At 45.7% G+C, this 276520-nt stretch overlaps 1 protein-coding gene and 1 pseudogene across 1 annotated transcript; one reads left to right on the top strand and one right to left on the bottom strand.

Annotated features, from left to right (window-relative positions):
* Window positions 1–52626: 52626 nt before the first annotated feature.
* On the bottom strand, window positions 52627–53788 carry LOC141134644 (flap endonuclease 1-like; annotated as a pseudogene).
* A 70607-nt stretch (window positions 53789–124395) lies between these two features.
* On the top strand, window positions 124396–271908 carry LOC141132865 (solute carrier family 23 member 1-like). The gene is made up of 12 exons (XM_073621790.1): window positions 124396–124602; window positions 223817–223981; window positions 234747–234904; window positions 252179–252338; window positions 254404–254585; window positions 256746–256869; window positions 258589–258745; window positions 258874–259127; window positions 262007–262171; window positions 262347–262455; window positions 265240–265335; window positions 271494–271908. The coding sequence occupies exons 1-12, from the start codon at window positions 124561–124563 to the stop codon at window positions 271715–271717; spliced, it is 1836 nt and encodes a 611-aa protein (XP_073477891.1). The 5' UTR covers window positions 124396–124560; the 3' UTR covers window positions 271718–271908.
* The last annotated feature ends 4612 nt before the right edge of the window (window positions 271909–276520 follow it).

Here is a 276520-nt window from a genome sequence, read left to right as displayed (position 1 = left end):
GGAGGGACACACTCTGACCACGGTGGTCAGGGCTCAGTAGCCCTGGTTATTGTGGTCAGTAAAGAGAGGGTATACAGGAAGTGACAGGTTCAGGGAGGTTTTTTTTTACAGTTTAGAGGGGGGCAGATTACACAGCACAAGCACTGTGCTGTTTAACCGCTTGCCGACCAGCCGCCGTCATTATACTGCAGCAGGTCGGCACGATCCCACGAGCCGTCGTAGCTGTACGTCGGCTCCTTTACCCCACTGCGTGTGGCTGGCGGTCGTGATGACCGGCGACCACACGCGATCACGGGTACTAGAGCCAGAACAGGGACGTGTGTGTGTAAACATACAAGTCCCTGTTCTGTGCGCTGAGGAGACAGATCGTGAGCTCCTACTAGCTAGGAACAGCGATCTGTCATCTCCTATAGTCAGTCCCCTTCCCCCATAGTTAGAACACACACTAGAGAACACAGTAAACCCCTTGATCGCCCCCTAGTGTTAACCCCTTCCCTGCCAGTGACATTTACACAAAAAAAGTGAAAGTGTCCGATGTGTCCGCCATAATGTCGCAGTCCTGATAAAAATCCCAGATCGCCGCCATTACTAGTAAAAAAAAAAAAATAATAAAAATGCCATAAATCTATCCCCTATTTTGTAGATGCTATAACTTTTGCGCAAACCAATCAATATACGCTTATTGTGATTTTTATTACCAAAAATATGTAGAAGAATACATATCGGCCTAAACTGAGGAAAAATTTAGCTTTTTTTTTTTTTTTTTTTTAAATTGAGGATATTTATTATAGCAAAAAGTACAAAATATTGTGTTTTTCAAAATTGTCGCTCTTTTTTTGTTTATAGTGCAAAAAAAAAAAAAAAAACGCAGAGATGATCAAATACCACTAAAAGAAAGCTCTATTTGTGGGGAAAAAAAAGACGCCAATTTTGTTTGGGTACACCATCGCACGACCGTGCAATTGTCAGTTAAAGCGACACAGTGCCTTATCGCAAAAATATGGCCTGGTCATTGAGCAGCCAAATCTTCCAGGGCTGAAGTGGTTAGGGACCAGGATGTGTATTTTTTTGTTGGGGTTGACAAACACTTTAACTTCCCACTGACAACAAAGGGACAATATTACTCCCACTGACATCAGTGATGGGGCACTATTGATCTTTTATTGAAAAGAATCAAGCAACCAATTTTATACAAAAGTAAAAAACAAAACCATAGTATAAAACTTCAACAGAAATCCAAGGAATACACGTCCATGTTCAGAATATTTACAATATATACATAGTCCACTACGAACACATTTTTAGAAAACTATTTACATAAAGCAGCAGAGAGGGCCTAAGAGGCACAACCCATCACCTATGTACGCAGCCATTTATCAAAAATTAATCAAAAAAATAATAATCTAGGGTGATAAGAGAAAGACAGCCACACCCGGGAAAGAGACTCCTGGCAGTCAGGGAGGCTTGAAACCCCTCCACGCCTTTAACCAAGCCCCCTGAATCCGCTTGTCTCTCTCAAGTACCCGAATCTTCTCCACCTCATGCAAAATGTCATACACCACCACCTGAACAGGAAGGATTTTATACCGAATGCTGACCTGACACCGTGCGTTCCAGGTGAAATAACGGACTACTAGGTTAACTAAAAAAATTGTATCCAAACAAAAAACCCCACCAGTATTGAATGCTCCGTACACCCACTCAGCATAACCCAGCCTGGAGAGGAAAGGAACACCGAGGGCCCGCCCCACCTGTTTGTACACCTCTATGTTAAAAGGGCAATGAAGCAGAAAATGGTCCATAGTCTCCTCCTCACCTGCACACTCCTCCCGAGGACAGCTACAATCCATCCCACTGCGGAATTTCAAATTGCCCCGAACATAGAGCCTTCCATGGAAGCACAACCAGGCCAGATCCCTAAATTTAGGGGGTACTCTGTCCAAATTAATAAGTCTTAACCCTGCCCTCAAAACAGGGCCTGGGCAATCCCTTAAGGCCAGTGGGTCATGAAAGACTTCGCTCAAGACTCGACTCATAAGGACTTTCCTCGGAACCGATCTGAGATCTTCAGCCGACAATCACCACTGCCGTAGTAACTTCAGGCACGGAGCGACATAGGCTGGTAGCTGACCACGATGACCCCTGAGATTCTTCACCTGGCCACCTTCTTCCCAAAGTCATAGAAAAGGCCCAAACCAAGATCTAAATATGCCTACCCATCCAGGAGGTTCCACTGCAAGCATATTACCAATGTTAAACTTGAGAAAAAGCAGTGAAAAGAAAAGAACTGGGTTGACCATACCTAAGCCACCCTCCCTCCTGGATAGATAGGTGACATTCCTCTTGATGGGGTTCAGTCTGTTCCCCCACAACATCTGGAAGAACACACTACTGACCATAGCATAGAGAGACACTGGCAAGATGCAGACAAAGCTGACATACAAGAAGATCGGAATCAGGTAAGTCTTAATCAGATCAACCCTTTCCCTCATAGATAACTTCCATCGCTTCCAGCTGACCACCTTAGTATTGGCAATTTCCAGTCTGCCTTCCCAGTTTTTGAGGCTATAATCGCCGGGTCCAAATTCAATGCCTAGAATCTTAATTCTTTCCTGGGGCACTGGAAAGGTGTCCGGGAGATCAAAACCCTCACCTTCCTTTCCCATCCAGAAAACTTCAGTCTTTTCCTGATTGATCTTGGAGCCTGATGCTTCAGAATACTGTGATGTCAGAGAGACCACCTCCTCTGCTTCATCCGCCCCAGTGACAATCACCGACACATCGTCCGCATAGGCAACAACCCTCAAAGGCGGCTCACCCGGGAGCCCCACTGGCACCCCACACAACATGCCGCTCTCTAGCCTCCTGATGAAGGGGTCGATTGCAAACACATAGAGCAGGGGACTCAGGGGACAACCCTGGCGCACCCCGGAGCCAACCTCAAAGGACTGCCTAACCCAACCATTAACAAGAGGAAAGCTTTCTGCCCCCTTATACAAGACTTTTAACCAATCGACAAAACCACCCGGCAGACCGTACTTACTAAGGAGCAACCACAGGTACTCATGGTTAACACGATCAAAAGCTTTTGCCTGATCCAATGTCAGCAAATACTTTCCCCAGCCTGCAGCCCTGCACCGCTCCAAGGCCTCCCGGACAGCTAAAACTGCTGTGAAGGTGCACCTACCCTGGACCGAACAGTGCTGATGGCGAGAAAGCAAAGACTCTGCTACTGACGATAGGCGCCAGAAAATGATCTTTGCCAGTATCTTTCTATCGACATTAAGAAGGCTGATGGGGCGCCAATTCTCCTTGTCAAAAGAAGTTTATTGAGTATACAATGTTATAAAGATACATAAAGTAAGTTTACAAGGATCTATAAAGTAAGCTCATTGTTTTACAGTAGGGTTTATATAGGTAAATATCATGAAATTTCAAATATTAAACATTGGGTTCACGTAAACCTAAATTAAAGATATATATCATTTCCTTAGTTACTTTTGTAGGTATTTAAATGATTTATACCTACTATACATATTGTTTACAAGTAGAGTGTATATAGGTCAAATAAATTCTGATAATGAGCTTTAATCGTAAGGTGGAGAAAAGGAAAGAGAAAGAAGAAAAAGGGTTGAAAGGTAGAGGTATGGTCCACAAGGTTGTCCCGCTCGTCAGTTTATTATTCTTTTTAGTTCTCTTTGAAGCCTTAGAATGGGTGTCTCTGTAAGTCATTTAATCTGTTACCATGGCAACAGGACAGAGTCATTGAAGTTTGACAGGAACTGTTTAATCCAAGGATGCCAAAGTTTTTCAAATTTTGGAATTTGATTTTGATCGATGGCTACCATCTTAGCATGGGACATTGTATTATTCATTCTGTGAATTGTTTCTGCTAGTACCAATGTAGGAGATTTCCATGCCTTGGCCACTGTTTGTTTTGCAGCCGTTATTAGTTGGATCATAAGTTTGAATTGAGAGAGTGTTAACCATTCCGGTTTTAGATTAAGTAAAGTTAAATATGGATCTGGTTGTATTATTTTTTTAAATATTTTAGATGCAATCACGAAGACTTCCTTCCAGAGGGTTTGGATTACTGGGCACGTCCACCATATGTGTAAATATGTGCCTATTTCTGGGCATCCTCGAAAACAAAGAGCTGAGGTATTAGGTGAATATTTTGCCACTCTAGCGGGTACAAGATACCAGCGAGTTAGGACTTTATAATTTGTCTCCAGTGCTAAGATGTTGGGTGAAGATGACTTAGATGTGAGCCATATGTTAGACCAGTCCGTGTCTTCTAAAGTTCGTCCCAGGTCCTCCTCCCACCTCTGAACGTAAGAGGGTCTATTAAGATTTGCTACTCCATATAATTGATTATAAAGTGATGAAATTGTACCTTTAGCAAATGGATCTTTTGTACAGATTGATTCAAAAATGGATAATTGGGATAATGGTGTATCCCCCTTTAGGAATGGTGTATAGAAATGTTTGATTTGGAGATATCTAAATATCTCAGAGTTTGGTAGATCATATTTTTCTCTAAGCGATGGGAATGAAACAATGATTTAGATGCTATGAAGTCATTTAGTGTCTGAATGCCTGATGTTGTCCAAGCTTTAAAAGAATTTGGGTAGATCCATGCCGGATAAAAGGCCGGATTTCTGATAAAAGAAAGGAGAGGATTGTGTGGAGATTGTAACTGATATTTGGTTTTTAGTTTATCCCAGAGAGATAAGAAGTGTTTAGTTATGGGATTATGAATTTTAAAGCGGTCTTTAGGATCAAGCCATAATAAATTTGATATTAATAGAGGGTCATTTTCTGAAGCCTCTATAAATACCCATAATGGGATTTCCTGTTTTGCATGGTATTTGGACAGACTGGACAAATGTGCTGCTCTGTAGTAGTTAGTAAAATTAGGGTATCCCAAGCCTCCTTTATTTTTGGGAAGATGTAGTGTGTGTATAGGTATACGTGGTTTAGAAGAGCCCCATATAAACGAAGTTGCTCTTTTTTGTACTATTCTCAAAAAATAGGAAGGAATTGGAATAGGGAGGACTCTGAATAGATAAAGCAATTTGGGTAGAATAGTCATTTTGATTGCATTAATCTTCCCTATCCAGGATAAAGGAAGTTGCGACCATTGTTTTATTAGATTTGTGATCTGTCTTAATACAGGAGGATGATTGGTTGAGAATAAGTCAGAATGAGATGCTGTTAAATGAATTCCAAGATATGGGATTGATTTTTCTGCCCATGTGAATGGGAGTGCAGCCCTAGCCGGGATCAATTCCATGTTTGTGAGTGAAATATTAAGCACTAGGCATTTCTTAGGATTAATCATAAGGCCGGATAGGGCTGCAAATCCATCAAGAGCTGGTATTAAGTTAGGACCAGAGACCTGTGGTGATGATAGAAAAAGTAATATATTGTCTGCAAATATACATAATTTGTGTGTAATACCTCCTACTTCAATGCCAGTTATAGTTTGGTTTGTTCTGATGTATTGGGCCATGGGTTCGAGTATAAGGGCAAATAATAAGGGAGATAATGGGCAACCTTGTCGGGTACCTCTTTCGATATGCTGGATACAAATCTGAAGCCTTTAATATTTTATATAGGCTTTGGGTTTATTATATAATGCTTTGATCAATGTTAAAAAGTGGGGTCCAAAACCCCATTTTTGTAATGAATATTGCATATATTGCCAGGATACTGTGTCAAATGCCCTCTTAATATCGAGAGATAGAAAACATAAAGGGATTTTAAGTTTTTTAGCAATATGTGCCAATAACACTGCCCTGCGTATATTATCGCCTGCCTGTCTATTTGGCATGAAGCCTACTTGATCTCTATGTATTAATTTTCCTATAATGCTATTGAGGCGTTTTGCTATTATTTTTGCTAATAATTTAATATCGAGGTTTAACAGTGAGATAGGCCGATAATTCACACAGGAAGTATCATCAGAAAGGGGTTTTGGGATCATACAAACAATTTCAATTAGTGTTTCTTGCCGAAAAGAATGTCCATCTAGAAGTTTGTTAAAAGTTTCAGTGAGAATGGGAGAGAGTATTTCTGAGAATGTTTTATAGTATAAAGCCGAGTAGCCGTCTGGGCCTGGTCTTTTGTTAAGTTTTAGGTTTTTTATGGTGTTAGCAACTTCATCTATAGTTATAGGCTCATCCAAACTGCTTTTTTGATTCTGAGATAACTCAGGTAAGGTTATTTTTGAGAAGAAGGATTCAGCCTCTGTAGGATTAAATTCATTGTTTGTCTTGTATAAAGTTGCGAGATGTAAGTGAAATTTATGGACTATTCTAACTGGATTACAAGTGTAAACATTTTTTGATAATTTCAAACGTTTTGGTTTGAAAGATTTGTTAGTTGAATTTAATGCCCGAGCCAAATATGTACCTGGTTTGTTTGTATTCATGTAGAAATTGTGTTTGGAGCGTTTGAGGGATTTATCAACTGACTCAGTGAGAAATAGATCGTATTCCAATCTAGATTTTTCCAGATGAGATTTTGTACTCTGAGATGGATTATCTTGAAATGATATGTAGGCTGCATTAAAATTGAGTTCTAGTTTTTTTGCTAGATTTTTGCGTTCCCGTTTAAATAGTGCCATTTGTCTTTGTATTGTACCACGCAAGACAGGCTTATGAGCTTCCCACAGTGTTATTGGGGAGATGTCTATTGTATTATTAATTGATATGTATTCCTTTAAAGCTTGTTCAATGGCCATCTGATGTAGTGGGTGTTTGAGCATTATGTCCGGTAAGTACCATGTTGGGTCATGCGCTTTTGGTATGGCTGAGGCTATAGTAGTGTATACTGCATTATGGTCAGACCACGGAATCGGAATTATATCTGATGCAATAATTTCTGGTATCATTCCTATTGTTAGAAAAATATGATCTATTCTGGTGAAGGTTTGATGAGGGTGCGAGAAATAAGTGAATTTCTTTTTCATTGGGTTAATTTCTCTCCACGAATCTACCAGATTGTATTTGGAAAGAAGTTGAGAAAAAGGTAATCTAGAGGTTATTTTGGATGGTGTAAAAGGTGATTTATCTAGAAATGGGAGGAGGACCTGGTTCGAATCCCCACACATTATCACTGTTCCTATTTTGTGTGTATTAATCACTTGTAATATATGTGAGAGGAATGGTGTAGGTTGTTTGTTAGGAGCGTAGTAGGAAATCACCGTGATTGCTGTATCCATTATATTACCCATGAGTATCAGGTATCTACCTTCTGGGTCTTTAATTTCTGATGATAAGGTGAATGGTATGGATCGGTGAAATGCAATTAGAGTTCCCCTTTGCTTGGTACAGGCAGAAGCCGTGTAAATTTGTTGATAAAAAGGAGAAATATATTTTGGAGTAGAATCTTTGGTGAAGTGTGTTTCTTGGAGGCATACTATGTGAGCCTTCTTGTTATGGAAAGTACGGAAGGCTTTGGTCCTTTTTTGAGGGACATTTATTCCCTGAACATTCAGGGAAAGTATATTCAGTGGTGCCATGGCAACAGATCAAATAGTTTTGACTTACTTTTTGTTATGCAGAGCTGACTGCGCAGATCAACCTGTGTGGACTGAAGAGATGAATAGATAGAAAAGAAACCAGTGAATTCTGGAGTAAAGAGTAAACAAAAAACATATGAGATTAGATGATACATTGTATAAATTATTTTTTGCAAGTAATCACAATTTACCCGTGAAAGAGAATAAATATCTCTCTCAGGGGAATAAGTGCCTTCGTCACACTCCCACATAATATGGTTGGGAGAATGAGGAGGGCTAATGGGGGTACACGGATTTTCCGCTTACAGGAGAGAAGTGCTATGTCAAAAGACATCAAAATGATGTTTCATTAATTGGAGTGCAGAATATAGTTTTTGTTGAAATTATTTATTCCAGGGTGGTTGTATATGGTTAGTCTTGCCCTAGGCTAAATAATTCAGTTAGAAAGGTACTGTTAATAACTTTGGTATTGATGAAGATAGTTTGAATTATTTTGGGATTTTAACCCTTTTAGAGTAAACAATTACATATTTTATTCATATGTAACTGTTTAGAAATGTTAACTCATAAAATTGAGGTTGTATTGCTTCAGATTAGAATAGACAAAAACATAATTCTAGGAACTAGTTAGGTAATAATATATTTGTTTTAAGAAAAGAAAGAAAAAGCTTCCATTACTTCTGGATTATTGAACATATTTGTCCTAAAAAGTAATAAATCTATTGTTATTACCTGATAATATATAACTGAACAAGAATTTCCTTATTTCACTTATATATTCTAAGGCTATATGAATCAGAAGTAATAAGAAATATAACTGGAATGCAACATGATCCCACACAGTGTGTGACTATCAGAATGCAGTTACATTCAGTTATAAATACAGGTTTTTTTTATAGAGAACCATCTCTTAGTATAATAAATGAAGAGATATCAGGAATTAGGATGTCAGTCCATTGAATCTTCTTGGTCCATGGATGATGTGGCATAACGGCTTCTTTTGTGAGAATGATGATTCCCATTTTGTTCTATAATTTTCTGAGTGCTGCCTGAAGGTGAAGATGATGCCATTCTTCTGCGTGTGGGAGAGTTGCTGCTTGTGGGTTCTGTCAGATTTAATTTTAAAAGGGTTTGTTGTAGTTCATCTGCTGATCTGCTTCTGTAAATTGTACCTTGGTAGTTAAATCTGACTGAAAAGGGGAAGCCCCATTGATACATAATGTTGTGGCGTTGCAGTTCCATTAGTTGGGGTTTCATGGATTGTCTTTTAGTAATAGTAAGTTGGGATAGGTCACCAAAAAATTGATAATTGTGTCCTTGAAAATTAAGTTCCTTTTTTTCTCTTGCAGCAATTAGTATTTGTTCTTTCGTTCTGTAATAATGAAATTTTGTGATTATATCACGTGGGGGTCCATCTTTCTTTTTGGCTGTGAGGGCTCTATGTACTCTGTCCAGTTCTAAACGTTCAATAGGGATATCTGGCTTTAGTTCTTGTAATAGAGCAGTAATAGTAGATTGCAGGTCTGTCACAGTTTCAGGTATTCCCCTTATGCGCAAGTTTTAACGTCTGGCTCTATTTTCGTAATGTTCGAGCTTAGTTTGAAGTATTAAATTCTCTTCTTTTAATTGTTCCAATTCTGTTATATTTACTTGGGTTGTAATTTCAATTTCATCCATTTTTATTTCTAGGGCTGTGGTGCGGTTTCCCAGCTCTCTTATTTCTTTGGTTAGGCTTTTTGTTATTTGGTCTGAGGTTTGTTTTAAAGCCTTATGAAGCATCTTTTCAAATTGTAATAATATTACTGGGGATGCTGAGGAGGCTTGTGGAGAAGTTTGTGAGAGGATTTGTTCTGTATATGACTCAAATGGAGAGTCTTGCTGTGACATTTTCTGTCTGTGAGAGCGCCCTGATGCTGTATCTTGTGAGGTGACTGGAGCTGCTTTAGTTGCAGTGAGTGCCTGTGAGCTCTTTGTGAGGTGATTTTTATTTCTGCCACGGTTTCCTCCCAGTACCATATTTCCTGCCCAAACTTTCACAGTTTGTTCCCTGGGGCAAAAAGGTTCAAATGGATACCTTTTGAGCCTGCAGGCTCCGCTTTGTCCTTCTCTTCTCTCCTCAGCGGTGCGGAGCTCTAACAATGCATGTCTGCTCCGCTAGGCTCCGCCGGGGCGCCAATTCTCAATCATCGAAGGATCTTTACCCTTTGAAAGAAGAATCACAGCTGAGTGCCTCATGGAAGGGGGAAGTACCCCCTCAGCAAGGCAACTGTTAAAAACCTCTACCAAATGTGGGGCCAGAATAGACTTAAAAGCTTTGTAAAACTCAGCCGTCAAACCATCCGGTCCAGGTGACTTTTTGATGGCAAGCTGTTCAATTGCCCTCATCACCTCTTCAACTGTGATCTCCTCTGTCAAATTCATCAATGGGACATCTTCATCATTTAGACCTGGAATAGAGTCCAAAAAGCTTTGCATCTTGTCACGGTCAAGCTCTTTCCTCCCAAGAAGGTCAGCATAAAAGGACCTCACGACCTCCAGAATCCCTGACCTGGACTTTGTCAAGGAACCTGTACTGTCCTTAAGGCCAACGACTGTTTTAACTGCTACACCTTGTTTGCAGTTCTGGTAAGGGTCAGGCGAGTGGTACTTCCCATAGTCCCTCTCCAGAACCAAAGAGGCATGCCGGTCATATTGACACTTCCTGAGAAGGAGTTTCACTTCGGAGATTGCCCCAGGATCTCCTCCTCTCGAGACAAGAATATCCAGCTTCCTCCGTAAACATTGGTAGGTCATGTATTTAATAAACTGCTTTCTATTGGCTAGGCCCCTGAAGAATCCAGCAATCCTCTTTTTGGTCAGCTCCCACCACTCAGCCTTGCTGCTACAAAAGTCCAGGATGGTCACCTGTGCCTGAAAGAATTCCTCCAAGGATTGTCTAACATGTTCTTCCTTGAGTAGAGTCGAATTCAATCTCCAGATGCCCTTGCCCCTCTGAGGGGCGTCTGAAGCATTCAGGACCACAGATAGCATACAGTGATCAGAGAACTCTACTGCCTGCACCACTGGGGGTGAGAAAGCAGAGGTCTCCTTAAAAAAAAAACCTATCTATTCTACTCTGACTATTACCTCGATGAAAGGTGAACCCGGTGTCATCCGGGAGGTGTGCACATCCACAAGACCAGCATCCCTAACCATACTATTTAAAAAAACGCTATCATATCCCAGCCTGTCCTTGAAGTCCTTCCTGTCCTTGGGCCTAGTTACTGTATTAAAGTCACCTCCAAAGACCACTTGCCGGGATGTAAAAAGAAATGGCTTGATCCTTGTAAAAAGGCATTTCCTGTCCCACTTTGTGTGCGGCCCATAAACATTAATTAGGCGCAGGTCCTGCCCTCCCACAAGGACCTCTAAGACCATACATCTCCCAATCTCCACCTCAATAACCCGCCGGACAGTTACCATGTTTTAAACAACACCGCCACACCGCCGTAAGGCTCGGCCGCAAGAGACCAGTAAGATGGACCATACCTCCACTCTCTCTTGGCCATATGAATATCTGCCAAGGAGGTGAGCCTAGTCTCTTGCAAAAATAAAATTTCAGCATCTAATTGGCTGAACAAAAAGAAGGCCATAGAACGAGCTCTTACTGACTTAATGCTGGCGACATTTATTGTCACCACTTTTAACGGAGGGGGAACCGCCATTTGGGTTATTGGGTGGATTGCTTCTTAGCTCCCCTCTGCTGCTCATCACCAGAAGCCTCTCTCTTTCTTGAGGCCGCCTCAAATTCCATTTCAGAATTGGAACTTCGCTCCGAAGAAGCTCCAGATGAGGAAATATCCCACGTAGAGGACCTATGACGGTTGGGGACAGGCACTGGAGCCTGTTCCATCCTCACCGCCTGCTTCTTCCGCTTCCCAACCTTCCTTCTCTCCTCCAGGTACTGCAGGTCAGCTTCAGAGATGCCCTCATCTCTTATTTTTGTCTTTGATGTCTTTACAGAAGACTTCTTTACAGAGGAAGAAGCAACCTTTTTAGTACATGCTACCACTCCTGGAGGGGGGGGGTGCTCCCTTTGAATCAGACTTAGGAGGGGTAGACTCCTGGGGGGGAACTGACTCAGGGGGCACAGACTTGGAAGCTTCTGACACAAGAGGAGGGGATACAGTAGGCGGGGGGGACACAGAGACAGATACAGAAGGAATACTTACAGACACAGGAGGGGTGGCCACAGGAACTAGAGAGGGATCCTGAACAGGACCAGGGGAGTCAGTCACCGCAGAGGAGGATGGTACACCAGGGGCCTCACCCTCCATCCTGTCCAGCCTTGACAAGTCATCTAGTACCTCCTTCACCATATTGTGCCAGGCTTCAGGACATCTGCTATAGGGGTGGCCAAGGCGCAGGCACAGGTTGCACCTGATCATCTCGGTGCAGTCCTTGGCCATATGACCCTGACCCCGACACACTGAACATATCAAGGCTGAACAGGAGGAGCTCAAATGCCCCTTTTCTCCACAGCGGTGACACAGCTTCGGCTGACCAGGGTAGAAAATAGTCATCCTATCCCTCCCTATAAAAGCTGAGGAGGGCAGGTGACGGACAACATTCCCATCCCTGGCCAACCTGACTGTAACCGACCAACCCCCAGTCCAGATGTTACGCTCATCAAGGATTTTGCTGGGCTTAGTCAAAACCCCACCATAGTTCCTTAACCAGACCTCTAGGTCCCGAGCAGGAACACTCTCATTGGTGAGTATGATGGTTATCTTTTTCACCGTTGACCTTTGCGAAACCGCAACTGGGGCCAGACCTTCCCATTCAGGTCTTGACCTGCACCGAGCCTCATATCGCTCCCAGAACAGGTCAAGACCCTCTGGCCTGGTGAAACTAATAGTATATTCCCGGCTCCCAGCAACATGTATTAGGGCATACAGATCGTTTGCCCCAAAACCCATCTCCAAAATCATGTCCACCACTGCACGCCGTGCTGGAGGGATTGCACCACCTTCCCATTTAAGAATCACTACATTTCGTCTCGGACCCCCAGCAGAAGCCAGAGACCCAAGACCGGATCCTGGGGTGCTCAAAGTGGTAGGCCGCAGGGGGAAAACCTGCTTGGGGGCGGAGCCACCAGGAGCAGAGCGTACCACCTGAGCAAATGTAGGTTTATCAGGGCCAAGGCCCCACACTGATGTTACATTAGTCTGTACATTACAATTATTATTATTATCTGCTTGAACAGAGTTGGTAGGACTGTCCATCACACTGGTACTGGGTTGATTTTTATTAGTCACGCACACATTCACATTCCCATCAGGAATAGTCACAGTTTCTGATGCAATACCAGCTGTCTCCTGAAGCTGTGCTGTAGAGTCCTCAGCAGCTGTGGGGCAAACAACTTTAGACTCAGCTAAAGGGGGGTTAATTGGTTCTGTTGAATCTTGTAGTTCCTCTGCAGGAATGTCATTTTTTTAAATGCATATTTTGCTGCACTGCAGCATCAGCAGGCACAGCATTGCTACACATAGGACTAGCAGCCTGATTGTCACTGGGCACATTGTCAGCATCAGTCACAGTGTTCACTAAAACAGTTTTATGCACTACATGGGGCTTGACAGGCTTTACCTTGTCAGGCACATTATCAGTAATGTCCTCCTCATGAAACACCAGCTGATCACCCCGCATAGGAGACTCCATTGCCTGGATTACCTTCAGCATGCCTCCTGAGTCCTGGGAAGGCATGGGGCTGCTTACCTCTCCCTGAGGGGGCAGGGGGTCTGAACTGGGGGTCTCCTCTTCCACCTCCATTTTTGTCATTCTCGCAAACCTTCTGTCATTGCAGAATTTTTCCTTAAAGGGCCCATCTCTGCCTTCCATCATGGCCACAATGGTTTCCTGGTGTTCAACCCGGACCTTGGCCAGTTGGATCTCCGGATCAATGGACCCACGTCTCTGGCTATGCAAGCCCTCACGCTGTCTTCTCAAGCGCTTCACCTCCGCTCTGAGTTTGTACAGCTTGTCTCTCTCCTTATTCAGGACCTTAATCCCGGCCACCACTCGCTCCCGAATGGCCTCGGAACCTTCATCCTCACCAGGGGTAGAGAGATCCCCAGCCATGGTTTGTGCAGGGGCAGGCATGTTACCTGATGGCCCAGGAGATGGCTGAGAGCTTCCAGCAGGAGAGGCCCTGCTGGCCTCCATGGCTTCCCCAGAAAGGGGCCAGGAGGGCTGGGAGAGATTTCACCACCACTCCCCTCTCACACGGATCACCTGCAGCAGCTCCAGAGACAGCTTCCTCCTGACACACCTGTGCTCCAATGATGGGTGGGGCACTATTCCTCCCACTGACACCAGTGATGGGGTACCATTCTTACCCTGACACCAATGAGGGGCACCATTTCTCCCACCGCCACCAACAATGGGGCACCATTCTTCCCACTGACACCAGTGATGAGGCACTATTCCTCCCACTGACATCAGTGATGGGCCAATATTCTTTCCCCTGACACCAATGAGGGGCACCATTCTTCCCACTGCCACCAACAATAGGGCACTTACAACTTCTCCCACTGATACCAGTGATGGCATTGCTTACTCTAACTGACATTAGGATTATCTGATTATAATAGACTATGCCTACTTAACTGGTATTGATTTTTTTTCAAAGGATGTAGACCAGTGGTCTCCAAACTGTGGCCCAGGGGCCAGAGGTAGCCCTTTGTTTGCCTTTATCTGGCCCCTGGGGCTCTATTGATCTTTTATTAAAAAGAATCAAGCAACCAATTTTATACAAAAGTAAAAAACAAAACCATAGTATAAAACTTCAACAGAAATCCAAGGAATACACATCCATGTTCAGAATATATACAATATATACATAATCCATTACCAAAACTATTTACATAAAGCAGCAGAGAGGGCCTAAGAGGCACAACCCATCACCTATGTACGCAGCCATTTATCAAAAATTAATCCAAAAAAAAATATTAATCTAGGGTGATAAGAGAAAGACAGCCACACCCGGGAAAGAGACTCCTGGCAGTCAGGGAGGCTTGAATCCCCTCCACGCCTTCAACCAAGCCCCCTGACTCCGCTTGTCTCTCTCAAGCACCCGAATCTTCTCCACCTCATGCAAAATGTCATACACCACCACCTGAACAGGAAGGATTTTATGCCGAATGCTGACCTGACACCGTGCGTTCCAGGTGAAATAACGGACTACTAGGCTAACTAAAAAAAGTGTATCCAAACAAAAAACCCCACCAGTATTGAATGCTCCGTACACCCACTCAGCATAACCCAGCCTGGAGAGGAAAGGAACACCGAGGGCCCGCCCCACCTGTTTGTACACCTCTATGTTAAAAGGGCAATGAAGCAGAAAATGGTCCATAGTCTCCTCCTCACCTGCACACTCCTCCCGAGGACAGCTACGATCCACCCCACTGCGGAATTTCAAATTGCCCCTAACATAGAGCCTCCCATGGAAGCACAACCAGGCCAGATCCCTAAATTTAGGGGGTACTCTGTCCAAATTAATAAGTCTTAACCCTGCCCTCAAAACTGGGCCTGGGCAATCCCTTAAGGCCAGTGGGTCATGAAAGACTTCACTCAAGACTCGACTCATAAGGACTTTCCTCGGAACCGATCTGAGATCTTCAGCCGACAATCGCCACTGCCGTAATAACTTCAGGCACGGAGCGACATAGGCTGGTAGCTGACCACGATGACCCCTGAGATTCTTCACTTGGCCACCTTCTTCCCAAAGTCACAGAAAAGGCCTAAACCAAGATCTAAAAATGCCTACCCATCCAGGAGGTTCCACTGCAAGCATATTACCAATTTTAAACTTGAGAAAAAGCAGTGAAAAGAATAGAACTGGGTTGACCATACCTAAGCCACCCTCCCTCCTGGATAGATAGGTGACATTCCTCTTGATGGGGTTGTCTGTTCCCCCACAACATCTGGAAGAACACACTACTGACCCTAGCATAGAGAGACACTAGCAAGATGCAGACAAAGCTGACATACAAGAAGATCGGAATCAGGTAAGTCTTAATCAGATCAACCCTTTCCCTCATAGATAACTTCCATCTCTTCCAGCTGACCACCTTAGTATTGGCAATTTCCAGTCTGCCTTCCCAGTTTTTGATGCCATAATCGCCAGGTCCAAATTCAATGCCTAGAATCTTAATTCTTTCCTGGGGCACTGGAAAGGTGTCCGGGAGATCAAACCCCTCACCTTCCTTTCCCATCCAGAAAACTTCACTCTTTTCCTGATTGATCTTGGAGCCTGATGCTTCAGAATACCGTGATGTCAGAGAGACCACCTCCTCTGCTTCATCCGCCCCGGTGACAATCACCGACACATCGTCCGCATAGGCAACAACCCTCAAAGGCGGCTCACCCGGGAGACCCACTGGCACCCCACACAACATGCCGCTCTCTAGCCTCCTGATGAAAGGGTCGATTGCAAACACATAGAGCAGGGGACTCAGGGGACAACCTTGACGCACTCCAGAGCCAACCTCAAAGGACTGCCCAACCCAACCATTAACAAGAGGAAAGCTTTCTGCCCCCTTATACAAGACTTTCAACCAATCGACAAAACCACCCGGCAGACCGTACTTACTAAGGAGCAACCACAGGTACTCATGGTTGACACGATCAAAAGCCTTTGCCTGATCCAATGTCAGCAAATACTTTCCCCAGCCTGCAGCCCTGCACCGCTCCAAGGCCTCCCGGACAGCTAAAACTGCTGTGAAGGTGCACCTACCCTGGACCGAACAGTGCTGATGGCGAGAAAGCAAAGACTCTGCTACTGACGATAGGCGCCGGAAAAATATCTTTGCCAGTATCTTTCTATCGACATTAAGAAGGCTGATGGGGCGCCAATTCTCAATCATCGAAGGATCTTTACCCTTTGAAAGAAGAATCACAGCTGAGTGCCTCATGGAAGGGGGAAGTACCCCTTCTGCAAGGCAACTGTTAAAAACCTCTACCAAGTGTGGGGCCAGAATAGGCTTAAAAGCTTTGTAAAACTCAGCCGTCAAGCCATCCGGTCCAGGTGACTTTTTGATGGCAAGCTGTTCAATTGCCCTCATCACCTCTTCAACTGTGATCTCCTCTGTCAAATTCATCAATGGGACATCTTCATCATTTAGACCTGGAGTAGAGTCCAAAAAGCTTTCCATCTTGTCACGGTCAAGCTCTTTCCTCCCAAGAAGGTCAGCATAAAAGGACCTCACGACCTCCAGAATCCCTGACCTGGACTTTGTCAAGGAACCTGTACTGTCTTTAAGGCCAACGACCGTTTTAACTGCTACACCTTGTTTGCAGTTCTGGTAAGGGTCAGGTGAGTGGTACTTCCCATAGTCCCTCTCCAAAACCAAAGAGGCATGCCGGTCATATTGACACTTCCTGAGAAGGAGTTTCACTTCGGAGATTGCCCCAGGATCTCCTCCTCTCGAGACAAGAATATCCAGCTTCCTCTGTAAACGTTGGTAGGTCATGTATTTATTAAACTGCTTTCTATTGGCTAGGCCCCTGAAGAATCCAGCAATCCTCTTTTTGGTCAGCTCCCACCACTCAACCTTGCTGCTACAAAAGTCCAGGATGGTCACCTGTGCCTGAAAGAATTCCTCCAAGGATTGTCTAACATGTTCTTCCTTGAGTAGAGTCGAATTCAATCTCCAGATGCCCTTACCCCTCTGAGGGGTGTCTGAAGAATTCAGGACCACAGATAGCATACAGTGATCAGAGAACTCTACTGTCTGCACCACTGGGGGTGAGAAAGCAGAGGTCTCCTTAAAAAAAAACCTATCTATCCTACTCTGACTATTACCTCGATGAAAGGTGAACCCAGTGTCATCCGGGAGGTGCTTAATGTGCACATCCACAAGACCAGCATCCCTCACCATACTATTTAAAAAAACGCTATCATATCCCAGCCTGTCCTTGAAGTCCTTCCTGTCCTTGGGCCTAGTTACTGTATTAAAGTCACCTCCAAAGACCACTTGCCGGGATGTAAAAAGAAATGGCTTGATCCTTGTAAAAAGGCATTTCCTGTCCCACTTTGTGTGCGGCCCATAGACATTAATTAGGCGCAGGTCCTGCCCTCCCACAAGGACGTCTAAGACCATACATCTCCCAATCTCCACCTCAATAACCCGCCGGATAGTTACCATGCCGGTTTTAAACAACACCGCCACACCGCCGTAAGGCTCGGCCGCAAGAGACCAGTAAGATGGACCATACCTCCACTCTCTCTTGGCCATATGAATATCTGCCAAGGAGGTGAGCCTAGTCTCTTGCAAAAATAAAATGTCAGCATCTAATTGGCTGAACAAAAAGAAGGCCATAGAACGAGCTCTTACTGACTTAATGCTGGCGACATTTATTGTCACCACTTTTAACGGAGGGGGAACCGCCATTTGGGTTATTGGGTGGATTGCTTCTTAGCTCCCCTCTGCTGCTCATCACCAGAAGCCTCTCTCTTTCTTGAGGCTGCCTCAAACTCCATCTCAGAATCAGAACTTCGCTCCGAAGAAGCTCCAGATGAAGAAATATCCCAATTAGAGGACCTATGATGGTTGGAGACAGGCACTGGAGCCCGTTCCGTCCTCAACGCCTGCTTCTTCCGCTTTCCAACCTTCCTTCTCTCCTCCAGGTACTGCAGGTCCGCTTCAGAGATGCCCTCATCTCCTGTTTTTTTCTTTGAAGTCTTTACAGAAGACTCCTTTAGAGAGGCAGAAGCGACCTTTTTAGTACCCACTACCACTCCTGGAGGGGGGGGTGCTCCCTTTGAATCAGACTTAGGAGGGGTAGACTCCTGGGGGGTAACTGACTCGGGGGGCACAGACTTGGAAGGTTCTGACACATGAGGAGAGGGTACAGTAGGCTGGGGGGACACAGAGACAGATACAGAAGGAATACTTACAGACACAGGAGGGGTGGCCACAGGAACTGGGGAGGGACCCTGAGCAGGACCAGGGAAGTCAGTCACCGCAGAGGAGGATGGTACACCAGGGGCCTCACCCTCCATCCTGTCCAGCCTTGACATGTCATCAATTACCTCCTTCTCCATATTGTGCCAGGCTTCAGGACATCTGCTGTAGGGGTGGCCAAGGCGCAGGCACAGGTTGCACTTGATCATCTCGGTGCAGTCCTTAGCCATATGACCCTGACCCCGACACACTGAACATATCAAGGCTGAACAGGAAGAGCTCAAATGCCCCTTTTCTCCACAGCGGTGACACAGCTTCGGCTGACCAGGGTAGAAAATAGTCATCCTATCCCTCCCTATAAAAGCTGAGGAGGGCAGGTGACGGACAACATTCCCATCCTTGGCCAACCTGACTGTTACTGACCAACCCCCAGTCCAGATGTTACGCTCATCAAGGATTTTGCTGGGCTTAGTCAAAACCCCACCATAGTTCCTTAACCAGACCTCTAGGTCCCGAGCAGGAACACTCTCATTGGTGAGTATGATGGTTATCTTTTTCACCGTTGACCTTTGCGAAACCGCAACTGGGGCCAGACCTTCCCATTCAGGTCTTGACCTGCACCGAGTCTCATATCGCTCCCAGAACAGGTCAAGACCCTCTGGCCTGGTGAAACTAATGGTATAATCCCGTGTCCCAGCTACATGTATTAGAGCATACAGATCATTTGCCCCAAAACCCATCTCAAAAATCAAATCCACCACTGCACGCCGTGCTGGAGGGATTGCACCACCTTCCCATTTGAGCATTACCACATTTCTTCTCGGACCCCCAGCAGAAGCCAGAGACCCAAGACCAGATCCCGGGGTGCCCAAAGTGGTAGGCTGCAGGGGGAAACTCTGCTTGGGAGTGGAGCCACCAGTAGCAGAGCGTACCACCTGAGCAAATGTAGGTTTAACAGGGCCAATGCCCCACACTGAAGTTACAGTAGTCTGTACATTACTATTATTATTCACTGCTGGAACGGAGTTGGTAGGACTGTCCATCACACTTGTACTGGGATGATTTTATCAATCACACAAACATTCACATTCTCATCAGGAAAAGTCACAGTTTCTGCTGCAATACCAGCTGTCTCCTGAAGCTGTGCTGTAGAGTCCTCAGCAACTGTGGGGCAAACAGCTTTAGACTCAGCTAAAGGGGGGTTAATTGGCTCTGCTGAATGTTGCAGTTCCTCTGCAGGAATGTCATTTTTTAAATGCATTTTTTGCTGCACTGCAGCATCAGCAGGCACAGCATTGCTACACATGGGATTAGCAGCTTGATTGTCACTGGGCACATTGTATCAGTCACAGTGTTCACAAAAACAGTTTTATGCACCATATGGGACTTGACAGGCTTTACCTTGTCAGGCACATTATCAGTAATGTCCTCCTCATGAAACACCAGCTGATCTTCCCGCATAGGAGACTCCATTGCCTGGATTACCCTCAGCATGCCTCCTGAGTCCTGGGAAGGCATGGGGCTGCTTACCTCTCCCTGAGGGGGCAGGGGGTCTGAACTGGGGGTCTCCTCCTCCACCTCCATTTTTGTCATCCTGGCAAACCTTCGGTCATTGCAGAATTTTTCTTTGAAGGGCCCATCTCTGCCTTCCATCATGGCCACAATGGTTTCTTGGTGTTCCACTCGGACCTTGGCCAGTTGGATTTCCGGATCCATGGACCCACGTTTCTGGCTGTGTAAGCCCTCACGCTGCCTTCTCAAGCGCTTCAGCTCCGCTCTCAGTTTGTATAGCTTGTCTCTCTCCCTATTCAGGGCTTTAATCCCGGCCACCACTCGCTCCTGAATTGCCTCTGAGCCTTCATCCTCACCAGGGGTAGAGAGATCCCCAGCCATGGCTTGTACAGGGGCAGGTATGTAACCTGATGGCCCAAGAGATGGCTGAGAGCTTCCAGCAGGAGAGGTCCTGCTGTCCTCCATGGCTTCCCCAGAAAGGGGCCAGGAGGGCTGGGAGAGATTTCACCACCACTCCCCTCTCACACGGATCACCTGGAGCAGCTTCAGAGACTCCTTCCTCCCGACACACCTGTGCTCCAATGATGGGTGGGGCACTATTCCTCCCACTGACACCAATAATGTGGCACCATTCCTCTCAATGACAATGATGTGACACAATTCCTCCCACCAACACCAATAAGGTGCACTATTCCTCCCACTAACTCTAAAAATAGGACACTGTACCTCTCACTGACATTAGTCATTTTTTTTTTTCGTTTTTTTTTAACCACTTTAGCCCTGGAAAGATTTACTCCCTTAATGACCAGGCCATTTTTTGCGATATGGCACTGCGTCGCTTTAACTTACAATTGAACTGGCGTGCGACGCTGTACCCAAACAAAATATATGTCCTTATTTTTCCCCAAATAGAGCTTTCTTTTGATGGTATTTGATCACCTCTGCGGTTTTTTTTTTTTTTTTTTGCGCTATAAACAGAAAAAGACTGACAATTTTGAAAAAAAAACAATATTTTTTACTATAATAAATATTAAAAAAAAAATTCTTCATCAGTTTAGGCCAATATGTTTTCTTCTACATATTTTTAGAAAAAAAATCGCAATAGGCGTATATTGATTAGTTTGCACAAGTTATAGCGTCTACAATATAGGGGATAGATTTATGGCATTTTATTATTATTTAATTTCTTACTAGTAATAGCGGTGATCAGCGATTTTAAGCGGGACTGCAACATTGCAGATAGGACACTTTTTTGGGACCAGTGACATTATAACAGTGATCAGAGCTAAAAATAGCCACTGATCATTGTATAAATGACACTGGCAGGGAAGGGGTTAACACTAGGGGGCAATCAAGGGGTTAAGTGTTCCCTAGAGAAGTGTGGGGGGAGGGGAGTGACAGGGAGTACAGAGAGATTGCTGTTCCTGATCACTAGGAACAGACGATCTCTCTCTGCTCCCCTGTCAGAACAGGGATCTGTTTGTTTACACTGGCATATCCCCGTTCTGGCTCTCTGTGGATCGTGCCGCCGGAGTGCCTGCTATAGCTATTGCACAGAGCGCCGTACCGGTACGGCGATTTGCGCAATAGAGCCGCCCTGCTGCATATCTGCGACAGCCGGTCGGCAAGTGGTTAAAGGATGTAGACCAGTGGTCTCCAACCTGGGGCCCAGGGCTGGAGGTGGCCCTTTTGCTTGCCTTTATCTGGCCTACGGGGCACCATTCCTCTCACCAACACCAATGAGGGTCACTATTCATCCCACTGACACAAAAAAATAGGGCACTCTACTTCCCAGTAACACCCTTACTTACCTAAATCCCCCCCAGCAGAAATTTCCTAACACAAACATCCCCCCCCCAACTGGCTCAAAGCCCCCCATTCTTATACATTTCTACAGGTTACCAGTTTTGAGTCACAGAGGAGGTCTTGTGCAAGAATTATTGCTCTCGCTCTAATGATCGCGGCAATACCTCACATGTATGGCTTGAACACCGTTTTCATATGCGGGCGCGACTTACGTCTTACTTTTACACATGAGCTCGGCGGGACGGATCGCTTTAAAAAAAAAAAAACCTTATTTTACTTTTTATTTTTGCCCATTAAAAAAAAAAAATGGATCACTTATTTCTATTAGAAGGAATGTACACATCCCTTCTAATAGAAAAAAAAAGCACGACAGAGCCTCTTAAATGTGATATTTGGGGTCAAAAAGACCTCAGATCTCATATTTACACTAAAATGCAAAAAAAAATTAAAAGGGGGGGGAGAGGGGGGGGGGAAGGGGGGGAAGAGAGGAGGAGGAGGAGAGGTGCAGGGAGCAGGGGAAGAGAGGGGGGAGAGGGGGGGCAGTGGAAGAGAGGGGGTGAGGGGGAAGGGGGGTGAGGAAGAGAGGAGGTGAGAGGAGGTGAGGGGGGGTGAGGAAGAGAGGAGGAGAGGGGGATGAGGAAGAGAGGAGGGGGGGGGAAGGGGGGTGAGGAGGGGAGGGAGGGGGGGAGGAAGAGGGGGCGTGAGGAAGAGAGGAGGTGAGGGGGGGCGAGGAGGTGAGGGGGAGGAAGAGAGGTGAGGGGGGAGGAAGAGAGGTGAGGGGGTGAGGAAGAGAGGTGAGGGGGTGAGGAAGAGAGGTGAGGGGGTGAGGAAGAGAGGTGAGGGTGCTGTGTGAGGTGTAGAGAGGGAAGGTCTGTGGTGAGTTGTCCCCCCTCCCTTCTTATACTGACAGACAAACCGAGAAAGATGTTCTTCTTCCTCTCTCCAGTCATGTGACAAGGAGATAGAATGAGTGAGAACGGGCACAGCCTTCCCTCACTGTACAGCAGCGCTTTCTATTGCCACCTGCAGACTGGAGGGTGAAGAACGCAGAATCCTCTCTCCCGCTATCTGTATGCTCCTGTCAGTGTACATCGTGGCTGCGCCAGCGCGCCCCCGGGGGGGGGGGGTCCTCTGATTGGTGGAAGGGGCCGGCAAATAACGGTCATACCGAGCACGAGAAGGCCGAGCAGCGCCATTTTCGTCTGTGCTTTGCCAGGAAGGAGGCGTGTCTTAACGGTGCTCGTCACAGAAGAGGAACAGCGGATATTTTGCAGATTACATCCACAGCTTTCCCATCAGAGATATAGTAAGTGTCATTAGAAGTGATGTCACCTTACAGTGAGATCGGGTCCAGTGTCCGGATGTGTAGTGGGGGGGACAATAGAGAGCTGGACCGGCTTGTGCTGTAATGACCTGTCAGTGTTTTCTTTCCTCCTTTCTGATTTGAGGGAATATAAATCACTTTCTCTTTGGGGGCACAGGGATCCCTGCCAGAGGAGCGGCCCGTGCATTGTGGGCACGTGATTAGAGACAGAGGCTCTAATCGCCTTCAATAAAGGGTGGGCTCGGGGCGCAGAGAGTGCTCCCCGATCCCTCCAATTGTGTGACCATAGTGAATGAATTTTTGCTATCTCCACACTTCAGTGCCTCCCCGCCAATCAGGAGGCAGGTTGGTGAGACCTGTTTCCCGATTGGCCAAAGCACCAGGCAAACCTATTGGATGGCTAGTTGCGCATTGGCAAGCGGAGGAAGCATGAGAGGAGCGGGCACCTCTGCCGCTGCTGCTGCCTGAGTGTGGAGGAGAGGAGGAGAGTGGATGGAGACACAGAGAATGCGAGTCTTCAGGTAAGTGACGGACCTCCCGTGGGGGTGGGGGGGTCTAGAGCTGCGAGCCCCGAGGAGGGGGTGTGCAAGTGCCAGCAGCTGGGAGCCCCAAGCAGGGGGGTGTTTATTGCCAGGGTAAGTGGCTGCATATGACGGGCACAAGTGGCTGCATATGATGGGCACACAAGTGGCTGCATTTGATGGGCACAAATGGCTGCATTTGACGGGCACAAGTGGCTGCATTTGACGGGCACAAGTGGCTGCATATGACAGGCACAAGTGGCTGCATATGATGGGCACACAAGTGGCTGCATTTGATGGGCACAAGTGGCTACATTTGATGGGCACAGTGAGGCTACAATTTATGGACACAGTGAGGCTGTAATTGATGGGGGGTGCAAGAGATGCGCCCATAAACACTCCCTCATTCTCCAAGTTCCAGTGATTTGCCATTGCAGAATGCATGGGCGGTGCTTTTCGCGGCACCGCGTCACTTCCGGTCTCTCGACTCACTGTGTTTGGAGTGAGTGGAGGAGTGGACTGTGACGGACCGGCGGTGCGTGGTGTGTGGGAGACGAAGCAGGCCTGACTGATTCCTGAGCTTTGCTGGGGCGGCTGCTGTAAGGTATGTAAAACGCCACGGGCTCAGTGTGTGTCAGTCTCATTGTCACGGACCAGACGGTGTGTCTCTCTCTCTTCTAGCTGACTCAGTTGCTGAGTCTGTATGTGGCCGCGGCACGCGAGCTGCCCCTCTGCCCTGCACACACTAATCCCTGGAGGCCTGGCTGGACCCTTCGTTCCCTTCCTTGTGCTTCTCTGCAGTGCTCCACCCCCCTCTCATTCTCTCCACTCACTCAGTGAGTGACTGGGTGGTCTGTGCTGATGATGGGGGGGGTGCAGACTGGGGGGGTGGTAATTGTGCAGACGGGAGGGGGGGTATTTGTGCAGATGGGGGTGGTAATTGTGCAGATTACCACCCTCCTGTCTGCACAATTACCCCCCCCTTCCGTCTGCACAATTACCCCCCGTCTGCACAATTACCCCCCCAGGGTAATTGTGCAGATGGGGGGGTGGTAATTGTGCAGATGGGGGGGTGGTAATTGTGCAGACGGGGGGGTTGTGTTTGTGCAGATGGGGGGGTGGTAATTGTGCAGACGGGGGGTGGTAATTGTGCAGATGGGGGGGTAATTGTGCAGACTGGGGGCTGTAATTGTGCAGACGGGGTAATTGTGCAGACGGGGGGGGGTAATTGTGCAGGCTCTGTGAGAAATGCTATATACCAGGATTTGAGGTCTGATGGGGCAGGAATTGGGACTGATCTGAGGGGTGAAGTGACAGGAATTGGATTGCTGGGCACAGTGGCTGCAATTGCTGGGCACAGTGGCTGCGTTTGATGGTACAGTGAGGCGGCAATTGATGGTTTTTTTTCAGAATTTTTCAGTTTGTTTGCGCCCCACAAAAATTTTGAGCACCAGCTGCCACTGAGTAGGGGGTATATTGGTTATGGTGTTATCCAGAAGTAGGGGGTATAGAAGGGTCTGGTGTTACCGAAGAGTGGGGGGCATAGAAATCACGGGGCCTACCTGACAGGGCCCCCCTCCTCCAGCTTAAATCTTTGCTCCTCAATCCCGCCTCCCAACCCACATCCCACCACAATTCCCCCTCCTAACAAAAATCTACTCCCCAAATTCCCCATCCCAGCACAAATCCCAAATCCCCCCAATCCCTCCTCCCAGCTCAAGCCCCCCATCCCCCACCCCCGCCTAGCAGAAATTTTCACCCCCCTCCTAGTACATACATTCACCCAATGCCTCCTCCTGGCTCAAATCCCCCCAAACTCACCCCCTAACACATATCCTTCCCCATCCCCCCCCCCATTCCTGATTACACTTCTCAGCACAGATAGCTGCCCACCCTCAGTTCTCCACAAACATACAAAGCACATACAATTACCCCCCCATTGTTTACAATTTCCCTGTAGCCTTCCCCCTTCACCCTCTCCTGTCACTACAGCGCTCCTCCAGGACACGAGACAGGATTGCTCTTAGATGGCATCCGACTGTACACAATTACAGTGTGATTACCGCCCCCTATCCACATTTCCTGCTGCTGGGAGATGAGCAGCCCTTGGAGGAGATAGGGGGCGGTAGTCAAACTGTGTGTGTGTGTGTGTGTACAGTCCAATGCCATCTCTCCACTCTGCTACTTCTCCTCTCACTGCTCCAGGATGCCGTTCCCTTTTCCGCCTCTAGGAGCAGGCGATGGTGAGGGGTAGATCAGACATCACATCAAAGGGAGGGTTGGCCTGGGGAGGAGGGGGCACAACTAAAATCTGGGTGGAAATCAGCACCCCCCTGGATCCGGCCATGTCTGTGTCTCTTCCTCCAGCAGCTGAAAGCCAGTGGGTAGGAGAGGGGAGAGACTAGCTTTAAAGGAGAAGTACAGCCAAAGCTCATTTTGCACTCCTGTGACACGTTTTCAGTGGAGTGCGGGCTGAAGTCCGCTCTATGCTGACGTCACAGAGGTTGGTCCAAGGTCCACGTCATCACAACAATGGAAGTCGGGATCCACCAGGTCCCTGGACCAACACCCAGATCAGCCTCCCAGTGAGCCGCTGAGAGCCTGAGCCAAACACTCCACCCCCTCCACAGCCCAGCACTCCAGTGAGTGAGGAGGGGGCAGAGCAGAGATGTAGAGGGGCCGGGGGACGGATGCAGCATCCACCTAGGTAAGTATAATATTGGAAAAAACACCCAGCATACGGGAGAAGAGAAGTGGTACTGTGGAGAGTCCATCCATACAGAATAAGAAGAGATATTGAGAATTATACCCAGCATAGGGGAAAATAGAAGTGGTACTGTGGAGAGTCCATCCATACAAAATGAGAACAGATACTGAGAATTATGCCCAGCATACCCAGCCATTACAATGACCATAGTACAGGTTAATTACCGTATATACTCGAGTATAAGCTGAGTTTTTCAGCACTTTTTTTTTGTGCTGAAAATGCCCCCCTCGGCTTATACTCGAGTCTCCTTCCTCACTGTGTCCATCTGCAGCCTTACGATCCCCCGGCTGTCCTGTCAAGGTTTCTGCCTGCAGTGTGGTAATGAAGGGTAATGGTCTGGGGGAGGAAGGAAGGAATTAATTCTCTATGATCTCCCGGCGCTGTGATATGTTGTCTAGTCAGCTGCCATGCAGTGTACCAAAGCCCTGCCTCCTCCTAGTCCTCGTTCGTGACGGAACTATGACTCACTTTCCCAGCAGGGAGTCAGTGTTCAGCCTATCACAGACGAGGACGAGGAGTTGGGGCTTCGGTACACTGCACGGCCGCCGACTAGACTACATATCACAGCGCCGGGAGATCATAGAGAATTAATTCCTTCCTTCCTCCCCCAGACCATTACCCTTCATTACCACACTGCAGGCAGAAACCTTGACAGGACAGCCGGGAGATCATAAGGCTGCAGATGAACACAGGCTGCACTGGGAGATCAGGTACATGAGGCAGGGAGCTTTCCCTGATGGCCAATAAAACCCCACTGCAGATGCCTATAAACCCCCACAGTAAATGCAGCGTTACATAAGAGGACAGAGAGGCTGAGGCATGCAGATGGGCACAGTGAGGCTGAGGCATATAGATGGGCACAGTGGGGCTGAGGCATGCAGATGGACACAGTGAAGCTGCAAATGGGTATTGTTGACCCTCTTTTCCACTTACAGTAGCTGCTGCATTTCTCCCCCTAGGCTTATACTCGAGTCAATACGTTTTCCCAGTTTTTTGTGGTAAAATTAGGTGCCTCGGCTTATATTCAGGAATAATACTTCATATTCCCATCGCACACATTCCTGGATGAACTCTCAAGTATGGGTGCTGCAGCAGCACCCAGCTGGATACTGGTTCAAGTCACAGTGAAGATATTTGCCAGCACACCATGGAACAACATAGATAGCGTCCAAATGGTTAATTTATTGCATGATCACAACACAAGGAGAGTGCAACGTTTCGGAGTCACGCAGGACCCCTTTGTCAGGCATGTGATGATATGCCTGACGAAGGGGTCCTGCGTGACTCCGAAACGTTGCACTCTCCTTGTGTTGTGATCATGCAATAAATTACCCGTTTGGACGCTATGTCGTTCCATGGTGTGCTGGCAAATATCTTCACTCCAACTCGGCTTATATTTGTGTCGGCTTATACTCGAGTATATACGGTATATATAACATCTATGAAATGATATAAAATGTATTTGGCTACAATGTTACATGACCGAGGTATTCCCGTCAAAGTTTTCAGGCATGAAAAGTGGCAGCTGGTATGAGGTGTGTGATGTCACAGTGGGCTGCAAACCGGACTGCAGTTGTTTCAAAACATTCCTGCACTGGAAGCTGACCGAGTCACATTGTCAGATTGTGTCTCCTGAGATTATTAGCATTTTTTTATTCAGATATATTGCTATTATAATTGTATATATTATTATTAATAAACATTTCTAGTTTTTTTTCAGGTACACCGGCATCAGTCATCACCATCATGCCACGAGCTTCATGACGTCGATCCCGTCAGGAGGGAGGAGAGGATCCAGTTGCTCACAGGACAAGAAGACAATTTCGGAGGAGACGGGAGGAGGCTGCAAACAGGAGTCGTTCTCCAGGAGACGCTGAGCAACATCCAGCACCACAGAGTCCACCGGCAGTGGAACAGCCTACCTGTTCTATCTGCCTCTGTGAGTATAATGCAGAGAACACAAGAAGATTATCATGTTCTCATAATTTCATTCTGATTGTATTTACAGATGGCTTCGACAAACTCCCACTTGCCCATTGTGCCGGGCATTTGCTTCATCATCCGAAGACCCTGTCATGATGATTCATGATTTAGTAAGATTTGTTCGAAATGGAGGAATCTGAATGTTTGTCTAGTAATGTACCACCTTTCTCTTTTTACATGCCTCAAGAACAACATGGGGAAATGTACAGTATACCAATATGTATGTTTTTTTAATATTTCCTGCTTATTGTAAATAATGCCTGGAAAAAAAATATACTTTAGACGATTACCACCGAAAAGGAGTCCCTCTACCCTGACGTGGCCTCTAGCTCACGGGTGGAGCCTCCCAGACAATTACTACCGAAAAGGAGTCCCTTCACCCTGACGCGGCCTTGAGCTTGCTGGTGGAGGCTCCCAGACAATTACCATAGAAAAGGAGTCCCTTCACCTTGACGTGGCCTCGAGCTTGCGGGTGGAGGCTCCCAGACAATAAATACCGAAAAGGAGTCCCTTCACCCTGACGCGGCCTCGAGCTTGCAGGTGGAGGCTCCCAGACCATTACCATCGGAACGGAGTCCCTTCCTCCTGACGCAGCCTCGAGCCTGCAGGTGGAGGCTCCCAGACCATTACTGTAACGTACCACCTTTCTCTTTTTGCATGCCTCAAGAACAACATGGGGTAATGTACAGTATACCAATATGTATTTTTTTTAATATTTCCTGCTTATTGTAAATAATGCCTGGAAAAAAAAATATACCTTAGGCGATTACCACCGAAAAGGAGTCCCTCCACCCTGACGTGGCCTCAAGCTTGCGGGTGGAGGCTCCCAGACAATTACCACCGAAAAGGAGTCCCTTCACCCTGATGCGGCCTTGAGCTTGCGGGTGGAGGCTCCCAGACATTTAACACCGAAAAGGAGTCCCTTCGTCCTGACGTGGCCTTGAGCTTGCGGGTGGCGGCTCCCAGACAATTACCACCGAAAAGGAGTCCCTTCACCCTGACGCGGCCTCGAGCTTGCAGGTGGAGGCTCCCAGACCATTTCCACCGAAAAGGAGTCCCTTCATCCTGACGCAGCCTTGAGCTTGCGGGTGGCGGCTCCCAGACAATTAACACCGAAAAGGAGTCCCTTCGCCCTGACGTGGCCTCAAGCTTGCGGGTGCAGGCTCCTAGACTATTTCCACCGAAAAGGAGTCCCTTCATCCTGACACAGCCTTGAGCTTGCGGGTGGAGGCTCCCAGACAATTAACACCGAAAAGGAGTCCCTTCTCCCTGACGCGGCCTCGAGCTTGCGGGTGGAGGCTCCCAGACCATTTCCACCGAAAAGGAGTCCCTTCATCCTGACGCAGCCTTGAGCTCGCGGGTGGAGGCTCCCAGACAATTAACACCGAAAAGGAGTCCCTTCGCCCTGACACAGCCTCGAGCTTGGGGGTGGAGGCTCCCAGACCATTTCCACCGAAAAGGAGTCCCTTCATGCTGACGCAGCCTTGAACTCGCGAGTGGAGGCTCCATCTAACAAAAAAGCAGAGTGATTGGCCGGCTATTAGGGGATGGAGGAGGCTGGATTTATTTTTTTTATTGACACTAAATATGTAACATTTTAAATAATCCATACAGATCCACAACTCCATGTCACTGTAATTTATTTTTAACCACTTGCCAACCGCCTAATGCAGATATACTGCGGCAGAATGGCACGGGCAGGCAAAATCATGTACCTGGTACGTGATCTGCCTCCCGCGTTCGAGGGGGCGCATCGCGCCCCCCCAGTGCCCAAGGCGGTCGGCTTCGTTAGGGGAGCGATCCAGGCTGAGGGGGAGGCCACTCATTCGTGGCCACCCCCTCGCGATCGATCCCAACGAATGACAATCTTCCTCTGCTGCTGTAATGTAAACAGCGGCAGAGGAAGTGATGTCATCTCTCCTCGAGCCGGTCTTTTCGTTCCGGCGCCGAGGAGAGAAGACATCAATGTGAGTTGCACCAACACTACACTAATGGTAGAGCACACTAGGCACACTTTTCACCCCCCATCACCCCCCTGTACCCCCTGTCACAGTGACACCAATAGCAGTTTTTTTTTTTTTTTGAATTGGGGTCAGTTTGTGACAGTTATAAGTGGTAGGGCAGTTAGGATTAGCCCCCTTTAGGTCTAGGGTACCCCCCTAATAAAGTTTTAACCCCTTGATCACCCCCCGTCACCAGTGTCACTAAGCAATCGTTTTTCTGATCGCTGTATTAGTGTCACAGGTGACGCTAGTTAGGGAGGTAAGTATATAGGTTCGCCGTCAGTGTTTTATAGTGACAGGGACCCCCATAACTACCTAATAAAGGTTTTTACCACCTGATTGCCCCCTAGTTAACCCTTTCACCAGTGATCACCGTATAACTGTTACGGGTGATGCTGGTTAGTTAGTTTGTTTATTATAGTTTCAGGGCACGTGCCGTTTATTACCTTATAAAGGTTTAACCCCCTAAACGCCCGGTGGTGATATAAGTTAAGTTTTAGGGTCAGATAAGGTCTGAGTGGCCCCAGGCAGCGTCAAGTTAGCGCCAGTACAGCTAACACCCACGCACGCAGCATACACCTCCCTTAGTGGTATAATATCTGAACGGATCAATATCTGATCCGATCAGATCTATACTAGCGTCCCCAGCAGTTTAGGGTTCCCAAAAACGCAGTTTTAGCGGGATCAGCCCAGATACCTGCTAGCACCTACGTTTTGCCCCTCAGCCCAGCCCTGCCCACCCAAGTGCAGTATCGATCGATCACTGTCACTTACAAAACACTAAACACACATAACTGCAGTGTTCGCAGAGTCAGGCCTGATCCCTGCGATCGCTAACAGTTTTTGTTGGTAGCGTTTTGATACAGTCGCTAACAGTCAGGAGCTTTTTTGCCTGTGAGTCTCGCTAGTGTACCACTAAATTTAGAGCCCAAAATGGCAAATCGAAGGTACACTAGTGAAGAGGCCTACACGTTTCTGAGCATGACAGATAGTGAAGATGAAGTCGCTCATCTGCCAGATTCAGGCTCAGAATACGATCCTGTAGACGACAGCGGCTCCATGACAGATAGCTCTGCCGACGGAGTTGTGGTCCCTGCAGAGGTCAGGCATACCAGACCCCGAACTTCTTCTTCTGTCGTTGATGTGCAGGAACCGCAGGTCCCTCGTATGGAGCAGAGATGTACTAGCGTCGCTATTCCTTCAGGTGGCAAGCACCAGTGGCCTAGTACACACTGGTCGTACAATCAGCACTGCAGTATCACGTGGTGACGTGGCGAGTCATATACATAGTTACATAGTTAGTCAGGTTGAAAAAAGACACAAGTCCATCTAGTTCAACCATAAAAAAAAAAAAAAAAATCGTACAATCCAATAGACCCAATTCTATACCCACAGTTGATCTAGAGGAAGGCAAAAAACCCCAGCAGAGCATGCTCCAATTTGCTACAGCAGGGGAAAAAATTCCTTCTTGATCCCCCAAGAGGCAATCGGATTTTCCCTGGATCAACTTTACCTATAAATGCTAGTACCCAGTTATATTATGTACATTTAGGAAAGAATCCAGGCCTTTAAAGCAATCTACTGAGCTGGCCAGAACCACTCTGGCGGAAGTCTATTCCACATTTTCACAGCTCTTACTGTGAAGAAACCTTTCCGTATTTGGAGATGAAATCTCTTTTCCTCCAGTCGTAAAGAGTGCCCCCTTGTCCTCTGTGTTGACCGTAAAGTGAATAACTCAACACCAAGGCCACTATATGGACCCCTTATATATTTGAACATGTTGATCATATCCCCCCTTATTCTCCTCTTCTCAAGAGTGAATAAATTCAGTTCCTCTAATCTTTCCTCATAGCTGAGCTCCTCCATGCCTCTTATCAGTTTGGTTGCCCTTCTCTGCACTTTCTCCAGCTCCCTGATATCCTTTTTGAGAACTGGTGCCCAAAACTGGACTGCATATTCCAGATGAGGTCTTACTAATGATTTGAACAGGGGCAAAATGATATCTCTCTCTCTAGAGTCCATACCTCTCTTAATACAAGAAAGGACTTTGCTCGCTTTGGAAACCGCAGCTTGGCATTGAATGCTATTATTGAGCTAATGATCTACCAAAACCCCCAGATCCTTCTCCACTACGGATTCCCCCAGTTGTACTCCCCCTAGTATGTATGATGCATGCATATTCTTAGCCCCCAAGTGCATAACTTTACACTTCTCAACATTAAACCTCATCTGCCACATAGATGCCCAATCAGACAGTGCATTGAGGTCAGCTTGTAAGTGCCATAAGTGCAGTTCAAGCTGGCAAGGTGGCAAGCACAAGTAGTATCCCGCTGCCACCAAGAAGAAGACGAACACAGGCCCGTCGTGCCCATAGTGCCCTTCCTGCTGCATTCGCCAATCCTAATTGGGAATCCACCACTTCTGCAGCACCCGTACTTCCCCCATTCACTGGCCAACCCGGCATTCAGGTGGAAACAGTTGATTTTACGTCACTTGATTTTTATTCACTGTTTTTCACCGAAGATCTCTATAGATCTGTTGTGGACCAAAGCAATTTGTACGCTGGTCAACACATCGCCACTATTCCCCAGTCCTCCCTTGCCAGAGATTGGAGACCAATTACGGTCTCCGAATTTAAGATCTTTCTGGGCCTTTCCCTCAACATGGGCATAACCAAAAAGAGTGAGTTGCGGTCATATTGGTCCACTGACCCAATTCACCATATGCCCTTGTTCTCTGCCTCCATGACCAGGGCACGATACGAGCAGATCTTGCGGTTCATGCACTTCAACAACAATGAACTCTGTCGTCCTCGTGGAGACCCTGAATACGATCGGCTGTACAAAATTCGGCCCCTCGTAAACCACTTCAACCAACGTTTTGCAGACTTGTTTACTCCCCCATCAAGTTGTCTGCGTTGTTGCGTCAAGTCCCTGATTACGTTTTTTGGCCGCTTGTCATTCAAACAGTACCTTCCCAGCAAGCATGCCAGATACAGGGTCAAGATGTATAAGCTCTGTGACAGGGCCACAGGCTATACATGTAGTTTTATGGTTTACGAGGGCAAAGATAGTCACGTAGAGCCATCAAACTGCCCTGACTACATAGGAAGCGCTGGCAATATTTGTGGGACTTGGTGTCACCCTTATTCGGAAAGGGGTACCACTTGTACGTGGACAATTATTACACGAGCGTGCCACTTTTTAGTCACCTTTTTGATCATCAGATTGGAGCATGTGGCACCGTGCGATCTAATCGCCGGGGCTTTCCCCAGCGGCTTGTAGCTTCCCGTCTTAGGCTGGGGGAGAGAGCCTGCTTGCAGTGTAATAATTTGCTCGCTATGAAGTGGAGGGATAATAAGAATGTTTTCGTTCTTACCTCCCTTCATGCAGACACGACGGTCCAAATTACTATGGCGACTGGTGTTGTGGAGAAACCCCTCTGTGTCCACGAATATAACCTTAACATGGGAGGGGTGGACCTCAACGACCAGTTACTGGCGCCGTACCTAGTTGCCCGTAAGGCCAAAATTAATAAAAAAACCTTGCGAGCCACATACGGGTTAATGCCTTATAAAATAAAGACATAAAATCAATCATAAGCAAACATCAGCAGCAAACACTAAATCACGTTCCATATTCGTGTAGGTAACATATAAAGAAAAAAAATGAGTCTGCGCTAGATGGAAAATAATAATACCAAAAACTAATAATATTAAAAATATATATAAACATACAATAGTAAGTGCTAAGTGCAAAAGTGAACATACATATAAATCAACGTGCTACAATAAACCACTGATAAATCAGAAATGACTGATGGTGCATACATCCAAAGTGCAAAGTGCTATATTAAACACACAATATAAGTGCCCAATCAAGAGAAAAACAATAACATTCCTCATATGAGTCTTTGAGGTTCAAACAGTGTAAATCCAAAATTGCATAAAGTGCCCAAAATAGTGTCCATAATCAGTGAAGTTCATCCATCAAGTTCTTCAAAAGTGCAGCACCATAAAATATGCCTTAGTGCCCTCCAGTGATCCCCATAAGCATATGCGCTCACCTTCCAGCGTGTGACACAGTGTTTAAACTCTGTCAAAACACGCTCTGGAGCCACTCCTGTGCTCAAATGGAATCAGCTGTGTAGACCTCCAATGCTCCCAATTATGATTTTATGCAAGAGAAAAGAAACTCCATAGCGCAATATAGTTTAACAATAAAGAATATTTATTAAAATTTATATTGAACTCACCCCTTGCAGGGGTACTCACATGCTATAGGTGCATCAGTGCACCCTTCTATATAAGCATAGACCAGCCGATCGTAGCGGTGTGGCGTGCGGTGCGGTGTGTGCCTCCAAATCTCCTACTCTCTCTCTCTGCTGACAGCTCCGTCCAGGCCCCCTTGGGAGGCCAACCCCACCCCGGTTTTTAGGGTATGTCAGCAAGGCATGTCGAATACGAGACATCCCCTGCTGCCAGACAAAGCGTATAGACATAGAACGTAGAGAAGCAAAGAAGCGCTGGGGGATAAGTATCGGAATCGTCTGGAAGACGTATAAAAGTTTAGGGAGTGTATCCATTTTTAATGTATTGATACGGCCGAACCAGGGTAGTGGGGTCTGATTCCATGTATCTAATTCTTTCCGGATTCGGGATAGGAGCGGAGGGTAATTGAGGTTGTAAAGGTCGGCTAGGTTGGATGGGATGGTGACTCCAAGATAGGAAATGCCCTTTGCTCCCCACTGGAATGGGAAATTAGTCCGTAATTGTGTGAGGGTAGAGGGAGTTAGGGATATATTAAGGGCTTCTGTCTTAGACATATTGAGCTTAAAATTACTTAAGTCTCCAAATCTGCGGAACTCCTGCATTAAGGAAGGTAGGGAGGTATGGGGTTGTTGAATGTATACAAGGAGGTCATCTGCATAAAGTGAGAGTTTTACTTCAGATGATGGCGTCGGTATTCCCATAATGTTATTGTTTTGTCTAAAGGCCGTAGCTAAGTGTTCCATCACTAGAACAAAGAGCAAGGGAGACAGCGGGCAACCCTGCCTTGTTCCATTGGATATCACAAGTGGGGTGGATGCGGAACCATTGACCAGTACAGAGGCTGTGGGATGAGAATAGAGCGCCATCACCTTAGATATAAATGAAGGGCCGAGTCCAATCTGTTCTAGAGAAAGGCGTAGAAATTGCCAGTTAACCCGGTCAAACGCCTTTTCAGCGTCGAAAGAGAGGATGCAGGCCTTCAGATTGTGCTTGCGGATGTAAGAGATTAGGTGGATCGTTTTTGTGGTATTGTCCCTGGCCTCCCTACCAGGGACAAAGCCCACTTGATCTTTGTGTACAATGGAGGGTAAGAGGGGTGAGAGGCGATTGGCCAGGATCTTGGCAAAAAGTTTAACGTCTACATTAAGGAGGGAAATAGGTCTGTAACTAGTACATTGAGAGGGGTCTTTTCCGGGTTTAGGTATTACTGAGATGGTGGCAGACAGAAGGGATTTGGAGAGGGGATGATCGTCATCTAGGTAGTTAAACGCCGCTGCGAGAAGTGGGGCTAATGAATGGGCAAATAATTTGTAGAATCTGAGCGAGAAGCCGTCAGGTCCCGGGCATTTACCGGATTTCAATCCTTTAATAGCCAATAGGAAGTCTGAAGATGTCAGGACTTCCTCTAGAGCCGTGGAAGTGGGGGAATCTATTCGTTCGAGGGCCGTTTCTGAAAAACACCCACCAGTTTAATCTGTTGGGCATTTGCTTTAAAAAATATATATAATGTTTGGGGTTCAAAGTAATTTTCTTGCAAAAAAAATTGTTTTTTCATGTAAACAAAAAGTGTCAGAAAGGGCTTTGTCTTCAAGTGGTTAGAAGAGTGGGTGATGTGTGACATAAGCTTCTAAATGTTGTGCATAAAATGCCAGGACAGTTCAAAACCCCCTCAAATTACCCCATTTTGGAAAGTAGACACCCCAAGCTATTTGCTGAGAGGCATGTCGAGTCCATGGAATATTTAATATTGTGACACAAGTTGCGGGAAAAAGACAATTTTTTTTTTTTTTTGCACAAAGTCACTAAATGATATATTGCTCAAACATGCCATGGGAATATGTGAAATTACACCCCAAAATACATTCTGTTGCTTCTCCTGAGTACAGGGATATCAGTTTTTTAGTGAAATGGTAGGGGTACTTTTGTACCCCCTTACCATTTCACACAGGGGGGGCCGGGATCTGGGGGTCCCCTTGTTAAAGGGGGCTTCCAGATTCCGATAAGCCCCCCGCCCGCAGACCCTCACAACCACCGGCCAGGGTTGTGGGGATGAGGCCCTTGTCCTCATCAACATGGGGACAAGGTGTTTTGGGGGCTACCCCAAAGCACCCTCCCAATGTTGAGGGCATGTGGCCTGGTACAGTTCAGGAGGGGGGGCGCTCTCTCTTCCCCCCCTCTTTTCCTGCGGCCTGCCAGGTTGCGTGCTCGGATAAGGGTCTGGCATGGATTTTTGGGGGGGACCCCACGCGTTTTTTTTTTTTTAATTTTGGCGCGGGGTTCCCCTTAAAATTCATACTAGACCTGAAGGGTCTGGTATGGAATTTAGGGGGACCCCCACGTCATTTTTTTTTTAAATTTTGGCCGGGGTTCCCCTTAATATCCATACCAGACCTGAAGGGCCTGGTAGGGAATTTAGGGGGACCCCCACGTCATTTTTTTTTTTTTTTTAATTTTGGTTCGGGGTTCCCCTGTGGGGAATTCCCATGCCGTTTTTATCAATGAACTTTTATGTGTATTGTCGGACCGGCAATGCAATAGCCGCGAGTAGTTTTAAATGACTTTTTTCCTTTGAAATGTCATTTTGCTGTCAGACTGTTCTAAACACGGGAAACATGCGCCCCTTTACAGGCATACTATAGACACCCCCCAGGTACGAAATTTAAAGGAATATTACACTTTTATTGTTTGACTTTAAACATTATTGAAATCACTGCTCCTGAAAAAACAGCCGTTTTTAAAACTTATTTTTGCATTGATCCATGTCCCCTGGGGAAGGACCCAGGTCCCCAAACACTTTTTATGACAATAACTCGCATATAAGCCTTTAAAATTAGCACTTCTCCCATAGACTTTTAAAGGGTGTTCCGCGGCATTCGAATTTGCCGCGAACACCCCAAATTGTTCGCTCTTCGGCGAACTTGCGAACAGCCAATGTTCAATGTTGCAAAGCTCATCCCTACTGATCATGTGAAGTAACACAGAGCCGGTAATCAGCTATTTTTTCTCCTTGAGCGCGAGGAGAAAAAAAAGCCGATCACCGGCGGCTGGGAGAGGGATATCGGTCCCGATCACGGAGAGCTGCCGCCAGCTCCTCAGTGCCCACCCGTGTCATCTGCCAGTGCCGCTAACAGTACACAATAGTGCCGCTCTACCAGTGCCCACCAGCGCCAACCATCAGTGTCCACAGTGCCACCTATCAGTGCCCACAATCAGTGCCTCATCATCAGTGTCACCTACCAGTGCCCATCAATGCCGCCCATCAGTCCAAACTATCAGTGCCATCTATCAGTGCCATCTGTCAGTGGTACCTATCAGTGCCACCCATCAGGGCCCATCAGTGCCATCTTATCAGTGGCCATCAGTGCCGCCTTATCTGTGCCCAACAGTACCGCCTTATCTGTCCCCATCAGTGCTGCCTTATCTGTGCCTATCATTGCCCATCAGTGCAGCCTATCAGTGCCCACCAGTGCAGCCTATCAGTGCCCACCAGTCCCGCTTCATCAGCACACATCAATGAAGGAGAAAAATTACCTGTTTGCAAAATTTTATAACAAACTATGGAACATGATTATTTTTTTTCAAAATTTTCCATCTTTTATTGTTTGTTTAGCAAAAAATAAAAATCCCAGCTGTGATTAAATACCACAAAAAGAAAGCTCTATTTGTGTGAAAAAAATGAGAAAAAATGTCATTTGGGTACAGTGTTGAATGACCGCACAATTGTCATTCAAAATGCATCAGCGCTGAAAGCTGAAAATTGATCTGGGCAGGAGGGGGGTTTAAGTGTCCAGTAAGCAAGAGGTTAACTCCCAAATCTATACTTTAGCCCGCAGACAAATATCTATAGCTCACAGCTCAAAGCCCATTTCAGGAAGTTAGATTAGAAAAAAATTTAAATAGATGGGGATTTGGAGAAGTCTGAGATCAGTAAAAAAGTACTTTTTTGGGTTAAGAACACATAACAGAATTGGATATATTTTTTAAACTAGAGTTTTCTTACCATCCAACAAAAAAGGAGAGTGATTGGCCAGCTATAAGGGGTGGAGGAGGCTTTTTTTTGCAACACTAAACAATGAACTTATTTTTCAGTAAAAATCAATACACACTCCCCCTTTTTTAATGGACCTGTTATCTATTTTCATTAATTCATTTCTTACTGGAGGCTCCCAGACAATTACCACCAAAAAGGAGTCTCTTCACCCTGACGCAGCCTCTAGCTTGTGGGTGGAGGCTCCCAGACAATTACCACCAAAAAGGAGTCCCTTCACCCTGACGCAGCCTCTAGTTCGTGGGTGGAGGCTCCCAGACTATTACCACCGTAAAGGAGTCCCTTCAGCCTGACACAGCCTCTAGCTCGCGGGTGGAGGCTCCCAGACCATTACCACCGAAAAGAAGTCCCTTCACCCTGACGCAGCCTCTAGTTCGCGGGTGGAGGCTCCCAGACAATTACCACCGAAAAGGAGTCCCTTCACCCTGACGCAGCCTCTAGTTCGCGGGTGGAGGCTCCCAGACAAGACAAGTTCTATTTGTGGGAAAAAAAAGGATGAAAATTTCGTTTGGGCACAACATTGCATGATCGCGCAATTACCAGTTAAAGCAGCACAGTGCAAAATTATAAAAAGTGCTCTGGTCATTGAGCAGCCTAATCTTCCAGGGCTGAAGTGGTTAAAGAGCCGCCTCTTGGGACCGGTTTACAAGGTGATCAGAGCTAGGGGCAAGGGGGGGTGAGTGCCCTCCCCTGAAATTGGCAAGGGGCCACCGCAGACTCTGCTGAGTGACTGCTGGCTGCTGCTCTCTGATCATCTGTCCCACTCCCTTCCTCACTGACAATCTGCTGCAATGGCTCGGCCGCTCGGCTCCAGGTTCCAGCCTCCAGTCCCTGTGCAGAGTGCAGACTGTCAGATATAGATCTGGCCAGCGCCGCACACTCAAGTGGATTGGTGTGGTGTAGAAATGCTTACGGAGAACTGGAGGAGGAGAAAGCAAGGAGGACTTGTCGCTGCCTAGGCCTCATCACAGGAAATCCTGAAGTGAAGTGGCATACCTTTCCGCAGTGAACTACAGGTAACAGCAGTTACATTAGGAGGAACATAATATATACTTGAAAGTTGGAAGTGGAACAGCTATTGCTGGAAATATCATATCATCTGTCCTGTATACAGCTATATACACCCACCTTCCTTCCTTCCTGTATTCCTCCATCATCACTGACTGCAGATATACATCATCTGTCCTGTATATATAGCTGGATACAGGACAAATTATGTATATCTGCAGTCAGTGATGATGGAGGAATACAGGAAGGAAGGTGGGTGTATATAACTGCAAACAAGGCCTGGGGAATGCCCAGGAAAAAACCAAAGCCTACTTACCACCAACTCGCAGACAACCAAATTGACCTGTCTAACATTACGCGTTAAAAACAGGGGTTTAGTCCGCACGCATTTGCAAATACATGTGTAAGCCACAGAGCCTCGTCACGGCACCCTGATATCTGTGGTCCTAACACTAAAATATGAGTGTCCCCACAGTGGAGGCACATGCTGTATACAGGACAGATGGAGATCTGCAGTCAGTAATGATGGAGGAAGGTATCTATATACAGGTAGGGAGGTGGGTATATATATAGCTGTATATACCCACCTTCCCTCCTGTATATAGAGACCTTCCTCCATCATCACTGACTGCAGATATACATCTGTCCTGTATACAGCTATATACACCCACCTTCCTTCCTGTACATATGAATACCAGCCACCCCCTCTATATACACATACTGTACACCCTCCATACTGTACAGGTCGCATTTGATGGGCACAGTGAGGCTGCATATGATAGGCACATGCCTGCGCTTTATGGGATAATGACTAAGCCCCTTCCCTTCATGACATTGTCAAAAAGGGGCGGAGCATAGGTGACCTTAAAATGATGCCCCCCCCTAAAAAAAGTTCTGCTGACGCCCATGACTGTACTCTGATGTAAGGGGCATCCTTCCTTCCCTCCTTCCTCCATCCCTCTCTCTTTCATTTCTGACTTTCTCTCTCCCTCTAGCCTTCTTTCTTTCTTCCCTCCTCCACCCCTCCCTCTCTTTCTTTCCTCCTTCCTTCCTTCCCTCTCTCTTTCATTCTGACTTTCTCTCTTCCTCTTTCATTCTGACTTTCTTTCTCCCTCTTTCATTCTGACTTTCTCTCTACCTCTATCCTTTTTCCCTCTCACTTTCTTTCTGACTTTCTTTCTCCCTCTTTCTTTCTTTCGTCCTTCCCTCCATCCCTCTTTCTTTCTATAGCCCTCTTTTTCTTTCTTCCCTCCTTCCTCCATCCCTCTCTTTTTCATTCTCCTTCCATCCCTCTTTTTTTCTCCTCCTTCCATCCCTCTCTTTCTTTCTCCTCCTTCCATCCCTTTCATTCTGACTTTCTCTCTTCCGCTATCATGTTTTTCTTCCATCCCTCTTTCTTTCTTCCCTCCATCCCTCTTTCTTCCCACCTTCCTCCATCTCTCGTTTTCATTCCGACTTTCGCTCTCCCTCTTTCTTTCCTCCTTGCCTCTTTCTCCTCCCATCCCACTCTCTCCTTTTTCCATCCCTCTCTCGTTCATTCAGAGGCTCCCCCTCTTTCTTTCCTCCTTCCCTCTCTTTCATTCTCTCTTTCTCCTCCCATCCCACTCTCTTCTTCTTCCATCCCTCTCTCGTTCATTCTGACTTTCTCCTCCCATCCCACTCTCTCCTTCTTCCATCCCTCTCTTGTTCATTCTGACTTTCTCTCTCCCTTTTTCTCCCTCCCTCTTTCATTCATTCTGACTTTCTCTCTCCCTTTTCTTTATTCCCTCCACCCCTCTCTTTTGTTCTGACTTTCTCTCTCCCTCTTTCTTTCTTCCCTCCTTCCTCCATTCCTCTCTTTCATTCTGACTTTTTTTCACCCCTCCTTCCTTCATCTCTCTCATTCTGACTCTCTCACTCCTTTTCTTTTTCCCCTCCTTCCTCCATCCCTCTTTCTTTCTTCCCTCTCTCTTTCATTCTGTCTCTCTCTCTCTCTCCCTCCATCCCTCTTTTGCTTTCTTCCTTCCCTTCATCCCTCTCATTTTGAGTTTCTTACTCTCTCTCCCCCTCTCTTTCTTATCTCCTTCCTTGCTATGGCAACATTTTTGAACATCTACCCACAGGTGTAAACAGAGGCAGCTCCCAGTGCTTAGGCCTAAATGGCCTTACAAAGTGAGTCTGCATGGTCAGACCTGGGGCCTGGAAAACACTTTGTGGATAACAGTACTCAAGTCTGGAAAGTGCCACAATGCAGAGCTCAATGTTTGAGGTCACGTGCCAGGCTAACCTTGTCTGTCTGGTTCACCAGGCGCCAGGTACTGAATTCCAAAGCTAGTCTGGGGAAATGCCAATCCAGATAGCTTATATGTTGTGATCAGCTCAAGCAGCAGCATAGCAAGGAATCTTAGTTATTATTATAGTATTAATATTATAATAATAATATTATTATAAGGATAGGCTAACAAAAAATGTTTAATTTTTCTTAGCCAGGTGAACAAAAAGTATCCAACCTGCTAGGACACTGTAAAAAAAAAAAACTGTGGCATGCTGGGTAGAGGAGAGGTTGGCTTACAATTCTTCAGTTTGTCATTGTCCAAACTTTCTGTAGGCAGCAGTTTAATGTGACTGTAAAGTCTCTTTTTTTTTTTTTTTTCTATAAAATAGGTTATACTTACCTGCTCTGTGCAAATCTTCCTCTTCTCTGGTCCCTCTTCGGAGCCCCTTCCCCCCCCTCCTGTTGAGTGCCCCCACAGAAAGCAGCTTGCTATGGGGGTGCACCCAAGCTGCAGCTCTGTGTGTCCATTCAAACACGGAGTTGCGGTTCGGCCCTGCCCCCTCTTTCTTCTGATTGGCCAACTGACTTTGATTGACAGCAGCGAGAGCCAATGGCGCCGCTGCTGTGTTTCAGCCATTTAGGAGGGAGAGTCCCGGACGGCTGAGACACTCGTGGACATCGCTGGACAGAGAGGAAGCTCAGGTAAGTATTAGGGGGGCTGCTGCTCACAGAAGGCTTTTTATCTTAATGCATAGAATGCATTAAGATAAAAAAAACCTTCTGACTTTACCACTCTTTAACTTAACTGTATCTGATATCCTGTGTCCTTCAATGGGTGAGAAAGAGAAGTGTGAATTTTGTTTGCCAATTTACTGACCAATGTCCATCAAACGCTGAACTCCAGGAACCGAAAACGTACTATAGTTAACCACTTATGGACCCCGCCCGCCGTTATACGTTGGCACTTTGAAGAGGATTATCGTTGTTATGGCAGCTGCTAGCTACCATAACCCCGGAATCCTCTTCAGCGGGCGGTCCGCTTTTAGATAAAAGTGGTCTCTGCAGTAGATTCGCCACAAGATCACTTTTATCTGTGGCGAGAGAGGGGCCCCCTGTCCCGCCACGCTCGGTTGCCCTCCGCTGCTGGCGATCGTGTCCTTTACCCTCTGGGGTATGGAGCTGAGTGAGGGGAAGATGGCCGCCACCCGACTCCATACCATTGCAGGGCGGAAGCAACGTCAAAACATCACTTCCGCTCATAGCTCTTTTTTTTTTTCAAACGACTTTTCTTTTTTATTTTATTGCATTTTAGTGTAAATATGAGATCTGAGGTCTTTTTGATCCCAGATCTCATATTTAAGAGGTCCTGTCATGCTTTTTTCTATTACAAGGGATGTTTACATTCCTTGTAATAGGAATAAAAGTGAGGTTTTTTTTAAAAGTACAGCGTAAAAATAAAAGGTAAAATAAGTAAGAAAAAAAAAAAAATTTAAAACGCGCCTCGTCCCGACGAGCTCGCATGCAGAAGCGAACGCATACGTGAGTAGCGCCTGCATATGAAAACAGTGTTCAAACAATAAGAGAGCAATAATTCTAGCCCTGGACCTCCTCTAACTCAAAACATACAACCTGTAGAATTTTTTAAACGTCACATATGAAGATTTTTAAGGGTAAAAGTTTGTCGCCATTCCACGAGGGGGTGGGTATCAATTTACTCGGCGTAAAATCATCAAAAAAAATGGGCTAACTTTTGCCACTTTATTTTTTTTTTGTAACTTTATTTTTTATGTAAAAAAAAGTGTATTTTTTCTAAAAAAAAGTGCGCTTGTAGGACTGCTGCACGAATATGGTGTGACAAAAAGTTTTGTAACGACCGCCATTTTTTTCTCTAGGGTGTTAGAAATATATAATGTTTAGGGTTCTAAGTAATTTTCTAGCAAGAAAAAAAAAAAAATACTGACCACCTATATGACATAATCTCTCCCCTGTCCTGTCCTGACCTGGCCACCTCTGTCTACAACAGTTCACTCTCATCATCACTAGATGCACTTGCTCCTCTAACCACACGCAGAATCAGGCCCCGACCGTTACAAACCCTGGCAAACTGACAACACTAGAAATCTCAAGAGACATTGCTGTGCTCTTGAACGACTGTAGCGTAAAACCAAATGCCTGCAAGACTTCACCCTATATAAATCTGCCCTTCTAAAATACAATTCATGCCTCCATGTTGCCAAACAAGCCTACTTTGTCTTTTTTATTAATTCCTTGTCATCCAGTCCCCGTCGGCTCTTCTCAACCTTTAACTCTCTGATTCGTCCCTTACCCCCTCTACCCACAAAGTCACTCACTGCCCAAGAGATTGCCAATCACTTCAAAGACAAGATTGATGCAATTCGTGAGGAAACCTCCACTGGGCGTACATCTTCCCCACCCAACATACCTTGCCTAGCAGCTGTCACGTACCTGATGGCGAGCCTGACGTGTAGAGGAAGGCCTCCCGTACAACTCCGGCTCAAGGGCCGCTGATAGTGGAACAGCTGGCGCTGGAGCACGGTGAGGTAAGAGTGCCTAAGGAAGTCCCAAAGTCTGAGCAGGAAGTTGCCGGAACACACAGGTGGATGCTGGACTTGACTGAAAGCAGACAGGAGAGTCGCTGGATCACTGGCAGGTCTCGGCAGCAGAGAGACAGATCAGATGACTTGGCTGGCAGGAACGTGGTCAGGTCACAGGCAGATTCGGCAACAGGTAGGCAGATCAGGTACAAACAGCAGGCAGGAGAGAGGTCAGGTCACAGGCAGGTTCGGCAGCAGGTAGGCAGATCAGGTACAAACAGCAGGCAGGAGAGAGGTCAGGTCACAGGCAGGTTCGGCAGCAGGTAGGCAGATCAGGTACAAACAGCAGGCAGGAGAGAGGTCAGGTCACAGGCAGGTTCGGCAGCAGGTAGGCAGATCAGGTACAAACAGCAGGCAGGAGAGAGGTCAGGTCACAGGCAGGTTCGATAATCGGAAGTCAACACAGGTAGCAAGAATTCAGGTACACGCTGTAGACCAAGCAGCAACCAGCCAGTACTAAGTCCGTGTTTAAATAGGCCGTCTGGCGCCAGTTCTGATGACAGGCGTGCGTGGACGCACGCGCACGCGGACGCGCGCACGCGCGGACGCGCGATCGCGAACGCGCGCACTCGCGAACGCGCGATCGCGCATGCGCGATCGCGTATTCGCCGATGCGCCCGTAGTTGTTCTAAGAATCCCTTGCTGGCGCCTGCGCACAGGCGTATGCTTGCAAGCATTAGCTGTATTCTGCGGATGACTTCCCTGACATTGCCCCCCCCTTACGGGCAGCCTCCGGATGCCCAGTTGGTTCCTCTTCAGGGGATGACTGCGGAAGAAGGCACGTATTAAGTCCATAGCATGTACATTCCGCTCTGGTTCCCAGGAGTTCTCCTCCGGTCCATAACCTCTCCACTTGATCAGATATTGTAATTGACCCCTTCTCCTTCTACAGTCCATAATCGCTTCCACCTCGAACTCCTCATCTCCACTGACCATCACCGGTTCGGGTGGTCTAGACTCTCGATTAGGAAAGGGGTCAGGCAATGCGGGTTTTAACAAAGATACATGAAATACCGGATGTATGCTGAAGGATTCTGGTAGGGATAGCTCGTAAGAAACATCATTAATCCTTCTCCTCACAGGAAATGGCCCAAGGAATTTAGGGGCCAACTTCTTTGACGGGCAGGCCAGTCTCAGATTTGTTGTTGCCAACCAAACCCGGTCTCCTGGTTGCAGAACGAGTTCCCCTCTCCTCTTCCTATCGAAAGCTCTTTTATTATCCTGTTGAGCCTTGGTTACGGTTTCCTTCAACAGCTTGTTATTGCGATTGAAGAAGTCTACAGTGCTTTGGACAGCCGGTACTGAAGATTCAGGGACAAGGTCAGGCAAAAAGGTGGGATGGAAGCCATAATTAGAGAAGAATGGGGATTGCTTGGTGGCTGCATGACAGGAGTTGTTATATGCAAACTCGGCCAAGGGTAAGAGAGACACCCAATCATCCTGCACAAACGAAGTGAAACAGCGGATGTACTGTTCCAGCGTCTGATTGGTCCGTTCAGTCTGACCGTTAGACTGCGGATGATATGCGGATGACATGGAAAGTTTAATTCTTAAAGCTTCACACAGTGCCCTCCAAAACCTTGAAGTAAATTGGGTTCCGCGGTCAGAGACAATGTCGATGGGTACCCCATGGAGTCTAACGATTTCCTTAATAAATACTCGAGCAGTCTCAGCAGCAGAGGGTGTACCCTTCAAGGGTAGGAAATGAGCCATCTTAGTTAGCCGGTCTACTATGACGAAAATGGCTGTACAGTCTTCAGAGGGAGGTAGCTCAACTATAAAATCCATGGAGATCATGGTCCACGGCCTGTCAGGCACGGGTAAAGGTCTGAGCAAACCCCACGCCTTATTTCGGATGTTCTTTCTCCGGATGCAAGTAATGCAGGTGTCTATATATTCTTTGCAGTCCTTCTCCAAATTAGGCCACCAAAAATGTGCGTTGCATTAAGTTTATTGTTTTGCGAATGCCAAAGTGACCTGCTAGAGGGTGATCATGGCAGAGTCCTAGAACTGATAAACGGACTGCTTCTGGGACGAAGACCTTGTTCCCTTTCCAAAGAAGTCCATCTCTTGCCTGTAGCGTCTCCCCGACAGGATCAGGGGAGACTGCGGACGCCTGCTTCAACTGGGACATGAGATCGGACTGTAGTAACAGAAAATTTCCTGCTGGTAGGATGGTGTCAGGTACTGGTAAGACCTTTGGATCCTCGAACATACGTGATAGCGCATCAGGCTTGACGTTCTTTGATCCGGGTCTATAGGTGATGTGGAACAAGAACCTTGAAAAAAAAAGTGCCCATCGGGCCTGTCGAGGTCTTAGTCTTTTGGCAGTCCTTAAATATTCAAGGTTCTTGTGGTCTGTATAAATCAAAATTGGATGAGCGGCTCCTTCTAACAAATACCTCCACTCTTCCAGGGCGGCCTTTATGGCAAGAAGCTCCCGGTCTCCCACGTCGTAGTTTCTTTCTGCTGGGGCAAGTTTTCTGGAAAAGAAAGCTACAGGGTGGACTAGATCCTTGGGACCTTGGCGCTGAGACAGAACTCCCCCGACTGCATTTTCGGAAGCATCTACCTCCAGAATGTAAGGTAGTGCCGGATCTGGGTGGCTTAGTACAGGGGCAGTTGTAAACAGTCCTTTAAGAGTTTCAAAGGCAGCCTGGGCCTCGGGAGACCAGCGGAAACGAGCACCCTGTTTGGTAAGTTGGGTAATTGGTGAGATGATAGCTGAAAAGTTCTTGATAAATCTGCGGTAAAAGTTAGCAAACCCAATGAACCGCTGGATCCCCTTCTTATCAGTGGGCGCAGGCCAGGTCAGGATTGCAGACACTTTTTGAGGGTCCATTTCAATTCCTCCGGTAGAAATGATCAAGCCCAAGAACTGGATACTCTGCCGCTCGAACTCACATTTCTCGGGTTTGGCATAGAGTCCATGTAAGCGGAGACGGCAGAGAACATTCTTGACATGCTCCCGATGGTCAGCAAGGGAGGTAGAGAACACCAGGATATCATCTAAATAAACAATAACGAAAATGTCCAGGTAGTCTTTGAAGACGTCATTGATGAAGTGTTGGAAGGTGGCCGGGGCGTTACACAAGCCGAAGGGCATGACGAGATACTCGTAGTGGCCAAAACGAGTACGGAAGGCGGTCTTCCACTCATCCCCCTGGCGTATGCGGATGAGGTTGTAGGCTCCCCTCAGATCAAGTTTAGTAAAAATAGTAGCAGAACGAAGTCTTTGGAAAAGCTCAGGAACCAAGGGAAGAGGATAACGGTTTTTCACCGTAATCTTGTTCAGGTCCCGGTAATCTACACATGGCCGTAGTGAATGGTCCTTCTTCTCCACGAAGAATATTCCCGCCCCGGCAGGTGAGGTAGAAGGGCGAATGAAGCCTTTCTGGAGGCTCTCATCAATATATTCCTTTAGAGCTGCTAATTCTTTCTCAGACAGTGGGAAAATCCGACCAAATGGAATAGCAGCCCCAGAAAGGAGCTCAATGGGGCAGTCGTACGCCCTGTGTGGAGGTAATGTGTCTGCTCCCCGCTTGCTGAAGACATCAAGGAACTCGTGATAGGCCTCAGGCACCTTTTGGCAGAGCTCAGCATCAACGTCCATACACAACAGGGTGGTGGGTGCAGCAGTGGGATTGGACAGGCAGTGCTTCTGGCAGTAAGGTGATTGATACTTGATACTGCCTGATTTCCAGTCCACCGCCGGATTATGGGCCTGTAGCCATGGTAGACCAAGAATGACGGGGTACAGAGGTGAAGAAATGGCATCTAGCCGCAAAAGTTCCTTATGACCAGTAGAGGTCGTAGTTAACAGTGGGGGGGTCTCCTGGTTCACCAATCCGGACTTTATACGGGAGCCGTCAGCCAGAAATACGGTAAGTCCCTGCTCTTTGGATTGAAGAGGGATACCTTGTTTGACAGCAAATGCCAGATCAATAAAGCAACTGCACGCCCCCGAGTCCACAATTGCAGTAGCTGACACACTTCTCCCTGGGAGCTGAAAGGTAACAGGAAGTGCCAATTGAGCAGAAGTTGCTGGAGGAACCGCCTGACTTGCTGGAGAAGCCGGGAAGGATCCGCGTCCCTTAGCAGGACAAGTCCGTACATAGTGACCCGCTCTGCCGCAGTAGAGGCAGAAGTTGCCTTGAAGACGTCGTGTCCGTTCCTCAGGGGACAGCGACGGGCGAATCAAGCCTAGCCGTGTGGGTGTTACGGTTCCTAATGCGGGAGAGGCCGGCCTGACAGATGTTGGCCGAACAGGAACTGCTGACTTCTCCCGTCTGCGCTCTCGCAGACGACGGTCGATCTGGATAGATAATGTGATTAAGTCCTCCAGGGTACTTGGAGCACCCACACGAGCTAACTCGTCTTTTAAGTCCTCCGATAACCCCAGGCGAAACTGATGTCGCAGAGCAGCGTTATTCCAGTGGGTATCTGCACTCCAGCACCTGAAGTCTCTTATATAGTCCTCGACCGCTCTGCGGCCTTGTCGGAGTGCATGGAGAGAGGACTCGGCAGTAGTGGTTAGTAGAGGGTCCTCGTATATCTTGGACATTGCTTGGAAAAAAGAGGGCATAGTATTTAGTTGGGAGTCCTTCTTTTCCAACAGACGATGAGCCCAGGCTTGGGGTTCACCTTGAAGTAGGGATATGATGAACCCCACCTTTGTAGTCTCTGCAGAAAAAGTCCGTGGCTGAAGTGAAAAGTAAAGCTGACAGGCATTGCGGAATGCTCTGAACTGGGTCCGATCTCCAGAAAATCTGTCAGGATTAGGTACTCGTGGTTCTGGGGATGTCATCATTGCAGCGGGAATGGCTGAAGAGAGCTGGACTTGCACGTGCTCCGCCAGACGCACATATTTCTCCTGCAGGGACTTGACCGCTTGAGTAAGGCCTGTGAGGCATTGGCAGACTTCATGTAGGGGAGAGATTCCTCCTGCAGGCTCAGTCATGGCTGCTTGGTACTGTCACGTACCTGATGGCGAGCCTGACGTGTAGAGGAAGGCCTCCCGTACAACTCCGGCTCAAGGGCCGCTGATAGTGGAACAGCTGGCGCTGGAGCACGGTGAGGTAAGAGTGCCTAAGGAAGTCCCAAGGTCTGAGCAGGAAGTTGCCGGAACACACAGGTGGACGCTGGACTTGACTGAAAGCAGACAGGAGAGTCGCTGGATCACTGGCAGGTCTCGGCAGCAGAGAGACAGATCAGATGACTTGGCTGGCAGGAACGTGGTCAGGTCACAGGCAGATTCGGCAACAGGTAGGCAGATCAGGTACAAACAGCAGGCAGGAGAGAGGTCAGGTCACAGGCAGGTTCGGCAGCAGGTAGGCAGATCAGGTACAAACAGCAGGCAGGAGAGAGGTCAGGTCACAGGCAGGTTCGGCAGCAGGTAGGCAGATCAGGTACAAACAGCAGGCAGGAGAGAGGTCAGGTCACAGGCAGGTTCGGCAGCAGGTAGGCAGATCAGGTACAAACAGCAGGCAGGAGAGAGGTCAGGTCACAGGCAGGTTCGATAATCGGAAGTCAACACAGGTAGCAAGAATTCAGGTACACGCTGTAGACCAAGCAGCAACCAGCCAGTACTAAGTCCGTGTTTAAATAGGCCGTCTGGCGCCAGTTCTGATGACAGGCGTGCGTGGACGCGCGCGCACGCGGACGCGCGCACGCGCGGACGCGCGATCGCGAACGCGCGCACTCGCGAACGCGCGATCGCGCATGCGCAATCGCGTATTCGCCGATGCGCCCGTAGTTGTTCTAAGAATCCCTTGCTGGCGCCTGCGCACAGGCGTATGCTTGCAAGCATTAGCTGTATTCTGCGGATGACTTCCCTGACAGCAGCACATTCAACACTCTCCTCTTTTGAATTGGCTACTACGGAAGAGGTTACAAAAATTTTCTCGGATGCCCACCTAACCAATTGTCCTTTGGATCCTGTTCCCTCACAACTACTACGGTCACCCTCTTCTTCTATCCTATGCTCTCCCTCTCTAGTGGCACCTTCCCCTCCCCTCTAAAACATGGGCAGATCACTCCCATTCTTAAAAAGCCCTCACTGGACCCTACCAACCTGAACAACTTAAGACCCATCTCATTGCTCCCATTCACCTCTAAACTTCTAGAACGCTTAGTCTACAACCGTCTTAGCTCCTACCTCAATGAAACTGCCTTACTAAAACTCACTAACGATTTACTAACTGCTAAAACCAACAGCCAGTACTGCGTACTCCTACTACTTGACCTCTCTGCGGCCTTTGATACTGTTGACCACCCGCTCCTTCTCAATAAGCTACATTCCCTTGGCCTCCGAGATTCTGCTCTATCCTGGTTCTCTGCCTATTTATCACAGCGCTCCTTCAGTGTCACCTACAACTCTGTCTCCTCCTCTCCATTGCCCCTTTCTGTGGGAGTCCCCCAAAGCTCGGTTCTTGGACCCCTTCTCTTCTCTATCTACACCTCCTCCCTCGGTCACTTAATAACTGCCCACGGCTTCCAATACCACATATACGCTGATGACACCCAAATCTATCTGTCTACTCCTCACCTCACTCCTTCAGTCTCCTCTCGCATTACTAACTTACTAACTGACATATCAGCATGGATGTCGCACCACTTCCTTAAACTAAATCTCTCTAAAACTGAGCTATTAATATTCCCCCCCCCCCCGCCCGTGCTCCCCTCCATGACTTTTCCATCAAAATCAACAATGCAACCATCAGTCCCTCCCCTCACGCCAGGGTACTAGGTGTAATTCTAGACTCTGACTTGTCATTTCAGCCTCAAATCCAATCGTTGTCAAAAGTTTGTAGAATTCACCTCCGTAACATCTCTAAAATTCGCCCCTTTTTAACAAATGAAACCACCAAGCTCCTCATTCACTCCCTTGTTATCTCTCGCCTTGACTATTGCAACTCCCTTCTGATTGGCTTACCTCTCCATAGGCTATCCCATCTTCAGTCTATCATGAATGCTGCTGCCAGACTTATCCACCTTACCAACCGCTCAGTGTCTGCCAACCCTCTACTCCAATCCCTACACTGGCTCCCAATCACCAGGCGATTAAATTCAAAATACTAACCACAACATACAAAGCCATTCACAACTCTGCCCCGAGCTACATCACTAATCTTGTCTCCAAATATCATCCAAATCGACCTCTCCGCTCCTCTCAAGACCTCCTGCTTTCAAGCTCTCTCCTCTCCTCCTCCCATGCTTGTCTCCAGGATTTCTCCAGAACCCCTCCCATCCTCTGAAACTCGCTACCTCCATCTATCCGGCTATCCCCTACTCTTGCTACCTTCAGGCAATCCCTGAAAACTCATCTCTTCAGGAAAGCCTATCACGTCTCCAACTAATCTCCTACCACTTCCACCAGCTCATTCCCCACAGTTACAACCTTTTGTACCACCTGCCCCACCCTATTAGATTGTAAGCTCTTCTGAGCAGAGCCCTCTTAATCCTCTTGTAGCTGATAGAGGACAAAGTCAGGGGTGATCGGTGCGGCGATGGGGGGGGGGGGGAGTTACAAGCACCGATCTCCCTGTATGAATTTCAATAAAGTAGCTAAGAGCCGCTTTCTGTTGACATGCTGTGAATGGCTACAACTAATCATATGATATAAGCTATCAGGTACCATGCGATAGCTGTGGGCCAATCAAAGATTCTCAACAGAAAGCAAGCTGTCATAAATGGAAAGCATGACTGACTGTTTGCATTATAATCATGTGATCACTATGAACAATCATAGCAATCACATGATCACACCCCAGATACAGAGCTCCGTGCTCCACCATGCACAGGATGCGGGCGCACCAGTGCATGTGCCGGGCAATGTACCAGTACATCACCTGGCACTGACTGTACCACCTATCTGCACGTCTAATGTCAATTTTCTAGTGCAGGCAATTAGCAGAAGCAGAAAATGGTTTAGTTGTTATTAAGGTGCTTATTTTCCATTCAGCATTTATTAAAAATTGTGAAAACGCTAAATAAAATGTTTCTTAAACATTTTAATGAAAATAACATTCCAAGACATCAACATGCATAATACTCAAATCAGAAAAACAGTTCACATCTCCAGCTCTGCTAAATTCACTCACTTATTTGCCTTTCTTAAATTTCCCTGATGGGGTGCCCGTGGTTTTTGCCTTCTTTTTGGCTGAGCCTTTAACATCAATCTCTTTCCTTTTTGAGGAGTTGATGGAACCAGTCACCTTGAAGAAGTCATCTAGTCGGCCTAGATTACCATGGCTGTTCTTGGTCAGCTTCTTGGCACTATTACGGATCCGGTCCTCGTTGAACTGCTTTTCACAGCACATATAGGTCAGCAGGCCTTCATCATCTAGGTCCTGCCACTTCAGCTCTATATCATTTAGGTCAACCACCTCAGGCTCTAAAAAAAGCTGACAAGCTTCTTTGTATAACCAGTTTTCTGGAACAGGGTACTTCTTCAGGTCTATGTTATCTAGGACCTCTTCAATGCTCCTGTGCTGTCTTATCAGTTCTATCGCTCTCTTTGGGCCAATGCCTCTGATGTTCTCACAGTAATCACAGCCTAGAAATATACAAAGATCTATAAACTGCTCTTTTATGATTCCTATATCCTCTAGGGCATGACTGAGGTGAAATTCCTGAATAGGCAACTTTTTGGCCTCACTAGCCATGGGATGACGGAGCAACAGTGGAGTACCAAAGGTCAATGCATCCATATCCTCAGTCACAGCTGCATACACCTTTCCAGCTTTCACCATCCAGCACAGGTAGCTTCTGCCTCACATGATGTGTCCACATATGGAATACCCATTAGGCTTAGCAGTTTCTTGCATTCCTCATTATGTTGCTTTGTGACCTTTACAAGTCTCTTATTGAACTTTTCAATGTTCTCCACCTCTCCTGCCTCTTGGGCAGCTTCAGTTAGCTTCTCAGCCTCTGCCCTCCTTTCAGTACATTTGGCCAGCTCACCTGACTTCAGCTGAGGAGGCTTTCCATAAAAAACATACACTGGCTTGATACCGCTCTCAACCATGCGAATTGTACGATAGAACATGCCCATTATGTGGCTGATGGTTTCACCTTCCTCATTCTGAAGCATATTCCCATCCTGATGCCACTTTGTGCCCAAAGTAACTTTTTATGTCATTTTCTTTTATGGCTCCACAGGCCACATCAGCATTCAGTTTAGTAAGACCTTGAATTTCCATTGTATAGCCAAGTACAAGTTAAAAGGAAAAATGAGCAGAAAAAAAAATGTATTGATGCACAACCTGAAATGAAGGACAGCTATGAGATTACAGTGAACATACATTTAGGTCAAAAGAAAAAATAGGATTTTTATAACAGCTTACCTGTAAAATCCTTTTCTTTTGAAGTACATCACGGGACACAGAGCCATAGTAATCACTATGTGGGTTATAGGCCACCTTCAGGTGCTGGACACTGGCACACCCTAAACAGGAAGTTGCCTCCCTATATAACCCCTCCTATACCGGGAGTACCTCAGTTTTGTAGCAAAGCAATACACGTGTATACTAGAAAGAGGGGCGGGACCTCTGTGTCCCGTGATGTACTTAAAAAGAAAAGGATTTTACAGGTAAGCTGTTATAAAAGTCCTATTTTCTGAAATCGTACATCACGGGACACAGAGCCATAGTAATCACTAGGTGGGATGTCCCATAGCAATGCCAACTGAGGGGAGGGAGACACAACAGAATTAGGGCAACATGAGACTAGAGGAATTATACTGCTGCCTGCGGCACACTATGCCCAAAGGCGATAACCTCATGCCTTTTTACATCGACCTGATAGAATCTGGTAAATGTATGGATCGAAGACCAAGTTGCGGCCTTGCAGATTTGAGCCATGGAGGCTTAGTGATGCACTGCCCACAGAGCACTAACAGCCCTAGAGGAGTGTGTTTTGATTTGAGAGGGTGGAATCTACCTCTCTAAACCATAAGCTTGAACGATTACTTGTCAAATCCATTTAGAAACAGTAGATTTCGATACTGCCTGTCCTCTTTTAGGACCTTCAGGCAATACAAACAAAACATCCGTTTTCCGAATCTGATCAGTCGTCTTTAAGTAGACTTTGACTGCTCTCACCACATCCAGAGAATGTGGAGATTTTTCTTCCATAGAACAGGGCTCGGCTCAAAAAAAGGCTGTTTTTGTACTGCCAACAAAACTAAATTCAAGCCACAAGGGTTCAGGGGTGACCTAACTGGAGATTAAGCCGTGTTACCCCCTGAATAACGTTCCGAACCAAAGAATGCGAAGCAAGTGGTTGTTGAAATAATACCGATAAGGCCGAGACCTGTCCTTAGAAAGTACTCTAGGCCAGCTTTATATCTTACCCCGTGTGCAGAAAGTCAAGGATTCTACCTATGATCTATTTCCTGGAGTGCAAACCCCTGGTTTCACACCAGGAGACATATGCTTCCCAGACTCCATAATATATACGGTAATTATGGAGGCTGGCTTCCTTGCATTAACCAAGGTAGATACCACTGAACCTGACAGCCCACGCTTCTTCAGAGTGTGGGCCTCAATAGCCAAACCGTTAAATTTAGCGTTTGTAAGGTAAGATGGAATACCAGACCTTTGCGAGAGAAGGTCTGGATGTGGTGTTAGGGTCCATAGGACCCCTACCACCATCCTTATGATCTCTGCATACCAAGATCTTCTGGACCACGCCGGGGTCACAAGAATCACCAACTTCCCTTCCTGCTTGATCCTGCGAAGAAGTCGTGGGTGCATGCAGAAAAGAAGGGATTGCATAAATCTGTAAAACTGATTCCATGGGAACACCAAGTCACCTGTTCTGCATGCTAACATAAAGATGTCGATCCCTCTGTTGAACCTGGACGCAAACAGATCTACGTCTGGGATCCCCCATCTTTGACCTATTGCCAGAAAGATATCGGGGTGAAGGAACCATTCTCCCTGGAACAACTACTGGCGACTCAAAATAGACCGCCTGCCAAATTTCTATCCATAGAATGAAAAACTGCTGATAGGCAAGGTACATTGTTTTCTGCCCAAGATAGGAAATGATTCACCTTTCTCTGGGCGACACAACTTCTTGTGCCCCCTTGGTGATTGATATAGGCCACTGCTCTGGCATTGTCGGATTGGATCCTGACAGGATAGCTCCGTAAAATAAAACAAAAAACAAGTAAAAAGGCGCAAAGCAGGTATACCTCACATAACAGATCCTAAATAGTCCAATGGCAGGGTAGGTGACTGTAGGTGTATATAGACATATACACAAGAGGAAGTCTATCAGGGCTGCCACCAAAAAAAGACCAGAAGCAGGGTCCAATAGGCTGAGGAAGATAAAAACAAGGAAGAGGGGCGCCTCTGAGTATAAATCAATAATCATTTATTACAACAAACAATATCCACTCACATGGAGAACTGTAGTATTGCGTTCCGGTGCATCTCTGAGTAGAGAAGAGGCTGGAGGACCACAAGTCTCAGCGAGTCCGTGCAGTGCTGGTCACACATCAAGTCCTGGCAGGGATGGATGGTGATGGCAGAACACGGTGGGAGTTCCCTCGGGTCTCCAGATAGTACTTCAGAATGGGTAGTAGGTTGAATAACAAAGACCAACGGTCTGTGGGTTCCAGGGAGGGGATGGGGGGACGTCAAAGCCGATCGCCGGGCGCGCTGCCGTCTGAGGCCCGTACGGCTCCGTGGAGAGATGGTGACGGCCGTACAGGGAGCCAGAACGAGGCCTGGAAAGCAAGCGCAGCGCGGCGCCGGGCCGTGACGTCACAGCTCTGCGACGCGTTTCCGAGTCTGCGCGCTATAGATGACAGGAATAGCGGCACTCCTTTTTCAAGCATAGGGGGCAGATGTAATGGCAGTCCTTTTGTAATCTTTGGGAGGGAGGGGGAAGGGGCGGGGCTAAGAATAATAAACAGTATCCGGATACAATGCAGCTGTTTGGCAATACTAGATATAATGCACATGGAAATGGGGCACAAATAAAATTTAAGCATGGAGTATCTGTACATACATATATAGGAGACATATGAGCATAGTTATACATAGAATTGGAAAATGAAAATTAAAAAATAGAATTGGAATATGAAAATTAAAAATTAAAATTGAAAATAAAATTATTTGATTAAAAACCAGTACACTTACACCTGCAGAATAAAATCTGGTGCATATGCAACCAATATGGACCATATATAAGAACATGTAAGTGTATCAATTGAGAATTGGGATAGTACTAAAAATTAATAATAATAATATTAATAATCATGGGCCAGTGCAGGATAAAAGATATATATATATATAAAATAAGAAATTTATATATGTAAAATACACAAGAGATGGTGATTATATAAATATAAATATCAGTACACACTGTAAACATAATTAGCGATGTAACACAGTCCGCAAGGGAAAAACCATTCCCTTCTTCCCCCCCCCCCCCTCCTTTCCCTTCTTGCTTTTCCTCCCCCCTCCCCCCCCCCTTTTTTTTTCCCCCTCCCCTCGCTCCTTTCTCCTGGTTTTTCCCTTGCGGACTGTGTTACATCGCTAATTATGTTTACAGTGTGTACTGATATTTATATTTATATAATCACCATCTCTTGTGTATTTTACATATATAAATTTCTTATTTTATATATATATATATCTTTTATCCTGCACTGGCCCATGATTATTAATATTATTATTATTAATTTTTAGTACTATCCCAATTCTCAATTGATACACTTACATGTTCTTATATATGGTCCATATTGGTTGCATATGCACCAGATTTTATTCTGCAGGTGTAAGTGTACTGGTTTTTAATCAAATAATTTTATTTTCAATTTTAATTTTTAATTTTCATATTCCAATTCTATTTTTTAATTTTCATTTTCCAATTCTATGTATAACTATGCTCATATGTCTCCTATATATGTATGTACAGATACTCCATGCTTAAATTTTATTTGTGCCCCATTTCCATGTGCATTATATCTAGTATTGCCAAACAGCTGCATTGTATCCGGATACTGTTTATTATTCTTAGCCCCGCCCCTTCCCCCTCCCTCCCAAAGATTACAAAAGGACTGCCATTACATCTGCCCCCTATGCTTGAAAAAGGAGTGCCGCTATTCCTGTCATCTATAGCGCGCAGACTCGGAAACGCGTCGCAGAGCTGTGACGTCACGGCCCGGCGCCGCGCTGCGCTTGCTTTCCAGGCCTCGTTCTGGCTCCCTGTACGGCCGTCACCATCTCTCCACGGAGCCGTACGGGCCTCAGACGGCAGCGCGCCCGGCGATCGGCTTTGACGTCCCCCCATCCCCTCCCTGGAACCCACAGACCGTTGGTCTTTGTTATTCAACCTACTACCCATTCTGAAGTACTATCTGGAGACCCGAGGGAACTCCCACCGTGTTCTGCCATCACCATCCATCCCTGCCAGGACTTGATGTGTGACCAGCACTGCACGGACTCGCTGAGACTTGTGGTCCTCCAGCCTCTTCTCTACTCAGAGATGCACCGGAACGCAATACTACAGTTCTCCATGTGAGTGGATATTGTTTGTTGTAATAAATGATTATTGATTTATACTCAGAGGCGCCCCTCTTCCTTGTTTTTACCGTAAAATAAAACGTCCAGGCCCTCAGGACCAAGCGCTCAGCCCGAATCTGTAGAATGATAATGGGAAAGGGCATTTCTGATCTGGACCACTTCTCTTGGACAGTTGCCTCTTCCAGAACTGCTCCCCAACCTAGAAAAGGTTGGCGTATGTTGTTACCACTTCACAGGTAACTGTAGGAAGGATTTTCCACTTTGTAGATTTTTGGTTATTAACCATAAACTGAGGCTCTGGCGCACCTTTGGAGTAAGACACATTGGAAAATCTAGAGCTTGAACCCTCTTGTTCCAAGCCGATAAGATACTGTTTTGCAGCAGTCTCGAATGAAACTGAGCATAAGGAACGGCCTTGAATGAAGCCAACGTCTTTTCCTCATGCAAGCTGAATAGAAGGATTCATCTTGCTTCAACCACCTTAATCAGTTCCTTTATGGCACTGATCTTTGCATGGGACAAGAATACCCTTTTCTGGGTGTATCTATGAACAGACCCATAACCACCTTAATGGTTTTAAGGAAGATTTCTCTAGGTTGAGAATCCAACCTAGATATTCCAGGTAGTTGAATGTGGTGACCATACTTTAGTCTAAGTGGGCTACCGACTGGTCTATCAAGAGCCGATCGTCTAGGTAAACTATAATTGTTATACCTTGGGCCCTTAATCTGGCTAGAGGAGGGGCCAGAAACTCTGTAAACACTCAAGGTGTAGTAGCTAGACCAAAAAGCAGAGCTACAAACTGAAAATGGAGATTTTCTACCTTGAAGTAGATATTACTGGTGAGCGGGGAAATATGCCCACGGAGGTATGCACCCTTGACGTCGATTGATGTCAAAAGTTCTCCTCCTTGTAGGATGGAGAAAACTGATTGGATTGACTGAGGTAAATGGTAGAAACCACCAACCCGCGCAAAATGGAAGCTAGTAATATTTTTTACATAGGTTTAGGAGCAGCATGTTATAGGGGTAAGTGAAAAAAAAAAAAAAAATAAATTAAATTACAAACCGCGCTCCCTAGAAAGTGCAAGTGCAGATAATCATTCATGCGAATAAGTGAAAAGAATTTTTTTTAGTGATCACAAAATAAATGAGATGTGAAATAATGTGTCATTAGTGACAACCATGAATAACCTTGGACTGTGATCCAATCAAAAGCAATATATACCAAAATATCAATACAAAATTCAAAATCTTCTTGGGATTCAGCAAAACACCAGGGAACAGTAATCCACCACCAACACCGGCCACACAGCCTACTCACCAGATTGTGGTGACTCTCATAACAGGAGTCAAACCCACTTCAAAGACAGCCAGAAAGCTTCACACGATCACGGCTTGGTTCGGATGCTGGAACTCAGGAACGCTGTGACAGATTGTAATGGCTCCCATAACAGGAATCAAAACCGCTTCAAAGGCAGCCAGAAAGCTTCACACAATCTCGGCTTGGTTCAGGTGCTGGTACTCAAGGATGCTGTAACTGCATGTATGCTGAAAGGATTTGGAAGAACTCCCAGATGGAAACTGGTCATTGGAGACCATTAGTGCCAAGGATGGGGAAAGAATGAATGAAAAACTCCCATCGTGAAGTATGGCAAAAAATTTAATGAACAGGCTAAAAACAAGCTAAAAAGCTAAAAAACCTGCGTAAACCACATATGGGTTTGTGCGAACAAACAAACAATCAATAAATGTAGCTACGATGTAGCGAACGGACGTGGTGTGTCACGTTCGGTAAGTCCGACCGGTTCTGTCAGTACGTTCTGACGTCATCAGGGATCATACATACGGACACGTCGCTTCCTTAAATACAAACACCAACCAAAGGTATCCATTCCAGTGCCATCACACCTTATTAGGAGATATGTCATGATTAGGAAAAAGAAAAAAGAAAAGTGGAGGCTGCCATCTTGTGGCCAAAAAGCAGAATGCAATTACAGAAACAGTAAACAGTAACAGTGAACATCCGGACTGCCATCTTGTGGATGAATACCAGATAGCATAACTAAATGTAATAAACTAGTATAAACAAGAACATTTATTAAAAATAAATAAAAATGAGAATTAAGATTAGAATTAGGATATAAAATTTAAATTAGATAAATTTAATGTAGAAATTTTGTGAAATTAAATTTATATTGAAAATAGGGGATGAGACTGAAATGGATAACCTTTTCACAATATAAATCAATAATTGGATAGATAACAATTTAGATCGATGTCAACATTAATACCCGCTGGAATAAGTGTATTTAATCTATATATCCATTCTGTTTCGTTTTTAGATATTCTCTGGACCATGTTTCCTCCCCTCCAATCAGCATCTAGCTTGTCTATCCAAAAAAATTGGGCCAAGCTAGGATCCTGCCGATGATGAATTCTGAAGTGGTTAGAGAGACTGTGTTTAGGAAAACCATTTTTTATGTTTGTGAGGTGTTCATTGATACGTGTGCAGAGATTTATCTAGCCCCTGATGCACCCAGACTCCCTATAATCTACTAATTGCCCAAGATACATAAAAATTCCCAATGCCCCCCCGGTAAACCTATTATTAGTGGCATAAACTCTATTTTTTCCAGATTAGGAGAATATGTTGATTATTTTTTGCAGCCCATTGTCCAATCTTACCCCTCATATCTGCGAGATAGTAAACATCTTATGAACTTGCTCAAGGATATCCCGGTTCAGGATCACACAATCGTTGTCACGATTGATGTCAAATCATTTTATACCAACCTTGTTCAGAAAGATGTTTTGAGAACCACTAGGAGGGCCCTTGATTCTAAGTCCAACCTCAAAACTGAACAGAAAAAATTTCTGATCCAGATCCTGGAGTTAGCTATGTCTAACAATTACTTTTGGCACCAGGGGTCTTGTTACAGGCAGATCAAGGGAGTGGCGATGGGAGCCAAGTATGCTCCCAGTGTGGCCAATATACCCCTGAGTCTTTGGGAGGACCACAGCATATTTGGAGCCCATATACCCGAGATCTGCCTGTACAAAAGGTACATTGATGACATTGTGATTCTGTGGAATGGCGCAGTGGAAGCATTGGAAATACACTTATTCTAGCAGGTATTAATGTTGACATCGATCTAAATTGTTATCTGTCCAATTATTGATTTATATTGTGAAAAGGTTATCAATTTCAGTCTCATCGCCTGTTTTCAATATAAATTTAATTTCCCAAAATTTCTACATTAAATTTATCTAATTTAATTTTTATATCCTAATTCTAATCTTAATTCTCATTTTTATTTAATTATAATTAATTTTCTAGTTTATACTAGTTTATTACATTTAGTTATGCTATCTGGTATTCATCCACAAGATGGCAGTCCGGATGTTCACTGTTACTGTGTACTATTTCTGTAATTGCATTCTTTTTTTTTTGCCACAAGATGGCTGCCTCCATTTTTCTTTTTTCTTTTTCCTAATCATGATATATCTCCTAATAAGGTGTGATGGCACTGGATTGGATACCTTCGGTTGGTGTTTGTATTTAAGGAAGCGACGTGTCCGTACGTATGATCCCTGATGACGTCTGAACGTACCGACGAAACCGGTCGGACTTACCGAACGTGACACGCCACTTCCGTTCGCTACATCGTAGCTACGTTTGATTGTTTGTTTGTCCGCACAAACCCACATGTGGTTTACGCAGGTTTTTTAGCTTTTTAGCTTGTTTTTAGCCTGTTCATTAAATTTTTTGGCATACTTCACGATGGGAGTTTTTCATTCATTCTTTCCCCATCCATGGCACTAATGGTCTCCAATGACCAATTTCCATCTGGGAGTTCTTCCAAATCCATTCAGCATCCATGCAGTTACAGCATCCTTGAGTTCCAGCACCTGAACCAAGCCGAGATTGTGTGAAGCTTTCTGGCTGCCTTTGAAGCGGTTTTGATTCCTGTTATGGGAGCCATTACAATCTGTCACAGCGTTCCTGAGTTCCAGCAATCCGAACCAAGCCGTGATCGTGTGAAGCTTTCTGGCTGTCTTTGAAGTGGGTTTGACACCTGTTATGGGAGTCACCACAATCTGGTGAGTAGGCTGTGTGGCCGGTGTTGGTGGTGGATTACTGTTCCCTGCAGTTTTGCTGAATCCCAAGAAGATTTATCCTGAAGCTTTGTTATTTACACCAATTTATGAACACTATTTGTTTTTTGATTTTTGAATTTCTTTTTGAATTTTGTATTGATATTTTGGTATATATTGCTTTTGATTGGATCACACTGCAAGGTTATTCATGATTGTCACTAATGACACATTATTTCACATCTCATTTATTTTGTGATCACTGAAAAAATTTCTTTTCACTTATTCGCATGAATGATTATCTGCACTTGCACTTTCTTTTTGTAATTAATGTATTAATTGTTTTCTTTTGATTAGATTGACTCCATGTGAAACAGAGCAGATATCCAGGAACCGGTTTAGATTCTTGAGATCCAGAATGGGTTTGACATCTCCATTCGATTTTGCCGTGAAAAAAGGTTTGAATAAAACCTCAACCCCAGCTCTTTCATGGGGACCAGCATGACCACTCTTTGCCAAAGGATGGTCCAATGCTAGAAAGAGAGACTTCTTTTTCTCTGGATCTTTAGGAACGTTTGATCTGAGAAAACAAGGAGACGGGGACTCTTGAAACCCCAGATTGTACTCTACAGCTATTGAAGAAGCTACCCATTTGTCTTGACATTCTTTCTGCCAGACCCTTGAGAACTGCAGAAGTCTCCCCCCCCCCCCCCCCCGAGTGAGCGGGGGTGCCCCCTCATAAGGAGGCTTTAGTATCTTGTTTATAGGTTTCTTTTGTCCCTGGGCTTGACCCTGAGGATTACCTCTTGAACTTGACTGTGGAAGCCATCGTGACTGCCTGGAGGCTGATGCCCCTGGCACTGAAGAAGGAGCTTGTTTAAATTAAATACATTTACTCCTTTAAATGGCAAAGGGGCACTAGAAATTCTTTATAGAGAAATGAAAATTGAATTTGCGCAATGAAAATAGGTACAGGTGGAGTATAGAACTGCTGCCTCTACAGGTGCAATTCCACCAAAGTGGAATATGCTGAATTAGAAGAAAAAATGGATGTAGGTGTGGCGCTGTTCTAGTGACTAATTAGTGATGGACCACTATTAGCTGGCAATGTGTTATAGTGATATCTAGGTGGTGTTACAACCTCTTGTGGCTACAATATATAAAGGGACTGATTCTTTCGGAGGAAGCGTGCAGCTTGTACACAGAGCGAGTATTGCCCCCGGGGGCTGTCAAGAGCACGTACCTGTTCCATGCTTGTCAGTCTCGCTCTGTGTACAAGCTGCACGCTTCCTCTGGCCTAAGCTCCAGGCTCTGCAGTCTCTCAAGAAGTTGCTGGTTGTAAAGAACTGGATAAGGAACTTATTTTGGTGGTTATTGCTGTCAGTGCTGGGACAAGGCCATCTGGTGCCCAGGGCGAAGATGGCAAACTGCGCCCCCCCCCCCCCCCCCCCCCCCGGGTATAAAGAAAGAGTCAGTGTCCTTTCAAAACCAGAAAACACTTAAAACAATACAACAATACAATACTGTAGCTGCAGCCCCGTCGCAGTATATGTACTGCGGCGGGTCGGCAAATGGTTAAATTGTAAGTTCACTTTACAGAAAATCTGTAAGGTGAACTTACATTGGACCCCCTCCCCATCCCTCCCAGTCCTGCTAACCTGGAGTCCAGCGATCCCCCGCACTAACCCCTTTACATTACACAGCCCCCTGCACTATTTTATATTACACAGCCCCCTGCACCCCTTTACATTACACAGCCCCCTGCGCCTCTGGGCCCCTTTACATTACACAGTACCCTGCACCTCAGAGCCCCTTTACATTACACAGCCCCCCTGCACCTCTGGGCCCCTTTACATTGCACAGCACCCTGCCCCTCTGGGCCCCTTTACATTACACATCATACTGCACCTCTGAGCCCCTTTACATTACACATCACCCTGCACCTCTGGGCCCCTTTACATTACACAGCACCCTGCAGCTCTGGGCCCCTTTACATTACACAGTACCCTGCACCTCTGAGCCCCTTTACATTACACAGCCCCCCTGCACCTCTGGGCCCCTTTACATTGCACAGCACCCTGCACCTCTGGGCCCCTTTACATTACACATCATCCTGCACCTCTGAGCCCCTTTACATTACACATCACCCTGCACCTCTGGGCCTCTTTACATTACACAGCACCCTGCAGCTTTGGGCCCCTTAACATTACACAGCACCCTGCAGCTCTGGGCCTCTTTACATTACACATTACCTTGCACATCTGGGCCCCTTTACATTACACATCACCCTGCACCTCTGGGCCCCTTTACATTACACATCACCCTGCACCTCTGGGCCCCTTTACATTACACGTCACCCTGCAGCTCTGGACCCCCTGCATGTTACACAGACCCCCCCTTCAGTGCAGACGCCCCCTTCAGTATAGCCCCGCTGTTCAGTGCAGACCCCCCTTCAGTGTAGCCCCCCATTCAGTGCAGACTCCCCCTCCAGTGCAGACCCCCCCTTCAGTGTAGCCCCCCGTTCAGTGCAGACCCCCCATTCAGTGTAGCCCCCTGTTCAGTGCAGACCCCCCATTCAGTGTAGCCCCCTGTTCAGTCCAGACCCCCCATTCAGTGTAGCCCCCTGTTCAGTGCAGACCCCCCATTCAGTGTAGCCCCCTGTTCAGTGCAGACCCCCCATTCAGTGTAGCCCCCTGTTCAGTGCAGACCCCCCTTCAGTGTACCCCCCCATTCAGTGTAGCCCCCTGTTCAGTGCAGACCCCCCGTTCAGTGTAGCCCCCCCATTCAGTGTAGCCCCCGTTCAGTGCAGACGCCCCCTGTAGCCCCCGTTCAGTGCAGATGCCCCCTTTTAGTGTAGCCCCCCCCATTCAGTGTAGCCCCCCCTTCAGTGTAGCCCCCCCCGTTCAGTGCAGTGTGCAGACTCCCCCCATTCAGTACCTCAGATCAGCGCGGCTGCACATGCTCAGCAGATCCCCTCCCCCTGTTTACCCATAAACAGAGAGGAGGGGGAGGCGGCTTCACTCTGCTTGGCTGTGCCTGTGTGACGTCCGGGATCGCACAGACACACAGCCCGCGGTCGCGAGAGGAGGGGATGGTAGGTGTAGCGGTGTCACCCTGCACCCCCGCACACACCCCCCTCGCATCACAATGTAGATTGTCTCTCCCTGCCTGTCACTGCACCGCTGCCTAAACCCACGGCGCTGCCACCACTTCAATCGCGGAGGGGGGACAGCCTGACACCCCTCCCAGTGTGTTGTGTGGTACTTGGGGCGGCCCGCCCCGCACTTAGTACGCCTCTGCAGGCGCAGCTCTGCAATGTTATAGGGGCAGCCGGTGATAATCACTTGCCCAGAAAGTTTAATATCATACTGCCTGCCAGCGCTGCGCCCCCTTCCTACAATAAATTGCTCCGCCCAGGGCACCTGCCCCTTCCGCCCACCCCTTGTACCGGCTCTGATTGCTGTAAAAATGCAACACGAACCAGAAATGCCAGGAGTTGCTACACAGTGGCAAATACTGTGATTGCGCAATACCCCTGTAGGGGTGAGGCTATTCGGTGAGTGTGTGCACATTAGGAGCACGAATAAGCAGCACCATCACCAAGCCAGTACTGGAACAAGAAGATCTACCTTTAACAATATTGTTTTTCTAGAGAAATTAATTCCTTCTAAGCACAAAACCATTTGTGCATGCAAAAAGACTTTTTAAAGCAATATTGTTTTCCAGCAAGCACTGGCTTATACTGTTCTGAGCACAAGTCACTTTATTAATCTGCTAATTAGCAAACCCTAACCCCTCCCCCCCTTTTTTCCCACCAAGCACTTTTCTGTTTATGCACTTTACTACCAGGTCCATTTATGTATTGTATGTTATACTGGGCACTTTTAACATGATTTTTTATATAATTTTGCAAATACCAGCATCATTCAAATGTTTGGTTGTTACTCACATGGGACAAATCACATACGGAATATTAACAAAGAATCAGTACCTTTATATATTGTAGCCACAAGAGGTTATAACACCACCTAGATATCACTATAACACATTGCCAGCTAATAGTGGTCCATCACTAATTAGTCACTAGAACAGTGCTGCACCTACATCCATTTTTTCTACTAGAAATTCTTTGGATGAATTATCCAAGATATCCCAAACAGCCGTTCACCACAAAAAGGAAAGCCAGGAGTTTTTTTTTATATATATATATATAGTTTGATACAATAAAGTATCAAAAATATCTATGTACAATTTTAAAGGCAGGCCTAAGCAACAACCTTGATTCCTCACTATCTATCTAAAATATATGTACAGTGATAACATGAAAATAGGTTAGTGATGACAGCAGGTTAGATCCCTGTCTCTCCTTAGCCAAGTAAACCGACACAGCAACACCTGAAAGAGAGAATCAACAGCAATGCAAATGCATCCTATCCTAAGGTAACATGGTGCAGTATATACATACGTAATTAGGCAAGTTTTAAATGTCCTCAGCCGAAGACAGCATAGCAGTGTAAATATACCCTATAGAATATTGCATTATTTCCCATTTTAGAAGCAGGTCCCAATAGAGATTTTTTTCCTCTGTGGGACTTTGGGAGGCAGAGAGTCTTGGAACAGTAGAGTTATATCAAAAATGTTTTGATATAACTCTACTGTTCCAAGACTCTCTGCCTCCCAAAGTCCCACAGAGGAAAAAAATCTCTATTGGGACCTGCTTCTAAAATGGGAAATAATGCAATATTCTATAGGGTATATTTATTTATTGTATTTCTCCATAAAGTTCTTGGCACCACCCCAATATACCTTCTTCCCATTAATCAACAAACTTACATTTAGCACATAGTGTGGGTTGGAGGAGGTCCACAGGAAATTGCTGCCTCTGACCACCCAGCCAGTGTTGAGGACTTCTACCAGTCCAGGGGAACTGAGGAACCACTTCGTTTTCTGGAATTCATCTTTGGCTCTGCTTTGGCGGATAAAGAGGGGATGTCCCAGTCTTGCAGAGGCTCTACCCTTGCCTCCAACATTCCACTACTTCGCCCTGGGTGGCACTAAGCTCCATTGATTCTATGCTTATGGCAGTAGAATCCAACTTCTCTGGTAAGCGTATTTCATCTATTCGCTTAAGTTGATGATATACAAGCTGACGGTTGGGAAGCAGACAAGATTATTCACACGGATTATTCTTTTCCACTGTGGACTTTTATTCCTTTAGGATTACATATTTGTTTTTATTTCTTGGGACACTACGCATATATGCACTTTGAACTTTATATTTACTACTAATACATGTGTTTTTAGCGCTACAATTTATTTCATATTGGTCCACAGGAAAGTGTCGTGGAGTCTTACTCTGAGCACACACAGAACAGGCAGCTACGAAGGTTACATCAGCACGTAGTCTAGGCCACCAGGGCGAGCAGTTGAGCCCGACCACGGCCTCGAGGAGTGATCGGTGCGCTGAGTCCTTCGGTAATCGTTGAGGCAGGGATAACAGCTTCCTGCATGACTCTGGTGATAACCGACGGGCTCTGGACTTCACTCCCACTCCGGATAGCAACATTATTATCCCAATCAACTTGTAGGATCCGTGGAGGTAGAGTTAGAGGGACAACCTCAAACAGATGCTCTCCACAGCGTCCACAGACGATCCAAGGCCTCAACTGCGTGGTCAGGCCAGAACATTTTTCACAAATCAGTCCCAGAGACTTGTAGTCTCCAGCCGTATACAAGGCAAGCTTGCCCTTCGGTGTATACCGCACTCCAGTGTCAGTCAGGACAGGTTTCGTATCGCTTGGAGCGAAACAGACACCCGCATGCTCTCTCCAATCTGCCATCTCACTTATCCTCTTCTGCAGAGCGGGAACTCCTCCAGCTGCCAACAGATTGATGTAAATGTTCTTTGGGAACTATGGCGCCCGCCTTCTTCATGCTGCGGCACGCCAAAACTGTATGGGAGTCCATATTGGATTCTGAATTAACCCTCACAGCGCTGGCGGGAAGCTGATCCTCTACCCTGAGCAATGAGACTTGTTGGTTCTTCCCCACATCGATAGTACACATGACAACAGTCCATTAGAAGTGTAAAAGTTACTTGCCACCTTCCCACAGAGCCAGACGAAATTCCTATGAAGCTGAGGCCAGTTGCTAAGGGCGACGGCTGCAGAGACAACGCCTTAGCCCCAAGTTGGGCGCCAAATGTAGCAAGGTCCCAGGCCTTCTTTGGTCTAATGAGAACCTCCAGGGCCGGGGATAGCTGACATCCTTCTGTATGTAGCGGGTTGTGAGGCATGGTGGGTGCAGAATAGTTGCAGTTATTGGGCGCCAGACACTTCTTGGATGCAAAAGAGGTTTTATTTCTCTTAACAGTTTATTGTGGATTTTGCCAACCAGGATAACTACTCCTGGCAAGTAAATTTGTGAGGAGGTGCTACACTAGTACTGTCCCTAACAGACAGGGTACCTTTCCCAACTTTACCCACTTGCAAAAAGCGTGCCAAAAACAAGGGCTGGGGTCTTAATTAGACTCTACCACACCTAAGATGGCTGCCAGAGTCAAATGGGTGGCCAGCATCCAATCGGATTGATGATCTAGTGACTCTAGTGCCCTAGTGACTCAGGAAACCATAGAGGAACCCTGCTCCCCATGACTTCCTCTCCCTCTGCATTGCCGCTGCAGTTAAGCACCACCTGCAGTGAAGACAGCAGACTGCACCTGCTTACAAGCTTACACAAGGTTTAACTAATGGCTTTGTCAGAGCAACAGAGAGGTGCAGGGAATAAGTCGGTCAGGGGGTGAGTTTGCAAAAGACTCCGACACTTTGCCACAAATAGTTAGAACTCTCTATCTAGCTTAGCTTAGCTTCCTGTGCACTTTGTCAATGGGTGACCTCCTGCCAATCAGTGGCTCTGCCTGAACACCAACCCTGCTGGTGCTACAACCCACGAAGATGTTTGTTTTAAAACAAAAGTGTGTTTCTACACTAAAGTGGATTGAGTTATCAAAGAGCTGCACCTACATCACCCGAATACCAAACGTGATGTGAAAACACATATACACTATATTACTGTCAGAAACCATGAAACCAGACTGAGACAGAAGTACAGTTAAATCACACTTGTTTAATAATAAAAGTAAAAAGAACAAACGTAGTCAAAACATAGCCAAAGTTCAGTAACCGGAACGGATCGTCAGCCAAGCCAGGAGCCAGGGATCAAAGTAGTGGAACAGCAAGCAGGATCTGTAGCCTGAAGGGATGTCAGCGAGCCAGTCTTTAAACAGGAATGCAGAAGATAGTTTCTTGTGATGTGGCCAAGGCGAAGGCAGAGCTCCTCTGGACTGAGCGGCTTAAGTAGGCAGGACTGACAAGCAGGATCAACAGCTGGGTAACTGTGGAGAGAGATGGGAGCTGGCAATTAGCCGACAGCTGAGCAGCCAGCTCAGAGAAGGAAGGGCTGAGCCCAGCCCTGACAATTACCAAAAGTATTGGGACATCTGCCTTTACACGCACATTAACTTTAATGGCATCCCAGTCTGTTGGTGTTCTATTGCAGTGGTCATCAACCCTGTCCTCAGGGCCCACCAACAGGCCAGGTCTGCATGATAACTGCAATACATCACAGGTGATATCATTTACTGCTCAGTGACTGCAGTATTCTAGTCTACATCTCCCCCAAGGTAATACATAAAACCTGGCCTGTTAGTGGGTCCTGAGGACAGGGTTGATGACCACTGTTCTATCGGGTTGAGGTCAGGAGTCTGTGCAGGCCAGTCAAGTTCCTCCACCCCAAACTCGCTCATCCATGTCTTTATGGAACTTGCTTTGTGCACTGGTCCAAATCATTTGGTAGAGTGGGGATTATGGTGTGGGGTTGTTTTTCATCAGGGGTTGGGCTTGGCCCCTTAGTTCCAGTGAAGGGAACTCCTAAGGCCAATACCAAGACCTTTTGGACAATTTCATGCTCCCAACTTTATGGGAACAGTTTGTGGATGGCCCCTTCCTGTTTCACCGGTGCACAAAACAAGGTCCATAAAGACATGGATGAACGAGTTTGGGGTGAAGGAAATTGACTGACCCACACAGAGTCCCGACCTCAACCCAACAGAACACCTTTGAGATTAAATTAGAGCAGAGACTGCAAGCCAGGCCACTTTGTGCAACATTAGTGCCTAACCTCACAAACAGACACACTCCTAAACTTTGTGGACAGCCTTCCCAGAAGAGTTAAACCTGTTATAGCTGCAAACGGTGGGCCAACTCAATATTGAACCATACGGACTAGGACTGGGATGCCATTAAAGTTCATGTCTGTTTAAAGGCAGGTGTCCCAATACTTTTGGTAATATAGTGTATATACATAAATAATAGTGCACTTCTGGTTACTATGCTAGAAATGAAATACTGAAAATGTATAAATATACAATCAAACAGTGAATTGAATAGTCCATAAGGTCCAGTATGGAAATAAGTCCATGTGGCAATAGTAATGAAAGCATATAGTGGAAGAAAGGTGTATCTAATTCTTCTCAAGATAATGATATATCCCACCGGTTGGCAAATCATGTGAATTGGTAAGGAATTCCACCATACACATGTGCCCTCCACCATAGTCAAGTATAAGCTTATGCTCCTGTTCCCCTGGCAATGCGCTGTGACTCGATACTAGTTAGGCGGAGCCACGAACGTGTGACATCTTTCACACCCGCTGATGCTGGCTGTCGGCGAGGCTCCATGTGGTTTGAATGATTTTTATTTTCTTGAATCATGTGAGTACCTTGTGTTGTTTTTAAACAATAAACATGTACTAGCAGTATTCATGCTATGTGTGGCCTATGATCCTTTTCCTCTATGGCGGCAGTCTGAGTTGGATCCGAAGTTGTGGTGTTGGTATTGGCGAATATCATATGTTGAAACCCAGTGGACAATACGGATCCTATTTTGAGACACCCGGAGGAGTCAATTATTTCTCATGTGTGCTTGATCTCTGTAATTGGGGATCACAACCATCTAGTACAGGGGTCCCCAAACTATGGCCCGCGGGCCACATAAGGCCCCCCACGATCATTTACCTGGCCTGCCCACCCCCCACAACGAGCAGTCTGCACTCAGCTGGAGTTGGCAGCTTGGTGCCTGCTGCCTTCACACAGGCTACTGTGTACAGCCCAGAGCTGGTCTCCGAAGTTACTGAGCTGCAGAGACCCCCATGGACCCCGCCCTATGGGGTGAAACAGGAACAATCTCCGGCATTGTCCAGGGTGGGGGCGGAGACACAGAGAGCCCGCTCCGGCATCTAACAGTCTAGCGCTGGAAAGCTACACAAGGAGAGCCGGCTCTTCTCATGGCTGTCTGTTATTCCGTGTGCCTGTTGACAGCGGTATGTCCCTAGGAGTTGTTAAAACTGGAAGTTCCTCACAGGCTACCATTACCAGCAGCTCTGTATGATCTGGTTGCGCTCCTCTCTCTAATCCCTGGGCACTAGCGAGGCTGCATTGATGGGCACCGATCAGGCTGCGCTGATGGGCTCTGCTGAAGCTGCATTGATGGGAACTGGTGACGCTGCACTGATGGATACTGATCAGGCTGCACTGATGGGCACTGGTGAGGCTGCATTGATGGGCACTGGTGAGGTGGCATTGATCAGACTGCACTGATGGGCACTGGGGAGGCTGCATTGATAGGCACTAGTGAGGCTGTGCTAATTGGCACTAATCAGGCTGCATTGATATGGACTTTTTTAGGCTGCATTGATGTGCACTGGTGCAGATATGGAAATGGACATTGACCATCTCGTTAGCCAAAAGCAGGCCCATACTTCCCATTGAAATACTAATAAGTTTATGTTGATTAAAATTGCTCAGCTTCATCGCTACTGGAATGCTGTGGTTACTATGATGAACTCCGCATTTTAGATCTCCATAGACATGGATCCTAAACATTGTATACTAGGTTTGCTTGATGCTGTAATACCAGATAGGTATTAGACTCCCAGTACTCTCCCTTCGCCTCAAAATGCGGTTTGCACAGATGGGCACAACATTGAGGTTAGAAAAGCTGATATATCAGCATAGGGGCAGCTTTTCCAAATGTGAGAAGATATAGGGTAGTTGGTTGGCTTCTCCTGGTTTGTCCCCAGCTGATTTAGTAATGGACAGGTTATTGTTGTGAAATTTATCACAAAAATGGATATGTTTAATTTAGCTGATAATATTATAGCTGGAATTTGCATGCCCTTGCTTTCTAAATTTTTACTTTTCTATGTGCTTTGTTATGGTGGCCCTAGTTTCCCGATTGTGCGTGACCCTAGATACAGCTCTAAAGGGCACTTAAAGCATTCCCATGGTGTGAACTACAATACTGGTATGCTGAATTGAAATCTGATGTGAACTATATGTACTTTTAATGTCTGGTTGTACAATTTTGTGACATCTCAATAAACCTTTATCTGATTTAACCACTTCCCGCCCGCCCTATAGCGGATTGACGTCCGGGAAGTGGTTGTGTTATCCTGACTGGACGTCATATGACGTCCAGCAGGATAACATGCCGCAGCGCGCCCCCGGGGGCGCGCATCGCGGCGATCGGTGGAGCGGTGTGTCAGTCTGACACACCCCTACACTGATCTTGGTAAAAAGCCTCCGGCGGAGGCTCTTTACCACGTGATTAGCCGTGTCCAATCACGGCTGATCACGCTGTCAATAGGAAGAGCCGTTGATCGGCTATTCCTCACTCGCGTCTGACAGACGCGATTAGAGGAGAGCCGATCGGCGGCTCTCCTGGCAGGGGGGGTCTGTGCTGATTGTTTATCAGCGCAGCTACCCCTCAGATCACCACACTGGACCATCAGGGATCGCCACTAGGACCACCAGGGAAGGGGCAACATGTGGATGGCCAGGTATGTACCCCATGGCCATCCACATGTGCCCAGTGTGCCCAGTCAGTGCCAATCAGTGCCCACAAATGGGCACTGATTGGCACAATTATGTTGCAGTGATGCCCAACAATGCCACCCTTAGGGGCATCACTGCAAACAACCAGTGCCGTCAGTGCCACCCATCAGTGTCCATTCATGCCACCTGTCAGTGCCCATCCGTGCCCATCAGTGCCCATCTATCAGTGCCCATCCATGCCCATCTGTGCCAACTATCAGTGCCACCTATGAGTGCCCATCAATGCCACCTATGAGTGCCCATCAATGCCACCTATGAGTGCCCATCAGTGCCGCCTATAAGTGCCCATCTGTGCCACCTATGAGTGCCCATCAGTGCCGCTTACCAGTGCCACCTATCAGTGCCCATCAGTGCCGCCTATCAGTGCCCATCAGTGCCGCCTATCAGTGCCCATCATCAGTGCCCATCAGTGCCACCTCATCAGTGCCACCTCATTGGTGCCACCTCATCGGTGCCCATCAGTGCCGCCGTATCAGTGCCAGTCAGTGCAGCCATATCAGTGCCCGTCATTGAAGAAGAAAACGTACTTATTTACAAAAAAAATTTAACAGAAACAAAGAAAAACTTGTTTTTTTTCAAAATTTTCGGTCTTTTTTTATTTGTTGCGCAAAAAATAAAAACCGCAGAGGTGATCAAATACCACCAAAAGAAATCTCTATTTGTGGGAACAAAATGATAAAAAATTTGTTTGGGTACAGCGACGCATGACCGCGCAATTGTCATTCAAATTGCGACAGCGCTGAAAGCTGAAAATTGGTCTGGGCGGGAAGGTGTCTAAGTGCCTGGTATTGAAGTGGTTAAAAAAAAAATGTTCTTCATTTTAAATATTGTTTTGTTTTTTTCCAGTTTTTGGCACTACAAATAAGGTATGTGCAGTGTGCATAGGAATTTGTTCAATTTTTTTCAAACTATAGTCCGCCACCCCCCAACAGTCTGAGGGACTGTGAACTGGCCCCCTGTTTAAAACGTTTGAGGACCCCTGATCTATTAAGAGGCTTGATCACGGTGAAGAACATGTGTGTATGGTGGAATTCCTTAACAATTCACGTGGTTTGCCACCCGGTGGGATATACCATTTTCTTGAGAAGAATTAGATAAGCATTCATTCCACTATATGCTTTTATTGCTATTGGCACGTGGACTTATTTCCATATTGAACTTTATGGACTATTCGATTCACTGTTTGATTGTATAGTGATACATTTTCAGTATTTAATTTCTTGCATAGTAACCAGAAGCATACTATTATTTGTGTATATATAACCCTCGAAAGATGCCAACAAGTTCACCTAATTCCTCTCTATACGATTCATAATGTTCACAAGCAGCACCATCCTCTACTGGGGGAGGCCAGCCCAAATACTCGTCTCCATTCATATTATGTATCTATTCCACTTCCGCCATAATTTGCTGTATCATTTAATCAGAACAATGAAAGGCATGTCTGTTTTTATAACAAGCTTGCTTCCTGCCCTACATACTCCATAGTCACATCAAAATCTTACAAACAAAACAGAAAATTAAATAAAATTCATCTAAGAAACTAATCTGAGTCTACGGCCTTCCCTGAAGATAGTACTATCAAAATGTCGTGCCAAGTAAAGTCTATAAAAATAAAAGCAAGGCCAGCTTCATTATAATCCTTTTTAACTGCAGAGAAATGCAGAAGACCAGTTGTATCAAACGTGTCTTTACTAAGAATGAACTCATTTCCCCTCTGTGACCAGTCAGAATTGGAGCTGCCCTGAAAGTTTAAATATGATTGGTGCCTGTGAAAACACCCCAATTTCTTAGAAAGATGTTGAACATGTCAGGTCCAGGTTGGTACATCTATATTCCATTGTAATTCTATTTTTAATGCCATTTAAGTAATTAAAGCAGTTGTAAAGCTTCTTTTATTCTGAGAATAATAAAGATGTTATACTTGCCTGCTCTGTGCAATGGTTTTGTACAGAGTGGCCCTGAACCTCCTCTTCTAGGGTCCCCCACCGGTGATCTTGGCTCCTCCTCTTCTCCGAGTGCCCCCATAGCAAGCCGTTTGCTATGGAGGCACTCGTGAGCACTCGATCCTGAGCTGTGCCTCCATAGGAATACACAGTGCAGCTCTGCCAGATCCCCTGAACCCTCCTCACAGGATTTGACTGACTGCAGCAGAAGCCAATGGCTTACACTGCTGCTGGGTCACCTGTGAGAAGAGCTGCTGCAGGCAGACACAGTGCTGGATTGAGATCGGACTCAGGTAAGTGTTTAAGGGGGAGGAGAAACTTTTTTTTACCTTAATGACCTTAATGCAGAGAATGCAATAACCATTTCCGGACCGCCCCATGTACATATACTGCAGCAGGGCGGCCCGGCTGTGCAAAGGCGCCCGCGGATCGTGGGCGTGCGCGCACCCACCCTCTGTCACCCATTCGATTCAGAACTGATCACTCAACAGGTCCAGGCCAATGATTTATAGCCTGGACATGCTGATCAGTTCTGACCAATTGACAAACGTCCTCTGCCCGTGTAATGTAAACACAGGCAGAAGTTAGTGATGCAATCTCCCGTCTTGGAGCCCTGGAGCTTTAGCAGGATCAGCCCAGACACCTGCCAGCACCTGCATTTAGCCCCTCCGCCCAGCCCACCCAAGTGCAGGATCAGTAGATCACTGTCACTTACAAAACACAGCACACAGAACTGCAGCGTTAGCAGAGTCAGGCCTGATCCCTGCTAGCACTAATGCCACGTACACACGACCGGACTTTCTGGCAGACTTGGTCCGACGGTCTTCCCGTCGGACTTCCGGCGGACTTCCGAATGAACGGACTTGCCCACACACGGACTAAAGTCAATCTCGCCGCTTTTATCGGTGAGATTGACACCTTGCTGGCCCCGTCGCAGAGCATACCAGGCCCTCAGGTCTGGTATGGATTTTAAGGGGAACACCCCTAGGCCAAAAAAACAGTGTGGGGGTCCCCCCAAAATCCATACCAGACCCTTATCCGAGCACGCAGCCCGGCCTTTCAGGAAAGGGGGTAGGGATGAGTGAACCCCCCCCTCCTGAACCGTACCAGGCCGCATGCCCTCAACATGGGGGGGGCGCCCTGCGGCCCCCCACCCCAAAGCACTTTGTCCCCATGTTGATGAGGACAAGGGCCTCTTCCCGACAACCCTGGCCGTTGGTTGTTGGGGTCTGCGGGCGGAGGGCTTATCGGAATCCGGGAGCCCCCTTTAATAAGGGGGCCCCCAGATCCCGGCCCCCCACCCTATGTGAATGAGTATGGGGTACATCATACCCCTAACCATTCACCTGGGGAAAAAAAGTGTCAATAAAAAACACACTACACAGGTTTTTAAAGGAGTATATTAGGCAGCTCCGGGGGTCTCTTCCTTCTTCTCCGTGCTCTCCGGCCTCTTCTCCCGGTGTCCGGTTTTTCTCCCGCCCTCCGGTTCTTCTGCCAGGCTCCTGCGCTATCTTCTGATCTTTTGCCGCTCTTTTGCTAGCGGTGGCCCGGTCTTCTTCGTCGTCTTCTTCCCTCTTCTTCCGATGTTGACACAACGCTCTCTCCCGCTGTAATGCTGTGTGCGAGCTGTGCAATGACTTATATAGGCATGGGGCGTGGTCACCGGGTGGTGACCCCGCCCCTTATGATGGCACAGTCCCAGCATGCCTCGGGACTGTGGCATCATAAGGGGCGGGGTCACCGGGTGATTTCCCCCGCCCCATGCCTAAAGCGTTGTGTAAACATCAGAAGAAGAGAAGAGGGAACAAGACGACGGAGAAGACCGGGCCACCGCTAGCAAAAGAGCGGCAAAAGAGCAGAAGATAGCGGAGGAGCCCGGCAGAAGAACCGGAGAGTGGGCGAAGAACCGGACACTGGGAGACCGGAGAGAGCGGAGAAGTAGGAAGAGACCCCCCGAAGTTGGAAGAAGACCCCCGGAGCTGCCTAATAAACTACTTTAAAAACCTGTGTAGTGTGTTTTTTATTGACACTTTTTCCCCCAGGTGAATGGATAGGGGTACGATGTACCCCATACTCATTCACGTAGGGCGGGGGGCCAGGATCTGGGGGCCCCCTTATTAAAGGGGGCTCCCGGATTCCGATAAGCCCCCCGCCCGCAGACCCCCGACAACCAACGGCCAGGGTTGTCGGGAAGAGGCCCTTGTCCTCATCAATATGGGGACAAGGTGCTTTAGGGTGGGGGGGGCCGCAGGGCGCCCCCTTCCCCAAAGCACCCACCCCCCCATGTTGAGGGCATGGGGCCTGGTACGGTTCAGGAGGGGGGGGCGCTCGCACATCCCCACCCCCTTTCCTGACTGGCCGGGCTGCGTGCTCGGATAAGGGTCTGGAATGGATTTTGGGGGGACCTCTATGCCGTTTATTTGACGTAGGGGGTTCCCCTTAAAATCCATACCAGACGACATTGTTGCCTCTTTCTCGCGCTCACTGCAATAGGAAAATGTGTTTTTCCTATTGCAGCGAGCGTAAGATTATACCCTGTCGCTGAGAACCAGCGCAATAGAATCACGCTGGAAACATTCTCGCGGGCAGGTGCTGTAGCTGCCCTAGCGTCATATTTGGTCCGTCGGACCAGCATACAGACGAACGGGCTTCCCGATAGGAACTGGGCCCGGCGGAGTTCCAGCGGAAAGATTTGAAGCATGTTTCAAATCTAAAGTCTGGTGGATTTTTGACCGAAAAGGCCCATCGGAAGTCCGATTAAGCCCACACACGGTCGGATTGTCCACCGGATTCGGTCCGTCGAACCAGTCCGCTGGGAAAGTCGGCTTGTGTGTATGCCGCATAACAGTTCATTTTTTTGTAGCGGTTCAAACAGTCCTCTGACAACCAGGTGCTCTTTTACCTGTGAGTCCCACTAGTTACCTATTAATTTTTTTGGCCAAAATGTCAAACGAAAGGTACACTAGTGAAAAGGCCTACAGGATGCTGAGCATGACAAACGAAAGTGGGGAGTTCTCACTGTCAGAATCAGGCTCAGTATTTGAACCTGCAGCAAGCGGCACCCTGACAGATAGCTTTAGGATCTGGCTTCCTGCTTCGAGCAGCTTCAGGCCTCCTTGGGAACTCCGAATCAGCAACCTCATGTACAATCAGCGGCTGCACCTATCGCACCAGTCGCAGCCACAAATTCACTACAACTGCCATCTCCGTCCCGTTTCTCTGGGGAATCCAAGGCCTGCAGGGGGTTCCTCAGCCAATGCACTATTCATTTTGAGCTCTAGCCTCAAAACTTTCTGTCTGATCGGGCAAAGGTAGCCTATATCATTTCCCTCCTCTCCGGTGAAGCTTTAGCCTGGGCTGCCCTCCGTGGGAGAAGAATGATCCATTGGTTTCCAGCCTGTCCGACTTCGTGGAGCTCTTTCATAACATCTTCGAGGAGCCGCCTTGGGTTTCTTCAGCGGCTAGTGCCCTTTTACATCTTCGCCAAGAATCTTGTTCAGTGGAACAATATGCTCTTCAGTTCCGTATCCTCACAGCTGAATTGAGCTGGAACAATGAGACCCTGGTCGCAACTTTTTACATGGCCTCTCTGACCGTGTAAAAGACGAATTAGCGGGAAGAGCCATCCCCGCCAGTCTGGACGATGTAATTTCCTTGTGCAATCAGATCGACATTCGTTTTCAGGAGAGGTCCCTAGAAAAAAAGACGCCAGCACTCTCTGGGTCCTAGCCAGTCTGAGCTCTCCTCCCTTCGTCCCATGGAGCATCTTCTGCCTGCTGAGGAACCTATGCAGCTGGGCCGGACCAGAATAACCCCCGAAGAACGTGCTAGGCGCAGAACTCTGGGCTTGTGTCTCTATTGTGGGGGCAAGGGACATTTTCGTGACTCCTGCTTGCTTCATCCAGGAAACGCTCGGGTCTAATACGTTTGGAAGGTGGAGTATTGGACCCAGAAACATTACCTTCTCGTCTTCTTCTTCCGGTGTTCCTTCATGTAGGCACTTCTCCCCAATCAATCCTAGCATATCTGGATTCCGGGGGTGCCGGCAATTTTATGGACTGGAGAACTGCTTCTTCTGTGAAGCTTACCCTTTCACCCCTCACTACGCCACTGGTAGTCTCGGCCATTGATGGCACTGTTCTCCCAGGGGGCCCTATCCACTTCCAGGCGCCACTTATTAGAATGTCGGTAGGGATACTCCACCAGGAGTGGATTTCCTTCCTCATTCTACCCAAGGCCTCTACCCCCATTGTATTGGGCCTTCCTTGGCTACAGCTCCACTCTCCACATGTGGACTGGGTCTTTGGGCAGATCCTGGCTTGGGGTCCCTCATGTTTCTCATCCTGTCTTCTCAAGGTGGCCCCCAAGGAGAGACTTCCGGTTGCTACCACATCCGTATCTTCTGATCTTCCCACTGCATACAGCAATTACCGGCATGTGTTCTGTAAGAAATCAGCTGAGGTGCTTCCTCCCCATAGGTGTTTTGACTGTTCTATTGACCTTGTCCCTGGAGCAACTCTGCCCAGGGGTCATACCTACCCTCTGTCCATCCCAGAGACCCAGGCCATGTCTAAGTATGTCACCGAGAATCTAGAGAGAGATTTTATCCGGAAATCCTCATCGTCTGCAGGAGCAGGGTTCTTTTTCGTTGCCAAAAAGGATGGTACCCTGAGACCCTGCATCGACTATCGAGGTTTAAAAGAGGTGACTATCAAAAATCGATACCCCTTACCCCTAATATCTGAGCTTTTCGACGGGTTGAAGGGTGCCTCCATTTTCACCAAATTGGATCTCAGAGGTGCATACAATCTCATTCGAATACGGGAAGGTGACAAATGGAAAACTGTGTTTAACACTAGAGATGGGCATTACGAATACCTGGTTATGCCTTTTGGATTGTGTAATACCCCAGCTGTGTTTCAAAACTTTGTCAATGAAATCTTCAGGGATCTGCTGTACCAGTTTGTTGTCATCTATCTGGATGACATTCTCATCTTTTCGGAAAATCTGCTTGTTCACAGAAATCATGTCCGCACTGTACTTCAGCGCCTTAGAGAGAATAATCTCTATGCCAAGCTGGAGAAATGTTCCTTTGAATGTTCTGAGGTCCTGTTTCTGGGATGCTTTGGTTTGGGGACGGCAATCTCCGGATTTTCCACTGCCGATTCTCTGGCATGCTGCTGAACTTGTTCTAGCAGTTTCCTGTATGCCCTTTCCAGATGCTGTTCCTTCCTTAGCAAATGGTCTAGATCAGGTTTGAGCTCTGAGACCCCTGCAAGACCGAGCATAGACTCTCTATATTCTCTCAGGTCCTCAAGGTCAGGTTCCTCTTCATCGACAAACATAAAAAGATCTGTAAGGCTCTCCCACAGCAATCCAGGGCCTCCAATGTCATATCCCTCCGGAGAGCATTCTATTGTCTCCCCTAAATATCCCTCCTCTGCGTGCCATTGCAGAGCCCGATAACGATTGTCCAGCTCTATCTCCTGCTGGACCAGCCTGTCCAACTCAGTCACCCATTGCTCCTGGGGCCGCTCTCCCAGGAATGCCATCCGCAATGCCCGTTGGTCACTGGCCCGTTGCTCTTGGGTTGGAAAGCACTTGCCCTGTTTTATACCAGCGAGCTGGAGGGCTCCGATCCAGAGCCCCACCCGAATTTGCTGCCTGAGCTCCAGGTATTCATCCTTAGACACAGTCCTGGTGTATGTTGAAAGGATGATCCGCAGCAGCCCCGGGAATTCTGATGCCAGGTCCATATCTCCGCTGGGGTGACTGAAGTCTGCTATGCTGATCTTGGATCCAGTTGGAGGTTTGGATGTCCCAGACTGCAGGAAGCTTTCCGGCTGCTTGCCACCAATGTCACGGAACGTCCCACACTCCGCTTGAGTGCTTCCGTCAGTATACCACTTCCTAAGTTCTGGAACACGAGCCCAATGGATCTGGCTATAGGAACCCCCAAGAACTAGACAACACCAGTCTTGGAGTACATCAGAACTGTTTTATTATGAATCAAAGTTACAAGACTTTATATGCCGTTGGAACCTCCTCTAACAATACAACTGTAACCTAATTAACATAATTAACATGAGCTAATTAACTAAAAAATTTACCCAGACCAGATGACAGACTTGTGGGCACCGAGCTTCACACAGGAGTATAAACACAATAGCTGCAGCTCCAATAGGAGTCGTCCCGTCTCCTACATTGTATAGAGGACAATGTGATCAGCTCCTTTAATTAACATAAACACAGGTAGTTGGAATTGATGATACCAGCATCTCCTCACAGGATGTGTCCCAACAGTATGAATCATTCTTATCAGCAGGGGGCTGCTGGAGGAATCCCCCCCTCTCTCTTCAGGGACACAAATCTACAGTAAGGAGTCCCCAACAGAATCAAACAACATACAATATATACATATATACACGACGGAGTCCGATTAGTACAGTTCAGACTGGATTTCTAATTCACTTCACAAAGAGTATTGTTCCATTGAAAATCCAGGGCCCATAATCAAAAGGCAACAGGCTTGCATTCAGTCCTCTCCAACAGCCTCTGTCCCGGCTAGGTTTGTCACACTTTGTCTCAAGTTTGGGTCTTCATATGGATCCCGGAAAGGTCTTGGCCATTACCAACTGGCCTCTTCCTGCTAGCCCCAAGGCCACACAGCACTTTCTTGGCTTCACAAATTATTAGGCAGTTCATAAGGAATTACTCTTCCATTGCCGTGCCTATTATCGTTTTGACCAAGAAGGGTGCGAATGCCAAAGACTGGCCTCCCGAAGCTGTCTCTGCGTTTCACGACCTGAAACAGGCCTTTGTTTCTGGACCTCTCTTGAGGAGACCAAATCCTGGAGACCCATTTTTTTAATGAAGTGGATGCTTCTTCAATGGGGCTGAGAGCTGTGCTTCTTCAATTCTTTGAGAAGAGATGTCAACCATGTGCGTTCTTCTCCAAAAAATTTTCTCAGGCAGAGAGAAATTATGCCATCGGTGATCGGGAACTTCTCGCAATTAAATTGGTGTTAGAGGAGTGGCGTCATCTCTTGGAGGGTTCCCCTCACTCCATAACGATCTTCACTGATCACAAGAATCTACAGTACCTACAGAATGCTAAACGTCTGAAACCCAGACAGGCCAGGTGGAGTCTCTTCTTTTCCAATTTTAATTTCACGATTACGTACAAACCTGGTTTCTGCAACGGTCGGGCTGATGCGCTCTCTAGGTCATTTGACACTTTGGACGAGGAGTCCACCGCTGAACCTGAGCCGATCGTTCCGACCTCATGCATTGTTGCTCATTCTACCACCCTGGAGTCAAAAATTCCTCCTGGCAAGACCTTTGTCCCCACTGAGATAAGAGCTAAGATCCTTCATTGGGGACATGATTCCAAGTGGCAGGTCATGCTGGGTTCCTCCGATCCTTCCTGCTCATCAGTCGTCACTACTGGTAGCCTAATCTCCGCTCGGATGTCAAAGACTACGTTAAGGCTTGTCATGTCTGTGCTCAGTCTAAATCCTCTAAACAAGCCCCTGCTGGTCTTCTCATGCCCTTGCCCATTCCTAAAGAGCCCTGGTCTCACATTGCCATGGATTTTATCACCGATCTCCCACTTTTAGAGAATAATACGGTCATTTGGGTGGTAATCAATCGGTTCTCCAAGATGGCTCATTTTGTTCCTCTTCCTGGCCTTCCTTCTGCTCCTGCCTTGGTTCCCATCTTTGTTCGAGAAATTTTCCGCCTCCATGGGGTTCCTTCTCATATTGTTTCGGAGAGGGGTGTTCAATTTACGTCTCATTTTTTGAGAGCCTTTTGCAAATCCCTCAATATTGTCTTGGATTTTTCCTCTTCTTACCACCTCAATCCAATGGACAGACTGAGAGGGTTAATCAGGAGTTAGAGGTCTTTCTTCGCACCCTAGTCTCTGCTCCATCACGATGATTGATCCTCTGTACTCCCGTGGGCAGAATTCTCTCATAACAATCATATAAATACCAGTTTGCAAAGAACACCCTTTTTCACAGTTTATGGAAAACATCCTCAACTTCCTCTTCCCATGACCTGTTCTCCAGATATTAAAGCTTTGGTTACGGCTCAGGAGTCTTTCAATTCTATTTGGGGTGAAGTTCATGATTCCCTCCGGGCAGCTACTGACAAATTCAAAGGCTTTGCCGACCGCCGCAGGCGTAAACTGCCTTTTCAGCCAGGGGACAAAGTCTGGCTCTCCACCAGGAACATCAAGCTCTGAGTTCCTTCTCTGAAGTTTGCTCCAAGATTCATTGGTCCGTACACTATAACTTCTAAATTGAATCCGGTTTGTTTCAAACTCCAGATTTCCAAAAGCCTCAAAATCGCTAACTCCTTCCATGTTGCCCTTCTGAAGCCTTTAGTCCTCAATAAGTTCTCTCATCCTCTCCCTATCACGGCGCCGTTCTCTGAGGATAATCAGAAGTATGAGGTCAGTCAAATTCTGGATTCCCGACTCTGTAGAGGCATTCTTCAGTGCCTTGTGCATTGGAAAGTGTTTGGTCCTGAGGAGAGGTCTTGGATCACTGCATCTGAGGTCTTTGCACCTCGTCTGTTGAGGAAGTTTCATCTGAAGTTCCACTTTAAACCTGGGCCCAGGTGGGCAAGGGGAGGCCTTGTAAAGGGGGGTACTGTCATGAATATGCAGTAGGGTTTGTCTGTCAGCTTACCTCTCCTCCATGTGTTCACCTTTACAGGCCAGCCACTCTCACCTGGCTGCTTAAATAATCTCTCCTCTAAGCATTGCTCCACCCCAGCCCCTATCAGAGAACTGTATATTAACCTGTGTACTGCAAACCAGCCCTGCTGATCAACTTTGTGTGTTTAGCTTTCGTGTGAGATTTGCTGTATCTTCTACATCTGATTCCAGTTACCGATCTTGGCTTGTTCTCGACTATCCCTGCCTGATTGTGACCCTGACCTTTGGCGTGTTCTATGTTTATCCTTGTCTGCTAGTTGCCCCAACCTTTGGCTTATCTCCTTACTATCTCTTGTTATCCTGGACTGCTGCTTCCTCTCTATCCTCCTGTAGCCTACTGTGAGCGTGAGCTGGGAGACCTTGGGGGCCGCGACCTGGAGTATTTTGTTCTGTTGTATGGTCTTATGGCTGCACCATCTTTAATGCATCTTTTAGGGTGTGCCCCCCAAATATCTTGTTTGTCTATTGTATGGATTCTGACCAAATCCTTTTGGGCAGGAGCATCCCACTCCCTCATCAGTGCCTCTCATTCGTGTCCACCTGTGTCATAGGTGGAAACCTTTTAGTTCTCCCATATAGAGGAGTGTATGGCTCCCATGGTTCAGAGAAGCAGGATCTCACATTCTATAGATAGCATAGGACCCACTAAATATGGGGTACTTTGTCGCAGTAAGTGGGCTTAAGCACCATATAGCAACATGGTATGACCAAATCCCCATATTTTTTGATAATGTTTTTTGAAAATATCTAGGTGTTTTAAATAGCCTTGCAGGAGGTAAATGTCTTTTTTGCATGTGTGTGCTGTAATATTTTGTTCTATGTTTATCCTTGTCTGCTAGTCGCCCTGACCTTTGGCTTATCTCCTTACTATCTCTTGTTATCCTGGACTGCTGCTTCTTCTCTATCCTCCTGTAGCCTACTGTGAGCATGACCTGGGAGACCCTGGGGGCTGGGGGCTGCGACCTGGAGCCAATAGCAGCGCAGTCCATCCTCACCACTAGAGGCTCTGGTGAACACCTGCTGGCTCTTAGATTCCTGGAGAATCTTATGCTCTAGCTCCCTGTGGGATCCGTGTTGGTGCTCCAGTGGACCTGCCTCCCTTAACCACCCAGACTTCCATCCGCAGCAGTCAGCTGTAGGGTCCACTACCTTAGCGGTGCACTCCTGACCCCACTGGTGTGCATCTGTCACCTGGCCTCAGGTGACCTGATATATACTTATTTCAATTGGCTCTGTTCAGCGCTATGTGCTTTACAAAGGGTCTGGACGAACTGAATCCTTCCTAAAATTCCAGGAAGAGGTCATCGCAGCCCTTCTGTATACAGCAGGTGCTGTGGCCCAAATTCACAACACAGATGCAGTGAGGCATTTTCCAGATGTCCTCATGAGAGGCATTTTCCGGATGTCCTTACTGGTACCCCTACCCAACAAGCTCCCCAAAAAAGATGCCGTGTCTGTAGCAAGTGGTAGAAAGATATAGGCGTGACACCCACTATTATTATCCTTCCTGTCCTGACCAACCTGGTCTCTGCATCAGGGACTGTTTCCATCTTTACCACACACTAGAGGAATATTAGAATAGGGTACAGCATGGCACAGTCCTAGGGCATACTTACACAGGGTCTCAAAAGATGTTAGATGGCCATTGCATTTTGAGAGACCCTAAGCTGGAACATTCAAAGTTATAAAAAAAGTGTAAAAAAAAATAAAAAAAACTATATATATATATATATATATATATAAAATAGTTGTTGTTTTATTGTTTTTCTCTCTATATTGTTCTCTCTATTGTTCTGCTCTGTTTTACTGTATTTACTGCTATATTGCTTTCTACTGTTGTACTGTTACTGTGATTTATGCTATAATATAATGTTTTATTGTACTGTGTTTTATTGTGTTTGCTTTGCAGGTATGTCCTACTGTTATAATGTAATGTTACTGTGTTTTATTGTTAACCATTATTTGCTTTGCAGGTACACCATCAGCTGCAGCACGGATTTATTTATTTTGACAGCAACAGGGTTTGCTCTCACAATACATAAATCCGTGACTCCAGCGCTGTAGGAGGTTATTTCTTTACGACAGTTAAAAAAAAGAGCAAATATGCCGAAGCATAGGAGCAGGGTGAGCGGGGTTCATTAGAAGTGGGTGGAAGCAGGGCGATATTCTAATGGTGGGCATACCACTGATCAATCAATGTTTTTTTCATGCAGGCTGCATGAAAAAAAAGAACATTACAATATATGCTCAACAAGGACCAGCGACGTACTGGTGTGAGTGGTTATACCAGAATGATGCCTGCAGGTTTAGGTATCATCTTAATATCGTTCTTTTCAGCCGGTGGTCGTCTCTCATGTAAAAGAAATCCTAGTGGCTAATTAGCCACTAGACTACTTTTACAAGGGAACGTCCCCCCCCGCCGTCTTGCATCATTTTCTCTGGCTCCCCTGTCCCACCGGGGAACCTGAGAATGCAGCTGGTGGTTCCACCAGCTGACCATAGAGCTGATCGGAGACCAGAATGGCTCTAATCATCTATATGGCCTAAGAAATCAGAAGTTACGAGCATTTCATGATTTCAGTTTTGCCGGATATAAACAGCGCCATTGGGAAATTAGGAAAGCATCTTATCGCACAGATCTTGATGTGGTCAGATGCTTTAAGGGCTGAGGAGAGATCTAGAGTCTAATAGACCCCAACTTTTGCTGTCATAGGGGATATTTACATTCCCTGTGATAACAATAAAGGTAAAGGTAAATAAAGAAGGAGATTTGGGACTTTAAATGAGGTTCTTGACATTGTGGGGGTACGTTAGTAGAAAACATGTCTAATAACATGGAAGATGTATAAAATACATATTAATGGTACAGAACAAGTAAAAAATATTTTGATCATAAAATTACACATATAACATGGACATCAAGGTTACGTGATATATATCAACTTGGCAACACATGATAATGTATAAAAAATTGATGAATAATACCTATGAATTTATATATATATATATATATATATATATATATATATATATATATATATATATATATATATATATATATATATATATATATATATATATATACACATATACACATACACACACACACACACGCGTCAGCTCCCGGGACAGACAACCCTCCTGGCCCTGGCCCCACATGCACCATATCCCATGTAAGTATTCAGGACTGGCAAATTCGCCTTCTTCTGCTATGTTTAGTGCTATACTAGATTAAATATAATATTTCATTCTTTATAGATATTCTTGAGCATCCACCCGTGATGAGTGTTCACATACGAAACGCATGGGGCATATAGGATGCAGACACATGCCTGTATGAGCAATCAATCCAGTCTATTGTCTACTAAACAATCATGTTCATATTACTTTATATCATGTTACTTACATTGCAATGTGCCGCCTCAATGACATGCATATATATGAATTTATAGGAATTATTCATTCATTTTTTATACATTATCATGTGTTGCCAAGTCGATATATATCATGTATACTTGATGTCCATGTTATATACGTATAACAATGTGTAATTTTATGGTCAAAATATTTTTTACTTGTTCTGTACCATTTATATGTATTTTATACATCTTCCATGTTATTAAACATGTTTTCTACTAAAGTACCCCCAATGTCAAGAGCCTCATTTAAAGTCCCAAATCTACTTCTTTATTTACCTGAACCAGGGATGGAGGCACACTACATATGTGCTTCATTTAAAGTCCCAAATTCCCCCCTTCTTTTCATATTCAATAGGGATGGATGCTTTTGGACCGAGTTGGCAGTGTTCTCCTGCCATTCATGTGGGAGGTTCAAAGCCCTGGGTGGCTATGTACCACATCTGGGGCTTTGTTTGCTCGGGACATATCAAACTATGTCCATGAGACTATGCAGCACCTGTTGCAATACATCATTAGTTTTAGGTTGGGAGTTGTGGTTGTCCCACACTTTGGGCCTTTTGATGTCTTATGCCCGGTAGCTGCGATGTGCTCTGTGTGTCCTCCCTTTCCCCCTTCTTTCTGCCCTGCCTGGGGCAGGAGGGTATGGGGGGGCTGGGTAGGTAACCACAATGCATCGGCGCCACACACCGTGTCCCATGTGTGACGTCATCTGGCGTCATGACGTAGAGCTTGAGTATCTCCATCGCAGCTGACATAGCTGGGAAAGGTGGGTTTCTGTTGTGGGCGGTGTTCACCCCCTGGGTCGTAGAACCTCCCTGCACATGCCGATCCAGCGTGACGTTGGTAGGAGTAGGCGTGCATGCGTGTGGGACATATTTATGTTGCCTCCCATGACACAGCTGCCTTTGCCACATTTTGGAACACGCCTATCCTACAGAAGCACTTTGCTCTTTTTGTACACATTTTGTACCATTGATATGTATTGTATACATCTTCTATGTTATTAAACATGATTTCTACTAAAGTACCCCCACAATGTCAAGAGCCTCATTTAAAGCCCCAAATCTCCTTTTTTATTTACCTGAACCAGGGATGGAGGCACACTACATATGTGCTTCATTTAAAGCGGTTGTATACCCGCTGGCTTTTTTTTTTTTCGTACACCTGCAAGGGAAAAGGCATAATGAGCTAGTATGCACCGCATACTAGCTCTTTATGAAATACTTACTTTAGAACGAGGCGCCGGCATCTCACCCTGTCCACGCCGAGGGAGCTGACATTTCCCCTCGGCGTGTCTTCCGGGTATCGCGGCTCCGGCGCTGTGAGTGGCCGGAGCCGTGATGTTGATACTCCCACGCATGCGCGCGGGAGACTTCTGTCCGCCAAGCTCCGGAGTTTGCCGGGCTGTCAGCCGAGAATCCCCTGTGCGCTTGCGCCGCTGCAATCAGCGGCTCATTGCGAGGGGAATATCTCCTAAACCGTACAGGTTTAGGAGATATTTTTTTTACCTACAGGTAAGCCTTATTATAGGCTTACCCGTAGGTAAAAGTTAAAAAAAAGGGTATACGACCGCTTTAAAGTCCCATATTCCCCCCTTCTTTTCATTTTTTATATATATGTGTAGCACTGATCCCCGGAGGAGCTGCTGATTTATTTGGGCCTGTACTCTGCTTTATTTCCCCTTTGAATTATCTCAATCCCCCGGACACAGCTGTGGTATAATAGTGTGCAGTCAAGACAAAACCTTAATGGCAAGTTCACAGTACACAATGTAATATACCTGTTTGTCTTTACCGTGGCCTCCGCTTTCTTCTTGATGCAAAGGAAAACAACACTCAGACAGTTGTACTTAAATAAGAACTTCATTTACTGTAATTGCTTTAAAGTTAGACACTACAATGGTTGTACTGTCAGACCAACGTAATCTGACAGTCAACTGACTTTAGCTACAAAGGTATTACACAGATGTAAAGTATTGGAAATAACTTGTTATTAATGTGCTAAAGGAACATAGGATAAATGACAGAGTGAATTGATCTCACTATGAGCACTATCCTATCCTATGCGCGCTTTATATCTATATCTATCACTAAATCAGAGATTAATTTAGTAAAGTATAGTACAACATATAGGGAGCTCCCATCATTTAGTATCACAGCAACCTTAATGTGGTAAAGAAACACAAAGCCTTGTGTTTTATTAGATAGTCCTTCTTTTCTTCTTTCTTCTGCTAGCAAAGAATAAACTGAATTTGTAATCCAAGGGGTTAAAGACTCCAGATAAAAGCAGGCTGAATATTGAGTCAAAGTTCTGGTACAGCAGCATTGCAACTCTCTCTGATGCCAAAAACACAGCACTAAATCCTCAACGAGGCACAGGCTCGAAGCCTAATATTAACTCAGTCTAATCCTCTTGACTTTGCTTGTGGGACTATGGGTCCCAGCAACTCTGTCTTGTACAGACGGATGTGTAAAAGTGCATCAAGAAAGCTTTTGGGCAACAGCCCTCACACCCAACCAGGACAGTGTTGTCAGAAGATTCCGTTCTGATATACAGGGTTCTGTCTCCGGCCGGCCGGCACTGCTGCGCTGCTCCACTCCACACAATGTAACGCTCCGACACTCACAGATGGCTCCGACAGGTTCCTCTGGCTCCTTCCCAGTCTTGCTCCGTCGTCAGCCCAGCTCACTGGCATGTCGCAATGTCACTGTTTGGATCACTCTTTAGTGGAGGTAGGCCGCGCTGTGCTGGAGACCTCACACAGATCCTCCCAAGCTGGCCATGCGTGTCCAAGAGACCTAAGATGGCAGCTCCCAGCCCTTTTATAACCTTCCCACAATGCAGTTCGGTTCTTCTGATGTTCATGGGAGTTAATGGGCATCATGGGTAGGTCAAGTTAATGTCCAAATGTAAACAAACAAAACACCTCCATGTCAATTTCCAAAATGAAAAATAAAGAATCAGTCCTTTCATATTTTGAAATATATGACCGCTACATATGAAAGGAACAGTGTAACAAAAATAAAATAAATGAAAGCACCCCTGTCCCCCCGTGCTCGCGTGCAAAGGGTGTCGGTCTCGTGTCGTATGTAAACAGCAATTGCACCATGCATGTGAGGTATCACCGTGAAAGTCAGATCAAGGGCAGTAATTCTAGCAGTAGACCTCCTCTGTAAATCTAAAGTGGTAACCTGTTTATGTAGTTTGCTGCCGCTGCACGGTTGTGCGTAATTTTAAAGCATGTCGTATTTGGTATCTATGTACTCGGCATAAGATCATCTTTTATATTTTACCAAATATTTGGGCCATATAGTGTGTTTTAGTGTATTAAAATTCCAAAAGGTGTTTTTTTTCCAATAAAAATTGCGTTTGAAAAATCACTGCACAAATACTTTTTGGGACCCCAAAAACCAATCACCACATTCAGGCTTTCTAAGGGTGTAAAATGGTGATTTGACTTCTTCATTACCTATCACAGTTGCGGAGGACCAGAAAAGTCAAGATAGCACAAAACCCCCCCAAATGCACATTTTGGAAAGTAGAAACCCCAAGCTATTTGCTAAGAGGCATGGTGAGTATTCTGCAGCTCTCATTTGTTTTTGTTTTTTTAAATGTAGTAAGAAAAGGAAAATCTATTTTATTTATTTATTTATTTATTTTTTTTCAAAACTTGTGACAAAAAGCAAGATCTGCAAAATACTCAACATGCCTCTCTGCAAATAGCTTGGGGTGTCTAAAAACTCTCCGAAACTGTGATAGGTACTGAGAAGTGAAATCAATAATTTACGCTCTTAGAAAGCCTGAAGGGGGGTCTGGTCTAGACATGGCCGAGTAAGGACGTGTTCTTGTAGAGCTCCCGGTCTGTCCTGGCCTTTCCAGCCTAAATATCAGTGATACTTTCTGAAAAAACACGGCATGTACTCAGCTGGGAAGCGAAGAGGAAAAAACAGAAAGAAGCCGCTTCCCAGACCACACGCCAGCAGAGAATTCCAGTGGTACTTCCCCAGCCACTAAGATGGCGGATACCACGAGGCACAGCGGACATGTGAGTTCGGTGCTGCGGGACCCCCTGACATCCCCCATGGCCTTGCATACGCTGGAGGGAGAATTCGGTACTCCGGCGGTGTTCTGCCCCGATTCCCAGGACGCGATCCACCCGCACCTCACACCTCTTACCCTGCGGGCAGATGCGGAGCTGAGGATGCTGCTACAGGCCCTGACGACGAGAGCCGACATAGAGTCACTTGTTGGCAGGCTAGAAGCTTCCCATCGCAAAGAAATAGTGGCCGTTTGTATGGACATCACAGCACTCACAGAACGGATGGGAGCAGGAGAAGTCACAGTGACGGCTCTGGAGCGAAGGCTGCGGAAGGTGGAAGACGCACAGACCTCACAGGCAGTGTCTATGCTCACTCAACAATTGCATCTGGAAGAAATAGAGGACTGCAGCAGGAGAAACAGCCTGCGACTCAGGGGCCTACCCGAAGCCACTGGGACAGAAGATCTTGCAGCAACCGCGCTAGCCATATTCAGAAATATAGCGGGTGACACCTTCCCAGCTAACATGTCATTTGACCGAATTTACAGAGCTTTGGGTCCACGATCCGCAGATCCGAATCACCCGAGGGATGCGATTTGCTGGGTTCATCAATATTCACACTCTGGCATTACCTATAGATGGGGCTTCCCTATAGCGGTGACATTTAGAAAAAAAATGCATTCTTTTACCCTGCAATTGCCATCAGAACTCCCTGCACTATTTGATTTCCTGGAAGCGGACCCGGTGGAAGTTCCAGACTGGGTTCAGGTGATTCCACCCTTCACCCCCCGCCCGGGTGGGTCGAGTCAGAGGAGAGCCCGCTCACCGAGACCACAGAGGAGCTGATGTAGATCTCGCATCACTTCACTGGAGGAGACCAGGGAAACCTAGTGGTGTCTGCCGCAGCGGTGAGATCTCATGTTTACAGATACCGCCAATCGTGCCTTGATCCCAGTGTTCCCCTTGTTATGCCCCCCTGTTGGAAACCCCTGACACCTTCTCCCACTTTGATGCCACCTATGCCGGGTGGAGACTACATCCAGATGAAAGCTCATAACAACGCCCGCTCCTTAGTTGACACTTGAGCCACTGGTTTGGCGCTTTGGGTGGGTGTTGGACTGCGGGAGGCGGTTGGGCACTCGGAGATGGGGGAAGGTACAATAATGGGTAGTTGATTTAGGGCCCCCCTCCTCTCCCTGTATTTTGCCGGGTGCAATGGACACCTAAAACCGGACCTTGGGGTTGACACAGAGTGGAAATTCTCCCCCTCACACAAGAACCAAACAGCCCATCCTGGATCTTTTGAATTAGAACTCTAGTTCTGTCCTAAATGCAGAGTAAACCAGCACATCTTGGAACCACACGTGACCATAAAAGAAACCTTTTATGGGGAGATGGGGGTTAACTAACTGCCGTGACGGTTGATGGGGACATACTCATATAAGGAAAGGGAATTATGGACCTGCACTCTCCGCCTTATTGTATCAGGGGAGGGGTTTTTTGAACCTCATAAGAGGGCCCAGGCTCACAGGAACGTTATAACCCAACCGATATTTGTTTCCTACAGGATGGTATTCTATCTTACCAGGATCTGGCCATCGTGGGGGACTTGGGTGAACTATACCGTCAGACATACTCCAAGAAGGTTTTAAGGCCTTAATTTTTTTTTTTTTTAACTCTGACTGCCCCCCTCCTCTACCCGTTAGGGTGTGGGGGGTGGATAGCTTTAGACACGCATCTACATTCCCGAAATGTTCTCCGGGTGTCCGTGAGTCCCCCCCATGATGTGCCAGACCGATGGGAGAAGGTATGGTATAACCAATATGATGGAAATGACTGTACTGTATATAGACAGGATGGGCTCCAGGAATGTGCTAGTAGAAATCAGGAGCTGCTGATCTCAACTGGGGGACACCTTGAGAGAGGTTCATCTGAAAACAGACACGCTATTTTCTTCTGTTTTCCCTTTTTCATTTTTGTGGGACGTGGGCTGATACCCGCGGTAACGGACGTGATCCCTTAATGTAGGAAATCACGAACGTACTATTTATGTACAGATCTCAGACCTACTTGTCCCACAAAAATCGGCCAAAGGGCACCAACAAGGGCAATACAAAACACGGACCAGGTCGAGTAGACCTGGCCGGAAGTAAAGGAGGCACTACCTGAGTTAGGCATAAGTATTGCCATTTATTGTTTTGGGGTACTTGTTAATTGAACCATAGTCAGTAATCAGGAATTATGGGCCTCTACAGTTACATACGATAATATATTTACACCATGGTTTTCTTGTTCGCTTTCTTATTTTCTTGTTCTTTAAAGTACATGCTAAAAATTATATCCTAGGGCTGGAATATTCAATGGGCTCAACGTGCCTCTCTGCAATTTCCTTGGGGTGTCTACTTTCCAAAATGGGGTCATTTCGGGGGGGGGGGGGTTGTACTGCCCTGCCATTTTTAGCACCTCAAGAAATGAGAGTCATAAACTAAAAGCTGTGTAAATTACAGAAAATGTACCATAGTTTGTAGACGCTATAACTTTTGCGCAAACCAATAAATATATGCTTATTGAAATTTTTTTACCCAAGATATGTGGCTGAATACATTTTGGCCTAAATGTATGACTAAAATTGCGTTTATTGGATTTTTTTTATAACAAAAAAATAGAAAATATCATTTTTTTCAAAATGTTCGGTCTTTTTTCGTTTATGTCGCAAAAAATAAAAATCCCAGAGGTGATCAAATACCATCAAAAGAAAGCTCTATTTGTGAGGAAAAAAAGGACGGAAATTTTGTTTGGGTACAGCATTGCATGACCGCTCAATTACCAGTTAATGCCGCGCAGTGTCAAATTGTAAAAAGTGCTCTGGTCATTTAGGGGGTAATTCCTTCCGGGGCTGAAGTGGTTAAGGTAAAAAAAAAATTGTCTTTATAACCACTTTAAAGCAAATCTAGAATGAATTGCACAGTCAGCAGATGCCTAGCACTTCACAGATGTGGCCAGAAATGAAAGGAGCTTGGAGCAGCATTTTCTTCAGGGATAGTAAGGTTTTCCATATTTTACATGACTGTGGCATTATCTATTGCTTGTGGCCTGCTATCCCATTAACTCCACTCCTCACTAATGACCACACGACACGGAAATGGGGTAAATTGGCCATAGCAGCCGTTTTATTAACCAAATATAAAATAATTAACATAATAATTAACATAATAAACCTTTTTAATATACCGTATTTATCGGCGTATAACACGCACCGGCGTATAACACGCACCCCAATTTAGGAGGGAATTTTAAGGAAAAAAAACTTTTAGGAGGGAAGTTGAAGGGAAAAAAACTTACATTTAAATGCCCATCATTGCAGCCTTGTCAGTGCAGCCTTGTCAGTGCAGCCATGTCAGTGCAGCCATGTCAGTGCAGCCATGTCAGTGCAGCCATGTCAGTGCAGCCTCCCCCAGTGCAGCCTCCCCCAGTGCAGCCTCGCCCAGTGCAGCCTCGCCCAGTGCAGCCTTGCCCAGTGCAGCCTCGCCCAGTGCAGCCTTGCCCAGTGCAGCCTTCGATCCCCTGTCTTCAAAATCGCAGACCGCGATTTGAAAATGGCGCCGCCGGCGCCGAAATACACAGAGCCGGTCCTCGGCTCTTTCCGGCGGCTCTCTTTCACTTTCGGCTCCACTCGTAGTCCCGAGCGGAGCTATCCGAACCTAGCCGAGTAGGTTCGGATAGCTCCGCTCGGGACTACGAGTGGAGCCGAAAATGAACGAGAGCCGCCGGAAAGAGCCGAGGACCGGCTCTGTGTATTTCGGCGCCGGCGGCGCCATTTTCAAATCGCGGTCGGCGATTTTTGAGTTGTGCAGTTCGGGATCGGCGTATAACACGCACCTGCGACTTTCCCCTGATTTTAAGGGGAAAAAAGTGCGTGTTATACGCCGATAAATACGGTATATTAATATTTATCACAAAAATGGAGCACAAGGTCCCAATAGGCATAACCCATAACTGTACCTGCTAGTCACTTTTAAGGCCTTCAGTCGTGGAACCCCCAACTCGGAGACAACTAGCTGGTACCCATATACCAACTGGGAGCCGTACCTTAGACGGGTCCCTACACCATGCCTTTTTGATGTGCCCATCTGACCCAAAAAAGGACCTTGCGCCCCGCCACCACCACTCAAACCTGACACCTTAGGTTTGAACGGACCTCCACACCCTCAGGGCCCTCTGTATACCCTCCTCCAAACCCAGACACCACATATCAATCCTGACAGCATTCAAATGAACACCATCCCTATGTAGGTATCTCCAAGGTTCTCCCTCCAACTCATGGTGCCATACTGCCAAACCCCCATTGCGCATCAAAAATCTTGACACCGCCCGGTTTACTTTAGCCCTTGCTCTATTAATGCCTACTACTGACCTGGCCCACCTTCATTGAGTACGTGCTACCATATCAGACCATACAATTAGCAAGTCTGGGTAATCGATTCAAAGCCACAGGAAGTCAAACTTTATGTCCCTTTTTAACTCCCTCATGGACCGCAGCCATAAATCGTTCCCCCCTGCATGTACCACTAACACATCGGGGGCCCTATCCAGCCTGGCATAACGTTCAAACTCGGGAACTATTCTGTTCCACAATAAACCTGGCATCCCGATCCAACGGACCGCTTCCTCTTCCCTGGGAATGCCCAATTGACGTCCGTCAGGCCGAACGTCCGCTCTTCTCCCTCCCCAGTGGACATAGGAGTGGCCCATTATCCATATCAAGCAGGAGCCCCTTTCTGAAAAGAAAAAACAACACCACACATGTAGAAGCAGAAAAACCAGACAATCCTTCCCCCTTAAGATAACAGAGGGGACAGACAGGACAACTTACATTCACAAAAAAACCCCCACATAACCAAAACTCACTCAAAGCAACTGAGGATGCACATACAGGCGGTATCGCCGAGATTCCCACCTCCCAATTTGCCGCAAGGTCCCTCACTCAAACCCCATGGCGCCGCCTCTGTTGCGGCCCCAAGTAGTGGATGACAGACGGAAGCCCAGACACCCCCCTGACCACCCACTCAAAAAACGAACTAAAAGTTTCAAACAAGGAACACGAAATGGAGCACCCCATGGACAAACATTGATCAACGAAGTAGCACCCCTGCCACTTACAATCCAGCAAGTGGAAACTGTGGGGATGCACACAAGCGAAAAGCGGATTCAATATCAGTTTTTGCCAATAAAGGCCCCCACCCATAAACCCGAACCCAACCCACCGCAGCGTCAAACGAAGTATAAGAAACTGAGCATAGGCTCGGATCTATGGACTCATTCACAGAACCCCCCCCTGGGATAAGACAAATGATGGATCAATCTAAAATTTGTTGGGTTCCTTCTTGGGGACCACCCCCAAAGGAGAAACCACTAAATTGTCCAGCGGCGAAGCTGCAAACGGACCCACCATGCGGCCCAGCTCAACTTCTTTTGCCAATTTTTGGGACACAACGTCCGTACAAGCCAACGCCAACTTCAAATTGTCTGTAGGCGGAAGGGGGGCGGGTGAGCCTACACGGAATCCGAAAACCCTCGGACAACCCCGCAGCCAGCAGTTATCGGATAGAGCGGATATCTACCTAGAAACGGACGCATCCTTGTTATGCTCACCGGAGTCCTCCCTTTTTCCCGCAAGCTCCCCTTGTCTACCCTTGCCTCTTTGTGTACATTTATTGTTGAAATGGGAGCCCCCGCATCCAGAGCACTCATGTTTGAATTTACATGTTGCCCAGACTTGCAAGTCCCTTCATTGAACTCCCAACAACACCCCTTATGTTTGCTGGCCGACTGTCCAGAGGAAGAAGATCTGCTGGCCCCCGACTGAAAAAATGAAGTCCCAGCCCGCGCCGAGGCCATGAGCGGAAGGAGGGAAAAAATCTCGAAATACTCACCCCGCCAAATTTTTTTGCGCACTCCATGCTTGAGGTGTGCTCCCAGCAGCCCTTTAAAACAGACGTATACTTCACATTTTGCCGCGTCCGCCAAACGTACCCGGTCCCCCTCCTTCTCCAACGTCTTACCTTGTCCGCCACACTGTTCTCCCCTGCCACTGCTGCTTGCACCACCCCCGCTCCCGAGGCAGTCGGCGCCTCCGGGCTGTTTGCGGCGTACCAGCCACTGTCCCCTTTGTTAACGTGCCACTGGCAACCGCACCATGATTGGGAACCCAAGCCGCCGTGGGCAACCCGGCAACGGGGCCAACCTTCCTAACACCTCTTTCAAACCCGCCAGTAGCTGCGCCAGTCCCTGCGTGCCAGCCCCTGAACCCATCTCTGACACAGATACACCATGCAACACCCCCCCAGACCCCGTTCCCCCAACCACAGGCAGGATATTGGAATTTTCGGGACTTTGAATGAGGCGCATGGGGAATGCGCCTCCATCCCTAGTTCAGAGAGAAAAATGGGAGTTTGGGACTTTAAATGAGGCCCACGGACAACAGGAGGTGAATAAAAAATGGTGTTTATTGATCATGGAACCTGTATCAAACCATATCACCAATATAGACCACATGTAAAAGAAGAACATTGTAATAAATGTGATTCAATATACCTACGCACGTGTATGAGCGCATGCAAAAAGCATCAAGAGTACATCAATATGTCAAACTAGAGGCCACATGGTAGTCACAAGTGATCGATGGATACATACAATGATAAATACATATATATACACATAAAAGCAGCATAGGGCAGTAATAGTAAAAATGTGTGAACCCGTAATTGATTGAAGAGAGATGTTCTGAGTTGATAGTGAGATGTGAGCATGTATCGGTGTAACAAAATGTCCGACGCGTTTCGTGTAAATCACTCATCAGGGGCACAATGCTCAAACATATATAAACTCAGTGCAGAGGAGGTGTGGTGATGATGGAGCCAAGGCCATATTGGTAGTCCGTACCGGGAGCTGAGGTGACCGAAACATGCACTGGCGGGGCGCATGCACAGAACCCCCCCACATGCACAGAGCCCAGAGCACTAGATCTTGGGTTGAGACAGTAACCTGCCAATAATGACTGCCAAGCGGGGTATATTTCCCAGAAAGATATATACAAGTGCTGTGGTGAGGTCTGTCATCGACCCCAACCACAGGCATACCCACAGAAGAAAAAGAAGGTTGGCCTAAAGGCCGCTTACCAGGCTGCCGCGGATTAGGACCTCCACAAGCCGTCATCATGCCCTCCATCATTGCTGGCACCACCACCGAGTTGTCTGCGCTCTCGTCTTCCAGCTCGGATAAGGTAGCGTTCTCTCGATCATCCGTGCTGCCCTGGCCCATAATGCCTGAATTCTGTTGGGCACCAGTGCTCGCCATCTTCCAGGAGGGCCCAGGCTGTTCCCCATCATTGACCAGCTGGGCAGTCACCGCGGCCGTGCGGGATGAAGTCGCTCTCCCTGCACCTCTCGCCGTCTGACCCAGAACACCACTAGCTGTAGCGCCGCTATCAGGCCTCCTCTCCCCTACCAGCTCCACCGCGGCGGGGACACTGGCCGCTTCAGGTACCAGGCCAGTTCCCGAGGACCTATCTCTCCTCCGCTGAGCCACCCGGGTGGCCCCAGAGCCATTACCAGGCGCCGCAGCTTGCGTCTTATCACTCGATGAGGGATGGGCCCTGTCCTCTGTCCGCCCCATCCCGTGAGTCCCGCCTAGGCTGAGGATTCCTCCCGGGCCGCACCAACACCCCGTGTGTCCGGCGTTTCCGTACGGGGGCCGGAGAGTCCCTGGATGTCTTCTCCATGGGGCTCCTAATGCGGCGCCGGACCCTGGGAGACACCTCCGGGCTGCAGCGCTCCAGAGGCCTAGGGTTGTCTTTCAGGGGTTGGGCTTGGCCCCGTAGTTCCAGTGAAGAAAACTCTTAAGGTGTCATCATACCAAGACATTTTGAAAAATGTCATGCTCCCAACTTTGTGGGAACAGTTAGAGGATGACCCCTTCCTGTTTCAACATGACTGCGCACCAGTGCACAAAGCAAGGTCCATAAAGACCTGGATGAGCGAGTTTGGGGTGGAGGAACTTGACTGGCCTGCACAGAGTCCTGACCTCAACCTGATAGAACACCTTTGGGATGAATTAGAGCTTTTTCTCATCCACCATCAGTACCTGACCTCACAAATGGTCAAACATTCCCATAGACACACTCCTAAACCTTGTGGACAGTCTTCCCAGAAGAGTTGAAGCTGTTATAGCTGCAAAGGGTGGACCAACTCAATATTGAACCCTACGGACTAAGACTGGGATACCATTAAAGTTCATGTGCGTGTAAAGGCAGGCGTCCCAATACTTTTGTCAATATAGTGTATCACTAATCAGAGATTTCTGAAAACGCCCTTGTAATGGGACGGATTTTAGCGTGTGGTCTCCAATTATTACCAAGAAGAGGCTTTTTCCTGCGAGTTATAATCAGATTGGGATAATTCTCCTCACATGAGCCTCAGCTCCTGTTCTCAGAACTTTTTCAGTGTGGAAGAGAAGATTCCCAGTTAAGGTCGTGACGTGCAGTACGATGCTTAGATGAACATCAGTAGTATTCAGCCTGTAGTCGTGTGTTCGTCAGCTGCTTGGAAAATGATGGAAGGGGTGAAGGTCTGCAATGGGCTGGACAATGCTGTCTTCAAGGCAAGTGGTCTACATTACTAAGTATATTATATGAAAAGGGATTGATTCTGCTTTGGAGAAATGTGGTATTCTCAGGCAGGGAATTGACACATTTTCAAAAAGATTGTAACTATCTTGTCCCTATGCTTTTTGTCTGCTCTACCCAGATAATAATGTTAGTTTGGCTGGTTGCAAATGATGGAAACACTGACTTGTACACTTAGCATACACAGGAGATATTTTTGTTTGTTACTTGATTTAAAGTATAAGTAAAGGCAAAACTTTTTTTTTTATTTTTTTTATTTTTTCTAGTTTTGGACAGAGTGGGGAGAATTAAAACACCCGTCAGGTTTTTTTCTGCTGTCTGTGCCCCCGTTAGGATAATTAATTGATTTTTGTCCTGCTGACCATTATTACTTAAAGGAGAAGTACAGCCTGAGCTTGTTTGGCTGGGCTTCTCCTATGGGTCACAGGAGCGCAATTCGTTTTACACTCCTGTGACCCGGTTTCAGCGGAGAGCGGACTGGAGTCCGCTCTCTGCTGATGTCACAGGAATCAGTCCAGTCACCGCGTCATCCAATGGAAGTCGGGATCTGCCATGGGGGAATCCCTCCCACGGAGCTATTATGTTCTCCCAGCGAGGGGGAGGCACGGGGACTCGTCCCTGCTGCGAGAATACAGTGATTATTGATAGTGGCTAAATGCTGGACCAGCCAAGATTCAAACCATCTATGGTCGGCTTAAGGCTTCTCTTGAACAGGAATATTTGAAAAATTAAATTTGATCACTGCATGCAGCCAATGGGTTGCATTGCTGATCAGTATATTCTGACAGTAGATCAATCCTGCTGTCAGAATACAATATAGCACAACAGGGAGGCTTTCTTCATCCACATTGCTTGTGTGGATGGGGGTATCCGTTTTTCCCTTCTTCTTTTTCCTTTTTTTTTTTTTTTTTTTTTTATATCAGACCACTGGATGATGGAAAAAGAAAAAACAATACTTCTATGGCTAGCTTAAACGTGAAAGAAAATCCTAAATGTTGGGTTGTCACCAGAACAGGAATAGTGGGGAAATCTTCCAATGAGGTCCGTAGTTCTGGTGGCAACCAGGGATTCCCTTAGTGTGGATAGATTTAACTCTCCCTTAAGCCCATACACACTATCAGATTTTCTGCTGATTTTTGTCACCAAAATCATGTAGTGCAAGGGCCTGCCTGATTGCAAAAAAAAAAATCGAAACTCCTAAGGTTTGACCTCATATTATATAATTTTGGTAAATCTGAAGGAAAAAAATCAGCAGAAAACCTGATAGTGTGTATGGGGCTTCAGTTTAAACAAAAGTTTAGCCTTTAATTCTGATTCACGCTGATGCAATATCTGATGAATTCCAGAACACAAGAAATCACATGAAAAGTGAAATTACATGAGTTTCTATGGAAGCTGTTCACATATATGCATGGATAATCCGAAGGGTCCTGTGCCAATGTGATTTGTAGCTTCATAGACTTGAATGTAAATTGCATGCAGATCACAGATCTGTCCTAAAGGAGAAAAAGAGAGATCAGAGCTGTATCCAAATTGCATGAAAATGCATTAGAATTGCATCTGAACCGCATCAACTCGCACTGGAGCTCAGTGGCTGCTGGTGATCAAAATTTTGGGGGGGCCACAAACGAACTGAAAAGTACTTAAACAAAAACATCAATTGGAGCAACTGCGCCCATCATATGCAGCCACTGTGCCCATCAAATGCAGCCAACTGTGCCCCATCAATTGCAGCCTCTGTGCCCATAATATGTAGCCACTGTGCCGCGCAAATGCAGCCAACTGTGCTCCATCAATTCCAGCCTTTGTGCAGTGCACCTTTTTTGAAGCCTATTAGAGCCTATGGTTCTAATCAGGTGCTTTAAACCCTCCCCCCCCCCTGCTGTAATTCAGGTGCCCGGCGCCCGAAAAGAGGCTGGACGCCTGAATGGAGGTGGGTCACAGTTGCCATGGATAGATTATGAATCTATCCATAGTACACATAGGGGGTGGCTGGATAGGGGATGGCGCCCAAGTGCCCCTAATGGACGCACCGCCACTGCTGGAGCTGCTCCTTCAAATCTCACAGCGAAGCGGATTCAACTCACACTGCATCAGTGTGTGAACCTAGGCTAAGTGTATCTAAACCAGAGGACAGAAATGTAATATTTTGCAGCTTACCAGTCCTTCGATGTGGTGGCTGCATTAGTTTCTTTTTGAAATTTTTCACTTTATTTAAGGGTGCCAATATCACCCTTCCTGTCCTAGGGTGACAAAGCTCACTGGATCTATAAAGTAGTAACATTTTCAGTCTGCTGTGTGAGTTTATTTGGCCACAGAACTGCCGATCCGGTTTACGAGATAGGCAGAAGACAGCCCAACACTCCAATACTCCTGAACAGGTGTCCCCACTGTATTTTCCATACTGGAGAGGGTGATGTTTTATCCTTCCACAGAGTTCCCAGGGAATGCTGAGTATCCCAAATCTAGTGAGATAACACACCAGCACAGTGTGGGCTCATCTTCTCACATGGTTTAGGATACTCTGCATTTGCCTGGATCTTGCAAGAAGAATGATGATGTCAGCATTGCCTAGATCCCACAGAAAGAGGTCCATGCTACGGTAAGAGTATATAATTCTGGGACCCCTGTGGGTATAGAGGTGGGTATAGAAAAGTGATGTCAGATTGGGGGCGGACCGCCTGTACATCTCCTCCAGCTCTGTGAGCACCTCCAGCAGACGTGCTTTGCTTTAATTGGTGGGACGGGGGCACTATCAGTGGTGGCTGGTGGTTTTTTGTTTGGGGGGGCAAACAACCAACCCCCCCTCACTGTCTGCCGGTTCACTTGCACTTACCCCATCTAGGCGGCGGGCACATCGGGCAGCGGCAGGGGTCGGGGTATCGGTAGGCAGTGGCTCCTGTGTCTTCTCCTCGCTTCCACCGTACATCTCCACCTAGGCATCCAATAGGATCGCCTGTCCTTTCAGTCAATTGGGTGACGGATATCAGACCCGGTTTCCTATTGCCCAGGAGGATGATTAGTGTTGCAACAGCGAATATTCATTCGCTGTTGTAACATCTAGGTGGGCTCATGGCGCAATGCTATGTGTCACAAGCCCACCCTATTATGAAGCCTATTAGAGCCTCTGGCTTTCCTAAAAAGAAAACAAAACACCCCCTTCGCTGTAATTAATGCGCCCGGCGTCCTGAAAGGGGCCGGATGCATGAATAGGGGGTAGCCGCCATGGATCATAGAGCATTAATTAGGATGGCGGCCAAGGATAGAGGGGACGGCACCCGGGCACCCCTAATGGACAGGCCGCCACTGGACACTATGCAGATTTGCAGATGCAAATCACATGGCAACATATCTGTTTCTGTATTGGGAGCATTTTCACGATTACTCGTGAAAATGCTCGGTATCAATGCATCCCTAGTACTTAATACCTTTTTTTCCCAGCAGGTATATGTTTTTCCTTTATGCTACTATTTGTTATGGAGGAGGGGACCCAGATATATTAAAGTGGCCTTTCTTTTTATTGCAGGGTCCACTTTTGAGTGCCCATTTTTTATCTTTTGCTAAATTAGGACATGTATGTGTAGCACCCTGATGTTTAGGCAGGGGACCCTGATGTTTAGGCATGGCTGCTATTAAATTTAGTTGCCAGGCGATAGTTGCCTTGGCCAATTGTTAGGAGATCAATTGATTCCCCCCTAATTCTGGAATTGCTGCACTTCTCTCTTCTGTCACTAGGTGGCCTGGTAGCTGGGGACATTAGATAGGACAAGGGCATAGCAAGGACTGATTATGAATGATATTGGTGTCTCAGCCAATGGGCAGGGATTTTCTTGGGTTCCTTGGCCTGCTGGGAGAGCCTATGTATTTGGGTGGAGTCAGGTGATCGGGGTTCTGTGACACCTGGACGGCTGTCTGGGTGGACGTGTGTTATGTCGCCCAGGGCTGCTAGGCCGTAAGCATTAAACCCATACCAGGGACATCTGGCTGCTAGGCTGTCTGAGGGCCTATCCAGAAGCAGGAGAGCAGCGGAGGATTGGGACTGTGGGCTTGTAGTCCAACCAGAAGTAACGGTTCCGTCGGCCGGGGAACCAGTTGTGGTTGGAGGTAGAGGGGAAGCTGTCGCCACTAAGGGACCATCCACCTCGTTACCGGAGACCACTGTGAGTAAGGCCAGTACCAGAGCAGACTTCTTGCCAGCCAGGGACGGTGAAGAAGTGGGAAAACTTCAGCAAGTGCCAGGGACCCAGCGGGACAGCAGAGGTGACGCTTGAGGAGCATTAGTGAGTGCAAAGCCAGGAACCCAAGCTCATTGAGTGAAGATCTACAGTGAGTGATTGTGGGGTAAGCAGAGAACTGTTCGAGTTGCAATTAGTTATATACATTCACAGTTAATAACTTTTACAAGGCTGTTGCCATAGAAGACAACATCCTACATATATAGAAGTGGTGTCTGACTAGAGGGCTTCACCTGTATAGCTGTCTGCCTACAGAAGTCTTGGAGTCTGCTAATTAACATTGCATCTACCTAAGGGTGTCCTGGCTCTAACCCTCTCTCCCACAGTTCTGTTTAAGAGACAATAAATCTCTTTGCATTCAAAAAGTGTCTGGCGCCCACCCTTTTCATGTTGTATTACACCCACTATGCCTTGTAACCCACTCTACAAAGAAGGATGTCAGCTGTCCCTAACTCTGGAGGTCACCATTAGGCCTCAAGGGGCCCTGGGACTTTGCTACATATGCATCAGCACATGAAAGGTGAATTCTCAGGGAATAAAACAAACAATTGGACAGAATAGAATAGCATAGACTGTGCTGCCCCCCAATACCCCACACATCAGTCCCTGTGCAAAGTGAGAAGATATCCCTCCAAAGTTAAGGAATCCCTGATTTATACCAGAACTAGTATCCTCACTGGAAGATTTCACCTCCTATTCCTGTTCTGGTGACAACCCCAAAATGTGGGACTTTTGGTGATAATGGTAAACTGAACAAATAAAGTGACTCTCCCTAACTGGGACACATACAGCAATAAAATCCTGACAGGTGTTCTATACCCTCTCTCGTTTCCATCCAAAACTGAAAAGAGAAACTTTTTCTTTTGTTATAATTTAAGCACACGCCTGTGTGAGTGGAGAAATTGGCCCAGGAGGTATCGTTCATTCCCAAATGTGTGATTGTAACACTGATAATGTTCAGTGATGCTCAGTAGGTGCCTCTGTTCTTTATGAATGATTAAGTCAGTATAGCCGAACAGAGACCTTAGATAAGAAGTAGAAGTTTCATAATATGTATGTTAAATAACAGAAGAAACTGGAACTGCATTTAATTTTCTTTGACATGGACATGCATACTTGTATCCTGCCAGTTCACGTTATCTAACTTTGGACTCGTTCACACCAACTGCGGTGTGGGAAACACGTGTTCCCTACACTACACAGGGACACGCATGGGTGCCACTGCCTTTAATTAACAACATTAAAAGTCTCATCTGCCGTACTTCATGCGCGTTCCTGTCCATTTGGCAGCCCATTGAAATAAATGGGCTGTCAAAAACACGCTGCATGGGAACAAAAACATACACGCTCAAGTGTAAACTAGCCCTTACGGCCCGGTATTTATTTATTTAATGACAAACAAATGGTGTGATTTTGACCCTGAGATTTTGGTGCACAATTTTTAGACACTGAAATTTCATTGTGTTTAATCACCAAAACTTTGCATAACATTATTGGTATGCAAAATGTTATCACCACCAGTATTGCCATGTTAATTCGTCATGATTGTATAAAATTCAGCTGAGGTTTATGGTTAGTGTTGGGGTGGGAATGGGCTCGGACCGTGTTTGAGTCAAACCCACCAGGAAGCCGGCACTGCACACTACCAGTCATAGGCAGCGGGTGTACGTGCAGCTGCCGGTCGGGAAATGCCTTACTGCCCGTGATTGGCGGTGTGCAGTGACAGCTTTTTGGTGGGTTCAATCCGAACACGCCCGAGCCCATCACTAGTTGGGGGTCAGGTTAACATTAGATTTGTGAATCTGTTGCAAACTTTCTTTTCTGATGATGCTGCAAGCTTGTTTATGTCTAATAGATAGGCTGTCCACCGGGCAACTGAAAAATCTGTCACATCAGGCTGGCAACACTGCTGCTAATTATGAGGCATTGGCCTAAAGCTAAAGTTTAATCTGCTTATATTTTGCCTTCCCTGGTTCCTCACCCCCCCCCCCCCTTTCATCAAAATGCTAATTCTTTTCAAATAAATAATATTTATTATTATACAGGATTTATATAGCAGCAACAGTTTGCGCATCGCTTTACAAAAACGAGTCCGCTCTGATTTCGTTACATAGTAGGTGAGGTTGAAAAAAGACACAAGTCCAACCTATGTGTGATTATGTGTCAGTATTACATTGTATATCACTGTATGTTGCGGTCGTTCAGGTGCTTATCTAATAGTTTTTTTTAAACTATCGATGCTCCCCGCTGAGACCACCGCCTGTGGAAAAGAATTCCACATTCTTGCCGCTCTTGCAATAAACAACCCTCTACACAGTTTAAGGTTAAACCTCTTTTATTCTAATTTTAATGAGTGGCTATGTGTTTTATTAAACGCCTTCTGCTAAAAAGTATTATCCCTATTGTGGGGTCACCAGTACGGTATTTGTGAACTGAAATCATATCCCCTCTCAAGCGTCTTCTCCAGAGAGAATAAGTTCAGTGCTTGCAACCTTTCCTCATAACTAATATCCTCCAGACCTTTTGTTAGCTTTGTTGCCCTTCTTTGTACTCGCTCCATTTCTAGCACATCCTTCCTGAGGACTGGTGGCCAGAACTGGACAGCATACTCCAGGTGAGGCCAGACCAGAGTCTTGTAGAGTGGGAGAATTATTGCTTTATGCCTGAAGCTAATCCCCTTTTTAATGCATGCCAATATTCTGTTTGCTTTGTTAGCAGCAGCTTGGCATTGCATGCCATTGCTGAGCCTATCTACTAGGACCCCAGGTCCTTTTCCATCATAGATTCCCCCAGAGGTTCATGCCTTATTTAATCCTGGTGATGTAATCACTGGGTCTCTATGCAATGCAAGCAGACTATAGCTGGTGGGAGGGGCCAGCAGGGTGCCTTACATAGCTTCCTGTAAACATCACTGTATCCTGCTCAATTACTCTCAAGAGCTCTCAACCCTGATGCAAGCAGTGGACTGGTTCTTCAGAGGAGTTACCAAACATCTGTAGCCCTCTTTTGAGAAGGGGAGGGGATGAGAAATGACCGTCCCCAAATGGGATATTGCACTAAACCTGTAGGTAAATAAGAGAACCAGAACCTATGCTAAGTGGAAGTGTGGGTTTGATGATAAAGATGGCAGTGCCTCCACTCAGGACAGGGCCCCTGTGAACAGACAAGATCAGCGTTCACACTGGGATCATCCAAGTGTTGTCCAACCAGCCTGGAATGGAGCTTCTCACCGGCAGGTACTGTTGTGTGGTACTGGAACTTAGGGTCAGCCTAACTACTCTGTGCTTTAGTCCCTTCCTAGTAGTTTCTAATGGTTTCTTCTGGTCTGGGTGAAAACACAACAGTCCACTTCCTGGAAACTCCCATTTATAAAGATAACAAAATCCTCCAATCTGGGGTTTCTGACCCAGCAGGGACAAGAAGTGATGTTCATGAATACCTCTATTACCGTAAGAAGCATAGCCACTAATAATTAGTGACAGTAGAGGGCAGCAGATTCCTACATATCAAAATGCCTTGATGGGTGGATGTCAGTCTGGAGTAATGGTCATTCCTATGCAGAATGTCCATATGTGGTGTTGACCCTCTATGATTGAAAGAACAGAAATCTAATGAATGAAAGGGGTGGGCCAGAGACAGGCTGGGAAGGAAAGCACTAGATGATAATAGATATATTCTAGCTAGGAAATAAGCTCGGCCCTGTATAATTTGCTGCAGCTTTTAAGGCATATTGTGAGAAGCTCAGTGTGCAGTGAAATCGGAGTAAGCAATTTCAGTACAGGAGAGGAGCCTGTACATCTGTGCAAGACTGAAGGGAAGGCTGGGATCTCCAGTTGAAAAACTTTTCTTTTTTTACTCTGTTTACTAATCGCTATGACATCAATTTAAAAAGGAAAAAAAAAGTATGCAAATTGGTACTCACGTGGTCGGGCTCTCAATCGGTGCTGATGCAGAGCACTAAGAGATCGCTCTGGGCGGCCATCTCTCGTGTCTCGGATCTTCCTGTACATCTTCCCCCCCGCCTGGCCAATACGATCGCGCTCTTCCTGGTTCCTGATTGGCCAGGAGGAGAAGCGGGAAGACAATATTAATTTGATATTGTCGCACAACTGGGTGGGTTCTAGCGCAGTGCTCTGTGACTGGAGCCCACTCTTTATTTAAGCCAATTAGAGCCTCAGGCTCTAATCATGTGCTTAAGAAAAAAAAAAACCCATTGGAATCCATGCGTCCGGCGCCCTGCATGTAGACTAGGGGCCAAGCGCATACATTAGCCACTGCTAGACACCTACATCCAATGGTCCAAAAGGAAAAATCCTCAAGGCCAACCTCTAAAACAAGACACCCCAAGCAGTGTGCAAGAAGGGTACATGAGCCACTGTATGGAATCCAGGATCAAATACAGAGTAACAGATTGACAAATTATTTAGCACAGGTAAGTAACATAAAGAGCGTAGCAGCTTAATCATCGGGTAAATCACAAGTATCAAAGAGTTCTACACAAGGGCCCCATATTCTATAAAATTTATGGGGGCAACCCCTGGCTTCATATATGTCAACTCATAGAGTGGTAACACTTGATCAATCATATTTTTCCACAAATTGAGAATGATAACTGTTAAGAAAATGTTCAACTATTCACCATAGATTCCCAAGGAATGTTCGACCATGTGACTGGAGCAGTCTATAAATTAGTTTGTTGCTTGTTGCACGTTTATGCTCCTGTTCACCTGATGACGCACTTTGACAAACTAGTTGGGCGAGGCCACGAACGTGATGTCTTTCACGCTTGCCAGTGCTGGTTTAAATGCTTTTTATTGTCCTGAATCATGCGAGTACCTTGTGGTGTTTTTAGCAATTGATCAAAAGAGAGAAGATTTTAAAGGAAACTTGTAAGTTCTGTATATTAGTGTATTCTATTTTGTATGTATTGCACACTGCACTTACATTGTGCACATGACACTAATAATGTTTCATTACATGTTTGCATTCTTTCGAGTCCTGATTAGAATTAACTTGCCTATGTTACGCCCCTTGTTACCATAACAGTATAATTGTAATATTAGTGTGATACCCATGTAATCATGTGTATAAAAACCTTTAATTGCGTCAAATAAAACAGAACAGTTATTTTGGAAAGATGCTAAGTATCTTTTGTGTCTGTTCCCTACTGCAGTAGTTAATAATTTGGAACCACTAATCAACATAAGGATAGGAGTTGCCCACCTATGAAATTTCCGGAACAATGTACTATCAGTATTCATGCTATGCTTTGCCTATGTTCCTTTTGCTCTATGGCGGCTGTCTGAGTTGGATCCAAAGTTGTGGTGTTGGTATTGGGGAATATCATATATTGAAACGCAGTGGACCATACTGATCCTATTTGGAGAAACCGTTATTTCTCATGTGTGTGATCTCTGTAATTGGGGATCACAACCATCTGCTAAGAGGCTTGATTACGGTGGAGGGCACAGGTGTATGGTGGAATTCCTTAATAATTCACATGATTTGCCACCCGGTGGGATATATCATTATCTTGAGAAGAATTAGATACACCTTCATACCAGTACATAGTGGGGGTCATTTACTATAGCGCCAGGAAGTACTGGGCACTATTGCAAATAATAGTGCCCATTTTAGCCAATTGAAATTTCAACAGGCGAATGTGCGAATGAAAAAGAGCGCTATTAGCAGCGAACAAACATTAGTAAATTCAAAATCGGCGCTAATTAGCAATTCCGCGTATATGCAAATGGCAATTTCTACTAAGTTATTATATAGCACTGCACTGTAACCATGATCCACGTATGTGAAGGAAACATTTTTATGTGAGATGTGCTCTACCTTGTGTGCATCTATTGATGTACTGTATATTGCAATTAGTATTCCTAGTTTTTTTTCTTCTTTTGCTAACAAATGCAGTTATGAATGATAATTACATAGTAATGTCTGCTATTCTGTAAAGTTACATGTATTAAACATTTAGGTTACCTATTTGTTGTATGTTGTTTTTTTTCGTGTTTTTTTTATTTTTTAATTTAGGCGACTATAAAGCGGTAATTATTTATGTTCATTCTTTAATCATACTACACTATTATGCAAGTCTTGTACTTAGCACAATGGCTTAGTGGTCTGCTCAGATGTCTCCACAGCACTCACAGTACAAGTTCAAATACCAGCCACCCTACCATCCACCAGCTGTACTTATTTTTTCAGTGCACAGGAGAATTAAAATGAACAAAGAAATATAAACTGCCTGTTAGCTAGTGCGTAGTGTTTGGAATTTCACACCATAATATTATTGAATACTTATATACCATTGCATGCATTTGAAGAGTTAATATAATAGAACCAGCCAAATTAAAGTGCATTGGCTAATTGGCATTTACCTATTTTCAGCATATGCTGCTTTGGCTAATTGGCTATTAGTCATTTGGCTTTTTTTCACCAATTCAATCTTTTAGTATCTCTCTGTGGGATTTGAACCCATGAGTCCTTCAAAGTCTGAGTTTTGCAAGGTAGAAGTGCTGACCACTAGGCTATTGGGCGTAGCACAATCAGACATAGAAAATACATTTACTAGTGTTTGATGTTTCTTCTCCCCGAGCTGTCTCTCCTGCCACTGCCATCTTCTCCCGCTGCTGTGTTCTTGCATGACAATGGGGCCAAATTCGAAGGTGTTATCTACTGCTGCGACCTGAAAGTCACACTATTTTGCTGCTGCAACTTGGCCCAAACTTGTGGGAATGCCTGTGTAATATTGCGCCCTATGTACCTCAAGTCACATGAAAGTCACACCAAAGTAGTACAGGGACTACTTTGAAGTTGGTGCAACTTAAAGTTGGATGTAAACCCAATGTCATCCTTTCTAAACTACTGCCATAGGGGTTATCTATAAGAATATACATGCCTCCTGCATGTATATTTACCTGTCAAATGTCTCCCCTCTGTCTGTTATGAGAGCTGAAAAACTGCATATTCTGTGGGTGGGTCTGTTGTCTGGAGCTCGGTGGGTGGAGTCGTGATGTCGGTAGACTCCCCACCCACCTCTACACTCCCCTTGTGAATATACATTTTCTCCTGTGTATTTCTAACTGAACTTCTGCTATGATCTCTAACATCCAGTGAAAAGACAGGAACGTAACCACATGACTTCAACATGCCAAATCATGCTGAGGTGTGGAACAGCCAATCCTTGCAGAGCTGCTGAAGAAAGGAGTGGGGGAGGAAATTAAAAAATCATGCCTGTGTCTTAGGCTGTCACTCACAGCAAGGGGGAGTATTTGACAAAGTTTTTGTCAGTTTGTCAAGATTTCTCTCACTGAACAATAAAAGGGGATTGCTCAGAGATGGGTTAACTCTGTGTGGCAAGACTGGGCTCAAATGATAGGAAATCTTATACTCTACAGTACGATAAAAAAAAAAAAAATTTCGGGTTTACATCCACTTTAAAGTAGCACAGATATGAATGGTTATCATTGAGAATCATGGGGTACAACTTGTCATGCAACTCAGACGTCCAAATTTGCTGGATAAGTCACCCAACTGTTAACAAGTCATATATGTTTTAATAGAAAGGAGCTGTCATTTATCTTTGCATAGTCCTTACTGATTTACACCAGCAGAACAAATGCAGGAAGTGATGTGTGCACATGGGACAAAAGCAAATGTGTGGTGATAAACAAATCAATGAACCACACCAAATCTAACTACCACATCCACCCCCACATTGAGTAAGCACAAGTACATATCCTGTACACATCTGTATTTCTGCATATGATATTTTAAGGTAAACTGAAGGGAGTTTGATAAGAAATGGTGTCCCTGGGATAGCAGCAGGTGAATTACAAAGACAAAAGGCCCAGTTTGAGCCCTGGTTCACACTGACAGCGGGAGGAAATCGTTCAGATGAACTCACACAATTTCATGCCTGCATGTAAGTCCCGACTGCAGGGGCAATATCAGAGACATCTGTGCAGGTTTCTGCACTGATATTAATACAAATCACACCCCAAAGTCGCACCAATTAGAACGGTTCAATTGCCACCAATTTGACATATCAAATTGCACCAATGTGAACCAGAGCTGACACATTCAAACACTGCCTATCCACCAGCTGAATTTATTACCTGCAATTCTCCACAGCTGTTATATACAAAGATTCCACCTTTATCACTTACTTGCAGGTGTGCTGAAGCCTAGGTTTACATTGGAGCGATTTGAGAGATCAAATCACATGACAAGTCGCAGCTTGTTGGCGGCAATGGCACAGTTCCAATCAATGCAACACTGATTTTGTGGCGCTGCACCGATTTGCAAAAGTAGTTCCTGCACTACTTTTGCCAGTTTCAGGTGTGACTTCAATAGAGATCTGTCTATGAAGCCACACGGATGTCTATCAAGAGGCACCTGAAATCGCACTGACCGTGCTACTTTGAAATTGCACTACATCAAGTGAAGTAGCATCAATGTGAACCAGGGCAAAAAGACTAGATTTTTTTGGTGAACAAATACATATAGAAATTATAATTATAAGCCGCGGAGTTCGGAGGGACTCGGCGCCGGCGGAACTGAACGAACGTCGCTGAGATACACATAGTCGAGTGTATTCGGCTCTTTCCGGCGCCGCTCACAGTCCCGCCCAATGATGGACATTACACAGGTCCAATGGCGGGACTGGGTGTGACTGTGAGCGGCGCTGGAAAGAGCCGAAAACACTCGACTATGTATCTCGGCGGCGGCGCTCGTTCAGCACCGCGGAGTCCCTCCGAACTCCGCGGTGCCATATTTAAAAATACGAGAGAGAGAACGAGAGAGAGAACGAGAGAGAACGAGAGAGAGAACGAGAGAGAGAACGAGAGAGAACGAGAGAGAACGAGAGAGAACGAGAGAGAGAACGAAAGAGAGCGAGAGAAGATGGCAATTGGATTTGGGCCCTGCTCATAGGAGCTTACAATCTAAAATTTGTCTAAACCTTAGAGTGGACACAGCTTTACTTTCAGTGTATAAACGGACAACACATCACATTTTTATCTGCAAAATTATAGAAACATATTATTACATTATTAAAAAAGGCACATGTTCAAAACATAACAACCACCACCACCCCACAAATCCACATACATGCATTGGTGACCATGTTCTGCTGGAAGCTGCATTTCTGTGTACACAATTAAGCAATGAGATCCAAGAGTAGAAGGTCAGCACATGCTTCCAAACCATGTTTGCCTGGACAGACAGGAACAATACACACAACATTGACAGCATGGCCACATAAACCCACTTTTGATGGAAAAAATGCACAAGAATTTCAGCAAACAACCCTAGTTGCAAAAAACCTGGCCTTCTCAGGCCAAATGACACCCCCCCCCCCCCCCCTACTGCAGCCTTTTATATAAGATAGGTTGTATTGTTAGCACACTGACACACCCCCAATAGAGGTACACGCCCACCAGTATCTTTCAATCTATTGGTTCATGTATGTCTAAAGTGATTGCACCTGATGGGCAGGAACACATAATACTATTTGCAACTGTGATAGCCCTTGGCTATGTGCATCAAATCTCCAACTACAGGCCAAAGATTGAAGTCCATTTGCATCCACATAAACAAAGCAACAGTTTTCTAAGCATATGTACCTGTTCAGTGTAAACTCTACAATTTTAAATGTCCAAGTCCCTGTGTTAACAAACATTGGGGGTTATTTATGAATGGCAAATCCACTTTGCACTACAAGTGCAAACTACAAGTGCAAAGTGCACTTGAAAATGCACTGCAAGTGCACTTGGAAGTGCAGTCGCTGTACATCTGAGGGGGACATGCAAGGAAAATAATAAACAGCATTTTAGCTTGCACATGATTGGATGATAAAATCAGCAGAGCTTCCCCTCAGATCTACAGTGACTGCACTTTCAATGCAATTTCAAGTGCAAAGTGGATTTGCCTTTCGTATATAACCCCCATTAACATCAGTCGCTGGCTGCAATGAGCTTCCAATCTAAAGTCCAAAATTAACTTTCTTACATTAAAGACTATTTCGACAGGAGACAAATAAAATACCAGCATGTCTTTGGATTGTGGTGAGAAACCCACACAGGGAGAATATATAAACTTCAACGCAACCATTAGCACATTGGGGAATTGAACCAGCAACCCCAGTGCTGCTAGACAGAATTGCTACCCACTCAGCCAGCAGGCAGCCTCACACATGTCTGCATCTTTGTGGTGTGAACCAGCCCTAAGTCCATAGCAATGCTTAGTGTTACAAGCAATATATTGGCCTAAGTATTGGGACACCTGCCTTTACACGCACATGAACTGTAATGACATCCCAGTCTTAGTCCGTAGGGTTCAATATTGAGTTGGCCCACCCTTTGCAGCTATAACAGCTTCAACTCTTCTGGGAATGCTGTCCACAAGGTTTAGGAGTGTGTCTATTGGAATGTTTAACCATTCTTCCAAGTGCATTTGTGAGGTCAGGCACTGATGTTGGACGAGAAGGCCTGGCTTACAGTCTCCACTCTAATTCATCTCTAATGTGTTCTGTTGTGTTGAGGTCAGGACTCTGTCCAGGCCAGTCAAGTTCCTCCACCACAAACTCACTCATCCATGTCTTTATGGACCTTGCTTTGTGCACTGGTCCAAATCATTTGGTGGAGGGGGGATTATAGTGTGGGGTTGTTTTTCAAGGGTTGGGCTTGGCCCCTTAGTTCCAGTGAAGGGAAGGGACTCTTAAGGCATCATCATACCAAGACATTTTGGACAATTTTATGCTCCCAACTTTGTGGGAACAGTTTGGGGATGGCCCCTTCCTATTCCAACATGACTGCACACCAGTGCACAAAGCAAGGTCCATAAAGACATGGATGAGCGAGTTTGGAGTGGAGGAACTTGACTGGCCTGCACAGAGTTCTGACCTCAACCCGATAGAACACCCCTTGGCTGAATTAGAGCAGAGACTGCGAGCCAGGCCTTCTCATCCAACATCAGTGCCTGGCCTCACAAATGCACTTCTGGAAGAATGGTCAAACATTGTTATAGACACACTAAACCTTGTGGACAGCCTTCCCAGTAGCTGTTCTAGCTGCAAAGGGTGGGCCAAATCAAATTTTAACCCTACGAACTAAGACTGGGCTGCCATTAAAGGTCATGTGTGTGTAAAGGCAGGTGCCCCAATACTTTTGGCTAGATAGTTTATCTGGCAAGATTTACAATGGTGGTGGAACCCTCCTACACATAAATACTAAATTTAGACATAGTTTTAGGACCTGGGAGATGAGACAACTTCTCTACATGACACGGCATGTTTGGGATTCAAACCCAGTCGCTCAGCAGAAGTTCTAACCTCCTACACATAAATACTGCATTTCTTTGGACATACAGGTGATGGAATTACATTATACAAGAGTTATTCTTCTTGATTTATTCTGTGATATTTGGTGGTTCTTTGTGGGTGAGTGTATAGTGATATTAGTAGTGAATAGTGATATTATCCTCAAATTTTTGGGAATTACATTTTGATTTCTGATGTTGGTACACATATCACATTTTTTGGGCTCAAATTATGAATATTTGGAAATAATAAAAAGCACAAAAAATTGTGACTCATTTTAAATTTGCATCAGCAATGGTATTGTTTGTGGATTGTAAAGATACTTGTGTGAGTTTGGGTAAAGATTGTTGTGAGATTGAGAGTAACAAGTGAAAGTGACAGAGAAAAATATATTGTATCAAAACATTCCACATTCTAGTATTCTTAAAAACAAAATAGATGAGAAAAAAACAAAATAGAAGCAGCAACATTGTTGCAAGGAACATTTATTTCAGAGAAAGATACATTTCATTTCAACATTAAAAGTATTTATTTATTGTACCATTAGAATCAATGGCTGAAACTTGTATTGGACTATAATAGCGCCGATTTTCATTATCAAAAACGCATTTTAGCCAATCGCTAATTTTGATATTTACTATAGCGCCTGTTTAAAAAGACACTGGAGCTAAAATGAGAGCTATTTGCAGGTCTGAGCATGCTCAGTTGTGTTGGCACCTAGTTGTACAAAAACGGGGAATTTATCTCTTCGACTTTAATTTCAGTGTAGAAATCACTTTTTCACACAGTTTAAAAGCAGATTATCTTTAAATAATATACTGCATATTTTAGTACCATTTAGACAATTATACCATGCTCCAAACATTATTTCTATGTGCAATTCTCCAGGTTTTAGCAGAGTTAGGCCCCTTTCACACATGCGGACAGTATGTCCGTATTTCATCCATCCGTTTTTGGATGAAATACGGACATACATGCATCCCTATGGGATAGCGGGTGTCAGCGGATGTACATCCGCTAACACCCGATGTTGTCCGGCTCCGCTCTCGTCCGATTCTGCGGACTGAAGAAAATCCTATTTTTCTATCCGTCTGCAGAGCGGATCGGAGGAACACGGACAGACGGTCCGTGTTCCTCCGATCCCCCATAGGGGAGAGCGGAGATCTGACAGGGCGGTCCCTGCACAGTGTGTGGGTCCCGCCCTGTCATCTGCCTGCTCAGCTGGGGAAAGCGGAGCGATCCCCGCTGAGCAGCGGATAAACACGGGGCGGATCAACACGGATCCGTCCCGTGTGAAAGGGGCCTAAGGGTTTGGGCGCTATTTGGTTTCAGGGAACTATAGTAAATTCGATTTTGGGAGTATTTTCTCACCAGCGCTATAGTGAATACCGGTTTAGCGCTACTAGCACTAATTTGCGTAAATTTGCGTGAATTAGCACCGCGGCACTATAGTAAATGACCCCCAGTATGTTTTCATTGCTTTTGACACATGGACATAGTTCCATATTGAACTTTATGGACTATTCAGTTAACGGTTTGATTGAATGTTGATACATTTTCAGTATTTCATTTCTTTCATAGTAACCAGAAGCACACTATTATTTATGTATGTATATATAAGTTTTCACATCACTTTTGGCATTTGGGTGATATACAGGTGCATTTAAAAAAATTTGAATATCATCAAAAAGTTAATTTATTTCAGTAATTCAATTCAAAAAGTGAAACTCCTATATATTTTATATATATGCATTACACACACAGTGACATATTTCAAGCACTTCTTTTTTTTTTTTTTAACTTTGATGATTATGGCTTACAGCTAGCAAAAACCCATAATTCAGGATCTCAGAAAATTAGAATATTATATATTACATACCAATAAAAAAAAAAAGGATTTTTAATACAGAAATGTTGGCTTACTGAAAAGTATGTCCATGTACAGTATTGTATGCACTAAACCAATATTTGGTCGGGGCTCCTTTTGCATGAATTACTGCATCAATATGGCGTTACCTGGAGCGATCAGCCTGTGGCACTGCTGAGGTGTTATGGAAGCCCAGGTTGCTTTGATAGCGGCCTTAAGCTCATCTGCATTGTTGTGCATTATCTCTCATCTTCCTCTTGACAATACCCCACAGATTCTCTATGGAGTTTAGGTCAGGTGAGTTTGCTGGCCAATCAAGTACAGTGATACCATGATCATTAACCACTTGCTCAAGTGACGGAGGGATGGTGCGGCTCTCATTCTGGGTGGACGTCATTGCTAGGACACGGCGCGACCCTAATCTCTGTAAAGAGCCGATCACGCGGCTCTTTAACCATTTGATCGGCTGTGTCCAATAACAGCCAGGCACGTGTAAACATGTCTCTCATCGCCTCACATTGACAAGAGTGTGTGGCAAGGAGAGCCGATCAGCGGCATCCCCTTGCAGGGAACACCTGGACATGTAATCAGGGCAAGCATCATCAGTGCCCTGATTACAGCAAAGCCCCCCAGTGCCACCAATCAGTGCCCATCAATGACACCAATCAGTGTCCATCGGTGATGCCAGTAATTGCTGCCTTTAAGTGTCCATCAGTGCCTGCTCATCAGTCCTGCCCATCAGTGCCGTCCATCAGTGTCGCCTATCCATGCCACCTATCAGTGCCCATTAATGCGGCATATTAGCGCCTTCTCCTCAGTGCCACCTCATCAGTCCCCATCAGTGCAGCCTATTAGTGCCCATCAGTGCAGCTTCATCAGCGCCCATCAGTGAAGGAGAAAAATTACTTATTTACAAAATTTACTGACAGAAAACTTTTTTTTTTGTAAAAAATTAAAAACTCAGCAGTGCTTAAATACCACCAAAAGAAAGCTCTATTTGTCTGAAGAAAATTAGAAAAAAATTCATTTGGGTACAGTGTTGCATGACTGTGCAATTGTCATTCAAAGTTCAACAGCGCTGAAAGCTAAAAATTGGCCTGGGCAGAAAGGGGGTGAAAGTGCCCTGTAGGCAAGTGGTTTTTGACAGGTACCTGTCCCCAATTCCAGGTGACCGTGGCAAGGTCACCCGGAAGTTTGCCCCCCCTCCTTCCCTCGCGGCCAGGCGATTCACAAAGCGCAGTGCCCTTCATGCATGCGCAGTAGGGAAACGTCTGTGAAGCTGCAGGGCTTCACTGCCGGTCGCGACGCTCGCAGGGAACGGAACCTGGCACGGAGAGGCTTTGGAGGAGGACGGAGCCCACGGACACTGCGGGGGACATCGCAGGATCCCGGGGACAAGGTAGGTATACTGCTCCAGGATCCTGCAATGTAATCCCGAGTGTGGCTTGGGGTTACCGCTAATGGTGCTGAATTTTAACCCCGAGCCACACTCGGGAAAGCCGCCAGGGAGGTTAAAAATATAATATATAATGTTTGGGGGTTCTAAGTAATTTCCTAGCAAAAAATACTAATTGTTACTTGTAAATGTCAGAAAAAGGCCTGGTCAACAAAACGTAGAAACCAAAAGGGTCAGCCCCTGTTGCCCACGTGTTCTTTTTCTAGGGACACTTTTCCATGTTTCTCAGTGGTGTGTTTCCTCAGTACTGTACAATGCAGTTACACTGCTCAATGCCCATGGCCTGGTGTTCTGTGGGTGATTTGGCACCTTGTGAAACGTGCAACCAGGCAACCAAATTCTCTGTATGTCAAACATAGGGCATTACCAGGAAAATCAAATTCCAACATTCACTGATTCAGTCATGGGTGTAGCATAAGGGGTTGCAGGGGTCACAATCGCAACCGAACCCCTAGCTCCAGGGGGCCCCTGCAGCCTCCCTGTTATATTATCATATCCACCACAAAGTCCAGCTCCGATCTGCCCTAGGGCCCCACAGCCACGCTCCAATACTGGGCTTCTACTTTGCCTTCCACAGTCCACACCCCTCTGTTCTCATCGGCTGGGAAGAAGCTGTGAGCCATTTCCTGAATAGAGAGGAGCACAGGGGGGGAAAAAACCCAGGATGGGGAAGTGTCTGTGCTGGCAACATGGAATGGTAACCAAGCTCAGCAAGTTAAGAGGAGGAGAGTGCCGTCCTGTAGCCACGATGGGACGGATGTTACTGGTGTGGTAAGACGCTGCTCGGCGTCACCTAGTCACCAGCTGGGATTCTTTGTACCCCCCCCACTCGGAGATGTCTGCTCACCCCACTTCCCTGACAACTGGGGAAAAGACACATACCTCTGGGAGGTGACCTTCCCCAATACCCGCCAACACTGACAAAGAAACCTTCAGAAATTGCTAAAACAAATCCCTGAACATCTCCTGAGGGGTTTCTGAGGGGCTGCAGGCTCCAGATTTTGTGTCACATGGCTTTGCCCCCCCAGATCTAAGTTGCGCCCCCACCCCCCCAAAGCCTCATGACCACCCCTCCACCCTGGATGCTGCTGAGTTCCTCTCCCATTACAGCACTCTATACTGTTCCTCCTCCACAGGGCTGAAATCACATTCCTTTACAACATAGCCAGTCAGCCATGATCTTCATAGGGTGTATAAGCCTACTGCAACTACAATGCCGTTCCGACCAGAGAATTTTACAGGTCAGAACGGCCACATAAAAGCCAGATACACCCTGTGAGGGCTGATAGACTGTGTGTAAAGGAATGTGATTCCAGCCCTGTGTAGTGGGGGGGGGGGGGCTGTATACAGTGCTGGAATGGGAAAGGAACTCTGCCAAGTGAACTGCCAGGGGTCCCTGTCCTCTGATTCTCCAGCAGTGATCCCTGTCCTCTGATGTAAGGAGGAACTCTGGGAACTCAAAACTCTTAAGCCACTTTGAGTATCTGCACGCACGTTGGAAGTGGTGGGTGGTAGTGGGGGGGGGGGCCCGTGTTAACTTTTGCATCGGGGCCCACAAGCTTCAAGCTACGCCTCTGGATTCAGTTTACATGACAATTATTTATAAGCCTCATTTCTATGATGTGTGGGTTATTTTTTCCTCTGCAGTTGTACAAACAATGATCAGATATACTGTACAGCCTAGCCCAGGGGTAGGCAACCTTTTGAGCACATTGTGCCAAAATGTTTTTCAAAGAAATCGAGCGTGGCGATTTTATTACAAAAAAATGTCAACTTCACACTCTCAATCATGAAAATGATTTTTTTATAAGTGCTGTAAACTACTTGTAGCGGTACCCCCGTGAGGGCTACTGATTGACTCTATACCCCACTGGCTACCCCAACTCTGCCGATCCTCTCTTACCTCTGACACCTTGGGTTCCATTCTGCAATGTGACGTCAGCAATGAGAAACTCACACAATATCATTGAACCACTTAGAAAAGTTTACTAAAATAAGTAATAGAACACAATGAAGGGCATGAATGAACACAAATTATGATTGGCAACCATTATCACTTAATGCACATATACAGAGCCTTATAACCTTATAATCACTTTGAGAAGTATACGTGAACAGGTGCACAGAGGGGTAGGTACTCAATATCTTCAAAACATATATATTAAATACCTTCCCAATGAGGCCTCAACACACAGACCAAATGCAATGATAAACTTTACATTCAAAACACAGTGCAAAGTCTAGCATATACTCAATGGTTCCCCCTAGGGTGTAATTCAGAGTTCAATTTATGAGTGTAGCAGCAATTCTTAGGAAAAGAGGAAGATGGTAAAAGTTCTTTCAACTCCAGATATCTTCAGCTAGCCTGATGTTTAAACTGCAGTATTTGTAATCCACAAAGACAAGGGAAAAAAATGACTGTAGAGTAAAAATATGCTGATGACAGCTTAACTGCAGAAATATCACTACCTGTAAATTCCTCCTTAAATGTGAGTGCAATACAGTACTGACCTTACAGCGCAGGGGAGAAAGACAAGGCCGCAAAATCCAGCTGTATAATGCCTGTGAAGAAGTAGATTTACCTCCGTGGAACTACCAGTCTCACCAGCAGTCTGTAGAAAAGAACTCACTAAGCAATACTGTACTCTTTACTGGAATGTTCAGGGACCCTCTCACCACTATAGACTCTAATAGCTGGGAGGCTCCAACCGGAATCCCCTCCTGGTGTCTCCGTCAGGTGAAGATGGCGCCACCGTGCTGCAACTCCGGATGGGCTGAAGTACAGGGCTTCCAGTTGCTCTGAAGCGCAGGCCGATCCGCTTGCTGTAGTCCGAGATCCCTCAGAGGCGGGCGATACAGCTCTCCGCTGTATAGGCCGCAGTCTCTCACTCCTGGTCACACACAGACCTCCTGCTGGCAGGTGTTGAATGGCGTCCAGAGAGGCTGAAACCAGGCCACGCTGGTCCTTTTATTTCTCCTCCCAGCAGGCGGTGCTTTGCACTTTGCATTGTCTATCTTGTAGTTCAGAGCTGATCCAGCTAACAGAGTCACTTCCTCCTCCAAACTACATCTCCCACAATACTTTGCCGCATTCCTTCTCAAGGGATAAGGAAAAATCTTATCACAGTCCAGCAGCCACTAGAGGGAGCCAAACTCATTTGAAATAACAACAAACTGTTCAACTAGAATAACTATAGTAGCAAACCATTAGCTACATACTTTAGTAGTCAGAAATTAACATCCTGCACGTTCACACCTCAGATTAGCCCCAATTCATGCACCTTCACACCTCCAGATCACTGTCTCCCCTGCACATCTGCCCCACCTCTGTACCACCCTGCTCTTCTGTCCCACCACTGTAACCCCCTGCTCATCTGCCCCACCAATGTTCACTCTGCTCATCTGCCCCACCACTGTAACCCCCCTGCTCATCTGTCCCACCTATACACCCCCTTTCTCACCTGCCCCACTGCTCTACCCCCCTGCTTTTCTGTCCCACCACTGAATCCCTTGCTCATCTGTTCCACTGCTGAACCCCCTTCTCATTTCTTCCACCACTGTACATCCCTGCACATGTGCCCCACTGCTGTACCCTCCTGCACATGTGCCCCACCACTGTACCCTCTTCTCATCTTCTCATCTATGATCTGGTGGGTGGTGGAGTGGTGAAAGGAAGCAGAGATGAGACACATCTACCTGGCCTGGCACACTCGTCCTGCTAATCCACCTGTCGCATCCAGCCCACGTGCTCGTATGAGATGTATGTAATCAATTACAAGCATGCAATGATGAGTTCAGGTCAGGGGCATTTTCTGAAAGCAGTGGGCCGGTGTGCAGGATCATAAGTTGGGCCATCACATCAAAAGGTGGGTATGATTTTCATTGCACTGAATACTGGCTGTGGCTTAAAAGGACATAGAGTGCAGGGGTTCAGTAGTAAGTGACGCAAAGGTTCAGAAATAATTTCAACAAGCTTCCCAGAAGCTCAACAGTAATTCCACAAACTGTCACCTGATTGTGGTTTTCTCAATCACAGTGAAATCCCTTCTTTCTGAGATTGGTAGTGGCAACCAAGTGAGTCATCTTCCTCCAGATGGTGGACGGGGCTTGCAGGACTGTGATTGGCTTTAGCAGTGGCTAATGACAGTCCTCCTGGAAACAGGAACTGCCCCCCTAGCAGAACTTCAACCAATCTCTTCCCCATCACAAAAGCTGACGATCGCAGCTACAGCAAAGTTAGAGAACCAAACATTGTTTCCCATCTTTTACAATGTGTGGGGGCACAGTGCCTCCCCCTTAGTGCAGGTGTGGTGTGGGGAGTTCTGAAATTGGAATGCATTAGTGTCTCACTGACACTTCCCTGCGCTGCTCTGCTGATGGAGAGGGAGTTGAGTGCCAGCAAAAGAGGCTTCGTGTGCCGCGGGTTGCCTACCCCTGGACTAGCTCTTCAAGTAGATCTAAACCCTGGATGACATTAACAGTAATTACTTTAGCTAAAGCACTGAGAATCATAAACAATTGTCCTCCCCCCCCCCCCCATAAAATACTGTTTAACAAATTTTTCATCCCTTTTTGGACGTTGAACTTTGCACATTTTTTTTAACAGAGCGTTTTAGTGCATTTGTCACACACAAAAATACACATCTGTTTACCACATTTGGGTGTCATTAACAATAATGGTTTTGCAAGCACAGTGGGTGTTTTTTATATTCCGTGGATGCATGCAAAAGCAGAGAATGCTCAGATGAGAATTTAGTTTTAGAGAATGTTAAAGCAACCCTGGGCTTTGGTTGTGGTGGTGTACTCATGCTTAGTGTATTACAGTAATTTTGCAGCATTGAGTTCTTACTTTTGGAAGTCCCAGCAGACCGCGGCCATCTCTTGTTTGGGCATCTGAAGCCAGACAGTATCTCTTCCTGTATTTGGTGCATGCTGGATACCCAGCACGCACCTGCCGATCTCGCGCGGTTTCCATAGCAAATAACGCAACGCTACGACTCGGCAATGCCTATTGCCTCCTGGGATTGATGACACACATATCCCAGGAGACAATGCCAAGCTGGAAATTATGCGTGGGGCCGCGGCCACACAAGAGGAAGTGGAAAATTAAAAATACTAAAATACAGTAAGTGATCCACCAAAAAAAAAAAAAAAAATATGCCAATTCGTTACAAGTGTACAGTTTAGTGCTGGATGGTAAGGAGTACAAAATGTGGGTGGAACTCTGCTTTAAATGGTCCAACATTACATAGTTGTTGGTAGATCTAAAGGAGATTGCACAATCAGATTGTATAGTGCATGGTCATCTTAACAGATGGGAGTGGATCAGCATTGTACAGAAAAAAAAAATCCCCATTAGCAAAAGGAAATGTTTTCTGTTTTAACAGGAGAGTCTCTGCAGATTTTTTCTGTAACAGGGAAAAGATCAGGGCAATAAAGGGACAGACAATGCATGTCCCTGCAATGTATAGAGCATAACATCTCCCAGAGTTTCGTCATCCCTAAGCTCCACAAATAGTTTCCTCGTTCTATTACTTATTGACTGGTGTTGGGTAATAGAAGGCACACACACACAGCTAATACCTGATCTGAGCACAGAAGGAATTAATCTTGGGTTGGGTTCACCTGTCATTGGGCGACTAGATCAACAGTTCACCAGAAGAGACACCATTATCACCTGCAGAGAGATGGAGAAAGACATTGATGGCCTGGACAACCCCACGTTTGAGGTTAGAATTTCTTTTCTTTTTATAGATCTCTGAGATTTTTGCTGACTGTGGAAATGTTTTCTGTTGCATTTTTCTGTTTTGGGAATAGCATTCATAAGGTTATTGTTTGTCTATTTTATTTTGATAACCTAATAAAACAAAGTAAGCTGAGGAGCCCTACGAGTAGGATCACATAGAATAGTACGAAATGTACATAAAGGGTACAGTAACAATAATACATACACTATAATGGGAATCTATATAAGAAAAGTGCAGCGCTAAACATGTGTAAATACATACAAATAAGATGCAAATGCTGTACAATAAGGTGCATATATCAATATAATCAATTGAGAAATAATCAAACTAAAAAATTCCATAGAAAAAAAGTCCCATAGAAAAGTCCATAAATCCGTGCTGAGGATATAAGCCAAAGAATCACCAGCGTGACACCCACCACACATTAACAAGGCTTACCAGAGAACCAGAGACCACCCTTACTCGGGGGTCAGAAAGCATTTAATCGGGTCTCAGATCCACTCACTGGGAGTCCAGATGCCCTCTCTGACACCATCTGTGGCTTCCGGAATTGGCATCTGGGCTCCCAGTGAGTGGATCTGAGATCTGTCATGAAATTGTTAAAAAAAAAAAAATGTAGCTGTATATTTCTTGCTACTACCATAACCTACCAAAGAACAACCCACAATAAATTCTCCTGCTCCTAACGATCACAGCGACACACATGTGTATGTCATTTGTTGTTTGTACCTGTAGTACAGTGCACATTTTTATTCATTTTTTTTTACCCTAGCTAAAACATACTGACACTAGCACTAACTGATGCTAATTTAAAAAAGAAAACTGTCCACTAAATACTGACTCTGACCCAAACACTACCCTAGCACTGACCTAGATCAAACCTTGATTTAATTTTTTTTTTTCTTTAACCATTTCAGCCCCGGAAGGATTTACCCCCTTAATGACCAGGCCATTTTTTGCGATACAGCACTGCGTTACATTAAGTGACAATTGCGCATTTGTGCGACGTTGTACCTAAACAAAATTGATGTCCCCTTTTTTTTTTTTTTTTCTCCCACAAATAGAGCTTTCTTTTGGTGGTATTTGATTTTTATTTTTTGCACTATAAACAGAAAAAGAGTAACAATTTTGAAAAAAAGAAAACAATATTTTTTGCTATAAAACATATCCAATAAAAAATATTGTAAAAAGTCAAATTTTTTCTTCAGCTAAGGCCAGTATGTATCCTGTTACATATTTTTGGTAAAAAAAAAATCCCAATTAGCATATATTGATTGGTTTGCGCAAAAAAAGTTATAGCACCCACAAACTATGGGATAGATTTAGAGACTTTTTATTTATTTTTTATGGCGGCGATCAGCGAGACTCCGACATTGCATCGGACAAATTGGACACGAAGTGACACTTTTTGGGGATCAGTGCTAAATAAAAAAAATTCACTGATCCCTGTATAAATTACATTGTTAGGGAAGGGTTTAACATCAGGGGCAATCAAAGGGTTAAATATGGTTCCTTTATGTGTGCTTTATAACTGTGTGGGGGATTCTGACACTAGACGAAGAGAGATTGGTGTTCCTGGTTAGTAGGAATCACAGATCTCTTTCTTCCTCTGTGACAAAATGACGGTCTGCCTTGTTTACATAGGCAGACCGCCATTCTGTTGTTCCTCTAATGATCGCGGGTGGCCTGCAGCCATCGCGGCCACCAGACCCGCTGATTGGCTTCCGCTGTGTCCAATCACAGAGGGAGCAGAACGCTGGAGGCGCACGTTCGCGCCCCAGATCATGAAATGCAAACAATGCACAGGTACATTGTTTTGTGCAGCCGGGCTGCCATGCTGCAGCAAATGTGCAGTGGACAGTCCGGAACTGGTTATTCATTATTAATATAATATTTTTTTTTTTTTTTTTTCTACACACACACACACACACACACACACACCATACACAAAATACAATGTGTCTTTTTCGTCCATTCACAGAGAGAAAACACGGGTGCAAGCTTCACAGTGACTGACCACAGCCAATCAGAGGCTATCAGAGCGATCAAGTGACCCGGAATCTCAATTTCTGGGTCCCAATTGTTAGTATGGGGCCCGGGGCTAATGGTGAGACCCCGGTTTCTGTGCTGGGAGTGCATTGTGTGCCGCGCTTTTATAGGGAAGAACGCAAATTTTCGGCCCTACGGAAAAAGCCCAGTCCAGTGGGGCCCCATATTTGTGTAACGTCAGTGCCAAGGGGTTAAGTAAAACAAATATCAGGAAAATTAATTCTTAAAGTAGAAGAAAAGCCTAACTATATCTATTCCTAAAAATGTTACCTCCACCCTCTTTCTGCTACCTATCCAGCAGCTTTGTGTAAGGGAGTGCTAAACTATAGCTCTGTTGTCTCCCATAACCCAGCTGTTGTCAGGGCTCCCACCTCTCCCCTGCAGCAGCTGCTCATTGGCCCATGGGAGCCAATGTCCAGTAGTTTATTCGATTCTATAACAGGCATATAGGTCAGGAAGGGTTTCCAGTTATTGATAAGGGCCCATTCACACTGGCATCCACTGGACAGAATTTTCCTCCATGCACCTTGTGTGTAAACCAGCTTCACAAGACTTGTACTCTGTACAATTAGTGGTGGTGCCATCACTGTTCTCTTATAACTGCTAGTCTGATCAGCTACATGTGATCAGGGGCTATGCCATAGCTCCCAACTGTCCCTGAATTCAAGCAATGTCCCTCGTTCCCCCTCATTTGTCCCTCATTTTGGTCTGATCTATATAGTTGTAGATAAAAAGTGCATTTTATATACAACAAAAAGTGTTTTTCAGCCCTAAACCTTTCATCTGATTTCTAAATTGCTGTATTTGTAAATTCCAAAAGCCAATATAAAGGAATAGAAATGGTAAAAAAAAGCACTTGTGGGTTTTACCAATCTTGTGGGTTTTTTTTTTTTTACAATTCTCCTTTTTAAGGGGGTGTGGCAAGGGGTGTGTCCTATGTCTGCATACTTTTGCTGATAGGTGTCCCTCATTCCCTTCTCAAAAAGTTGGGAGGTATGGGCTCTGCCCGTCCCTGAACACAGTACGTTTGCATCCAGGGATGGTAGTTCTGGCTTCAGACAAACTGGACAAAGCTTCAGTTTGTATGTGGCCACAGCAGGGATTGCTGCTGCATCCAGATGTGGAGTTTAGCTGCATCTTAATGACCCCTGCCACCTCTAGCTGCCCAAATGAATGAGCCCTGCCACCTCTTTCTGCCCATCTCTAGCTGCTCATCTGAATGAGCCCTGCCACCTCTAGCTACCCATCTGAATGAGCCCTAAAGAAGGCACTGTCAGTAATATATGCAAATGTTTCCATTCAATAGTAAATAGCTATTTTAAATGAGATTTGACTAATCCAATGTGTTGGTATTAAAGGATTAGTTCACCTTTTGTAACATGTTACACCCATATTCAGGGTGTAACATGTTACAAACACACCGGCCCCTGCAAGCCCCTGAGTCCCCGTTTTTGACAATGAGCCACAATGAAAAGAAACGTTGTGTTCTGTGAATGGCAAAAGAACAAGTCCCAGCAGCCTTTGCGTCTGTCAGCTTTTAGTTCTCAATGAACTACCAGGGTGCTGTTGATCGCTCTAGGTAGTTTATTGGGCTTCCTGTCAGAAAGTAACTGCCTGCCCATATGACGTCCTCCCGTGCATGAGCTGCCTGTGCGCCCCCTGTGGGGCACGCGACATGCTCTGTGATCACCGAGTCTGAGACTTGCCTGATCACAGATCCCGGCCCCTTACCTTGTGATCAGCTGTCAGCCAATGACAGCTGTTCACGTGATGTAAACAGAGGATCGGTAATTGTTTTTTTTTCCCCCTCACGCCATCAGCGTGAGGGTGAAAAAAAAGGCAACCACCGGCTTCTGTCAGAGGGACATCGGCCCCTCACACAGAGAGCTGCGGCTGTCTCATCTGTGCCCACCAGTGCTACCTGCCAGCGCCACCTATCAGTAACCACCACTGCCATCTACCTTTGCCCAACAGTGCCACAGATCAGTGCTGCCTAATCAGTGTCACCTATCAGTGATCATCAATGCAGCCCATCAGTGCAGCCTGATCAGCACACATCAATGAAGGAGAAAAATTACCTGTTTTCAAAATGTTATAACAAACTATTAAACTTTTTTTTTTTTTTTTGGTCTTTTTTTTTTTTTAGCAAAAAATAAAAAAAACAGCAGTGATTAAATACCACCAAAAGAAAGCTCTATTTGTGGGGATTTAATTTGGGTAAAGTGTAGCATGACCACGCAACTGTCATTCAAAGTGTGAAAGCACTGAAAGCTGAAAATTGGTCTGGGCAGGAAGGGGGTTTAGGTGCCCAGTAAGCAAGTGGTTAATGACCAGGCCATTTTTGGGATACAGCACTGCGTTGATTTAACTGACAATTGCGCATTCGTGCGATGCTGTACCCAAACAAAAATGATATTCCTTTTTTTCCCACAAATAGAGCTTTCTTTTGGTGGTATTTGATCACCTCTGCATTTTTTTTTCTTTATTTTTTTTTTTTTTGCGTGATCAACAAAAAAAGACCAACAATTTTGAAAAAAAAACAAAAAAAACCCAATATTTTTTACTTTCTGCTATATAACACATCCAAAAAAAAAAAAAAATCAAATCTCTTCATCAATTTAGGCCAACATGTATTCTGCTACATATTTTTGGTAAATTCCAATAAGTGTATATTGATTGGTTTGCACAAAAGTTACAAAGTCTACAAACCATGGGGTGTTTTTTTTGGCATTTTTATTTTTACTAGTAACGGTGGTGATCAGCGATTTTAAGCGGGACTGCAACATTGCAGTGGACAAATTGAACACTAAGTGACACTTTTTGGGGATCAGTGACACCAATACAGTGATCAGTGCTAAAAAGAAAATACACGGTCAGTGTATAAATGACACTGGCAAGGAAGGGGTTAACATCAGGGGCGATCAAAGGGTTAAGTGTGCTCCTAGGTAGTGATTTCTAACTGTTTGGGAGATGGTTTAGCTGGAGAAAGAGAGGGATCTGTGTTCCTGTTTTGCAGGAACACAAGATCTCTCTCTTCCTCTCTGGCAGACCGCCGTTCTACCTCTCCAGTGAACCATCAGCGGATCCCGGTGGCCGCTGGACCCGCTGATTGCCTCCCGCTGCGTCCAATCATAGCTGGGGAGGGTCACTGGCGGCACTAGCGTGTGCCCCAGACCCTGAGGAGCAATCAACGTACAGGTACGTTGTTTCGAAGAGTCGGGCCCCAGTAAATGTACAGTGGGTGGTCCGAAAGCATTTAAGCTGACCATAGATGGAGTGAAAAGTGTCCAGTTCAGCAAGGACAGGACAAATTTTAATTAATTTATGGCTGTTCCCGCTCAAGAGAAATAGATCCAAGGATCAGCTTCTCTAGATCAAGAATGTTGAAAAATTTTCATTCGATCAGTGCATGCAGACAATTGCCTTCTGCGCTGATCAGTGTATTCTGACAACGAAGGCGTCCCGCTGTTCTAATACAATAACAGAGTGGGGAGGATTCCTCTATCCATCCCAACTGTGTAGATGGAAGAACCCATTCATAATTTATATATTTTTTTTTTTTTTTGCTACTATATTGTTATAATTCACATTACTGGACAGCAAAACTCAATAAAAAGCAGTAGAAGGCAAATGCTTCTTACCAGCCTGGGTTTGGAATATTCAAAACCCCTTCAATAGGGGTCTTATACCAGAAGTCCTAAATATAAACGTTTTACTTCCCCATTAGGAAGCCTGTTGTTACCAGTGGCGGCCTGTTAATATACTGTATATGATTGACAGTTTTTTATCATTTATTTAAAAAAATAAAAACTGTTCATATGTGTTTGTGGCGGGGCGCCAGACTAATGGGTGTCTATTAGGTCAGTAAACTTTTGAAAAGCATGTGATTTGAGGCTGAGCTCCAATTGGTTGTTGCGGATTGTCCTTCCACTTTTGATTTTAGCAAATCATCAATGTTTTTGTGTTTTTGAGTCTCATTCCCGGTGAGGTGTCTCGAGGTTCAGTCTTGTCTTTTGCAGCAATGCCCCTTCCACGGGTCGTTCGGATGGGGAGGATGGGGGAGCTTAGACAGGATCAACCCAGCTTTCAGAATCGGCAGCGGTCGGGTGGTCACGTGAGTGATTCCCTTGATTGCTTGGCTCATACTGATAGTAGGGCTGATACTGATAAGGCTACTGCTGGTAATGGGACCACACTGAGCGTGGATTCGCAGATTTTTTTGGTTTGTTTGCCCCCCCAAAAAAAAAAAAAAATCTTTTAGCACCAGCCACCACTGGTTGTAACATTGTCAATGATTGCAAAGTTTTATCAGTTTATGGGAGATAATACTATGAAAATTCCAAACCGATGATGTTAGGAACATTTTTGTTGGATTTGTTTCCTTTTACTTCTTGTTATAGAGGATTTCTCCTTTTAAACCGTTATCACAACAATAGGTGTCTCTGAAGAGTTCCCTTCTAGTCATAACTGAAAATTTTGGATTTCCCATCACTGGACAAAGGTTACCAAAAGAGGATAAGACCCAATTCACACTGAGCTGAGGGTGTTTGGTCACTTTTATAACAGCAGGCATGAGCGGTTATTAATGTTTTTAAGCAAATTAAATTGTAGTTGGGCAAGAAAACACGTTTATTTTTGTACTTCAACTTGTACGTCAACTGAAGTCTGTTGGGGCAAAAATGCATGATTCTCCCCCAGAAATAGCTCATATATCCTTTTGAGTTATAGCCCATGGCAATAATCTCATGCCAATAATCCGACAGGATGTCCATACATGGATTGAAATTTGGCCAGTCCCTGCTGAACCAACTGAATTTCGATCCATGTATGGCCAGCTTAAAGCATTTGTTACCCCCAACACTTCATATTTCTGATATGTGCCTGCCATACCATGTACTTATTTGAGAAAGTCTCCTGTCCTCTTTGTATTGCTTCCTTTATGTGAAATCTCTGGTGTTCCTTCCACTCCTTCTACTTTCCTAATAAAAACAGGCCACACTAAGCAGGAGAGCACACCACGGTCAGTTCTCTAGCCATGCTGTGAACTCAGCCTACTCTCCTCCAATGATCTGACTAGTCCGGACACGCCCTGCTGCACAGCCATTTACTGGAAAACTCAGTGTGCTGCTGCTTCTCCTCCCCCAGCTCTTATGCAGCTGAGAATAGAGGAAATGTGATCACTTATAAAAAAGGGAAAAAAAGGTATTTTTTTTATTCAAATTAAATTATTAATGAATTATTAAACAATTGTTGCACCTTTCATTTCTATTTTAAACAGAATTTTTTTTGTTTTTTTACAAGGTGATCGTTTACAATCACGTTAAGCCTGGCCAATTCCACGTTGGGGCTTTAGACTGCCCTCGATTCTCACATGAAATTAATATGAAGTACATGAGAAGTACAGTTCCTTGAAAAAGTATTCATACTCCCTTGGAATTTTCCACATTTTGTGATGTTACAACCAAAAAAAGCTGGATGCACACTATACAATTTTTTTTTTTTTTCCTTCAGATTTACCAAAACAATATAATATGAAGTCAAACCTTAAGAGTCTAAATTTGTACGCAATCAGGCAGGCCCCTGCACTACATGGTTTTGGTAAATCTAAAGGAAATCGGACAACAAAAGTTGTATAGTGTGTATGGGGTCTTAAGGAGGCTAAATACAAATGCATGCCACACTTTTCAGATATTTATGTGTAAAAAATGTTGAAAACTATTTATCATTTTCCTTCCACTTCATTATGTGCCAGTCTATCACCTAAAATACATTTATGTTTTTGGTTGTAACATGACAAAATGTACAAAACTTCAAGGGGTATGAATACTTTTTCATGGCACTCTAATAAGCTGTGAGCTACAGAATAGACTCCTCTTTGCAAACAGTAAAGTCATTCCTGTACAGCATTTTAACCACTTCCTTACTGGGCACCTAAACCCCCCTCCTGCCCAGACCAATTTTCAGCTTTTAGCGCTGTCACTCTTTGAACGACAATTGCGCGGTCATACAACACTGTACCCAAATGAAATTTTTATAATTTTTTTTCCCACAAATAGAGTTTTCTTTTGGTGGTATTTGATCACCTCTGGGTTTTTATTTTTTGTTTAAAAATGACAGTTTAAAAAAAAAAAAAAAAATACAAAACAGTTTTTATATTTTGTTAATACATTTTGCAAACAGGTAATTTTTCTCCTTCATTGATGTATGCTGATGAGGCTACACTAATGGGCACTGATAGGTGGCACTAATGGGCGGCACTGAAGAGCATTGATAGGTGGCACTAATAGCTGGCAGTGATGGACACTGATGGGTGGCAGTGATGGGCACTGATCAGCACTGGTAGGTGACACTGATGGGCAGCACTACTAGGTGGCACTGATTGGCACCACTGGTGGGCATTGATAGGTGGCACTCGTGGGCATTGATAGGTGGCACGGATTGCTGGCACTTATGTACTGGTGGGCACTGATTCGTGGCACTGATTTGTGGCACTGGCAGGCGGTACTGGTGGGCACATATGAGGCAGCTTCGCCTCTTCCTCTTCGGGACTGATGTCTCTTCAACAGAAGCTGGTAATCGGCTTTTTTTTTTTTTCTCCTCACGTTGTCAGCGTGAGAAGAAAAAAACAAGAACGATTACTGATCTTCTGTTTACATTACGTGATCATCTGTCATAGGCTGACAGCTGATCACATGGTAAGGGGACAGGATAGGCTCCTTACTCCGATCACCCAAGTCGTATTGACTCAGTGATCATATAGAACGCGCGCAAAGGGGAGGACGTCTATTGACGGCCTCCTGGCAAAGCAGATCCGCGCTGTAGTCGTCATTTGGTGGGCATGCCCCCCCCCCGACACCTCTGCCACCCTCCCTATTCATGTGCCTGGCCCCTTTCAGGATGCCAGAGACATGAAATACTATGGCGGGGATAGGCGGGGGGTGTATATTGAAGCACGTGATTAGAGCCAGAGGCTCTAAAAGGCTTCAAAACAGGTTGGGCTTGGGGTGCAGAGCACTGTGTCCCGATCTCACCCTGTTGTGTGGCATATGAATTTTCGCTATTTTCACGCTAACGTTCCTCACTGCCAATCAGCAGGCAGGTCAGTGAGACCTGTCTCCCGATTGGCCAAAGCATTAGGCGATCCTATTGGATGTCTAACGCTTTGGTGGAGGAGGAGACACTGCAGAGGAAGCCTGAGGAGCCGAGCGGACACAGGAGCTGCAGCCGCCGCTTCCCGCCACTACAGAAGAGGAGCAGAGCCCCGCCACACGAGCGGTAAGTGCCGACAGACCGGCCGCGCGGGGGAGGTTAGTGAAGTGACAGCCAGGGGACACGCCTGGCTGCATTTGATGGGCATGAGTGGCTGCAAATACTGTGCACAAGTGTCTGCATTTGTAAAAATCACACTGTAGGGGAACGTGGTCCACATGAACTGGCCCTAAATCTAAAAGCTATGGCCAGATTTGGGTCATAAAGGTCCAATGGGACAGGCAACTTGTCCTTTACAAACAAGAAATGTTGCCTGGCCAGTTATGTATGCCAAGCCTGTTTCTGAGTCTGTCTGCTGTGGTTGATGCCCCATAGAAAGAATGATTGTTGTCTGAAGCAGCAAACTCTCAACTGTCACTAACATGCATTCAGTGTGTGTGTTATTGTAAAAACAAGGAGGGTTATTCTGGAGAGTAGTTGAAGTGTCACAGCTTGTCTCCCTAAAAATGAACAATTCTTTCATTATCTTGAAGAAAGACCACTGCTAAAGGGTGACCTCAACGGATATGGCTAGAGTCTCGGTAACGTGGAAAGTCCACATAACCTTGGTGTTATGTGGATTTTCCACGTTACCGAGACTCTAGCCACATCCGTTGAGGTCACCTATGCCTTGTGGGCCATCCCCACAAATTGACATGACTTGTTCCCACAGCCTAGTTGCCCTGTGCCTGATCTTTTCTGCAGACGCTTGTCAAAATTACATTTGGTCTTCCACTCCAGTGCGTCTTCACCACCTACATGTGGGTCGGTGTGGGTCTATGAACTGACCCTGTGTGCGCTCAGGGACACACACCCACACCCACCTATGCTATACTGGGAACAGTGGCTGTGTCCATGAAACTGCACTTCCCAATAGAAAACAATGGGACACTGGCATGGGGATCAGGGCCGTCTTTAACGCAGGGCAAACGGGGCACCTGCCCAGGGCCCAATCTCTGTTGGGGGGGCCCAAATCATTGAGCCTGCGCTTCCTGAGAATTGGGGGCCAGATGATGGCTTTGCAGAGAGGACACGTGAGGCTATATTCCTGAGCTAGCCAGCAGAGAGGGGGCTGGCTGGGAGCTCCGCTGATGCTCTGACCCCACCCCATGCAGCCTGTAGGCACGGAACAGAGCAGCTGTAGTGAGAGCAATGATCGTGGCCCCGCCCCTATACACTGGCTGGGGAATAGGTCCGGAGCAAGGGCAGGAGCTCCACTGATGCTCTAACCCCGCCCCATGCCTGTATGCTCCAGGGGGAACAGTTGTAGTGAGAGCAGAGAATGGAAGCCCTGCCCCCGGACCTCTGGCTGTATGTGGTTTTCTCAGATGGCCAGGTATGTCCTTACATCCATAAAATGCCTGACTACTGAAACTCTGAGCTGTGTTATTCAACTGTAAAGCTGTGCATTGCTGAAAGTTCTCTGACCATCTTCTGTATAATGTCTGCAGTCTCAGATTGTCACCTGTAGTATGTCAGCAGACTCTGGTTGTCTCCTGTAGCATGTCCGCAGTCTCTGATGCTCTCCTGAAGTATATTTGCAGTCTGTGACCCTTTCCTGTAGTATGTGTATTAATGTGCCGCTTTACTTGCTCAATTATTTGGAATTGCTCCAGTGCTCAGTGAGTGATAATGATGTGCATTAACCTGTAGCAACCAATCGGTGAACAGTAGTAATCTCTGCTGTAATCTCTAACAATCAATCAGTGAGTGGTAATGATGTTTTGTACTGCCTAGCAACCAATAATTGAGCGCCAATAAAGCGCAGCAACCTCTAGCATCCAATTGGCAAGCAGAAATGATGTGTTGTAACCTCTGGCAACTAATTGCAACCTCTGCGTGATCTGCTGCAGTAAACTGATTTTGTGTCCACCTGCTATTTTTTGGGGGGGCCAAGAAAATGTTTGCCCAGAGCCAAATCAATATCAAAGATGGCCCTGATGGGGTTGCATGCAACACCTGTGCATCCCCATGCCTGTAAAAAGACAGCCCTACATGGAGCACGCAGCAAGTCGCCTATTTGAACAGGGGGCTTATTTTGGATGCATGTAGGCATTAAATACATGGGGGGGGGGGGGGTGAAGCAAAACAGATCTCATCTCAATCAGCTGAGAGCAGGCAGTGTCCAGCTTCATTGAGATGGGATTTGTTTTCCCAATGAAAAATGTGAGTTTATGGTATGTTGCTAAATAAATAAATGGTTTTAGTTTTGACGGTATCGCACTAAGTGTGGCCTCTTTTCCCATATGAATATAGTGCAACCCACGTAGGAGCTGCTGAATTATAATTGTTACACAGCCAGGCACACAGCATTTCTTTCATGGATTCCAACATGGAAAACAGTCCTTGGCTTGCTTTTTGATGTTTTATCAGATGTTGATAACTTGTTTGGGGTAGGGAATTATGGGATGCCCAACTTGAAAAATGTCCAGAACTATGAGCAAAAGGGGCAACCTCCTCCCTACTTACACAAAGTCCTCTTCTTCTTTCCTCCTGAACAAACTTGGTTCACATGTACAGCTCCTGCTGATCACTCCAGGGCAACTAATAGTCTTTAGTTCAGTGACTGCCCATTACAGGCTGGAAGTATCTGTCCCTTTGTGGATTAAATGGCACAATGTGGAGTAAACAGCTTCTCCTTTTGCCTTCCTGTAGATCCTGAGCCCAGTTCTACTACAGCAGAAGATGCCAGCCCACCTGGTTGCTTGCTTCTCCGGTCCTTCCTGACTGGCACATTTCAGTGGAGATTCCCAAGGGCAAGGATAAAGACTTAAAACGGAGCTCCACCCGAAAGGGGGAAGCTCTGCTTGTTTGCTTCCCCCGCCATACACTGCCACATTTTGGCACCTTTCAGGGGGGCAGGTACCTGTTTTTGACAGGTACCCATCCCCACTTCCAGGTAACCTCACTGTGGCAAGGTCACCCAGAAGCTTGCCCCCCCTCCTCCTTCTCTCGAGGCCAGGCGATTCACAAAGCGCAGCTCGCTTCACCCATGTGCAGTAAGAGGATGCCTGTGAAGCTGCAGGGCTTCACTGCCAGTTTTCCTTACAAGGAATGGTGGCAGCAGCACTCGAGAGCCCATCAAAAAATCGGCTGGGGTGCCGACTTTGCGGGATCCCTGGACAGGTAAGTGTCCTAATATTAAAAGTCAGCGGCTACAGTATTTTGTACTTGCTAACTTTAAATTTTTTGGTTTGGGGGGGGGGGGGCCCTGAAGCTTCACTTTAAGCACACAGCTGTCTTCAGAGAGTGCCGCTACAGCTGACAGTCTCTCCCTCTTGTGCTGTCCATGCACTGTGCTGATATTACTCACTGTCTCTGCTCACGCCTGCTGCCTCTGCCGGCATGAATCCAGGGGGATCCTTCCAGGCCAGCTGTCCCTCAAGGGCCACTGACAGCCTCTACTCAGCACTGCTTCTCTATCTTCCCCCTGACTCCCCTGCTGGCATGGCCCATGTCTATCTATGGAATTTTCTCAGTCCCCCTGCCGGCCCACTTCTGGGGATTGGCTGAGGTCCTATAAAAAATCATAGCAGCACCTCCTAGCCTCCGTTCACTAGCTCTAGAATATTCTCTAATGTCCCAGAAACGGGGAAGCACCAGAGAGCTGCCAGGATGAGTCAACTCTATTAAACCTGGCCCAATTAAGACTCACAGGCTTTAAAGTGTAAGTCCAGGCAAAAACTAACTCTAAACCTTCTCTCTGCCACATTCTAACCCTAATATAGCTAACCCTGTAAAGGAAAAATTACTGTACTTGCCTATTCTGCAACCGATCTGGTTTTCCAGTGGCGGATGCTGTGTGCAGGAGAGGATCAATAATGACTGTGAAATGACTGGGAAGTGACGTCACCCATAGACTTACTAGGGGGCTTCCATTGTTGGCTGCCTCTCTTGCACCTGCTTCCAGACCTAATCGGCTGCAAAATAGAGAAGTACAGTGATTTTATCTTTACAGGGTTGGATAGATTTGGTTCTGCCTGAACTTCCACTTTAAGTCAGAGTAAATTTTCCTACACTGCCACTAGTAGTAGCACACACTAGAGGGTGCTACACAGGCATTTACTAATGAATGGGAATTGAACTCCTGGTAGGCGCATGCGCGCAGCTGGCTAAGCAGGACATGTCCGCTCAGAGCTCCAACCGGGGCTCAACAGCCTTTTTAACTGAGTCACACCGGACCATAATCTCCCCACAACACCAAATTTTTATTTGAGACTCTTGGGCACATATTGGTGCCATGTACAGCGGGAGAAAAGAGAAGCTGAAAACTACAAAGCCTCAGGAAAAGCTGACTTGAATAGCATCTAAAATGTCGGCGGAACCACCAAATCTCTCCTCGCAGACAGGTACCCAGCAGCATCACAGGTCTCCCTCTTCAGCGCAATATGGTGAGACTGAATCCGAATTAAATGTGTCTCCTATTACTCTACATAATAATCAAATAGGCTCAGACCTGCTTTCTCAATTTGAACGGGTATTACGTAAAGCTTTACAAAATATCTCAGATGCTATTACTGACAAACTAACGCGGGAGATTCGTGAGGTAGGCAGATGCACATCTATACTAGAGCAGAGAGTAGATGAGTTTGACATCTCTACCACTGCTCATACAGAGGAATTAGAATCCCTTAAAGAGGATTATGCTACACTCCAAACTCGACTGGAAGATTTTGAGAACAGGATCGAATCTACGCATCCGTGGCATTCCTGAAGAAATAGATGACCTACAATCAACTATTACAGCTCCTTTTCAAGAACTTGCTCCATCCATTCCAATAGAACGATTGGAAACAGACCGAATACACAGAGCTTTAACTGCACGTAAAGAAGATGGACCCCCTAGAGATAAAATTATAAAAATGCATTATTTTCAAAAGAACAAATAATGGAAGCTGCAAGAAATAAAGACTCTTTCGTTTTCCAGGGTCATAAATACCAAGTCTTTCAAGATCTATCTCAACTAACTCTATTTAAATGCAAGGAAATTAAACCACATTATATGTTAAACTAACACTATACTTATGACTCGTATTGTTCAACAATTTTACTCAAAAACATACTGACTGTCGTAGTCCCGGAGACAGCTCACTGCGCCTCCACTCATTCCTCGAGTGTCCAACTTAGATTTGGACACTCCTTGGACCGTTCCATATCCACTGGTTGGTGTTTATTCACCACCCACTGGATATTCGCTCCAACAGGGAGCTCTTTCCTTTTTACAACTTATTTCCTTTTTAGAAGTTTCTCTTAAATATACAATTTTTCTTCTGTGATTATATACGTTATACAATCTACATTGTTACACTTCTATTGCTCCTGCCTTGCCGAATATCCCATTCCTCATTTTTATATATATATATATATATATATATATATATATATATATATATATATATATATATATATATATATATATATATATATATATATATATATATATATATATATATATATATATATATATATATATATAATATTTTTTTTTTCTCCAGAGAAGTAAATATTGAATAATATTAAACAGCCCTTTATTGATTCTTATCAGCAATCTACAATGTCTTCCTTAAATATATTAACACTCAATGTACAAGGTCTCAATTCTGCTTCGAAAAGAACTAAAGCTTTCACCTTCTTTTCCAAACTATCAGCTCTTGTAGTTTGTTTACAAGAGACTCACTTTGTACAACAATCCACACCAAAATATTTTGGCCGCAGATATCCCAAGTTTTCACTGCTTCCACCACAACAAAAAAAAGGGGAGTATTGATTGTTTTTCCACCGCACAACACCATGTACCATTAAAAAGGAACTTAAAAACCCTAAAGGTAGATACCTGATCTTATCAGGAACACTATTAGATAATGATGTTACAATCGTTTCTTACTATGTACCTAACAAGAACCCATTAGCATTCCTTTCACATTTGTTCTTGGTAGTTGAAACGCATAAACAAGGTACCCTTATATTTGGTGGTGATTCCAACCAAATAATATATCCATTCCTTGACAAATCCTTAGTCCCAACCATGACTCCTGTATTAATACTCTCTTTTAGACACTTGGCGGGAACACAATCCCACAAAACGACAATACACTCATTATTCCCATCCCCACAAACAATTTTCCCGTATTGACCACCTTTTTTGTTACGGTTTCAACTTCAGCACTCATTACAGATCGTCGTATTATACTATGTGCATGGTCAGACCTTAACGCTGTAAGGACATCTTTCTCATCTATAGTTCCACGATCCAATCTTCGTACTTGGTATATTAATGATAGTTTACTTACAAATTCTTCATTCCAACAGAGATTGGAAACGCCCATAAAAGATTATCTCACCACCAACAATTCCACTGATACTGATCCCCTGACACGTTGGGAAGCTCTCAAACCTTATATTAGAGGAGTTTGTATTAGCCACACATCTTTTTACTGTAAAGAAAGAAAACCACTTTATAAAAAAACTAGAAGACACATTTTACAAAGCTTCGGAAGACTTTCAGACCAAACCCACACAGCCAAATAAAACATATATATGACAAAGCACGCCTAGAATTGGACCTCTTTTTGATGGAATCAGCTGTAAAAACACTTTGTAAATCCAAGCACACCTTTTATATGAAAGCTAATAAACCAAACACATTCCTAGCATTGGCTTTGCGGAAGACCAGCTATACCCCCTAAACCTATTCATCTAAAAATTAACAAAGATAAATATACCAGTAATCCACTAAAAATTTTAAAAGAATTTCAAACAAAAACTAACTGAATTATATAAAGATCCTAACATCTTAAATTAATCTCAACTGACCTCATTCTTATCTTCAATTCACTTCCCCTCCCTTTCCCCATCTCATCAAGATACTCTTGATAAACCTATTACTGAATTGGAAATACAACAAGTTATAAAATCACTCAAATCACATAAACGTCCAGGCATAGATGGCCTATCAGCAACCTACTATAAAAGATTTGCATCACTATTATCACCCCTTATGGTAGAAGCCTTTAACTCCCTTCTCAAAGAATATCATTTTCACACAGAATCATTTACAGCTTCTATATCCATGATCCCTAAACCCAATACAGATGACACATCTTGGTCCAATTATAGGCCAATATCCTTAATATTGATATTTAAAATATCGCACTCGATACCAATTATAAGGTACTCACAAGATGGCACTAAGTCCCTGCCAGAATTTCTAAATTCTCTCCTCAATATCCTTCCCACTGCTTTTGTGGCTGCTCTATTCAGGAAACACAGGCACATATCTGGTGAGAACGTAACATTGTCAGATCCTTTTGGTCAGAAGTATTTTTTTTTTTAAATCAAATCATTTAAAAATTTTTTTTTTTATTTATACACAAACATCATAAACAACGATAACAACATACAACCCAGCATGTATAAAGAGGGAATAGTAAAAAAAAAAAAAAACAAAAAAAACCCCACCCCTGGCCCTCTCTCTCTCCCCATCGCTCCCACATCTATCTGGTCCCCTCTCATCATACATCCAGAATATCAAACCATCTTCTCCATATTTTTTCAAATTAACCTAGACGGCCTCTATGTAAAAAGATATATTTTTCCTTAATTATGGTTTCCCTTACTTGCATTTTCCATTCTGCTACTGTAGGTGCATATGGCGACAACCATTTTTGTGCTATAAGCTTACGAGCCTGAAATAAACTTCTATTTATTGATACCATGTATTCCCCCCGGAGTTCTTAGTACGTCCATGATACCCAGGAGACATCCCCCCGGTTCTATAGACATCTTAATCTCGAATACATTATTAATCATGGATACCACCCCATACCAATAGCGATGGAGTTTAGGGCATCTCCATATCATGTGTATTAGGTTGGCTGCCCTCCCTTTACATCTAGGGCATTGGTCTGTATCCCTCCATTTCTATTTAAATCATTTCTTGAGTGTATAACATACCCTATGAGGATGGTCAGAAGTATTTTTAATATTCTTTCCACAATGTTCAAAGTTATATTATTGCCTGCCGCACCTGCCGCACTCCTGAATAGTAAATCACATGCCTTGTCAAACCGCCAATTTAAACTCGTGCTCTTTGTAACAACAGCAGCAAAACAAGTCATAACGAAAGCTTGGAAAACTGATTCACTTAATATATCATCAGTCATACAAAGACTTACCCAATCCTTAATCCATGCAAAAACAGAAGCTATCTATCTGAGCTATTTTGAAATATTACTTAAATTTCCAGATGATGCCAAGCCAATTTGAAGGAACTTGGCCCTGGAAAAACTTACCTATCTGTCCTGATTGCCCTGTAACATTCCTCACTCTCAATCCCATAAATATTTTGACCATAGTTGTGCGCAGCCTGTTGCGTTAGGGTGTGCACCCCAAAGCTCAAACACATATATGAGTGCCGCGTTCTGGTGTACGCAGCATATATAGTACAGAGTTTAGATGTGTGCTGTGAGAGCGCAAATAGCAGGTGTGTGCTGCGCATAGAGTGCAGAGTTCAGGTGTGTGCTGCGCATAGAGTGCAGAGTTCAGGTGTGTGCTGCGCATAGAGTGCAGAATTCAGGTAAAGGGGGGAGACAGATGGGGGAAGGGGGGGACAGGTGGGGGAGAAGGGTGGAAGATGGGGAAAGACAGGGAGAAGGAGGGGGGAGACAGATTGGGGAGGCAGATTCGGGGGAGGGGGGGACAGATGGGGGATTAGTGGGGGAGACATGTGAAGAATGGGGGGATAGATAGGGGAGGAGGGGGGAGACAGATGGGACAGAAGGGCGGGACAGATTGGGGAGACGGGGGGGGGGGACAGATGGGGGATTAGTGGGGGAGACATGTGGAGAAGGGGAGACAGGGGAGGAGTGGGGGTGGCAGATGGGACAGAAGGGGGGGCAGATTGGGGAGAGGGGGGGACAGATTGTGGAAAATGGGAGGGGGGGGGCAGATGGGGGATTAGCGTGGGAGACGTGGGGAAGAGGGGGAGACAGATTGGGGAGAAGGGGGGGACAGATTGTGGAGGAGGGGGGACAGATGGGGAATTAGTGGGGGAGACATGTGGAGAAGGGAGGACAGGTAGGGGAATTTAGGGGGAGACAGAAGGGGGGGACAGATGGGGGGATTAGTGGGGGAGACACGTGGAGAAGGGAGGACAGATGGGGGAGCAGGGGGGAGACAGATGGGGGGAGGAGGGAGACAGATGGGGAGAAGGGGGGCGATGTGGAGAGTTCAGTGAAATACTCACTCATCATAGGCTGGCCTCTGCAGGCTCAGGCATCATTCATGCACCCACGATCTAGCTGAAGCTGCTGTAGTTCCAATCTCCCGCCCACACATCCCTTTCTCAGGGACACAGCACTGGCTGCACACAGGTAATTGCGGTGTGGGCAGGGCAGACAAAGAGATAAGAGCAGGAGGAGGCGGAGCAGACTGAACCCTCTCTTCTACGTTCATGGAGCGGAGGGGTGGTGGCAGGGGGAGTGTGCTGACTAAAAGCTGGGCATTGTGAGTGATAGCTGCTGTAGTTCTAGCTTCTGTTGATATCGACGATGTGAAACCCTGCCTGGACACAGCATCCATGAGAGAGGGGAATTGCCTGGGGGCACAACTGAAATCTGGGGGTGCCTAGCCCACCCCAGCACCCCCCTAGATCCGGCCATGTTCAATAGGAGAGTTCAGGCTTCACAAGGTGCTGCTGCTGGGCTAGCGTTGCTGTGTACAACCCCAGCCCAATCTTCTGCTATCCCTGGCATGGGACAGGGAACGTGAAGGGTTCAGTGCAGGCAGCCGCCAGGAGAGGAGCGCTGTCATTTGTTGACACAGAAACCTTGCTTCTGTGTGTTCAGATGACAGGAGAACGCGGCAAGTGCAGGGCAGTACCTGAGATAATTGAAAAAAAAAAGCCCGACACTGGAAAAAAAAGCCTGATGCCACCACACAGAGTGATATGCGTGCGTGGCGATTAGGGTGTGCCTGGGCACACCCGGCACACCCCGTGGGCACGCCTATGATTTTGACTATCTTGCTCTTTTCTCAAAACCACAGATACAATATTCTACTGAATTATTTCTACTCTCTATATTTATTACTACCTTATATCTTATTTTAATGTTTATTGCTAATGAAACTTCATTATTATTATTATTATTATTATTATTTCATGTTCCTTCAAGTATTGTATAACCACGGGGGGTCTTGTCCGGATGTAAGCCGAGGAGGACGTGTCCCTGTAGAGCTCCGTTCATCCTGAACAAATCCTTCGCCATCCTTTGCACAGACAGGCCCGGTGAGCATCCACAGCTGCCCTGCCTGTCCCCGTTTAACTCCTGCAGCGGTATCGCCCTTCATTTAGGAGTCCGGCGGCCCGGTTGTGTAGATACACGGCCTCCGGCCCACCACTCCTCAGCAGAGACCCGCCGCCATCTTGAGGCCTACAAAGCCTCCTGAAGCCTCCGCGCTCGGGTGCCGCGATTCGCGGAACGAGCGATCGCCCCACGCCAGCACCTCCACGTCAGCTTCCCGATCGGCGGCCAGCTCCAGAGGTGCCTGAGGGACCCCAGCCGCACACACCCGCGGACCGCCGCCATCTTGCGGCCTATGAGGCCTGCACTGCTCTCCTCAGCCAGGTACTGTGACCAGTGGAGGGGCGGCCGGTGTACACCACCCCCCTTTGTGACAACTTCCCTGGGGGGACAGGTGGTGACTGCTACATCTGGGGACTTTAGGCCAGCACCATTAGGCCTCAGTGGGAGAGCTCAGCATTGCACCAGCCACAGATGTTTATCGCTCCTGTATGACAGTATCTCTCACTGCTACTGCAAGCTCTTAAAGGGAACAAAACATCCATCCTGAATTTCTACCCTGCGTAACTCCAGATTGCTTGCTCATGCCATCAAAGAGCAAAACAGCGACTAAAAAGGCGCCAGCACAGCCTGCCCAGCCCGCCCAGTGCCCCAGTGCCATTTTGGAACAATTTAAAGAGCTTTTAGTGGACATGGAACAGGCAGCGATTCCAACGGCCTCTTCATCTCCTCAAGCACCTGCACCAGTAAGTGATACCACCGTCATCCTTGCAGCCATAGAACAGAGCAGAACCTCCCTACTGGTCCGCATTGACCATTTGGCTGCGGAATGCAACCTCATCAGGGCAGACCTGGACAAATTCAGGGGCAGACTTTCTGAGACTGAGTCGCGAATTTCCGCCACAGAGGACCTCACTACCCGCCATGATGATGCCATCCACGCATTGCAGCGCACTGTCCAATCCCTGGTGGCTAAATCGGACGACGCCGAAAATCGTCTTCGGAGAAATAATGTGAGGGTCCTGGGTCTCCCGGCGGGGGCGGAGGGGGACCATCCAGCTGAATTTGCGGAAGCATTCTTTAAGAAACTTCTTAACTTGACTGAGGTCACCCCGACTTATGTGGTAGAAAGGGCCCATAGAGTCCCGATGGGCCGGAGCATCCCTGGAGCTCCCCCAAGGCCTTTCTTGGTGAGATTCCTCAATTTCAGAGATCGTGACCGCATCCTCCGTGAGGCCCGTAAACATCCCACCCTTCCTTTTGAGCACACAGTGGTGCATCTCTATCCTGACTTCTCTGCAGACCTACAAAGACGTCGCAAAACTTTCACCGATATTAGAAGACGACTTCAGGAAAATGATATTAAATATTCAATGCTCTACCCAAGCCGCCTACGAGTTCAGCATGGTGGTTCGGTGAAGTTTTTTGACTCCCCTGACGAGGCCAACACCTGGTTACTATCGTTACAGTAATTTTTGAGCCTTCTCTCCAGTCTGCAATCCTGGCTGCTGTTCCTATCCCAAGGCTCATATGTTCTAGTTCCGTGGCGGTTTGATTAACCTAGCATATTACTTACTATCATTGGTTAATACTGTTCTGGGGGTTTTTTGTGCAGTGCGGGACTTCTCCAACCTGGCCTCTGTGTGCGCCATGTATCCCCCCTCCTTTTTTCTGGAAACATTTACCATTCATGGGGGTAGGGAAGGGCGCTAACCAACAACGTATCCATGTGAACAACTGACGGATATCCTTGCGGAGCCATGGAGCCCTACAGATACAGACACCGTCTTCAGGAAGATGGACATTAGTACAGATTTTTTGTGTTTTCTTTTGCATTTTTTTTATTTTAATTTTTTCTATGGTCATGCCTTCCAGGACTTTTTTTGGACAAGTTTTGGGGAAAAGCTGCGTGTACTTTGTTTCGGTTAATGGGGTTTTGGGATGTTTCTACTTAGCAGGTGCAGCCTTTCACTGTAGTCCCTTCGTTATGCAAATGGTGTGGTACACACATGATTTGCATGATCTACTTTTGTTTTTTCTCTTTGATACAGGTACACTATATAATATATGTTGAGTTAAAATGTGAATATGGCAGGATCAAGGGTTAATGTGATATCTTGGAATGTCCGAGGCCTAAACAACAAATTTCGCAGAGCCTTAATGTTTCACTATTTAAAGACGATCACACCGCACGTGATGTTTTTACAGGAGACACATCTGGATGGGAGCAGGGTACTGGCATTGCGTAGAGCCTGGATACAGAGGGCGATGCACGCAACATACTCCACCTATGCTAGGGGAGTGTCAATTCTGATTAGCAAGGCGGTACCCTGCACCATACACCATGTCATCTCAGACCCAGGCGGCAGGTTCCTGATAGTCATAGCTGACATTAGTACATGTAAGATGGTCTTAGTTAATGTTTATATACCTCCTCCTTTTCAGGTACAGATTCTTTATGATCTCCTTAGTAAATTAGCCCCTTACATGCATCTTCCTCTTATTATAGCAGGAGATTTCAATGCCATACTCTCTGCCGCTCTAGACTCATCGAATGTAGCTAGGGTAGCATCTGCTGACCTTTCTGCCTGGGCGGCTGCGGCCTCCCTGACAGAATTATGGCGATGGAAAAACCCCACCACCAAAAGCTATTCACACTTATCAAAAACACACAGGTCCTCCTCGAGAGTAGATATGGCATTCGCTAACGCGCCAATGTTACAATTAGTGGGAGGAGCTAGTTACCTAGCTGGGGGCATTTCAGATCACACTCCACTATCGGTGCATATTAGTATTCCCTCGGCTCTTAGGGGAGGGGCATGGAGGTTAAACCCCGGCTGGTTGGAGGTGGAGGAGGTGTCCTCCCATGTGGCGCCACATTTCACTGACTACTGAAAAGATAATATAGGCTCGGCAGACCCCACCACAGTATGGGATGCGTTCAAGGCTTGTATGCGTGGACATTATATCTCGGCCATTAAGCAGGCCCGCAGGTCTCACAATAAAAAAGAACAGGAATTGCAGGAAAAAGAAAGGGTCTGTGAACTTGCTCACGCAAATGATCAGTCCGATATAACATATGAAGAGCTGCTAGAGGCAAGACGCGTGCTGGCAGTTCACTTTACCGAATTAACACATACATCCAGGACAAAAAGAGCTGAATCCATTTTTGAGCAGGGAGATAAGAATGGAAAGTTATTGGCAATGTTAGTGGCAGAACAGAGGATACAAACAAACATACCATGTATTAAAAACGACCGGGGAGACATTCTCACAAACCCAACTGATATTATGGATACGTTTGTGGAGTACTACAAGGCCTTGTATGCTCCCATACCAGTCTATGATAATCAAGAATTGGATGCATTATTGACGTCACTGAATGTGCCAGTACTGACCGAGATGGATAGGGACGTTTTGGAAGCTGACATAACTGACAAAGAAATTGAAACGGCTATCAGGGCCTTCCCTCCTCATAAATCACCCGGACCAGATGGTTTTTGTATTGAGTGGTATAGACTACATATAGAGGACATGGTTCCCAGACTGAGAGCCCTGTTTCATCATTGTCTTAAACATAAATGCCTCCCAGACTCATTCTTAGACGCACAGGTGATTCTATTGCCAAAACCAGGCAAGGACCTTTTGACGTGCTCCTCCTACAGACCCATAGCACTATTAAATCGGGATCTAAAAATTTTAACAAAGATCTTAGCTACAAGACTGTCCCAAGTTATTACTACCTTAGTAGACATAGACCAGACGGGTTTCATGCCTCAAAAATCGACAGACACTAACTTACGCAGACTGTTTACTCATTTGCAAATTGATCATGACAAGTCAGGAACTAGGGTGGTAGTGTCCCTCGACATGGCCAAAGCTTTTGACTCTGTGGACTGGAAATATATGCTGGCGGTACTGCGCCACATGGGGTTTGGGGACGTGTTCATGACCTGGATCTCATTATTGTATAGCAATCCCAAAGCGGTCATAAAGCTGGGCACTTCGGTCTCCTCCCAATTTACAGTGGGTAGAGGCACACGCCAGGGGTGCCCGTTGTCACCATCTCTATTTGCCCTAGCGATAGAACCTTTGGCTATAGCACTAAGGAGATCCCCTAACGTGGGAGCATTGGAAGTGGGAGGTATACGGGAATGCATTGCACTCTATGCAGATGACATGCTACTTTTCCTAAAGGACGCAGGGCCGTCGCTAGAGGCAGTGTTTGAAATACTGGATAAATTTGCCATCTTTTCGGGACTGCAGGTTAACTGGGAGAAATCCAGTGCAATGGCTATTGACGCAGACACCCAGGCCTCAGCAACCAAACGGGTTCCCATTTCATGGGTAACCGAGTTTAAGTACCTGGGCATACGTATATCGCCCAGGGTTGGTGATTTTATGTCCATTAATTTACTCCCTGCATTGGTCAAGGTCAAATCGCAGCTTGATGCCTGGAAACATCTCCCATTGTCCCTAATTGGTAGGGTCAACCTACTTAAAATGAAGATTCTCCCAGTTTTCCTGTACTTCCTGCGGAACACACCAATTTGGATCCCCTGTTCTTTTTTTAGGAGGGTAAACAGCTTATTTAGCTCCTTCATATGGGCCACTGCACACCCCAGAATTGGTCTCCGTACTTTACAGGAGCCATGGGGTCAAGGTGGACTAGCAATGCCAGATCTTTTCAAATACTTTATAGCGGGACAGATGGTGATTGCTAGACGCTGGTTGATGAGGGACGATGGGGACTCAGCAACAGTATTAGAGGCAGCTCTCATGGGATCATATGAGAGCCTATCATACTTAGTTTACAGGGGACCCCAAGCCTCCCCATCCCTGACTGCCTCAATGCGTGTCACTGTCCGCGCATGGGACAGGGCACAAGTTTTGATGAAGGTTGAAGATGGGAGCTGGTCACAGGACACCCCCCTATGGTTTAACCCTAGACTATCACACTTTGGTGCGATCCCTGACCCGGTGATTTGGGCCAGGGTTGGCATTAAACAACTGAAGCACACAGTGGGGGGGGGGGGGGAATTACTCACATTTGACCAACTTAAAGATAAATATAATCTTCCCAACTGGTATCTATTTAGATACCTCCAGTTGAGACATGCTTTTCTCACTCAGTTCAGTTCTGACACACTAGAGCTGGGCACATCCCCATTGGAGAACATGCTCGGGGCTGAGGACTTACAAAAACCGCTATCAACAGTCTACAAAGAACTATTTGTGGAAAGACCCAAAATGCTTAACAATTGTAAAGACACATGGAGTGCATTAGTAACAGATTTTGGGGGGGAAGATTGGGACGACATGTGGGATCACCCGTTCCAGACTCTGGTGTCGGCCAGGGATAGGCTCATTCGATTTAAAATACTTCACAGGGTGTATTATACTCCTGCAAGGATAGCCGGGATATATGGTACAGGTGCAACAGAATGCTGGCGATGCACGGTTAGCCATGCTGATTTTGACCACATATTTTGGCAGTGTCAGCCGATAAGGGAGTTCTGGAAGGGGGTATCACGCACTATACAGAAGGTACTTTCGGTACCGATTCCTGTTACGGTCGCAGTCTGTTTGCTTGGTCTAGTGGAGGAGTTGGCGCCCCGGAGGGCGCAAAGAACTATGATCTCTCTCTCCCTTTTTTATGCACGTAAAGCTATTTTATTGTGTTGGAAAAAACTTGAACCGCCCACAGTGTCTTATTGGAAAGGCATAATCAATAAAGCATTACCTTTTTACAAAGCAACATACTTAAGCAGGGGTTGTCCAAAAAAATTCGAAAAAGTATGGCAATGTTGGCTGGATGACAAGGACATTTTGAATTGATCTGCTACGGTGGGGGAGTGCCTTGGCAAGCACTCTAAGTATTGGGTAAAATGATGATGTAATCCTGATTAGATAATTATTTGACTGTGTGAGGATTGGGTGTACCATTGATCTCTAGCAAACGAAATATTTTATGAGTATGGAATGTGATTTAACCATAGTGAAAGCAATATTTAAAGGTTGTGCAAGAGATTCAGCAACAGTGAAAGGCTGCACAAGGGTAAGGGTTAGGGGGGAGGGAAGGGAGGGAGAGGGGGGGGGGAATTTTGGTACACGTTGTACTGTACTGTATGAGCTGTTAAAATGTTAATAAACAAAAATTTTCAAAAAAAAAAGTATTGTATAACCACATATGATATTATTTTACATCTGTTTAAAACTAATGAAAACATAATAAAAATGTTTGCAACAAGAATTGAACTCCTTGATATTTGAAGGCGGTTTGCAAGCCAGAGATGTGGATCAACATTTTATAGCTCTCAAGCGCTGATGGCATTCTTGAGAAAGATTGGCATTTTTAATTGGTGAGTGTATGTCCATTTATACAGTGGAGGGCAGCAACACTGGTGTGTGTTGTGTTTTTTTTTTTTTTGTTTTTTTTTTGTTTTTTTTTTTTTATTACTAACAAGTGAAGGAGGAAGATTGTTTAATTGGTTGGATTTTGGACGCTGAGGGAGATTTACTAAAACTGGTGCACACAGAAGCTGTGCACATAGTAACCAATCGGCCTCCCAGGTTTTAAGCTAGGTTCACACCTATGCGTGTGGCTGTGGGCATCACAGCGATTCTGCCACCCACAGTGAAAACGCACAGGGCTGCTATACATTTTGAACGACATACCCACGCATGTCTAAACGCAGTGCGTGTGTGGGTGCTCGAACTGCAGGGAAATCTCATGGTCAAAATAATCATGTGATTTCCCTATCATCAAAGTATGGCTGCAGCTAGATGCCATAACCCGGTATCATTCGGATTTGCCGCTTGGTCACTTTTTAGAAGTGTCGGGAGAGATCGTTCCCCCTTCCTCCCACAACTTTCCTTTTTTTTTTTTTTTTTTCGTGCTTACCTGGCGGATTGGGGAGCCTGAAAACTGATCCAGCACTGGGCACAAAGATGAGCGAAGGAAAGCTTGCCTCTGCTCATCTCTATGCCCTAGGAGGACCGGAGCAATGTCACGATGTCACTTCTGGCTCCTTTCACATGTAAACAAGGCCATTTTTTTTTTTTTTTTTTTTTAGATCAAAAAAATGTTTATTTGATCTTTTGCTTTTAAGGGTAGAGAAGAGATTTGGGGTCTTTTATACCCCCAGATCTCTCCATAAAGAGGACCTGTCATGCTGTATTGTTATCGCAAGGGATGTTTACACAAAAAAAAAAGTCAAACAGTGTAAAAAAATTTAAAACATCTCGTATGTAAATAGTGTTTGCACCACACACGTGAGGCATCGCAGCGAACGTCTGAGTGAGAGCAATAATTCCAACTCCAGACCTCTTGTGTAACTCTAAACTGGTAACCTGTAGAATTTTTTTTTTTTTTAAAGCGTCGTCTATAGATTTTTAAGTACCGTAATTTGGCGCCATTCCATGAGCTTGTGCAAGTATAAAGTATGACATGTTAGGTATCTATTTACTCAGCGTAACATCTTTCATATCATACAAAAAAATTGGGTATATATTATGTTTTTTTTTTTTTTTTTTTTTATTCTTTAAAGTGTATTTTTCCCAAATTTCCCAAATTGCGTTTGGAGACTGCTGTGCAGAAACTGTGTGACGTAAAAAAATTGTAATGACTGCCATTTTATTCTCTAAGGTGTGTGTGTGTGTGTGTTTGTATATATCAGGGGCGGATCTGGGGGGGGGGGGCAACGTGGCAATTGCCCCCCCCCCCCCCCCCCCGAGAATGCAGGTGAGAGAGCGGGCGGCTTCCCGGGCAGCTATGCGGATGGCTCCACAGGTGACAGAGCGGGCGGATTCCCGGGCGGCTCTGCAGGTTAGAGAGCAGGCGGCTCCACAGGCTGTCAGGCGGCTCGGTAGGAGGGAGAGCAGGCAAACAGCTGGGCGGCTTGTGGGTGAGCAGACGGCTGGCCAATGAGGGAGCCGTGGGCGGGGGAGCAGAGAGATGACATCTCTCACTGCCCAGCGCCCGCCCTGAATCCCTGCAGTACAGTTCCGCCCTCACTGTGCAGGCAGCTGCGGGAAGCAGAGAGATGACATCATCTCTCTGCTGCCTGACTGATAATCTGCTGCCTGACTCTGGGACACAGGAAAGTGACACAGCAAGTGACAATCCGCAACATGTGTTAGGCGACGTGGCAAGTGACAATCCGTGACGTAGCAAGTGACAATCCGTAACCGCTGGCAGGTGAGGTGGCAAGTGATGATCTGCATCTGGTGACAGGTGACGTGGCAAGTGACAATCCTCAATGTGTGGCAGGTGACGTGGCAAGTGACAATCCATGACGTGGCAATTGACAATCCACAACGTGGTGCAGGTGACGTGGCAAGTGACAATCCGCAACATGTGGCAGGTGACTTGGCAAGTCACAATCTGCATCTGGTGACAGGCAACGTGGCAAGTGGCAATCCACATCTGGTGACAGGTGACGTGGCAAGTGACAATCTGCATCTGGTGACAGGCAACATGGCAAGTAACAATCTGCATCTGGTGACAGGCAACATGGCAAGTGACAATCTGCATCTGGTGACAGGCGACGTGGCAAGTGACAATCCACATCTGGTGACAGGTGACGTTGCAAGTGACAATCCACATCTGGTGACAGGTGACGTGGCAAGTGACAATCTGCATCTGGTGACGTGGCAAGTGACAATCTGCATCTGGTGACAGGTGACGTGGCAAGTGACAATCTGCATCTGGTGACAGGTGACGTGGCAAGTGACAATCTGCATCTGGTGACAGGTGACGTGGCAAGTGACAATCCTCAACGTGTGGCAGGTGAAGTGGCAAGTGACAATCTGCATCTGGTGGCAGGCGACGGTGGCAAGTGACATGCTCAGGGCTCCCTCTGATTCTGCATTATGGTGAGTTGAACTATTTTATTTTTTATAACAATGTAATAATAGAAATAATGCACTTCAATCATCCTGACACCATATCAACCATGGTGCCGGGTTGATTGAAGCGCCAACACCAGCCGTTTCCCCGACAAATTGCCCCAAAAAAACATATTTTTGCCCCTCCCGAGACTAGGTTCTGGATCTGCCCCTGGTGTGTGTATGTGTGTGTATGTGTGTGTGTATGTATATATATATATATATATATATATATATATATATATATATATATATATATATATATATATATATATATATATATTATAGCGCCCACCTACTTAGGTGTGTGCTAAAGTAGGCAGATAGGATTAGTGTAAGGTAAAATTGCCAGTGTTTTACCCTGTTGGGTTAAATTGGTTGGGAGAAATTACAGAATAGCAGGAGGGTGTGACCACCTGTATTCTGTCTTGTCCTGTTCTTCCAGTGAGAGGTTCTGGAGGCAGCATGGGTTGCACACAAGATGCAGTTAGTTTGTGTAGGTCACCCTGAACCAATCGTTAATTTGAATGGGCAGGGGCTTTCAGGCCTGTATAAACTGTGGGTCACATGCTCAAAGGGAGGATGGGAATTGTAAGAGAAGAAGAAAGCATGTAGGGGCTGGTGCAGCTCAGGAGCTCTCCCATCTGGGGAGGGAAACGTGCCATGCGGGGAGGAGAAATGGAGGAGACATCAGGAGGAAACTGCTACGTCTAACAGGAGGAAAACTGGGTGTTCAACGTTCTGTGGCAATCATGGACTGTTGATAAGGAGTACAAGTGAGTGGAAACCCAGGGAAACAGTATTTCCATAGACTGGTGGGTGTTAAAGTGCGGGTCTTGAAGGAGGAGGTGCAGATCTTCGGCCTTAAAGAATCAATACCTCGCAAAGAGCATTGGTGTGCAGGTCAATAAAGAAGTCTGTGCAAAGGGAGTTGGGCCTTAACCACTTGAGCCCTGGACCATTATGCTGCCTAAGGACCAGAGGTCTTTTTCCAATTTGGCACTGCGTCGCTTTAACTGGTAATTGCGCGGTCATGCAATGCTGTACCCAAACGAAATTTGCGTCCTTTTCTTCCCACAAATAGAGCTTTCTTTTGATGGTATTTGATCACCTCTGCAGTTTTTATTTTTTGCGCTATAAACGGAAAAAGACCGAAAATTTTGAAAAAAAATGATATTTTCTACTTTTTGTTATAAAAAAAATCCAATAAACAAAATTTTAGTCATACATTTAGGCCAAAATGTATTCGGCCACATGTCTTTGGTAAAAAAAATGTCAATAAGCATATATTTATTGGTTTGCGCAAAAGTTATAGCGTCTACAAACTAGGGTACATTTTCTGTAATTTACACAGCTTTTAGTTTATGACTGCCTATGTCATTTCTTGAGGTGCTAAAATGGCAGGGCAGTACAAAACCCCCCCAAATGACCCCATTTTGGAAAGTAGACACCCCAAGGAAATTGCTGAGAGGCATGTTGAACCCATTAAATATTTATTTTTTTTGTCCCAAGTGATTGAATAATGACAAAAAAAAAAAAAAATATTTACAAAAAGTTGTCACTAAATGATATATTGCTCACACAGGCCATGGGCCTATGTGGAATTGCACCCCAAAATACATTCAGCTGCTTCTCCTGAGTACGGGGATACCACATGTGTGGGACTTTTTGGGAGCTTAGCCGCGTACGGGGCCCCGAAAACCAAGCACCGCCTTCAGGATTTCTAAGGGTGTAAATTTTTGATTTCACTCTTCACTGCCTATCTCAGTTTCGGAGGCCATGGAATGCCCAGGTGGCACAAAACCCCCCCAAATGACCCCATTTTGGAAAGTAGACACCCCAAGCTATTTGCTGAGAGGCATATTGAGTCCATGGAATATTTTATATTTTGACACAAGTTGCGGGAAAGTGACACTTTTTTTTTTTTTTGCACAAAGTTGTCACTAAATGATATATTGCTCACACAGGCCATGGGCATATGTGGAATTGCACCCCAAAATACATTTAGCTGCTTCTCCTGAGTATGGGGATACCACATGTGTGGGACTTTTTGGGAGCCTAGCCACGTACGGGGCCCCGAAAATCAAGCACCGCCTTCAGGATTTCTAAGGGTGAAAATTTTTGATTTCACTCTTCACTGCCTATCACAGTTTCGGAGGCCATGGAATGCCCAGGTGGCACAAAACCCCCCAAATGACCCCATTTTGGAAAGTAGACACCCCAAGCTATTTGCTGAGAGGCATGGTGAGTATTTTGCAGCTCTCATTTGTTTTTGAAAATGAAGAAAGACAAGAAAAAACTTTTTTTTTTTTTCTTTTTTCAATTTTCAAAACTTTGTGACAAAAAGTGAGGTCTGCAAAATACTCACTATACCTCTCAGCAAATAGCTTTGGGTGTCTACTTTCCAAAATGGGGTAATTTGGGGGGGTTTTGTGCCACCTGGGCTTTCCATGGCCTCCGAAACTGTGATAGGCAGTGAAGAGTGAAATCAAAAATTCACGCCCTTAGAAAGCCTGAAGGCGGTGCTTGGTTTTCGGGGTCCCGTACGCGGCTAGGCTCCCAAAAAGTCTCACACATGTGGTATCCCCGTACTCAGGAGAAGCAGCAGAATGTATTTTGGGGTGTAATTTCACATATTCCCATGGCATGTTTGAGCAATATATCATTTAGTGACAACTTTGTGCAAAAAAAAAAAAAAAAAAAATTTGTCTCTTTCCCGCAACTTGTGTCGCAATATAAAATATTCCATGGACTCGACATGCCTCTCAGCAAATAGCTTGGGGTGTCTACTTTCCAAAATGGGGTCATTTGGGGGGGTTTTGAACTGTCCTGGCATTTTATGCACAACATTTAGAAGCTTATGTCACACATCACCAACTCTTCTAACCACTTGAAGACAAAGCCCTTTCTGACACTTTTTGTTTACATGAAAAAGTTATTTTTTTTTGCAAAAAAATTACTTTGAACACCCAAACATTATATATTTTTTTAAAGCAAATGCCCTACAGATTAAAATGGTGGGTGTTTCATTTTTTTTTTCCACACAGTATTTGCGCAGCGATTTTTCAAACGCATTTTTTTGGGGAAAAAACACACTTTTTTAAATTTTAATGCACTAAAACACACTATATTGCCCAAATGTTTGATGAAATAAAAAAGATGATCTTAGGCCGAGTACATGGATACCAAACATGACATGCTTTAAAATTGCGCACAAACGTGCAGTGGCAACAAAATAAATACATTTTTAAAAGCCTTTAAAAGCCTTTACAGGTTACCACTTTAGATTTATAGAGGAGGTCTACTGCAAAAATAACTGCCCTCGATCTGACCTTCGCGGCGATACCTCACATGCATGGTGCAATTGCTGTTTACGTTTGACGACAGACCGCCGCTTGCGTTCGCCTTAGCGCGAGAGCAGGGGGCGACAGGGGTGCTTTTTTTTTTTTTTTTTTTTTTTTTTTTCTTTATTATTTTTTTTGCTTTTTTATCTTATTTTTAAACTTTTCCTTTCATTTTTTTTTTTTTTTTTTAATCATTTTTATTGTTATCTCGGGGAATGTAAATATCCCCTATGATAGCAATAGGTAGTGACAGGTACTCTTTTTTGAAAAAATTGGGGTCTATTAGACCCTAGATCTCTCCTCTGCCCTCAAAGCATCTGATGACACCAAGATCGGTGTGATAAAATGCTTCCCCAATTTCCCAATGGCGCTATTTACATCCGGCGAAATCTAAGTCATAAAATGCTCGTAGCTTCCGGTTTCTTAGGCCATAGAGATGTTTGGAGCCACTCTGGTCTCTGATCAGCTCTATGGTCAGCTGGCTGAATCACCGGCTGCATTCTCAGGTTCCCTGTTGAGACAGGAGAGCCAGAGAAAAACACGGAAGACGGTGGGGGGGGGGGCTTTCCCTCCCACGGCTTGTAAAAGCAGTCTAGAGGCTAATTAGCCACTAGGATTGCTTTTACATGAAAGCCGACCGCTGGCTGAAAAGAATGATACCAAGATGATACCTAAACCTGCAGGCATCATTCTGGTATAACCATTCAAAGTCGTGAATGGCGTACCTGAAGACAAAAAAATGGTTAACAATAAAGCACAGTAAACGGTAAAGTATAAAAAATTGCATACCTGAAAAGCAAACATGATAAAACATAATAACAATAAAACATTGCAGAATAGAATACAGTAAAAAAGAGCAGAACAAGAGAGAGAGAATAGAGAGAGAACAATAAAACGACAACTATTTTTTTATTATTTTATATATTTATTTATTTATTTTTTTTTTTACACTTTTTTTGTAACTAACTTTTATAACCGGTTCCAGGTTCGGGTCTCTCAAAATGCGATGGCATCTTGGGAGACCCTGTGAAAGTGTGCCTAGTCTGTGCAATGCTGTACCCTACGCTAATACTCAACTAATAAATGGTAGCGTTCAAAACATTCACCAATGCAAAGACCAGGATTGTCAGGACAGGAGGGATAATAGCGGGTGTCTCGCCTATATTCGCGCTTGCTGCAGACACGACATCTTTTTTGGGGGTTCGTTGGGTAGGGGTACTCGGGAGGACATAAAGAAAATGCCTCTCATGCAGCCGACTGCATTTGGTTGGGGATGTGAATGGGGGAAGTACGGGCGCTGCAGAAGCGGTGGGTTCCCAATAAGGATTGGCGAATGCAGCAGGATGGGCACGACGGGCCTGTGTTTGTCTTCTTGGTGGCAGCGGGACACTACTTGTGCTTGCCACCTCACCAGCTTGAACTGCACTTATGGGACTCGCCACGTCACCAAGTGTTACTGCAGTGCTGGTTTGACTACGACCGGGGTGTACTAGGCCGCTGGCGCTTGCCAGTTCAATAAAAAGCTACCAAAAAAACTGTTAGCGATCGCAGGGATCAGGCCTGACTCAGCGAATGCTGCAGTTATGCGTTAAGTGTTTTGTAAGTGACAGTGATCGATCGATACTGCACTTGGGTGGGCTGGGCCGGGCGGAGGGGCAAAATGCAGGTGCTAGCAGGTATCTGGGCTGATCCCGCTAACACTGCGTTTTTGGGAACCCTAAACTGCTGGGGACGCCAGTATAGATCTGATCGGATCAGATATTGATCCGTTCAGATACTATACCGCTAAGGGAGGTGTACGGTGCGTGCGTGGGTGTTAGCGCTACTGGCGCTAACCTGACGCTGCCTGGGGCTGGTGCTTGCTTGCCAGTTCACCAAAATGCTACCAAAAAAACTGTTAGCGATCGCAGGGATCAGGCCTGACTCAGCGAATGCTGCAGTTATGCGTTAAGTGTTTTGTAAGTGACAGTGATCGATCGATACTGCACTTGGGCTGGGCCGGGCGGAGGGGCAAAACGCAGGTGCTAGCAGGTATCTGGGCTGATCCCGCTAACACTGTGTTTTTGGGAACCCTAAACTGCTGGGGACGCTAGTATAGATCTGATCGGATCAGATATTGATCCGATCAGATACTATACATCTAAGGGAGGCGTATGCTGCGTGCGTGGGTGTTAGCGGTACTGGCGCTAATCTGACGCTGCCTGGGGCGACTCATATCACCGCCGGGCGATCAGGGGGCTAAACCTTTATTCGGTAATAAACGGCGGGTGCCCTGACACTATAAAAAATAAACAAACTAACCAGCGTCACCCGTAACAGTTATACGGTGATCAGTGGTGAAAGGGTTAACTAGGGGGCCATCAAGGGGTTAAAACATTTATTCGGTAGTATATGGGGGTCCCTGTCGCTATAAAACGCTGACGGCGAACCTAAATATTTAGGTCCCTAACTAGCGTCACCAGCGACACTAATACAGCGATCAGAAAAATGATCGCTTAGCGACACTGGTGATAGGGGGTGATCAAGGGGTTAAAACTTTATTAGGGGGGGTTAGGGGGGTATCCTAGACCTACAGGGGGGTAATACTAACTGTCCTAACACTGTAACTGTCACAAACTGACACCAATGCAGTAATCAGAAAAAAAAAAAAAAAAACTGCTGGTGTCAGTTTGTGACAGGGGGGGGGGGTGATTGGGGGGGGATCGGGGGGCGATCGGGGGGGGGATCGGGGTGTTTAGTGTGCCTGGCATGTTCTACTGTGTGTGTGTAGTGTTGTGCACTCACATACCTGTCTTCTCTCCTCGGGCCGGAACGGAAATTACCGAGCCGAGGAGAGATGACATCATTTCCTTTGCTGCTGTTTAGCATACAGCAGCAAAGGAATGATGTGATTGGCCGGCGGCGATCGCAAGGGGGGGGCCACGAACGGATGGCCTCCCCCTCACCTCTGATCGCCGCTGGACAAATGACGACCGCCTCGGGAACCGGGGGGGGTCCGATCGGACCCCCCACCCGCGGAAGGCAAATCACGTATATGTACGTGATTTTGCCTGTCCGTGCCACCTTGCCGACGTAAATCGGCGTGAGGCGGTCGTCAAGTGGTTAAAGAATTAACGCCCTGGAGGAATTCAATCAGTCAGCCAGAGTAACGTTCTTTGGACATAATTTGGAGGTGCTGTACAGTTGGGAAGTAGCAGTAAACAGGAGGAAGGAAAGAGGCAAAGTATAACATGAAGTGGCTGTCAAAAGGATGCGGTAGATCGGGGTATGCCCGGACTTTTCCTGAACTGGCATGGTGGGATCGCAGGAATCAACATAGGCAGGTGAGGCCTGGTACTTCCAGCATCCATTACCAAGTGTTTTTCAGAGAGGCACTGTTCAGTTTGCTAAGGGAAAAGGTTATAACTACCATTACAGGAACCAAAGATGTAGAGGCAGCTCATACTTCTTGAAGATACAGACTGTACATATTGCATGAGTTGTTGTGAAGCCACTCCTTTGTTATTTTAGCTGTGTGCTTAGGTTCATTGTCGTGTTGGAAGGTAAACCTTTGGCCCAGTCTGAGGTCCTGAGCACTCTGGAGAAGGTTTTCATCCAGGATATCCCTGTACTTGGCCACATTTATCATTCCCTTGATTGCAACCAGTCGTCCTGTCCCTGTAGCTAAAAAAACACCCCCACAGCATGATGCTGCTACCACCATGCTTCACTGTTGGGACTGTATTGGACAGGTGATGAGCAGTACCTGGTTTTCTCCACACATACCACTTAGAATTAAGACCAAAACATTCTCTCTTGGTCTCATCAGACCAGAGAATCTTATTTCTCACCATCTTGGTGTCCTTCAGGTGTTTTTTTAGCAAACTCCATGCGGGCTTTCATGTGTCTTGCACTGAGGAGAGGCTTCCGTCGGGCCACTCTGCCATAAAGCCCTGACTGGTGGAGGGCTGCAGTGATGGTTGACTTTCTACAACTTTCTCCCATCTCCCGACTGCATCTCTGGAGCTCAGCCACAGTGATCTTTGGGTTCGTCTTTACCTCTCTCACCAAGGCTCTTCTCCCCCGATAGCTCAGTTTGGCTAGACGGCCAGCTCTAGGAAGGGTTCTGGTCGACCCAAACGTCTTCCATTTAAGGCCACTGTGCTCTTAGGAACCTTAAGTGCAGTAGAATTTTTTTTTTTTTTTTTTTTTTTTTTTTTTCTAACCTTGGCCAGATCTGTGCATTGGTACAATTCTGTCTCTGAGCTCTTCAGGCAGTTCCTTTGACCTCATGATTCTCATTTGCTCTGACATGCACTGTGAGCTGTAAGGTCTTATATAGACAGGTGTGTGACTTTCCTAATCAAGTCCAATCAGTATAATCAAACACAGGTGGACTCAAATGAAGGCGTAGAATCATCTCAAGGATGATCAGAAGAAATGGACAGCACCTGAGCTAAATATGAGTGTCACAGCAAAGGGTCTGAATACTTTGGACCATGTGATATTTCAGTTTTTCTTTTTTAATACATCTGCAATAATGTCAACAATTCTGTGTTTTTCTGTCAATATGGGGTACTGTGTGTACATTAATGAGGAAATAAAATGAACTTAAATGATTTTAGCAAATGGCTGCAATATAACAAAAGAGTGAAAAATTGAAGGGGGTCCTTTTCCTTTTATTTATTTATACACACACATACACACACACACACACACACACACACACACACACACACACTCGTTGCAATTTTTTTACATCACACAGTTTCTGCACAGCAGTCTTCAAATGCAATTTGGGAAAAAAATGCACTTTAAAGAATAAAAAAAAAAAAAAACATAATATATGCCCAATTTTTTTGTATGATATGAAAGATGTGTATATTTGGGTGTTCTAAGTAATTTTCTAGCAAAAAATACTGATTGTTACTTGTAAATGTCAGAAAAAGGCCTGGTCAACAAAACGTAGATACCCAAAAGGGTCAGCCCCTGTTGCGCCCATGCGTTCTTTTTCTGGTGACACTTTTCCATGTTTCTCAGTGGTGTGTTTCCTCAGTACTGTACAATGCAGTGACACTGCCCAATGCCCATGGCCTGGTGCAGGGCTGATCCCAGCGTGCACGTGGTGTTCGGCGGGTATATCTGGTCTCCCCCGACACAGCGTGGGTGCCTCTGCTCCGAGATGGTTTATCTTCATTACTTTCCATCCACAGTGCCTTCCCTCCTGCCTGGGATACATGTAAGCTCATACATTGTCACCTTTTACCATCCATGTGGCTGTTTGAAATTGGTCTTGCCTTTTGTTGTTTAATTTCCTGTTTTTGTATCATATAGCACAGTCCACTATGGTTGGATGTAGATACTTGTAACAGCCTTAGTACATTTATTCATCTCTTTTGGCATAGACTCCCTTATTTCACCATGCTCCTTAGAGAGACAGTATTGGTCCCTTTATCCACACTGAATCTGATACATTGTTTCCATCAATTTCTCCCCAGGCAGACTATATTGGCACTTCTCTCTGATATCCTATCTATGTCGGTTCTGGGGGTCCCACGCTGTTTCTTCGGGGGGAACTCTGTGTATCCGGCTCGCCAGCGCGCATGCCGCTGCACCTCAGCTCCCGGGAGAGATGCCTGTTGGTCTTGGCTCTGTACTTGTCATGTCCTACCGCAATACTCACATGTAAGTGTTTTAGGGTGAATCAACCCCTTTTTCGCTGTGAGTATGCGCTACCATTTAATCTCACTTTATGTTGCATCATTTTTGTAGAAATCCCTGACCATCTGGCCCCTGATGAGTGTACTCCACACGAGACGCGTCGGGCATTTGGGACACCAACATATGTTTACATTGCAACTTCTCAGGAACAATCTACATGGTTTTTACTTAATTGTCTTTCTTGTTGTGCTGTGGTATCGTTATTTGTATATTTTATGCAATCTCTGTACATGTATTTAATCGCTCAACGAGATCACCGTGTGGCGCCAAGTTGAGTGTATCCTTGATGCCGATCGCCTATGCACAAATACATGTGCTGTGATTTTGGAATGATATTTATTACAATGTCTTTCTTTACATGATGTGGTCCTGGTTTGTATTGTTTTTATGCATGTTACTTGACCAATAAAATTGCATTATTACCCCTGGTACCTACATTTCTTCCATGACCTCATATAAAGTCCCAACTCTTATTATTATTTTTCGAATACAGGGATGGAGGCACCTCCGGTGCCTCATTTAAAGTCCCACTTCCCCCTTCCCCCTTTTTTCTTGATCCTAGGGTCACAGACGCCTGGGTGCAGAAATATTTCTGGCGCCCCCATGTGGGTGTGGTCATCTTACCAACTCCTCCCCTTTACAAATGTTACTATGGCAACGACTCAAACACAGAGATGCTCCCCTAAGAAGTCTTCATTACCCTAGGATCTTCCCATGATCTTTTAACAATAAAGAAAATACAGGAAGAGTGTACACTAATGAGACCTGGAGGGGAGTCTCTCTCTGATGCACACAGAGGCCTGTCTGTTAGAGAGTCTGTTAGAAAAGCCCCCAGACATAATACAGGAGATGGTCACAGACTGTAGACATGATACAAGAGACGGTCAGAGACTGCATTCATAGTACAGTAGATGGTCAGAGACTGCAATCATAGTACAGGAGATGTTCAGAGACTGCAGACATGTTACAAGTGATGGTCAGAGACTGCAATCATAGTACAAGAGAAGGTCAGAGTCTGCAGACATAATACAAGAGATGGTCAGAGACTGCAGACATGTTACAAGAGATGGTCAGAGACTGAGGACACGATACAGGAGATGATCAGAGACTGCAGACATACTACAGGAGATGGTCAGAGACTGCAGACATAGTACAGGAGACAGTCAGAGAATGCAGACATAGTACAGGAGACAGTCAGAGAATGCAGACATGATACAAGAGATGGTCAGAGACTGCAGTTCCTATGGACGTTAGTAGATAATGGCCGATCGGCCCTCTCACCTGACCCAGCGATACAGCAATGGTTCCTCTGATCAGCAGTCAGCTCACTCTGAATTGCCCGTGGCAAGTCCGCTGAGTAGCACCCAGAGCTGTATTTCTGTAATGACTCCATTCCTTTCTCCGCCAGGGATGGCGCCAGGTTGTGTGGCTTTCCCTCTGGTGGCACAGGTCAGCGGGGTTCTTTCTCTGATGGTGTTCTCTCAGCACTGTCCTCTCCCTCTGGAGTCCTGGGTGTACTTCCCTGAAAGCTTTCCCGGACTCCTGGCTCTCTCTCTCTCCCATTCAGCTGAGCATGCTGTGTGGGCTGCAGTTTCCGTGTTATAGTGGGGCTGCCAGTCCTCGGGACTACATGTCCCACAATCCTCCTCTTTGCTCCTTCTTCCCTTTTTTTTTTTTTTTCTTCCCTGGCCAATATGAAGGCGGGGGAAGAAACATAGTGCGCCGCTCACTAGTACAGCAGCGCGCGCGAGGAGAGGGAGAGGGGTGTCACCCTTTGGTAAAACATGGTATCACCCCCCCTCCACCAACTATAGTCGCCCCTCAGTACAGATCCCCCTCCACTAAGTATAGGCCCCCCTCCGTCAGTGCAGACCCCCCATAAGTATAAACCCCTCCCTCAGTATAGACCCCCCCATCAGTATAGACCCCCCAGGACAAAACACCCCCCTCTATCAGTATAGACCCCCCCTCAGGACAAACCAACCACCCCCCCTCCATGAGTACAGACCCCCCCCAGAACAAACCACTCCCCCTACATTAGTACAGAACCACCCCTCCTCCATTAGTACAGACCCCCCCCTGAACAAACCACCCCCCTTCCATTAGTGCAGACCCCCCTCAGGACAAACTACCCCCCTCCATTAGTACAGAACCACCCTCCTCCATTAGTACAGACCCCCCCAAAACAAACCACCCCCCTCCATTAGTACAGACCCCTCTAAAACAAACCACCCCCCTCCATTAGTACAGACCCCCAGAACAAAAAAACCCCTCCATTAGTACAGACCCCCGGGACAAAACACCCCCTCTCCATTAGTACAGACCCCCCTGGACAAACCACCCCCCTCCATTAGTACAGACCCCCCCAGGACAAACCACCCCTCTCCATTAGTACCGACCCCCCCCAGAACAAACCACCCCCCTCCATTAGTACAGACCCCCAGGACAAACCATCCCCCTCCATTAGTACAGACCCCCCCAAGACAGACAACCCCCCCCTTCATTAGTATAGACTCCCCCTCCATTAGTATAGACCTCTGACAAAGCAGCCCCCCCTCCATTGAGCTAATTAAAAAACACCCGTGATCATATATACTGTACAGCAGGGGTGCCCAACCTTTTGAAGAGCAAGGGCCACTTAAGTGACTTGATAACCGATCACGGGCTACAATGAGCGGACTCTGCTTATGCAGAGTGGACAATGACACAGCCCACTCTACTCTATGGGCCCTCCAATCCGATCTGCTCAGATGGAAGGAAACGGATCCCCTTCTGTTTTTTTTTCTTGTGGATCAGATTGGAGGTAGGAGGGTGTAAATGGACACAAGTTCGTTTACATCTCCATAGAGGGTCTCATTGGGTCGGACCGAGTGTGTGAAATGGGTTTAAGGCTGCTTTCAAGCTGATGCGCTGGGGTTTACCCATGGGCCATCCTACTGAATCCACATACCGGCCACCCCACCTGTACGCACTCTCAGCCCCCCTCAGTCTTGTATATCTGTCAGCCCCCCTCGCACCTGTATATATGTCAGCCCCCCCTCACACATGTATATATGCCAAACCCCCCACACACACACCTGTATATATGCTAGCCCCCCACACACACCTGTATCTATGTCAGCCCCCCTCACCCCTGTATATATGTCAGCCCCCCACACACCTGTATAAATGCCAGCTACACACACACACACACACACACACACACACACACCTGTATACAGTGGCGGCTGGTGCTCAAAATTTTTCAGGGGCAAACAAACTGAAAAATTCTGAAAAAAAAAAAACATCAATTGCAGCCTCGCTGTGCCCATCAATTGCCGCCACTGTGCCCATCAAATGCCGCCACTGAGCCCATTTAAAAGTTAACACTGTGACCCCACCCCCACACGCCAGCTCCCTGTCTGCCTGGCACTTACCCTATCTCGGTGGGGCAGTGGGTGACGGCGGCGAGTTGTGTTCTCCATGCGACGACCCTCCTCCTCCTAAAAGGCGTCCAATCATAGCGCCTGTTGTTTTAGCCAATCAGGTGATGGGTGTTGGTAAATTTAGATTGTCTAGGGATATTTTTAGACCCTCTAAGTCTGCATAAGATGTACCTTACAATCCCCACAGGCCTGTGAGATTAGCCCATTGAGACAATCATAAAAACTGCAAAAGTCTCGCCGAACAAATCTAATCTTTATTCTTTGGTGTGAATATTTAAAGGGGGCTTTCAGAAACTACCGCCCCTTGACCGCGTCATACAAATTATCCAATAAAATACAGAAACAAGTTATGACAAAAGTGAAACTAATTATTTTTAAGATATCACGTGCTTTACAGGAAACGAAACACAAAAGATAACAGGGATGTGAGAAACGAAACTAGATTACATTACACTCCTAGTAATATGAGAAATAGAGTACAGGGAAAAACACAAAATGGAAACTAAGTTATAAAATGGATGTGGTTAAGCTAAATATCCCTTCAATCCCCTCTTAGATCATATAAGATGATCTCTACATTCTATCTAGTGTTCTAGTACTTCTTTGAGATTGTGGCATAGATTGACTGACTGATTCTTCATGTATGTCATGTAGGATAGAACCTTATTATCAGGAGATTGAATGCGTGCAATTATGCAAATACAACACTTAAAGCAGAGGTAAAGAATCAGAGCAAGGATAAATATCATAGTAGTCAGACACCTTGGCACTCGTGTTAGAGATCCAAGTACAGCATTCGTAGTCCTCAGTCATTTCACATAAACCTGTGAGAGCTGCACTCATGCTTTCTATAGCTAACTCATGTAGTTCTAGCTGTTTTCTAATTGCTCTAGTTTCTATGTTTAACATAGCAATGTCATCTGAATTCCTCTCCATTATCTCATCCAATATACTTGAATAATTGTTCAACCTTTTCATCATGTCTATACCCCATCCTGTCCAAGAAGGAAACCATGCCCAGGCAATATCTTGTTTATGGAACAATTCCCTTTTGTCGCAGTGTTTGAGGGGGTATCTGGGGTGTATACTGGCCTCTAGATTCGCACATGGAAATGTTAAAGTGGGGTTCCACCCAAAAAAACAAAAATACCTAAAAAATTGTAAAAAAAAACCAAAAAAACATTTGAATATTTTTTTTTTTTTTTACTTACCTCTAAATGCCTGTTGCTAGGTGGTCCCTCGTAGTCTGCCTATTCCTTTGCCTGGGCTGGTGACATCACTTCCCCCCAGGCACAGGAAGGGCTCGGCTCTGCTCCCTCCCTCCTGTCAATCATCTGGGACCCACTACAGGTCCCAGGTGATTGAGCGGCCAATCACGACGCACGGCGCCGCTCGCGCATGCGCAGTGGGTGCCAGGCTGTGAAGCCACAGCCCGGCGCCCACAGTTGAAATGCCGGCGCCGACGAGCGGAGGGGGGGGACGAGCGGGGCTTCGATCCCCCGCATCGCTGGACCCAGGGACAGGTGAGTGTCCAATTAAAAGTCAGCAGCTGCAGTATTTGTAGCTGCTGACTTTTAATTTTTTTTTTTTTAATGGAGCCCCTGGGTGGAACTCCTCTTTAAATATTGACCTACTACAAATGGAGGAGTTAGTCTGTGTCTCATTCCCTAAATTAAAACACCAATCGAGGAATGACTTTTACCTGCTATTGGAAAGGTAACAGTGTTTATTTATGTACAGAGTGGATATGTTAGGTAAGAAGACAGGAGGAGTCTCGTTGCGGAAGGAGGAGATATTTAAAGGTACAGCCAAAAGGGAATTCGGGCAGTACTAGGATGTAATTTGCTACATATCCAACATTCTTCATACCCTTATTTTTTTTTTTTGAGCATAAACATACTTAAATTTTAGCAAAAGCATCTTATCAGTAAAAATCTCCAATCTCTCTCTTTGTTCTAGCTTATGTCACTGTAATGTTCTTGTGTGTGTGTTTGTGTTCCCACAGATACTTTTAATTGCACCCAAATCTTCAGGGTGGTAGATACAGTTAGTGATGATCCAGGTGGGCAGGGACACTATCAGAGAGATCAGGATCAGGAGGCAAAATGCCTTGCCAGAAGTCTGTGGTGAAATAAGCGAGGTCATCTTCTCTGGCCGGACCTGCTTCCCCAGGAACTCCTCCTTCATCTGCTTGGACTTCTGCTTGAGGGCGTCTTTTATCCAAGGTCTCCTTCCTGCTCCTGGGGCTTTGGGCAACCTTTTTTACTCGGCTGGCATGGATCCAGGACTGGCAGTTTTCCACTAGGATGGCTGTTCTGGTCACTGCAACTACTGTGGTAGGAGGTCCAAAGGGATACTCTTGCTTCTTATTTCTGTTCAGCTGTTGGACCACCACGGTGTCTCCCACCTTGAAGGGGTGAGTAGCTTCCTGTGAAGAAAAAGGAGAGGTGCGAACAACATTTCTTTCGACTGTATCCAATGTTTCAACCAGTTTTTTTACATATTCTTCCTGCATTAAGTCTAAATCTCCCTTTTCTACCATTAAAGGTGATCTGGCCCATGGGCTGGGGAAAGGTCTACCCATCAAAAATTCAAAAGGTGAATACTCTGTTGTTTTGGAAGGGGTCATTCTTATTTCTGCCAGGACTGCTGGGAGGACCTTCTTCCAGTTGGCAAAGGATCCTCCTGTGGCCTTTCTTGTCTTTTATTGTTCTGTTCATTCTTTCTACTATCCCTGAGCTTTGAGGTTGGTAGGGAATGTGGAACTTCCATTCTATCTTGAGAGTTTTTACCAAGTCCTGGCAGACCCTGGCCATGAAAGCTGGGCCATTGTCTGAGTTTATTTGAAGTGGGCATCCCCATCGAGGAATGATTTCCTGAGTGAAAATCCTCACTACTGTTTGTGCATCTTCTTTTGTGGTCACGAAAAGTTCGACCCATCTTGAGAATCTAAAAATCTCTACTCAGAAGATCAGCAGATCAGCCGTGACCTGTATACCTGCGTAGCCTATTCTGTGGTACTGTGAGATGAAGAGTGATGCACATGCCGCTGGTATACATGGTTTCCCCTCTTTGCAGAGAAGTCTAGTTTTTGGATCTTTCTGCACACCCTTTTTATCCCAGTCCCCTAACTCATAATTTGAGGCATAATCCTGGAGATCTGCAAGTGACTGTTCAAATGGGGATAGGTCAGGTATCAGCATAGCCATTTGGATGTCTGCTGTCTGTGAGATAGCAGCTTGTTTAGCAGCAAGGTCAGCCAGGGCATTTCCCCTGGCTATCTCTGTCTGTTGGCCTGTATGTGCTCAGCAATGTACTATAGCCAGTGTTTTAGGTAGCTGGATAGCTTTTAGCAATAACATTAACAAAGAAGAATGTGATAGTGATATCTGCTGGGGTTTGCATGCTCTGCTGGGGTTTGCATGCTCTGCTGGGGTTTTTTGCCTTCCTCTGGATCAACTGTGGGTATAGTATTGGGTATATTGGATTGTACGTTTTTTTTTTTTTTTTTTTTTTTTTTTTTTTTTTATGGTTGGACTGGATGGACTTGTGTCTTTTTTCAACCTGACTAACTATGTAATGTGAAATGTTCTTTCCATCTGCTGCCACAAAGCCACGCCTACTTCATATCACATCGAAGTTGTGTACCACGTCGTACCCATACTTCGAGTCAGTGTAAATGTTTACATCCTGACCTTCAAAGAGCTGGCATGCTCTAGTGAGTGCAATTCAGCAGCCTGTGCTGATTGACATGAGATAGGCCTGGCCTCAAGTATAACATCTGGAAGCTGCACAACTGCATACCCTGCATGGTATGTGTGATCATTTGGCCTAGAGCAAGAACCATTCACAAAAACACTCTGTGTTTCTGGTAGCGCTGTGGAAGACAAATCAGACCTGGGTGATGTGTCTCGGTGAATGAGGTTAATGCAGTCATGTTGTGGCATGACCTCATCCTGTTCTCTTTTTAATCCTAAAAGGGCGTTTAAAATTGGCGCTGGGCCTGCAGTGGGAGAAGCATATTTGATGTGCAATTTTGGATTGGACAGCAAAATCGCCTCATATCCGCTCAACCTCTGAGCAGACATGTGCTGTGTATGTACATTTTTCAACAGGATTGACACATTGTGGGTGGTGTGAAGTGTGGTGTCGTGTCCCAGAGTGAAAGAAGTGGCCATCTCAACCACCATTACACAGAACGCTAGAGTTCTGAGACACACGGGCATGCCCTGAACCTGCATCGGGACCATCTTTGAGAAAAAAACTACAGGGCGCAGTCTCCCACCATGTTCCTGGGCCAGTACTCCCGCCATGGTTCTGTAATTTTCCCTGGCAAACAAATTATACATTTTGCCATATTTCAGGGAGGCCGAGGCTCGGGCTGGTAACCATTGCACATTTCAACATGGCAAAAACATTTAACATTTCATCAGACCATTTTACAGTATCAGACATTTCAGATAGGGTTGCTTGTCTCAATATATTGTCATAGAAAGAACAGTCAGGTATTCATTGGCGGCAGCAACCAATCATTCCAAGAAAGGTAAGCATGTCTTTCTTGGTAAGTGGGCGGGGCAAACCCACAAGAGCGACAGCTCTTCCTTTTTTTTTTTTTTTTTGACTGACTTTCCTAACTCCCGGAGACAGCACAAACCCTAGGTACTCAACCTCCTGTTTACACCATTGTAACTTTTTCTTAGACACTTTGTGACCACATACATATCAGCTCGGCAGTCCTCCTCTGAAGAACTACAAATCAAAAGATCATTAACATACTGCAACAGTACAGATCCATGAGGGGCAGTCCAAGTCCCGAGGGTGGTTTGGAGGACTATAGAATAGACCACAGGTGAGTCTGTGTAACTCTGCGGCATTCTACACCAGATAAACTGACGACTGTGTTGGTCAATCGACACAGTAAAAACAAAGAGTCTACAGGGACGGAGAAAAAAAAAATTCTTTAAATCAATCACAGCAAAATACTCTGCATCGTATGGTATGGCGGTAAGTATTAACGGCACATCAGGCACTATTGGGGCAATCGGTACCACTAGGCTATTGATGGCGCTTAGGTCTTGTACAAACCTATAGTCACCATTTGCCTTCTTTACCAGATTAATGGGAGTATTGTAGGGCGAGACAATTTCCCTTAAGATTCCTTTCTCCAAGAAATCCTCTTTTTCTCTGTATGTAACTCCTTCTTTGTTCTTGCCCCCTCCCTCTTTGTATAAAAGTTTCCCCTTTTTGATTTCCTGAGAAATCATTTTGCTAATGTGTCTGCACTGGTGTTTGTTTAGGAATGTCAAAACATCCTGCAGCATCCTTCTCTGTCAGCTCCTGATATTTGCTGTCTTACTATAAGTGCATGTTTGAGGCCAAGGTTGCTGGGATATGTCTGTATTAAGAGACTGTGTTATGTTATACTGAACAAATCCTGCCTCTTGTGTTCAAACGTCTATACATTTTTTTTTTCCAGCATTCTACGGATTCTGCTAACTTTTGCTTGCAAGCTGTTAAAAAAAAAAATTGTTGCTGTGTGTCTTTATGTGATGAGGTCTTTATCTAGTTCTGGAATGTAAGGGGGAGGAGGCGGGGAACACAGTACAAGCATAGAGAAGGTTGATTTAACCCTTAAATTTACTATCCTATGACTCTGCTAAACCCATCGTGGACAATGTTTGGACTAGGATGCTATAGGGAGCCTCAGTCCAGCCGGGGGATCTCCACAGCATGCATTTTTATTTTCATCTTTATTTTTCTTTCTAAACATTCTAAATTCTTGTAGATACAAAGTCTGTTATTACTTTTCCTATGTTTATAACCCAAAATTTTTATTTACATTTCAAATTTTTGGCAGAGTGCCAACAGGTTCAAACAGTGCCTTCAATTGCGGTAGCACTAATGCCGCAAACAATTCCCCACTATCTATAATGCCCCGTACACACGGTCGGACATTGATCGGACATTCCGACAACAAAATCCTAGGATTTTTTTCCGACGGATACTGGCTCAAACTTGTTTTGCGTACACACGGTCGCACAAAGTTACAAAGTTGTCTGAATTTCCGATCGCCAAGAAAGCAGTGACGTCAACCACGTACAACAAGACTAGAAAAGGCCATTTCAGAACCAAGCGCGGAACCCTTTGGGCTCCTTTTGCTAATCTCGTGTTAGTAAAAGTTTGGTGAGAGACGATTCGTGCTTTTTCAGACTCGTGGCTTTCAGATCGTTTTCTGCGGTTCAGTTTGTGCTTGTGGGTTTGTATCTGCTCTTCAGTGCGTGCAGTCAGTTCGTATCGGAGTTTTCTGTGCGATCTTGTCCGCTCGTTGCTGTTTTCAGGTCGCTCTTCACAGGCCTTGCTGTTCTTCAGTCCGTTCTGTTACTTCGTTCTGAGCAGCCGACCGTTTTCTAGCCATGTTTCGCATATGTACTCCTCGTAGAGTTCGTGCTGTGCGGGGGCTTGGTGTTGGGGTCCTGACCTTGACACAAGTCCAGTCCATGAACAGGGTGGGGAGGAGTTCATGGACCAAGAATTGGTTGCTTCAGCGTGCCTTTGCTCCGTGAGATCTGTGAGAATAATCCTGATGATTTCAGGAACTTTCTCCGGATGACGGACCCCGTATTTCACCGTTTGTTGGCTTCGCTGACCCCCTATATCAGCAGGCAGGATACCTGCATGAGGCAAGCCATCACTCCGGAGCAGAGGCTCGTCGCTACCCTGCGGTACTTGGCGACGGGGAGAAGCCTGCAGGACTTGAAGTTCTCGACAGGCATCTCCCCCCAGGCTCTGGGTATCATTATCCCAGAGACCTGTTCTGCCATCATACAGGTCCTGCAGAAGGAGTATATGAAGGTAAGATTTTTATCCTTTAATATCACATTTTATTGTATTTCTTTCCTCATTCCCTAATTACCATGATTGTAATATTCTGTGAATGTGCCCTTTGTCCTCATGCATGCTGGATTTTTTGGGGGTTTTTTTTTAGTCCTTCATACATATTTGCCTTCACTTACCTCCCCAGCATGCTCTCCTGGCCCTATATTCACCTCATGTAGTCACTTAACAATGTATTTTATCAGCTCCATAGTAGTGCTTTACCCCAAACACCCCTAAAATGTTTAGAAATGTGATTTGTGCTTTAAATTCAGGCAGAGTGCCAAAGGCTTTTTTTTGTAGTGTCCCCAAATCATTTTTATTAACCCTCCCTCCCCCCAACTGCTAAGTCAGCTGATCCCAATTATCTATCTATCCTCAATCATCTATCTGCTGACTTTGCCAAACCCATACACACCTCTTTTGTGGTCAGATTTATGGATGAATTCCCCAAAGCATGTAGTACAAGGGCCTGCCTGTATACTTCCAAATGGTACTGTTTAAAGTTTTTGAATCCTATTATTATCTTGATAGGTAATAGTGGAATTTCCAAATGTGCTCAAATGTGTACAATGTGTATTTATATCTTTGTATTATGACACTTCTTACCTGTCCAGTAGGCTGCCAATAGTGTAACTAAGGAGGGGCTGTTCCAAGTAATACCCATTATTTAGGCATTCATCTCTCAATGAAGTGGAGAGGGTTACCTGTCCATGATTTCCCCCCCCCCTATAATGTTAGAAATGGCCGATGAGAAGGGGGGGAGGGGGAATACGATAGGTGTACCTTATACTTTGGTGTTGTAAAATTCCCCTTAATAAATGTAATCTGGATGTTGGCCAAGAATGTTTGTGTCTAATCTGCTTTCCATGTTTATGTGCAAAAATACTAATTTTTTTTTTTTTGTTTTTCCTCAACAGTTTCCTTCCACGCCACAGGAATGGCAGACTGTGGCCTCCCACTTTGCCCAGCGGTGGGACTTTCCTAACTGCGGAGGTGCAATTGATGGGAAACACGTCCACATCGTCCCACCACCCAACTCTGGGTCGTACTATTATAATTACAAGGGGTTCAATAGTATTGTGATGTTGGCGGTGGTGTCGGCTAATTACGAGTTCCTGTATGTGGACGTGGGGAAGAATGGCCGGATGTCCGATGGTGGAGTCATCGCCCAGACGGAGTTTTACAGGCGTCTCCAGAATGGCAGCTTGGACTTGCCACCTCCAGAAGAGAATGTGGAAGGACTCCCATTCGTCTTCGTTGTGGATGAAGCCTTTGCGCTGGGGGACCACCTTATGCGGCCATTCCCGATGAGGACCCTCACCCCGAGACAGAGGGTTTTTAATTACCGGCTGGCCAGAGCCAGAAGAGTGGTGGAGAACACATTTGGAATCATGGTCAGCCGGTTCTGCCTATTTCTTACACCCATCCATATGGCGGAGTATAAACTGAATCATATAATCCTGACGTGCTGTGTTCTACATAACTTTTTACGGCAACATTCGGCCAACTATGCTGGCTCAGTTGGGCCTGAGGCCGGAATTCTAAATGAAACAACCGTGACAGCGCTTGAAAGTGGCCGTCCTGGCTTGCCCTCCCTGAGTGCCCGTGATGTCCGGTTAAGATACCTTGAGTTCTTTGCGGGTAGGGGGGCCATCAATATGCCAGACAATTTGTGAAACCTTGATCCAATAAAAAAAAAAATTAAGCAAATCTTTGGTGACATTTACTGCTTGTGTTTGTTTTAGCTGACCCTGACAGAAATGTGGTAAATCCAGAAAATGGCGTGATTGTGTAACCTTATACAAAGCACTGTTGGGTGTTATTTACTAAAGGCAAAGACACTTTGTACTACAAGTGCACTTGAAACTGCACTGAAACTGCACTTGTAGTGCAAAGAGGATTTGCCCTTAGGAAATAACCCCCATTTTCACAGAAAGCAGCAATTACATCACCACAAAAGTGTTGTAGCGTTGAGACAATAATCCACACATTGTTGATTAACAATCTTTTTAATACCTGCACAATCACATGTGCATTTAGAAAAGGTTTTTAAAACAAACCAACATGTTTGTTGTATAACAATTTTTGGGGTGGCATTATCAAAAATAGAAATGTCCATTTCAGATAAAACAGGCATGTGTAAAACCAACAAAGACACAAATCTTGAACTTACAAAGTTCACATTAGGTAGAACTTGAAGGCAATATCATACATGAGTATTTAGGAACTGTGTTTGATATTGCGTTCAGATGGGGTGAAGTCACCCCCGGAAAAGCCAAATTTGGAAGATGCACACCAATTTAAGAAGTTCAACATGTGCTAGCTGCCATCACGGGGATCAAGGGACGTGTTTTGGGGGAGAAACACCTTCCTCTCAGCTACTTTATTATTGAGGAAGGGGTTGCACCCCCAAAACGCGTCCATTGATCTCCCGTGATGGCAGATAGCACATGTTGACACAATGTGCGCATCCTCCAAATTTGGCTTTTCTAAAAATCGCTACAACATTTTGAACATTGTAGCACACAAAAAAACAAAGTGTTTTGGAGGGGTTTTAAACTCTACCCAAAACATCAATGATGTTTTTATTTTTTGGAATAACATCATTGATGTTTTTCTTGAGGTTTTCCAATGCTAAATTACACCCCATGATCTCCCATGATCAGGATCTGGGCACTTTCTGATGTGAGAGGATCTGGATCTACAACATCACGATCACCTGAAAAGAGAGAAAACAAACAAAAATAGGTATAAAAAATATGCCGGCATCCATCTCTTACCTGAGCCTGTGGTCGCAGACACTCACCTGTTGTGGTGACTAGTTCCACCACGTCTTCTTCCTCCTGCTCTTCTTGTGTTGGGGGGATTTCCCCTTCTTCCAGGGGGGGGGGGTGCTCTGGTCTCCTCGGATGAGGGGTGTCCTCCCAGTCTTTTCTCCCCTATGTAAAACAAAAATGGTATACTTAGCACACAGATATTTGAGGGAAGAACTATAAAGATGAAACATTGCTTGGAAGTGGGGTACAATTGTCTATTTTGGCATAGTTCCAGGATGTAGAATTTTATTGTCCTTTGTCAAGCTGCAATACTTTACCTGTCTTTACCAGCTTCACAGATGGAGACACCCCTATAGTTTACACTGGAGCACCTGTGTGGGCCCCCTAATAAAAAAGGTGTTCTTGTGTCCCACACTAGTGCTCCAGTGTCCAGATGTGAAAACAGCTGCTCAGTGTCCTCTCCTTACACAGAATCTAGTTTGCATTTCATTCTAGTTACAACCCCATCTACACAACAAAATTATTTTCATACAAGTAGTCCCTAAAAAATGTGGGCAAATGCATGGCCAAAACAATGGTGTTTTATAGGCCGAAAGAAAAATGTTTGATACGAACGAATAATGTGCCCATGAACATGAAAGTTGCCATTTTAAACTGTACAACAGTTCCTAAAAGCACATGGAGCAGCACGAACGTAATAAACAGAAAAAGAATAGGAACACAGGACAACTACTTACTTTTTTGCAGCACTCTCCGAATCTTTCTGTACTGCTCATGTTCTCGTAATTTCAGGTCCGACCACCACTTTCTGAGCTGATCTTTCGATCGACGTACCCCGAAATTCCAGGGCAGACTCTTGACTACTTTCGCCATGATCTTGGCCTTTCGGACATTGGGGTTGGGGTAAGGTCCATACTTCCCATCATAGTCGGCCCTTTTCATTATGTCGACCATCTCCACCATCTCCCCAAAGAACATATTTGAGGCCTTAAATCGTCTCCTTCTGGATCGGGACGTTTCCGGATCCGGGCTTTCCTCCCCCTCCTCCTCGTTGCTATAATTGGCACGCACCTGCTGTGTCTCCGCCATGTGCTCTTCCCCAACTGCGCCGAATGAAAAGGGGCGGGGAATAGACTAGAAAGAACGTCAAGGGCGGGCGGAGTTCCACGCATGCACAGTGTGTAGAAAGCGTAACACGCGTGCATATTACGTACGATCTGTGAGCGGAGGAAGGAGCATTGGAGGCACCGATCGTAATAACGAAGGTAAGAGCAAAATTTGGGCCTATACTGCTTCTAGATTGAGGCCTATATTGTAACAAGATTAGGAGAGTTTTGCCTGACATTAGGGTTTGTGTTGTGTTGTATCTTGCAGTAAAAATGGATATCTTGAACGATACCGACTTCATGGCAATCTTCATTGACATGTTCAGGGAGCTGCCTTGTCTGTGGGAGATAACCCACCCACATTATAAAAACCAAACAAAGAGGAAGGCAGCGCTTGATCAATTGGTGGAAATTGTGAAGCAGGTGATCCCCACGGCAGACATCACCTATTTGAAGATCCTAATTGGTGGCCTGAGGAGCACATATCTAAGGGAGCGCAAGAAAGTCCAGGATTCGCAGAGATCCGGAGCAGCAGATGACATCTATGTCCCCAGGATGTGGTACTATGACAGGCTGCATTTTCTGGTAGGCCAGACTGAACCCAGGTCATCACTCTCCAGTCTTCCTTCCATGCTTCCTTCCCCCCCAGCTGAGTCTTCTGATGCCCAACCTGGGCCTTCCAGGCAGCAACATGTGGAGGAGTCCAGCTTGAGCCAGGTATAGCATTCCTCTAAATATTTCAGGTTGTCCAAGCAATGATGTTAACTAGATGTTAGTTTGGAGTACTAATTTATGATTGTGATTGATGATGCAAAACATTAAACCATGTCCCTTTTTCATACACAGGGAAGTCTCAGCCAGGAGGTGGCCGGGCCGAACAGGCTGCCTGATATGCAGGTCCCTCCCCTACACCCGCAAAGAGAAAGTGGCAGGAAGAGGAGTACCCTAGAGGAGGCTGCCATAGGCCTCTTTTGGAAGGCTACAGAGGCCCTGGGAGCACCACACACTGTGGAGGAGGACTTTGCTGGCATAATTGCCTGTAAAATGCAGCGGATGGAGGAGGGCCAACAACTCATGTGTGAGTCATTAATGTTGGAAGCTCTCAATAAGGGGTTGAGGGCCCAAATAACATCTCCTACCCACATTTGTGACCTCACACATGGTCCTCCTCCTCCTCCACCAGGTCCTACTACTCCTCCTCCTCCTCCCTCCAGGTCCTACTAGTCGTCCTCCTCCTCCTCCTCCTCCAGGTCCTACTCCTCCTCCAGCCACATCTCCAACAGCAGAGCCACAGCCAGGAAGGAAGCATGGAAGGAAGACCAGAAAGTGATGACCCTGGATCCAGTCTGGTCTGGCAAAAGATGCAGCCTCTTGTGGTACCACAGCCTGGGGACACAGATGTCATCTGCTGCTTTCCGGATCTCTGTTACTTTTGGACCAGACTGCACTCCCTTACATATGGACTCCTCAGGCCACCAATTTTGATGTTCAAGAATTGATGTCTGCCCTGGGGGGTCCAAGGCTTCGCTAATTTCTGCTGTTTCTCCAGCGTTGCCTCCCTCTTTGTTTGGTTCTGAGCGCTTAATAAAGGATTTTTGGTTTCAATTATACTCTCCTATGTGTTTTTTACTTCAAAAAGGACAGTTTGTTTGTGAGGATTCAGGTACATTTCTAAAGTACAAGGTGAAATTAACAAGGGACACCAACACCAAACAATCTCCTTGAGATTAAATAATACAAGATATCAATGGTGTTGTGGTAACTTGACACACAAAACACACACAAAAATATTCTGGAGTAAAACTAAAAATAAAATAAAACAAAGATCAGCCTTGGAAAAAATACAAACCTAAAATAAAAAAAATTAAAAAAAAACACAAAAATATTTTTGTCAGATGTGACAAATCAAAATATATTAAGGGAATCCCGATAAATAATAAAAAAAGAAGTTTGTGAGAAGTCTGTGTGAATATGAGCAGCAAAACTACTTCATTCTTCTCACATTATAAAGAAGAAGAGTGCGCTGTATTAAACCATTTTTAACATTGCACCGTGACGAAAGTGTTGTATCCATTGCGAACGCTAAGTTTACCAGACTGAGCTGTTCCGTCTCGGAACTTCTTCTGAGCATGTGTGGCACTTTGTGCGTCGGAACAGGCCACACACGGTCGAAATTGACGCGATCGGATTTTGTTGTCGGAAAATTTTATAGCCTGCTCTCAAACTTTGTGTGTCGGAAAATCCGATGGAAAATGTCCGATGGAGCCCACACACGGTCGGAATTTCCGACAACACGATCCGATCGGACATTTTCCATCGGAAAATCCGACCGTGTGTACGAGGCATTACAGTTAGTGAGATATTAGCACTTGAACCCTGTTGGCAAAAAGCCAAATGTCCAAATTTTGCACCGGACTTCCCCTTCCCAAAAAATGTCAGTAGCAAAAAGAATTATTCAAATAGCATGTTTTAATAAAAGTTAGCCTCACCAATTTATGTATTACCTTAATAAAGTTATTAACGCTCTACCCATATTTTAATTGGTAAAAACGTCCCTTAATGTCACAATACTTCAAAGACCCGGGACAGACTTGATAAGTCTCCCCTGCTCTTTGAATAAGTGACATTACTCCCTTCACTGTCAACCCTTCTTAAAACACAAATTTGTTATATAAATTTAAACCTTAAAACTTGAACCCTTGGTTTACCTTCTCTAAATAAGGGTCCCTAGTTTAGAATAACCTCCTGGGACACTGGCTACAAGATATGTCCGAGGACCAGTATAACAGAATAACAAACCAGTAATACAATCAGGACACTTTTGAGACATTTGTTAGTACATAAGAAGAAATTAACCTGGATACTCACCAATCCAGGGTTCCTTATAAACTCTAAAATTCTTATTCAACTCTATACAGATAAATCAGCAGAAACTAAACACCAATAAACCTTAAAACAATACTTCTGGTATAAAACTTAGTTCTGTCAGACCACCCAATATTTTAGTTCTCTTTTTAGTTCTTTCTCTAAAATGACACTGAACGTCTGATTACTGCAAGGAAAAGAAAATATTTTTACTCACTGAAACAATGCCATAATCATTCTGCCGATTACAATACAAGTTTTATATCTTAAACTTTAGAGTCAAATCATTCATATATAAATCATTAAAAAAATAAACAGTGCAGTGGAAAAGGTGTCATCTTACCTTATGACACCTGACAAATTCCACACAGACAAACATTACACGGATTACAAATCATCTTATGACAGCTAGCTACGCAACAGGAAGATAAAACAGAGATCGGTTTTGTCCGGGACACTTTATCAGACTTTTTCTTATAATTGCAGTACTGTATAACTCATTAAGCTTTCCCAGCGCTTATCTCACTGTTTACCCGGAACAATGGCTCAATGGCTGCAGTCTTATTCTATGGACTTCTCCTTAAAACCCACCCAGGGTTTTTTATTGCTTCTCAGAGCAATTTTCTGCCCACCCAGGGCTTATCTTACTGTTTCTCAGAACAGTTTCTTGAAGCCCACCCAGGGCTTATCTATCGAGGTCTAAAAAACGAATTACAGGTCCCTTAAAAGGAATCGATCTCTAAATAAATCACGGCAAGAGAAAAATAAATATAAATCAAGATCACCGGACGTATTATGATCAATTCCGGACGAGCCGCCATCTGTTGGCAAATGTAGATTGTCTAGGGATATTTTTAGACCCTCGATAACTCTGCATAAGATGTACCTTACAATCCCCACAGGCCTGTGAGATTAGCCCATTGAGACAATGATAAAAAACTGCAAAAGTCTCGCCGAGCAAATCTAATCTTTATTCTTTGGTGTGGATATTTAAAGGGGGCTTTCAGAACTACCGCCCCTTGACCGCGTCATACAAATTATCCAATAAAATACAGAAACAATTTACGACAAAAGTGAAACTAATTATTTTTAAGATATCACTTGCTTTACAGAAAACGAAACACAAAAGATAACAGGGATGTGAGAAACGAAACTAGATTACATTACACTCCTAGTAATATGTGAAATAGGGTACAGGGAAAAATACAAAATGGAAACTAAGTTATAAAATGGATGTGGTTAAGCTAAATATCCCTTCAAAACCTTAAGAGTCTAAATTTTGACGCAATCAGGCAGGCCCTTGCACTACATGGTTTTGGTAAATCTAAAGGAAATCGGACAACAAAAGTTGTATAGTGTGTATGGGGTCTGAAGGAGGCTAAATACAAATGCACGCCACACTTTTCAGATATTTATTTGTAAAAAATGTTGAAAACTATTTATCATTTTCCTTCCACTTCATTATGTGCCACTTTGTGTTGGTCTATCACCTAAAATCCCAATAAAATACATTTATGTTTTTGGTTGTAACATGACAAAATGTACAAAACTTCAAGGGTATGAATACTTTTTCATGGCACTCTAATAAGCTATGAGCTACAGAATAGACTCCTCTTTGCAAACAGTAAACTCATTCCTGTACAGCATTTTAACCACTTACTTACTGGGCACCTAAACCCCCCCTCCTGCCCAGACCAATTTTCAGCTTTTAGCACTGTCACTCTTTTGAACGACAATTGCGCGGTCATACAACACTGTACCCAAATGAAATTTTTATAATTTTTTTTCCCACAAATAGAGTTTTCTTTTGGTTTTGATCACCTCTGGGTTTTTATTTTTTGTTAAAAAAAAAATGACAGTTTAACAAAAAAAACAAAAAAAAAATACAAAACCGTTTTATATTTTGTTAATACATTTTGCAAATCGGTAATTTTTCTACTTCATTGATGTATGCTGATGAGGCTACACTAATGGGCACTGATAGGTGGCACTGATGGGCGGCACTGAAGAGCATTCATAGGTGGCACTGATAGCTGGCAGTGATGGGCACTGATGGGTGGAAGTGATGGGCACTGATCAGCACTGGTAGGTGACACTGATGGGCAGCACTACTAGGTGGCACTGATTGGCACCACTGGTGGGCATTGATAGGTGGCACTCGTGGCCATTGATAGGTGGCACAGATTGCTGGCACTTATGGCACTGGCAGGCGGTACTGGTGGGCACATATGAGGCAGCTTTGCCTCTTTCTCTTTGGGACTGATGTCCCTTCAACAGAAGCTGGTAATCGGCTTTTTTTTTCTCCTCACACTGTCAGCGTGAGAAGAAAAAAAAAATAACGATTACTGATCTTCTGTTTACATCACGTGATCATCTGTCATAGGCTGACAGCTGATTACGTGGTAGGGGGACAGAATAGGCTCCTTACTCCGATCTGTGCTCACCCGAGTCGTATTGACTCAGTGATCATAGAGAACGCGCGCAAAGGGGAGGACGTCTATTGATGGCCTCCCGGCAAAGCAGATCCGCGCTGTAGCCGTCATTTGGCGGGCACGGCCCCCCCGACACCTCCGCCGCTCTCCCTATTCATGTGCCCGGCCCCTTTCAGGATGCCAGAGACATGAAATACTATGGCGGGAATAGGCGGGGGTGTATTTTGAAGCACGTGATTAGAGCCAGAGGCTCTAAAAGGCTTCAAAATAGGGTGGGCTTGGGGCGCAGAGCACTGTGTCCCGATCCCACCCTGTTGTGTGGCATATGAATTTTCGCTATTTTTACGCTAACGTTCCTCACTGCCAATCAGCAGGCAGGTCAGAAAGGAAAAAAAAAAAAAAAAAAAACTTTAAAAGGCGTCCGGAGCGAGGACGAAAAAAGAACAGAGGTTTTTTCGTCCTCGCTCCGGACGCCTTTTAAAGTTTTTTTTTTTTTTTTTTTCCTTTCTCCATCCACCATCCATCCTGTTCAGCCTCTCCCAGTTCAGAAGACCCCCCCATATAGGCTGTAAATCTCCTGAGGAGGGATGAAGGGGTCCCCATCACCAGTGGTTGCAAGTACTTGTCGATGTACTTACCAACTGTCTGGAGGCCTATGGTGATCGTTTGCTGACATACATTCACCACCCTTGAAGAGGTTCATTCCCTGTGAGGACATCACCGCGAGTTGATGCTATTATGCCTCTGATCAGAAGCTGTCTGGTAAGCCTTAAATCTACATTAGGTGACGGGCGTACATCAAGGTGACAGTCACGAATTTATCTCTACAACAAAGTCACTTCAATCTTTAAACCTCCTATGGACACTTTTGTTTTGTATTTTTGAATTTTATTCTGATATGTCACTATGGTGGTATTAACCACACACGTATTCTTATGGTGAAGCACTTCTTTTTCATGGGTGCATATATTTGTGCTTGATTTATTTTCAATGTACATGGTTCATATATAATAATTATTTATTAGCACCATTTTTTGGGTTTTGTATATATCCAGTGCTGCACTTTTTTCTGTAGTTATGTATGCCAAGCCTGTTTCTGAGTCTGTCTGCTGTGGTTGATGCCCCATAGAAAGAATGATTGTTGTCTGAAGCAGCAAACTCTCAACTGTCACTAACATGCATTCAGTGTGTGTTATTGTAAAAACAAGGAGGATTATTCTGGAGAGTGGTTGAAGCGTCACAGCTTGTCTGCCTAAAAATGAACAATTCTTTCGTTATCATGAAGAAAGACAATCTTCTGTAAGTGACGGACTGCTGCGAAAGGGTGATCTCAACGGATATGGCTAGAGTCTCAGTAACGTGGAAAGTCCACATAACCTTGGTGTTATGTGGACTTTCCACGTTACCGAGACTCTAGCCACATCTGTTGAGGTCACCTATGCCTAGTGGGCCATCCCCACAAATTGACATTACTTGTTCCCACAGCCTAGTTGCCCTGTGCCTAATCTTTTCTGCAGACGCTTGTCAAAATTACATTTTGTCTTCCACTCCAGTACGTCTTCACCACCTACATGTGGGCCGGTGTGGGTCTATGAACTGACCCTGTGTGCGCTCAGGGACACGCACCCACACCCACCTATGCTATACTGGGAACAGTGGCTGTGTCCAAGAAACTGCATTTTCCAATAGAAAACAATGGGACACCGGCATGGGGATCAGGGCCGTCTTTAACGCAGGGCAAACGGGGGACCTGCCCAGGGCCCAATCTCTATTGGGGGGGCCCAAAGCATTGAGATTGGACTTCCTGAGAATTAGGGGCCCAATGACGGCTTTGCAGAGAGGACACGTGAGGCTGTATTCCTGAGCTAGCCAGCAGAGAGGGGGCTGGCTGGGAGCTCCACTGATGCTCTGACTCCACCCCATGCAGCCTGTAGGCACGGAACAGAGCAGCTGTAGTGAGAGCAGTGATCGTGGGAACATCAGCGGAGCTCCCGGCCCCGCCCCTATACACTGGCTGGGGAATAGGTCTGGGGCGGGAGCGTGAGCTCCACTGATGCTCTAACCCCACCCCATGCCTGTATGCTCCGGGGGGAGCAGTTGTAGTGAGAGCAGAGAATGGAAGCCCTGCCCCCGGACCCCTGGCTGTACGCGGTTTGCTCGGATGGCCAGGTATGTCCTTACATCCATAAAATGCCTAACTGCTGAAACTCTGAACTGTGTTATTCAACTGTAAAGCTGTGCATTGCTGAAAGTTCTCTGACCATCTCCTGTATAATGTCTGCTGTCTCAGATTGTCACCTGTAGTATGTTAGCAGACTCTGGTTGTCTCCTGTAGCATGTCCGCAGTCTCTGATGCTCTCCTGAAGTATATTTGCAGTCTGTGACCCTTTCCTGTAGTATGTGTATTAATGTGCCACTTTACTTGCTCAATTATTTGGAATTGCTCCAGTGCTCAGTGAGTGGTAATGATGTGCATTAACCTGTAGCAACCAATCAGTGAACCGTAGTAATCTCTGCTGTAAGCTCTAACAATCAGTGAGTGGTAATGATGTTTTGTACCGCCTAGCAACCAATAAGTGAGCGCTAATAATGCGCAGCAACCTCTAGCAACCAATTGGCAAGCAGAAATTATGTTTTGTAACCTCTGGCAACTACCGTAATTGCAATCGCTGCGTGATCTGCTGCAGTAAACTGATTTTGTGTCTACCTGCTATTTTTTATATGTCTCAGAATGGAAGGGGGGGGGGCAAGAAAATGTTTGCCCAGAGCCCAATCAATATCAAAGATGGCCCTGATGGGGTTGCATGCAACACCTGTGCATCCCCATGCCTGGAAAAAGACAGCCCTACATGGGGCACGCAGCAAGTCGCCTAGTGTGAACAGGGGGCTTATTTTGGATGCACATAGGCATTAAATACTTGGGGGAGGTGAAGGAAAACAGATCTCATCTCAATCAGCTGAGAGCAGTGTCCAGCTTGATTGAGATGAGATTTGTTTTCCCAATGAAAAATGTGAGTTTATGGTATGTTGCTAAATAAATGGTTTAGTTTTGACGGCATCACACTAAGCGTGGCCTCTTTTCCCATATGGATATAGCGCAACCCACGTAGGAGCTGCTGAATTATGATTGTTACACAGCCAGGCACACAGCATTTCTTTCATGGATTCCAACATGGAAAACAGTCCTTGGCTTGCTTTTTGATGTTTTATCAGATGTTGATAACTTGGTTGGGGTAGGGAATTATGGGATGCCCAACTTGAAAAATGTCCAGAACTATGAGCAAAGGGGGCAACTTCCTCCCTACTTACACAAAGTCCTCTTCTTCCTTCCTCCTGAACAAACTTGGTTCACATGTACAGCTCCTGCTGATCACTCCAGGGCAACTAATAGTCTTTAGTTCAGTGACTGCCCATTACAGGCTGGAAGCATCTGTCCCTTTGTGGATTAAATGGCACAATGTGGAATGAATAGCTTCTCCTTTTGTCCTTCTGTAGATCCTGAGCCCAGTTCTACTACAGCAGAAGATGCCAGCCGACCTGGTTGCTTGCTTCTCCGGTCCTTCCTGACTGGCACATTTCAATGGAGATTCCCAAGGGCAAGGATAAAGACTTAAAGCGGAGATCCACCCGAAAGGGGGAAGCTCTGCTTGTTTGCTTCCCCCACCATCCGCTGCCACATTTGGCACCTTTCAGGAGGGCAGGTACCTGTTTTTGACAGGTACCCATCCCCACTTCCAGGTGACCTCATTGCGGCAAGATGACCCGGAAGCTTGCCCCCCCTCCTCCTTCCCTCGCGGCCAGGCGATTCACAAAGCGCAAAAAATCGGCTGGGGTGCCGACTTTGCGGGATCCCTGGACAGGTAAGTGTCCTAATTTTAAAAGTCAGTGGCTACAGTATTTTGTAGCTGCTAACTTTACATTTTTTGGTTGGGGAGGGGGGCCTGAAGCTCCACTTTAAACACACGGCTGTCTTCAGAGAGCGCCGCTACAGCTGACAGTCTCTCCCTCTTGTGCTGTCCATGCACTGTGCTGATATTACTCACTGTCTCTGCTCACTCCTGCTGCCTCTGCCGGCATGAATCCAGGGGGATCCTTCCAGGCCAGCTGTCCCTCAAGGGCCACTGACAGCCTCTCCTCAGCACTGCTTCTCTATCTTCCCCCTGACTCCCCTGCTGGCATGGCCCATGTTTATCTATGGAATTTTCTCAGTCCCCCTGCCAGCCCACTTCTGGGGATTGGCTGAGGTCCTATAAATAATCATAGCAGCACCTCCTAGCCTCCGCCCACTAGCTCTAGAACATTCTCCAATGTCCCAGAAACGGGGAGGCACCAGAGAGCTGCCAGGATGAGTCGACTCTATCAAACCTGGCCCAATTAAGACTCACAGGCTTTAAAGTGTAAGTCCAGGCAAAAACGAACTCTAAACCTGCTCTCTGCCACATTCTAACCCTAATATAGCTAACCCTGTAAAGGAAAAATTACTGTACTTGCCTATTCTGCAGCCGATCTGGTTTTCCAGTGGCGGATGCTGTGTGCAGGAGAGGATCAATAACGACTGGGAAGTGACGTCACCCATAGACTTACTAGGGGGCTTCCATTGTTGGCTGCCTCTCTTGCACCTGCCTCCAGACCTAATCGGCTGCAGAATAAATAAGTACAGTGATTTTATCTTTACAGGGTTGGATAGATTTGGTTCTGCCTGAACTTCCACTTTAAGTCAGAGTAAATTTTCCTACACTGCCACTAGTCGTAGCACACACTAGAGGGTGCTACACAGGCATTTACTAATGAATGGGAATTGAACTCCTGGTAGGCGCATGCGTGCAGCTGGCTAACCGGACCATAATCTCCCCACAACACCGAATTTTTATCTGAGGCTCTTGGGCACATATTGGTGCCATGTACAGCGGGAGAAAAGCGAAGCTGAAAACTACAAAGCCTCAGGAAAAGCTGACTTGAATAGCATCTAAAATGTCGGCGGAACCACCAAATCTCTCCTCGCAGACAGGTACCCAGCAGCATCACAGGTCTCCCTCTTTAGCTCAATATGGTGAGACTGAATACGAATTAAATGTGTCTCCTATTACTCTACATAATAATCAAATAGGCTCAGACCTGCTTTCCCAATTTGAACGGGTATTACGTAAAGCTTTACAAAATATCTCAGATGCTATTACTGACAAACTAACGCAGGAGATTCGTGAGGTAGGCAGATGCACATCTATACTAGAGCAGAGAGTAGATGAGTTTGACATCTCTACCACTGCTCATACAGAGGAATTAGAATCCCTTAAAGAGGATTATTCTACACTTCAAACTCGGCTGGAAGATTTTGAGAACAGGGCTAGACGATCGAATCTACGCATCCGTGGCATTCCTGAAGAAATAGATGACCTATTATCAACTATTACAGCTCCTTTTCAAGAACTTGCTCCATCCATTCCAATAGAACAATTGGAAACAGACTGAATACACAGAGCTTTAACTGCACGTAAAGAAGATGGACCCCCTAGAGATAAAATTATAAAAATGCATTATTTTCGCACAAAAGAACAAATAATGGAAGCTGCAAGAAACAAAGACTCTTTAGTTTTCCAGGGTCATAAATACCAAGTCTTTCAAGATCTATCTCAACTAACTCTATTTAAACGCAAGGAAATTAAACCACATTTGCAAGTCCTTAAATATCACAGAATAAAATATTGTTGGGGATTTCCTTTCTCCCTTCGCTTTACTTATAAAGGAACTTCCTATATATGTAAATTAACAAATGAGCTTCTTTCTACACTTGGAGATCTCCGCCTGTTAACATCTTCCACAATAACGTATGGTCCCAAATGAATTCCACATCCCTCTCACAGACCCTAGATATTCAAGACTCCCAAGTAACTTAAATAACTCAAGCCCCACTTAGTCCTCATAAAAGTGGTTGCTTTGCTTCACCACCACCTGAAGTAGATGACATTGCAGACTGATATATATTCCATATGAGTGATATATAAGAATTCAGTCTTGTTTCTTTCTCCCATTCCCCCCCCCCCTTTTTTTTTTCATATTCTACTTCCATTACCTCGCATGGTCTGATACTTTACCCCTTTCTGTGAGGATTTAATGGCATGCTTTATATACTTGCGTTATTATAGCACTTGTATTCTGATATTAGAATTACCTCAAGTTATTTTCACTGTTTCAATTTTCCTTAGCTTCAATATGTTTCAAGTTTAACTGAAATTCTCCCACCCTACATACATTTTCACAGATATGTTAAACTAACAATATACTTATGACTCGTATGGTTCAACAATTTTACTCAAAAACATACTGACTGTCGTAGTCCCGGAGACAGCTCACTGCACCTCCACTCATTCCTCGAGTGCCCAACTTAGATTTGGACACGTTCCATATCCACTGGTTGGTGTTTATTCACCACCCACTGGATACTGGATATTCGCTCCAACAGGGAGCCCTTTCCTTTTTACAACTTATTTCCTTTTTAGAAGTTTCTCTTAAATATACAATTTTTCTTCTGTGATTATATACGTTATACAATCTACTCTTGTTGTATGTTACACTTGTTACACTTCTATTGCTCAATCCTTGCCTTATGTCCCATTCCATATATATATATATATATATATATATATATATATATATATATATATATATATATATATATATATATATATATATATATATAATATAGCACTAACTCTCGGTGGAGCTGCTGGTTTAAGTGGGTCTGTTACCTTCACTCTGCTTCCCTTTATTTCACCGGGTCTAGGGTTCCGTTGAGTTTACTTCTGGATGACACACGCACCAACACTGGAGTACGTTTTCAATGCTTTATTAAACAAACGACTTAGGAAGTAGCAGGAAAGAGGTAGAAAGGAAACTCGCAGAAGAAACTCAAATATTCCCTGAAAGGGTTCTCTTGGCAAAAGGTCTTGGTATAATTCAAATACTATTTGAAATGCGCTCCCCTCATGGGACACACTCCTTGCTCGTCTGGATAGGCCTCTCTCACCGGTCTAGCAGCGAGTACGCAGCACGAATCAAAGTCTCTGCTACAGACTTGTTTGGGAATAAAATCCGAACGATCCTCTGCCACAGGATGTATAGATTTGCTGTAGTGAAAGTCAGTCACAGTGCTTGAACCTTTAAGCCGAACCGGCAACACTATGCTGTATAGTTACTTTTGGATACGTCCTCCAACCGAGTCACAAGGCCCCTCTATAGACCAGCATGCGGCGTGATCTCTCCAAGACGGGTCCTCCCCTGGGATCTCCTCGGTTGTCCAGCTTCGTCACACAGGACCGACAGCTCAGGACCATTCCTCGGCCGCGGTGGCAGGCTCCAGACAAGCCTCTTGACCCACCCTTGCGCCGTTGTATCGTGGGCCTCCCGATCGGAGGACCACGAGGTAGCTCCTTAACGCATACCTGTCAGCCTAGAGGGCCAGCAGGTGGCTGTAAAACGAACCCCAAAATATGGCGTCTGTCCCATAAATACCCTCGCCCAGAATGCAACTCGGAGGACCACCTCCACCGAGCGTGCCTCCGGGACAGAGGAGCATCTATTCGCTTCAACATGTTCCCTTTCCAACCCTGACCAGTGGTAACAGCGACACCCACCGGTCAGCACGGAAACACCCACAATGTCAGCCAAGCTGGAACAGAGGCGAACTTTTAACCTTCCTAACATACAATTTACTAAATTTACCTAACATGCGGTAGATATATATATATATATATATATATATATATATATATATATATAAATTTTTTTTTTTCCTCTCCAGAGAAGTAAATATTGAATAATATAGGGGGCGTGTCCGGACGTTGAGCTGAGGAGACGTGCGGGAGCCCTAATACACAGCGCAAATCCAGTGCCATCCGCTGCTCTAGACTGGTCTGTTACGGCTGCAGAGTGCAGTCTTCTGGCCCCAGACCCCTGCGGCCCTCATCCCGGAGCATATTTGGGTCATTAACGGCCGGATTCCCTGTTTAACTGAGCCTTCCTCCAGGCCGTCGAGGCCCGCCGCCATCTTGGGGCCTACGGACGGACTGGGGATCCCCGCAGCCTGGACCCACGATCCGGAAGGTGGATGGCCAATCTGTCCATACCGGACGGCCGATCCACCTCTGAGGACATCTCGGGATAGCCGAGCAGCACCCAGAAGGTATAGGAGCCCTTCCGACAGCCGCCCTCGGCATCCTGCGGCCCACCATTCAGCCGCGGCCTGCGGCCTTGCCTACGGACGATCCCCAGGGACACAGTGAGTAGCCTATTCTACCCATCCACCTACAGCTAAGTCCCCAGAGGGCGTTAATCTACCTGGTTCTCCACCACTGCTTGCCCTGGAGGAATTCTAGTGATTAAAGGCAGCGGAGTTCCCTCGCCCGGCGGCCGTCCACTAGGATACACCGCGGCTTCGGCCTACTCCTGGAAGCTGGCGGCCATCTTGGGACTCCATAATACACCCTACAGTTATCCTCTCTTCTCTCTCCTCTCCCTCAACTACACTACCCCCCATAAGGCACCTGGACTTGCAGAGATTGTCTCCCTCCTGCATTGCTGATGGTGAGAGAAGATTGAGCTGCAAATTGGTGTTTTTGTCAATCTAAATAAGACACAACCTCACCTATAAGATGAATATTGTCTAAATAAATCCAAAGTCTCGAGGGGGCGCAGTGAGCAAGATGGCGAACGCGCTGTGAAGGAGCTCCCGGTCCGACCCGACATATCCCGGCTTAACAAGCAACCTTCCACACATGGAGATGCGGCATGAGCTCTCATAGACGCTACAGCACCAGGGCGACAACAAAAGGGACAAGTAATCCAGCCACCCCGCTCGGTATCCGGAGATACTTCAGAGGAAGGCAGGAGCTCTCTCCGGGCGCCATTGTATCGGCACCACGTGCACTCCGTACGCCCCGAGCTGAGCTCGGCTCCACCATGTCACAATCCCCCTCACCTACACTCTCTCTGGAGACAAATCCGCATATGGGGACCCCAGCTGTATTCCGATCGGGGTCGGCAGATACCCCACACAGCCAACCTCGCTTAGAAGATGACCTCCGCGCCATGCTGCAGGCCCTGCCCACAAGAGCAGACATTGAAAGCCTAATACAGCGAGTGGAAGAAGCTCACAGGAGAGACATACAAGAGGTCAAAACAGAACTGAATACTATCAATACCCGGGTAACCACCGGTGAAAACCTGACCTCTGCCCTGGAAGCACGGGTGCTATCCCTGGAGCAGGCACGTGAGTCACAGGCTATAGAAGTGCAAGAGATGCAGCTCCATATAGAGGAAATGGAGGACCGCAGCCGCCGCAACAACCTGCGGCTGCGGGGGATCCCTGAGGCCACAGGTTCGGAAGACCTCGCGGAAACAGTAACCGCAATATTCCACAGGCTGCTGGAGACGCCACCACCCACCCTAGAAATCGATCGGGTACATCGCACCCTAGGCCCAAGATCCACGGACCCCGCAAGACCCCGAGACGTGCTTTGCCGCCTACACCGGTATGCTCAGAAAGAAACCATCCTCAGAAAAGCATGGGAAAATGGCAACATCGACTTTGATGGAGCACACATCCAAATACTACCGGACATTTCCAGAGCGACTTTACAACGCCGGGCTATGCTGAAACCAGCATTGGAAGCAGCTAGAAGTCGAGGCTGCACTTACAGATGGGGATACCCCCTGGCGGTGATAGTCCGCTCCGACGACTCATCATTCACACTGCGCTCCCCGGCAGATCTCCCGGCCTTTTTCACCTTCCTGGGATCTGACCCGGTTCAAGTCCCGAATTGGCTGATGAAGATACCGAGACCGACGGGCCGCACAGGACTAAATCCGAGTAGACCCATCCAAGCTAACCGTTCCTGGAGTCAGAGGGGTCGCTCTCGAGTCCCTGTCACCAACAGGTCACGTGAGTCATGATCATACTGCCTTTCTAGTTTCTCAAGTTCAATATGCAGGAGTTGATGCTACGACATTTTTAACGATACCCCCCCATGAGTTGCCACTTCTCAGAGGACAGCCCCTTCCAGTTTCAGCTGGCGTCTACCATACGTTTGACATACCCCCGGGCCCTGGTAAAAGATAGTCACACTTACATGGGAATCTGCCAGACATATTCTACTTCATGGCTTTTATGTTCACTCCCCCCGGACTTCCGATAAGGGGAAACTATTCTATATTGCTGAATGTGAAAGTCTCCCCCGATACAATACCTGAGAATATTGGGATACCGTATTGAACTCAACCCATGGCAGACTACACGCTTATGTACCCCCTCCTTTACGAGGATTGACCCATGGAGACGAACTACTACATGGTACAGAACAGCAGTCTATATGTCCTAATAGTCTGACTTCTCTTCTCCTATGTTTTGACTGTCAAGGGAAGAAACGAGCAGTGCCCCATCAAGATGATCAACGGGAACTCCCCACCACGGCTACTACCAGGTAAACATAGACGCTTGTCTCTCTTAAGCTATGATACATTCAGGGGCCGTATATATATAGAGAAGAGTAACAGTAGACTGCTGTGAAGGGATATCTGCTAGATACGCTTACTGGGAGGGACGATCGAATGCAATGTTTAACCTGCATATCTTATTTTATTATTTTATTTGATTATGCTTGATTTCCTAAACTTCAACCTCGGGTTTATACTGTTTATGTTAGACAGTTGTAAGGTCTAAATTTGACCTTTCTATGTTTTAAGTCGCTTACTTTTTCCACTTTTTCCAATTTACACCACATGTGCGGTTGGGAAGTTCATGCTTGCCCACTCCAATATACATAAGAAGAGCCGGGAGGGACACGGGCGGTAACCGGGACACTCCCAAGGCCCTTGCTAGACACACTCCCACCTAGGCCCACGCTTGTAACTCAGGCCTCCCTGAAGAGCGTGTAAGCAACATTTTGATAATTATGTTAGATTCTTTACTAGGGGGCTAACCACCCTCTTTTTTCTCTTTTTTTTTTTCCTCTTTCTTTTCTTCTCTTTCATTCCTTTCTTTTTCTCTTCTTACCCCTACTTTCCTCCCCGCATCGCTCCCCTAACCCTACTACTTACCCACTTTCTAACCCCCCCCCCCCCCAATTCGCAGCGATTATGGACGAACTCCACATCGTCTCTTTGAATGTAAAGGGACTTAACGTCCCTGAAAAACGCCGAATGTTGCAGAATGACATGAAACGTATGAAAGCGGACATCGTGTTACTGCAAGAAACACATTTTAGGGAAAATGCTTTCCCTATTTTAAAAAATAGATTTTACCCGACAGTGTATCACTCCACATACTCAGAAACCAAGTCTAGAGGAGTTTCCATCCAAATTTCAGCTAGAGTCCCATGGTCTCTACTTGACATACGAACAGACCCGATGGGAAGGTACCTCTTCCTTAAAGGCATGATAGGAGAAGTGAAAGTAACCATAGCCAATCTCTATACTCCAAACTGCCAACAAGATGTTTTCATCAGGAAACACCTTAAACTACTCCAAACTTTCTCAGAAGGCCAACTCATTATGGGTGGCGATCTTAATACTGCCCTGATCCCATCAGAAGACACTTCGGCGGGGATTTCCTCCACGCCCAGAGGTACACGTAAAATGATACATGCAGCTTTACACGCTGCACAATTGATAGATGTCTGGCGCCTCTTGCACCCAGGAGAAAGGGATTATACATTCTATTCCCGACCACACCATTCCTACTCACGCATAGACTACCTCTTCGTGCCTCATGGACAGTTACAGGCAGTCAGGGGCGCCACTATAGGGTCAATCACGTGGTCTGACCATGCCCCAGTCATGATGAGATATGCTTTGACGGACTTCCACAGGGGACAAAGGAAACCTTGGAGACTTAATGAGAGCCTCCTACAAGACCCGGAGACACTGGCTGACATAATGAGGGAAATCACACATTATTTTCAAGCTAACACATCCTCAGACAGTGACACGGGACTAGTTTGGGAAGCCCACAAGGCAGTGATCCGGGGTGTTCTCATAAAACATGGGGCGAGACTTAAAAAGATGAGGACTGAACAAATGACCTTACTGATCAACAAACTACAGGCGCTCGAAACCTCACATAAGCAGAATCAGACTAGACAAATAGGAGCCGAACTTGACACGATTCGTATGCAAATCAAAGACTTACTCCACTTCAAAGCTAAAGCGGCATTACAGATTTCCCGGAAAAAAGTGTATGAGTCAGGAAACAAATGTGGCAGATTGTTAGCACAATCCCTTCGAACACCAAAGTTAGCATCTTATATACCACACGTAACTTCCCCCGAAGGTCAGAAAAGGAGTCTACCCCAACAAATTACAAACGAATTCAAATCTTATTACGAGAAATTATATAACCTACCCACGACACCACAGACACCGGAACAGATGACAGAATACTTAACTAAATCGCTAATGCCCACATTACAGACTGAAACACGAGACATCTTAGAGGAACCTATTACACTGCCAGAGATACAACTAGCAATACGTAACACAAAACCAGGGAAAGCTCCAGGCCCAGACAGCCTCACGACTCAATATTACAAAACATTACTACCATCTCTGGGAAATCACTTATTAAAACTGTTCAATAATCATAGTGAGGGGGACATTTTTCATAGTTCTACACTACAGGCCCAGATATCGGTTATTCCCAAGGAAGGGAAGGACCAGACACAATGTGGGAGTTATCACCCAATTTCCTTACTCAATACAGACCTCAAATTGTTCACCAAAATATTAGCAACCAGATTACAACTACACTTACCCCAGCTAATACACTTAGACCAAGTGGGATTTGTCCCAACCAGGGAAGCAAGGGACAACACCATTAAAGTCTTGAACCTACTCCACACGGCCAACAACACGAACACTCCAAGCGTCTTCATCAGCACTGACGCCGAAAAGGCGTTTGACCGCGTAAATTGGGCGTTTATGTTTGCAACACTTCGACATGTAGGGATCGGCAATACCATGATGAGATGGATAAAAGCAGTCTACACGACACCGACGGCTAGAGTCAGGGCAAATGGAGTACTATCAGACACGTTCCCGATCACCAATGGGACGAGACAGGGGTGCCCTCTCTCTCCCCTTCTTTTTGCACTATCAATCGAGCCCTTCTTGTGCCACGTTAGACTAAACCCCAATATCTCGGGAGTAATGATAAACCAGGCACAATATAAGGTGTCCGCTTACGCGGACGACCTTATGTTTTCTATCACAAACCCAATAACATCACTCCCGAACCTACTCAAGGAATTTGACATATATGGTTCCCTCTCCAATCTGAGGATCAATCTCACCAAATCAGAAGCCATGGGGGTGGGAATACCACACTCAAGGCTTATACTTCTCCAATCTAACTTCCACCTAAAATGGACCAACACAGCACTGAAATACCTGGGTACAAGGATCCCCCAAACACTTTCGAAGCTTTACACACTAAACTTCCCGCCACTACTAAAAACAGTCAAATCACTTTTAAATAATTGGAGCAAGGGACTACACTCCTGGTTGGGAAGGTGTAACATACTAAAAATGTCCATACTCCCAAAGTTCCTCTACCTCATGCAGGCCCTGCCAGTAAACATACCTTCATCCTACTTCAAGCAAATACAGTCGACATTCACCGAATTCGTATGGGCCAAACAAAGACCACGACTTGCAAACAAAATACTTGTCCTCCCCAAACAATATGGGGGTCTGGCATTGCCGGATGCCCGTTCTTACTATCAGGTAACTCATTTGGGAAGAATGGTGGATTGGTGTCGTCACCGAGAAACCAAACTATGGGTCCAAATGGAACAAGATCAAAGTACAGTGCCTCTCCAGAGGGTCCCATGGTGTTACTCAAACTTGCCATCGGAGACCAGGAGACACCCTCTAATAGGTGCGACTGCACAAATCTGTGCCAGGCATATCGCACGGGCAACACTAACTTCGCCGAATTCCCCTCTATATCCAATACTAGGAAACCCATTATTTACACCGGGCTTGAAGGACACGGTCTTTAGAAACATGGCAGAGTCAGGCCTACACCAAGCGTCTCACTTTAGCTCTGGAGGTCGTTGGAAAACAGCCACAGAACTCTCTGATCCCATGCACACATTTCGCCTAGACTTTTTGAGGGCATCTCAGTTAAGCCATTTCCTGAAATCACTCCAACCTCCCACGAACGCCCAAATACTCACCACATTAGAAGAACTATGTTCCGCCTCGGGGGTAGTACCACACACGCTCTCTCTGATATACAACCTGTTAAATACACCACCGACGGACTTCGCACCACCGGGCTTACTTAAATGGGAAAGGGACCTAGACTGCAATTTTACCACACCCAAGAGACAACAAATCCTCCGATTCACGCACAAGTCCTCTATCTGCGCCAAAACCCAAGAGACAAACTACAAAATTCTCACTCAGTGGTACAGAACCCCAGCACTGCTACACAAGTTCTTTCCGACGACATCTGACCTCTGCTGGCGATGCCAGACAGAACCAGGGACATTATTGCATATCTTCTGGTCATGTCCCAGACTAGCGAACTTTTGGCAAACAATATGGGAGACAGTAGGTAAATTTACAGATTACAACATCAGTGACGACCCAGCCTTTTTCCTCCTACACGCATCAGACATTCCGATAAAGACATACAAAAACTCAGTGACCCGACACCTCTTAGACGCAGCTAAAGCCTGCATCCCACTACATTGGAAGTCCACAATACCACCAACCATAGACCTTTGGATGACCAAGGTGGAGGAAATTAAGAATATGGAAGACCTTATCCACACTGCACAAAACAAACAGGGAAAGTTCTCCAAAACATGGCAGCTGTGGAACATGTTTATATACTCCAGTGAAGGCCAAGCTATGAGAGAAACCTCACTGACTAATTGACCTTTTACTAGGTAATTTTATCTTAACCTCTAAACTTTTGCATAGAGAACAGATAATGACGCTACAGTTACATTTTTGTTACACCTTATTAACACACTCCATGATCGCGGCGAATGCTTCCCTTTACCCCTTTCTCTCCCTCTCCCCTATCCCCTAGCCCCTCAACCCCCCTTCTTTCCTTATCCTTTTCTTTCCCTCTCCTAGTAGGATACTCCTACAATTCTTGGAAAATGTGAAAAAAAAGAAGGGAAGGAGCTCATGGGACTGTACTAACCTAACATGACACATAGTAAGACGCATATAGGTTCCTTTCCAGGGTGGAGAGAAGTCTACACCTATTTTTAGTGACTAATGCATATTGATGTGTTATGTAATTGTTATGTTTGTTGACAATTCTCTGTACATTGTACTGTATCGGTCCATGTGGGCCTCCTTTTCTGTTATAAATAAAAAATTAATATTATATTATTCAATATTTTTTATTTTTTTTTAAACAGCCCTTTATTGATTCTTATCAACAATCTACAATGTTTTCCTTAAATATATTAACACTCAATGTACAAGGTCTCAATTCTTCTTTGAAAAGAACTAAAGCTTTCAACTTCTTTTCCAAACTATCAGCTCTTGTAGTTTGTTTACAAGAGACTCACTTTGTACAACAATCCACACCAAAATATTTCGGCTGCAGATATCCCAAGTTTTCACTGCTTCTACCACAACAAAGGGGGAGTATTGATTGCTTTTCCACCGCACAACACCATTTACCATCAAAAAGGAACTTAAAGACCCCGAAGGTAGATACCTGATCTTATCGGGAACACTATTAGATAATGATGTTACGATCGTTTCTTACTATGTACCTAACAAGAACCCATTAGCATTCCTTTCACATTTGCTCTCTGTAGTTGAATTGCATAAACAAGGAACCCTTATATTTGGTGGTGATTCCAACCAAATAATATATCCATTCCTTGACAAATCCCTAGTCCCAACCAAAATCATTTACAGCTTCTATATCCATGATCCCTAAACCCAATACAGATGACACATCTTAGTCCAATTATAGGCCGATATCTATCCTTAATATTGATATTTAAAATATCGCACTCGATACCAATTATAAGGTACTCACAAGATGGCACTTAGTCCCTGGCAGAATTTCTAAATTCTCTCCTCAATATCCTTCCCACTGCTTTTGTGGCTGCTCTATTCCGGAAACACAGGCACATATCTGGTGAGAACGTAACATTGTTAGATCCTTTTGGTCAGAAGTATTTTTTTTAATCAAATAATTTTTGTATTTCTTTTATACACAAACATCATAAACCATGATAACAACATACAACCCAGCACGTATAGAGAGGGAATAATAAAAAAAAAAAAACACCCCTGGCCCTCTCTCCCCATCGCTCCCACATCTATCTGGTCCCCTCTCATCATACATCCAGAATATCAAACCATCTTTATATTTTTTCAAATTAACCTAGACTGCCTCTATGTAAAAAGGTATATTTTTCCTTGGTTTCCCTTACTTGCATTTTCCATTCTGCTACTGTAGGTGCATATGGCGACAACCATTTTTATGCTATAAGCTTACGAGCCTGAAATAAACTTCTATTTATTGATACCATGTATTCCCCCCGGAGTTCTTAGTACGTCCATGATACCCAGGAGACATCCCCCCGGTTCTATAGACATCTTAATCTCAAATACATTATTCATCATAGATACCACCCCATACCAATAGCGATGGAGTTTAGGGCATCTCCATATCATGTGTATTAGGTTGGCTGCCCTCCCTTTACATTTAGGCCATTGGTCTGTATCCCTCCGTTTCTATTTAAATAATTTCTCGGGTGTATAATGTACCCTATGTAGGATGGTCAGAAGTATTTTTAATATTCTTTCCACAATGTTCAAAGTTATATTACTGCCTGCCGCACCTGCCGCACTCCTGAATAGTAAACCACATGCCTTGTCAAACCGCCAATATAAACTCGTGCTCTTTGTAACAACAGCAGCAAAACAAGTCATAGCGAAAGCTTGGAAAACCGATTCACTTAATATATCATCAGTCATACAAAGACTTACCCAATCCTTAATCCATGCAAAAACAGAAGCTATCTATCTGAGCTCTTTTGAAATATTACTTAAATTTCCAGATGATGCCAAGCCAATTTGAAGGAACTTGGCCCTGGAAAAACTTACCTATCTATCCATATTGCCCTGTAACATGCCTAACTCTCAATCCCATAAATATTTTGACCATAGGTGTGCGCAGCCTGTTGCATTAGGGTGTGAACCCCAAAGCTCAAACACACATATGAGTGCCGCGTTCTGGTGTACGCTGCATATAAAGTACAGAGTTTAGATGTGTGCTGTGAGAGTGGTAAGTTCAGGTGTGTGCTGCGCATAGAGTGCAGAGTTCAGGTGTGTGCTGCCTATAGAGTGCAGGGTTCAGGTGTGTGCTGCCTATAGAGTGCAGGGTTCAGGTGTGTGCTGCGCATAGAGAGCAGAATTGCTATAGAGTGCAGAGTTCAGGTGTGCACTGCCTATAGAGTGCAGAGTTCAGCTGTGTGCTGCGCATAGAAAGCAGAATTCAGGTAAGAGGGGGAGGAGGGGGGAGACAGATGGGGGAAGGGGGGGCAGGTAGGGGAGAAGGGGGGAAGATGGGGAAAGACAGGGAGAAGGAGGGGAGAGACAGATGGGGGGAAAGGGGGGATTGGGGAGACAGATTGGGGGGAGGGGGGGACAGATGGGGGATTAGTGGGGGAGACATGTGGAGAAGGGGGGATAGATAGGGGAGGAGGGGGGAGACAGATGGGGGGACAGATGGGGGATTAGTGGGGGGGACAGATGGGGGATTAGTGGGGGGGACAGATGGGGGAGGAGGGGGGAGACAGATGGGGAGAAGGGGGGTGATGTGGAGAGTTCAGTGAAATACTCACTCATCATAGGCTGGTCTCTGCAGGCTCAGGCATCATTCATGCAGCCACGATCTAGCTGAAGCTGCTGTAGTTCCAATCTCCCGCCCACACATCCCTTTCTCAGGGACACAGCACTGGCTGCACACAGGTGATTGCGATGTGGGCAGGGCAGACAAAGAGATAAGAGCAGGAGGAGGCGGAGCAGACTGAACCCTCTCTTCTACGTTCATGGAGCGGAGGGGTGGTGGCAGGGGCTGGCTAAAAGCTGGGCATTGTGAGTGATAGCTGCTGTAGTTCTAGCTTGTGCTTATATCGACGATGTGAAACCCTGCCTGGACACAGCATCCATGAGAGAGGGGAATTGCCTGGGGGGCGCAACTGAAATCTGGGGGTGCCTAGCCCACCCCAGCACCCCCCTAGATCCGGCCATGTTCCATAGGAGAGTTCAGGCTTCACAAGGTGCTGCTGCTGTGCTAGCGTTGCTGTGTACAACCCCAGCCCAATCTTCTGCTATCCCTGGCATGGGACAGGGAACGTGAAGGGTTCAGTGCAGGCAGCCGCCAGGAGAGGAGCGCTGTCATTTGTTGACACAGAAACCTTGCTTCTGTGTGTTCAGATGACAGGAGAACGCGGCAAGTGCAGGGCAGTACCTGAGGTAATTGAAAAAAAAAACAGACGCTGGAAAAAAAAGCCTGACGCCACCACACAGAGTGATATGCGTGCGTGGCGATTAGGGTGTGCCTGGGCACACCCGGCACACCCCGTGGGCACACCTATCATTTTGACTATCTTGCTCTTTTCTCAAAACCACAGATACAATATTCTACTGAATTATTTCTACTCTCTATATATTTATTACTACCTTATATCTTATTTTAATGTTTATTGCTAATGAAACTTCATTATTATTATTTCATGTTCCTTCAAGAATTGTATAACCACATATGATATTATTTTACATCTGTTTAAAACTTATGAAAACATAATAAAAATGTTTGCAACAAGAATTGAACTCCTTGATATTTGAAGGCGGTTTGCAAGCCAGAGATGTGGATCAACATTTTAAAGCTCTCAAGCGCTGATGGCATTCTTGAGAAAGATTGGCATTTTTAATTGGTGAGTGTATGTCCATTTATACAGTGGAGGGCAGCAAATGGTGATTACACTGAGCTATTTTGAATTGGACACTGTTTTTTTTTTTTTTTTTTTATTTATCACTAACAAGTGAAGGAGGAAGATTGTTTAATTGGTTGGATTTTGGACGCTGAGGGAGATTTACTAAAACTGGTGCACACAGAAGCTGTGCACATAGTAACCAATCAGCCTCCCAGGTTTTAAGCTAGGTTCACACCTATTCGTGTGGCTGTGGGCATCACAGCGATTCTGCCACCCACAGTGAAAACGCACAGGGCTGCTATTCATTCTGAATGACACCCCCACGCATGTCTAAACGCAGTGCGTGTGTGGGTGCTCGAACTGCAGGGAAATCTCATGGTCAAAATGATCATGCGATTTCCTTATCATCAAAGTATGGCTGCAGCTAGATGCCATAACCCGGTATCATTCGGATTTGCCGCTTGGTCACTTTTTAGAAGCGTCGGGAGAGATCGTTGCCCCTTCCTCCCACAACTTTCCTTTTTTTTTTTCGTGCTTACCTGGCGGATTGGGGAGCCTGAAAACTGATCCAGCACTGGGCACAAAGATGAGCGAAGGAAAGCTTGCCTCTGCTCATCTCTATGCCCTAGGAGGACCGGAGCAATGTCATGATGTCACTTCCGACTCCTTCCACATGTAAACAAGGCCTTTTTTTTTTTTTTATTAAATCAAAAGATCAAAAAAATGTTTATTTGATCTTTTGCTTTTAATGGTAGAGAAGAGATTTGGGGCCTTTTATACCCCCAGATCTCTCCATAAAGAGGACCTGTCATGCTGTATTGTTATCGCAAGGGATGTTTGCATACAAAAAAAAAGTCAAACAGTGTAAAAAAAAAAAAAAAAAAAAAATTTAAAACATCTCGTATGTAAATAGTGTTTACACCACACACGTGAGGTATCGCAGCGAACGTCTGAGTGAGAGCAATAATTCTAGCTCCAGACCTCTTGTGTAACTCTAAACTGGTAACCTGTAGAATTTTTTTTTTTTAAAGCGTCGTCTATAGATTTTTAAGTACCGTAATTTGGCGCCATTCCATGAGCGTGCGCAAGTATAAAGTATGACATGTTAGGTATCTAGTTACTCAGCATAACATCTTTCATATCATACAAAAAAATTGGGTATATATTATGGTTTTTTTTTTTTTTTTATTCTTTAAAGTGTATTTTTGTGTGTGTGTGTGTGTGTGTGTGTGTGTGTGTGCTAAAGTAGGCAGATAGGATTAGTGTCAGGTAAAATTGCCAGTGTTTTACCCTGTTGGTTTAAACCTGGTTGGGTTAAATTGGTTGGGAGAAATTGCAGAATAGCAGGAGGGTGTGACCACCTGTATTCTGTCTTGTCCTGTTCTTCCAGTGAGAGGTTCTGGAGGCAGCATGGGTTGCACACAGGATGCAGTTAGTATGTGTAGGTCACCCTGAACCAATCGTTAATTTGAATGAGCAGGGGCTTTCAGGCCTGTATAAACTGTGGGTCACATGCTCAAAGGGAGGATGGGAATTGTAAGAGAAGAAGACAGCATGTAGGGGCTGGTGCAGCTCAGGAGCTCTCCCATCTGGGGAGGGAAACGTGCCATGCGGGGAGGAGAAATGGAGGAGACATCAGGAGGAAACTGCTACGTCTAACAGGAGGAAAACTGGGTGTTCAGCATTCTGTGGCAATCATGGACTGTTGATAAGGAGTACAAGTGAGTGGAAACCCAGGGAAACAGTATTTCCAAAGACTGGTGGGTGTTAAAGTGCTGGTCTTGAAGGAGGAGGTGCAGATCTTCGGCCTTAAAGAATCGATACCTCGCAAAGAGCATTGGTGTGCGGGTCAATACAGAAGTCTGTGCAGGGAGTTGGGCCTTAAAGAATTAACACCCTGGAGGAATTCAATCAGTCAGCCTAAGGCCCCTTTCACACGGGACGGATCCGTGTTGATCCGCCCCGTGTTTATCCGCTGCTCAGCGGGGATCGCTCCGTTTTCCCCAGCTGAGCAGGCAGATGACAGGGCGGGACCCGCACACTGTGCAGGGACCGCCCACCCTGTCAGATCTCCGCTCTCCCCTATGGGGGATCGGAGGAACACTGACCGTCTGTCCGTGTTCATCCGATCCGCTCTGCAGACGGATAGAAAAATAGGATTTTCTTCCGTCCGCAGAATCGGACGAGAGCGGAGGCGGACAACATCGGGTGTTAGCGGATGTACATCCGCTGACACCCGCTATCCCATAGGGATGCATGTATGTCCGTATTTCATCCGAAAACGGATGGATGAAATACGGACATACTGTCCGCATGTGTGAAAGGGGCCTTAGGACTTTATTCAGAGTAACGTTCTTTGGACATAATTTGGAGGTGCTGTACAGTTGGGAAGTAGCAGTAAACAGGAGGGAGGAAAGAGGCAAAATATAACAGGAAGTGGCTGCCAAAAGGATGTGGTATATCGGGGTATGCCCGGACTTTTCCTGAACTGGCATGGTGGGATCGCAGGAATCAACATAGGCAGGTGAGGCCTGGTACTTCCAGCATCCATTACCCAGTGTTTTTCAGAGAGGCACTGTTCAGTTCGCTAAGGGAAAAGGTTATAACTACCATTACAGGAACCAAAGATGTAGAGGCAGCTCATACTTCTTGAAGATACAGACTGTACATATTGCATATTCTTTTCTGCCATGCATCAAGAGAAAGGAATAAAGTTAAAGTTCCACTGTTCTGGAGTGTTTGCTGTATGATTCATGCAGGGAAGGGGTAACGGGGGTCACACTACAGAAAAGAACGAACTAACTAGCAGCTCCTACGGGGGTAGTGCTATATATATATATATATATATATATATATATATATATATATATATATATATATATATATATATATATATATATATATATAATTAGGGACGGAAAGTATTCAGACCCCCTTAAATTTTTCACTCTTTGTTATATTGCAGCCATTTGCTAAAATCATTTAAGTTCATTTTTTTCCTCATTAATGTACGCACAGCACCCCATATTCACAGAAAAGCACAGAATTGTTGACATTTTTGCAGATTTATTAAAAAAGAAAAACTGAAATATCACATGGTCCTAAGTATTCAGACCCTTTGCTCAGTATTAAGTAGAAGCACCCTTTTGATCTAATCTAGCCATGAATCTTTTTGGGAAAGATGCAACAAGTTTTTCACACCTGGATTTGGGGATCCTCTGCCATTCCTCCTTGCAGATCCTCTCCAGTTCTGTTAGGTTGGATGGTAAATGTTGGTGGACAGCCATTTTTAGGTCTCTCCAGAGATGCTCAATCGGGTTTAAGTCAGGGCTCTGGCTGGGCCATTCAAGAACAGTCACGGAGTTGTTGTGAAGCCACTCCTTTGTTATTTTAGTTGTGTGCTTAGGGTCATTGTCTTGTTGGAAGGTAAACCTTCGGCCCAGTCGGAGGTCCTGAGCACTCTGGAGAAGGTTTTCGTCCAGGATATCCCTGTACTTGGCCGCATTTATCATTCCCTTGATTGCAACCAGTTGTCCTGTCCCTGCAGCTAAAAAACACCCCCACAGCATGATGCTGCCACCACCATGCTTCATTGTTGGGACTGTATTGGACAGGTGATGAGCAGTACCTGGTTTTCTCCACACATACCGGTTAGAATTAAGACCAAAACATTCTCTCTTGGTCTCATCAGACCAGAGAATCTTATTTCTCACCATCTTGGTGTCCTTCAGGTGTTATTTAGCAAACTCCATGCGGGCTTTCATGTGTCTTGCACTGAGGAGAGGCTTCCGTTGGGCCACTCTGCCATAAAGCCCCGACTGGTGGAGGGCTGCAGTGATGGTTGACTTTCTACAACTTTCTCCCATCTCCCGACTGCATCTCTGGAGCTCAGCCACAGTGATCTTTGGGTTCTTCTTTACCTCTCTCACCAAGGCTCTTCTCCCCCGATAGCTCAGTTTGGCTAGACGGCCAACTATAGGAAGGGTTCTGGTCGACCCAAACGTCTGCCATTTAAGGCCACTGTACTCTTAGGAACCTTAAGTGCAGCAGAATTTTTTTTTTTTTTTGTAACCTTGGCCAGATCTGTGCCTTGGCACAATTCTGTCTCTGAGCTCTTCAGGCAGTTCCTTTTTGACCTCATGATTCTCATTTGCTCTGACATGCACTCTGAGCTGTAAGGTCTTATATAGACAGGTGTGTGGCTTTCCTAATCAAGTCCAATCAGTATAATCAAACACAGCTGGACTCAAATGAAGATGTAGAACCATCTCAAGGATGATCAGAAGAAATGGACAGCACCTGAGTTAAATATATGTCACAGCAAAGGGTCTGAATACTTAGGACCATGTGATATTTCAGTTTTTCTTTTTTAATAAATCTGCAAAAATGTAAACCATTCTGTGTTTTTCTGTCAATATGCGGTGCTGTGCGTACATTAATGAGGAAATAAAATGAACTTAAATGATTTTAGCAAATAGCTGCAATATAACAAAGAGTGAAAAATTGAAGGGGGTCTGAATACTTTCCTTTTATATATGTATATATGTGTGTGTATGTATGTTTGGGTGTTCTAAGTAATTTTCTAGCAAAAAATACTGATTGTTACTTGTAAATGTCAGAAAAAGGCCTGGTCAATAAAACGTAGATACCAAAAAGGGTCAGCCTCTGTTGCCCATGTGTTCTTTTTCTGGGGACACTTTTCCATGTTTCTCAGTGGTGTGTTTCCTCAGTACTATACAATGCAGTGACACTGCTCAATGCCCATGGCCTGGTGTTCTGTGGGTGATTTGGCACCTTGTGAAACATGCAACTAGGCAACCAAATTCTCTGTATGTCAAACATAGGGCACTCCCAGGAAAATCAGATTCCAACATTCACTGATTTTAGTTTACATGACAATTATTTATAAGCCTCATTTCTATGATGTGTGGGTTATTTTTTTCCTCTGCAGTTGTACAAACAATGATCATATATACTGTACAGCAGGGGTGCCCAACCTTTTGAAGAGCAAGGGCCACTTAAGTAACTTGATAACTGATCGCGGGCTACAATGAGCGGACTCTGCTTTTGCGGATTATGAGTGGATAATGACACAGCCCACTCTACTCTACTCTACTCTATGGGCCCTCCAATCCGATCTGCTCAGATGGAAGGAAACGGATCCCCTTCTGTTGTTTTTTGTTGTTGTGTGGATCAGATTGGAGGTAGGAGGGTGTAAATGGACACACGTTCGTTTACATCACCATAGAGGTGAATAGAGGGTCTCATTGGGTCGGACCGATTGTGTGAAAGGGGTCTAAGGTTGCTTTCAAGCTGATGTGCTAGGGTTTACCCACGGGCCATCCTACTGAATCCACACACCAGCCACCCCACCTGTACGCACTCTCAGCCCCCCTCAATCTTGTATATATGTCAGCCCCCCTCACACCTGTATATATGTCAGCCCCCCTCACATATGTATATATGCCACCCCCCCCCCCCCCACACACACACACCTGTATATATGCTAGCCCCCCACACACCTGTATAAATGCCAGCTCCACACACACACACACACACACACACACCTAGCTGTATACAGTGGCGGCTGGTGCTCAAAATTTTTCGGGGGGGCAAACAAACTGAAAAATTCTGAAAAAAAAAACCCATCAATTGCAGCCTCGCTGTGCCCATCAATTGCAGCCTCGCTGTGCCCATCAATTGCAGCCTCGCTGTGCCCATTAATTGCAGCCTCGCTGTGCCCATCAATTGCAGCCTCGCTGTGCCCATCAATTGCAGCCTCGCTGTGCCCATCAATTGCAGCCTCGCTGTGCCCATCAATTGCAGCCTCGCTGTGCCCATCAGTTGCAGCCTCGCTGTGCCCATCAGTTGCAGCCTCACTGTGCCCATCAAATGCCGCCACTGTGCCCCCACTGTGCCCAATTGAATGTTAACACTGTGACCCCACCCCCGCCCGCCAGCTCCCTGTCTGCCTGGCACTTACCCTATCTTGGTGGGGCAGTGGGTGACGGCGGCGAGTTGTTTCCTCCATGCGACTCCTCTCCTCCTCCTAATAGGCGTCCAATCATAGCGCCTGTTGTTTTAGCCAATCAGGTGATGGGTAAAACACCTGCACTTCCTGATTGGCGGAGAGGCGGTTCAGTGTTAGAAAAATGAATATTCATTTGCTGTTCTAACACACCTTTTTTGAAGCCTATTAGAGCCTATGGCTCTAATCAGGTGCTTCAAAAATGCACCCTGCCGCTGTAATTCAGGCGCCCGGCATCCAAAAAGGGGCCGGATGCCTGAATAGGGATGGCTACAGCGGCCATGGATAGATTTATGCAATGCAATGTATGAATCTATCCATGATACATAGAGAAGGGGTGGCTGGAGAGAGGGGGCAGCTCGTGCGCCCTTAATGGGTACACTGCCTTTATATATGCCAGCCCCTCACACGTGTGTGTGTGTGTGTGTGTGTGTGTGTGTATGTATATGTATGTATGTATGTATATATATATATATATATATATATATATATAATATAAGGGCTGGGGAAAAAATTCGATTTAAATCTTGAATCGAGTTGAGAGGTCAAATCGATTCAAAATTTAAGCAAATTGATTTTTTTTTTAGAATTATTTTTTTTTCACTGCGCCGGTCCCGAGGCGCTGCGGGCATGAGTTTTTAGGCGAGGCCGCGGCTTCGGCCTAGTCCGTGGCTACGGCCGGACGCCGCGGACTAGGCCGAAGCCGCGGCCTCGCCTAAAAGCTCATGCCCGCAGCGCCTCGGGACCGGTGCGGTTTCCAAAGAAAAAAAAAACACTCGATTCGAATCGTGAATTGAGTTTTTTTTTAAGAGAATCGAAGATTTATTTTTTTAGAAAATCTCCCAGCCCTGATCTATGGCGAAATAGTGAAGGGATGGCGGTTGCTATGCAAAGCCTGCTGGAGTAAAGGTAACCTGGAGCGGTTCGTAGCTGAAAAGCGGTTCGTAGCTGAAAGGGAAGCCTTCTAATGGGGATGGAGAACCACGGGGTCTGATCCGGAGGGTCGGGCCCCTGGCCTTCTGGCCTAGATTGGGGTAGCTCTAGCTCCGGCCAGTCTTTCGGGAGAGAACACATACTCCTCTTTTGGGAGGGGGGGGAGTGGTTAGTATTTCCTGAATGTAATTAGGCAGGAGGGACGGAACGACGGTGGAGCCTGATGGTAAAGGGCTCTCACCAAGTTTCCTGAACTCCAGGCCTTCCTGGTTGGGGGGCTGCTGTGGTCTGGGCTGTGGGTCAGGGTTGCTTTGAAAAGCCAGTGGTGAATGTGCCCCTGAAGTGGCAGTTCAGGGGTGCCGTACAGTCACTGTGTTTAGGCACTTGATTTTATGGCACCATGGTCACTTCACCACTACACACGTTTTTCACACCTGCCTCTTGGGCCGAGCCTTTTGGCTAGGACCAGGGGAAATTTATATGCCTGGCCGGAGGGCCGGCCATTGTATTGCACAATGGTCACTTTCACTCTCCCATCTTTCTATCTCCCTCACTCTTTTTATTCATCCCCGTGTTTGTCACTTTTTTGTATTTTTTTGTTTGTAGTGTATACACGTTTTGTCACTGTGTGGCGAGTAGGGGGTGGGTCCTCGGGCCTACTCTGAAAGTCTTGGGAAGGGGTGGACATAGGCCTTTTGGCTTGGTTCGCCCTCTCCTTTGGGGGTCTCCCTTCGGGGGAGCCCCACCTGTACTTGGGTAGGTCTGTTTCGGCAGACCTTCCAGTAAACGGGGGTCCGCCTGGTTTCTGCCAGATGGACCCATTGTATAAGTACCTCAGTCCCTGTCTGGAGCCTAACGTTCCAGGGGATCAGGCTAAGGTCTTTCCCTAGTGGAGGACTCTGAACACCCGTTGCACGTTTTTGTGTTTCACTCTCTGTGTGGGCACTTTTTTTTTGGCACCGGGTGGAAGTTTTTGAGGTGTGTTTGCACGCCACTGGCTTTTCAATAAAAAAAAAAATGAGCTGCCTGTGCGCCCCCCTGTAGGGCAGGCAACATGCTCTGTGATCACCGAGTCTGATACTTGGCTGATCACAGATCCCGCCCCCTTACCACGTGATCAGCTGTCAGCCAATGAAAGCTGTTCACGTGATGTAAACAGAAGATCGTTTTTTTCCCCCTCATGCCGTCAGCATATATTTAGACTCTTAAGTTCAAACCTTTAAGACCCCTTTCACACCGAGCCGCCTATAGCGTTGGCGGTAAAACGCCGCTATTTATAGTGGCGTTTTACCGTCGGATTTATGGCACATTTCGGCCGCTAGCGGGGCGCTTTTACCCCCCGCTAGCGGCCGAGAAAGGGTTAAAACCGCCCGCAATGCGCCGCAATAGCGGCGTTTTGCCAGCGGTATCCCAGCGCTGCCCCATTGATTTCAATGGGAAGCAGTGGTGGAGGAGCTGTAAACACACCGCTCCAAAGAAGCTGCTGACAGGACTTTTCCTGACGTCCTGCTAGCGCAGCGCTCCGGTGTGAAAGCCTTTGGGCTTTCACACTGGAGACAATGCTGCAGCTGTTTGAGGGCGGATTGCAGGCGCTATTTTTAACGCTATAGCGCCTGCAAAACGCCTTTGGTGTGAAAGGGGTCTAAGAGTCTTAATTTGTATGCAATCAGGCAGGCCCCTGCACTACAACAAACGTTGTATAATGTGTATGGGGGCTTAAGGAGGCTGAATACAAATGCACGGTGCACTTTTCACGCTTTTCAGATATTTATTTGTAAAAAATTTGGAAAACCATTTATCATTTTCCTTCCACTTCACAATTATGTGCCACTTTGTGTTGGTCTATCACATAAAATCTCAATAAAATACATTTACGTTTTTGGTTGTAACCTGACAAAATGTTCAAAACTATAAGGCTCGGTTCACACTAGGGGCGGCACAACTTGCAGGTCGCCTCACCGAGGCGACCTGCACACGACTTTCACGGCGACTTGCAAAACGACTTCTGTATAGAAGTCTATGCAAGTCGCCCCAAGTCGCCCCCAAAGTAGTACAGGAACCTTTTTCTAAGTCGGAGCGACTTCCGTCGCTCCGATTAGAACGGTTCCATTGTACAGAACGGGAGGCGACTTGTCAGGCGACTAGGTCGCCTGACAAGTCGCCCCCGTGTGAACCGGCACTAAGGGGTATGAGTACTTTTTCAAGGCACTGTAATAAGCTATGAGCTACAAAATAGACTCCTCTTTGCAAACAGTAAACTCATTCCTGTACAACACTTTAATAATAGATTATTAATGTTTTAAATAAAATGAACAACCCTTCTAAGTGTATGTCAAGTGTGTTTTTATTTTTTTTATTTTTTTTGGATAAAGCAAAAAAGTGTCAAACTCTTTAAGTGTTTTAAAGCCATCAGTGTTCCCTCCCCGTTTTGTCTTTGTTATTAATTGCGGTCAGGACGGAAAGTAATGGGAATTCAAACATTTGACTTGACCTGTGTATATAAGATGCACACCTTTCCATTTTAATGGCTGCCGCCATCTATCATACCCCAACCTTAATTCCCCTTTAACCTTACCTATAGTGAAGAAACAACACTTTGTTGGAGTAAAACTGACCATAGCAGCCTTTTTATTAACCAATATAAAATATATATAAAATCACCATTACCATCTTCAGCTAATCCGTGTTAACTGTACACACCAAGAGGGGCCCATAACCATTGAGTCCCCCCACACTTCCATCTCCTGGGTTAGTTACCACCATCAAAGACCACCGCCACAGCTAACAAGGGTGACCCCCTTACCCTTGGGAGCCCCTCCACACTCTCAGTGCCCTCTGAATCCCCTCTTCCAAACCCAGGGACCAGAGATCAACTCCTACTTCAGACAGGTGAACCCCATCCCTTCGTAGGTACAGCCCAACATCCCTCTCCAACTCCCAGTGGCGAACTACCAAACCTCCGTTCTGTATCACAAATTGGCCCACCCTTTTGTTCACCTTAATCCTGGCTTTGTTTAAGCGGTCTACAGACCTTGCCAACCTCCAATTTGTCCTGGCCACAATATCGGACCAAACAATTAACATCTCAGGGAAGGAAGTTCTCAAGCGTAAGAAATCAATTTTAACGTCTTTGATGAGCTCCCGGATGGGACGACCCCCCAGGTTGTTGCCTCCAACATGAAGCACCAACACATCAGGTGGTCTGTCAAGGCGTGCAAAATGCTGCACCTCAGGCAATACCCTAGCCCATTGCATCCCTGGTCTACCTAACCAGCGTATACATGCATCCTCCCTGGAAATCCCCAATTGCCCCCCATTAGGTCTCATGTCAGCCCGTTTTGCCCCCCAAAACACATAAGAGTGGCCCAATATCCATACGAGACCCCTCTGGATTCCATCTGCAAGAAAGGAGGAAAAACCACAGATAACCAAAGTCACATAACATACACTATGAGCAATCCCCTTAAGAACCCCTCGTCCTCTTCCAAGTCAATCAGTGAGCCGCTCTCTACTCGACCACCAAGTGCGGCCGCACATATGTACGAAATCTCCTTGACTCCCAGCGGCCTATACGCTTAACAGCCGCCTCCAACCCACATCGAGCAGCCTCTGTGGCCACTCCAATGCGGAAGGAGTGCGAAGCATACTGTGTGCAATCCAGACCCACAGCTTTCAAACATTTTTTGAAAACTGCCACAAACTGGAATTTCGACAAAGGTGACCCATCGTTGTGGATCAACAAAACCCCATCCCTTACCGGGCGACATCCCAAAAATTCCCTCACCGCACTCACGGGGCACACCGGGGAGTCCGGCATCCGATATAGCTGCACCTTAACCCCTTTTCCTCTCTGGTCTGTTTTGGACCGTCTCAGCCATACCTCCACGCTAACCCCCCGTGACCGTCACATCCTGTACCCCCAAACCCCCTGGAACCTTCCTAGAAGGACTAACCAGTTCGCTTATCCGGAAGGCACCAAAAAAGGCCAGCGAAAACGCTGCCCGAAATAAAGACACCTCGTATGCCGATGTGCATACCGTGCCCAACTGATCAGATAAAACTTGCAGGTTGCCAAAAGTCAATGGCCTCCTTGTACCCCTACCTTTTCGCGACCGCCGGTAGCCTTTCATTGCTTGTTGATTTCAATTTAATTAATTAATTTTTCATAGTAACATTTTATCTCACACTATTTACTTAATTCTAAACATGAGAGGCACCTTTATCATTGGGGTGATAGAAGTTTAATTTCGAATTGGGTAGTAGTTATTAATTTTAGTTTTTTTCACATATATGGTCATTTCTTTGGTTTAGATCATATTACGGCACTTAGTGGTGGAGCTCCTATATGGTATAGTTCATTGAACACAGATTGTAGCTTATGACATTCTTACCCATTATGGATTAATTTATAAGATAGGGCAGCGCCATCTGTACTCCCAAATTATCTATTATTTCATTGCTTGTCGCACCCAGAAATCCTTTGTATAATCCGTCCCACCCTGCAACTTGAACAAAAATGCCAGAACTGCGAGCTTGCGGTCCATCGCCGAAACCGACACCCCTTGCTCCAGATTCCTGGAGACAAAATAAACAACTAGCAACCTTACCTCTTCAGCTCCAGGGTCCACTCCGACCTGCCTGACAAGCGCCCACCACTCGGACCACACTTTTTCATAAGCCCCCCATGTGGATACACTCACCGAACCTCTTATCCATCGAGCGAGGGCTCCAAAACGATCGACCACAGCCATCGGGGACACCGAACACCCTGCCGGTCCGCTGACGGAGCCAAGCCCCGGAATTTGTCCCACTGGAAACGAGACAAGGCGTCAGCCAACGTGTTATCCACCCCCGGGAGATGCACCGCATACAACAAGATATTCATCTATAGGCAACGCAGCACCAAGTGCCGCAGTATCCGAACGGCAGGTAGCGACGACGCTGAGATGTGGTTAATGACCTGCACCACTCCCAAATTGTCGCAATTCAATCGGATCTTCGAATCCCTGAACGACTCACCCCAAACCTCAACTGCCAGCACCACTGGAAACAGCTCCAGCAGCACCAGGTTTTTACAGAATCCCGCTTCCTGCCACTCCCTGGGCCATGGTTCCGCGCTCCGATGCCCTTGATAGAACGCCCCGTAACCCGAAGACCAAGCTGCGTCAGTGAACAGCTCCAAATCGCAGTTGCTCATAGGGCCAGCTATCCACAGTGATTTACCATTGTATATAGACAAGAAGGTATCCCACACCCTCAAATCCGCCCGATGTTCACGTGTAATTCTAATAAAATGATTAGGGGACCTAACACCTGCTGTGGCTGCCGACAGCCGTCGGCAGAACACCCTGCCCATGGAAATGATGCGACATGCAAAATTCAGCTTTCCCAGCAATGACTGCAGTTTCCTAAGCTGAATCTTGCGCAACACCAAGATCGACCGAATTTCTCCTTTTAGGGACACCAACTTATCCTCCGGCAGTCGACATTCCATAGCTTCGGAATCGATGACTATGCCCAAGAAGCTAAGAATGGTAGTCGGGCCCTCCGTCTTATCACCCGCTAACGGGATACCAAAGGTACCTGCCATGTGCTGTAATGTGGCCAACAGCATCGAACACGTCTGCGACGCTGGGGGCCTGTACATAGGAAGTCGTCCAGGTAATGAATTACGGAATTCAAACCCGAAACATCCCGCACCACCCATTCCACAAAGGAGCTAAAAGTTTCAAATAATGCACATGAGATTGAGCAGCCCATAGGCAAGCAACGATCGACATAAAACCTACCCTCCCAGCAACATCCCAACAACCAAAAACTGTCGGGGTGTACCGGGAGGAGGCGAAAAGCTGATTCGATGTCTGCTTTAGCCATAAGAGCGCCCTTCCTACAGCGTCGCACCCATCCCATAGCCGCATCAAATGACATGTAAGACACTGTGCAAGCATCAGGGTCGATCGCATCGTTGACCGATCCACCCTTTGGTAATGATAAATGGTGTATCAGCCGGAACTTATTCAGCTCCTTCTTGGGGACCACCCCAAGGGGGGAGACCACCAGATTCGGCATCGGCAGCTCCTGAAATGGCTCAGCCATGCGACCCAGTGCCACTTCCTTCCCCAATTTTTCCCCAACCACCGCGGGGTAGGTCAATGCCGATCGCGAATTCTTCGCAACAGGTGGGATAACAGTCAATGAACTAGGGATTCTGAAACCCTCCAAGAACCCTTCCCGCAAAAGCCGGGCGGCCGCCCGGTCCGGGTACCTATTTAGGAAAGGCTGCATCTTTTCCACCCTCACTGGTGTCTTCCCTTTTGCTACCAAGCTCTCCGGGGCGACCCTTCCCTTTTTTAAAACAGCGGGATCCGGGATGAGATCCACCGCAACCTGAGCACTCATGTTTGAAACGACAGGCGCCTCCAAACTTACACGTTCCGTCATTGTATTGCCAACAGACGCCCCATTTTTTGGCGGCCGGCTGTCCGGGGGAAGAAGGACTGCCAGCCCCCCCCCCCTGGAAAAAACTGGTTCGGGGCCCGTGCCGAGGACATAAGCTTCATCCAGAGGCTAATGTCCTTATGGTCCCAGCGAAGGGAGGGACGCACCGCCCTACGTTGCCGGAATTGCTCATCGTACGTGAGCCATGCTGTACCCCCATACACTCTGTAGGCCTCCCCAATGGCGTCCAAGTAGCAAAAGAGCGCCGAACAATGTTCGGGGTTCTTTTCACCAATTACGCGAACGCTTGCAGCCAGTTTGAAAACGTGCGCGGTATCAGACGATACCGCCGTTTCTCCTCCTCCTCCTTTTTGCTATCATCTGGCTTCACCCTATCTAGGTTAAACTTCTCCTAAGGCAGAAGGGAAAAAAATCTCCACATACTCACCCTTCACGATCTTCTCCCTGACTTCTGATTTCAAATGTGACCCAAGCGGCCCTTCGAAATAGACGTATACCTCGCATCTCGCCGCATCCGCAATGCGAACCACATCCGTCTTATTGCCACTTTCCTGGGCCGAACCACCTCTGTCCCCCGCCACTGCCACCACCGTAGTAGTAGCCGGGGCGGACACCGGCAAGGGCACCATCCCAGTGGGCATTGTCGCACCCGTAGCGGCTGAGGGGGGGACCCTGACCCCCCCCCGCCCACTGGCGATACATCACTTGGTGGCACCCACACTGCTGTTTGTGGTGCCTGCCCGCTCGTTCCAGCTCCCGCAAACCCCCCAACAAAGCCTGTAACTGCCCATCAGGCCCTCCAGAAGCAGGCACCGGGCCCGCCAGCCGGGGGTCGACTGCCGCGACTGATAGAGATTGTGGCCCACCCATTGTGGTCCCTGACCCCCCCACGGTAGTTACCCCCAACAACCCCTGTAACCCATTGGTGAGTGTAAGAGAGGAAACAGAAAGTGACTTACCGGGCCGACCAGGGGGTGTCCCCGCCGCCGCTGTTCCCGAATCCGATGGCACCGGATGCTCCTGCCTATCTTCTGCATCAGACCCGCTCAGCTCTCCCTCGGACCGATCCCCGGGCGATTGCAGGGGCTCCGTGTCATCCATCCCCGGAGATGAGGGCCTGGATGCTGCCTTCTCCTGACCGCGCTGGCCATGCCTCCCGACACTGGCTCCTCCCACCGTTGCCGCCGTCCTCCGAACCGGCACACTGGATACCTGGCTGCTGGACCGCCCACTCCTCATTGAAGGGGTACCGCTGCGGACCTCCGAGCCGCCAGCCGAGGATGGGGAAAGCTCGGCGGCCGTTGGCGTCATCCTCCCACGCCGAGACCTCCCCCTGGCTGCGGAAGCAACTAAGGGAGCATCCGTACGCTCATGCTGTCCTCGTCGAGCGGGCGGGGGGGAAACGCTGGGTCGCGCCGATGCCCCGCCCACTGAGCTCCGGCGATGCCGAGGATTCCGTCCAGGACCCACAGCGGCAGAAACTGGGTGCCGTTTTGCCGGTGGGCCTGACGGGTCCCGCTCGGGGGCTCCTAGTGTGGCGAGATGCTCTGGGGGAGGCTCCCGGTGAGAAACGCTCTGGAGGCCACAACCTCCGGGCGTGTGGGAGGTCCTGTCCCCTACCTCCTCTCCTGCCTGGTCTCCGAGGAGCACAGCCACCTGGCTGTGAAGCCATTCAGGGCCGTGGGTGCTAGCGGCAGCCGTAGCTGGGCTAACAAGCGTTCAACGTCCGCCATTGCTCTCTCACAAGATAATAAACTCCTTCCTCTTCTCAAATTCTCCCTGCAATGTTGCCCGGGACACCCCTCCTGCCCCCTAAATAATCTAAACCACTCCCCTCTCTACACTTTCCATCCAATCCCCATCTCACCAACTTTCTAAACAACTTTCATTTTAACCCTTGCTGTACCCTTATCCCCCTGTCATGCCGGCCTTCTACTAGCTCCATTTTATTCCTCCCGCTCCAGGCCTCCATGTTGTCACTACAGAGGGAAAATCTGTCAACCTGCTGGTGAAAAATATTTAAAGTGTTACTAAACCCACAACAGTAAAATCTGTCTGTATATGCAGAATACATAGCTCCCAACTGTCCCTGATTTCGAAGGACTGTCCCTGATTTCGAGCAATGTCCCTCTGTCCCTCATTCCTCCTCAATTGTCCCTCATTTTGGTCTAATCTATGCAGTTGTTTATAAAAATGCACTATTTATCTTTCAAAAAGTGTTTCCCAGTGCTAAACCTTTCATCCAAATTCTAAATTGCTGCATTTGTAAATTTTAAAAGCCAATATAAAGGAATAGTAGTGGTAAAAAAAAAACCCTTGTGGATTTAATTAACCTTTTTTTGGGGGGTTAATTCTCCTTTAAGGGGGTGTGACAGGGGGCATGTACTATGCCTCCATACGTTTGCTAGTAGGTGTCCCTCATTCCCATCTCAAAATGTTGGGAGGTATGAGAATAGCATGCTTGTTAGCACTCACTGTGGAACTTAAGGGGTTAATCCTCTGCATTGTGTAAAAAGGCTCTTTGACACTGTGGACAGATCCTTTCCTCCTGCACTGTCTAGCTTGGCAAGGCCATATGATACAGTGAGGGTAGCTGTCCTGCACATGCTCAGTTTAGTCTCTATTGCTAGAGAGAACATTTTCTGTTTTCAGTTGAACTGTTCAGGTCACATGATATTGACATCACACATGTGGGGGTGTATACAGGCTGTAGTGGAAATCTTCTCCTACCTGAAAACTTAGCACTGGACAAACTGTGCAGTTTATCACGTGACCGTAGTATACAGCAGTGGTGGCCCATGCTTTGTGGGCGCACGGGTGCCCCCCCCCCTGACACCTCCACTGCCCTCCCTATTCATGTGCCCAGCCCCTTTCATCACGCCGACACATTAAATACTATGGCGGGGATAGGCAGGGGGGTGTGTATTTTGAAGCACGTGATTAGAGCCAGATGCTCTAATAGGCTTCAAAATAGGGTGGGCTCGGGGTGCAGAGCACTGCATCCCGATCCCACCCTGTTGTGTGGCATAGCAAATTAATTTTCACTTTTTTCACACTAACGTTCCTCCCTGCCAATCAGCAGGCAGGTCAGTGAGACCTGCCTCCCGATTGGCGGTTCTATTGGATGTCTAATGCTTTGGCGGAAGAGGAGACACAGCAGAGGAAGCCTGAGGAGCCAAGCGGACACAGGAGCCACAGCCACGGCTTCCCGCCACTACAGAAGAGGAGGAGAGGCCATTCACTCCAGGAGAGGAGCAGAGCCCCGCCACACGAGCAGTAAGTGCCGCTGGACTGGCCGTGGGAGGGGGTGTTAGTGAAGTGACAGCCGGGGGACGCGCCTGGCTGCATATGATGGGGCACAAGTGGCTGCATATGATGGGGCACAAGTGGCTGCATATGATGGGGCACAAGTGGCTGCATATGATGGGCATAATGGCTGCATATGATACAGATCAGCAAAAAAAAGGTTTATAGTGGCTTATAATGTTTATAATGTAAAAAGATTTAAGCTGTGGGCACTGTGGCGGGGGGGGGGGGGGGGATATATTTTCATATTACTGGGTTTAGTAACACTTTTTAAAGATGAGGTTTAATCTGCCCCCCACTAGGGTGTCCCTAGGTACTCTGCATTTGCATGCCCACATGTGATGCTGTGCCTCCTATGATTGAAAACTGAAATTCAATAAAGGAAGGTGGCAGGCCAGGGACAGTAAGGCTGGGTAGGAAAGGGCTAAATGTTTTTGGCTGTCCTCCAGGCAGCAAATGGAGTGTAGAGAAGGGAACAAAGAGAAGTCCCTTTTAAGTAAAGCTGTATAACTTTAATAGACACAGTGCATTGAAACACTCGCATGGAGGTATCTTTAACCACTTGACCACTGGGCACTTAAACCCCCTTAATAACCAGACCAATTTTCAGCTTTCAGTGCTCTCACAATTTGAATGACAATTACTCAGTCATGCAACACTGTACCCATATGATATTTTCGTCCTTTTTTTCACACAAATAGCTTTCTTTTGGTGGTATTTGATCACCTCCTGGGTTTTTTATTTTTTGTGCTATAAATGAAAAAAGACCGGAAATTTTGTAAAAAAATGCATTTTTCTTTATTTCTATTAAAATTTTTTGCAAATAAGTAATTTTTCTTCATGAATTTGGCCAAAAATGTATACTGCTACATATCTTTGGTAAAAATAACCCAAATTAGTGGGTATTATTTAGTCTGTGTGAAAGTTATAGGGTCTACAAGCCATGGTGCCACTCACTGAAAATGTATCATTTTGATCACACCTGATGTACTGACAGCCTATCTCATTTCTTGAGACCCTAACAAGCCAGTAAAGTACAAATATCCCCCAAATGACCCCTTTTTGGAAAGTAGACATTCCAAGGTAGTTAGTACAAGGCACATTTAGTTTTTTGAAGTTGTCATTGTTTCCCACAATTCTTTGCAAAATGAAGATTTTTTTTATTTTTATTTTTTTTCACTCCAAATTGTCATTATAACAGGTTATTTCTCTCACATGGCATGTACAGACCACAAATGACACCCCAAAATGTATTCTGCTACTCCTCCTGAGTATGGCGATACCACATGTGTGAGACTTTTACACAGCCTGGCCACATACAGAGTCCCAACATTGAAGTAGCAACTTCATGCGTTCTAGGAGCATAAATTACACATCTAATCTCTCAACCACCTATTACACTTTTGAAGGCCCTGGAGCACCAGGACAATGGAAACGCCCACAAAGTGACCCCATTTTGGAAAGCAAACACCCCAACGTATAATCTATGAGGCATAATGAGTCTTTGGAACGGTTCATTTTTTTCCAGAAGTTTTTGGAAAATGTGGAAAAAAATGAAAACGCATTTTTTTTTTACACAAAGTTGTCCATTTATAAGATATTTCCAACACATAGCATGTACATAGCAAAAATGACACCCCAAAATGTATTCTGCTACTCCTTCTGAGTACGGCGATACCACATGTGTGAGACTTTTACACAGCCTGGCCACATACAGAGTCCCAACATTGAAGTAGCAACTTCATGCGTTCTAGGAGCATAAATTACACATCTAATCTCTCAACCACCTATTACACTTTTGAAGGCCCTGGAGCACCAGGACAATGGAAACGCCCACAAAGTGACCCCATTTTGGAAAGCAAACACCCCAACGTATAATCTATGAGGCATAATGAGTCTTTGGAATGGTTCATTTTTTTCCAGAAGTTTTTGGAAAATGTGGAAAAAAAAAACGCATTTTTTTTTACACAAAGTTGTCCATTTATAAGATATTTCCAACACATAGCATGTACATAGCAAAAATGACAAAAGGGACATAAATTACACATCCAATTTCCTTACAATCTATCACATTTTTGAAGGCCCTTCATATTTCTAACACAGCATGTACATACCAAGAATTACACCCTAAAATACATTCTGCTGAGTAAAGGGTAAACAAAAGATTACCTGTGATTTTAGTAGTGCAATTGTCCACAGGAGGAGAGCCCTGATCCAGGCAGCAGGCAGGGACATGGTCAGCGACAGTGAATGGAGTTGTCCAGGCAGCAGGCAGGAATATTGTCCATAGTCAGTACAGGCAGGGATACTGTCCATATACAGTCCAGGGTCAGTGCAAGTAGAGACGTTGCCAGCAGTGCCAAAATATTGGTCCTGGTAGTAAGCAGGAACACGATCCAAGTAGCAGGCCAGGAAAGAATGGGGACAGGGGTAGAGGCTTCTCCCACCCAAATCTCTTTGAAGCCTCCGAGTCTCCAGACCCTAATCCGGTAATGAGAAAACTAAAAAATCAGTTTTCTTCATCCAGAAAAACATTTCTGGAGCCCCTCACATATGTGAGACCCCTGTGTTCCCACTAGCACAGCAGGGTAAAAGATCAATCCAAGAGGCAGGCAAAAAACGTGGTCAAACAGTCCAGGGTCAGTTCCAGAGCAGGCAGAGGTAGGTACAGTTTAGCGTTCGGCAGAAGCGTGGTCATATAACAGTCCAGGGTCAGTTCCAGAGCAGGCAGAGGTAGGTACAGTTTAACGTTGGGCAGAAGCGTGGTCGTATAACAGGCCAGGGTCAGTTCCGGAGAAGGCAGAAGTATGTTTAGCGTTAGGCAGAAGCTTGGTCGTATAACAGGCCAGGGTCGGTTCCGGAGAAGGCAGAGGTATGTACATTTCAGTGCAGTGGCATAAGGGGTGTGGAGGAAAATGACAGGAAATTAGAATTACGTTTACCATACTTCCCTAATAATGTAGAGAAGTACGGTAACGGCGGAAACATCCAACTATACAGAGGCCTGGTTGGGAGGGACAATCGGGACAATAATACGTGGTGTCTCTTCTAATTCCTCCACTGGAGCACACCCGGCATTTCTTTTGACGTCTGCGGCCTGTTTCATGGGGGGGGGATTTTGTCAGGAAAGTGGCGCTCGTGCAGTCTGCTCACGGAATCAGAGCGAATAGTTTCTGGTGGGCTTTCAGGGTACAAAAGGGCAGAAATAACTTCTTCTTGGTAGTGGAGATAGGATACGGGGTTCTCTGTGGATTTTTGGTAAATAACATAAGTGTTATACATGGCCAAACTGAAAAAATAAATGGACACTTTTTTATACCAGTGGCGGTATTTTCTTGTGGGAAGGTAGGGTTCAATCATCTGATCGTTGAAGTCCACTCCCCCCATAAACAGATTATAATAGTAAATGCAAGCTGGTTTCTGGACTGGGCCGTTTCTTCTTGGGACTTCCACGTAGGTGTCATTATAGATTGTCGTCAGCATGTGGACGTTTCGTCTGTCCCTCCACTTGACAGCCAATAACTCCTGGTTCCGCAAAGATGCGTAGCCTTTCATTGACCAGTTTTTGCGGGAAGCCCTTTCTATTGGCTCTTACTGTACCACATGCTGGGGTGTCTCTCCGGTGAAGATTGCGGAAGAGGGGCAAGCTGGTATAAAAATTATCCACATAAAGATGGTATCCCTTTCCAAGCAGTGGATAGACAAGATCCCAGACCACTCTTCCGCTGGCTCCAATGTACTCTGGGCATTCAGGGGGATGAAGTTGGGAGTCCTTTCTTTCGTACACCCGGAAGGCGTAGATGTACCCAGTGGCTCGGTCGCAAAGTTTGTACACTTTTACCCCATATCGGGCCCTTTTGCTGGGGATGAACTGTTTGATGCCGAGCCTGCCGGAGAATTTTACAAGGGACTCATCCACGGAAATATTCTGTTCGGGGGTGTATAACTGGGGAAATTTTTCAGAGAAATAATTTAGGAGTGGCCAAATTTTAAATAGTTTGTCAAAAGCTGGGTCATTTCGGGTAGGGCACTGGGTGTTGTCATTATAGTGAAGGAACCGCATGATCATTAGGTATCTGGATCTTGGCATAAGGGATGAGAAGAGTGGCATGTGGTGGATGGGTTTGGTAGACCAATAGGAGTACAATTGTTTTTTTTTGTGAGTCCCATAGTAAATGTTAGGCCTAAGAAAATTTTGAATTCCTCTACGGTTAGTTCTCCCCACTCAGAGGGATGGGCGTAACTAGAGCCAGGGTTGCTTACTATGTGCTGCTGTGCGTAGAGGTTGCACTGGGCCACAATGGACGATAGTAAGTCTTCAGTGAAAACCAAGTGGAAAAAATCAATCATGTCAAAATCATCGGTGTTCACCTGGACACCTGGCTGGGCGGAGAAAGGGGGGATATTTGCTGCTCTGGAATTAGGGGGAAGCCACAGGAGGTTTTGAAGGGCATAGGGAAGGCTGGCATGGCCCCTATCCCTTTGGGGCTGAGATGACACCCTACTGGTGCCTGGCCTTTGTTGTAGTGGCCCTGCTCTCGAGGTGGACGGCCCTGCTCTCGAGGTGGACGGCCCTGCTCTCGAGGTGGACGGCCCTGCTCTCGAGGTGGACGGCCCTGCGCTGCTGGTAGTAGGCTGCTGCTCCACGCCAGAACGCCTTCTTTTCACGGGCACACATTCCTCTTCAGATTCTGTATCAGAACCGCTGCTTATCACAGGTTCATAGGTCGAATCGGAATCGGAATTGGACTGAGACCCAGAGAGCTCCCCGCTGCTCTCATCGGTCATGCTTAGACGCTGGTAGGCCTCCTCGGTAGTAAAATATTTCTTTGCCATACTGGTGGCTGATGAGGCTGCACTGCAGAGCACTGTGGTGGAACTGGTGGGCACAGGTGGTACTGGTTGGCACAGGTGGCACTGGTTAGCACAGGTGGCACTGGTGGGCACTGGTGGGTACAGGCGGCACTGGTGGGCACAGGCGGCACTGGTGCTGGTGGGCGCAGACGGCACTGATGTGGCACTGCAGTGGCGCAGGTGGCACTGATGGGCACAGGTGGCACTGGTGTGACACTGGTGTGCACTGTAGTGGCACTGGTGTGGCTCTGGTGGCACTGATTAGCACACAGGCGGCACAGGTGGCACTGGTGGGCACAGGCGGCACTGGGCACTGGCGGCACTGGTGGCACTGATTAACACACAGGCGGGCACAGGTGGCACTGATGGGCACAGGTGGCACTGATGGGCACAGGTGGCACTGATGGGCACAGGTGGCACTGGTGTGCACTGTAGTGGCACTGGTGTGGCTCTGGTGGCACTGGTGTGGCACAGAGGTGGCACTGGTGTGGCACTGGTGGCAGATAGTGACAGATAGTGACAGATGGAACTGTTATGGCACTATTGGGGCACTATTGGGGCACTGCTGGGCACTGCTGAGCACCGTTGGGCACTGCTACAATGTCACAACTCACAGTTAGCACACGATCTGCTCTCCTCTCCTCTCACGCTGCATCGGTGTGAGGAGAGGAGAGCAGTGAACTTGTCATGACCCTGTTTGAGTTCTTTTGTTGATATTTGTGATCGCTCCGTCATTGGACGGATCGATCACATGGTAAAGGGCCGCTGTCATTGGCCCTTTACCGCGATCCGTGTAGCGCCGGGTCCCGTGAACCCGACGAGCACGGATGTTCCCGCGTGCGCGCCCCAGGGGGCGCGCGGGAACGATTCTCCGGGAGGACGTCCTCCCAGAGATAACAAGCCGCCCTGTAGCCGTCATTTGGCTATAGGCCGGTTATTAAGCAGTTAAAATGGCATAATGTGGTCCAGTAGAGCGTCAGTCTCCTGTACAAACTGGCGACAGCCGAATCTTCCTATGGGGCTGTGTGCAGCCGAGCCAGAGTCCTGTCAGCCAGGTTACTTCCGTCTTTCGGGCGGGAGCCAAAGCAAGGTCTGGAACGCAGTCAGCGGGCCTAGGAAGAGGGCTGGAGTGCAGCATACGACGGGAAGATGTAACGGGTATGATGCAACATGTTTTAGAGCGTGCACAGTGATAGGATAGAGGCACTAGCTTGAAAAATGAGCGCGCTGTACCTCTATCCTATCACTATTAAGGTGATTTTCCTTCATTTGGAGAGATTTCCTTTTACTTCCCATTGAGAGTCAGTGGCAGAAAATACAAAATTTTCCCCAACAGGATCGAAAACTAAAACCAAAAGTTTTTGACCCTCACAATAGTCTTCATTCTTCCAAGCAAATAAATGACTTTAAAGATGGATATTAAATGAACCTGAACCAGAGCTGGCAGTTGTGATTCATGGCCACATAGATGACTGATGTAATATGCATTTGATTGATTTCATCCCCATCAGCCTTTTAATTTATTAGGCTGTAATTCTGTCCACAGAAAGATAAAATGTACTAATTATTAACCGATTCGTAGAAGATCCCTGACCTCTAACCAAAGTTCTGATCTTTTTGGCAGATTGAAGATGTCAACCACTACAACATCATTTCTTCCTATAACACCAAAGACCCCGGGGAGAAGGGGAGGAAGAAGGTCAGTCCTGACTATAATGAGCGGAACAAACCAGCATACACAGTGACAGATGTGCCGCCATGGTACTTGTGCATCTTTCTTGGTGTCCAGGTATGTAAGTGGATTTGCATTTTGGAAGGCTATGGTCCACCTTATTATGAGCAAAATAATGAAATGACATGACCAGTGTAAGACCAATATCCCCAACTCTCTCCATAACCCCCCTTTTACCTTTTTAAAACCCCTTTCTCTTTACCCCCCTGTTATATAACAAATAGACCACACACAGGAGTTTGGAGTATAACTGGCCATAGCAGCCTTTTTATTAATAAACTATTAAAATCCAATATTAAATAACTTTTTTAATCAACATATGTATAACTATGTACAACCTTTTAACAACAATTTTAACGCCCAATCTTTTGGTCTTTGTTGGCACCCCAAACTTCACATTCTCCACTTTAAACTTTCCACCAGTACACTGCGGGACCATATTTTACCATACCAGGCCTCCAGCTGCGTTATCAGCTCGGAGACAACCCCCTTCCCGCAGTGCAACCATTTCAGTATTCCAGCCTACCCTTCCGCTGGAAACACACCAGAGGGGCACATACCACCAAATGAGCCCCCCGCCACTTCCATCAGATCTGTTTTCTACCACCATCAGAGACCAAAGATCCCGCCACAGCCCGCAAGGATGACCCCTTAGCCTTAAGGGCCCCTCTACACCCTCAAGGCCCTCTCAATACCATCTTGAAGACCTAGTGCCCATAAATCGATGCCCACAGCCAAAAGGAGCACTCCGTCTCCTCTTAGGTACATCCCCACGTTAACCTCCAACTCCATGTGTGTCACTACCAATCCCCCATTTCTAACGACAAATTTACCCACCGCCTTGTTCACCTTAATTCGTGCTTTATTGATCCTGAACACTGATCTCGCCATGCGCCATGAGGTCCTCGATACTATGTCTGCCCACACCACTATCATCCCCAGGAAAGCCACTCGAAGTGTCAAAAAATCTCAATTCACATCAGAAACCAACTCCCTGGTGGATCGGACCCCCAAGTCATTCCCCCCCCACGTGTAATACCAACACATCTGGTGGCCTGTCAAGCCGAAGGTATTTTTCGACTTCAGGCACAACTCTGCTCCATCCCATTCCTGGAATTCCTATCCATCTAATGCATGCCTCTCTCCGCGAACACCCCAGTTACCTGCCCTCTGGTCTAGCGTCCCCCCTCCTGGCCCCCCAAAAAACATAAGAATGCCCCAATATCCAGACGAGGCATGGTTGACCTCCATCTGAAATGACATAACACAATACAAATTAAAATATATATGCGCCGCTCACACACACCTTCCTTCTTTTTTTTTTTTTTTAACGTCATCATCTACCAAGTGAGGACGCACATAAGACCGAAACCTCCTAGATTCCCACCTCCCAATCCTCTTAACTGCTGTCTCATCCAACCCACACCTGGCGGCCTCTGTAGCGGCCCGATGCGGAAGGAGTGTGAGGCGAATTGTCTACAATCCAGCCCCGCCGTCCTAAGGCACTTGCGGAACACTGCAATGAACTGAAACTTCGATAAAAAGGTCCCATCCCCATGCATGAACAACGGCCCCTCTCCAACCGGTCAAATTTTTAGAAGTTCCTCAACTACCCTTACTGGGCAGACTTCTGAACCAGGCTACGTAAACAGCTGCATCTTTACCCCCTTTTCTCCCTGGTCTGTCTTAGACCTGCGCAACCTTAACACCACCCTATCGCCCTTGACCTCCACGTCCTGTACCATCAAACCCCTTTTTTCCCGTTTTGCCGGGTTCACCAACTCCCCCACATGAAATGCTCTAAAAAACGCAATAGAAAACGCTGCTGTCAGGTCCCTCACTTACCAGACAGGTGAGTCCGCTTGGGCAGAGGGTAGGCTCCCTTACGTATCCGATTCGGGGCCCCTGATAGAGCAGACAGAAAGCCCGCGAATACGGAGTGGTACGAGGGCCTGGTGTTTGGATCCTGGAGAAAGGTGGTCTTTCCAGCAGCAGGTAGAACTCAGGAATACTGGAACTCATGCTGAGCAGGAGCTTATCGGGTTGGTCGCACACAGGCAGAGGTCGGCAACGGGCTGGCAGCAACGGTACAAAGGGAGCAGGCAGAAGCAAGGTCAAACAAGCCGGGGTCGGGTTCAGGCAGCAGTCAAGGAGGTCCAAAGGGCAAGCCGGGTCACAACGGGTCAAACTTCAGAGATACGGAACACAGAGAGGATCACGGAACTAGACACAGAGCTGTTGATCAGGCAGCACCGAACAGGGATAGAGGCAGACTTAAATAGGCCGATTGGCGCCAAAACACCGTGCTCGTGCACGCGCCGATTCGCCAAGGCGCCCCGCATCCCTGCACGCGCCCGAGCGCGCCCCCGACACCGGCGTGCACGCCAACACCACCGGGCACGCCCGCAGTAACGCCCATAGGCGAACGCACGTACGCACGCATGCCCGGACGCCACCCTGCACGCCACGGCCGGCCAGACCAGACACGCCAGTGCCCCCAGGAACACGCGCCCCAGCACGCACAGGAACCCGGGCACCAACGCACCCCGGCGCCCAACCAGGTAACCTCTCTGAAAGTGCCCCCTCCTCAAGGGCAGACTCCGGATGCCCAGCTGGGCCATTTTTGAGGCATGAGAAGCTTTAAAAGACTGTAAGAGTTCCCTGGCGTGCAAGTTGCTCTCTGGCTCCCAAGAATTATCTTCGGGCCCATAGCCCTTCCATTTTACAAGGTATTGAACTTGGTTGCGTCTTCTTCTGCAATCTAAAATTGCCTCCACCTCGAACTCCTCTTCGCCATTAACTAGGATAGGCTTGGGTGGGCCAATACTACGGCCGACAAAGGAGTTGGGGGTGACCGGCTTCAAGAGTGACACATGGAAGACTGGGTGTATCCGCAGGGCGTTAGGAAGGTCAAGTTCATATGCCACATCGTTAATTTTTCTTTTCACCAGAAAAGGACCCAAGTATTTAGGGCCTAGTTTTCTGGACGGACAGGCCAACTTAAGGTTAGTAGTCGATAACCAGACAGAGTTGCCCGGTTCCAGAGCAAGTTCTCCACGTCTCTTCCTGTCAAAAATTCTTTTGTAGTCTTCTTGAGCTTTGGTCATGGTATCCTGCAGTAGTTTGTTATTGTTTGAGAAAAAGTCCAAGGTTTCGGATACTGCAGGGACAGGGCACTCGGGAATAGACCCCGGCAAGAAGGATGGATGGAAACCATAGTTAGCATAGAATGGTGACTGATTGGTAGCTGAGTGCAGTGAGTTATTGTAAGAAAACTCCGCGATGGGGAGCAGGGAAGCCCAGTCATCCTGGGAGAATGCAGAAAAACAGCGGAGGTATTGCTCCAAGGTCTGATTCGTCCTCTCGGTTTGTCCATTTGACTGGGGGTGATAGGCCGAAGAAAATGATAATTCAATCTCTAGGGCGCCACAGAGGGCTTTCCAGAATCTGGAGGTAAATTGGACGCCTCTGTCGGAAACTATGTTGGTTGGTACTCCATGCAATCTGATGATTTCTTTAATAAAGATGGTAGCGGTTTCCATGGTCGAAGGGGTGCCCTTCATGGGGAGAAAGTGGGCCATTTTAGACAGCCTGTCTACCATAACAAAGATGGAAGAGAAACCTTCTGATGGGGGGAGTTCAACAATAAAGTCCATTGAAATCATGGCCCACGGTCTCTCTGGGACTGGTAATGGTCTCAACAGACCCCATGCTCTTGCCCGGCTACTCTTGCTTCTGGCACAAGTATTACAGGACTCTACGTATTCTTTGCAGTCTTTAGCAAGGTGAGGCCACCAGAAGGTGCGTTGGACGAGATCAATTGTCTTCCGTGTGCCGAAGTGACCGGCCAATTTGTGATCATGGCACAAGTTTAACACCCGTACTTTTAGCTCCTCAGGGACCACAATTTTGTTTTTGTACCAGAACAGCCCATCTTTGGTACAAGCTTCAGCAGGTGATGACATTCCCATAGAGGACCGTCTGATCTGAGAGATGAGATCCTCCTGTAAGATCAGGAAATTCCCAGAAGGGAGGATGGTGTCTGGAGGCAGGGTCTTCTCTGAGTCAAGGAACATTCGGCAGAGGGCGTCGGATTTGACATTCTTGGATCCGGGTCTGTAGGTAATGTGAAAAATAAATCGGGAAAAAAAAAGTGCCCATCTGGCTTGCCGGGGTTTAAGTCTCTTAGCCGTCCTTAGATATTCTAAGTTTTTATGGTCTGTGTAGACCAAAATGGGGTGAGCTGCACCCTCCAGGAGATAACGCCATTCCTCCAGAGCTGCCTTAATGGCTAGAAGTTCCTGATCTCCCACGTCATAGTTCCTCTCGGAAGAGGAGAGTTTGCGTGAAAAGAATCCTACAGGGTACAGGAGTGCTTTAGCACCTTGTCTTTGTGAGAGCACGGCTCCAACCGCGACTTCGGAAGCATCCACTTCTAGGACGAAAGGCAAGGCAGGATTGGGCTGTTTGAGGATGGAGGCTTAAGTAAACAGAGCTTTGAGTTTTTCAAAGGCCACTTGCGCCTTAGGGGTCCAGCAGAACCGGATTCCCTGTTTAACGAGTTCCGTAATGGGAGTTATTATTGAAGAGAATCCTTTAATGAATTTTCTATAAAAATTGGCGAAGCCAATAAAGCGCTGTACTCCTTTTTTGTCTACAGGTGCAGGCCAATCCAAGATAGCAGATACCTTTTGCGGGTCCATTTTGATACCGTCAGGAGAGATGACCAAGCCTAGGAATTGAATGGATTGGAGCTCGAACTCGCATTTTTCGAGTTTGGCATAAAGCCCATGTTGTCTAAGTCGGGTAAGTACGTTTCGCACGTGTTTGCGATGGTCAGTCAGGGAAGCAGAGAAAACCAGGATATCGTCTAGATAAACGATGACGTATAGGTCCAAAAAGTCACGAAAGACATCATTGATGAAGTGCTGGAATGTGCCTGGCGCGTTGCACAGGCCAAAGGGCATGACGAGGTACTCGTAGTGCCCAAATCGAGTACGAAAGGCCGTCTTCCATTCGTCCCCCTCTCTTATGCGGATCAAATTGTAGGCTCCGTGGAGGTCCAGCTTGGTGAAGACGGTAGCAGATCCTAACCTCTGAAATAGTTTGGGCACTAGAGGTAGCGGATATCTGTTCTTTTTAGTAATTTTATTGAGTTCCCGGTAATCCATGCAGGGACGTAAGGAATGATCTTTCTTCTCTACAAAAAAGATTCCTGCACCTGCTGGAGATGTGGAGGGACGAATGAATCCTTTCTTTAGGTTTTCGTCAATATAGGCTTTCAAGGTGCCCAGCTCCTGCTCAGTTAAGGGAAAAATCCTCCCGAAGGGAACTTCAGTTCCGGGTAAAAGTTCTATCGGGCAATCGTAGGGTCTATGTACCGGAATGGTTTCTGCCCTCTTTTTGCTGAACACATCCAGGAAATCCCGGTAGGGTTCGGAAAGGTTTTGATAAGACTTGGTTTCTGAGTCTAGGCAAAGGCATTGAGAGGATGTCATGGGGGTCCCCCGTAAACAGTGTTGTTTGCAATATTCAGATGAAAACTGGATTTTGCCTGTGGACCAGTTGATACTGGGATTGTGAGCCTGTAGCCAAGGCATTCCTAAGATTATTGGAAAGAGAGGAGATGAGATGACATCCAGGCGTAAAAGTTCCTGGTGTTCCGGGCCAATGGTGGCCAGTAGAGGAACAGTTTCCTGGGTAACAGGTCCGGAGCTGAGGGTGGAACCGTCCGCTAAGAAAACTGCCAGTCCCTGGGCCTTGGGTTGGATAGGAATATGATGATTTTCAATGAAGGTCCGGTCAATGAATCCGCTACATGCTCCCGAATCAATAATGACCGGTACTGGGATGTTCCTTCCGGGTAGCTGTAATATAACAGAGAGTGTTAGATGGTTACCGGATCTGGGTGAAACAGGTGCACACAAAGAGGAGGACGGCAGGCACTTACTTCTCTTGTTGGGGCATGCCCTTGCAAAGTGTCCAGACTCTCCACAGTACAGGCACAGATTGAGTGTGCGTCTGCGCGTTTTCTCTTCTGGGGTCAAAGAGGGACGGAGCAGTCCTAGCTGCATGGGTTCAGGAGCTTCCCGAGTTGGAACAGATGGGACAGGAGGAGCTTGGTTCGGGGCACTAGGAGCCCTGGGCAACATCCAAGTGAGGCGTGGATGGCCAATGGACCTCTCAGAACGTCTTTCTCTAAGGCGGCGGTCAATCTGGATTGACAGATTTATGAGCTCATCCAGTGTCTGAGGTACCCCTACCCGTGCCAATTCGTCTTTAAGAGGGTCAGACAACCCCAGCCGGTATTGGTGACGCAAGGCCGCGTCGTTCCACTCCGTGTCAGAGCTCCAACGCCTAAATTCCACAGCGTAATCTTCGGCCGCTCTGCGGCCTTGTTGTAGGGATTGCAAGGCAGCTTCTGCAGTGGCTGTTAGCTGGGGGTCCTCGTATAACTGTGACATTGCACTGAAGAGGTCATTCAAGGAATCCAGAGATCTGGCTTTTTGCTCCAGCAGGTGAGGCTCGCCGGTCAAAAGAGATATGACGAACCCCACCTTGGTGGCCTCCAGGGAAAACGTACGGGGTTGTAAAGCAAAATAAAGTTCGCATGCGTTGCGGAACGCCCGGAACTTGCAACGTTCTCCGGAGAACTTTTCAGGTGTAGGCACCCTGGGCTCTGGTGGGAGCATTACTACAGAGGGTGCTGAGGCAGGATTAGCAGGTGCTGCTCCCTGGGGAGATGCTGAGAGGGCCTGGACCTGTCTTTCCAGTCTTGTATAGCCCTCCTGTAAGCTTTTAACTGCTTGGGTGAGGCCCGCTAGGTGCCTGCAAAGTTCATCCATGGGGGAGGCCCCCTGCCCGGACTCAGTCATGGCTGCCTGATACTGTCAGGTCCCTCACTTACCAGACAGGTGAGTCCGCTTGGGCAGAGGGTAGGCTCCCTTACGTATCCGATTCGGGGCCCCTGATAGAGCAGACAGAAAGCCCGCGAATACGGAGTGGTACGAGGGCCTGGTGTTTGGATCCTGGAGAAAGGTGGTCTTTCCAGCAGCAGGACTCAGGAATACTGGAACTGATGCTGAGCAGGAGCTTATCGGGTTGGTCACACACAGGCAGAGGTCGGCAACGGGCTGGCAGCAACGGTACAAAGGGAGCAGGCAGAAGCAAGGTCAAACAAGCCGGGGTCGGGTTCAGGCAGCAGTCAAGGAGGTCCAAAGGGCAAGCCGGGTCACAGGGGGTCAAACTTCAGAGATACGGAACACAGAGAGGATCACGGAACTAGACACAGAGCTGTTGATCAGGCAGCACCGAACAGGGATAGAGGCAGACTTAAATAGGCCGATTGGCGCCAAAACGCCGTGCTCGTGCACGCGCCAATACGCCAAGGCGCCCCGCGCCCCCGCACGCACCCGAGTGCGCCCCCGACACCAGCGTGCACACCAACACCACCGGGCACGCCCGCGGTAACGCCCATAGGCGAACGCGTGCTAGCGTGTACGCACGCCCGGACGCCACCCTGCACGCCACGGCCGGCCAGACCAGACACGCCAGTGCCCACAGAAACACGCGCCCCAGCACGCACAGGAACCCGGGCACCAACGCGCCCTGGCGCCCAACCAGGTAACCTCTCTGACAGCTGCCCTAAACAAAATTACTTCATAATTAGAGGGACGCGCCCCACCCAATTTTGTACAAATAACCTGCAGAATTGAAAATGACACCGGCCTCATCTTTTTTTAGAGTGCCTCTTCCTGTACCCTTTTAGCGCTTGTTTCACCCAGAAGTCCTTATGAAATCCGTCAGGCCCTGAAGCTTAAATAAAAAGGCCAAACCCGCCAGCTTCCACTCAATCACGGACACTGACCCCCCCCCATGTGCCGTGAAACTAAATATACCACAAGCAGCCTCCATTTGTGCCTCCCAGCTCGGCTCCTGCCAGCCGTGTAAAATCTAACCACTCTGTCCATACCTTAGTATATGCCGCCCAGGTCGACCCACTTACAGACCTCTTGATTCATCCCGCGGCGACTCCAAGGCCATCTCCCAGAGCCAACCCGGGCAAGGAATCCCCTCCTTTTTCGCAGCTGGGGCCAGCTCCCTGAACCTGTCCCACTGAAACCGAGACAAGGAGTCAGCCAGCGTGTTGTCAATGCCTGGGATATGAGCAGCATATAGAAAAACATTTAACTGTAAACAACGCAACACGAGGTGGTGCAGCAATCGTATTACCGGTTGTGATGATGCGGATAACCGATTGACGACTTGCACCCCCCCCCATGTTGTTGCAGTTCAACCTTATCTTTAAGTTCTGCCATGCTGTACCCCAAAACTCTATAGCCAGTACCACTGGCTTGTTGCCGCTCGCCGCCCTCTGTGTGTCTCCCTTCAGATGCTGCACCACGCAGGCCTGTACTCGTGACTCCTCTGTTAGGCCCTGCTCGTCTCCCTCTGTCTGCTCCTGCATCCCTCCATCTGTCTTGTGCTAGCGGACTGCCAGCAGCGTCTGGTAGCTGCCCCACAGCCGTGGCACCGCTCCTCCTCCACCGAATCTGCCCCCTGACAGAGCCCTGCGAAGGGGGGGATTGCACTATCCCTGGTCTCAGTCCTGGACGGCGAGGCGCGGGCGCCATTACAGCCCGTAGCCCCGCCCCCAAGCTCCGCCGATGGCGAGGATTCCGCCCGTTCCCCCGGTGGCCGTGGATGCCGCTCGTTTGGCCGGGGGTTCCGATGGGTCCGCTAACGGGCTCCTAGTGGGGCGCTGAGCTCTGCTGGAGGGGCCTGGAGAGAAGCGCTCAGGCAACCAGGACCTCCTAGCATGTGGCGTTACCTCACCTCCCGCAGCGGACGACCCCCCCGCTTCATCCTGGATAAGGGTAGCTACCTGAGCTTGTAACCATTCGGGCCCCCTCGTCGTCGCTGCCATCCGCAAGCGTGCTTGGATTAAATCTATATCTGTCATGCTGCTGCAGCGTGTGTCACATTTTCTCCTCTCTTCTGTTTCTCCCCCACTGCTCCTGGAATTCCCCGCCTCCTTCTTTTATAGCACTCCACCCCCTTAGTTAATTTTTCTGCCTCCTCCCCTTTACTTCCCTCTCCCATTAACCCCTTGTTGTCTCACCGCTCCACACTTATCATGCCCGGCCCTTCATTATTTTCCATGCTTTCTTTCCATTCCGGGCCTCACTTAAGTTGCTGTCTGTCAGCAGTAAATGCAGCAGTGACAGTTCCTGTTTCAGTATCAGCAGATAATAAAACAATGTTATGTTAGGCCCCTTTCATATAAGGCCGTCTAGATGCAGTGCATCCCTCCAAGATTTTTCAGGGCTATTTTTCATACCAAAATGCATGCTCTGTTTTTGATAGTTTTATTCATTTTAGACACGTGCAGTTCGTTTCGTATTTCGGAAATTGGGATGTATCCTCATCTCCGAAATACAATAGTAATCAATTTAAACAAATCCAATATAACAACAAAATGAAATTCGGCCAAAATTCGAATTATTTAATTCAAATCGGGTTTGAAAACAAATTTGAAATTGAATTTGAAAACAAGTATAGAATAGAAAAGAATAGAATAGATAAAATCAGACTAGAAAATAAAGGAATAGAATATAAAAGAATAGAGTAGAAAAGGAATAGCGTAAAAACAGAAAAGAATGGCATAGAATAGAAAACTGAATAGAATATAATATTCTTTCAAAATGCGAATAGAATAGAAAAAACAATAGAATAGAATCCAATAGAAGAGAAAAGAATAATATAGAAAGAATATAACCATCTTCTGAAATACGAATTTTGAATGGAATAGATTAGAATAGAATGGAAAATAAGAGAAAATAATATCAAAGAATAGGATATAAAAATCAATAGACTATAATAGAATAAAATGGCCTATAACTGTCTTCTGAAATTCGAATTTCAAATAGAATAAATTGGAATACAATAGAATAGAAAAAATAGACTAGAAAATAAGAGAATAGAACAGAAAACAATAGAATATAACCATCTTCCGAAATTCGAATTTCAAATAGAATAAATTTGAATTCGAATGTCAATTTGAATTGAATTTGAATCAAATTATAAAACAAATAAACAAAACAAATTTAACTAATTTAACTAAACTAAATTATTTAAATAATGAAACCAAAACAATTTTTCATTCTGCACATGTCTAATTCATTTCAAAGGGCTGGAAATGCGGATGAATGCACAAAGTACAGGCAGGCACAACTTTTAAAAATCTCGCCACACCAATCCATATGGTACTAAGGTACATATACATTATACATTCACGTCAGTCCCTGCCCTCAAGGAGATTACCATCTATGGTCCCTAACTCACATTCATACATACACATGCTAGGGCCTTTAGACAGGAACCAGCAAGGAAACCCTAATATAACTTTTCTTAGAAATGCCCCCCCCCCCATCTATCCTGCCTAGCTCATATATAAAAAAAGTTCTGTGTACTTGCCTATTTTTAATCAACCGATCACATGATCCCCCAGGGTTGTCTCCCCTGTGTCAGTGAGCTGCTGCTGCAGGGGAGATGAGGGAGCATTGACAATGGCTGGGCCATGGGAACCTGTGGTGATATCGCAGCTCATGGATTTCACAGCCATTGTCAAGCGCTCCCCAAGCCGAAACTGCAGGATCACGTAAACCAGACCTGAGCAGATTCTTAATAGAGAAGTACACAGATCTTTTTATACAGGTTAGGTAGGAGGGGGGAGGGAACATTTTTAGGACTAGTTATGGTTAGGGTTTTCTCCCATTTCAAGCATGTAATTTTATTCTAATCTGTCCTTTTCTTCTTTCAGCATTACCTGACCGCACTGGGGGGTATTATCGCCATCCCCCTAATCTTGTCGAAAGACCTGTGCTTGACCCATGACCCGCTGACTCAGAGTAACTTGATCAGCACCATCTTCTTTGTCTCCGGGATTTGCACCCTCCTGCAGGTTCTGTTTGGGGTCAGGTAATGTGACAATCAGAGGAAGTTTATCTGAAATATTATTCTTTTGAGAATGACTGACTGCAAATTTCTTTTCTTTTTTTTCTTTTAAGTTTGTCAAGTTTTGTATGCTGTGTGAAAAGATTTGGCGCCTGTATTGAGTTTGTAATTCTATCTGTGATGCCAGTGATGATCAGTGTCCTGATTATCAGTGTAGATGTCCCCTTTTACACTTGCCGGTTAGCGGCTTTCTCCTCTCCTCACATTGTGACAGCGGGGGGAAAAGGAATGCTGATATCCGGCAAGTGTGTTTAGATTGTGATCAGCTGTGATTGGACACAGCTGATCACATGGTAAAGAGCTGCTGTTATTGTCTCTTTACCCTGATCTGTGATCAACTGTGTCCAAAGGAGATAGCGATCACAGATCACGCCAGATGCGCACCACAGCGGGTACGTGGGGGCGCAAATCTGGGAGAGTTTCAATAGACGGCCTCCCAGAACTGGATTACCAGACTGTAGCCGACATTTGACTATAGCGTGGTCGTCTGGGGGTGGTGCCCCCCCCCCCCCCTGAAAATTGCCACTCAAGGCAAACTCTTTGTTTGCCTTGGGGCAGATATGTGCCTGATTATATCCTGTGGGTTTGGTGCACTTTCTAAAAGTGCACCAAAACTTCTGCATTCAGGAGTCTTGGTGCGCTTTTAGAAAGTGCAGCACACCTGCAGGATATAATAGGAGTCTATGGCAAAGCGCAGCTAACCCAGGAAAGCCACAGATGCACTGCAGTAGTGTGAAAGTGGCCAATGCTGTACACATGTTGCAGCCGCAGCAGGAGTTATACACCCTGTCATGGTTGGTGGGTGTAGCACCTGCCAAGCATGATCCATTCAAGTGAATGAGGCTGCTTTTGCAAGTGCCCTGCAACCTTGTGCAGTACAGCAAACAAGGGGCTAAAGCAGGCAGCGTTGTATTGCTTTCTCACCAACTGCCCCAGGAAGACGTCACGTCTGATGAAACATGTCGGGCAGGGCTATGCACTGATGTCATTATGCCCCACGTGACCCCGGATACTCACGTTTTTATATGTTTGCGAGTATCCATCCTGTTTGGCTTTTATCAAAGTGTTTTTAGACTTTATCACACTATTGGTGCCCCCTTCCTTTTTTTACAGAGTATGTATGCATTTTTCAGAGATTATGAATGAAAAAACAAACACTTTTCTTTCACTCATGGTTAGTGTTTGGCTGAAGCTATTTATTATCAGTCAACTGTGTTTACTCTTTTTAAATCGTAATGGCAACAGAAACTACCCAAATGACCCTGATCAAAAGTTTACATACCCTGGTGATTTTTGGCCTGATAACATGCACACAAGTTGACACAAAGGGTTTGAATGGCTATTAAAGGTAGCCATCCTCACCTGTGATTTGTTTGTTTTTGTGTGTATAAAAGGTCAATGTGTTTCTGGACTCCTGACAGATCCTTGCAACTTTCATCCAGTGCTGCACTGACGTTTCTAAATTCTGAGTCATGGGAAAAGCAAAAGAATTGTCAAAGGATCTGTGGGAAAAGGTAGTTGAACTGTATACAACAGGAAAGAGATATAAAAGATATCCAAGGAATTGAGAATGCCAATCAGCAGTGTTCAAACTCCTAATCAGGTAGACCAACTGAGATTTCAGCCACAACTGCCAGGAAAATTGTTCGGGATGCAAAGATAAACCCACAAATAACTTCAGGTGAAATACAGGACTCTCTGAAAACATGTGGTGTGGCTGTTTCAAGATGCACAATAAGGAGGCACTTGAAAAAGATGGGCTGCATGGTTGAAGAAGAAAGCCATTACTACGCAAATGCCACAAAGTTTCCCACCTACAATATGCTAAACAGCACAGAGACCAGCCTCAAACCTTCTGGCACAAAGTCATTTGGAGTGATGAGACCAAAATTGAGGTTTATTGAGACAACCCATAAACGCTTCATTTGAAGAGGAGTCAACAAGGCCTATGTTGAAAGGTACACCATTCCTACTGTGAAACACAGAGTTGGATCGCTAATGTTGGGGATGTGAGCTACAAAGGCACAGGAAATTTGGTCAAAATTGATGGCAAGATGAATGCAGTATATTATCAGAAAATACTGTAGGAACATTTGCATTCATCAGCCAGGAAGCTGGACATTCCAACATGACAATGATCCAAAACACAAGGCCATATTGACCTGTCATTGGCTACAACAGAATAACATGAAGGTTCTGGAGTGGCCATCTCAGTCTCCTGACCTCAATATCATTGAGCCACTCTGGGGAGATCTCAAACATGCAGTTCATGCAAGACAGCCCAACAATTTACAGGAACTGGAGGCTTTTTGCCAAGAGGGATGTGCAGCTTTACCATCTGAGAAGATAAAGAGCCTCATCCACAAATACCACAAAAGACTTCAAGCTGTCATTGATGTTAAAGGGGTATTACATGGTATTAAGAACTGGGGTATGTAAACTTTTGATCAGGGTCATTTGGGTAGTTTCTGTTGCCATTGTTATTTAAAAAGAGTAAACACAGTTGATTGATAATACATGGCTTTAGCCACACACTAACCATGAGTGAAAGAAAAGTTTTTGTGTAATCATTCACATTCTCTGAAAAATGGCCAAGAAATCATAAATTCTGCCAGGATATGTAAACTTATGAGAACTGTATATGCTATGTGGTATTTGGTGGATTGAGATGTGAGTTGGATACCCTGAATGAATCTTCCTGACCCTCACCTGGTTCCAGAGACAAGGTGGATCACCTTACCCCGCAGAGGGTTATATCTGCATGTGTATGTGACCTCGCTAGCGATAGGAGGTCCACACTATCCGATAAGAGTTTTCACTTAGTGACTGTCACAGGAGGATCTGTCTTTTCCTTGGTGGTGGAACTCTTTGGATCAAATTATCCCACTGGATTCCTTCCTTTTTTTACTTCAAGAACATTTATTTTTCAGAACTTCAATAACATTGTAATATTTGATATTTTTATAATTCTTTATTTTTCACTTGACTTTGCACAGATTTCATCTTTTTATTTTTTATTTCATATTATGCATTCGATTATTATCTTTACTGTATATTTATTCCGTCTTTCATTCGATAAGCATGACTTTTTTGTTTTTTATTCCTCACCACCTGCTTTAACCCCTTGGACCACGCAGAAGCATGCAGTTGTGGGCCGTTTGCAAAGTGGCTCCATTTACTTGAATGGGTCCCAGTTGGCAGGCGGTAGCACCCACCAATAGCAAACCAAAAAGTTTACAGTAATTCCTGCTGCAGCAATGTGTACACCTTTTGACTGCTGCCTCAGCAGCTAAAGGAGGTTGGGATTGGGGGTGGCAAAACCATGACTCAACCGCAGGGTTTTACCACCTACCCAAATCTGTGTGAATAAGCCCTAAGGGTGCCGCTGCGGAATGCAACTAAGGGCTCATTCACAAGTGCAGCAGGCACTGCTGCTCCTCTGACAAGCGATTCGAGTGTTTGACAAGTGGTGAGTAGGTGAAATGTTGCCTCCTTACCACCTGATTTGAACCCATAATTGCTGTGCAATGCACAGGATTGCAACATGGCAGTACGGCAATTAGAGGTGTAAATCAGGTGTGAGGCGGCAACAATGTGATCCTTGACGTCTCCCATGTTGTTCAGGTTGATCTCAACCTCTTTATGGTTGCAAACCCCTGGTTTAAAGCATTTGAATAGGACATATTCCTGATGAGACTTCATACTATGCTCAGCAAGAAAAGCCATGTACAAATACACACTGACTGTTGCTCGTAGTGCTTAACCTCCCTGGCGGTATGATTATTTCAGATTTTAGGTGCTGAAAGCGGTACCATTATTTTGCACAGAAATTTGGCGTTTTATATTGTAGGCCTGTAATTCTTAGGAATAATTCACTTACATCTGTCCAAACCATAGTCTAGTAGACATCCCGGGTATGATAAATTTTGAAAAACTAAATAAAAAATTATATAATAAATAACTATAAATAATTATAACAAATAATAATATAATAATAAAAATTATTCAATAATGTAATCAAATCAAAAATTTGCTCAGTTGCAGAATTGTCACTTTCGTTACTTTTAGTGTTTGGTGATGGATTTTCCCACAAATCACTATCACTCAATTCTGTGAGTGATTCTAATTTATTATCGCTGTTTTCTAGCTGCTCTAAAGCCACTTTTGATGTAAAGGGACAGTTTTGGTTGCTATGGACAATCTCCAGTTTCCAGGCAGAAAGAACAGTATTTATAATATAAAACTGCATGCAGGACAGTGGACAGACCACTAGGGACAAAGGGGATGAGTAATTATTTGATACAGTACTGTAATCTGTAAGATTACAGTGTACTGTATCTATACTGTGTGTTTCACTTTTTGAATTTGCCGTCGAACTCCGTCCCCGTGCGTCGCAACGCTCGCAAGGGACGGAGCTCGGCACTGTGAATCGAGCGAGACACAGCGGCTCGCCGATCACAGCGGAGAGACATCGCAGGAACCAGGGGACAAGGTAAGTAAACTCTTCCTGGATCCTGCGATGCGATCCCGAGTCTGGCTCGGGGATACCGCTTTTGGTATTGAAAATCCACCCTGAGCCAGACTCGGGAATACCGCTAGGGGGGTTAAAGCTCCAGGCAAAAATAAATTTAAATTGTGCATCATTTTACCTTTAAAAAATTCACCTTTGGGAACATGTTACATGTTCCAACCTAAAAACAGGTGGAAAATGTAACATGTCCTGCATTTGCACCATGCACACTTTATTTCCCCCTCCCTGTGACAGCAGATGGGGGATCTTCTCCCTACACCCGCTGTCAAAATTTGAAAACGGCACGGGCATGTGGGGCTCCATCCACATGGCCATGTTGTTCATTCATAGTTTCCTGTGAATGGATAGACTACAAATAGGGTCAGTCATTGTGGCTGACAGCTTGTCATTCTCAATGAAGTACGAGGGGGCCGGTGAGCACTCTGATAGTTCATTGATTCTTCCTGCTCTCAAGTAACTACCTGCCCATATGAGGTATGGGCAGACAGCTATCCTGAGAGTCTGCAGGAGCCAGACATTGCATCCATAATCTGCTGATCGTGGATCCAATGCTCTGCAGGCTCTTTTAGAAAAAATAAAAAATAAATGCACATTTACCTGCAAAAAATGTGCATTTTATTTTATTTCAAAAGATGTGCTTGGCCTTTAAATCAGCTATAAATGGATTAAAATTCGTCCAGTTCAGCAGGAACCAGACAAATTTCGACCAATCTTTGGGAGGCTGGTTGTACTGAATTTACTGTTTGTTTTTTTTTTTTTCGCGTTCCCTGCCAATGACTATAGCCACCAGCAGTGATCATTGTATTCTGACGACAGGGAAACCTCCAGCTGTCAGAACACAATAGCGCAGTGGGAACGATTTTCCCCTATTAACACCGTCAACACCCATGGTTAAAGATGAAACTGCATAATCTATGACCAGCATTACTCCTCAGTTTTGATTGCTTTCATATCAGTGGTTAGCTGGAGGGAGCTTAATAATATTTAGGAGTTGGGTCTTGCCTTATAAGCAAAGGATGAGGTGCTTGCTCTGGCTGCCCTGAAATGCAAGTAGGACAAGGCAGGTAGGTGGGACCATCCTCCCATCCACAACCTTATGTTATGTTGCTGTGCACACTCAGGAGCTGGAAATTGTATGTAGCACCCTGAAGTTTAGGCAGGGATGCTCCTCACAAATTTATTGGGCAGGAGTAGTTATCCTTGTTCATTGTTAAAGATCCATTGATTTCTCCCTAAGTTTGGCCTTGTTGCACTTTTCTCTTCTCTTCTACCAGTAGGTGGCTGGGTACTTGGTGGTACTAGATATGATAAGGGAATCCCAAGGTCAGGTTATGGGTATATGGGGTATCGCAGCAAATAGGCTGGGGTTTTCTTGAATCCCTTGGCCTGCTGGGAGAGCCTATATATTCGGGTGGAGTCAGGTGATCTATGTTCTGTGCCACCTGGACGGCTGTCTGGGTGGACGTGTGTCGTGTGCCTCGGGCTGCTAGGCCGGAGATTGAGTCTATCCCGGGGGCGTCTGGCTGCTAGGCTGTCTCTGGGCCTATCCAGAAGCAAGAGAGCAGCGCATGGTTGGGATTGCGGCTTGCAGTCCAACCAAAAGTGACGGTTCTACCAGCCGGAGAACCTGTCAGTGGTCGGAGGTAGAGGGGAAGCTGTCGCCACTAAGAGACCAACCACCTTATTACCAGGGACCACAATGAGTAACCTGAAGCAAGTACCGGAGCAGTATTCTCACCGACCGGGCATGGTGGAGAATCTGGAAACTTCAGGCGGTGATCAAGCCAGGGACCCAGCCAGTGGAGGTGACTCTTGCAGAGCAGCCTTGTGTGCCAAGCTAGGGACGAACAAACCAGTGGGGTGAAGCTTAAGAAGTATCTGGAGTGCCAAGCTAGGTACCCAGCAGAGAGGTGGAGGTGACGCTTGAGGAAAATATCACCGTGAAGATTGGATGAGCTAAAGGGATTCCGTGACAGTGAATCAGTGTGTCTAGTAAGAGACCGGGAGCTCAGTGTATTGGAGAAGTTGTAGTGAAGGTGAAAGAATTGTTATGCTTTGTGTTAGAAACTGTTAAAGACTGTTGCCATAGGAGACAGCATTCCTGCATGTGCAGATGTGGCTTCTTGCTGGGGGCCTTTCCCTGCATGGCTGTCCTCCTATTAAGTTCTTGGAGTCTGCTAATTGAACTTGCAACTACTCAAAGGTGTCCTGGCCCTAACCCTCTTTCCCTCATAAACGTGTGTAAGAAAAATATACATCTCTTTTGCATTCAAGAAGTGTCTGGCGCCCAATAACTTTATCCATCTTGCACCCACTATGCCTCTCAACCCACCACATACAGAAGGATGTCAGCTATCTCTGGCCCCGGAGGTTCTCATCAGACTGAAGGAGGTTGGAGACCTTGCTACATTTGGCGCCCAACATGGGGCTAAGGCATTGTCCTTGCAGCTGTCTCCCATAGCAACCGGCTTCGGCTCATTGAGACTCCGTCTGGCTCCGTGGGAATGTGGCAAGTAACCGCTACCCTTCTTGTAGACTATGTTGTCATGTGTACTATCAATGTGGAGAAGAACCAACAAATCTCATTGCTCAGGGGAAAGGATCAGCCTGGTCTTTTGACACTTCCCGCCAGCGCTGTGAGGGTTAATAAAGACAGCAGGGCAGAGCATGGGGGAACCATGGCGAAGTATAGAAGTCAGCAGGTCAGAACACAGGGGGTCAGGAGGGCACAATATGTGTGTGTGTGTGTGGGGGCAGGAGGGCACATTATGGGGCTCACCAGGGCACATTACAGGTTGGGGGGAGGCAGTAGGACACATTACATGGGGGGGCAGCAGGGAACACATAGGACACATTACAGAGGGGGCAGAGGGGCACATGGGGCACGGCAGAGCACATTACGGGGGCTAGCAGGGCACATTATGGGGCACAGCAGGCAACATTACATGGGGTAGGAGGGCACATTATGGGGTAAAGCAGAGTATATTGCATAGGGGCAAGAGGGCACATTATGGGGCACAGCAGAGCACATTATGGGGCATATTACATGGGGGCAAGAAGGCACATAATGGGAAACAGCAGGGGATATTACATGGGGCAAGAGGGCACATATAGGTCACAGTATGGTGCACACAGCAGAGCACATTATGGGGCACTGAATGATGCATCACGGGGCACAGAGCAGGGCACATCGTATGGCACACAGCAGGGTACAGGGCAAATAATGGGGCATAAAGTAGGGCTCAAGACACATCACAAGGCCCACAGGAGGGAACTGGGCACATAGTAGGGCATGGGGTACACAGGGCATGTCACAGGGCACACAGTAGGTCATGGACACATCACAAGGTACACATGGGGGCAGGCAGCAGGGCATGGGGGCAGGCAGCAGGGCATGGGGGCAGGCAGCAGGGCATGAGAGCACAGAGCAGGGCATGGGGGCAGACATCAAGGCATGGGGGCACAGAGCAGGGCATGGAGGCACAGAGCAGGGCATGGAGGCACAGAGCAGGGCATGAGGGCACAAATCGGAGCATGGGGGCACAGCCTAGGGCATGTGGGGACAGAGCAGGGCATGGGGCAGACAGCAGGGCATGGGGGCACACAGAGCATGGGAGCAAAGAGCAGGGCATGGGGGCAGACATCAGGGCATGGGGCACAGAGCAGGACGCTGGGCACATAGAGGGACACAGGACAGCATACAAGCTGCTGCACATTCCATGCAGAGTAGTGCGGGAAGCGGCTGTAAACAGACCTCTTGTGATGAGCTCCTCCCCACCGCCCCTCCTCTCTTCTCGTCCATCCGAGGTGATGACAAATACAAGCACGTGGGGTGGACAGGAAGGAAGGAGGGGTCGGCGGGGTGGAGCGCATCACGAGAGGTCTGTTTACACTGCAGTCTCTTGGCAGGGAGCAGGGATTCGGGACCCGATCTACCAGTCAGCTAGCTGTGATTGATGGGTAGATCGAAGTGGAAGCTGTCATAGGGCCCCCTACTGGCGAATGGGCCCTCGGGCAGTGCCCGATGGTCAGTCCGCCCCTGCCCCACGGTCATTACTTGTCTGCCCCAGTATATTCACTCATCATGAATGAAGCAAGGTGAACGATCTCGGATCACTCCCAGGTGGTGCTTGAAGACGGTAAGTGAAGAGGGAAGGGAGAATGATCGAGATGAATAAAGCGACTGCTATGCAAAGTAGCTGCCAGGCATCAAGCCTGGAAAATCTGTACCTCATCTTGTCCACTTCCCAACTTTAAGGGAAGAAGTGTTTTTACTGTTGGCGTAAGCCGTTAAAACCACACCGCTTTAAAAATCTTATCAGTAAGTTGTTATCATTGAAACACAGCAAAGAACCGGAGATTAAAGGCCCCGTTGTTACCTGTTTCACGCCCATTTGTGAACTAATCTAAATAATGTAAGTTCTACCAAAGGGTGAACTTGCAACTACTCAGGGGTGTCTTGGCCCTAAACCTCTTTCCCCCATAAAAGTTTGTAAGAGAAGTATCTGGCACCCAATAATTTTATCCATCTTGCACCCACTATGCCTTTCAACCCACCACATATAGAAGGATGTCAGCTATCTCTAGCCCTGGGGGTTCTCATCAGACTGTGGGAGGCTGGGGAGACCTTGTTATATGTATATTATCAGCTTGAGGTCAGCTATACATTGTGATTGGTTCCCCTTAACCACATCAGCCCCGGAAGGATTTACCCACTTCATGATCAGGCCATTTTTTACGGCCCTGCGTTACTTTAACTGACAATTGCATGGTCGTTCAACGCTGTCAACAAAATTGGTGTCCTTTTTTTCCCAAAAACAGAGCTTTTTTTTGGTGGTATTTCATCTCTGATAGTTTTTTTTTTTTTTTTTTTTTTTTTTTGCACTATAAACAAAAAAAGACCAACAATTTTGGAAAAAAAAAATTTTTTACTTTCTGCTATAATACATATCCTAAAAAAATGTATTCATCAGTTTATGTTCACCAATATCTATTCTGATACATATTTTTGGTGAAAAAAATCAGAATAGGCATATATTTATTGGTTTGCGCAAAAGTTATAGCGTCTACAAAATAGGGGAAAGATTTAGGGACTTTTTTTTTTTTTTTTTTTAATTGTTTTTACTAGTAATGGCGGCGACCTGTGATTTTCTGTTTTTTTTTCAGGATTGTGACATTGTGGCGGACAAATCTGACCCTAAGTGATACTTTTTTGCTATAAAAATGCACTGATCACTGTATAAATGGCACTGGCAGGGAAGGGGTTAACACTAGTGGTGATCAAAGGGTTAAATGTTTCCTAGGGAGGTGCTTTCTGTCAGGGGGATGGGCTCACTGGGAGTAGAGAGAGATCGCTGTTCCTGATCACTAGGAACAGCTGATCTCTCTCTCTCTCTCTCTCTCTCTCTCTCCTCCTCTGTCAGAACAGGGATCTGCCTTTGTAAACAAGGCAGATCCCCATTCTGCCTCTTTTCCACGATCGCGGGTGGCCGGCGGACATAGAGTCCGTCGGACCCGCGAGTGAGCTCCCGCGGCGGGCGCGCGGCTGAAAAATCCAGTGTACGAACCAACGTACCAGTACGTCAATTCGCGCAGTCAAGCCAACTTGCCGCAGTATAACTGCGGCAGCTGGTCGGCAACTGTTTAAAGGGGTATTAAACCCAAAACAAAAATTTTAAAATTGGTTCCTTGTACGTCTTGTTCCCCCTCTAGTCTGAACTTTGCTGTACAGGGACAGGTAGAGGTTGATACCAGACCACATTCAGGTACTTGCACTACATTTAAAAGACATGACATTATGTATTAACGATTACAGTGCCCCCTTAAAGTGATCCTAAAGGCTTATTTTTAAAAATAACAAATGTGCCATACTTACCTGCTCTGTGTAATGGTTTTGCACAACTTAGCTCTGATACTCCTCTTCTTGGGTCCCCTGCCAGCACTTCTGGCTCACATTAAAACTAGTGTAGCACCCTCTAGTGTGTGCTAGATGTGAGATATGTTTTGTAGTGTAGGTTTTGTAGTGTGGGAAAATTTAGTTTGGCTCAGGACTAAGCCTGTCCTGTGAATCTGGGTCAGGGTTCAATGAGCCAGGGCTGGGTGACGCATCCTGACAGCTCCTCTGCTGCCTCCCCCTGGTCTAGTAGGTTGTAGAAACGTCTAGAGCTAGTGGGTGGAGGTTAGGAGGCGCTGTTTGGAATATTTATGATGGCCTCAGCCAATCATAAAGCGGAGGTTCGCTGAAAAAAAAATATTAAAAGCCAGTAGCTACAAATACTGCAGCTGCTGACTTTTAATATATGGACACTTACCTGTCCAGGGAGCCGTGATGTCGGGAGCCGAAGGCGATCCATCCATCGGCTCTCGGCTGCTGCCGCCGCCATCCTCTGTAAGGGAATAAGGAAGTGAAGCCGTGCGGCTTCACTTCCTGGTTCCCTACTGCGCATGCGCGAGTCCTCTCTGGTCCCTGCTGTGTTCTGTGTGTCACAGAATACAGCGATGGAGGAGAGTGTAGGCGGCAGAAGTGGCGTAGGTCACCGCAAGCGCCGCGGTGATCTATGCCAGAAAGTGGGAGCAAATACTTGTATTAGACAGGTATCTGTTCCCTCCTCCCCCGTGAAAGGTGCCAAATGACACCGGTGGGGGTGAGGAATCCAAAAAGTGGAAGTTCCAATTTTGGGTGGAACTCCACTTAAGTGAAGAGCTGGCAGGGGGCAAGGTTCACCTCATAAATAGGCATGAGCCATGCCAGAAGGGCAGTTGGGTCCAAGATGGAGATATAGTGCTGTGGACACTGTCGGTGGCCCTCAAGGGTTCCCCCTAGTCTGGGGGGTGACCTTGGGCTGGGGCTCCGGTGCTGGAAGGATCCTGGCACAACACATGGAGGAAGCTCTTCCTGGAGTCATGGGAGCACGTGTGAGGACAGTGTGAGTAGAGCAGCACTATTGGGGACTAACAAGGGGGAGACTGCCATACATAGCCAGTTCTCCCTGAACCGCGTTGTGCCAAGTCTTCATCTTTTCCCTGGGAGATCTCCTGCAGATTTGGCTGGGTGGGCTGGTGAGAGGGACAGTCTGGAGGAAAGTTAGCCTGGAGGGCTAGTGAAAGGGGCAGCTGCAGCCAGGTGGGTTGGCAGTGCCTGAGGAGGTGAAACTGGGACCAGTAGCCACAGGAGGAAGAGTACAAGCTGATCACTGTGTTCTACTAGACAACAAGGGGCCTTGAGTTCCTGCCCGCAAAAGGCCATTGCTAAATCTGACTGTGCCTGTCAGATACATTTCAGTAATCAAGCTGGAGTCTGCAAGCACGTAAAGTGCAGAAGGCATGTCAAGGAGGCTGTAGACTGTATATAGGAAGATGTTCCTGAAGATGTTGCTAAAGTCAAGTGGGCATCCCCTAATCTCCCATCCCCATCCAACTTATTAACCCTCAATAAACCACAAAAACAAAGTCATGGACTGTTCTTTGTCTCTGAAAGTGCCAGTAAAAATTTGGTGTACCTGGCTGTGCAGGGTGGGGGGGTCCCAGTTCACCTGCAGCTCCTTAGGGGGTGCTCTACACTGCATTAAGGTAAAAAAACCTTCTGCCTTTAGAACCACTTTAATGTGTGTCCTTTTTATATCTGGATGGAGTTCAGCTCTAAAAGAAATCTTTGCTGCGGTACGATGTATGCTTGTTGTAAAGTAGCTTTTATACTAATCTAATGACTTCAATAGTTTCTAAGCCACAGACCTAAAATAAGTGGGAAAACATGTTCTTCTTATTGCACTGACTGTGTAAATGAACCAGGCCAGGTACTGACCAATGATGGCACCCTGCATACAGTGCCTTGAAAAAGTATTCATACCCCATTTTCCACATTTTGTCATGTTACAATCAAAAACGTAAATGTATTTTATTGGGATTTTATGTGATAGACCAACACAAAGTGCCACATAATTGTGAAGTGGAAGCAAAACAATAAATGGTTTGCCATATTTTTTACAAATAAATATCTGAAAAATGTTGCGTGACTTTGTATTCAGCCCCCTTTACTCTGATACCCCTAACAAAAAATCTAGTGGAACCAATTGCCTTCAGAAGTCACCTAATTAGTAAGTAAAAACCAAAGAAAAGCACACACTGCTCCAGGCAAATCTTCAGGTGCAGATGGATAACAAGTGCAGACCCCGGCTCACCACCGTCCAATGGGAATAAAATAAAGAAATGGTCGCACTCTGAATATCCAAAAAGCTTGCTTGATGTACCTTTATTGTCACAAGTGTATCAGACAAACACAGGACATGCAACTGACATGGTTCGCAAGCAATAGCTTGCTTGTTCACAACCTAAAATGTTGCATCCAAGTCAGTGAAATCAGCGTGTCCTCCTGTAAAGTTGAAATTTCACTCTGTAGCCTCTCTATCTATTAGTTTTTAGACGAGATGATGATCTTCATGAGAGAAATAGAGCATTCAGACAGAGTGTCAGTCCATTTATTTATATGCTCCTCATCATGGAGCTCAAAGGTAGGAATTTTTTTAATGTGAAGACCTCGCAGGATCCTTTCCAAAGCCACATATTCAGACAGAGTACTTTTGTCCCAAAATCACGTCTGATACACTTGTGACAATAAAGGTACATCAAGCAAGCTTTTTGGATATTTGGAGTGCGACCATTTAATTTAGTAAGTAGAGTCCACCTGTGTGTAATTTAATCTCAGTATAAATACAGCTGTTCTTTGAAGCCCTCAGTTTTTTTTTAGAGAACCTTGGCAAACAAACAGCATCTTGAAGGCCAAGGAACACAGCAGACAGGTCAGGGATAAAGTTGTGAAAAAGTTTAAAGCAGGGTTAGTTTATAAAAAATATCCCAAGCTTTGAACATCTCCATGGAGCACTGTTCAATCCATCATCCAAAAATGGAAAGAAATATGGCACAGCTGCAAACCTCCCAAGACATAGCCGTCCACCGAAACAGGCCGGGCAAGGACAGCATTGATCAGAGAAGCAGTCAAGAGGCCCATGGTAACTCTGGTGGGAGAATCTGTCCACAGGACAACAATTAGTCGTGCATTCCACAAATCTAGGTTTTATGGAAAAGTGGCAAAAAGAAAGGCATTGTTGAAAGCCATAAGAAGTCCCATTTGCAGTTTGCAAGAAGCCATGTGGGGGACACAGCAAACACGTGGAAGCAGGTGCTCTGGTCAGATGAGACCAAAATTGAACTTTGTCCTAAAAGCAATCCGCTATGTGTGGGGTGAAAACTAACACCGCACATCACTCTGAACACACCATCCCCACCGTGAAACATGGTGGTGGCAGCATCATGTTATGGGGGTGCTTTTCTTCAGCAGGGACAGGGAAGCCGGTCAAAGTTGATGGGAAGATGGATGGAGCCAAATACAGGGCAATCTTAGAAAAAAAACCTCTTAGGGTCTGCAAAAGATTTGAGACTGGGGCGGAGGGAGGTTCACCTTCCAGCAGGACAACAACCCTAAACATACAGCCAGAGCTACAATGGAATGGTTTAGATCAAAGCATATACAGTGGGTACGGAAAGTATTCAGACCCCCTTAAATTTTTCACTCTTTGTTATATTGCAGCCATTTGCTAAAACGAAAAGATTTAGAACATGTTCTATATCTGAGTCCATCAGAAATGCCGACAGAAAAAGTCAGATGGGGCATACACACAGTCGGAATGTCCAACCAATAGCTCCCATCTGACTTTTTCTGTTGGGAAGTCCGGCCGGGTGTACGCAGCATAAGTCTTTTTGGGTATGTCTCTACCAGCTTTGCACATCTAGAGTGTGAAATTTTTGCCCATTCTTCTTTGCAAAATAGCTCAAGCTCTGTCAGATTGGATGGAGAGCATCTGAACAGCAATTTTCAAGCCTTTCCACAGATTCTCAATTGAATTCAGGTCTGAACTTTGACTGGGCCATTCTAACACATGTACAATGGGGATGGAATGTATTCAGACCCCATTAAATTTTTCACTCTTTGTTATATTGCAGCCATTTGCTAAAATCATTTAAGTTCATTTTTTTCCTCATTAATGTACACACAGCACCCCATATTGACAGAAAAACACAGAATTGTTGACATTTTTGCAGATTTATTAAAAAAGAAAAACTTAAATATCACATGGTCCTAAGTATTCAGACCCTTAGCTGTGACACTCATATATTTATCTCAGGTGCTGTTCATTTCTTCTGATCATCCTTGAGATGGTTCTACACCTTTATTTGAGTCCAGCAGTGTTTGATTACTGATCAATGTCTGACCGTGTGTACAGGGCATAAGTGTGACATGTTTGTTTTTTGTTTTGTCTTTAATATCACTTCAAGCACATTAAAAAATAAGTACAGTGGGGACAGAAAGTATTCAGACCCCCTTACATTTTTCACTCTTTGTTATATTGCAGCCATTTGCTCAAATCATTTAGGTTCATTTTTTTTTTCCTCATTACACACAGCACCCCAAATTGACAGAAAAACACAGAATTGTTGACATTTTTTGCAGATTTATTAAAAAAGAAAAAATAGAAATATCACATGGTCCTAAGTATTCAGACCCTTTGCTGAGACACTCATATATTTAACGCAGGTGCTGTCCATTTCTTCTGCTCTTCCTTGAGATGGTTCGACACCTTCATTTGAGTCCAGCTGTGTTTGATTATACTGATTGGACTTGATTAGGAAAGCCACATCCCTGTCTATATAAGACCTTACAGCTCACAGTGCATGTCAGAGCAAATGAGAATCATGAGGTCAAAGGAACTGCCTGAACAGCTCAGAGACAGTGTGTGGCAAGGCACAGATCTGGCCGAGGTTACAAAAAAATTTCTGCTGCACTTAAGGTTCCTAAGAGCACAGTGGCCTCCATAATCTTTAAATGGGAGATGTTTGAGATGACCAGAACCCTTCCTAGAGCTGGCGGTCTGGCCAAACTGAGCTATTGGGGGAGAAGAGCCTTGGTGAGAGAGGTAAAGAAGAACCCAAAGATCACTGTGGCTGAGCTCCAGCGATGCAGGCGGGATATGGGAGAAAGTTGTAGAAAATCAACCATCACTGCAGCCCTCCACCAGTCGGGGCTTTATGGCAGAGTGGCCCATCGGAAGCCTCTCCTCAGTGCAATACACATGAAAGCCCGCATGGAGTTTGCTAAAAAAAAACCCTGAAGGACTCCAAGATGGTGAGAAATAAGGTTCTCTGGTTTGATGAGACCAAGATAGAACTTTGTGGCCTTAATTCTAAGCGGTATGTGTGGAGAAAACCCAAGCACTGCTCATCACCTGTCCAATACAGTCCCAACAGTGAAGCATGGTGGTGGCAGCATCATGCTGTGGGGGTGTTTTTCAGCTGCAGGGACAGGACAACTGGTTGCAATTGAGGGAAAGATTTATGCGGCCAAATACAGGGATATCCTGGACAAAAACCTTCTCCAGAGTGCTCAGGACCTCAGACTGGGCCGAAGGTTTACCTTCCAACAAGACAATGACCCTAAGCACACAGCTAAAATAACAAAGGAGTGGCTTCACAACAACTCTGTGACTGTTCTTGATTGGCCCAGCCAGAGCCCTGACTTAAACCCAATTGAGCATCTCTGGAGAGACCTAAAAATGGCTGTCCACCAACGTTTACCATCCAACCTGACAGAACTGGAGAGGATCTGCAAGGAGGAATGGCAGAGGATCCCCAAATCCAGGTGTGAAAAACTTGTTGCATCTTTCCCAAAAAGACTCATGGCTGTATTAGATCAAAAGGGTGCTTCTACTAAATACTGAGCAAAGGGTCTGAATACTTAGGACCATGTGATATTTCAGTTTTTCTTTTTTAATAAATCTGCAAAAATGTCAACAATTCTGTGTTTTTCTGTCAATATGGGGTGCTGTGTGTACATTAATGGGGAAAAAAATGAACTTAAATGATTTTAGCAAATAGCTGCAATATAACAAAGAGTGAAAAATTTAATGGGGTCTGAATACATTCCATCCCCATTGTACATGTGTTAGAATGGCCCAGTCAAAGTTCAGACCTGAATTTAATTGAGAATCTGTGGAAAGGCTTGAAAATTGCTGTTCAGATGCTCTCCATCCAATCTGACAGAGCTTGAGCTATTTTGCAAAGAAGAATGGGCAAAAATGTCACACTCTAGATGTGCAAAGCTGGAAGAGACATACCCAAAAAGACTTATGCTGCGTACACCCGGCCGGACTTCCCAACAGAAAAAGTCAGATGGGAGCTATTGGTCGGACATTCCGACTGTGTGTATGCCCCATCTGACTTTTTCTGTCGGCATTTCTGATGGACTCAGATATAGAACATGTTCTAAATCTTTTAGTCGGAAATGCCAACGGAGTTTAGCCAGTTGGCAAGTCTGCTAGTGTGTACGCGGCATTACAGTTGTAATTGTAGCGAAAGGTGGTTCTACAAAGTATTGACTCAGGGCGGCTGAATACAAATGCACGCCACACTTTTTTCATATATTTTATTTATAAAAAATTTTGAAAGCCAATTTTGATTTTCCTTCCACTTCACAATTATGTGCCACTTTGTGTTGATCTATCACATAAAATCCCAATAAAATACATTTACGTTTTTGCTTGTAATATGACAAAATGTAGAAAATTTCAAGGGGTATGAATACTTTTTCAAGGCACTGTATATCTTCCACCTCTGGTTAGCTATGTGAAATATTTCTTTCTTTATTTTTTTCTCTGCAGACTTCCCATCTTACAAGGAGGAACTTTTGCCTTCCTAACGCCATCCCTCGCCATGCTGTCCCTCCCACGGTGGAGATGCCCAGAGTGGACTCAGAATGCCAGCTTGGTGAATGCCACCTCTCCTGAATTTATTGATGTTTGGCAGTCAAGGATAAGGGAGGTAAAACCTATGCATTCTACATTTTTATCATGAAAAACACTACAAAGCTCTAGTCCAATAACTTTGCCTAAACTGGCCATGACCTGTTTGTTTTTTGATTCCCCCATCCACACAAACCAAGGAGATAATGGAATCGATCTGCCCCCACTAAACCCCCCCCCCCACCACCACCACCATCACCACCACCATCATCATTACCACCACTGACATTGAAAGAAATATTTCCCAGCATGTCCCTTCAACAGATCTCAATCAAATGATCAACTTCTGTTGAGCAGGGATGGCCATGCACTATTGAAATTCATCCAGTCTCTACTGAACCAGCCAAATTTCAGCCAATGTATGCCTAGCTTGAGGCTGAGAAAATATCAATCTTAGGAATGTTTTTCTACTCTGTGTTGTCTTCAATCATTCGTATAATCATTATCACTGTAATTTTGGAATAAATCATTGACTAACATACATAACAATTTCCTGGGGCATGCAGAGTTGGCATAGCAGATAAGTGATATATTTACAGTTCAAGTTTCGTAATTTTATCAAGACAATTATCTCAGTTTGTTCATCTTCCATGAGACCTGATAAGTAAATCCATTAAAGAACTGTGATCAGTCTGCAGTGAGCATCATGTAAAGGCTGTAATACCTCTGGCCACATGAAATATAACCTCCTTTTTTTTTTTTTTTTTTACAATATAATTGCCTTTTTATGATTGGATGACATTTTTATGTAATGTTGGCAAACAAGATAGTACAATGTTCTAATCCTAACCTGATTACATTATATAGTGTTCAGTCTGTACATTTCCATTTTTATTATGTCATCTTGGATAAATAATAAAAAAAAAATTCCAGTTCTGTGACTATTGATTGTAAAGATTGCCTTACCCATGCAACAATTCTGATTGTACAGACCCACAGGCTGTCTTACTTGGAATTGTACAATTATAACAAGTAATGGACAGTAAAAAAAAACATTTTCGCAAGTTAAAAGTTGTAACTCTGCCGAATTAGGATATGTCAGAAAAATGGTTTTGTAGCATAGATTAAACACTACTACAAATTGTAAAATGCCAACAGTTATTAACAGTGATTTGCAGCTAGCGATTTAGTTGCTAGAGTCACTGCCTATTTGTCGCTGCTACAAGTGAAACCCATGCTACAGCATTGGGTAGATGGATTCTGTTGCAAATCGCACTCCTTTAGCAATTTGTAGTTAAGCCCATGAAGGGACCTCAGCATTCAGTTATACCTGGATTAATGCATTTGTAACTTTCTTGGCAGAAAAGTCCATGGAGGGAAATGACGAGCAATTCTTGCTGGTGCTCTTGTCGCCAACCTAAAACTTTTTCAACGAATCGCCTTTCTGACATCAGCTGTAAGCTGGCCACACGTTCGATGGATCGAACTTCATGTGGTTCAGCAGGTACCAATTAAAAGTGTTACTAAACCCACAAGAAAAATATCAGTCTGTATATGCAGTAAAACATGCTTCTTATACTCCCTGTGGAACCTAAGGGGTTAATCCTCTGCATTGTGTAAATATGAACATGTCTTCTCTGACCCCCCCCCCCCTTCTTTCACAGTCCCCAATCCATCTCCTCATAGTACAGAGCCCTAGGAGGCACTTTGCACATGCTCAGTTTGGTGTGTATTGCTAGAGAACTTTTTTTGGGGGAGGGTGCATGTGATCAGCACAGGGCCAATCAGCACTGTCTTGACAGGGTCAGGGGTCCTGCAGCCTCATAGGACAGTCAGAGGAGAATGAAAACGCCTCCTACAAGCTTAAACCAGACACTGATGGTAGTCGCAAAACTGCTATATACTGCTGATGAGAAGGGTATTTAGCAGTTTATATTTACTAAAATAATTGCATTTTCATGTTCTGTCTACTGTGGGAGACCAGATATAGTGAATGCAGGGTCCTGGGTTTATAACACTTTTTAATTTTCGCTCCATCTATGGCCGTTCCTGTTTAAAAGGAGTCAATCTAATAACTCCATTATCTGTAGGCTTTCTTCCCACATCTCCTCTTCCTGATACCTTTTTATGTTTTAATTTTTCAGGTTCAGGGGGCCATTATGGTCGCATCTTGTTTCCAAATATTTGTTGGATTTTCTGGTCTGATCGGCTACCTCATGCGATTCATTGGCCCATTGACAATCGCACCTACTATCACGCTAATCGCACTTCCTCTGTTTGAGTCTGCTGGTTCTGATGCTGGGGCACACTGGGGGATATCGGCCATGTGAGTGAAAATTGTATATGGATTGGGATAGACATACATGGGCTTGTAGGAAATTGTAAGCCACTAAGTACATTAAGCTGAGTAATAAGCTGTTATTCAAATTGATAATTGGCTGAGCTTAGCCTTGAGGTCAGGGAAGATGGGTCACTTGTTTAAATAAAAACTCCATTGTGTTAAAAAAAAAAAAAGTACAGTAAGTACAGTGTAATAAATTGCTGCTTGAGCTATTTTTGTAATTTAACCCCTTAACGCTGACACCTCTCGGCGCTTTAAGCTGTTTCTGATGCCGGGAGGCAGGGGGGGATTTCTGATCATGTAACCACTGTGATTGGCGGTCACATCAGAAAGCTCTCGATCGAGAGTAGAGATGGGGAGCTTTCCATAAGCCCGCTCTGGGTTAAAGTAATTGTAAAGTCTCTCTCCTTTTTTTTTTTTTTTTTTAAAATAACAAACACATTATACTTACCTTTTATGTGCAGTTGGATATGCACAGAGCAGCCCGGATCCTCCTCTTCTCGGGTCCTTCTTCTGCTCTCCTGGTCCCTTCCTCCTGGTGAGTGCATCCTCAGCCAGCAGCTCACTACAGGGTCACCGAAGCCGAGTCAGAGCTCCGTGTATCCATTCAGACACGGAGCTCTGACCCGGCCCTGCCCCCTCTCTCCCCTGATTGGCTGACTGATTTTGATTGACAGCCGTGGGAGCCAATGGTACCCCTTTCTATCAATTAAGGCCTGAGAGGACAGAATCTCGCAGGGATATGCAATTAGCGGACCTCAAGGTGTTGCAAAACTATAAGTCCTATCATGCCTCTGCCTCTGGGTGTCATGCTTGTGGCTGTCAGTCTTGCTATGCCTCTTGGGACTTGTAGTTCTGCAACAGAAGGTCCGCTAATTGCATATCCCTAAACTACAGTATCCCGACAATCAACCAACTGTGGGAGGTACAAAATGGAGCCCACAAACAAGCTGGAGGCTTTCCCCTGCAGTGCCCCCTAGTAGCCAATATGCATATTTCTCTTGTTTGAGAACTGTGTTGAGAAGTAGTGTTACTTGAACTATATTGCAGGATTTGCTTGTCTTCAGCTGAGAGAACGTGCAATAATTTAAAACTTTATATGAAATCTCAAATTGTTCATTAAAGAGGTTGTAAACATCTGTAAAAATGTATCCAAAAAAAGAAAAAACCCTGTAAGACAATGCATGCTAGCTCATTATGAAATACTTACCTTAAAACAAGCTGTTGCAGTGGTCCCCGCACACCGCTGTCATGGTCAACATCATTCCCGGAGCTTCGCCCGGTTCGCGCTGTGATTGGCCAGAGCCTCGAAGACGAATGGCCCACATGTGCCGTTCCTTCCGAGCCCGAGCCGTAAACGCCGGCTCCCGCACACGGCACACGTGGGCCATTCCTTTAGAGTGCATGCGCCAGTGATGTCACTGGCTGCATGCACTGGAAATCTCCTAAACTGTACAGGTTTAGGAGATATTTTCAATACCTATAGGTAAGCCTTATTCTAGGCTTGCCTATAGGCAAAAGTTTGCAGAGGAAGTTTACTTCCTCTTTAAGGGTTTCATGTTACATAGTTTGACTACCGTGTCATTAGTATATTATTTATCACTGTAAAAAAAGATATTCCACACTTTTTTTTCATTTTTTCCAGAAAAAAATACTTTATTTTTTCCAGAAAAAAAAAATCCACTTTATTTCCTGTTTTTTTTTCAGGGCCTTCCCATCTCTAATTACAATACAACACATTACATCACTTCTGAAGTTGTATTCTTTCATATGAGAATTTTCATAACTTTAGTAACCTACTGTAATGGTTTTTGATATGAGACTAGCATGCAAAAAAAAACAAAAAATGGACAATTGTTCGTCTGATATTCTTATCGGGTGTATGAGACTTAGGTGCTAATTATGGAGTGCGCTGGGTCTGGTTCCAGTCATATTCACACACCTTCTACAACTGCTGTAACAAGAAAATGGAGATTGTTAGTACAATATCTGACTGCATATGCATTTCTTTGGCTTCAGTTTGACTTTATTTTTTTTCTACTCATTTTCTAGGAAAAAAATCTTTGTCAAAAATTTACCTTGAATTTTTTTTTTAATTTGCTGCATTGTTCTTTTATTGTCTGTTTTTCTCATTCTTCTTTTCAGGACCACGTTCTTGATAGTATTGTTCTCTCAGTACCTGAGGAATATTCCAGTACCAATTCCTTATTACTCTAAAAGTAATGGAAAGTGGCAATACTCCAGGGCCTACATCTTCCAGATCTTCCCGGTAAATGCAAATCTTCAACAGAGCTGGTTAATATTCTCAACTTTTTTGGTTTTGAATAGAGTATATTTTCTTTATTTTTTGCTGTATTCCTATTGGGTAGGTTCACTCTGTTTGTCCTGGTTACCACTGACACTGAGACAAAAATTGATGGATGAATCTAAAATGTTACAGTTGTCACTAAAACAGAAAAATGTATAAATCTTCCAAGTGTGACCCATGTTCTGGTGAGAATGGTCCTCTCTTCTCTTCTTTTGTATATGGGACAGAAAATGAAGGAAAATTAGTCTAAACTCATATGAGTTTGAAGCTGAACTTGAGACAAATATAAAAGATGCAAAATATTGCAATTTATGGAATCATTAATACATCATTAAGTTTTTTTTTTCAATGTGAGCAGTGTAAGTACCTGAATCTGTCCTGGTAACAGCCTCTTGCAGTCCCTGTACAGCAGGGCTGGAGTGGAGGAACAGGCATTACAAGGAGCCTATCAGGTCATATGCTGACAAGAAGCATGCTAATAGGAGGAGGAGCACAGTGACCCACAGGTTCATCATTGTGGTGCTTCTCCTTTCACTGTCCATTCAGTGGCTCAAGCATGTGCAGGGTGACCCAGACACAGAAGTGGGTGGAATAATGCAGACTATATGCCTGAGCACACCTAGCAGCAGAAAAAGGAGTGCAGGAGAAATCTGCAATGAATTGAACATTGCAGCAAAAACTGGTTAATTTTATCTTTTATTAGGCTATTTGTTTTTATCTTGATACCTTTTGGCTGGAGTTCTGCTTTTGAACCCTTACCTACTTTATACACAACTAAAAGAAGATATACTATTTTAGATATACTTTACAGCACCTATAGACCTACCTCCCAACTTTCTCAGAAGGGGAAAATGTACACCTTTTAGCAGAAAATATTAAAGTGTATGTAAAGCATTATTATTATTATTATTATTATTATTATTATTCCATGCTCATTTCCCTCACTGCATTCAAAATGCACTGGGTGTGTGGATTTTCTGCAGTTGTCAGTGCATTCCTAATAACACCTCATGCACAAAGCGCAAACACGGTGAGTTTGCCTGTGCCAGATCACATGGTATTGCAGTGCATGCACTACTTTTGGTGCAATCCAGTGCGATTTCAGCCCATTCACATGATTCACACACAAATTGCGGACCACATTCCTGTGCAATCCGGGTGTGAAATGGCCCTTAGAAAATTGTCACTGGAACAAGTATACCTGTTGACAGATTTTCCCCTTTTTATTTATTTTTTTATCCTTTATTTTTTTTTTATTCCCCTAATTTTGAATTTCCCATTGTATTTTGTCTAGGTGACAGTGGTCACCAGCATAAATTCAGGTGGTGTATCTCCCAAGCTGGGATACAGCAATACAACTTGAGCAATAGAAATAGTACAAACAACTCTCTTATTTATTGTTCTTGTAAGTTATTGATCAACTGAACTGGACTGAGAACCCCTACAGCATGAGCTGTCCTTAACCAGGGTTTATAGTTCTAAGTACAATTCCAATAAAACATATTAACTTTATTGTAATTCATCTAAAAGTAATTCTGTGTAATAGATTTTCAATGTATACACATACACCCAAAATGTAAAATGTAAGCTCCTGGCCATTCTGTACCATTTTCTTGTTTAGAACGGTCCAGGAGCTTATCCAATGATCCTTTTTATTTATTTTTTGTCACTTTTGCATAGGTCCTCTTTGGCATTACGATCTCCTGGCTGATCTGTTACATCCTAACCATCACCAATGTCTTTCCATCCAGCCCGAAAACATATGGGTATTTAGCTCGTACAGATGTGAAAGGGAATGTACTTGCTCGTGCCCCATGGTTCCGCTTCCCTTACCCAGGTACATGTCTAAAACAGCAAGCTGCCGAAACTTTACCAATTTGGTACTAGCCTCACCTAACCTCCAGAATTCGGAGTACCATTTTTTTTCCTTAACACTTTGGTTTATGATTGTTATTTGTATTTCAGGACAGTGGGGAATGCCTACCGTAAGTCTCGAAGGAGTGTTTGGTATCTTGGCTGGAGTTATCTCATCCATGGTGGAGTCAGTTGGTGATTACCACGCTTGCGCTCGTCTTTCGGGGGCACCTCCTCCTCCCAAGCATGCCATCAACAGAGGAATTGGTATAGAAGGCATCGGTTGCCTACTGGCTGGAGCTTGGGGCACTGGGAATGGCACGACTTCATACAGCGAGAATGTTGGTGCTCTGGGAATCACAAGGGTAGGTGTACAAGACATCACCAATCCAGATACCTGAGCACATTAGTCTGGTAATGTCAACTATCATCAAACATCACTTGTGGAGATGGTGACATGAAGATATATAATAATATATATATAATCAAATATATTAGGTGACACCAAATGCTTACGATTTTATTCAAGAAATACAACAAATCCAATAACGTATAACTATGGTCAACTGCTTCATTACAGGATGCTAAAGCACAGCTCCAGCCAAATGATTGGAGCATCCCTTGGGATTTTGTTTAATTTATTTTTTTTTTTGTGCTGTGGCCCTACTGGGGGAGATTTCCTCTCACTTCTGTCAAAACAGCTAATGATGGGAAGTCTCTCCAATGAAGACATATTTTAAGTGGCTTAAGGAAGGGATAAAACTTTTGAAAACATTTTTTTTTCATTGCAATAAAGGTCTAGACTTTATTACTTAAAAGCTCCTATGTTTAACCTTTCAGATACGTATATGGGTATCCCATAATAATTTCAGTCGACTCAAGATTATAGTAATAAAAGGAATTAACTTAGCTTGGTTTAAAGATGTATTACAGATGATAAAACCTAGATAAATACAGCATGTTCGATCCAGGGGAGTTCACAACTTCTTCATTAGAAGTTCCTGTAGGCGATAGCCCATGATCCATACTTCCCTTCTGAATCGAACTTGGCTAGCCCCTGGTCTCCTAGATATAGATACAGATATATCAACCGGGTGGGGTTGATCGGGAGCCGTTCTGCCAGCGATCGCCCGGGGGAAGGGAGCATGGAGAAAGAGGAAGAAAGAGGAGAGCTGTTGGATCACAGAACACGCATAGCACGCTGTTACAGCTTACATTACAATTGCCTCTACTCTGCTCGCCGTCACACACAACCCCCCCTCCTCCTGACCTGCGCCTGTGATTGACAGAACACGGGTCCAATGCTGGGATGCATTCTGTCTATCAAAGGCTCCGGGTCAGGAGGAGGCGGGGCTGTGTGTGACGGCGAGCAGAGCGGAGGCAATTGTAATGTAAGCTGTAACAGCGTGCTATCCACGCTCTGTGATCCAGCGCCTCTCCTCTTCCTCCAGTCATGATCCGGTTGCCCTCTATCTTCCTCTGCCCAGGCGAGGCTGCAATGGTGGGCACAGTGTGGCTGCAATAGTGGGCAGTGGGCACAGTGTGGCTGCAATGGGGCATAGTGAGGCTGCAATAGTGGGCACAGTGTGGCTGCAATAGTGGGCAGTGGGCACAGTGTGGCTGCAATGGTGGACACAGTGTGGCTGCAATAGTGGGCAATGGGCACAGTGAGGCTGTAATAGTGGGCACAGTGTGGCTGCAATAGTGGGCAGTAGGCACAGTGTCGCTGTAATAGTGGGCACAGTGAGGCTGCAATGGTGGGTACGGTGTGGCTGCAATAGTGGGCAATGGGCACAGTGTGGCTGCAATAGTGGGCACAGTGAGGCTGTAATAGTGGGCACAGTGAGGCTGCAATAGTGGGCAATGGGGCATAGTGTGGCTGCAATGGTGGGCACAGGTGAGTCTGCAATGGTGGGCAGAAGTGAGGCTGCAATGGTGGGCACAGGTGAGGCTGCAATGGTGGGTAAAGGTGAGGCTGCATTGATGGGCACAGGTGAGCCTGCATTAATGAGTACAGGTGAGGCTGTGCTGAGGGGCACTGATAAAGTTGTTGTTAATATTTATTTTTGTAACGTAATTCTGCATAAAACATTTAGGTGTTATTTCATGGGCGTGTTTAGGGGTGGAATTAGGGGCAGGGTAGGGGTTGGGTGGGGCAACTGGTGGCGAGTAACCCTTGAGGCCTGGCTAGTAGCTCAGGACTTGAAATTTTGAGCCCTGTGTGTGTATATGTGTGTGTATGTATGTATGTGTAATAAATAAATAAATATATAATATAATATAAAATCGCTATCAGGGCAAACAATAGCTATAACTGGTTTGAAACGCACCATCGAAAAGAAAAGGTCAGAGGTTCCCAACTTCCCACAGCATGATAAAGCACATGTCTCATGCATTAAGCCGTCCTCGCCGTTGGAAATTCCAGGGCTCAGGTAAGTAAAATGGGGAGCTGGTGACTGACAGAAGTTTTTTCACCTTAATGCATAGGATGCATTAAGGTGAAAAAACATGAAGGTTTACAAAACTTTAACTCCTGTGGGGTTCTACTGCTATAAAGATCCTGTCCTGCTGACATTTTACCAGACAGGAAATGAGGGGAGCTCTCCAACAGTAGTAAAGCCAGAAATATAAATCCTTTTGTATAGGAGGAAGAGACTGGAGCCCCTTTTCAGATTTGTATTTCTGTCTTTATTTCTGCTGCAGATTTTCCTTCACTTTCTGTCTGGTAAAACTTTGTCAGCAGACAATAATTGAGGGTAAATGCTTCTAAGGAAGGATTGACAGTTTTAAATGCTTCCCTACTCTGTCCAAAAAAGCTTTTGGCTTGAGATACACTTTTACTGTGTTGGCAAACAGAGATACAGTATATACCATTTGGGTTGGTTTGTCCTAAATTCAATTTGCAAAGCTCTGGTTTGCCCCTAGGTATCAATAATTGATTGCATGAGGATTTGATTTTGAACAAAAAAGGAACATCTTTAAAAACATCAACAAAGTTTCTAGGATACATCTCTTGCGCCCTGCTTCTCTTCTCCTACCGTCATGCCCGCTGCCAGCTATTACAGGCAAGCAGTACCAGATGTAAGGGGGGTATACAGGTCGGAGAGATGGAGTGATTGGTATCAAGTTCTGAGTGGTGACTAACTGGCACTAACTGCAAGGTCAGGCTCACGTTGTAACGGCCCGCCTGCAGGATTTGAAGTACTATTTCTATGGGACTCTAACATTTATTTCTGCCTTTCAGGTTGGAAGTCGGATGGTCATTGTTTTCGGAGGGATAGTAATGCTTCTACTGGGCATGTTTGGTAAAATTGGTGCTATATTTGCCACTATACCGACTCCAGTAGTCGGCGGAATGTTCCTGGTGATGTTTGGGGTAATTGCGGCAGTTGGGATGTCCAATTTGCAGGTGAATGGGAAAGACGTTCTTTGTGTGTGGTGTGTTTTTTTTTTTTTTTTTTTTTTTTCTTCTTCTTTATGTCACTTTAAGAAAAACTTACAAATATAAACACTCTCTAAACCTTGGATACAATACTTTTGGTACACATAAAGATCTGTTCTGGTTTTATTTTTTTTTTTTACAGTTTGCCGACATGAATTCCTCCAGAAATATATTTATAACTGGATTTTCTATATTTTGTGGCCTGACCATTCCAAACTGGGTGAACAAAAATGCAGCACTTTTAGAAACCGGTAAGGAAGAGAGTTTACTCTGTGAACTGTCCCAAGTCTATAATTTTTTTTATTTTTTTTTTTTATACAGCCATTAGACTTGTTGTTTTTGCCAAATGCCATTAATCGTAACTCATCTGAGTAATCATTTTACATTCAATTAAAGTGGACCTGTCTACAATAATTTTTTCATGTTAAGTCCATACTTAATATGGATATGTCAGTGTAACGCTGCCAGGTATTTATTACCTCTCACTGAGGTCACGGTACTCCCCCCCCCCCCCCGACAATGCCTTCATGTCAGAAACCATAAATCAGACTGAGACAGAAGTACAGATAAATCACACTTGTTTAATATTAATAAAAAAAGGTAAACGTAGTCAAAACATAGCCAGAGTTCAAGAACCGTAGCGAATAATCAGACAAGCCAAAACGTCAGGGAGCCAGAGATCAGCATAGTAGAACAGCAAGCAGGAAGGAATGTTAGCCAAGCAAATCTTTAACAGGAACACAGTACACGTCTCTAGAGATGTGACCAAGGCAAAGGCGGATATTATCTGGGCTGGGCGGCTTAAGTAAGCAGGACTGTCGAGCAGGATATCATCAACAGGTTAGTCACTATGGAGAGATAGGAGCTGGCAATTAGCTGACAGTTGAGTGGCCAGCTCAGAGAAGGAAGGGCTGAGCCCAGCCCTGACAATTCATCTGCTTTTCTCTCCAGAATGACAGTACCCATCTGTTCAGGCATCACCCAGGGTCATCATATAATTTGCGGACTGGGATGCCAGCTCAGAGATGACACAAGCATGTAAATAATGGTACCTGTGCAGCCTTTTCTCTGTGTTCACAAATGTCTGATGTCAGATTAACCCCTGCTGCAGCCTCTCATCTTGTGACTTGGTACCAGGTTACAATGTTGCAGTTTGTACACTGGTGGAAAGGAGACTGAGCAAATGCTTCATCCTGCCTGCAGCAGACTGATGACATCACACACTGCGTTCAAAACGCACTGCCCTTGCAATCTGCAGCAGGTGTCACTGCAATGCTAAGGACACCCCAAACGCAGGTTGCAAAACTGTCAGAAACCATGAATCAGACTGAGACAGAAGTACAGTTAAATCACACTTGTTTAATAATAATAATAAGAAAAGGTAAACAGAGTAAACATAATCAAAACATAGCCAGAGTTCAGGAACCAGAACAGATAGACAAGTCAAAACGTCAGGGAACCAGAGAACAGCGTAGTAGAACAGCAAGCAGGACTGACGAGCAGGATATCATTAACAGACCAGCTCAGAGAAGGAAGGACTGAGCCCAGCCCTGACAAAAACAGTGTGTTTGCCTGCACCAGATCACATGATACAGAAGTACCATGCAATCCAGTTGCAGTGCGTTTTTTGGTTTGGTGCAGTGTGATTTCAGCCTATTCAAATGAATGGGCTGAAAATGCACCACACTCAAATTGCACAGGAACGCAAGCACGTTCCTGTGCAATTCCTGGTGGATATATGCATTAATGTGGATGAGCCATCACTTCATATGAGAAAAAGAGAAGCAATGAATTGGACTTTATGGGTGCAACATAATGGTAAACAAAGTTTTTTTTTTTTTTCCTTAAACTATTTTTATTGAACAATAATCTAAAATATTAAATAAATATAAAAACATGCACTTATGACCTAATGTATGTGGTCATTAGTTACATAGCGGTATTGTACTGTTGAATCCCAACATGTTTCGCCCTTTGGGACTCTTCAGGTGATGAATTATCCGCTAGGGGTCAGGGCATTCTATTAAATGAAAACAAAGTATAAGTATTCACAAAACATATAAAAAAAGCAATTGTGTTGTGAACCAGCCATATTCCAAAGGAGTTTTTTATTGGTATTGAACTAGGCATAAAGTAACAACATCAATTCTGACATAAACATGCACCTACGTATTTTGTTGTACACATTCAGGCAAAGGAATAGATAAGGTAAGGTCTCACCAATATGGCATACACAGAAGGAATGGCAAGAACTGATTTTGAGTAATAAAAGTTGGATCTCATTTGACAAGTTTCTGTATAATGTGACATCAGGGGTTTATTCATATAAATTTGTAAGGGCCACATTATACTCGCTTTTTCAGTACTTTCCTGTGGCTTCCCTTTCTATTGCAGCCGGCACCAAAATACCCAGTGTCTGAGCTCAGAGTGAGGGGTGGTGTCACCCCCTCTGTCATCTGAGGATGTCAGAGGCTCCCCTATAACCAGAAGTACTCTGTATTTAACAATGGCAGACACAGAAAAAGGACCACAGAGAGGTGAGTATAAAGGGGTCAGGGATTGGCTTTACACAGACACTGTCATTTTGCCCTCAATGGACAGGGTGACAGGATCTCTTTGAACATGGCTGCTAATCCTGTTATGACCACTAGAGGGTGAACTTTATCTGAAGTACAAGTATCAAAATATGAAGTATCAAAATATGGAACAGCAAGCAGGTAAAAATCTAATTAAAAAATGAATGACCTCCTTTTGAAAATGGTAGTTGCCTCTCTGTCATCCTGTCCTCAATTCACTGAACAAGACCAAGGGTAAGTAGTTTTGAATCAGTGACTGAAAGTATTAAAGCTGTTGGATCAGCATGACCACCAGGCAGTTAGCATTTCAGAAGGAGGTCAGCATAGGCAGCCTTTTTATATGCCTCTCTTTGGTACAACTTTCATTCAACTTCACGGCATAAGTCGGAGAATGGCTCCTTCCATTGGAGTCTTTCACATAAGAATATAACTAAAAACATACATTTCTTTTCTTCCCAGGAATCAGTGGGCTAGACCAAGTGATCCTGGTGCTACTAACTACAGGAATGTTTGTCGGAGGTTCCCTAGGCTTCATTCTAGACAACACCATACCAGGTAACCAAGGTTTAGCACTAAAGTAGACCTGTCTGTGTTTGAAGAGGTCAGTCCACCCAAAACTGATATAAAAAAGAAAAAAGGCAGGGACTGGTGGGCTAAATCAACCATGGGTTAATAGTGGAGACCCCAGGGATGCGATTATCTTGCTGACACTTACAGCTGTGCATGACAACTATTTATATGGGCAGAGGTTAGTAGGACTCACAGGAAACATTTAAGTAGCTGAGGGGTATTCGTTTCCTCAGCTGGATCTAATGTAAACTGAAATATCATCTGTTTTAGTCAGACTGTCCCTTCTAAAGTAGTTCTAAAGACTGAAGGTTTTTTAGCTTAACATTACTTCAAGGTCCCCAGGCATACACCTCGCAAAGAGTATTGTTCCCTTAAAATCCAGGTCCCATAATCAGTAAGCAAGAGGCCAGCATTCAATCCTCTCCAAAAGCCTCTGTCCTGGCTAGGTCTGTCACATATATATCATTAGGGATGAGCCGAACACCCCCCTGTTCGGTTCGCACCAGAACATGCGAACAGGAAAAAAGTTTATTCGAACACGCGAACACCGTTAAAGTCTATGGGACACGAACATGAATAATCAAAAGTGCTAATTTTAAAGGCTTATATGCAAGTTATTGTCATAAAAAGTGTTTGGGGACCTGGGTCCTGCCCCAGGGGACATGTATCAATGCAAAAAAAAGTTTTAAAAACGGCCGTTTTTTCAGGAGCAGTGATTTTAATAATGCTTAAAGTCAAACAATAAAAGTGTAATATCCCTTTAAATTTCGTAGCTGGGGGGGTGTCTATAGTATGCCTGTAAAGGGGCGCATGTTTCCCGTGTTTAGAACAGTCTGACAGCAAAATGACATTTGAAAGGAAAAAAGCCATTTAAAACTACTTGCGGCTATTGCATTGCCAGTCCGACAATACACATAGAAGTTCATTGATAAAAAACGGCATGGGAATTCCCCACAGGGGAACCCCGAACCAAATAAAAAAAAAAAAAAAATGACGTGGGGGTCCCCCTAAAATCCATACCAGGCCCTTCAGGTCTGGTATGGATATTAAGGGGAACCCCGGCCAAAATTTAAAAAAAAAATGACGTGGGGGTCCCCCTAAATTCCATACCAGGCCCTTCAGGTCTGGCATGGATTTTAAGGGGAACCCCGCGCCAAAAAAAAAACTGCGTGGGATCCCCCCAAAAATCCATACCAGACCCTTATCCGAGCATGCAACCTGGCAGGCCGCAGGAAAAGAGGGGGGGACGAGAGAGCGGCCCCCCCTCCTGAACCGTACCAGGCCACATGCCCTCGATATTGGGAGGGTGCTTTGGGGTAGCCCCCCAAAACACCTTGTCCCCATGTTGATGAGGACAAGGGCCTCATCCCCACAACCCTGGCCGGTGGTTGTGGGGGTCTGCGGGCGGACTGCTTATCGGAATCTGGAAGCCCCCTTTAACAAGGGGACCCCCAGATCCCCCCTGTGTGAAATGGTAAGGGGGTACAAACGTACCCCTACCATTTCACTAAAAAACTGTCAAAAATGTTAAAAATGACAAGAGACAGTTTTTGACACTTCTTCCTTCTTCCTTCTTCCTTCTTCTTCCTTCTTCCTTCTTCTTCCTTCTTCCTTCTTCCTTCTTCCTTCTTTTTTCTTTTTTCTTTTTCTCCGGGCCGCTCCGCACCCATGCTGGCATGGAGGGAGGCTCCCGCTGTGTGACGGCATCTCCTCGTCTGACGGTTCTTAAATAACGGGGGGCGGTGCCACCCAGTGACCCCGCCCCCCTCTGACGCACGGTGACTTGATGGGACTTCCCTGTGACGTCACGGGGAATGCCACAGGGAAGTCCCGTCATGTCCCATGCGTCAGAGGGGGGCGGGTCACCGGGTGGCCCCGCCCCCAGTTATTTAAGAACCGTCAGAAGAGGAGACGCCATCACACAGCGGGAGCCTCCCTCCATGCCAGCATGAGTGCGGAGCGGCCCGAAGAAGGGAGAAGAAGATGAAGAGAAGAGCGGGAACCTCCCCCCATGCCATGGGTGCGGAGCGGCCTGAGGAGAAGAAGATAGAAGACGCCGCGGAGAAGATGCTGGACGAGAACGCCAGAGGAAGAACCAGAAGAAGAAGAAGAAGAAGATGAAGGAAGATAGAAGAAAGAAGAAAGAAGAAGCATTTAAATAAAGGAATTGTCAAAAACTGTCTCTTGTCATTTTTAACATTTTTGACAGTTTTTTAGTGAAATGGTAGGGGTACCATTTCACACGGGGGGGGGGGCGGGATCTGGGGGTCCCCTTGTTAAAGGGGGCTTCCAGATTCCGATAAGCCCCCCCCCGCCCGCAGACCCCCACAACCACCGGCCAGGGTTGTGGGGATGAGGCCCTTGTCCTCATCAACATGGGGACAAGGTGTTTTGGGGGGCTACCCCAAAGCACCCTCCCAATTTTGAGGGCATGTGGCCTGGTATGGTTCAGGAGGGGGGGGCGCTCTCTCGTCCCCCCTCTTTTCCGGCGGCCTGCCAGGTTGCGTGCTCGGATAAGGGTCTGGTATGGATTTTTGGGTGGACGCCACAACGTTTTTTTTTTTTTTTGGCGCGGGGTTCCCCTTAAAATCCATACCAGACCGAATTTAGGGGGACCCCCACGTCTTTTTTTTTTTTAATTATGGTCCGGGGTTCCCCTGTGGGGAATTCCCATGCCGTTTTTATCAATGAACTTCTATGTGTATTGTCGGACCGGCAATGCAATAGCCGCGAGTAGTTTTAAATGGCTTTTTTCCTTTTTTTTCAAATGTCATTTTGCTGTCAGACTGTTCTAAACACGGGAAACATGCGCCCCTTTACAGGCATACTATAGACACCCCCCAGCTACGAAATTTAAAGGCGATATTACACTTTTATTGTTTGACTTTAAGCATTATTAAAATCACTGCTCCTGAAAAAACGTCCGTTTTTAAAACTTTTTTTTGCATTGATACATGTCCCCTGGGGCAGGACCCGGGTCCCTAAACACTTTTTATGACAATAACTTCCATATAAGCCTTTAAAATTAGCACTTTTGATTTCTCCCATAGACTTTTAAAGGGTGTTTTGTGGCATTCAAATTTGCCGCGAACACCCCAAATTGTTCGCTGTTCGGCGAACTTGCGAACAGCCAATGTTCGACTCGAAGCTCATCCCTATATATCATACTTTTTTTTTTTTTTTAATTCAACCAGCCAAATGCTTTTGTTTTGATTTTTAGTTTTGCATTTGTGGTAAATTTTATATTACTTTGCAAAAAGAGGGAGGGGGAAGTATTCTGTAGTCCCGCAGAGGAGAACTCTAGCTATCTACAGGAAGTAATGAGTACACTAGATTTGTGGCTGGATCAGTGGATATTTTTCTGTATTTGCAATATTTTTAAGGAATAAAACTTGCTGAAATGTGCATGTACTGCATTTTTTTGTTTGTTTGTTTTTGTCCAGACGTACAGTTTAAAGAAACTTCACAGATGTAATGGAGCGAGTTTCTCCTATTTCTCTCTTTGTAAACACCTATTTATTCCATTCAGTCCCAACTCCTCCCATCTTTCCTCCTTTTAGCTATTATTATTATTTTTGCTGGTTTTTATTTTATGTTCAGTTATTTTTTGTGTATGGCCGTTGCATTAAATAAATAAATGTAAATTTATCCCCTTATTCACACTGAAAATTACATTTATTTTTAAAGTCTTTATTTCGTTTGCAAATAACTTTGACATACTTTTGTGTTAGACCCCATACACACTATTAGATTTTCTGCAGATTTTTGTCTTCAGATTTACCAAAACCATGCAGTGGAATGTCCTGCCTTGATTGCATACAAATTGAAACTCTTATGCCGCGTACACACGAGCGGACTTCTCATTGGACTGAACTCCGATGGACTTTTCAAAGGAGTTCCGACATAGTTCCAACGAAACGGACTTGCCTACACACGATCACACCAAAGTCCGATAGTTTCAAACGTGATGACGTACGACCGGACCAGGGGCGGATCCAGAGCCTAGTCTCGGGAGGGGCACTGTCAGAAAATATGTTTTTTTGGGGTAAATTTATCAGGGAAATGGCTGGTGTTAGCGCTTCAATCATCATGGCACCATGGTTTTTATGGTGTCAGGATGATTGAAGCGCATTATTACTATAATTACATTGTTATAAAAAATGAAATGGTTGAACTCACCATAATGCAGAATCAGTGGGAGCCCCGAGCGTGTCACTTGCCACACGTTGCGGATTGTCACTTGCCACGTCACCTGTCACCAGATGCAGATTGTCACTTGCCACGTCCCTTGCCACACGTTGCAGATTGTCACGTCCCATGCCACACTGATCACTTTATTAGTGTCACTGGTCCCCAAAATGTCAAAAGTGTCAGTTAGGTGTCCGATCTGTCTGCTGCAATACCGCTAAAAATCACTGATCGCCGCCATTACTAGTAAAAAATAATTAAATATAAATGCCATAATTCTATCCCATAGTTTGTAGACGTTATAAATTTTGTGCAAAACAATCAATATTCGCTTATTGGGATTTTTTTTACCAAAAATATGTAGAAGAATGCGTATCGGCCTAAACTGTGGAATACATTTTTTATAGAAAAAACACAAAATATATAGTTTTTTTTTTTTTCAAAATTGTCGCTCTACCGCAAAAACCGCAGAGGTGATCAAATACCACCAAAAGAAATCGCTATTTGTGGGAAAAAAAGGACGTCAATTTTATTTGGGTACAACGCCGCACGACCGCTCAATTGTCAGCCAATCAAAGTAACGCAGTGCAGTATCACAAAAAATGGTCTGGTCATGAGGGGTAAAACTTTTCAGAGCTGAAGGGGTTAAGATCCAGACTAAAAGGGCATTTTTTGTTTCATACATAATGGCACACATGTATTTTGCGATTTGACACGACATTCATTCATTCTTTTACTCACGTTTAGTCAGTTGGTGCTCTGGTGAGGGTAGGGGTTATCATGCAGGAGCAATGGAGAGAGTGGAGAAGGATCGGATGGCTCCAGTAATCTTCTCAATAAGTCTTCTTCCTGTATTCAATTCACTCCGCTCTGCAGACTGCCCAAGGTGGAGAAGATGGAGGAGGTGGGTGGAGCCAACACTAATTCAGGGGCGGCTGAGGCCTGTAGTGTGGACAACATGGAGGGAGGAGGGTGACGGTGGGTGGGGCCAACACAGTCATGGATGGAGAAAGAAGAATGCTGGCGCTCTGCCGCCACTGACTGTGGACGCTGGCTGGACATGTTAGTGCAGTAAGTTACTGTAGGTCAGTGCAGTGGTTGGAACGGAACTGTAAACACAGTCACGTCGGCTCTGAGAGACTCGAGACCGACGTCACTCACTGTGACTGACGTCACTAATTGCTAACACCTGGGCCGCCTGGCGTCTAGCAACGAGTGCAGGGAAAAGGCTCCACCCACCTCCTCCGACTCCTCCTGGTATCCTTGTCAGTCAGTGAGTGACCGTAACCACATTAGACACAAATCTTTCTCTCGGCGCCGCTGATCGGCTGATGTGAGAGAGAGACTCGGGCAGCGGCAGCGCAGAACAAGGCAGCAAATTAGTGTGACGACACTCAATGACACACAATGACATAGTGCTATTATTTTGAGGGGGCAATTGCCCTGTTGCCCCCCCCCCCCGATCTGCCCCTGGACCCTGACTAGAATAAGGAAGTTCATAGCCAATAGCCAATAGCTGCCCTTGCGTCGTTTTTGGTCCGTCGGACTAGCATACAGACTAACAGATTTTTCGATAGGAATCGAGTCCGTCGGAAAGATTTGAAACTTGTTCTATTTCTAAGGTCCGTCAGATTTTTAGACAGAAAAGGTCCGATGAAGCCCACGTATGATTGAATTGTCTGACGGATTCATTTCGTCGGACCTTTGATGCCGAAAAGTCCAGTCATGTGTACACGGCATTGAGGTTTGACTTCATATTATATGGTTTTGGTAAATCTGAAGAAAATCTAATAGTGTGTATGGGGCTTAAGAAACATAATTGTGTGGTTATGTTATACAGGACGAATCACAGAATAAAACTGCCATATTTTATCACAGTAGCAGTGCCTTTGCATAGCCATAAATCTAGCTGTTTTCACAGGATGTTTTTATTTCTTTTCTCCTTACTTATGCAGGCACAAAGGAAGAGCGGGGAATCATTGCTTGGAAAGAGGTGAACGGCGAGACTGACTTGGATTTCTGCGATGTGAGCAATGTCTATGACCTTCCCTTTGGCATTGGAACAAAATTCTGCACCGCCTCTTGGCTCCGATATGTCCCATTCTGTCCGAAACCCAAAGAAATGCCTTTTGTGACTGAGAACGGTGACTTGAACAGCTACACAGAGACAAAACACTGATGGCGTCCAATGTGTCTCACAGGTCAAAGACATTACCAGACGACTGTACATTGGGAGCTCCAGGAAGAACCTTTGACGGCCGGGAAGCAAAATGTCATGGAAAAAAAATCCAGACTGTTTAAATCAGATGTTTAACTTATATATATGTAATCACTGCAAATGTCCACACATTTAAACTGTGCTTTGTCTAACCTACCTGTAATCCTCCCTTATGTTAAATACCCACCCTCTACACACCAGCTGACAATGAAAACTAGCTGCAATGCTTGCTGAAAAAAGCGGAAAGCTCAATTCTGGGCACTGTCATTTTATTATATAGTGCTTGGTAAGTGTTTACCTCTGCCCTTTTTAATAATTGAATGTCCGATTACTTCAAATGGCTTGAAGAGTTCTTTTAGATCGTACAGCTACTCTGTTCCTGCTGAAAGTTCCACCCACAAACACCAGCACTGTGTACTTGATTGGCATCAGCTCTGGCGTTGTGTCTCTACCCCCAACTGCGACAGGCCATTCCCGAAAGGAAACCTGTGATCGTGCAATAGGAGTCATTATAACCTGGTTAGTGTTACTGAACCCAGGACCCTGCATTCATTATATGTGGTCTCCTATAGGTACACAGAACATGGAAATGCAAAACCACAATCAAAACAAAAGTGCGTGGTTGGTTAATCAAATATATTTATATATATACTATACACACAATGATACTGATCAATGTCCGACCGTGTGTACAGGGCATAAGTGTGACATGTTTGTTTTTTGTTTTGCCTTTAATATCACTTCAAGCACATTAAAAAATAAGTACAGTGGGGACAGAAAGTATTCAGACCCCCTTACATTTTTCACTCTTTGTTATATTGCAGCCATTTGCTCAAATCATTTAGGTTCATTTTTTTTCCTCATTACACACAGCACCCCAAATTGACAGAAAAACACAGAATTGTTGACATTTTTTGCAGATTTATTAAAAAAGAAAAAATAGAAATATCACATGGTCCTAAGTATTCAGACCCTTTGCTGAGACACTCATATATTTAACTCAGGTGCTGTCCATTTCTTCTGCTCTTCCTTGAGATGGTTCGACACCTTCATTTGAGTCCAGCTGTGTTTGATTATACTGATTGGACTTGATTAGGAAAGCCACATCCCTGTCTATATAAGACCTTACAGCTCACAGTGCATGTCAGAGCAAATGAGAATCATGAGGTCAAAGGAAGTGCCTGAACAGCTCAGAGACAGTGTGTGGCAAGGCACAGATCTGGCCGAGGTTACAAAAAAATTTCTGCTGCACTTAAGGTTCCTAAGAGCACAGTGGCCTCCATAATCTTTAAATGGGAGATGTTTGAGATGACCAGAACCCTTCCTAGAGCTGGCTGTCTGGCCAAACTGAGCTATTGGGGGAGAAGAGCCTTGGTGAGAGAGGTAAAGAAGAACCCAAAGATCGCTGTGGCTGAGCTCCAGAGATGGAGATGGGAGAAAGTTGTAGAAAGTCAACCATCACTGCAGTCCTCCACCAGTCGGGGCTTTATGGCAGAGTGGCCCGACGGAAGCCTCTCCTCAGTGCAAGACACATGAAAGCCTGCATGGAGTTTGCTAAAAAAAACACCTGAAGGACTCCAAGATGGTGAGAAATAAGATTCTCTGGTCTGATGAGACCAAGATAGATCTTTTTGGCCTTAATTCTAAGCGGTATGTGTGGAGAAAACCAGGCACTACTCATCACCTGTCCCAACAGTGAAGCATGGTGGTGGCAGCATCATGCTCTGGGGGTGTTTTTCAGCTGCAGGGACAGGATGACTGGTTGCAATTGAGGGAAAGATGAATGCGGCCAAGTACAGGGATATCCTGGACGCAAACCTTCTCCAGAGTGCTCAGGACCTTGGACTGGGCCGAAGGTTTACCTTCCAACAAGACAATGACCCTAAGCACACAGCTAAAATAACGAAGGAGTGGCTTCACAACAACTCCGTGACTGTTCTTGAATGGCCCAGCCAGAGCCCTGACTTAAACCCAATTGAGCATCTCTGAAGAGACCTAAAAATGGATCAAAAGGGTGCTTCTACTAAATACTGAGCAAAGGGTCTGAATACTTAGGACCATGTGATATTTCAGTTTTTCTTTTTTAATAAATCTGCAAAAATGTCAACAATTCTGTGTTTTTCTGTTATGTAATGAGGAAAAAAATGAACTTAAATGATTTTAGCAAATGGCTGCAATATAACAAAGAGTGAAAAATATAAGGGGGTCTGAATACTTTCTGTCCCCACTGTACTTATTTTTTAATGTGCTTGAAGTAATATTAAAGGCAAAACAAAAAACAAACATGTCACACTTATGCCCTGTACACACGGTCGGATATTGATCGGACATTCCGACAACAAAATCCATGTATTTTTTCCGACGGATGTTGGCTCAAACTTGTCTTGCATACACACGGTCACACAAAGTTGTCGGAAAATCCGATCGTTCTGAACGCGGTGACGTAAAACATGAACATCGGAACTATAAATGGGGCAGTAGGCAATAGCTTTCGTCTCTTAATTTATTCTGCGCATGCGTGGCACTTTGTGCATCGGATTTGTGTACACACAATCGGAATTTCCGACAACGGATTTTGTTGTCGGAAAATTTTATAGCCTGCTCTCAAACTTTGTGTGTCGGAAATTCCGATGGAAAATGTGTGATGGAGCCTACACACGGTCGGAATTTCTGACAACAAGGTCCTATCACACATTTTCCGTCAGAAAATCCGACTGTGTGTACGGGGCATTAGTGTTACTAAACCCAGGACCCTGCATTCACTATATCTGGTCTCCCACAGTACATAGAACATGTAAATGTAAATTCAAACTGCTAAATACCCTTTTTCATCAGCAGTATATAGCAGTCTTGTCACTTTTATCAGTGCCTGGTTAAAGCTTGTAGGAGGAGTTTTCATTCTCCTCTGACTGTCCTATGAGGCTGACTAACTGGCCCTGTGCTGATCACATGCACCCTCCCAAGAAGAAAAAAAAAACTCTAGCAATACACACCAAACTGAGCATGTGCAGAGTGACTCCAAAGGCTCTGTCTCATCAGGAGATGGATTGGGGACAATGAAAGAAGAGGAGGAGACAGGATAAAACAGCCTTTTTACACAATGCAGCGGATTAACCCCTTAGGTTCCAGTGAGTATAACAAGTATGCTTTACTGCATATACAGACTGATTTTACTGTTGTGGGTTTAGTAACACTTTAAAGCATTTTTTCATTTGAAGAAGTCGCACATTAAAGAGAAACTGCTGTCTGCTCACATAATTTGTAATAAAAACATTTTTGCCATTCTGAAGCTTCCCTCCAACCACTTTGCATATTATTTTATATATACTTGCCAAATATGCTGGAGAAATCTTCCACTGAGTCTGGCTGCATCCATTTTAAATGGGGCCTGTTCACTTCTTGGATTTACACAGACACACAGAGGCACACCTCCAGCTCTCATTGGCCCTTTTATGACTCATCCCCCTCCCTTCCTGGCAAACTCTCAGGAGAGTGAGAGTGAGAGAGGGATTTGTGCATGATGTTATAAGTCTAGGATTATTACCAGACAAGAAAAAGGAAGTGGGCTGTATAAGGTATTTTACTGGCAGAAAAAAAAAATTACTATCCAAAGTTAAAACAACAAGGACAGAAGATTTAATAGATGAAAAAATGACTGAGGGTCTGCTTTAAATTAACACAACGTAAACACTTATAAAGTATATTTAAAGCCCAAAACGTTGGATTTCCCACCACTTTGTGTACTCGAGACAAGTAATGAGGGACACTCTCTAGATCAGGGACACAGGGAGCAGTTAAAAAAAAAAAAATAATGGGCCCCAGAGTAAGTCAAGTATGGAACTGTATAGAAATCCTCTTCAAATGGAAACTTGCAGGTCTATGCCATAACATGGTAGCTACTATGCACCGAATGCTAGTGCATTATGACAGACTCAGCTGTCATACGGAGCCCCCCTTGTAGCACTGTCACTGTTCCCGCTGGTCTCGGGCACTTCCATCTTTGCCTGGTCTTCCTTCTGGATTCTGTCTTTTCAGGCCACTTGAATGGCCGGGTGGCGATAACCTCCTTCCCATGCATGTACACAGGAATCACATCACCACAGCAAAGAGCTTGCATAACTCAGGGAGAGGCATTTATGACTTCTCTAATAAAAACCCTGTCACTGATTTCTGCAAATTTGAATTCAATACCTCTTTAAAATAGACCTTTGTTATTGTGTCTCTAGATTACATATTATAATCATTAAATACTAAACGCATAATTTAAAAGGTGGCCGACCTCTGTCCTAACAAAATATCCGGCAAGGTATATTTACAGCATATATTTTGATGAGTTCATTGCCCCACAAGCATAAACATCTAAATATGATAAAAAAGCATACAATCTGTTAATCAACAATAGACAATATAATGGAAACATCATAGACTGAACCACTTTAGAGTACAGTGCTCCAGGCTTTAGCATGATTTTATCCTTGAATGTGACCCTGCATGTCATTTTAATAAGATATTATTTGAAATGAATTTCCTCAGAGTACTTAAAGTGTTACTAAACCCACAACACTAAAATCTGTCTGTATATGCAGAATAGCATGCTTGTTATACTCACTGTGAAACTTAAGGGGTTAATCCTCTGTATTGTGTAAAAAGGCTCTTTGATCCTGTATGCACAGATCCTCCCCCTCCTGCAGGGTCTGTCTTGGCAAAGCTAGTTAAGACACAGTGAGGGTAGTAAAGCTGCACATGCTCAGTTTGGCTTCTATT

Source organism: Aquarana catesbeiana, linkage group LG03 (assembly GCF_042186555.1).
Source record: "Aquarana catesbeiana isolate 2022-GZ linkage group LG03, ASM4218655v1, whole genome shotgun sequence".
Classification (NCBI taxonomy): domain Eukaryota; kingdom Metazoa; phylum Chordata; class Amphibia; order Anura; family Ranidae; genus Aquarana; species Aquarana catesbeiana.
The sequence above is the reverse complement of the archived record's forward strand: the minus strand, read 5'-3'. Positions and strand labels throughout refer to the sequence as shown.

Coding starts and splice junctions, on each gene's coding strand:
- LOC141132865 (XM_073621790.1), top strand. CDS start 124,561: ATGGAGAAAGACATTGATGGCCTGGACAACCCCACGTTTGAG. Junction 259,128..262,006: donor GTGCTCTGGGAATCACAAGG/GTAGGTGTACAA, acceptor TCTGCCTTTCAG/GTTGGAAGTCGGATGGTCAT. Junction 262,172..262,346: donor TTGGGATGTCCAATTTGCAG/GTGAATGGGAAA, acceptor TTTTTTTTACAG/TTTGCCGACATGAATTCCTC.